Genomic DNA, 288358 nt, shown 5'->3' on the forward strand with positions numbered 1-288358 from the left:
TTAAAAAAAAATCAGTATTGTGGTTCGGGCCTTTCTTTATTAGACCGACAAATAGTTTTTCTAAGCTTTTAGGACATCTGCTGGAAAAATAGTGATCAAAACAATAGCAAGCTATATAACATCAATGGATTACATTCAAGTGCATCTGAAAACGATGTGTATATGATATGGTGCGCTGAGTGTGAAACGGGATGTTAAATAGGTGAATCCAGCCAAAAACTCAATTTATGGATGAATTTACACAGACGATCAATGGCTAAACACACAAAAAACTATATTATTATGTCGTTCTGCACTTAAGACAGAGAAATGACTCCATCTAGAATCCAAAATCCAAGGAAGAGATAAAGACATGTAAAATTAAGATGACTAACCATTTCAATACCAAAGAAAGTGGACATAGGATTCCTGTTGCATTACCAAAATTTTACATTCATTTCTAAATGGCCGTCATGACCCATACCTTGTAACAGTCCCGGTTTTCACAGGACTGTTGGACACTGCCACACTGTCTTGTTTTTTACGAGCAGTGGGGAGCACGGGTTAGTTTGGAAGACATATAAGTAATTTGTTCTCTTATGACCCAGCTGTAAACATATGATGTTTTTGGCCAATTTATCAATGTATTGGATTTATATAAACACAAATGGTAACTTGAACTTGGTCCTCTAGAGTATTTAATTTACAGTCCAATCCATAGCTATTATGTACTTTGAGTTTATCTTATCATGTTGTTTCTGTTACTTATTCTCAGCTTTGTTGTTTCCTTTTTGTGACTTTTTATAAAACTGCTACAAAATACATTATGTGAAACAAAAATATGTTTCATTATAAAAGTATTTGGTTGACGGGTCATACGTTGTACTTATGCTTACTACAGTGTATATTTATTTGTTTTACTTCCTTCACCCTGAACACTGTAGGGTTCCATGGAGAACAGCAACCATGCTGCTTTTCTGCCCCTGTCAATGAAAGCTATAATTATAATTATTATTGTAAGGCAATGCTTTTGCAATATAGAGGAGCAGTGCTAGTCTTCCCGGTGTTTGGGCCTTAACTAAATGCAGTATGTTTTATTCCTCCCTCCAGGTAAAGGCAATGCCAAACCCTCACAGGACCTGCAGAGGCGGAGGACACTTGTTGGAATATATAATGCTATCCTGGGTGGTTAAAATAAAAAAAAAAAAAGGTAGTTGATTGATAAATATAGTCCATTATATTTTTCTTCTTTCTTGTGTGTTAATATTGGCTTCTGCCTATTTGTTCTTCAGCGACTCTATATCTTAACTCGAATCTTTGTGTTTATTTTATTGGCTAGGCCCTCGCAATTTAGCCAATCAAAGCAGCATAAATATTTGGAACTGGATGTAGAACATAGAAGACCTGATCTAACCCCTGTAAAGGTTATGTGAGTAGTGCAAGAAGAAGATTGAGGAAATGCAATAACTTCCCTCTCTTTCTTCCCCTCATCTTTTCTTCTCTCTCTTCTTACCTCTCTCCCATTTAAATGGTTAGCAATCAAAAAGGAAAGGTCATTGGCATGTTGGGTTATCCAAGTTTTATCCAATCTTTTATTTCATGTATAATGAAATTGTTAAACATACCGCATATGCTTTTTCTACTTGTTCAACTATGTCAGGCGCTAACAGTAAATGCCAAAAAAGGAACGAAAAGGCAGGAATTAAATAACTAATGTACGGTAATTGGTACTTTAATCGAAAATATAAAAGGACCCAAACTTTACACGAGTTTGGTATCACATAAATTATATATGGGGACTTTGCATTTTAAGGTAGCATGGCCAATTCTATCTGCCTTTATAACAGTAGATCTTAAATGATTATGCTGTATAAACGAAATATACTGTTAAAACAGCTGTGTAGATGCATCACTTATAAAAAATGTAAAACTCCTCCAAAACTTGGGAGATGCCTTCAAAAATATCAGACTGCTGAAAATCCCCAACATGAAATACCTTTGTTCTGGGTTTTCTGTTAGAGAGGAATTATTTCTGTAACAGAAAACACGTCTTTGTCAGCCTCTCCAGTTGGGGTCATCATAGAATTTGATGTCAGATAAGAACCATTCAATCCATCTTGTCTGCTTGTTTTTCCTGCTGTATTTACTCAAACCTGAATCAGTCCTTGATCTCATCTTAAATTCTGGGTAGCCACATGTCTGTCCTATGCATATTTAAATTACTGTATCAACCTCTACTGCTTCTGCAGGGAGGTTGATCTACTTATCTACTCACCACTAGTATATGGTCGAGTTACAACCGTTTTGTGTCTGAATGCAAAAGAAACAAATCCTATGCATGTTTACTACAAGGTGGACTCAAGCTTTATCTATATATCTAAATACAGACCTTTTGCAGAAAAACGGTCAAAGTTAGGAGTATGAAAAGCTACGTATTTTCCAGAACCATGAAGCAGACAGTATTATGTCCTTTATGAACACTGTTAAACTGTTCTGTTTGTACAAGTTTATTCCAGCCAAAAACCAAAGTAATCATCGGCCTTGCTTCGGATATTTTCCACCGTGTCCCTTTTCTCAGTCTAATAGTGAAAGTCCTGTTTTCTGCACAAAGAAGTAGTCTTACAGCTCGCTAGAAAATGTAATACCTGTAAATTTCCACAAATCTTTCCATATTTTTTTTTTTTCTGTTTTACCTGGAAAACTGGTTTATTCTCAAAGTAACAAGAGCATAACAATCAGTTCATTCTTTGCTAAGTAATATATTTAAGTTCTAAGGGGGGAAAAAAGAAGAAAAAATGCATGATATACCCTGCAGTGTTGGAACAGAATCATACGCTTGAAAACTAAGCAACAATTCTCAAGCGACTTCGGGACAATTAATTTAAATTTATAATGGAATTTTTTTTTCCTGGCTTTGTGTTTGGATTTGCTATTGGCTAAAGCTCTGCTTTTTCAAAATTGACAGAGATAAATAATAATGTATTCAGGAACAGCGCATACCACAGTGCCCACCAACAGTTCCAAGTTATTTCCAATTTATATCATGTCAAGTCCGCAGCATACCATGATTTCATATGGAGACAGGCTTTGAAAATGGTTCCACGGAAACCTCATCTTTAGGTACATAGGATGTAGACATTTAACAAGAACAGAAGAAAATAAAGTATGGATTATTAACATATTTCCCCTCCAGGAGTACTTTTATTATACAGTTTTATTATCTTTTATATTTTTTTTTATTAGTATTCTTCCATAGCACTCATTAGGGTTTATGTGTTCTGGACAGATGCGTTGTGAGAGCTTTAGTTGTTGTTTGAAAATTGTATTTGTGAAGATATTGGCAGAGCACCTATCTCAACAAAGATAAAGATCAGACTGCTAGAGGCGAGTAAGCGGTTCCTGTGTGCTCGAGGGAATGCTGGAAAGCATCGGAAGCATTAATTTTACATGATTTGTTTCTTTAACAAATGTTTTCATTATAGAGGAAGACCATGTAGATGGGATAATGGTAAGGAAAGTCGGGAGCGGCTGCAAACGGGGACAGCCAATTTTAGTAAAATATTAATAATCCTTAATTACTCCATTTGGCTCAGGCTTGTGAATTTATTTCTTTAATTTTTTAAATCTCATAGGGTTTCATAATCATGTATGGAAGGCTTCCCCCTTTAGACAAATTCTGTGCCATTTTATTATTATTATCATCATTTATTTATATACCACCAACAATTTACACTCAACGGCTATGACAAAACTAGAAACGCCAGACTAAGAAAAAGGGTACATTGGGTAAAGAGAGCCCTGCTCTCAAATATACAATTTATGGCTTTTACTTTGCTAAATTGCCATATTATGCCCTCTGATCCGTATACGTGATATATATAGTGGTATATAAGAACACTGAGTATGCATTCTATATTGCTGTGTACAATGCATACTATATTGATGACCTCCCAATGTGCACAATGGTTAATTTAGGTCACAGGGGCTTTGGTAGGGTTAGCTACCCCCAGCCCACCTGGAAGTGTTGCTCTTGAAAAGGGGCGGAGCTAGTCATGCATAGGGGAGGGACTTGTTCCAGCTAAGACTTACAGACAGGGAGGGGGTAGGAAGGGTGGGTGGGGGTCAGGCAGAAACTGGGTGGGGAGTGGGTGTGACTAAATGCTGCTCCCCTGCCCCGAGATTATAGATAGTCCCAGGGAAGCAGTCCTTCAGCAAGCCCCCAGATATGATAAAGACATATGAGCTGTACTGAGCTCTCCTACTCGTGTAGAACCCTCCATAAATATGCTTATATTGTATAAGGCGCTTGAATAATCTCTATTTCTGTAGTTTTCTAGACTGCAGTTCTCTACATATCCACTTTATTTGGGAATTTGTCTATTTGTAATAGTTTCTGTATGGTCACATGGATATTATAAAATGTCACTTTTTATTCCCTAAAGCTAAAGGGGCACTTCAACCATCATATGCACTTTAAGAGATATGAAAGCTGAGGGGTCCCTTTCATTTTCAATAGAAATTTTCTGCTGAGTCGTCCATATGCTTTTGCCCCTTCTCCCATCCCCCTCAGTTATTTTCCATACTGTATTTACCACGAGTCAGCGTCAGCATTTTGTCAGTGAATGCTGCGGTCAGGGATGTATTGATACCCCGGTGTACATGTGCAGCAAGTCCCGGATTCATTTCAATGGGACCCTTTAATGCCACTAATTGGCTGCTGCTTCTTTATTTTTTAAAGAATGCAGTTTTTTTTAAAATGCATATTAAAGTACTCGTAAAATAATTTAACATGACTTCTTGTTTACTGTGGCTATCATGGCCATTAAACTGTCCCAATTTTGTGCTATAATGTACATCACCACATACTCATCACCGTGTGATATGCCTCATTGCAATTAACTTTACCTACATTAACCTATTTTGCTATAGTTTATTAAGGTGTCAGCGTTTAAGAAGTCTTCCTGTTGTAATGTTATATAATCCAGAAAGCATTAAAAAGCAAAACTGGAGAAGATGCACAATGAAGATAAATGATGCTTTGGTTTATTTATATTTATTCGCTAACACATGGAGCCAGCATACACAGCCCTGAATGTGATTCATTAACACATCTGTTGGTCGTACACATTTAACCATTGAAACTGTGCACGCGGAGGATATTCACAGTGAATAAAAAATATATCTTGGCTGCTTTCTTCAATTGTAGAACCTCCAATAATCTGATGTTAAACTACTAAACCAAAATATAACCATCAGAATATAATATAAAAGGGTAAAATTAAACAAATAGCCAACAAAGTGTATGTATGTATGTTTATTTGATGTTTTTATTTTTATTGAGGACTTTGTTGGCTATTTGTTGAATTTTACCCTTTTATATTACATGCTGGTGGTTATATTTTAGTTAACCTCAAAATAAACATCAAAATAAGTATTGAATTGATCATTTAAGGGTTTAGACGGTCAGAGGTGGTGCTACACTATATGAATATTAACTATATTAACCGTATGAATAAGTTTAGGGTCCCCACTGGCCTATGGGGGAACCAAAACAGAATATCTTTTCTGATTTGTTGATTATTCTAAGACTGAAGCATCTGGCTAACATGATCCAAGGACATCTTTGAATTTCTCATGCTGACAATACATAAAAACAAGATTACTTATAATGTATATAAAAAGATTAACCTGACCATAACTGCATCTTTACTGTATATAGTAGTTGCGCTAAAAGCAGATGTAATGATGTGAGAGCATACGGGCACAGGCTGGTAAATGCCTGTTAATATTTTCATGGAACCCAAGAATTCAAACCACTTGCATTAGGATGGGGGGTTGTTTATAATACTCTAGGAGGGCTCGCTGCTCTGGATAAGCTGAGCCGTGGCAGGTTATAATTTTATTATATACTTTGACATTGCTGAATTTCAACAATCAGGTAGAAGGAATGAAAACCATCGCAGAACCACTTCTCCTAAAATTTAGCTAATGGCCCACTGCACAGTAAATTACTTACATTTCCCTAAAATGGATATTGTTTGTAAAACATAACAATTAACCATTAGGAAAAGGAATATAACATACAAATCACTCTTTGACAGTTTTTTTTTTCTTGCAGTCAGGGGAGGTAAAGAATTTTCTTATTACACATTTCCAAAAAAGGATGTTTGAAGAATATAACTACGTGGAATGTTGCTGTTAACATTAGTTTGATATTTCATTAGACATTACTTTTTAGTAGACCAGTAAAAAGAATAGCAGAGAACATACTGAAAGCATTTGATTAGCAGAAGAAGAAAAACATGGACTATAAAAAAAACTGGTATATGTGTGCTCATATAGGAATATAAATCATATATTGTCCATACATGCATGAGTCAATTTACTTCTAAATGTGCAATTACGTATTCACATATATTATACTACCCCTATTATTTATAGCTTAGTCTATTTGTTGCCGTAAACCTAAATCATTACAAAAGAAAATATAATCAGCAAGTACATTTGACGTTTTTTTTTGAGAGCCTGAGGTTCGTGCTCTTCGTCTTCTACTACCATCCGAGTAAAAACATGGTGACTGGTGCTCCAAAACTGTGTAGGGTCACAGTGGAGCCGAGTCCTAGTCTTCGTCTTCTGGGGTTGCACTCCCCGTGGGGATTTGCACCCTCCTCCTTCCGACCCTGGCAGAAGCCTTGGGTGGTTCAGATCTTCAAGGGTCTCCCCACTGTAGTCTTCAGTCCACAACAACCAAAAGTCTTCGAGAGGAAATGTGCTTTGAACCAAATAAACTGAAAAATACTAGTGCAAATCAAGTGCCAGTGAAAATATCCACAGGCCCCAGCCAATATATTCACCCGGATCCCTTCTTGGTGCACTTTTCATACCCACCCTTAATTTGCCCCGGCCTATGGCTGGTGGTGGAGTGGGACCTTTTTAGTCTACCAGCCATAGGCCGGGGGAAATTAAGGGTGTGTATAAAACGTGCATCAAGAAGGGATCCGGGTGAATATAGTGTGCTTACCAACCCCTGCACAGTGAGAAAAAAAATGTGCCCCCACACATCTCTCAAAGTGTCGAGTGCCCCAGCAGATCCATGTCAGGGGACACTATAACAACCTCGGGCTCTCTGATGCTGTTCCCAGCCCTAAGGCCAAAGGACCAAGCTTTCCCTCTCTCACAGGTACTTACTTGATCTTAGCCAAAAGGCCGAGAAGCGATGCATTTTTTTTTACCCTTTTTTCAGAAGCGAACAATCCTTGTAAGGCAGTTTTTGCACATATATTTTCCCTAACTTATACCCTTATAAATAAGCCACATATGTGTATTATGTATTGGTTATTTAGCTATGTGTGACATAGTTAAGCTCTAAGACGCAGGCAAACTAAAAGCAAGGAATCTTCAAGGGATCGGAGGTAATTGAATGATGGTGTAAAGAGTTAATGCTAACGTTCCAACATCAGTACCTATGTTGGTTGCAAGCTGTAAATGCAAGTTAAAAGAACTGCAAATTTAACCCAAACACAATTTAAAGAATAAAAATGTAAAAAAAGAAAATGTTCAAAAATAACGATTTGAACGGAGTGGAAGAATGAAGAGTACAGTACAACCTTTTAAATAGGGAGCAGGGGTTTCCCCATTCCCAAATCCCTGGTAGGAGCTAAGGAATTATCTAGCCTAACTATACCCTTTTATTAACTAATATAATGGACATGGTACATGGGTTCCGGGGACGTGACAGTTATAGGTGGTCTCCATACCTCCCTGTAGTGATTTCAATTATATGTAATCCCCATCCTACTGGACTCTACGTCTCCCATAGCCAATTTATTAGCCCTCTCCCAATCAACCACACACAAGGTAGGGGCAGAAGGGGGTACTTGCATTTGGTTAATGCTTGGGGGACATTGCAAGCTGCTGTTGAAGCCAAGCAAGTTGTAAGTCATCTCACATGAACTTAATTACAATTCACCAATTTTATTTGCAGGTACTTGCATCCACTTTTATTTGCATACTCATGGTACACTTCTGATCATGACATTCAAAGTTGGAGAAACATCAAAATGTTAGAAACTTGTCTAATGGTGGATCTTCCATAACCTTCCGCTGGTACCCTAAGACTAGGTTCAGCTGGCCTTGCCGTTATACATCCCTGTTAATTACACCTAAACATCTATGTACAAAAAATATTCCAATAACATTTACACATCCTTTAAACCTACCACAGGCTACTGTGAGGCAAAGGACTTGCAAGATCCCATAAACCCATTTAAAAGAGTACACGTTGAGTCAAAGCCACATCTGAGAGAATACCCTTAACACTTGTAATAGATATATGGCTGCTATGCAAACACACAGTTTACTTTGTAGCACTAAACAGTGATTCATCCATACAGGGCGCATTCTTTATGTGTGAACTTTGGTCACTCTTGTCTCCCAACATTATCATCAGCAGCAGCTACCGACTCTGGGTTTTGAAAGAAACATCATGAGCAGCTACATCTTGCTGTCTGTCCTATTCGTTCCCTATGTTTAGCCTCCTAGCCCTATTTTTCACATTTTTGACACATGGGGTGTCCCTAGTCTACTAACCAATCAAAGCCGTTAGAATGATGTTGTTTAATTTAAATTGATGCATTCTTATACATTAAATATCTACCATTAATTGGGACAAAAAATGTACGTTAGGTTGCTTTGACAATTGTGATTGGTCTTTAACAAAATCAAAATATATAGTTTTGAAACGAAGATTTCATGATGGCATTCTAATTGGCCCTTCATTAGATATAAAAGATTACCACTTTGCCAATTAGCTCATATATAATGCGTCAGTAACTACTTCAAAAAAAACTCGGTGCCAAGTTAAATCACATTTTCTTCTATTTCTGGGGTTTTTGACTCAGCAACTAAATCATTTCCAAAAGGAAACAATAAATTATGACAAAAATGTTATACTCTACAATACCATCTCATAGTGTATTTATACAAAATCAGTTAAAAAAAATCTCTGACGCTTGCAGGTTTATGTCAACACTTTATCAGGGATGGATTCAAATGACCTCACTTTCGGCAGCAAATAGAGGCACTTGGTGCCCAGGACCATCTTTAATGCTGGAAACAAGTTGGAAACAAGTTCCTCTAGGCCCTGGCTTGCTTTAGGGGCCCACAGCAGCTGTGCCTTGGTCACTCTTAAAAGCCACCATAGTGAAATGATGTTCTATGCATCTTCCAGAAGAGACCTCGCTTAATGCTTTCTGCCCTCGAGTCCTGTGCACTCCCTGCCAATGGAGGGCACAGGTGAAGCTTTAGCCGAGGTGTAGCTGCATAGACCAACACTAACGCAGAATTGGGCTGGCAGAAGGAGAAACTATAAACTATATTTAAAGACATCCCTGGTATACATTGTTGGCACCCACTTTGCCAACCATGTATCCAGTACTTGGTTGAGACTGAAAGGGTTAAATTCTTATTAACCAATTGTCACAGTCATTGTTGATGGGCTATCTATCTACGTACTGAGGGGAATTCACTTGTCTAGATCTTCATTCATGATGGAGTCTCCAAATTCGTTTTGCCCATTGTCTCATTTCAGGCTTTTCCTTGACCCAATTTTTTTGAAACCAGTACAAAACATCATCTAACTTACATGCACAGACAGTTACATAACTATGTCTTAAAATAGCTGTCATCTTTACTAGTACCCCTTATCCTTCCTCAGCACTTGACAGAATTGCCCTTGTTATCTTTTACATCCGTCTCTAAACACTGGCTTCCCATTAACTTTTCACCTTCAGAGCTGCTCTCGCGCTGCTAAATGTGGCAAGACAGAATCTTACTCTTAAAAGAGATTTCATTCACCACAGATATGCGATACTTCATTCCAAATAAGATTTTCTTTACTCGATTCTGTCACTCTCTTCCCCTTCACCTCACAATCTAGTTAACACATTTGGCTTCCAGTAAAACTTGCTGACAACACCCAAGCCTTTCTGTCCTCCACTCATGTCTCTTCCTCTCATGTCCATGCATATCATTAGCTGTTTGTTGCCTTTTCCCTCATGGATGTCTCATCCCTACTCTATCCAAAAGACCACCTCCCCTCTTGGATTTGGACAAGTGGAAGGGCATTCCAAAAGGCAGGAAGCCGCTCTAGTATCTATAATACAGACACGCATTCTATCGTTGAAGCAGACACCAGAAAGCAAGTACACATAAAAGAAACCACTTAACTGTAAGGAATTATTTAATTATATGAGGTTGTATAGGGCCTAGACATCTGCCCCTTTTTCTTTGTTCTAATGAAAACCCTAGGAGACACCCAGGGGTCCACAAAAGGGGCAGCTGTAGAGGGGTCTCTGAGCATGTTTGGCCTCTGGAAATCTGCCACATCTATTCACAGCCACTCCTAAAAATTTGCTTTCCCTTTTTATTAACAAACTATATCTATATGTTCAGTGGTTGAAAGCAATATAAAAGTAAAGTTTTATCTTTACTAATAATTGTTTTTTTTCTCCAACAGGTACAATTTAAAGAATTCAGCTAAGCATAATGAATAGAAGTGTTTAAAAACATTAAATACAGTTCTGATAAATCATGTTTTTACATAGAGCCATATTTTGCTAGAGCTCTATCAGATACTAATGGAAAGTAGGATTGCATTTGGTTGTGCATTAAAAGGTTAAATCAACCCTATGACCAGGTGACTGAAATTTCTCCCCATTCGTATTACAATTGTTTGGTAGCAAATATTTAACCTATAGTATGTAACAAAGAAGAATGAACTATTTTTTTTTCTATAGACATAGATTTAAAATCTAGGTGACCCTGGGATCATAATTTTCCTTAGGAAGAAAAAACATGGCTTTGAAAGCAAGGTACGAAAGAGAGAATACGGGAGAGCTTTCAAACCACGTACATTTCTTTCCACGATGCCCCTGAAAATAGGTTAGTGCCTAGTTTTATTTTCTGGTCCTCCAATTAAAGGATGTAGTATTTTGTAGAGTCCATGCCTTTTTAAGATATGTTTTATAAACTATTTGTGAACAGTCTGGTATTTCAATAGTACAGAAGGCTAGAAACCAAACAAAAAATAAATCGTAAAAACAAAGGAAAAAAGAGAAAGGACGCTTCGTTTTTTGGCAGAACCTAATGAGGTCTGGCCGATCCATCTGTAGCCACTGTTCTGCCAATGATTGTCTGACCACCAGGCTCATTTTTGCCATTAGCCTATTTTCACTAGTGATGTATCAAACTTGGGTATATGTACCATTATCACCACATCATTATCCGGTCATCGTTACATCTTCCAATGTAGGAGAGGAAATTTATAAAAGCTATAGACAGGAGGGACTGATACAATAAAGAAATCAAGCCCCCAGGGTGGGCCCATTATAACAAAGTTTTTTAAAACTAGGTCAAAGAGATAACAGCCATAGTCCTGACCTCAGGTTTCAGTACAAAGCTGTACAATCGTTATTAATCAGCAAAATATTAATATTCATTGAATCAAATCCCGCTAGAGAGTTGTCCCGATAAAATCAAAAGTGACACCTTTACAGTGTGCAGCTTTGCGTAACCAGCAGATGGCCACACACAAGGGCAGAATATACCACATGAGTGTTAGTAAAGTTATGTGAGAGGCACCGATGGCCAGTCCAGGCCTGGGTTTTGGCAAGCCTTTTACTCACAAATAAGGGAGTAGTCATCATGATGCCACCAATGGATAACTCTTTGTAAGGTATAGCTTTAGAGACCAATTTTGATAAGCATTCTAGGCTGGAGATTCCCCCCAAGAAAAGTATAATGATATGAGGCAATCATCGGACCTTCCACACTTAACAGTTATTTCATAGCAGGGGAGACCTTGAACACTTTAGAAAGACTAATCCTAGTAACCTAGCTTGACAGCTAGTGACAGGAGCACAAAGGTTCAAGACTAAAGACAGCTGTATAAATGTGTAGCTTGCAGGTAGGGGGCGTCCATATGAAGTGGCAAATCTAAGCAGGTCAGGTAGCACACCTCTAGGCTATAATGTTTCAAAGTGAATTGTAACAGTTCAAAGCAGTTTAGGGGAGATTGAAGGAGGATGAAAAGCTGATGCCCCCTATTTGTGCATTGCAGTAAGGTCTTTTGATAAGGAAGTGGTAGGCCAGGGAGAAAGCCTCTGGATGCCACACTCCCAGCCAGAACACCAAAGGATTACCAGGACTGACCTCTGGTGACCTCTGAAATGGGTTTGCCACCTAAAGGCCTCTACAATTGAGTGCTGTGAGTTTTCCTGCAGGGAAAGTGAGAGCATATGTCCACCTCTTCTGGCAGCAGGAGGCCCCTCTCCATGCGGCCCCCTTCAAGCGCCCCAAGATGATAGTTGGGTGAGCAAGGCTACAAATTCAAAATTACTATTGCTCCATCGATCAGCAGCACCACCACACTGCATTCACTAACCAATGCTACAGAGGTAGGTCCCCAGTACCAGAGCACCAGCGTGCAGTGTTTGAACCCTTCAGCTGTTCAAAAAAACAAGTCCATATCTCTTTATGGAGAAAAAAAGAATAGAACTGTTCACTTCCTGCCATCCACAACAAATTCTAAAAAAATATGTATGCATTTCATTTTTTGCATTCATTTGTTACAATGAACAAATGGCATCAACTCTAATATTTAACTTTTGCCACATAGGCTGTAGATTCCAACTAGCTTCAAACATGCATTCAGCAGTAGTTCATCTGCTGTGATGTATTGTGTTAATATGATCCATCTGTATAATGGGAATTTAGCAATATCATGTGTTCTGCGTTAATTTACCTTAATTCATGGTTTTCGACTGCAACAGAAGCCTGTGCATGTAGCATTCAATAGGCCATAAGCTAAAAAAAGAGGGTCTTCTTCTCCCTTTGTACCAGTATTTTTTAACCTATGTTAATCTTATTGTCAGATCAATTTTACTGTTATTGTTACTTTTCACGCTATTTTTCCTTATTTACTAACCTATCTTAAAAGCCTTAAGGAATCTACTGGTGTCCTATAAATAAAGTTAGCTGTGATAATAGTTGGATGTATTCAACAACATGTAGGGAATATTTAGGGTATCAATGTAATAGACCTTAATGTAATCTGACTAAAGTAGCTTCAAAATATTCTGGCAGCATCAGTGCTGTCAGGCTATATCAACACCACATTCCAGTTGCTTGTGCTCAGTGTCATGAGGCTCAACTTCAACATTTTCAAGATAAAAACAAGTCTTCAACTTAAGTTTCGTAATTGAAATGTGGCTGCGTTCATTAACAGTTCTATCCTGAAAAATGTGATACAAAAACAAAACCTAGCACATAGCTGACACCTAGAAAAAATGTCAAAAAGCATTAAGATCAAACGCGCTCATAAAGAAATTAATTCAGTGGTGGCTTTGTTTTTTGTTTTCCTTATTTTGGGATGTTTTTGTTTTTACATCTGAAAAAAAAGCATTGATTGCAGTTTGCTATTGGACATGCCAGCTATGACAGATACCACAAATTTGGCTCATCCTGCCGACACAAACAACCTCACAAGCGTCCTTACGGGCAAGGAAATAACAGAGGAATGTTTTCCCATTTACATAGCTAGGACTTTAAGATTGACTTCTAATAGGGCCCTGAACAACCTTGGTTGGGCAGACAATACATGCTCTTGTGGTTCTTGAGCCCAGGTTGTGGACACCCTTGCTCACTATTAGACATGCAAATGAGCCAAAAATGATTTGGACCATCTTGTTCCCTGCCAATTCGGTAGAAAGTGAAAGTGGTCGGCAGAGAAGGTAGGGAAAAATTTAGAGAGTGTGAGAGAGTGAATGAGAATGTGAAAGGCCCATACATTTTGGACAAAAAATCTGAGCTTTTTGCTTAGTTTTTGTGCGCTTCATGGGAGTGTCTGGTCTTGTTTACGTGAATGCACAAGTCTACTCACTATGCCTAAAGGGATAGCAACCAGCCCTTGAAAGCACCTCTGAGGTTGTTGGATCCCAAGGAAATTTGCCTTGTATTTCAGTCCTAAATTTTCTTGGTTGGTTTGGATTAGTCTGATATGCAGATATCATGCTGATATTTTTCCTCTGTAATGGCACAAATCAGCTAAAATTTAAGATTTTCCCAAGCAGGGAATTACCGTTGGGCAAGCAGATACAATGTTTTTGGTTCTCAGCTAGGCTTGTCTCACTCGTTATTTTCTAGCCATTTCTCATTAGTGCTTAATGTTTTTGGCACTTGTTATGCTAACACAAGAGAAATGGTTTTCTAAGAGACTATTATTATTCCTTATTTATATATTCCATGTTTCTGTACAATTTAAATATGGGGTGGTTAACACATACATAACAACGCTATATTTCCACATACAGATACAACAGGGGTTGTTGACCCTGCTGGTGAGTTTCCAGTCTAGAATTCTGCCACTTTTATACAAAGATCCTGGCAAGAATGGTGGGCCCCGCTTTCATTCTAAAAGGAAGATTAGTGGAGTCGTGTAGTGGTAAGGGGTTCCTTATCATTCAACATTATCATTCGCTGATGATTGCTTACTGACTTTACGGATGTTATAATTAGTGAGTCAGGTGAGTCTCCTATGTATATCCCGGAAATGTTGTAAACAGATGGGGCAGTAGTCATAGAATGTCATTCATAGAGTCATGGGCCATCTTAGTATATTATTTCCTTTTCCTGTGAAATAAAACCAAAAAAATAGTTGAATAGTGGCAACGTGACACTTAAAATGCCCCCTTCCCCCATGAACTCCAGTCTTCATCAAATATCTCTTCATCACAGTGAAGGATAAGAGTATGTACCTCAGCACTTCCATTTCAGAAACTGTAGGGATCTATAAGAAATGAAATGCCATAATTTCTGTTATTTCGCCTCATATGACTTCTTATATGGAACTGTATGTATTTGTTACTCATACATTTTCAAAAACACACCTTATTCCTGCTGGCATAATGTGCAAGTGATTGATGCCCTTTTATGCTACACAATGCTCTTTTATACTACATATGCCAAAAATCTACTCATGGAAACGTTCTTTAAGGCACACCAAAATAGAAAAGCATGATGTTTTTTATGCGCTTCCTAAAAACATTACAATAAATGTTACTAAATTCCCAGTAGATAGACGATTTAAATCCTGAGTGTTTTAACGACTGACAGATGTATAGTGTGCACCAATGTTATGTTTTATAGGTCATTTCCTTTTTAAAAAATACTATGTATATTGGGGATTATTTTCCATACATAATAGTGATATATATTGGTCCAGTTTAACATTTTACATTTTTTAATTTGTCTGTGAAGCCAAATCATTTATTTTATAACAACATTTTCTTTCCAAGTCAAAAGCAGACCCTTTGGAATTTTGGTGAATTATATAAATGTTAATAAATGTATAGCGTTGTTTGCATGTGTTACTTCTGTGAATTAATAGTATTGAAATAAAAATATTTAAAGGGCCGGCCCAAGACAGTGTGCTGACTGGGTCCAAGGATTAAATGCTGCCCCCTCAACAACCCTTCCCACCACACCCACATCCATTATGTCATGATAAATACATTCACTCTCTCATGCTTTCACACTCTCACTCATACTCTCTCAATGTCTTTCTACCTTCTCCACCAACCGCTTTTGTGTTACTGTCTCCATTCCCAGAGCTCTACTTCTTCTCTTGCTTCTTCTTGTTCTTCTGTCTTATTTCTTTGTGCACTTGCCCCCCCCCAGTAACTGGCATACACACTGGCACATATTCTTACACACATTCTCACATTTGCACAGATTTACACACTCATGCCAACACATATGCATACACATATACTTGCTGACGCACACACTTACACCCTACGTGCTCATGTTAACACATACTTACATGTGCACATCCATACTCACACGCAAACATGCATCCATTCTCACATGCAAACAATAACACACCTATGCTCACATGCAAACACACATCCATACTCTCACACACCTACTCATACACAGCCATGCTCACACACACATGCATATATGCATGTTCCCAGTTCCTCCCTTACCCTCTCCCTCACTAACACAACTTGATCCAGCCAAGCTCCTGTCTCCCTCTTTGCACTTCCGCAAAGGGGCAGATTTTCCAGGCACACACTCTCCCCACTTTTTTTGCGGAAATGCACAAGAGGTTCAGATAGACTTGTGGAGAAGGAGAGACGCAGAAACGCTTCTCCTCCTCTAATCTTTGTCATGCAATATGATACTGCATATTTCAGTATGATTATTATAGGTCAGTTCCTGTGAATTCTGGTGCTTAGTCACATTATTCGTTTCAATAGTAAGTTAAAAATAAAAGGCATGTTTTCCTTAGTCTGTCATCTACATGCTTTCATGATAAAACGGGAAAGAATGGGTTCCGTTAAACAGGATGTTAGATGTCTCTCAGTTGGTGTGAACAGTTACACATCCTTGTTTCCTGTTAGAGATGACAGTTTATTACAGATTAAAATATTTAAGCCTTTACAGACATTCCCAGACAACCCAAATTATGGAGATAAACGTCAAGAAATAAGAACCAGAAAAGGCTCGGAACAAGAAAAATGTTGAGAATCCAGCTATATGAGAATAGCTATATTTAATATATGTATATAATATATATATTGTAATATTCAATCTACTTCAGACCATTGCATCTTGACATTGAAGGCTGGATTGAATTTATTTATCATATCAGGATGAAAGACTTCCATGCAATATGCACAAAAAAATGGCACTCGTAATGTCCTACTGATGAGTTTTAAAAATATAGAAGGTTCTTTTTTCTAATACTTAACCCCTGAGAACCATTTAAGTTATGTTTTAGGTTTCATTTGGTTGATAGAACTCTTTGTCTCTATGAATCAATGAATGTCGATCAACTATATAAGTTTATAAATGGCAATGAAAAATTTTGTTTAGGTCATTTAGTGAAAATCATACTTGGAACAGTGGTGTCTGTGGCTTGGATTTATCATTGTAGTTTTTTGACTTGTCTATTTCTTTTGAGTACAATAGTTCTCGACTTGACTGAGCCTTTAGTCTGTTTATCGAGTATGAGTTAGGTTTTGCGTGTAGTTCTTGTTTACTCCAAAATATTCCTGGTGGCCGTGGTATCCAGAGGCTCAATTTAAGGATAATGTGATATATAGGAAAAACCTTCCAGATTATCCATAGTAGCCTCTGACCAAGGTGTTTAAGCCACCCTTTTAAAAGAAAATGTCCCCTTTTTGTAAATAAAGCCTTATACATTGGTTGCCTTTCAATCCCTAGTTGTGTATTTAGGATTATAACGTTTCCTCACCCATTTTGGATCAATGGGTGGTTACTGTCCTAGAGTTTACCCAGGACAGTTCTTCCAGCTGACCCCAGACCTACCAAGCCGAAAAAGACCTCACCTCTGGTGTCAGGCAATCTGTGCAGAGCTCGGAATTAGTATACTCAATATTATAGACAGGCTACTGTAGTATAAGTGTGCCAGTTTCAAATGAGATATGCCACTGCTTATTTGACCTCACCTTGTGACAATACCATCCCCCTTGCCAACAGTGTGTGTAATTCTTTCCCCTTTTTTATACTTAGTCACTGGTGGAGCGTCCCCCTCTTATTGCTAAGTTTTTGACTTGATTGTCTTGGATTGACCTTGTAAGGGTGTGGTGAAATTAAGGAAGAGCACTTCAGAAAAGGAAATTAATTAGACTTGATCCAGGGCTACCCTCAAAAGGAAAGGGCATGATAGCTGTTGACTTTTGACACCGATCTTGGACTGCCAGACATACAACTTCAAAATAAATAAGGTCTGTAATACCTAAAAAATATACATTTATTTACAAGTGTAAAAACAACTTTGAGAACTATCAGAAACATATTTCATGAACAGTTGTTTCTAGCCACACCTTGTATAATCATTTCCTTCAGTAAGCAGATCAAACGAAAATTTGAAGTATTTCCTGAATGATTATGAAAACGTTTTGAGTTCCAGGAATGAAAACACCAAAAGGAAATGGACCCGAGACCTCGATGAAGCCATTCATGTTCAGAAGTATATCAACATGCTGTATTGGATAAAAACAATGATTATAAATGACCACATCCAGCGATCACATTTTCTTAGATCAGAATAAAAACATGGACTGAACAGAATGTGCTTACTTTTTCAAGTATAATACAAAATATTATTTTTTATAGTTATTTGCTAAACTGTGATTCCCTTTATTTTTGTTTAAAAGTAACTAGAACTGGCTTCAAGTGCTAAAATGTCTTACATATCACCCTATCTTAACTAGCATCAATGTTAAATAAGATAACTTGAATGTGACTCTTGTGATGGCACCAGTCCAACATTTACTATACATTTTGCTCCTCTTGGATCTCAATACCAGGTTTTACATCGTTCACATCCCCTTCTCCTGCACATTCTTCTCTCCCCTGGTAACATGTTGTTGTTAATATTATTGTCTCACAATTTTCATTCTCTAATTCCAACTGCACTTCCAGTTTCCTACTTTCCATTATACTATAATTCTTTTATACCAGAAATCCAACTCTCCATCTTAGTTGTTTCCTATAGGCATTGCTACAATGTATGTTTCAGACCAAACAATTGATGATTTTAGAATGTCAAAAATAAAGTAAATTTATTAATTTGAAAAACAATATATTCTAACGATATATAAAAATGATAAAAATAAGTTAAAAATGGGTTTCGCTAACAAGAACAGTATTCCAATACAAAGAAAAGTAAAATGAGAATAGGTCATGACATGGTCATGTTGGAACAGGAAATTGCCTTCCGCAAACGGGTGTCACAAAGTTGGAAACATAGAATTATCTAAAATGTCTTTGTATTCTGTAGCATTAACATTCCTTTCACTGGAACTAAAGGGCCTAGCTCTAATAATGAAAAACAGCCCAAGACCATGATCCCTCCTCCACTAAACTTTACAGCAGGCACCATGTAATCCGGTAGGTATTGTTCTCCTGGCATCCACGGAACCCAGATATTTCCATCAGACTTCCAGATCCAACACCCCACCCGACGTTTGGCATTGTCTATAGTGATCTTCGACTTGTGTGCAGCTGCTTGGCCACAGAAACCCATTTCATGAAGATCCCAACGAGTGGTGCTTGTGCTGATGTTATTTCCAAAGGCAGTTTGAAACTTTGTAGTGAGTGATGCTACAGAGGATAGGTGATTTCTACGTGCTGCACATTTCAGCATTCGACATGTGTGATCTTTGGGAAGGCTAGTATTCCACACATTCGAGATGAGCTAATTGCTGTAACTTTAGTTTTGTTCATGTGTATGTATATATTTTATTACCTTTTATTTATTAAGCACAAGCAAATAATGCAGTGCTGTACAATTTTAATTGGGTGGTTAAAGCATACATAACAAATACAAATTAACACATACAGGCACAACTAGAGTTAAGAACCCTGCCCGTGAGCTTGCCATCTAGCCTTTTGGTATTTTATACAAAGTTCCTGACAGGAATGGTGGGCTTATGAGGACCCCGCCCATGAGCTTACACTCTAACAGGAATAGTATGTGTAAGCAATCACCAAGGGGCCCATAGCTGCTGGCTCTTGTCCCCAAATATAGTGGGGAAGGCAAAGGGTACAAAGATAGAGAGAGGGGGAGGGGTACTGATTAGTGTAAAAAGCGGAACTGGGAATTCAGGGTGCTAGGAAAACCTGTAGAGGATCCACAAGAAGGCTAACCAGAACCATAATGACTATAAATATGGCCTATAAAATTGCCCAGACGTTAGAAAATATTTTTATATTGTTAGCACAAATAAAGACTCCAGATCTAGCTTTATTTTAAACCTTAGTATATAAAATGCTTTATTATCATTTTGCACCCTGATTTTAGGGAAGGTCATGAAATGGTAGTGAAGATCCCAAATCCATTGGTTCTATAACTAGGGTACAACTCAAAAAAATGGATTGCCTTTGTAGGCATTGTTATAACACGGGTGTCTGTATGTTTTACAAATGCTTGACCTTTAAGTATGTATCTCTGGAATGTTACTTGGTAAATAGTCTGTCTTTAATTGGAAACATTCTTATAGCTTTCAGATATATTTTCTTTAAGTAAAATTGCCGTAGGCTCAGTCTTACCAATGGATCATGTGGGAGACACTGTGAGCTTAGAAAACATTAGGTCATTTCGTAATGTATGATTGAGAGCTGTGACTTGGTCCCATGGATGTGCTTAATAATTTCTCTTTTCTTCTTGTCCGGCATATTTGAATGAGGTTGCACAGAATGCTAGCTCTGTGTTATATTTAGCTCAAACATTTCTCATTGCGATAGTTCCAAACACACACACAAACTAACAATGTTTCCATTTAGACCGTTTCATTTTACAGTATAAAGATATGGATGCCCAGGTAGTAATTAATCTAAAAATAACCTTATTTCGGTAATAAGTTAGTTCTGTTCTCCATGGGCAATTTAAATTAAAAAATCCAAAAATGCACTCCAAAAAAAATCAGGAAGCGCTCGCTAAACATATACTCTTTAGATGCTCTAGAACAAGGCATCATCTTGTGGACACAAAAGTCACCAAAATTCAGGCTACTCCAATGGGAAGGCTGGTTTTTAGGCGCCCTAAGCAAAAAGATTTGGAGGGGAACCCACCTAAAATACCAGTGATGAAAAGGATATTTATATGAAGCTTAGGAACATTTCCTGATAGATAAATCATACAGATATATTGTATAGCTACAGACAGTTGACTTGCGCAATAAAACAATAAAGTAATAAACTTTGACATAAATACATACATACTCAACATTGTAAGCTTGCGAGCAGGACTCTCTCCGTCTAATGTATCGGTTTGTCTTATTCTGTCAATTCTACTCATACCCCTTGAATATATGTATTGTAAGAAGCGCTTTGTAAATTGTTGGCGCTATATAAATAAAAGATAATAATAAGATGTATATTGTTATATATGTAACACTATGTAAGTCAATGTGATGTTAGGCAGAAGTGCCTGTGTAATTTTCACTATTTTTACATTTTTATCCCATTTTGGTGCATTGTGACTGTAGAACACTGTGATACACTTATACCCAACAGACATTCTGAGCTCCTGGAATAGAAGGACATCAGAGGAGAAAAAAGGGACAAAGGGATTTGAGTCCCAAAGGTGGTCTCCTAAACTGGGACATTTGGAAGGTAACACTCAACTGAGTAGCATTACAATGTCACGTGTTTGAGAGGTTGTACGGTAAAGAAAAGAACCTCTTCAACTTTGTGGCGTTGATGTAAAAAAAAAAAAAGCATTTAGCGTCAGTGCCCACAAGCCTGCACTTTATGAAAGTTTCACTGTGAGTTTTACTATTGCTCACTTCATTTGTATTTCTAGGCAATCATCTCAGCCCATGTTTTGGAAGTAAGACTGTTTTATGTTTATGGTTAAAATAGTTTTAAGCGGAAAAAATCACTCCGGGGTTTGGAAAGACTGACCTTTAGGCCAAAAATGATGCCTGCCACAGATGTGATGTATAAATATTATCCTTCCCTCTTTCTATAGAGGTCTATTATATCTTCATTACAGGGGTGCTTATTGCATAACGAACATACTGGAGCCTGTTTTAAATTGTTTCCAACAACTCTTTTTTATTTTTGTCAAACATCAGCGTTATATGAAACTTTTTTGTAATTTCTTTTTAGGCAGCTGGAGTAAAGTAAACTATTTTCAGTAAGGATACTGTTCAGCTGATTTATTAGTGCCATGAGGGTAGGGACTTTGGGCTGCTTAAGGGCCGGGAAGGGAGGGGCAAAAATATTTATTGCACCTAGCACATAACAGCTCATATGTATTCTCGTGTAGGGAAGAATGCATGTGTGTGAGAGAAGGTATGTGTATCCCGAGGCTGCTCATGGTAACAATTCGGGGGGATTTGTCCCCCTGTCGTTCTCACTTTATATACCCCCTTAGTTCAACACAATAAATGAGTTTGGGCAACCTGAAGCTCTCCTTCCACTAGGGGAGTGGCTTCGTGGTGGCTGTGGCTTACTGGCTGTGCAAGCAGGGCTAGTTTCAAACAGTATGTGAAGGGTGTGATGTCTTCTGCCCGGAGAAAGTTCCCAGATATGGGTAATTATGTTGACTATAGTGCAAAGAATATTTAAAACATATAATAATACACATTAATCCACATTCATCAATCCAGAATCAAACAGAAAAGAAAGACTTAATGTGCAGTATATAATATCCATATCCTTAAACCCTTTACTGGTCCATCATAAAGTGTAATGATGACAACAAAATGGATCTAAGAACTGTGCTTGTAGAAACCATAGCTTGTGATGGGAACAATAAAGTCGATAAGAAAAGCCACTGTTGGGAGACTTAGATATAATTAAGAATCAAATAATATTAATGAGTCATCTCTTGATTGCATTACACTGGGATAGTTAGAAAAGGTATGACAATATCTACAAACAAAGAACAAGTTTTCTTTTAGGGCCTGTGGGGTATTCAAGTAATCAAGGGCTTTTGAAATGCAAATATGGTGCTGTCCCATGGAGAGTGGTGATTTCTTGGTGAAAAAAAATAACTATTAACCCCTTAAGGACAATGAGCGCTCCCTAAACCCATTGAAAACAATGCATTTTGAGCCTGTACGTGTACGGGCCTTGTCATTAAGGGGTTAATCTGGACATTCCATAAAGTAAACAATATTTACACATACCATCCTTTTAGCTAACTGGAATTATATGTCTGCATTTGCATAGTATTTTAGTAGTTTATATTGTGGATTAGTATTTGTGTGGGGCTGGCTTTGCCCTTACCCACCTTTTATTTCGTTCTTTTGTTTGTTTCACTTCTATATTTATCCTTTTATTTTTTATTTTTCTCACTGTTGCCCTGTTGCAATTCCATAGAGGACTATGCCCCTCTGAACCCAACGGGGCCTCCCCGTTGTGGTATCTAGGCTGTCACAGGTTCTTTCCACGGCCTATTGGGCCTATTTCTCCTCAGCCCTCTTATCATCGTTAAAGTCGCGATTGCGTCTGGTCCTTGGACTGATTGTTCCCACGTTCCCCGTCACTGCCATCCGATGAGGAGCGGTTACTCGTGCTAGGCCGTGAGTTACTCCTTGCAGCCTAAGGTGCGCTCATTCCACTCGTGGTCACGTGTTTCCGTGGCAGGAACTACATTTGGGTCTCCTCTCACCATGTACACTAAGGGGACCCCCTCGCACATAAGACAGCTGCCCAGCATTTTCCTAGCTAGCCGCCTTTTTAAGTTGGTCATTTACACCTGACATGCTCGCAAGGTCCATGGAGAGTGACCCCTTCAAACCTAGGGCTCAGACACTCTAATTTGGTGTCGTTCTGGTGTGACACCCACAACAACAGGGATTGGCTTTAGCGCCTACTTTCCCTGCCTAGTGGGTGACCCCCATCTGAGCTGTTGGGTGACCCCCACTCTGCATTAACATCACTATTATTTGTGTTTTACAGGAACACACAAGTGACATGGCTTCGCTACACTCTCTACACTTCACTCAGCCTTTTACCATTCCCTACTCACCCTCCAGGAGAGCCGATTCGGAGGTAAGTGGGTATGGGCATTCACCAGACCGGGACCTGGCACCAAAGAGGTCATGGACCGACATTCCTAGCTCGTCAGGTAAGTCTCTGTACCTCTACACACCTAGGAGGAAGAAGGTCTTTCCATCTTCTAGCAATACAAGCAACACAAGAGTATTGTTGCTCTACACACCCCTCCAGCAATTTTGAGAAGTTGAAGAAAACATGACATGCAGTCTTGAGGGAGTTAAATACCACTTGAAAAACACATATTTTGAAATTTCTAACATGAGAACATCTTGTTCTGGAAAGACATCATGTAATAGCATCCTCCCTAACCACTTCTCCCTCATCTGGGTAAATGGTAATTTAAAGGGTGTAATCAAACCTAAAAGACCAGAAGACCAAATAGAGTGTCAGGCACCTGGAGTTGTATGGTGGCCGAATGCCTCTGAGGTAGGCAGCAGCACCAGGCTGTAGTATGTGCATCATCCTGCAATTATGGTCCCTCTATTGCAGATACACATGCATCACTACCAGGCCATAGTAGTGACACCTCATATAGAGGTAGCCTTAGGAGCAGTGTGCCCACATATGTAGTGTTTTAGTTGAAGATATAAAAAGTTTGGGATCAAGATGTCAATATGCATCTATAAAGGATTTAACTGTATCAATTAAAAATGATCCCTTAAATGCTCTGTGGTCTACAGGTCTAATGTAGCAAATGGGGTAACGTCATGATTTTGTAAGGCTATTGCAAACTGATTCAAAGTTTTAATAGTAGCCAGTGTTGCAGGGAAATTGTTAAAAGGAGTCTTTTTCCTCTAGGTTTCCAAAAAGAGACGAGAGAGAGAGAGAGAGACGAGAGAGAGACGAGAGAGAGACGAGAGATGAGAAAGAGACTATCTTGTCTAGAAAGGGACAATACAGTTTGTGCTATAATTGCATCTTTTTTATATAAATAGATATTGAGCAGTCAAACAATTGTCTCGGTAGCTGTACGTATATGGTACAAACAATACATTTAGGGATCATATTTGTCTTCACAGCCACAATGCGACCTAGGCATGGAATTTAAAACTGAATTACATTGTTACTCATCTTAAAGGGAAATTTCAACCATATTGTTTTTTTAGTGATCATTAAGTACGTAAGTCATGCTCTGCATGATCTTTGCTCCAGTTATGTAACCTCTGCCCTATTGTTTAGTCGTTGATTGTTATTGATGTGTTCAGACAGCCTTTGTAAGGAGATGGAGAAGTACTTCAAAAAAGCTAATTGATTAATAATAATCAATTGCTAATGCTGTCTCTGTCGCTCTGAGAAATAGATCACAGCTCCTCTTAATTTAACACTTAAATTCTCCAAAACAATTACACATGACTTAATTATTGAGTTTAGTTATTCTAAAAGCTGTGATGGTGATTTGTCGATTTAGCATTGTTGCCTAGACAAAGACTAAGCATCCAAGATGAAAACTCTGGTATCTGAAGTTTGCCATGGCGACAAAATAGTGTGCCTATAATTTTACAAGCCAAACAGCACAGGTCATGACACTAGAAAATAGAAAGGAAACATTAACTTAACAAAAAAAGTATCACCAAAACATAACATATGTAATTAGACTAAAGCTGTGTTTGCACTTTAAACACAGACATGTTTGTATAACAAATAAACTTTGTCCACAATGATTGAACTCCTCAAGATGTGTAAAATCCTGCATAGGGATAATACTCTAAATCTCCAAGAAATAATTTAAGATACAAATTTAAGTTACCTGTGTGGTTTAATGATTAAGCAATGTAAACAATGTAATTAAAAGTCAATATAAGTCAATATAAAAGTGAGGCAAAATGTGTTTCACTACAACATGTATTGAGAAAAATTAATCAGAATTGTTTTTCGTGCCCCCAACTCTTGGCTTGCAGAAGACCAGTATGCGTGCGTGGGTACTTAACTGACGTCCACATGTGGAAAAATTCACTATCTAACCTGTTAATGTACCCCCCACTCATAATTAAAAGAATTGTTTGTTGTGTGTTTAGCTTTAGAAGTTTCCACCCAACCCATATGGAGCCCATATGGAAGAGGTAGCGTAGGTTTGCTTGATGGACAGTAGATTCTGGTCAAGCCAACACTGTAGGATTGTTCTGCGTGAGGCTGCTAGTATTCTAAAAGTAATTCTTGCCTCTAAACACACAGCTGTTTTCCTGTCATCTCATGGTCTATGATCCAGCTGACTAATGGTGGTGGTATATGGTATCATGCCACCACATTCTAAATCAATAGGACTAGAGAATAGAAACTTACAGTATCACAGAACAAGGTCAGGTTAAGCAACAAGAAAAAACAAAAGCCAGTCAGCAATACAAACAAAAGCAATAAACCCGACACAAAGTAACAAAATTAACAATTACCAACAAGTTACCATGAAGTGCCAAACAAAACACTGACTGTAAGTATGACATCGTCAGCTTTTGGTTTCCTTTACTAGATATAAAAAAAGAACTGTTTTTTCTTTATAAGGAATACCCCATTGCTCTAGTTTGAAAAATGTTTGCTTATCTATTCGAGTACAATAGCTAATTTTTTTTTGTTAAATGGGGCTATTTTAATTCCAGATGTTCTGTGCTAAATTTCTATTTTAATTTGTTACATGAATAATGCCCCACATTCCACTTCTTTTACATGTGCAATATTACTTGCAGAAAATTCCCAGTGGTTTCCATGCCTAGGAAATAAGAAGATGTTCATGTTGCTATGTTTTATCTTGTTACGACTTGCTCTTGTTTCAATCATTGTTCTATCAAACTTCTAACTGATTGAAGGAATGCTGCTGGGAATCAAATGGACAATTAATTAGGGCTGCATTATCTAGGGGTTTGGCAGACTACAAGCAATTTAACTGGTTTCTGGGGCAACTGGAAACATTAACCCATCATCATCTGGTGTTAATGTAACTTTTTTTATACAGTATTAGGAGCATTATCCCATGAGATTAAGATTATGAATGGGATGCTTCTAAATAATGATATGGGTGGCCTCCCAGTGGTACAGACAACATTCTATAACAAGCTAATTGTGATATATATTGATACACAGCAGATAGACAGCCATTGGGTTAGCTGGGGTGTCAGTGCTTAGAAAGCTTTCTGATATTGCAAGGGTCATAAATGACATATCCTAGCGCACAAACAACTTAAAACCTTCATTGATCTAAACAAAGCCAAAAACTTAAATTACTTCCAAGGCTATACATTTTCTGTTGTGTAGGCTTCCCCCTTGTAAAGCCTAAATGGCATCAAATATAAATATTAGACATGTTGTCACGCACGCCGCGGTACCTACCTCTGACGCCAGGGCTGCCTCGCCTGGTCCCGACTCCTCCGGCGCTGCGGTCCCCGCTGTACGCACACGGCAGTGTCGCGGTCCCGCCTCCTCCACCTCGGCTGGGACCGCGTCTACCCGCCGTGAACGCACCGGTACGTCCCCCACGCGTATCGAGGGGGACGCGGTTATGACGCGGCGTAGGTCCGCATCGAGCGTACCGCTGCGTATACAGCGTACGCAGCGTACGCAATCTACACAACGTACGCGGCGTACGCAATGTACGCAGCGTACGCAATCTACACAGCGTACGCGGCGTACGCAATCTATGCAGCGTACGCAATCTACGCAGAATACTCAGCCTATGCAGCGTACGCAGCGTACGCGGCGTACGCAACGTACGTAGCGTACGCTGCACAGCTGTTTGCAATCACTCACCTATTTAAACGCCACTTTTCTATCCTATCTTCACCCGTTCAAAGTGTAATACTTTTTGGGTGTGCTGATTGCGTTATATTATCTTGAATTCCTTGTGTACCGACCTTTGCCTGTTTTTGACCACGATTCTCGCTACCTGCCTACGACCTCGGATCTGTTTACCCGTTTTGCTCCTATTCTGCCTGCCTCGACCTCGGACACGTTTGACCTCGCTGCCTGCCTTTGCCCTTTTGATTACGGACTGTATACTGGACTTCTCTACAGTGCTTATCTGCATAGTAGGATCCTTCCTCTCTCCCTGACCCCGTGACAGTTTTGAACGGGTCACAACATGGATCCCGCGGATATGGCGCGGTTGCAAGCCCGCCAAGACCTACAGGACCAGCGTCTGGCGGCGCAAGCCACCCAGCTACAGTCCCTGGAACAGAAGGTGGATGCCATGACGGACTTGTTGCGTTCTTTGACGTCTCTCCCAACCGTAGGAACACCCCATCACAGAGACGCTCATCACGAGGACACAGGTGCTGTTGCCAGGCTCCCTCTGCCAGACAAATATTCTGGAGATCCGAAGGAATGCCGTGGCTTCCTTAATCAATGCATGCTCCACTTCCGAAATCACCCCCAGGCGTTCCAGACATCCTCCAAGAGGGTCTCGTTCATCATTTCGCTGCTCAAGGGTGATGCCTTATTGTGGGCTTCTCCCCTCGTGGAGCAGGATTCCTATCTCCTCGAGGACTGCCCCGCTTTCATGGAAGCCGTACGGACTGTTTTCGATGCGCCAGGTCGTAAAGAAACAGCGGAGTCTTCACTGCTTGACATCCAACAAGGCCGCAAAACCTTGGCTCAGTATACGGTGGAATTCCGTACCCTGGCCCATGAAACCAACTGGGAAGAGGGCGCTCTCAAAGCAGCCTTCCGACGAGGCCTCAATGAGAAGATCAAAGACGCCCTCGTCTTCCATGATACCCCTGCGGATCTTGAGGATCTCATAGCCCTTTGTCTCAGAGTGGATAAACGTATCCAAGAAAGGGCGAACGAACACTCCCGTGGGAAAAGACCAGTACCGCTCGCCTCCGGCTACACAAGGCCTTCGGCTGCCACATCTTCCTCCTTCGCGGTCGACGAACCCATGGAAATAGGGACAGTGCGCCACCTCACTGAGGCCGAAAAGAAAAACAGACGGACACAGGGGCTCTGTCTATACTGCGGCCGAGCTGATCACCTGTTATCCTCCTGTCCCAGCAGACCAGTAAAAGACAACGCTTAGGTTGCACCGGAGAAGGCAACCTAAGCACACGTCCTTTTTCTTCTCCTCCCACTACACGCCTGACGGTGCCCGTCTCCATCCGTTGGGAGGAACACGTTGTAGTCACCCGCGCATTCATAGATTCCGGGGCTGCGGGCATATTCATGGATCACCAGTGGGCGAAGGAGCAGCACATACCGCTTCGTACCAAGACAGCTCCCTCACTGGTCGCTTCCGTTGATGGCTCACTTCTGGGATCAGGACTCGTGACACTGGAAACCGTACCTCTGACCCTACTGGTAGGGGTAACCCACCAGGAACAGCTCACGTTTGAGATAATCAAGTCTCCTCATGCCCCTCTAATCTTGGGACATCCCTGGCTGCGACAGCACAACCCACACATCGATTGGGTAAAAGGAGACATACTAGCGTGGAGCAATTACTGTCAAGAGTCCTGTGTCATGCCTTGTCGACGACTCAATCTCGTCCTCGAGATCACACCCACAGATCCCAAAACCATAGTACCTAGACACTACTGGGATTATCTGGATGTATTCTCCAAAAAAGATGCGGAGAGGCTACCACCACACCGTTCCTACGATTGTGCTATCGATCTGTTGCCTGGAACCGAACCGCCACGGGGACGTACTTATCCCCTCTCCGAACCGGAGAACAAAGCTCTGGAACGTTATATCCAAGAAAGCCTGGACAAAGGCTTCATCCGCCCATCCTCTTCTCCTGCTGGAGCTGGATTTTTCTTCGTGGCCAAGAAAGAGGGTTCCCTACGGCCATGCATCGATTATAGGGGGTTAAACCGTATCACAATAAAGAACCGGTACCCTCTTCCTCTCATCACAGAGATTTATGACCTCCTGAAAGGAGCCAAATACTTCACAAAGCTAGACCTCAGGGGTGCTTACAATCTGATCCGTATCAAGTCCGGGCATGAATGGAAAACGGCCTTCAACACCCGCTTCGGGCATTATGAATATAAAGTCATGCCCTTCGGGTTATGCAACGCCCCTGCAGTATTTCAGTCCTTCATAAATGACGTCTTCAGGGACATGCTCTTATCTCATGTCATCGTGTATTTGGACGATATTCTCGTTTATTCTCCAACACTCGAGAAACATCGACACCACCTACGAGCTGTTCTACAAAGGCTAAGGGAGAACGGGTTGTATGCCAAGGCTGAAAAATGCTTATTCGAGAAGACACATCTACCCTTCCTTGGCTATATCGTCTCCTCCGAAGGACTTCACATGGATCCTGCCAAACTCGAGGCCATCACAGCCTGGCCCCTCCCTAGAACACTCAAAGCCGTCCAAAGGTTCCTGGGCTTTGCTAATTATTACAGGCGATTCATCAGAAACTACGCTACCATAGCAGCCCCTATTACCGCCTTGACGAAAAAAGGAGCCGATCCGTCTCAGTGGTCCACACACGCCCGACAGGCGTTCGAACGGCTAAAACAAGCTTTTGTCTCAGCTCCCCTGTTACGTCGGCCGGATCCTACCAAACAGTTTCTCCTGGAAGTAGATGCATCCGAAACCGGAGCAGGGGCTGTCCTATCGCAACGCTATGATCAAACCACAAAATATCATCCATGTGCCTTCTTTTCTAAGGGTTTCTCCGTAGCCGAACGGAATTACGACGTCGGTAACCGTGAACTCCTAGCCATCAAAATGGCACTTGAGGAGTGGCGCCATCTTCTAGAGGGTACAGAACAACCCGTGATCATCCTAACAGACCACAAGAACCTGCTGTATATCGAGAACGCCAAGAGATTAAGCCCTCGACAAGCACGGTGGTCGCTATTTTTCAACCGGTTCAATTACTATATCACCTACAGACCAGGCTCTAAAAACATCAAAGCTGATGCCCTCTCTAGACAACACGATAACCACAGGGATCAGCACATCAACGAACCGATCATTCCATCCACACGTCTTGTTGCCAGTCTGTCCATACGCACGATGAGCAGGATCCGTATGTCCCAAAGGGCCATCCCGCCTTCTGAACGTCCTCCTCCGGGACGCCTCTACGTTCCTCCTGGTCTTCGTACGGATGTTCTTCACTGGGGACATAAATCCTTCCTCGCTGGTCATTCTGGGTTCCGGAAGACAGAATACCGCATCCGCAGGTCATTCTGGTGGCCATCACTCACCAGAGACGTCCGAACATATCTGGCCGCCTGTCACACCTGTGCATGCCAGAAGACCTCTCGGAGTCGACCTCAAGGTCTCCTGCATCCTCTTCCCGTTCCCACGGCTCCCTGGACACACGTGTCGATGGACTTTATCGTGGATCTCCCCAAATCACAGGGTAACACGACTGTCTTGGTGGTCGTCGACCGTTTTTCCAAGCAAGCTCATTTCGTCGCCTTACCACGCCTGCCATCCTCTTCACAACTTGCCGATGTTTTTATCAATCACATCGTCCGTCTTCACGGTCTTCCGCTCCACATGGTGTCCGATCGCGGTACACAATTCATATCCCGCTATTGGAGACACCTCTGCCAGAGACTCGGAATACAACTCCACTTATCGACTGCTTATCATCCGCAGACCAATGGACAAACCGAAAAGACTAACCAAACACTCAAACAATACTTGCGAATGTTCAGCAACGATAGCCAGGACAATTGGTCGTCTCTCCTGCCGCTCGCAGAGATGACCTATAATGGCTCTCTGCATGAGTCCATTGGATGTACCCCGTTTTTTGCTGCCCTGGGCTATCACCCTGTCATACTGCCTCCTCCGTCTTCTCGTTCCTCGTCCATGGTACCCGCGGTAGACAAGCGTGTATCTGACATGGACGCTCACTGGAAGAAACTCCGGGAGGTTCTCCTGAAAGCCCAACTTCGCTATAAACGCTTTGCTGATGCCAAGAGGACTCCACCTCCGGACTATCAAGTGGGCGACCGTGTCTGGTTATCTACGCGACACATCCGTTTGCGACAACCTTCCCGGACCCTGGGGCCTCGTTTTATTGGACCTTTCCGCGTTCGTGCCAAGCTCAACGACGTGACGGTGTCCCTTGCCTTGCCACCTACCATGCGGATTCCGCGGTCCTTCCATGTCTCCCTGCTGAAACCCTATGTATCCAATCAGTTTACCGTTCCATTCAAGCCTCCAGCCCCGCTTGCTGTCCATGGTCATGAGGAATACGTCGTCGACAGAATCCTTGATTCACGTAGGGTTCGTAACGGCCTTCAGTATCTCGTGGCTTGGAAGGGGTACGGTCCTGAGGAACGGACGTGGGTGCCTGCTCGCTTCGTTCATGCTCCCCTTCGTGTCGCTCGGTTTCACGCGCTCCACCCTCTTCGTCCGGCTCCGTCTCGCTCGGGACGCGCTCCTGGAGGGGGGGGTACTGTCACGCACGCCGCGGTACCTACCTCTGACGCCAGGGCTGCCTCGCCTGGTCCCGACTCCTCCGGCGCTGCGGTCCCCGCTGTACGCACACGGCAGTGTCGCGGTCCCGCCTCCTCCACCTCGGCTGGGACCGCGTCTACCCGCCGTGAACGCACCGGTACGTCCCCCACGCGTATCGAGGGGGACGCGGTTATGACGCGGCGTAGGTCCGCATCGAGCGTACCGCTGCGTATACAGCGTACGCAGCGTACGCAATCTACACAACGTACGCGGCGTACGCAATGTACGCAGCGTACGCAATCTACACAGCGTACGCGGCGTACGCAATCTATGCAGCGTACGCAATCTACGCAGAATACTCAGCCTATGCAGCGTACGCAGCGTACGCGGCGTACGCAACGTACGTAGCGTACGCTGCACAGCTGTTTGCAATCACTCACCTATTTAAACGCCACTTTTCTATCCTATCTTCACCCGTTCAAAGTGTAATACTTTTTGGGTGTGCTGATTGCGTTATATTATCTTGAATTCCTTGTGTACCGACCTTTGCCTGTTTTTGACCACGATTCTCGCTACCTGCCTACGACCTCGGATCTGTTTACCCGTTTTGCTCCTATTCTGCCTGCCTCGACCTCGGACACGTTTGACCTCGCTGCCTGCCTTTGCCCTTTTGATTACGGACTGTATACTGGACTTCTCTACAGTGCTTATCTGCATAGTAGGATCCTTCCTCTCTCCCTGACCCCGTGACACATGTGCACGGTGAGCGAAATTGCTTCGGATGAAAATTTCATTATTGGGCAACGAATTTTGTTTTTTCAGGTCGTACAAATAAGAGCACTTGGCCTGGGCAGGCAGACACTGGCAGATGATAGGCACGTGCAGCCCCTTGGAGCAGGACATTATATGTTATACATATTATATTGTCACCAATATTTATCAATGCAGATTAATAGACGATATGATAGAAAGATAATTAAAAAAATAACTTCTTCACAAATTACAGGTTTGGTTAGTAGCATAAATGGCCAACTGTATAAATCTTCCAACTGATGGCCAACTTCCATCAGTATGTAACTGCTGCTACTGACAAGTTCAAATGGCGTCAGCACACTTATATACCTAACGCTTGGCCGTTCTCCTTGTAAATGTTGATTGGCCAGAGTGAAAAAGTAAGGAAAAACTCTCACAAGTTGTTGGACCCATCAATCATAGACATTTCCATCAATGAGACCACCCCCCTTTTTTGTGGCTACTTCTACCCATCAGTCATTGATATATATATCCTCCCCACACACAGTCCCTCCCACTTTACCTCATCAACGAGCGCCAAAACGGCTTGTAATGATGGCGGCTACATATGGCAACAAACGGTTGAACCATAGAGAGTTTTCTGAACTTTTGCACTGCGTTTTCGTCAGTTTTGTCTGAGATCGTTTTCGTACAAATGCACAAAAAGTTAACGCAATTTTGGTTAAAAATAAAAAGTTCGTACAAAAACGTATGTACACGTCTAATAAATATGTACCAGCTAGCATAAATAAAAGAATGATTTTCTTTCTAGCAAGACAAAAATTAACTACCTAGTTTCTGCTCCTTTTCGTCCAAGACCCAGTGAAACATATGGCATCCACCATGACCCACCTTATCACAACCTATCCTCTAATCATTTTATATATATATATATATATATATATATATATATATATATATAAAATGCAGTGATTGTGAAGACAACAGCCGACAATTAATTCAATCCATATCCTCAGTGCTTGCTGACATAAAACCACTTTTCTTAACAGAAAAGTATTCCAGGAAGGATTTCAAAAGACCGGGTTTCTCATGCCAGACTTTATCAGATAATAATATTCAGTTTCGGTAATCTAACTATGAAACTGACCACTACCTTATTCAGCTGAATACCACAGATAAAACTGCTGATCAACTGATGTGATTCATTACATTTCTTCATGTGTGTGGTAGATGGTAATCTATGACTAAAATCATATTATACTAACAGTCCTACTGTATGTCTAAACCAGGTACCAAGATTTATATTATATTGTACACCAAAAAGCAAGAAAATAATCATCAACTTTTCTGATTACAAATAGTTTGGAATAAAACTTTCTAATAACATGTACATGAGCTATTAAAATATTACAGTAATTCATCATGTCTGTCCATTATTTGTAAATTACTAGTAATGTTTATTTAAACTACAGTGGATTGAGCTATTTCAGCATTCTCATAGTTATATAATATAGCATAGGTGCTATTTATGGGAATGTTAAGATACATATGTGTGCCCTTTTCTTATAAATATGTGTTGAAGGAAAAAATGGTTTTTGTAACTTTTTAAACAAAACACATTTGAAACAGTGAAAAAAATCAAAAACACAATAAATCCAGAAACATCTGTGTTAATTTGTATTTATTTGTTTTTGATGTTCCAATGTTGATTGGATTCTCAGCACACATGCAGCATTAGCACTATTCTACAAACGTATGACTCTGCAATGCCACATCACATAGAATATTACTTTTTATTTGTACATTTTTACACTTGAAAACAGCACAGTTGATCTTTCTACAGTGTTAAATTGTTACATAATCTACCTACCTTTACAGAAAGTGGCTACTACCATAAACTACTCGACAGTGCCATCTTGTGGTCAGTACAGCCAGGTCTTGATACATAGTATGTTATTCGGGCGAACATGAAAAAGAACACGAAGAGTGCGTTTTTATATTCGTCCCGAAGAAACGAAGAGGTGAAGATAGCGGCAGTAAAACGTACACAAAGACGAATAAGCACAAAAAAAAAGAATCTTCGTCTTTGTCTACTAATCTCCCTGGTCCCTTCCCCATCTAGCCTACCTTATCCATGCATCATCGCAGGGGTTGACGGAAGCGGAAATCCGTAGTTCCGCCATCAGGGGTTAAGGGGCCGTGCAAACGACTCTATTGGTCGTCTGCAGGGTCCTCCTCTGGCATCAACCAATAAAGTCGCTTGTACAGACCTTTAACTGTTGCAGCAGGGAGGCCAGTGGTCTCTGCTGGCCAAGTTGCTGGACCAGGATTTTAAAAGTCTGTACAAGCGACTATTGATCACCAGCAGGAGACTTGTCTGGCATCAACCAATTGGTTGATGCCAGAGGAGGACCCTGCAGGCGACCAAAAGGCTCACTCGCATGGCCTTTTAAACTCCTGATGGTGAACCTGTGGATTTCCACTCCCGTTAACCCCTGCGATGCTGCGTAGATAACAGGAGCAGAAATACGTAGGTTCGTCGTCAGGGGTTAACTTGGTGCAACTTGGCCGACAGAGACCACTGGTCTCCCTGCTCCAACAGTTAAAAGTCTGTACGAACGACCAATAAAGTCGCTTATACGGACCTTTAACTGTTGCAGCAGGGGGGCCAGTGGTCTCTGCTGGCCAAGTTGCTGGACCAGGATTTTAAAAATCTGTACGAGCGACTCTTTTGGTCGCCAGTAGGGGGCTCGTCTGCCATCAACCAATGAAGCACAGGTGTACTTAATTGGTTGATGGCAGAGGAGGCCCCTGCAGGCGACCAATAGAGTTGCTCGTACGGACATTTAAAATCCTGGAGCCAAAGCTGCTGCATAGTCCGTGCCACGTTATCCCGGTATTAACCCCTTCTACAAAAAAACGGAATATAAAGGTGCCTGTATCTTTTACCCCCTCAGAGGGAAATCATCCTTAGTTCCATAGTATCCTCAAGCAAAATAGAAACTACAGATTAAATTCCACAAAACAATCCCAGGGAATACAAGTGAAAGGGGGCTACATTGGTGGCCATATTCATCAGTGTCACACCAGACTGATATGCTGTCTCATTTAACCCCTTCAAGACTGAGGGGGTTTTCCTACCCTAAGGTCTGGATCTTTGTTTTGACATATTTACCATATGTTTATTAAACCACAATTCCCCTTTTCCTTGTTTGGTATACCCTTACAAATTAGAGATATAGTAAGAATGACTTGTTTTGGGTTATAATCTAAGAATCACAGTTTGGTGATCTATCAAATTGTGCAGCGTTGGAAACCATGATTTTGTTCTACTGAAAGGTGTGCTTAGAACTACAGTTGTTCCCTGCATCCTAATAGTCCATGAGACTCTGATAATCATAGCAAATGGAGGCTTGGATGTGTTTCAACTACCATATCAGTCCTTCTCTTGTATATATGGACAAGACTATGACCTCTGTGTATTTTAGGCATTTTCATAAATGCTTCCTTTTATACACTGAAGGGCCGTGTGATGAAGAGGAGCATGGAATATTGCTTTTATCAACGCTGACAACATTCCGGCATTCCTGTTTTCCTTGATTAAGGTTGAATGTATCTATAGTAGATTCATGGTCCATTCGGTGTGTGGTCCTGCTTTTGAATAGTCTGTGACATAATCAGAATGTCGTTAATCAAACAGACTCCTCTGTAAAAGAGAAACAACGGGTTTGATTGTCCTTGGAAACCAGCATTCAGCCTGATAACAGGCTGAAGGGTAAATTGAAACTTGTTTCAGCTCCATAAAAACTGGAAGAACCACTGTGGGAGAACACAAAGTAGCCGTCAAATAGGTATCATTCAAATCTATTTGTGTCATCCAATGGTTGGTAAGATGGAGATCCATGAGGCAATACATGCCTTCCATTTTGAAATCTTATAATAATCCAGGGATTAAATGTGAGAGATTTATGATTGGTTTTAGTCCAGCATATTTTTCCTTACCAAAAAGAGATTACTTAAAACCTCTAGAGACTTCTATGATGGCACCCTTGTTTGACAACTCTAGAGCTGGAAGGGCATAAAATCTATCCTGAAACACCTTTAAAGGACCCATGGATCATATGTTATCAGGGACCAGCTATGTTCCTTACGGTAAACCTGAGGCCAGGGCAGTTTTCCCTTTTGTCCTGAGCTAAAGACAATCCTGATTGAAGCTAACATTTACAATATCCCTTCGCTTCTAATATTAAAATTAGTAATACATTTCACATGTGTATGCTGAAGATAAATACAGCTCTTTATTTCACAATGCCTGAGCACCCTCTTGTGGTGTAAAAAAAAAAAAAAGACAGAAGAAAAAACATTGGGTGTTTTTTTATAAATCATTCTGCAAATTAAATAACATTTCCATAAAAATCGGCAAAACAGGCTTCACTCATTAGGAGATTTAAATTTAAGGGACTGCTTGATGTCACAGAAGCTGAGTCTGTTGTGCACACGACAAATAGGCATAATTCCCGTTTAATGAACCTTCTTGGTGTAATCGGGTCTTCACTTCATTCAATGGTCATTTAATGGGAGCACACACTGCTCCTATGTACAAAGTGTCTTGTTAGATGTTCTGCATAGCTTCCCTGTTACGCAATCGTTTAATACCAAAGGCTCTCAGACTCCCCACAGTCATAAAAATTGATGAGGAAAGGGTGGCCAGTTAAAATATATGTTTAATATAAAATATTCAAATAAATAATATCTGCTTAAATTTTAATTCACGTTTATCAGTACAAGTCCTCCATAATGGATGGTAAATCCTTGCTCCTCCCGAGATACCGCAGTGATGTAGATCTGATCCTTCTGGAGTCTCTTACTGTTGGAACGTGGTGGTGTAATGCTGTTTGGCGCGCGCATGTGCGCTATGCCTTTAGCTATTCAAAGCTTCTTTAAAGTGCTGTATTTGCACATAGCCACCTTCTCCTTTATATGGTTTTCCTAACCATGATTAGGAGTAACAACTAACAACTGGTCTGCTTCTGGCTCTAGCCTCTAAGATTTCATGCCATCGTATTCTTCAGGAACTTTCACCTTGTAACCTTTGCTGATAAATCTGCCTTCTGGAGACTCAACTGGAATATACATCCTTACAAAAGGACAATACCCTAAATAATGTTAATATCTAAAAATTTCACAAAATCATATTTTTGGTCTAGATGTCAGGAGCCTGCTAAATATAGACATGGACATATATGATGTGGAGTAAGAATGTGTTTTTTAATTTAAATAATACCTGTGTGCCATTTTGAAGCTTTGTTGACAGGATTTATTTTGTACCTCCCATACTGGAGTATTGAAGGAATATTTTTTGTGCAAGAACTCCATATGGGTTGCATGTATCAGTAACATATGGATGTAGTCAGAGGGTTTGGCTCAGTGAATTAGATTTATCTTTTGTTTCAGACTAACTCCATTTTGCTAGTAATCAGAATCCTTTTATCCAATTGCATTGCTAATTAACCCTTGTACCGATGACTACAGATCATACAGTACGATGACTTTGAGTTACAGGAAACATCTTTCGGGGGTAAACCATGGGACTCAATGACTCTCCTGCCTATGACCAATTGTCTACCTAGGGGTAGCGGATACATCTGTGCATTAGGGATGCCCTAAAATCACCTTTAGTCATTTGAGTTCTGGAGGTAAAGAGCTCCCTGTTTCTTTCCAGGGTGAAACACCTGGGAACTCTCCGGGTTTCACCCAGTGAACTATGGAAGAAGCACCGCTTCTCCAGGTCAACACCCAAATCCTCTGAGTTGTGGGAGTTGTGTCTTCATCCACGTCCATTTCCCTTTATATGGGGGTGTTTCCTGTGATGTCAACAGGAACACCTCCTGGCATCAGCGGGAATGCCTCTGACTTCAGCGGGACCTCCCACAACATCAGCAGGACCTCCCACAGACGGCGGCGGGACCATCCGCTGGTGTCAGTGGGCAGTCTTGGCTGCGTCCTGCAAGGGCAGGCTCCGGGTAGCCAGAATTCAGAAGTTCCATTGTATGTAGATGAGAGACTAAAACATAACTTTACATTGTAAAAACTAATTTGGCCAGTGTTATACGCTGAAGTTGTGAATGTCATTCTGCTCCTGAATGCATCCATCTTCTCCAGACTAAAAAAAAAAATTCTACGACAAATGACCCAGGAAAATATATTTTATTTTTTTTGGTAAATCACAGTTTTATTGATTTTGTCTATTGGAAAAAAATATTTTAACCTTTACAACTCATCAGGATGTTGTTGCAGGTTTGTATATCAATGATATTTAACCCTATTTTGAAAAACAGTGGTCTGTTCTTTTCCACTGATCTTAAAAAAAACTGCATTTGTAATTTAAGAACTGTACAAAAACAGGTGCATGTGAAAGCTCTTGGTCCAGAAGTGATCCCGTCTAAGTTGCTGGTATAAGCAGTGCTTGATACTTTAATATGTCTGAACCTGTCCATGTTTGCATGCAACAGGATAATACATAATGAGCTCTTTTCGTGCTAGCCGGCTATTAGAGGCTAAAGTGATCAGAATATAAGTGTCACATGTCCAACTCAACATGATTTAAGAAAACTGTCACCTCGCGTTAAGTACGTAATAAGCCTAGCAGAAAGCCAAGTTCCATTTTTTAAAGAATTTTAATTAGCGGTAAGAAGATGATAATCCATAAACCACTAAAAATTTACAAGTGCTACTGTTTGGGATTTCTTTTTCTAGTTAGTTCAGGCTCCCCTCCAAGCGGAGGATTAGCTCTCCACTGGCATGTTATCTACAAAACTTGCAGTCATACGAATAATCCTATCAACAAACCCCTTGGAAATATTAAGAACACATTAATACTGCAAATGGGAGTTGGTCCAAATTAAACGAATATTAAAGCATCTTACGAATTATATAAGAAGGCATTAAGACTGAAGGAACTGGCAAGGGAAATAATAAATAATATACTTTAGCAGAGTGTTTCCAGATATGGTTATTTAAATATATGTTACATGCCTGTATAGCTGAGTCAATATAACCAGAGTAAACAGGGTTACATGTAATATAATGTATCTTGTATAGGTATTCAGAGGAGTGTTGTTTTATTATTATTATTATTTATTGTTTTATATAGCGCCATCAAATTCCGTAGCGCTGTTTTAAAGCAATGGTGTTCATGTAATGGCCACGATGTCAAGGATCACCACTCCGGTCTCTTTCCCACATACAGTACAATCACGAGACTACTGGTGGATCAAACGAAATGTCAATTCTTTGTTTAATCTGGTGTGCAGTGAGAATTATTTCTTTTAATATTGTGAAATTGCTAAGTAAATTTAAGTCTACTTGGCTCTTGGCTTTGCTGCATTTCTTCGCCTTTCTTCATAATGGGAGTAAAGACCTCTCTGTGATGCACAAAATAAGGAAACAGCATAGCAATAAAGACCAGCCCCGGAGCAAGAAATTGGTGTAGGGGCACCATGACCGGGGAAGGAACGAGGAGCACCCCATGACCTAACAAGAGGTTAAAATATTGGTTAGATACATACATCCTCTGTGACTACTTGGCCCCTGTGTGAACTTTTGCCCCACACTCTGAATGTTCAGGAACAGGAAGAAGGGGAGGGCACTGGGTGTCATCAACTAAATAAATTTGGGGACCTGCTCACAGATGAGCTTGTAGGTTTTTAAGTAGGCGAAATTCCCACCCTCCTTTCCCTCTTTTTATTTTGTTATATCGTCTTGTGTGGCGGTTGGTGTTTATATTTTGGTCATTGTTAATATGTGGTTGGCTTGGCTGGTTCGGTGCTTGAGACAACTATCTAAGGTATGGTTGTACTCGTGGTGCACATGCCTCAGGGCGGAAGTGCAGAACGCTCCCTGGGCGCCTTGCTCAGGTGATACGTTGGGTGACGTGTGGTTGCTGGGCTTTGGACGCCGGCAGCCTCTACAGGTGACGTGGTTTGTTACGCCCTTACCAGCCCTATAGATGTACGGTGTTATATGGTTGGCTTGTAGCCAAAAATTTGTGGTTTATAACGTTTAAGAAATATGATAATGAGCGTCACGGTTGGGGATAATACTGGGATTTTGACCGTGGCCAAATTTATCCAAAATCGAACAATAAAGCAATTTTAATTACATGCATTGTCTATGTGTCTTATTTGGGGAATGGGGCCGAAGTTGACGATACTAAGGTCATGACTAATACACATATAACATGCCAATTTATTTTTAATATCCTAAGTTTTCTTTGAATTGACAAAGAAGCATAAAACCAACATATAGACTAAGCATAGGTCAATACACAAGCTGTGTAATGATACACTTGGTACTATTTGAATGCAGGCAGGTTACTGCGGCATTTCTACTTCTCTTGACTGTTTCTTTATGAGAAGGGCCCACCTGTCTCTATTGTTTTCAAATCCAATCTGTCATACCCACAGCTGAGCCTAGTGCCTCTGACACATGGCTGGAGACACTAGGATTCCTATAATTCACAATATATCTCTCTCTCTATATAAATTCCTATATATACACCTTTACTATTTATTCCCTGTGATCTAGTGTGGGCCTGTACCTGCTGCTTCTGCATGGACTGCATCTCTTCTTCCCTCACACCCCAATTTGATAAAGCAAGCAGCATGTAGGTCTGTGTGGACGAAGATGCTGACTTTGTTCTTCATCCACTACTGATCTGTAGGCTGGTCCGGGAAAGAGCTCAGATCTTCCCAATCGGCCATGCTGTCTGTTTAGTAGCGGCACCTGGGCCCGCGTGCCACCACCTTAGCTTTTACTATGCGAAGATCTACATAAATGTTAGGTATATAAATAATAATAATGATTTTTTTGGTATATTCACTGGTGTGCATTTTAATATTTTTAGGTAATGTATTTTTCGTTTCTGCTTTCTTTTGTTGTTTGTTTTGGTTTGATTTACTGAATAAATTATTAAGTGCCATAGAGTAGTAAGAAGGGGACAGTTATATCAGGTCCTACCTATTAAAAACATATGTTTGCATTATTGATCATACTGACCCAGGAGTTGCACATGATAATTAAGATGCATTAGGGTGATACAAGAATTTAAGTTACAACTCCACATTATCATACACTATTATTTGTTTTAAGCATGCATTTTTGAGGTCTTCTTCCTTTTTTTTGATATAGGGAAAACTGCTTTTTTAAAGGCCCATCCCAATGAGCTGCTACTGCAGGAAGAGCAAAATCAATAAGATTTCTTTAAAGTCTCCTTACACATTGAATTATGTATTATGCAGGGCAAGATCAGTACTTCTAGTTAGTGAAACCTGCCAGTGTTGGCCTTTCACATCGAACAGCTCTCTTTTAATGAATAAACCCCTTAGATGTTGGTATTTTATTTTGTTTTCCAACTGTTTAATGTTGAGACTGTACAGTTAGCAAGTATGGGTTGTTGAGTCAGAAATGATTTAATCTTGTAGAGTCTAGGTTTTTTTAGAAATATTTTGGGGTATAAACCCTCATTAATCCAGTGATTTGGAAATAAAAGTATTTCAACAAATACTTTAAGACTTAGGAAATGAATTTATTATAAATCACATTCCAGTTAAATTGTATTTTATTTTCCTTTAAAAGGGGAATTTCTTTGATGTGTTCCTAATTCAGTTTATCTTATATTGCCATCTAGTGGCCAATATTTAGACAACAACCTCTTCTTTGAGGAAGTGGCTGTTGATACACTGATTTCAGTTCTCTCTTAAACCTGTTCCTATATACAAGTATATTTATTGGGTTTTATTAATCAAATGACAGAGCTTCCAGGTAGAGAGTCTTACTAAAAAGAGCAACAATATCTAAACTTGGCAGAAGGGACCACAAGGTTATTCAGTAATTTGAATGCACTTGTGGTATCCCTGATATAAAAAAATATAAGGAGACAAGACCTTATTTGTGTACGAGCTTTATTTTTCACTTAAGCTCTTTATACCTGAAACATTCTGCCTTTTTTTTTACATTTTGTTTCTTAATTCTCAGCTGCTCCAAGAATACATTAGTACAAATCTTATGGTCCAACACATTCAAAGGAATTATATATACACTTTATGACCAGTGGTATGTGGACACCTGGCCATCACATCAACATGAGCTTGCAGGACATCCCACCCAAAAACCATGGACATTAATATGGAGTTGCCCAACCTCTTTGAAGCTTTAACAGCTTCCACTTTCTGTTGGAGTGTTTCTGCTGGAATTTGATTTGATTTTATACACCTGCTAGCAATGGGTGAGGCTGAAACGCCTAAACTAAATAATAAGTTGGGATGTTCACGTACTTTTGCTCATATAGTGTATGAAAGGTTCTAAATAAAACCAGGGGTTAAAAAGAATAACTTAATTCAGTGTTATTTTGTACATTGCATAGTAAACCCGTTTCACTGAGCATTGTTTTTTCTCTTTTCCAATGGCTAACTCTTAGGAAACCTTGGGTACACAGGTATAAAGAATAATAATAATAATAATAAATAATTGTTTCATTTGAATTTACTTTTTCATTTTTTTTTGTTTCCATTCTTAAGTAACACAGGTATAAAGAATAATATTAATAAAAGAATAAAAAGCAAAGTATTTTCATTTTATTTCATTTTCTTTTCATTTAATTTGCTTTTCATCAGTAATATTGCATATGTATTTTTCTATTTTATCTGTATTTCTCTTAGAGATGGTCTTTGTTACATAAATAAAACAGATTATCTTCTCTGTACAGAGTAAGTGTTATTTATTTATTAACACGCAGGGTGTTTTCATGAGTTCGTTGTTTCCTTGCGAGTCGCGATTTTTCTTTTTTGTACCATTTATTCATAGGTTTTTGTGCCCTATTGTTTCACTCTTTCTGCATAAAATCACTTTTCTTTCATAGACCATTCTTCTTTTGGTGATTATATCTTACATATTCTAGAGCATCCAACATATTCCACAAAGCTGAGAGATGTAGCTAATAGATGTACACTTATAAACATTCTTTTCTTTTGTCACATCCAGTATGGTCTTCTCCACCACAAATCACTTTAGTTCCCAAATGCTGCTTTAATTGCACTTATTTTCTGAGAAAAGTTGATTTTATTTATTTTTGATCCAAGATGCAGAACTGGAGGTCCCCATTGTACACAGGTGTAATGTCTCCCCACATATCATCATTAGTCAATGCATCCTATTGTTTATGAAGCTAGGGTACCACTTCAGCAGATGAGACTAAAAGTGGCACAATAATTTAAATGCCATTTTAAGTGATATACACATTCAAGAGAAGAGGCAGTGTTTGGTCAAACAAAGATGTTTAGTCACTTAAGCTTCAGGACCCCAGATAGATATTTTAGATGAACAAAGACATGTAACTGAACTATCTGGTTTCATCTTCTATATTTCCAGCTTGAAAAGAGTGACCGCCTTCCTTCACCTGACTGTAGACCATGTTTTTAGCTCTTTTTATTCTATCCACATCAAAATGATCCAGTTCCCAGTTGTCCAGATGCACTGTGCACAAAGGCTTTAGATCAGATATTGTGCAACTCAGTTTGGACACTAAGACTGAGTCTGGCGTAAAAAGTTTCTCTGTGCTGAAGTTGATTTGACTCAGAGTCTTTAGATTTGGAAACACATCAAGCAAGACAATCCAGCCTTCACTTGAAGCACAATTGTTTGACAGATCCAAGTATGAAAGGTTTTCAAATCCACACGAAAAATGCGAAGCTGTAAATATAAATACAATTTTAAACTGTTATCAGATATGTAAACATTTCCAGGGGAGGGCTGGCTCTTTTTGCCTCTTGGGCATGTACAGCAAAGTGACCCCCGTATATATGAGCTTAAACCCCTCCAATGCCTTAAAAAAATCTCTCGCGCGCACACACACACACACACACACACACACACACTGCATTAAATACATACACCTCCTGTTTAGCACCTGGCTCCCTTTGTGCTTGCACACTGCGTTACATGACACCACTGAGCTCGGCTCCCAGAGCCAATGGTCACGCTGGAGCGGCCATGTTTACAAAAATGCATTGAAAGAAAGTTAGCTGCAAGGCTTTCCTAAAAAAACCTCTTGGTTTATTCACTAAAGGTAGCATTGGAAAGAAATGTTGTTAGGAGGCATGTAGATTCAATTCCTCATGCAGAAGCTCGTTGGGATTGGACCGTCATAATGAATACAGAATTTGGGTAGAAAGTCTCCTCATGCCAGTTCTGACTTAACCTGTCTTGTGGCGTAATTGCCTTATTATGTGTAAAATGTTGCAGAAGCCTATTGAGGTTGGCCTTTCATAATGCATAGTGAATGTAGGTTGAACATTTCCTATCAGCCCCTATTATAGCAAATCAACCTATTTGTTCGTTTTGTGTAAACAGGTTGGACTTCCAGGTTGGTCTAACAGCAATCACTCCAATTTGTTTTTGAAACACACTGTGTAACAAAGGAAATTGGTTAAAATTATTTGTAAGTAAAAAAGTAAATAAAACTCTTACCTAATTTCACCATGTCCTCATCTGCCAGATTCCAACTTGTAATAGCAAGTTTTGACAATCTCGGCATCCTTTTAAGTTGATGCAGCAATGCATCTAGGCAAAGTTTAAGATCAATTCCACCAGGCAGCAAAATCTCTCTTAGTAAAGGCAGATTGTTCAATGCATTCACTGGAAGCAAACAGAAATAACTATAGCTTCTTACCAGCTGTATATTTATCTTTGGCCTAACCTGGGTAGAGCCACCAGCTGCCCACTCCGCTCCACGGTCCTGCTGAGTGCCACATCCCGGACAGGCGGAGCAGGGCATAAGGACTGTGCCAACTTGGGCCACACTCAATGTTGGACAGTTGGGGGGACCAGTGGTCTCTTTTAACCAGCCCGTTGAGCAGCGGCACTACAGGGACTGCAATTGCCCAGTAGGGTGATCGGCTCCCTGTTATGTGATAGACCTGTCGCCCTAGTGCTGGACGGCCTAGGCCACAATATGTCACTGATTTCTTCCTATATACTCTTTAGCATGAGACCAAAAGGATGTTGGTTAAGCGGAATAGACCAACAGAAGGGATAGATGCATATTCTTTAACATATGAGACATATGAGAATTCATAGGACATATTTATGTATAGCTCACACCTTTTCATACATAAATATATATAATGATTTTTCAGATTTGTCTTCTCATAATACTCAGATAAATTAAACTAACGGAAATGTTTTTTTTTTCTTTAAGCACCAACTCCTCTTATTAAATTATGAAATATGTTATGCATTTTATATGGTCAAAATGACACAATGGGCAGATTGAATGGTCAATTTATGCTTTACTAACAAATTGTATGGCTTACCTAGGTCTGCCACTGATTCACTTCCATCTTCTAATAGATAATTTTCCGATAAATCAAGTATTTCAATTTTAGGAAGTATTCTGAGATTTCTAGCTGATTAAAATGATAGCAAACAAAAAAGAAATATTGAAACAGCACATTATTGTCATACAAATCTGAAAAAGTAACATTAAACACCATTTCAACAGAATCATTAGACCACAGGTGGTAAATGGTCTGTAATATTAAACTACTTAGCATTCAATATTTTTTCCCAGTATACTGTAGAACAGATGCTGTCCTAATCAATACTGCTTAATGAACATTTTATCATTTTTCTTGTGGCGGAGTGCCTATAATACTTAAAATAATCAAGCAGATAATTATGAATGTGCAATATTTCCTTAAATTCAACTCAAAAATAGTTTAACAAGTTGAGTGCCAATGTTTATTCTAAGATACATCTGACACACAAAAGGTAAAGGGATTGACTCTCAGCTGCCCTCTAAGAAGCCTTTGGGCTATATACAAGAAGTCACAACAACCGGGACTAACCAACTCTTGTGCAAATTCACATTTTGCTCAGCTTCAGACAGTGGAGATGCATCTTAAAAACAAACAGAACAAATACATTCAAATTTTAGAAAATGCTCACTTACAAAGAACCAGCAGAGCTTTCCCAGTCAAACAACAGCCACATAACTTAAGTTCTTCAAGTTGAGGACAGTTGAATGAAATTGATTGGACAATGTCTTCCATGCCATTCTCAATGTTAAAAAGATGTGATAAATTCAGTATTTTTAATTTGGTTAATTTTTCCAATCCTTTGGCTAAAAAATATAAAAAAAAAATATGTTATTACTTTTTAAATCATTTATATGAGACCCTTAACGTACAAGAGCTTTTACGTCTGTGCCTAAAATGTGTACTCTGACATGCAGGAGGAAGTTCAAGCTACAACATTGATATGTGTATGTACATGCGCGATTTGTAGACTATGGAAATGACCTATGATCCTGTCAGTGCAGATTCTGCAGTGGGTGACTGACACCATCTGGAGGACTAAAACAGTGAGCAGGTTTTGCTTCTGTTTTTGACGTATTACGTATATGTTCTATTTTTTTTTCCTGATGCAGCTGCTAGAGTGGATCTAAAGGTCAAAACTTCCATCCAATTAGTTTTTCTCTCTCTCCTTTTCTCTTCCCACCCTCCTCTTTCCTCTCCTCTCTTCTTGCTCTCTCATTTTCCTAAATCTCCTCTTCTCTCATTGCAGATGGTACACAGAACTAAAGGTCCAGCGCAGAACTGATAACTGATCGCATTCATTTGCAAGTATAATTAACTAAACTGTCACTATATTAATAAAGTTCAGAAATAACATTTATTGTAATAATGCTACAGATCTGTGTCTTATACAGAAATAAAAACATTGAAGAGGTTGTTTACCAATATATTAAACACTTACCCAGTATTTTTGTATCCGTTGCACTCATTTTTGTATTTTGAATACATATTTTTTCTATGTTTACTAACTTACATAATCCACACAGTAAGCCATCTGGAAAAGAAAAAGACATTTAAACCAAACTGGGACAAAACAGATGAGCGTATACTTCCATATACAAAAAAAAAACAGTGGCAGAGGCCCCAAGAACTCTAGAAGAAGTAAAAAAAAAAAAAAGGGTGTTTACCCTCAAAACACAAATGCGCAAATATTATTTATATACATATGCAACCCATACCAATGGGTGTTCATCATAGTAAAAAAATAGAAAATATAATCTATTTATACATACAGCTCAATACATATACTTTTGGATTTGTGTGAGCATCTGGCATTGGTGTCCACAGCTTTATGTTTCAAACTAACTTTGTAACCGATATATATTAAGGTACATAAATAATAATTCATGTAATACAGGGGAAGCTATCATTACATCATAATTGTTATAATTAAACTTTTGTTTAAATGTATTTATTGTTATATTTACAGTAACAACGACTGTAATGAAAGCGTCATTGGAATGTTGGGTTGTATGTAAATGATGTTGCATATTCAGCGCATGCTCTTATCTCACTAAAAGTGGTGAGTATCACTGCCAGATGTTCAAATAAAGGGATGCTGAATTATATAAATTTAGTATTGAATTTAAATGTGTGATAAATAAATGCCTGTTTTTTGTTCTACTGATGAAGACTTATTTTTTTAAGCATGGCTTATGAAGGATGCACATTTTTTGTGTATTTGTACTTTTGAGCGTGAATGAACTTTCTTTATTTTTCGTATAACCTTAAACATGCTCATATAAATATAACGTTTCCTTTTTTCCTTGATGAAAATGTATGATGCTGAGAAGAATCTAGGATTATGCAGGTCGGCTGCAGGGAAAGTCACCAATGACCTTTATTGGTCCCTAAAATGTCTAGCGTGATGAAACAAAGAAAATATATGGATATATTGATATACCTGGTTGTTGTTGAAGCTGCACATTGGAAATACTTAATGCTTTCATCGCTGTCATGCCTGTAATTTGTTTCTCATCTTCACTGCAAAGAGGAGTGTGGTCAACAATTAGCTCTTGCATGTTTTTGCAGGACTCCAGAACACTTGTTAGAGCCCCAGTGATCCCTGGACTTCTTTTAATGTTGAGCCTAAGGAGCTTGGCTGAGCAGCAAATTTTACTTAAGTATTTTATGTCTTGTTTATTTAACTTGTCAAAGCCCTTGAGCGTGACTTCGAGTGTTTGAAGGGTTTGATTCCAGTCAAAAAATAGCCTTACTGCTTTATCTGGAATATAGGTGCTACCTACATTTGAAAGTGTGTTGCCTTTATTTTCACTTGAGCGGTCATTACTGGGAAAACCAAAGAGTTCTAACTTAATCAGATCCAGCACACTCAAGCAATTTGGCAAATGCTTAAAAAATTCAAAATGGTGGGAAGATATGTTATTGGTGTGAATGTAGAAATGCTTAGAAGAAAAGAATGATTCAAATTCTGGACTTAGCTCTGTTTTCGTTGAACTTTCAAAAAAAAGATTAACTCCAAACTCCACTAACTCTGTACCACAGTCTTTGACATTATTGTTGCACACTGCAACGATGTGATTTAGTACCGTTTGGGTGGCAGACTTGGATGATCCGCAGGTGTATAAAAGCAGATTACTATATGTATTGCTGATATCCCAAACAGAGTCCATTTTGTTCAAATAGTGTCGCCCTCTGATAACATCTGATGATTCTGGTGAACTCAATAGTTGAGAGAGTCTTCTTCCTGCTATGTACTCTTGGAAGGATTTGTGGAAAAATCTGTAAGTAGGTTTATGTCTCTGAGCTGTATATTTATTCAAGAGGCCTATATCTAACAGGACTTTTTCTTTGATCCCAGACAAGTGCTCCTCAAGGAAATCAAACCTATGATCGAAAAGCCCCTGTAGAGCTAGATCTCCGCAGCGCTTGATGTTCTCTTCTACAATATTTTTCTTGATTTTTCTAGTTTTGTAGTTGCCTCTTTCCACCATAAGTTCATATAAAGCACAGAACAGAGCGGTCTGAGTGTTCATCTGGAAATCCCTTTCCCCCATCCGAAGGGCACAGGCAATTACCACAAAGAGTGGGGTCTTCATGAGGTTTTTAATAAAAATGGATTCCTTTAATTGAAGTAATAACCCAGCAGCTTCATCACTCTCCAGAACACTTTCAATCAGCTGTTTAGCACTTTCTTCGGTAAAATCACTCGTTTCGACAATCAGGGAGCCATACTTCCTCACTTTTCCAATTGTTTCAGTTCTTGTACTGACAATAATTGTACTATTAAATTTGGGATTTTGTTTAATAAGTTCTTCAATTTCTTCACAGCTATCAGACTGAAATTCATCATAGCCATCCAATAAAAACAAAACCTTCTTCCCCAATTTCCATATTTCCTCCATGAACTCTTTTTTATTCCATTTGGAAGTAACAGAAAAAAGTTGATCTTGTAGGGTTTCATAAAGCCCTTCTTTTGTACCACGTAGAGTGACAAAGAAGACAAGTTTGTAATTTTCTAAAGCTTCACATTCTTGAGCCCACAAAACAGCAATCCTCTTTAGGATAGTGGTTTTTCCCTTCCCTGCTTCCCCCTCAACAATGCATGGACTTCTTAACTTGTTTAAAGCTTCAGTTAGAGTTAGATGCCCCTTCCTGCGATTCAGAGTATTTTTCTCCCATAGTAAAGGATCTGTAAATGTTGTCCTCAAATCAAATAGAATATCAATGTCCGTCTCTTCGCCAAGTGGATGGAAGTTTAGAAACAATGGGGACAAATACAGATCCTTTAGGTACTGAGCCAATTGATCCAAATCCTCTTTAGTAACTCTGTGTGTACCATCGAGTGCATCTAGAAATAAAAATCAGTCAGCCATTTTATTTTTTATCTATATATAAAAACAGTGAATCACCTACATTTCTTATAAAATCACCAAAACAGTTAAAATACTGCACTTGTAAGATTCCTCTAGGGCTCAAGGGCCAATTTTCCTTTCCCCATACGCCCCTTTAAATCCCACATCATTTCCAACCCTCAAATATGATCATATAAAACAAATAATGGTTGTAGGGATGGAAGTCTGTGTTGTTTAATGATTTTTTTTTTCTTTACCTATCAAGATATGTTTTTGTTTTTTTAAAAAAAACAAAGAATTTGTGTTCTATACACTAAATCACAAAAGCAAACACAAGGTACATGCCATGAATAATTTTACTGCTGCCAATGCTTCTGAGGTCAGTTATCAAATGTATGGATATCTCCCAATTGTTTGAAAGCAAATCATTCCTTAACTCCGTGAATCTATCTGCATTATCCTGGCCTCTTTGTGCGCTTCTGTGAAAGGGTGGAGCCACGTGGACAGCCGCTCCTCTGTTCTGCCAATTGGTGGAGAGGGTGTGCCAAGAGGCTCCGCCCTTTTGCTAAAGCTCACGGCCATGTCCATGGAGAAGCAGGCAAAGAAAGAAGCCTCAAGAAGAGGAACATTCCTAATATGTCCTTGTAAGAATTTTAGTTTAGCTCATGAACTACTTGAGTTTACAATACTAAGATCTATATAAAAGAATGCAAAATAGCAAATAATACTTACTTTGTCCCATGATATCTCTAAACAAATATCCATCTAGATTTTCAAGCAATTTTAGAAAATATCTGCAGGATTCTTCTCCTTTTTTAAAAATCATTGTAACCAATTCTCTTGCAACATCCGAATCTGTCTTTGCAGTTAGTATAAAATCCATTTCTTCCATAGAAAGGATACTCATTGCAAAAAATTTACCAACAATCTGGGTAGCGACACACCTTCCTAGTCTCTGAGTTAGCTCTAAAAACTTTGCCCGTATTAAGTCCACTAAGGAGAAAGTAAAACACATCACAGTAAAACACATACATACAAAAAAGCCTTGTTTTGTGGCACCAGCAAAGTTAGTATAATATGTTGACTACGTTGGGTAATCAACATTGTTGCTGTTACTAAAATAGATTTAAGTAAACATATATGAAGGGGGCATTTAGTTCCAGGTATACTGGTTAGTAATCATTTAACTGCTGCTATAGATTTCCTGAATGGCCAAAATGCTTTTAGAACTTCATTTACACTAAATTACCGTACATTCGGCTTTTTATATACAATAAAGGGTAACTTCAAGTGTAAACATATTTTATGTACCATAGAAAAAAAGAATACTCTTATTTTAACAAAAAAATGTAAACGTTTTAAAAAAAAAAAACTTACTTTTGAATAGGATTAAAGAAGTTCAATGTATAGAAAGGGAAGATGATTGGTTCTGCTGAAGAGAAATAGAACACAATATAATAAGAACCAGGACATTTGTAAAGGAATTATTGAAGATTGTATTTACTGGATAAAAAGGCAATCACAAGGCCTATCTCATATGTATCTTCCCAAATTGGTGCATAGCTGTGGTCCTTAAATGGTAGGAGATCTGAAAAATAATTTGTTGTTTTTTGAAATCGGAGAAATGGAACACTATTTAACAAGGCATACCATTATGTTTTCAGTTGAATTTCCTTTAAGAATATGGCCTCCCTAAAATTCTCCCTCTCTGAGCATCCTCCTGCACTCTTCCATGGAAATAACATATGTTTTAGTAATAATTGTGGATTGTCTGTCTACCTACCTTCATGGTTGGTGAAGATGTCCAGTTCTTCAACCCTTATCAACTCGGAACATAGTATATTCACAATGATTCTTTCCACTGCTTAGAATCCAGATTCATGGTCTTTCCTCCTTTTGAAGTCAAATAGTAATCTCATGGAAGCAAACAAATCATTTCATGTCAACATTGTTCTTGCCAGCTTCAGAGCTATAGTGTCACTGTCGAAACAGATTTACCTTTAATCAAGTCAAAAATTTAAAAATTTCTCCTTATGGATTAACATAGTGTATAACACCTTACAGATGTGGGTAAGACTATCATATTATTTCACATATGTACGTTATATGAAAAGTATGTGGACACCCCATAGATGTTTCAGCCACACCCGTTACTTACAGGTACATAGATACAGAATTAGCTAAAGCACAACATGTGGTGATACATAGGCTGAAAAAGTCAGGTCTTCGTGTTCGGGAAAAAATCTTTGTATTTTACTGAAAAGACCCTCAACAAGACATAGCAGGTTACTGAATTTTTGAAGGTTCGTATGGAGGTCAGCCCCCCTTCCCCCAATTTTTTCCCCTTTTCTTCTTTTTGGGGGTATATATAATACCACCAATAATCACCACTATTTTCTATTAGAACATTGTGTTTACTCGTCACATGTTCTTTAACAATTACTAAATACTGATCACGTGGTTTAGCTTTCTTTGTGATGCAACCCTACTGAAACTATAAAAGTCATTCTAATAACCGATACAAAAAATATATATATAAAAAAACAGGGATACAGGAAATGGATTCAACCAACCTGGACTATGGGAGGTTCATGTTGTGCTGTAGTCTGAATGCATTGAACTGAAATATTCAGAATACAAAGATCTGAAATTATGCTCTATTTCCTCTTCCTGAGTAGCTCATGTTACAGGAATTCTAAAAGGAAGTTAAGAACCTGTGTCTTACTAGCTGTTCAGTCTAAATTACCATAGCGGAACAGCAATGCAAAGGTTACACTTACTTAAACATAATGTTAACTATTAACACTCTGAGTGCCCGGAAACAGTGTACCTTCCATGAAGGACTTGAAGGGTTGAAACTGAAGCATAGCTGTGTATAGACACTGGCATACCTTACATGTCTTAGCTTAACCCCTTCAATCCCAGGGGTTTTTGGTACCTCAAATCCCGGAGCAATTTTGCAATTTTTGCGCTATTTCGATTGAGTGATTATTCTCTTTTCCTGTGAATAGTGTACCCTTGTAAACTATATATTGTTTTTTCAAGGAGAGATAGAGCTTTCTTTTGATACCATAGTTAGATGATTAGCTAAAAATGTAGAATGAGAAATTTCATAAAAACTAGTGAAAATTAGAAATAAAACCACCTAATTCTTTATAAATGTTCCCTCTGAATCCTCACAAAATTATGTAAAGTGATGGAAAATCCCCTTCAAATTTATCAACTTAGGTGTCCTGATTTCAGAAATACCTAATTTATATAGATTTTCCAAACTTTACCAGCACTTATAGGGAACATACTATAAGGTGTACATTATTTGTAGAATTTTTATGCTTATGGCTTAACGGGTTTGGGGGTTGTGAACGGGGACAGGAGGGTCATACTGGGTAGATGTTGTGTTAGGGCAATGGGATGTAAGGTTTTTCTTCTTTTTTTATATATTTTTTGTATATATATATATATATATACCGTATTGGCTCGAATATAGGCCGCACTTTTTTCCCCCACTTTAAGTTTTTAAAGTGGGGGTGCGGCCTATATTCGGGGTCTAGCGCCCGACGCCCGGGACATGCAGTCCCGGGCGCCGGGCAGGCAGCGGGGTTAAGATACAGATCCCCCGCAGCGGTGCAGGGGACCTGCATCCTTCTCCCCGATACGCTCAGACAGCCTCCCCTGCCAGCACTTCCCACGGGGGGGGGGGTGCCGGCACGGGAGGTTATCTAAGCGTTTTACCTCTGCCCACCCCCGACTTACCGGAGCAGACTCCCGGGTGTCTTGCGGGGCCGGCGGGAGACATCTACGCAATACGCGTATGCAACTTCCGGTACCGGAAGTTGCATACGCGTATTGCGTAGATGTCCCTCGCCGGCCCCGCAAGACACCCGGGAGTCTGCTCCGGTAAGTCGAGGAGGGGGGGCAGAGGAGGACAGCGGCAGCGTATCGCGGGGAGGGAGGACAGCGGCAGCGTATCGCGGGGAGGGAGGACAGCGGCAGCGTATCTCGGGGAGGGAGGACAGCGGCAGCGTATCGCGGGGAGGGAGGGCAGCGTATCGCAGGGAGGGAGGACAGCGGCAGCGTATCGCGGGGAGGGAGGACAGCGGCAGCGTATCTCGGGGAGGGAGGACAGAGTGGCAGCATGTTTTTTTTGGTGCTTTTTTAAAGAAAAAAACTTTTTCTTTAAAAAAGCACCAAACTTTTAGGGTGCGGCCTATATACGGGGGCGGCCTATATCCGAGCCAATACGGTATATATATATATATATATATTTTTTTTTTTTTTTGCCAGTGATGTCACAATGACATTACTTAGCTCACTTTATTGTTTTTTTTTTTAAAAAAATATAATTTATTGTATTATTATAATGATTTCTTCTTTTTAAATCACTAACCTTTTTTTCCCCCTCCGTTTCATTTTTCAGCATGGAATGGTTTCTCACTTTTCTCCCCACGATCTCCCTGCACCGATCACACTGTGATCTCTATGCAAGTCCCCACAGACTTGCTTAGAGATCACAGCGTCTGTGCCTCATCAGAGGCAGGGGTTATCCTGTCCTCCGATGACCTTCTGGCGATGCTGGCTTCTGCTGTCAGGGGGGAGTCCAGACTGTCCCTGCCGCCGCAAGAAGGGCAGGACGTACCGGTACGTCCATAGGGGACTGAAGGAGTTAGTTTAATACATTTTATAAGCAACATGTGTTCCTTACGTCACTACCAAAAACAGAAGGAAAACGTTACTAGAAAAAAAGATTTTTTATTAAAGTACCCAGACCTACTTGTTTTTCTTTACCTTTTTTTTTTTTGGCGCGCTCAGAATGCAGCAAAGATAATGCTTAGTATTAAGTTACATAACAAAATCGAGTTAATACTTTAGCGTAATTTAACCACTTGTAGAAAAAAAAATGAAAAGGCAATAAATCAAACATTCATTACATAATTCTGAATAATCAAAATAAAAAAAAACAATCACTCTGAATGAATGTTTCCACTTTAAGGTGGCAAAACCCAACAAGACAGCAGAATTCCAGGGTTAGCTTCCATTTAGAACTATAAACCAGTATTTACTTGGAGGTGATTACTTTTATATTTAATTATATTTTCATAATTTATTACAGGCTACACTTTAAGTCCTGAGCTATTATTATACAATGCGACATTTATTTTCAACCATATATTTTAAACATAACTGGAGTATAAACTCCCTACAAGAAGAGTTTTGCCTGTACTGTAGCAACTTAACTTCCTGTGTACCAATTATACCATGCCCACTACGTCACGTATGTAAATACAGTTAGTAAAAGCTGATGGTAGATTCGCGTCGGGTATTATCTGGTCTTTGGCGCACGCGCATCCACACGACAAGGGCTAATAATGGAACCTGATTGTTCAATTAAAAGAGTGCGTTTCTTTTTCACAGCCGGCCGAGGTATGGACCGTTTCCTTATCCCGGAGCTCACTCATAAAGCGGCCGCTGTAGATGTAAGTAAGGCTAATGTCATATAAAGTTATCCTTCCAAAGACGTCACGCCACAGCCGCCATGTTTACTCCTGGCAAGTTGTACCTCGTAAAGGATTGTGGGATACATCTGCCTTTGGCAAGCTATGTATGTTGATGGGTTGATGATGTAATCTATGTAACCTAATAAACCGGTACATAAAGAGTATGGATATTGATCCTAATAATAAAAACAAATTCAGAGTAAATGTCTGCATTTTGTGCTATAAACATTTGATACTCCTAAACCAAGCATTTTCAGTATTGGATGTACTTTAGAATGACCCTTTTTGGGGGACTGAGACTTAAATTTGCCCCTTAGTTATCCATGGAAAACCTTTAGGTCTAGAGATAAATTATATTTCCAGAAAAACTTTATTATTTTGGTTTAATTACTATTATTTACCATCTTTAATGTCAATAAACAAAATAGGCAATTCATCTTGTTGAGTACTGCTGTTAAACGTCATATCAGTTATATTATTGCATGAAATAAAAAAAAAAAAAATATGTTTATACCTCTGACAAAGTATGTTTCGTTACGTGTTTAGTACAGAAACATTTGTTTTTTATACAGTGGATACTTTATGTTCCTTTCCTTGTAATAAAGAAATGTTTATTTTGAAGATATGGTATTTTAAGAATTGTATTATTTATTGTTTTATAAAGCGCGATCAGATTCCACAGCGCGGTACAAAGGGTAGACAGGCCGTAACAATTAGTATATAACATCACAAGATGACATAAAGAAACAGGTGAGGCTGTAATCAATGCAGTGCTATTATTTTTATATATCATTTTTTTTTGTTCATGTTAGATCGAAGCCACACCTGGGAAAGTTTTTTTCAGCGCAGAGCCAGACATGTGCCGACTGACACAAATCAAGTCTGGAGAACGATTATTTTTGTTGCTGCATAAAGGTCCATCTTTGTCTCTTCCGAAGCATAAAGGTGAGATATACTGAATTTCCCGTATGTGTAGAGCACTGCATTGGCTACTTCCGCTTTCCATATTATAAATAACGGATTATTGTGACGGAGACCCATACACCGACTGAGTAGCTCCGCCGTAGCCATCTTTCTTGCCGCTGACAGCTCAATTGCTCAAGGTATTAACCCTTTGTGTTCACCCAAGCACTAGTCAAGACTTAGTGTAGGGTGGAAAGACAACCAGGTTTATTGGGAACAGCGCAGATGTTTATTCACGCAAACATAATTGGATCAGGAGTATATTCCCATAAAGTACCAGACAGCCCGGCACTAAACAGCATTGACCACACGACAAAGAGTCACTATTTCAAGGTAATCCCGGGGTACCGATGAGAGTTTACGGCCCAAGAATGTAATGTTCCAAAAAGCAACTTGATCCGTCATTGGGACCCTGAGCGACAGGGAATAGTCCGCACGATAGCCATGCCAGCGTTCCCGAGTTGTGGCCGGGTAAACCCTGGTTCTAAAGATAGGTAATAAAAGCAGGTTTCCCAAATGAAAACCACCTTCGATTGTGGCCCACCACAAGCACAGTATAACACCAAAAGAGCGACAGGGTGGGACAACGGATGTACGTAGCAACTCAGTTTCAAATGTCGGTGGGCATCGCCATGATTCCTAGCCACCGTACAGTTCCATGGATTTGCGGCTAGGTCCGGGTCAGGAGCCAGGCAGGGAGGCAAGTGAATCCGACCAGCACAAGGGGGACACAGGTTCCATGAGCCATTAATCCATGGGAGTCGGTGAATATACTCCTTTGGCTGAGGGGGTAAGACATAGGCATGGGGTGCAATACATGAAAACAGGAATAAGGCCAGAATAACACGTGGGACAAACAGATGGGCTGTCACAATTATGGCCTTAATTGGCCATCCATTTGCATCCTCCTTATTATGTTGTCTAAAAACTGGATATATTTTTCTGTTACATTTGTTTTCTTTTTTGGCTACTTTTTTAGGTAATGCGTTATCGGTATTAAGGCAAGTTGTGATTGGAGAAAACAGAATATGGAAGGATAGTCTGGGCATATGGCAGAATCTCCAGGAACCTTTACAACAAGAAGAACGTATGCATGGTGACCATTTCAAAGTAGCAAGGAGGAAATTGGAAAAGGAGCCAACATTGCACGGGTCAGAGTTGTGTAAGGAGGAACATGATGCTGTAGATGAAACCTCCATGTTTCACCTGAAAACACTTAACAGCTCAATACCCCAGCCAGAAGGCCAGGCTCACTCTAATGCCGGTGAAAGGAATAAAGCGCAGCCGCTTCCAGCAAAAGCATGGCGCGCTATAACTTTTCGAGTATCTTGTCGATGTTCAGGAGCAAATGCAAAACTGTTTTCATCAGAGGTATTTTTGGCTGCCTGCCAATCTCTTGTTGTTTTTGAAATAATTAATAATTTAAAAAAACGATATGGTCCAAAAATCAAAGTATCAAACAGAAAAGTCGCTGCCTTTTTTTTTATTTTATTTTTTAAATTGGTGCCTGATAATTCTTTTTTATTACAGTTTTCCATGACATGGTAAAGTTTTGCGGTCTGCTCACTAAAGAAACCTTTTTTAGGAGAGTTAGCAGGAAAGATTTAATTTCAGTTCAGTGTGAAGGGCCTTCATAACGTATTGTGATGAACAAGACTTTTAAACCACTGGTATACACAAAAGGGGAAAATATATATATATATTGGTTATTTTAATCATTAAGTACCAATTATGCGGTTTCTAAGTGTATTGGGAAATGTATGTAAGTTACAGATGCTCCAAGTATGTCTAGCTCTGTCCGTTGTAGCTATATAGATCACTAGACATATTCACGGTACACAAGTATCCTTAGAAATACTGTAACTCTGGAACATAAAGGGATAGTCATACACTGGAGATAAAAATAAAACAATCAATTTTTATGATTGGAAATATCTATCTGCTGCCAAGAATCACAGCCTAGACTCTTTTAATGAATTGTGAGAACTACGAGCAGAAAAGGAATCTTAACTGGCTTCTTATACTTTTAGGAGGTCGGACGAGCTATTGGAATATCTCTTGTAAAACTGTTAGGTTGGAAACCAGACCTGCGGAGGCCAGATTTAGAGGTAAGATATATTTTAATATATATATATATATTAATTCAAGATTTAAGTAAAGTACCACACTTCATCTCCACAATAAAATACTGTAAAAACCTTTGCGTGTGATGCTGAATCTCTAGAGTCTACTCTTCACTAACGAAAAAGGTAGACTGTTTGGCAGACAAATCCTCAATGTCACTCTCACGTAAACATTAAAAACATTAATTAAACAAAAAAATTTGCTTTTTTTAAATTCACTGTTTAATGAATGATTATGTTGCATTACATATTTAAAGGATATACATGGTCTATGCGTTTCAGATTTGTCTGTATGATTGACAGTGGTAAGTGACATAGCCATGTTTTTGGACAACTAGTATGTTTATGGGCTTACAAACTGACCTCCTTATGTTTTATCTATTAGGTGTTTGTGCATCTGAATGATCTTTATTCAGTGGTGGGATTTCCGGTTGTAAGGTAGTTATTTGTATTCAATAATATATGATAATTGGTCAAAATCTGAAGGCATCTTCTTTCTCTTTGTTTGCCCATTAAACCTCTATCTGTTGGGTCAAGGATGGACTTTTCATGTATGTTCCTACTACAGGAGCACATAGTCTACTAGACTGCAGTAAAACAGAAAGCAGTTTATTATAAGAATGCCCTGAAACCAAATTCATTCTTTCTTCTATTTTGTTGTGCTATGGAGCCAAATACTGATTAAAGATATTCTTCCACCTAAAATATTTTTATGGAGGATTTAGAAGGATACCACAGGTACAGAAACATCAAAGACAATGTATCAAACAAAATATTTCAAAATGGTGAAAGTCACCAAGTAATGAGAAAGTGTGCAACATGAAAATTAGTGCTTCCCACATATATGTGTTTTTGTATGTAATCTGTATTGTATGTATGTAATCTGTTTGTACAAAGAACTTACAGAATGTTAGCCTTGATCCGCCGGTGGTTAGATGCAGGCCCAAACCAAGTTGCGTTTGATGACTGTATCATCTTAGATTAGTTTACCTGCAGTTTCTTCTGTACAGGTATAGGTTTTATCAAGTCTATCATGTTGTGTAGATTTTTCCAAACACAAGCATTTCCAGTGATAGAGCTGTAGTTGGGTACCAGTAAGTTAATAGAAATTCATCAATGCACGTGCTATTCTTAACAAGATATTTGTTGAATTAAAAAAAAAATATTGCAATGTAATTTTACAAATCTCATGAATCAATGTGAATTGTAGCTCATTGTTGCTTACAACCTCAAGTTGTATGTCACAAGTAGCAATGTATTTCTGTAAGATGCTAATGGTTATATTTGCGTAACTGAGGTGGAAATTTCTATAACCGGGCTATTTCAGGTGTACATCATTTTATTGACTGGGCCAGTATAATTAGTGTAGCCGCAAAACCATGTAGCCATTCCAAGGGTTGTATTGTTGCATTTGCAACACATCCCTCATCCCTCATCACTCTCATTGAGTATGGAATTCAGTCTGTAGATCATCCAGACATACTATAGTCCTTCTTATTATCATTTTTTATTTATATAGTGCCAAAAATGTACACAGGGCTTAATTTATATTAGTTGAGCATAATGATGGCAAATGTGACATTTTACTTGTAGTTCCAAGAGAAACATTGGTTCTGTAGCATTATTGTATGGCCCCAAAACCAGGACATGCTTGGAGCAACACTTAAACTCAGATACATATATAGGAACCCACAGGGAAAGGGATATAGTCCCTTGGGGTTAGAAATGGGTTTTCTTTTCCTGTGGGTAACAATCAAGGATGCAATAATATCATTTTTACTTTACAAAGTGTAGATAGCTTCCTTGGGAAATTTGGCCATATTCTTTTTCCCATTTTACGGTTGTACAGTGTAACTCAAATGTCCAAAAAATATTTTCATGAGTTGAACAGCATCTGTCAGTAGGTTTCAGTTTACTTATTCTACATAATATCTGTGTTTAGCTTTGACTATGTTATTTGATTTCAGTTCTTCCTCAGTACAATTGCTAAACATACATTTTTTAATAGTGATAACAGTTTATATTCTCTTGCCTTTGCGGTAAAAATATCTATACCAATCAGTAGACCATAAAGTATTTTTATTTGTGTTTTGTCAATAAATGATAATCAGAATACATGAGTGGCTTGACATTCCGGGAAAAGGATTATAATGAATTGAATTACAAAATATCTAATTAACAAAAGATGTTCTACAGACAACCGTTGGCAAGCAGAGGCTATATTCGGAATACAGGTCTGCGTTCTACAACGGCCTGGGCCATGGCGTCACTTGCTGAAATAAACGTAAGACAAACATTCGTCTATTTTTTATCGATTGTTTGACGTGATTTATTTCAGATTTATCTGAAAAAACATATGCATGCTTGTGAAACAGAAAAAAACATCTATTAATTGAGCATAATGATACAAATGTTTTTTCAGCATTGTAAATCAGATCTCAATGCATTAAAAATGCATCAAAAATGTGTAGCTATATTTATATATATATATATATATATATATATATATATATGTGTGTTATTATGAATTATTACACCTAGATAGTGCTGTAATATGGACAAAAAAAAAATTAAGGTAGTCCACAGTCTGATCAAAAGAAATAAAACTTTTTTGTTATGTGCCAATCAATAATATAATGCTAATAATTCTAATATTAGTTGTGCTTTGTCCTGTTTTGCAGGCTGGTGCTGTTGTCCTTGATCCTATGTGCGGGGTAGGAACAATATTGTTAGAGGGTGCAAAAGAATGGCCCGTAAGTGAAAATTAATATCAAATCCTGCATGAAACCTATTTGTGTAAAATCTAATCTAGTACAATGTTACTATGTAAAGATGAGTTAGTAATTTCATATGTTTTATTCATGTTTTGTTACTCTTTAAAGGAACAGTTCAGATTTCTAGGGAGATATATCAAAGAATAACGCTTACAGAAACATATAATTTGACAGCAACAGTTTTGTCCTGATGTAAAGACTTAGACCTGAGTCAATCCTTGGTCTTCTCTCAGATTCAGAATAGCCGCATGTCTGTCCCATGCATGTTTAAATCCCTTTATTGTGTTAGCCTCTACCATTTCTGCTGAGAGGTACTGTTCTACAGAGCTACCGCCATCTCAGTAAAGTAAGAGATCTTTACATTACATTCAAGCCTCTGATCCTCAAGTATCAGGTCAGAACCTCTATGATGTGTTCTAACATTTCTCCTCCTTTGAAATAAACTTCCCTGATCGACTTTGTTAAAATGCTGTAAGTATTTAAATACTTCTGTCACGTCTCTTTCTCACCTCCTTGCCTCCAGGCCAAGTTGGTTGAATTTCCTCTGGGGCTGGCAGTTTCAACCCTTATGATTAAATGAAAATTGGTTAATCATGAATTATCCCACAACTGGTAAAAGAGAATATTAGACTTTACATCACACGTGCATGTACGGATTCTTAGCACATACCAGCATTTAGAAATAACTGAATTACTGTAACCAATTAGACATTTCTTCAAGCGATGAAATGTGACCACATACAAGGGCAGCAATACGAAAAAGGCTAATATTAATTAAATTAATAATGTTACTATAATAACATCTAACTTGTCATTATTTATTTTCACTTTTTTATAGCATGTCCAGTTCATAGGCATTGATATAAGTGACTCCCAGATAAAAAGTGCCACTGGTAACGTGAAGGCAGCAGGTGTTGCAGGGTCTATAGAGCTCGTGAAAGGATCTGTTTTAGGTAAATATGTTATTTTTAATTGTATGATGTCTAATTTATCAAGACTTGGATCAGATTTGCATTATATCTTAGAAAGGTTTCTAACAAAGTCAAAGGACGCATTGGAATAAATGGCTGAATTGTGCCAGACTGATCAGAAGTATTTTACCGTGTATTGTCTTCAATGTCAGACAGAGTCCGAGTTTGACTGCTATATTTGTATTTTTAGATCTACCGGTATTATCAGAAAGTATTGATGTTGTGATCTCTGATATTCCATTTGGGAAAAAGTTCACATCTTCTAAAAACATGAAAGACCTTCTTCCTGAGATCCTTCAAGAAATGGAGAGGTAAGTAAGTGCACCAATCCACACAAACACAAGTTGTATAGTAGACTTGTGCACATGGATCAAAAAAGATTCATTTTTTTTTTTTCGATTTTGGTCCATCTGTTTCCTTCGTTTTGTCCGGACGAAATTCCAATTTGGAAATTAACTTTGTCGTCACTCTCATTCACACTCTCTCACAATCTGTCACACTCTCTCTCAATATCTTTCTACTTTGTCTGCCAACTGCTTCCATTTTCCCGTCTCCTTTTCCACAGCTTAGCTTCTGTTTAGCCTCTTCTTGTTCTTCTGTCTTCTTTCTTGGTTTGCTTCTCTACTCTGTTAACTTGCCCACCACACACCTCTCCGCCAGTTGGAGGAATGGGGGAAACACTTTCCTCGTGACGTGTGCTGTGACTTCTCCCTTTTGCGGAAATACTCAGAGGCCAGAATAATGCAGACGGATCCGCAAATAAACTCTTGTCTTTCTCCCCGAATCTGTCTGATTCTTGCATGGTGTAGTACTTCCGCAACAGGGTGGAGCCTCTCCCCATTTCTCCAATTGGGGCAGAGGTACTGCACCAAGTACTACAAAGGGAAGCCAGCTTAACGGAGCTGATATCTGGGGAAAGAGGACCAAGAAATAAGAGAATACAGAAGAACAAGAAGAGGCAAGACTAGAAGCAGAGCTGGGGAAAAGGAGACGGGGACACAGATGTGGTTGGTGGAGATGGGTAGGGAGACCGTGAGAGAGTTAAAAATCAATGAAATGCAAATGAAAATTTGGAGCCCCCTGCTTCATTTATGTTTTTTTCGTTGGGGTACCATCTCGTTTTCATAGAAATTAACGAAATTGGCAAAGTTTCATTAAAAATTCATACGAATCCCAATACGCAAGTCTACTGTATAACAATATTAATAAAGTTTAATAAATAGATACACTACATAACTATCCCTACCAATAAAGTGTACAGAAGCTCTATTGCATTATCTCTCCCTCTTTTGTCCATACCTTATTTTTCTTTGGATTGTAAGCTTAGTGATGTAAAGGTTAGTCTTGTCAATTCTAGTTTTGTCATACTCTTAAAAGATAATAGTAAAGTAAAAATCTCTGTTAATTTGTGGTTGTATACACTGTGTATGTATTTATACAATTCTAGTGTGTTTTGCCTCTAATGAAATAGGAAAATCTTATCAGATGTTAGTAGAATAAAACGTTTCTCCATATAACAGAATATCTGCAAATACTCCATCGCCTCCTCTAGCTGGGGTGGTCTATATGTGGAACCATTGAAAGGAGTCCTATAGTCACTACAGTTTACTTGGTTGTCATCAGACACATTCAGCATTTAATTGTTTACCTACTACCAATGTCTTTGAGTGCCTTTGGACCAGTAATTTTGATGATAAGCTTCCTCAGTCGTCTCTTATGTGTTCCTACAGGGTTCTGCGTGTTGGAGGGTCGATTGTACTATTACTCAGCCAAAGCCTTCATCGCCACCTAAAAGCACTTTTTCAGTTTGAAGCAACTAGGCCCGAGAATGTTTTGCCCCCTAAAAATGAGACCGGAATTGCAGCAAGTACCGTTAACAGAACCAATTGGTCCGAGTCTTTGATTCCTATAGAGTCTCATTCTGTGAGCCTTGGGGTGACAGAAGCAGTAATATTCAAATGTAGAAAGTCATCAAAGTCCACAGCATGTTAATGCCTTCACATCACCAGGGAAGCACTTCTGAAACTCAAGTTATGTACACGCTGTTCATAAAATACGATACGTGGTGACTTATCCAATGATATTATTGAAGCAATCGCATATTTTGTCATAGACTTTCTGTCTCACACGTGTTGGATTATTTGTTGACAGCAGGACAACAGCACACATTTCTCAATTACATTATAATGAAAGTGAATTCATTATAATAATTCACATTGTCTTTAAAAACATTCGTTGTAGAATGAAACCCAAAAACTTATTTTAGCTTTTTCAGAATACGACATGAAATTCTGTATTCTAAATGTTACATTTTTTTAACTCCATGATATGAGTCATTTTAAGACTATTTATTACTTTGTTATAAATGCACTTCATTTGGTACACTTGGCACTATCTGTTGACACTGTTGGCTCAGCTAAGAGATATTCCAGGACATATAAAATAATATATTTTGTTTAGCCCATAATGACTGCTATTGTTTTTTTGTGTGGATTATGTTTCTTATGTTTTTGTTAAGACAATAAATACCAATACAACATTTCTCTGTGTCCATTAAGATTCGTCAATTCCTCTTATTTTTTTTTTTTTACATATTTGATTTTATTTTTTTATAAAATATGAAACCTGATTCTCTTGGGTAGTGATTGTTAGGTGCATATGGAATACACTATGATTATAACAGGTGTCTCATGTGCAGTAAAACAAAATTGTTGTTCGATAAAACTAATAACATTGAGTTATTGGGATTGTACATCATGTAAATTGAAGGCGTTCCAATTACGATTAAAATAAATAGATTTTTTTGGTGTTCCTTATGTAACGATTATTATTCTTTCTATCATTCAAGTGATTATTTACAAAGAAAATACTACATATATAGTTAGGATACTTCTGTTTAATTACTAGGCCATTCATATGTTAGTCCGTTTACTACTCACAGAATATTTTTCATCTGGTCCAGGCGAAGGTCAGGATTCTGACACTGAGAAAGGTGCTTTGTTTATACAGTCACCAGTTTTCCCAGCACGTTGTACGTTTATGAAGTTGTTGGGCACTGATAGAATAATGAGCATCAGACAAAAAGTAAGACTTACAGCATGATAGGTAGTCGAATAATTTAAACCAAATTAAATGAGAAATTAGTCTACGCTAATAGGTCCAGCTATAGGTAGATGCCAGATTTTACCCTTTTTTTTATTGTAAGCACATTTGAGCAGGACCCTCCTTTTTTTTTTGTTTAAGTGAAATCTGTTATGTTGTTATGTTAATGTAGTACTTGTTATGTCCTGCTTACCCATTGTGCAGCACTGCAGAATATGATGATGCAATATAAATAAAGAATAATAATGCCATGACAGACAGGAGCCATTGGGACTCCTGTCTGTCAGAATCGAACACACAAAATATAACAGCGTGTGCACTGAGCACTGTTACATTGAAATAGATTTGAATGCCCAAAGTTCTGTTCCTGCAGTGTCAATGCTAACGTTTTAATTTACAGAACCTGCTGGAGTCTTTGAGCAGCTCTTTCTTCCTGTTGATCACACGGGGAACAATGTTTCACCTCTTAAAACATGGTAATATAAAATAATGAAGATATCAATAATACAAATATTGTTCCTCTTTGTGTGAAATCCCTGGAAACAAATTAAACTGAAACCAAATTCTCAAATTGTAAAATCAAGGTGGGAGGCTTTTTTTCCCATTTAACAATTATATTGTATTGCAGACTGTTGGAGAACAAAAAAACACATCTATTTGTCTTTTGTTCTAATATGCAAATATATACACTCTAGCCTAATTCTAAAAATCATGTTCTTCTCTAATGTTTGTTTCTTTTAACTGCGGCATTATGCTAATTTACAAATGCCAGCGCTCAATATCATTTGGATGCCTGCATAAACAGTGTAGAGCTCTGTGATTCAAGTGGCATATGTGTAATTTCCTTTGTTTCTAAGTTTCCGATACATGCTATAATCTTTGTTTTCTTGGGCCCTACCATGGCATACTATTATAATTTATTCATGCTCTTTGGCTGTGTTAAAATGCTTTCCATCTGCGTCACAGGATCACTATGTGGGGCTTTTTTCAGAACAGTTGCTGATGTTATAGTTTTTAATGTCTTACTATAATATTCCTTATTTTTAGTCATATTTCTCAAGGTCAGTTACGTCAAGTCATATAAACGTTAAACATTGTACTGAAGGACCTGGAGGCACTGATCTTTCTCTTACTGATGTCAAATTATACATGGTGAATTAATGCGTGTTCTCAAAGTGTAAGGCGGGCAAACTGTTTTGTTAAATTTATATACAGACTGACACAAAATTCATTTAAACTACTTATAGTGTGTGTGTGTTTTGTGTGTTTGTCTGTTAAAGGAGAGGCTTTTTGCATTGTAAAAACCGGGGAATTTGTCAAAATTGGGCTGAACTGTAATATCAGGTTCCTATTCTGATTTAGCACAACATCTGGCAAAACTCTAATCAAGGGGAGGGCAACATTCAGCCAGAGGTGCCAGTCCAGCTAAGTTTCCCAATAATAAACTAAACCACATTTTAAAGACAATGACCATTCTTACCTGCTTTAAGATCTCAGACCTCATTTTATCCTTGATCTTAAGTTCCGCATAGACGTATACATATCCCATGGCTGCTGTGTAGTTATTTCTACTGGAAGACTCCCAAAAATGCACATAAACCAAATGAAGTAGCTGTTTTTTTAATGGTTCCTAACTGGGACTACTTGAAGCCTTCTTCATTAATTTACCTTTAATTTTAATGGCTGTCATAATTTCCGCTTAGGGAGTTTAATAGGTTTTTTTTGTCTGGTTCGGCACATATAAGTAGAACACGTACTAGTTATAGCAAATGAAACCATGAAGAGTTTCAAGAGAAACAGCTACTTGTTTAATAGCGACATTCTGTGCTTTACGGAGGAGTCAAAGTTCTGGTTTAATGATGTAGAGATAGTTAAACTGTTCTGTGCGTCACGTATCACATTTGAGTAGAATGTTGTCTCGTTCCAAAGTAACGCTGCAGTAACTTTCTCCATAATGCTTAATTAGGTAGAGAATACGATACATTTATGGAAGCGCAAAGCAGCCCCCAGGCACAGACTATACCATTAAAACATTTCTAAAGCAAAATGATGTTGTTTATTCAACCCGGTTCTTGAATAAATCATCCCTATTAAAGTCTTTATTAGGAAGCAAGCTAAAGGTTCTGATAACAAAGTGTGTTTACATCACGGAACGTAAATGCTGTTGCCTTTCCTAATCTGCAGTGCAATTTGCGTTAGCGGAAAAACATTTTATATTCTGCGCTTGTTTTTAATAACTTCATAACGGTCAGTCAGTTCCCCAGATCCATGCGCCTGAGTGGCTACATAAACAGGTTTTAGAAATTCTAATCTCATAGAATAGAAATTTAGAGCTGCTAAAGAAATAGTTTTTTCTCCTTTTTAATAGGAGGGTAGTTTCTAAAGCTTCGGTTGTTGACACGGACTTTCAGAAGGCAATGGCTGAAGCACACTGGACGGCCAAGGCATGTACCATCTACTGTGAAGCGTGGCATGCTGGAATCACGCAACACCAAGTGACAGCCAGGACTAAGTATGTCTTTAAGATCTGCATACTGGCTCACTGAGACTGTCTTTTAGTAAGACAATGAATGTCATGTACAAAATCTCATTACAAACACAGGTTTGATTTTTGCGTTGATGTTTTCAATGACAATCCTTTGATTCTTAATAGAGGAACAATTTGGTGGCTGTATCAGTTGCTTCATTCTATTTATACATGCCAACATTTTGCAAAACTCTCTCCTAAAACAGTATGCACGGTACCTACCACCCCTGTTGAAATAACTCATACCGCTTTGGTTAATTCATTTTCAAGTGCCTTTAATAGACCTGCCAATTTCGTGCTCAGGTAAGATTATTAGACAAAACCAGATTAAGGAGCTTTGTGTCCTGGAGGAATTATACAGGAAAGACCCCTCTTATTTCATGCAAACTAAAACATAATGAAGATAAAAAAAAAAACATTAGCTTATGCAATAAAAAATACCACAATACCTATAGTGCCATTGAAAAAATGTATACCTTTGTTCATTGCAAGCAATGCATTCTACCTTGCTTTTCTATTTCTCTAGTTTTAGCAAAGTCATTTTTTTCTCCTTTTTTCATCCCTCTTTTTTTACTTTTGTGTATGTTTTTTACACCTCCCTTGCTGACATCTTTTGCTCGCCTTTTTTTTTTCTTTCCCATTTTTATTTTATCTTGCTTGTCTGCTTTTTACATTATTAATTATTCTACACACACGTACACACACACATGTATATACATAACACATACAAATATATATATATATATATATGCACACAGTACTTATTGCATGCTTCACTTCCGTTCCAAAAAAAAGGAACAACTTAAAACTTTAATGGGGCTAGGTTGAGCTTCCACGTGACCTGAACGTTCCCCACCCATGGGCCCTCTGACTAAGGGTTGAAGAAGATGTCCGATGTCTCAGACAGGATCACCAAGAAAGACTTGTGTCCTGGAAATATTACGGAGAAACAAATATTTGTCCTTTCTTTTGCATGCATGTTGGCTGTTGAAAACAACCAGCAGGAGCTCATAACCAAATTAATATTTTCATTCATTTTGTAAAACTTATGAGCGTTGGTGGTCTGAATTGTCTGCCTCATTAGCGTTCTGTCCCTGTGCATCTACATTTTAAACAGAGGTCCCTGCACAAACAATGTCTTTAATCTTCTATTTAAATATTGATGTCTCCTCCACGTTCTTTTTTGTTTGTACATCTTAATTACAAGCCCTGTTCAGAACTGGGGATATTAGGTATATATTTGGTTCTTGGCAGAAACATTAACCTTCTGTTGTTTAGAAGTGGCAATTAGGCAGTATCTTTTTTCAACAGCTGTACTGCTACAGCATAATTAGATTTTTTTTTATTTCTTTTAATATTAATGTACAACATTTGGAGATTTCTTGTCTAATCGTCAGTTATTTGGCTTAATCACAAAGTTAATCTAGTCATTTTACAAACAGCTAAAATAGGTAATATTATTTTAGTACTACTTTGATAAATGGCTTAAATATATTATGTAATAGTCATGATTTTTTTTTTTTTGTACCATACAGTTACGCCTTCTAAAAAAAATACTTTATTCTATATAAAAAAGGCAGCTTTTTTTCCAAGAAAACTAGAATACTTTGATATTTTTCTTCATAATGTTTGTGGTGTAAAAACAATAAAAATAAAACCTATTATTATAAAAATAACCTATTATTCCCAACATTTCTCACATATAATAATGCAATTGATAGATTTCTTTATATTGTGTTTGTTGACTGTGATGAGCCTTTCTAGTGGCCCTACTTTGTACTGTCCTCCGTGTGCTTATTATTTCTTAGGGAAAAAAATTGAATGAGGAAAGGATATAAGAAAGAGGCAAATTACATTTTCATAGAACTCTCAAAAGCAGAATGATATCCTACTGGGTATCCATACCAATACAGACCAAGTTTTGCAACCATAAAACCTATGCACCACAAACCAATTATTATTCACTCAAGACATACTGGAAACCAGCAAAATTGCACTTTTTAAGATTCTTGGAAAAAGGAACAACCAACTGATTGCTGCTGTATAGAAGAAGACCTTGGCAAAAATGAAATATCAACTGCAACACCTTAAACACTAATGGTTGTTTATTCTACACAAGGTAAGCAATATTTAGCAACTTTGTCAAGTACCTTCACTTACCAGATATCTATATAACCAAATATTTACATCTGTGGAATCTAGTAAATTAAATTTAAAGTTTATATTATACTAACTTAACTGGCTGTTAATTATTTATATTGATACTCTGACTTTGGAATGAATCCAATGTATCCATAATTCATATTGAAATATCAAGTATTCATACTGAGCTTAAATCCTTTATGAATAATACAAAAAGTATTGGATCTTTTGCAAACGTAATAAACAGAGTACATTGAAAACAGGTCTGCCTAAGATTACAACTAAATTACTTTTTGTTGATATATACAGTCTATATAGAGAGAGAGAGATTGTCCAACTAGCTGTAGTATATAAAAAGTTCATTTTCAATGCAGATCTAAAATGAACATATAACAATAATCAAGATATATTACTGGGATAAATTGGGCCACAATTGAATAGCAGTCATGGACTGCAAAACAGAAATGTATAGGACCAGATTCATTAAGAAAGATCTTTTCCATTGCGGTGCTTTGTCATTTAGGATTGACGAGGATTGTCATTTAATTACTTGTCATGGGTTTACCTTCATCGTTGCATCCAACACATTCAGTTACTGAATGTTTCTTAATTTAAAAAAAATGGTGTCCCTATTTAGCTGCATTAGTTCACAGCATTTTATCCCAAAAAGAAATACTGATACAGTATATATTTAGTATATATTTAGCATTTGAAAAAATTCAAAATGTTTTAAAAAATGTTTTATTAGCACATCAAATCCAATGCGCAGTCATAACGGCAATAATACTTATGTAGGACCAATGGTGAAAAGCCATGTTATATCATAGTGTTATTTTGGTTTGATCAAATGTCTTGCACAGTTACATAGTAAAATAGGAAAAAAAAACAACAACATTGCTGTAAAACATCTTAAAAAGTAAACCAATAAAGTAAATACAGATTTATTTGTTGCATTGTATATTATGGCACAATGGTAATGACTTATTTAAGAAACTCACAGCAAGAAATGAGATGCAGAATGAATAATATCTTGGAACAGGGAGTTAATTTTAAAACAGACCACGTGTAAGATTGATCAAGCACGGGATTAACAGCATATGTACTCTTCTGCTGTAAAAATGACAACAAGCAAAAATAGAAAGAACCTGAAGCAGGACCAGAGATGAACAACATTCTTAAATAGGAAATTCTTTCTGTACCGGATTATCCATCAGACACACTAGGCAATGAACTCTTCAGATTCCTGGTACCCTACTAGTGAGCGCTGGGGGACCCTGATGTCATAATGTTGCCACACTCATAGTTGAAGGCAGGATACTTTACCTAGATGGTATGAATGCCTAGGGGCCCAGAGGGTCTTAATTGTTTCCTTTCTAGACTGACAATTCACTTGAAGACACACAAACATATTGCATAAAAGATGATTTCTTAAAGCACTTGATTGCACAGTATTTCCATGCTATGGAAGGTCCTGTTTGTTTTTTTCTTCATTAAGAATATTGAATTTCTTCTCTCACTTGTTATCGTTATTCATTCACTCTCCATTCATCTAGAATTCCTTCAGTTGATTTGGTGAGGAATATACAGAGACCTGGAAAACACAGGGACAGGTCCAACAGTGGTAAATGGAAGGCCGTTTGTCAATTAACAAAATCCTCTGTACATAATGGGAAAATTTGTTTCCATTCATCCACTTTGTAGGCATACAGGATTTTGTGCTTCAAACATATATTTGTAGTCTCTATGTAGATGCACTTGAAGTCAGGTTTGTAGTGCATGGGACGCTTTAGAGATGGTAGAGTCCTTTACCCTGCACCTTTCAGTCATACACAAGAGTCTCTGGCAAATTTTAAATGTAAGATCTTGGTCCTGCTGATAAATGGATATGCGGTGCACAGACACCCGGCTGCTACGATCAAGCCCAGACTGCACCAAGCACAAAACAAAGACCAGTTGTATCCATGCTCCACGTCACTTGGAAGCCCATAAATTGATTTTGGCAGGCGATTCAGATCATAAGAGACACTTGCTGCATAAGTACACAAAGATATTGTACAAAATATTCCTGAAAATGTCAGAAAGACATAATTAGTACGGGTTCATTTATAATTTATTTTTTAAGTAGAAAATTATTGCTGCGGGGTAATAGGGGGGCAAAAAGAAACAACATAGCCACAAATGGCGCTAGCCCTAATAAGAGACAACCCTCTTCCTGGCTTCTATAAGAGCTCTAGAAGGCCAACCCTGGGAGTTTCCCAGGTACGATGATTAGTCTTAAAAAGACTACTTTTACTACTACTACTTATAGTATGTGTATGAACATATTTCATATTTATTTCATATACGTATATGTGCTTTTAAATAAAATACCTGTCATGAGAAAAAGAAGTCCAGAAACATGCTGTGTCAGGCTCTCCTCCCAGAAGAAGCTTACTGCAGCCACTATGCATCCACATAGGAGGACGGCGGCTGCCATTCCCAGGAATCCTGCTGTTATTCTTCGTAAATCTGTATAAGTGGAGATAAGACAAAAAAAAGTGTCCAAAATCTCCCCAGACTAGAGATCAGAGAGTCTGGGAACTGTACATATTTATGAATACATTTTACTTCTCCACACTGATTAAACACTTTAATCCTCTTATATAGAGCTGAACTTCAAAGACATAACATTGGCTGAAGCCTTTTTGTCTTCAATGTTTGCTTCGCTTAACTAAACTTCAAAATACATGTAACCTTTTCAATGTTTTCTTTTCCTGTACATTTTGAAAGTTATCTTTCTCATTAGAAATTATCCACCTATGATTAGTTTAAATGAATCCCCTTTTTATCTACATGAAATGGCATCACTGTTCTAGAGCAGGCAAACTTAATGTATTATTGTGGAAGCAAATATGTTTTTAAGTGGTATTAAGTTAACATAAATACCGTTTGAAACACAAACAACCGTTTTGAATAATTGTGTGTTTTCATTGGGAAAGATGAATAATCCAAATACTATTCTAACTGATTTGATTGCACTATATACTTAGAGTTTAGATACAAGTTTCATTGTGATCAACATTTGTTTATTTGCTTATCTGGAAATGTATCTAGTAACTTTAACTGTAGATATTTTAACATTTATGAAGATAGGGAAGAAATGGGTTTATTCACTAAAGGGAGAGTTGACAAGGAGAGTTGTGCTGCAGCTTCTTCACTTCACTGTCCATTGAGAAGGTCTAACCCCAGTTAGTTGTTGCAGCAGGAAGAGTATGGCTGATCGTGTATAATGTATAGTAAATCAGTGTGAATTCTTCAGTATACAAGGTCATCTCTCCCCTTCTTGCTGGGGTCACCTGCCAGCAAGCCCTTGGCCCTTCATAATGAATAGTCAAGTGAAGTTGTTGAAATCACAACTTTCCTGCAAACTCTCCTGTTAACTCTTACTTAAGTGAATAAACCACAAAGATCACTAAGGTTATACAAAGCCACATTAGTCACTGTCTGTATAGCATTCTGTTTTTCCTGCCATCACATAACTAACCCTAACCTCCGCCACTTCCATTATTCCACTGTTGCAGAGTCCAGTGTCGATGTGCGCTACACCACTCTAGCCGGTGTTTTAGTATTGACTAAAGTGATCTTCGGCTTGTGTGCAGCTGCACGGCAATGGAAACTAATTTCATGAAGCTCCCGACACACTGTGCTTGGGCTGATGTTGTCTCCATAGGCAGTAATGCCCCAGAAGATAGGTGACTTTTTTCATCATTCAGCCCTGCTCTGTGAGTGTGAATGGTCTACTGCTTCATGGCTGAGCTGTTGTGACTCCTAGATGTTTCCACTTCACAATAATAGCACTTACAGTGGACCAGGGAAGACCTAGCAAGACAGAAATGTGTCTACTGGCAATGCTTGTCTGTGGAGATGGCTTTCTATGTGCTTGATTTGATACACCTTTTAGAAATGGCTGAAACAGCTAAACTCAATAATCAGGAAAGGTGTCCACATACTTTTGGTCATATAGTGTACCTCAAACCTTTAACTAAGCACTTTACCTATCACTTTTCTGCATCTTCAGGCAAAACAAAGTCATAAAAAGTTTAAAACTCAGACTACTAAATTTTTAAATCCTATGTTAATAACACAGTATGTCAAAAATGGTATATTAGAAAGTTTGGAAGGGGACTATCTGCATTAGACCTTTTAACTTATGGTCTGAACAACAACCAATATTCAATATCAGCCACATAGCGTTAGGAATAGTAAATCACCTCTCAGAAATGAGAAGAATGTATAAGCAATGCTAAAAAAACATTTCATAGTACTTTATTGATAGAGACTCTGTATCAAGACTGGTTGAAGAAACGTAATAATCTTGACACAAATCTAATTAAAAAGACATTTGATTTATTAGTTATTTTGTGTGGCTATAATGTGAGTATTGATTTCACGTCACCATGTTATGTAAAGAATTTATGTGAAATTCAGATGTATTGATGCCATAACAATTAATAGCATATTTACAACTACATATCTGTGACATGAAAAATTCTTCCTTCTAAAAGTTACTTTTTGTTCTATAATATAATTCATGTTTAAGAGGACAACAACTGATAACTGTAGAGGGAGATGCTTTATTTGATAAAGTATATTTGAAAAGATGTGAATTTATTCTGATTGGTTTGTTAATCCTCTGTTAATCCAGTGTTAAATTTTGCAATGGCTTCTTTGTTGTCAGTTAGATGTTTTGAAAATACATAAATCATTATGGAAGGAGGTTAAAATACGTTCTGCAAATAGCGTGCCCACAGCCATAATGAAAGCTAAACCAATATCAATATAATTGGTGTGGCAAGGGACACTGGTTAGAGAATGTATGTAGTTACTACCATATTTAGAATCTTCCTAGAGTCGGCTACCTGGAACATATGAGTGGAGCTAGCCCCAGATAATCTTTAGAAGGGGGGCAGTAAACGTAGACAAACATCCCTAATGTAATAACACTATCAAATCTGTTGGTTTAGAGGAAATTATGGTTAATGGGTGGACTGAGTCCATAGCATTAAAAAGCATGAATACCCATATACATAATACAGAACACTCTCAGATCTTCTGGTGCCACAATCAATGCCTGGCTCAGCATAAAGTCTTGGGTGTTAAGGTGTACAACTGCACCTTAACTCCAGTCACTACATACTGAGCCAGGCATTGATTGTCAGTGTCTAGCTCAGTAAATAGTGATGTCAGTTATGCTGTAACACTTTTAGTGTCTGGCACAATAGATAGTGATGGCAGTTATACTGTATCACTGTCAATGTCTGGCTCAGAATATAGTGATGGCAGTTATGCCGTACAGCTATCAATGTCTGGCACAGTATATAGTGATGGCAGTTATGCTCTACCACTGTAATTGTCTGGCTCAGTGTAAAGTGATGGCAGTTATGCCGTACCACCGTCACTGTCTGGCTCAGTATATAGTGGTGGCAGTTATGCTGCACCACTGTCATTGTCTGGCTCTGTGTAAAGTGATTGCAGCTATGCTGTACCCCGTCACTGTCTGGCTCAGTATATAGTGATGGCAGTTATGCTGTACCATAGTCAATGTCTGGCTCAGTATATTGTGATGGCAGTTATGTTGTACTACCGTCAATGTCTGGCACAGTATATAGTAATGGGAGATATGCTGTATCACCGTCAATGTCTGGAACAGTATATAGTGATTACAGTTATGCTGTATCACCGTCAATGTCTGGCACAGAATATAGTGATTGCAGTTATGCTGTACCACTATCAATGTCTGGCTCAGTGTAAAGTGATGGCAGTTATGCTGTACCACCGTCAATGTCTGGCACAGTATATAATGATGGCAGTTATGCTGTGCCACAGTCAATGTCTGGCTCAGTATATAATGATGGTAGTTATGCTGTGCCACCGTCAATGTCTGGCTCAGTATATATTGATGGCAGTTATGTCATAGTAAATCTTTTACTTTTATAATTTTCAGATTGATTTTCTGTATTTATATATTCATGATTAGAATTACCTGTACTTTTAAATTGCTGCTGATATTATTTAAAATATATTTAATAATAATTATATTTATGTGATGTGTGAAAACCACAAAGCAAAAGTTAGCTTTTTGAATTACTACAAAGACTGAAAACTAGCTATAAGGGGAGAGCACAAGGGAGGGGCTTAACCAATAAAAGTTGTGACCATGATAGGGTGTGGCTAAGGGAGGGGAATCACCACAGGGGGGCCAGTAATCATGCTAAGCAAATGACTTGCTAATATATTGGGATTTACACACACAAGGGGATCCTTTGTGATGGTATTTCCAAAGGGCTCCACCGGATCTTTATCCCCTATCTGCCCCATAGCATCTACATTCTAAATATGACATAAAGCTGCCTATAAACAAACTGTTAACTCAAGAATTAAATAATAGATCCTGCCATGACGCTTGTAGAAGTCCCTACTAGATAAATAATGTTAATTTATTCTATAGACATTTTGTGAAGAAGGAAAACAATATGACTTTAAATGATTCAATTGTTTGGAAAACAAAGTAACTTCCCATATGTCTTGGATACATATGTTGCAATAATCTTCCTTTACATGCAGCACTTTTGTTCAGTAGCGTACCTAGCGGGGGGCGGGGGGGGGCGGTCCGCACCGGGTGCCGCTCATCAGGGGGTGCCAACTTGCCGGCACCCGGCACCCCTCCAGAGACGGACAGCAATGTCCGCCGCTGGAGGAGCAGGCTCGCAAGAGAGCGGTATCGGAGGTCTTTAACAGACCTCCGGCTCCCTTGAGTGATTTTAAGCCGGTTCCCTTGAACCGGCTTAAAATCACTCAAGGGAGCCGGAGGTCTGTTAAAGACCTCCGATACCGCTCCCTTGCGATCCGCGCGTCAACTGCTGCTGTGCAGAGGGCACTGTGGGCGCGGCTTCAGTGCCGCCGGGATCTGACAACAAACCCCGGCGGCACTGAAGCCGCGCCCACAGTGCCCTCTGACCCGGAAGAAGACAGAAGAAGAGGAAGACTGCTGTAAAAAGAAAAGACTGCTGTAAGAAGAAAAGAGGTAGAAAAGAAGGTAGGAAATCATTCATTAAGACTGAGTGACAGTGACAGTGACAGTGGATTGGTATGTGTGGAATCTGTGGATTGGTATATGTGTGGATTGGTATGTGTGGAATCTGTGGATTGGTATATGTGTGGATTGGTATGTGTGGAATCTGTGGATTGGTATATGTGTGGATTGGTATGTGTGGAATCTGTGGATTGGTATATGTGTGGATTGGTATGTGTGGAATCTGTGGATTGGTATGTGTGGAATCTGTGGATTGGTATATGTGTGGATTGGTATGTGTGGAATCTGTGGATTGGTATGTGTGGAATCTGTGGATTGGTATATGTGTGGATTGGTATATATGTGGATTGGTATATGTGTGGATTGGTATATGTGTGGAATCTGTGGATTGGTATGTGTGGAATCTGTGGATTGGTATGTGTGGAATCTGGATTGGTATGTGTGGAATCTGTGGATTGGTATGTGTGGTATGTGTGGAATCTGTGGATTGGTATGTGTGGAATCTGTGGATTGGTAAGTGTTGATTGGTAAATGTGTGAGAGTGATGGGTGTTATGCTGTACCATTTCCAATGTCTTTTTCATTATAATTATACTCTAAAGTACATCATAACTCCCATCACTCTATACTGTTTTGTACAGTGGCAGAGCTGGGAGACAGAGGCCTTGCACCCCCACCGCAGGGTGCTGGTCAGGTTCTATGTGGGCAATGTGGACGCTGGCTTTGGGGTGTGCAATCTGTGATCTATGCCTGTAATTTAGGGTGTTTTATCTATAACTTTAATGCTGAGTTTTTTATGTGAATTCCAATTGATCAATACCTGCAAAGCTGGGTTTGTGTGTTAATGTGTTGGTCTGTATCTGCTATGCTATGTTTCTATACATTATTTATGTTTACCAGCAAATACAGGATTTGTATGTCTTATTCAGTTGATCAATACCTGGGGTGCTGTTTCCATGTGTTGTTTATTTGATCTATACCTTCAGTGCTGAGTGATTTCCAGTTGATCTATACGTGCAATGCTGGGTTTGTGTGTTCTGTTGATTTATACCTGCAATGCTATGTTTCCATACATTATTTATGTATACCTGTAAATACAGGATATTTATGTCTTATTCAGTTGCACGTGCTGTTTCCATGTGTTGTTTATTTGATCTATACCTGAACTACAGGGAGTAATTAAAAGAGAGTTGTGGTTTAGTGACGTAGGGGACAAATGGACTTTGGGGATGATTACGGGGAGAGGACCTCCCAATGTCACGGTGCAGTCAGAAGAAGGGAAGGCTGTACTGACTCTCACAGTCTTCCCCTGATCTGCAGTTGAGGGCAGTACAGCATAATCCCTATCACTATACATCGATCTAGACATTTACAATAATGCAGCATAACCCCTACCACTATATACTAAGCCAGACACTGAAGTGGTAGGCCTACACCACATCAATGGCTTTGTATATAGTGATATGGGTTATGCTGCATTATTGTAAATGTCAGGCTCAATGTATAGTGATATGGATTACGCTGCCCCACCGTCAATGTGTGCTCAGTATAAAGTGGTAGGTGTTATCCTGTATCACCGGCAATGTGGGCCTCAGTATATAATAACAGTTATGTTGTACCACCGTCAGCGCGTGCCTCAGTATATAATGGAAACAGTTATGTTGTACTACTGTCAGCGCGTGTCTCAGTATATAATGATAGCAGTTGTGCTGCACAACTGTCAATGTCTGCCTCAGTGTATAATGATAGTTATGTTGTACTACTATAAGTGTCTAGCTCAGTATATAAAGATAGCGGTTATGCTGTACCACCATCAATATCTGGCTCAGTTATAGTGATAGGTGTTATGCTGTTCCACTGTAGTATCTGGCTCAGTGTATAGTGATAGGAGTTATGCTGTTTCACTTTAATGTTTGCCTCAATATATAATGAAATTACTTAAGCTGCACCACCGTCAATGTCTGTCTCAGTATAGAGTGATAGGCATTATGCTGTACCACCGTCACTGCCTGGCTCAGTATATAGTGATAGGTGTCATGCTATACCACAGTCAGTGTCTGGTTCATATGGTGTATATATAATCATGAGTCGACATGGCAACACCACTATATATGCAAATGCTTAAATAAAAAGAGAACAATGTTATGGTGACTCCTGATTATATCAGAATTTTTTTTAGTTTATAGTGTCTTTAGCTGCTTAGCCAGTACTTAATTTGTAATGTTTGTCACTCATTTGTTAGGTCTTCTTAGAAACTTGTTGTGTTTGTTGTTTTTTGGGGGGGTTATTAAAGAAATCACTATTATATGTTCAGTAAATGTTATTTAAACATATTTATTTTACTTATAAGTTATTATTTTACTTTTTCAGATTTCTTGTTGTTTACAGTTGACATTAGACTTGGGCACCAGGGGGCTCTTCGTGTTCGTCTTCGTGCTCGTCTTCGGGGGAAAAAAAATCTTCGTATTCCGCGAATATTCGCCCGTTCCTGTCTTCTCTTCGGGCGAATATTCGCGGACATTCTTCGTGCTCGTTTAATCTTCGTTTTCCTCCTGGTTGCCTAGCAGGGGTTAATACGGGGTTAATAACACATCACAGCAGCAGCAGCTGCCGTGAAGGTACGTGTGTGCAGCTCTATTGGTCGTTTCGGCAGGGGGCTGGTCTGGCATCAACGAGTGAATTGCAGAACTGCAGAATGCACTTCATTCGTTGATGGCAGGCGAGCCCCCTGCCGAAACGACCAATAGAGTTGCACACACATACCGAGGTGTACTGTCCATAGATGTTTAATAAAAGAATAGGGAATATTTTACATTTTTAAATTGATTTTGGACCACTTTACATGCCTAACATTTGCTACCTATTTACAATGGCATACTTTGCAACAACCCAACTTACTTATTGGACAGGACTGGAAAATAGCAGGACTGTCCACCAAAATCTTGGGTGTGTTGGCAGGTATGCTGATGGAAAAATGTTGGACAAGAACTAAAAAATAGCTTAGGGTTAATGTACGGTTATGTTTAAGATTAGTAGCAGTGCACTGGTTTGGTTAAAGATGGATTATGTCTAAATAATAATAATTTAATTTTAATGTTTTTTTTTAAAAAAAAAATAGGGGTTTATTTAAATGTATTTTAAAGTTAGATTTATTATTTAGTACTTGATTATATTTATTAAATGTTTATAGTAGCGTTACCTACCAAGCTATAACTACCTATGTGTATTTGCATTTTGCATACCTAGTTTAGCTAAATTAGATGGGACAGGACTGGAAAAAAGCAGGACTGTCCCTGAAAAAGTTGGGTCTGTTGGCAGGTATGTGGATGGAAAAATGTTATAGGGTGAAGTGTGAGTTATAGTGTTAATGTAATGCTATTAGTGAGTGAAGGCCAGGGCAAATAACAAGGAAAACGTCCTTGTGTTTTGTGCATTGTAAGTGTGTGTGTATGTGTGTTATGTGTGATGTCACTGTGTGTTATATGTGTTATATGTGTTATTGTGTGTGTTATGTTTGGTTGGTTGTGTATCAGAAGGAAAATAATGAAATGGAAAAGGAAATGGGAAAGGCAAATGAGTGGGCAATTGGCGACCCGCTCACCTGTTTCACCCCAGGGCAAAGCACCCAAACACTGTCAGTCTTAGACGTTTGGCAGCAGACTTCCAGAGCTCAGACACAAGGCCCTAGCGTAAGCTGGCCACTCCGGCGGAGGTAGCAGGCGTTGCCACACCGCAAACAGAGGCAGCCAGGGGGGAGAAACTGCCCTTACCATTAGGGACATTTTGGGCATGACTCTAGCCAGGAAGCGAACTGGCAGAGAAGAGATGCTGGCACCACCACCAGCAGCAGCATTGAAAAGGCGAATGAGTGGGCAATTGGCGACCCACTCACCTGTTTCACCCCAGGGCAAAGCACCCAAACACTGTCAGTCTTAGACGTTTGGCAGCAGACTTCCAGAGCTCAGACACAAGGCCCTAGCGTAAGCTGGCCACTCCGGCGGAGGTAGCAGGCGTTGCCACACCGCAGACAGAGGCAGCCAGGGGGGAGAAACTGCCCTTACCATTAGGGACATTTGATTCATGACACTAGCCAGGAAGCGAACTGGCATCGAAGAGACACTGGCACCACCAGCAGCAGCAGCAGCAGCAGAATTGGGAAAGGCGAATGAGTGGGCAATTGGCGACCCACTCACCTGTTTCACCCCAGGGCAAAGCACCCAAACACTGTCAGTCTTAAACGTTTGGCAGCAGACTTCCAGAGCTCAGACACAAGGCCCTAGCGTAAGCTGGCCACTCCGGCGGAGGTAGCAGGCGTTGCCACACCGCAGACAGAGGCAGCCAGGGGGGAGAAACTGCCCTTACCATTAGGGACATTTGATTCATGACACTAGCCAGGAAGCGAACTGGCATCGAAGAGACACTGGCACCACCAGCAGCAGCAGCAGCAGCAGAATTGGGAAAGGCGAATGAGTGGGCAATTGGCGACCCACTCACCTGTTTCACCCCAGGGCAAAGCACCCAAACACTGTCAGTCTTAAACGTTTGGCAGCAGACTTCCAGAGCTCAGACACAAGGCCCTAGCGTAAGCTGGCCACTCCGGCGGAGGTAGCAGGCGTTGCCACACCGCAGACAGAGGCAGCCAGGGGGGAGAAACTGCCCTTACCATTAGGGACATTTGATTCATGACACTAGCCAGGAAGCGAACTGGCATCGAAGAGACACTGGCACCACCAGCAGCAGCAGCAGCAGCAGAATTGGGAAAGGCGAATGAGTGGGCAATTGGCGACCCACTCACCTGTTTCACCCCAGGGCAAAGCACCCAAACACTGTCAGTCTTAAACGTTTGGCAGCAGACTTCCAGAGCTCAGACACAAGGCCCTAGCGTAAGCTGGCCACTCCGGCGGAGGTAGCAGGCGTTGCCACACCGCAGACAGAGGCAGCCAGGGGGGAGAAACTGCCCTTACCATTAGGGACATTTGATTCATGACACTAGCCAGGAAGCGAACTGGCATCGAAGAGACACTGGCACCACCAGCAGCAGCAGCAGCAGCAGAATTGGGAAAGGCGAATGAGTGGGCAATTGGCGACCCACTCACCTGTTTCACCCCAGGGCAAAGCACCCAAACACTGTCAGTCTTAAACGTTTGGCAGCAGACTTCCAGAGCTCAGACACAAGGCCCTAGCGTAAGCTGGCCACTCCGGCGGAGGTAGCAGGCGTTGCCACACCGCAGACAGAGGCAGCCAGGGGGGAGAAACTGCCCTTACAATTAGGGACATTTTGGGCATGACTCTAGCCAGGAAGCGAACTGGCAGAGAAGAGATGCTGGCACCACCACCACCACCACCACCACCACCAGCAGCATTGAAAAATTGGAAAGGCGAATGAGTGGGCAATTGGCGACCCACTCACCTGTTTCACCCCAGGGCAAAGCACCCAAACACTGTCAGTCTTAGACGTTTGGCAGCAGACTTCCAGAGCTCAGACACTAGGCCCTAGCGTAAGCTGGCCACTCCGGCGGAGGTAGCAGGCGTTGCCACACCGCAGACAGAGGCAGCCAGGGGGGAGAAACTGCCCTTACCATTAGGGACATTTGATTCATGACACTAGCCAGGAAGCGAACTGGCATCGAAGAGACACTGGCACCACCAGCAGCAGCAGCAGAATTGGGAAAGGCGAATGAGTGGGCAATTGGCGACCCACTCACCTGTTTCACCCCAGGGCAAAGCACCCAAACACTGTCAGTCTTAGACGTTTGGCAGCAGACTTCCAGAGCTCAGACACAAGGCCCTAGCGTAAGCTGGCCACTCCGGCGGAGGTAGCAGGCGTTGCCACACCGCAAACAGACGCAGCCAGAGGGGAGAAACTGCCCTTACCACTAGGGACATTTTGGGCATGACTCTAGCCAGGAAGCGAACTGGCAGAGAAGAGATGCTGGCACCACCACCACCACCAGCAGCAGCATTGAAAAATGGGAAAGGCGAATGAGTGGGCAATTGGCGACCCACTCACCTGTTTCACCCCAGGGCAAAGCACCCAAACACTGTCAGTCTTAGACGTTTGGCAGCAGACTTCCAGAGCTCAGACACAAGGCCCTAGCGTAAGCTGGCCACTCCGGCGGAGGTAGCAGGCGTTGCCACACCGCAGACAGAGGCAGCCAGGGGGGAGAAACTGCCCTTACAATTAGGGACATTTTGGGCATGACTCTAGCCAGGAAGCGAACTGGCAGAGAAGAGATGCTGGCACCACCACCAGCAGCAGCATTGAAAAGGCGAATGAGTGGGCAATTGGCGACCCACTCACCTGTTTCACCCCAGGGCAAAGCATCCAAACACTGTCAGTCCTTGGCGTTTGGGAGCGGACTTCCAGAGCTCAGACACAAGGCCCTAGCGTAAGCTGGCTACATTGGCGGAGGTAGCAGGCGTTGCCACACCGCAGCAAGTGCAACCAGGGGGGAGAAACTGCCCTTACCATAAGGGACAATTAAGGCATGACACTAGCCAGGAAGCGAACTGGCAGAGAAGAGATGCTGGCACCACCAGCAGCAGCAGCAGCAGCAGCAGCAGCATTGGAAAAGGCAAATGAGTGGGCAATTGACGACCCGCTCACCTGTTTCACCCCAGGGCAAAGCATCCAAACACTGTCAGTCCTTGGCGTTTGGGAGCGGACTTCCAGAGCTCAGACACAAGGCCCTAGCGTAAGCTGGCTACACCGGCGGAGGTAGCAGGCGTTGCCACACCGCAGCAAGTGCAACCAGGGGGGAGAAACTGCCCTTACCATAAGGGACAATTAAGGCATGACACTAGCCAGGAAGCGAACTGGCAGAGAAGAGATGCTGGCACCACCAGCAGCAGCAGCAGCAGCAGCAGCAGCATTGGAAAAGGCAAATGAGTGGGCAATTGACGACCCGCTCACCTGTTTCACCCCAGGGCAAAGCATCCAAACACTGTCAGTCCTTGGCGTTTGGGAGCGGACTTCCAGAGCTCAGACACAAGGCCCTAGCGTAAGCTGGCTACACCGGCGGAGGTAGCAGGCGTTGCCACACCGCAGCAAGTGCAACCAGGGGGGAGAAACTACCCTCACCATCAGGGACATTCGAGGCATGACACTAGCCAGGAAGCGAACTGGCATTGAAGAGAGACACTGGCACCACCACCAGCAGCAGCAGAATTGGGAAAGGCGAATGAGTGGGCAATTGACGACCCGCTCACCTGTTTCACCCCAGGGCAAAGCATCCAAAAACTGTCAGTCCTTGGCGTTTGGGAGCGGACTTCCAGAACTCAGACACAAGGCCCTAGCGTAAGCTGGCTACACCGGCGGAGGTAGCAGGCGTTGCCACACCGCAGCAAGTGCAACCAGGGGGGAGAAACTACCCTCACCATCAGGGACATTCGAGGCATGACACTAGCCAGGAAGCGAACTGGCATTGAAGAGAGACACTGGCACCACCACCAGCAGCAGCAGAATTGGGAAAGGCGAATGAGTGGGCAATTGACGACCCGCTCACCTGTTTCACCCCAGGGCAAAGCATCCAAAAACTGTCAGTCCTTGGCGTTTGGGAGCGGACTTCCAGAACTCAGACACAAGGCCCTAGCGTAAGCTGGCTACACCGGCGGAGGTAGCAGGCGTTGCCACACCGCAGCAAGTGCAACCAGGGGGGAGAAACTACCCTTACCATCAGGGACATTCGAGGCATGACACTAGCCAGGAAGCGAACTGGCATTGAAGAGAGACACTGGCACCACCACCAGCAGCAGCAGAATTGGGAAAGGCAAATGAGTGGGCAATTGACGACCCGCTCACCTGTTTCACCCCAGGGCAAAGCATCCAAGCACTGTCAGTCCTTGGCGTTTGGGAGCAGACCTACAGAACTCAGACACAAGGCCCTAGCGTAAGCTGGCTACACCGGCGGAGGTAGCAGGCGTTGCCACACCGCAGCAAGTGCAACCAGGGGGGAGAAACTACCCTTACCATCAGGGACATTCGAGGCATGACACTAGCCAGGAAGCGAACTGGCATTGAAGAGAGACACTGGCACCACCACCAGCAGCAGCAGAATTGGGAAAGGCGAATGAGTGGGCAATTGACGACCCGCTCACCTGTTTCACCCCAGGGCAAAGCATCCAAGCACTGTCAGTCCTTGGCGTTTGGGAGCAGACCTACAGAACTCAGACACAAGGCCCTAGCATAAGCTAGCTACACCGGCGGAGGTAGCAGGCGTTGCCACACCGCAGCAAGTGCAACCAGGGGGGAGAAACTACCCTTTCCATTAGGGACATCTGAGGCATGATTTCAGCCAGGAAGCGAACTGGCAAAAGATACTGGCACCACCACCAGCAGCAGCGTTGGAAACGGAAAAAGGTGAATGAGTGGGCAATTGACGACCCACTCACCTGTTTCACCCCAGGGCAAAGCATCCAAAGACTGTCAGTCCTAGGCGTTTGGGAGCGGACTTACAGAGCTCAGACACTAGGCCCTAGCGTAAATTGGCTACACCAGCGGAGGTAGCAGGCATTGCCACACCGCAGCAAGTGCAACCAGGGGGAGAAACTACCTTAAACATTAGAGAGAAAAAATTTAACTTTCCAAGCTAAGAGCTGGGTAACCCAATTTGGGCAGATTGAATTTAAGAAAGGCAATCTGCTCCATCAGATGAGGTGCCATGCGTGAGCGCTGTGGACTCAGTATGTTTCCAGTCATAGAAAACACGCGCTCACTTTGAACAGTGGTTGGCGGACATGATAGAAGCTGCTGCGCAACCCATGAGAGTGCAGGCCACACACTCTTCTTTTCATCCCAGTAGCTAAGAGGATCAACATTAGGAGCAGAAGGAACTTCACAGAGGTAAAGTTTGACCATTTCAGCAGCACTACTCTCCTTTCTGCTGCTAGCTCTGTCAGATGGTCCAACTATACTGCCAAGTGCCTCTTCCCAAAACGCAGCTGCTCCACTCAGCTGTGTTGTGCTGCTTGTGGCACTGCTGCTGATGCTGCTGCTAGGGGTAGCAGACCACATCATCTCTTCCTCCTCCTGCACCTCACCCTCCTCGGACAGCATTCCCATTTTACGCTGCCAGTCACGCACCTTGTTGACCAATTGCTCCCGGTAGCTACTGAGAACATTGAATTTCAAAGCTAGCTTTCCCTTAATTCTTGGATCACAAAGGCACGCTAGCATCATTTCGGGACTCTCTTCCATTCGCTTGCGAAGGTGTACTTTTAGCAGATCCTTCAGCTTCCTGACTATGGCTGCTACGTCAGGATGTAGAGTGCCACCTTGAACAGCCTCACGGTTTCCAAGGAACACATCCATCTTGCTGCCTAGATGGGAGAACACTGGGATTACCTGGGCCAGACTGGCAGTGTTTGAGCTTAAATTTTCTGTGGCATCCCTGAATGGTTTAAGGACTGCCACTAGCTGGGCGATCACTGTCCAATCCTCCCTATTCAATGGAGAGGTAATCCCTATATTGTGCTCTGAGGCAAGATTATGGATTGCCCTCTGCTGCTCCAAAATCCTCTCTAGCATGTCTAACGTGGAGTTCCACCGTGTACTGACATCCTGACGTAGGCAGTGTACGGGAAGACCTGACCTCTCTTGCTCTTCCCTCAAAAGTTGGCTAGCCTTAACACTATGGTGAAAGTGCCCAGCGATCTTTCTGCAGCGGGACAGAACTACTGCTGCCACATTAGTTCCTTCTGACATTGCTGCCTTCACTACAAGATGGATGATGTGGGCTGCACAGCGCACACCAACAATATGACCATCTCGCAGCGCTTTCACCATATTGGCACCTCCGTCAGTTACCACAAAACCAACTTCAACATTGGTGCCCGCCTCTGCTCCCACCCAAAGGCTAAACATTTTCCTAATCGCATGCAGAATATTTTGGGAAGTGTGCTTTTCATCCATCACTTCTGCATGGAGAAGGAATGATCGGTAGCCTGCTGCAGCAACTTCCTTAGACACACCGGGCTGCCACCAGTGTGCTGTCAAAGAAAGAAAGGCATGCTGGGCGCTAGGTGCACTCCACAAATCTGTAGTGAAATGAACACACTGACCAGCAGCCTTGGAAAGCTCCTCTTTCACTGCTGCAACACAGGACCGATACAGCGAGGGGACAATGTTCCTGCTGAAAGTGGAACGTGACGGAACTGTGTATTGTGGAGCCACAGCCGCCATCAATTGTTTGAAAGGCTCCCCTTCAATCATGGAGAAGGATGCCCCTCCAACAGCAATGAACTGACCAATAAGTCGCGTTACTTTATTGGCCTGCTGTTTGGGCATCGTTCTCTTGGAGTGGAATGCCCCAAATTCTTCCAGGGTGGGCTGGGCATGCAGTGCTCCAACCTGCCTTGGTCTCTGGCTGCCAGCACTAGTTGCTGCTGCTGCTGCTGCTGCTGCTGCTATTGGCTCAGAAGAAGAAGCTGTTGGGGTTTTTCCACGGCCACCAGCTATGCTGCCTGCACTAAGTTTTACCTCTGCATCTTTCCCCAATAGCACAGCGTTGTGTTGAGTGCTGAGGTGATGCTTCATGCTAGCACTGGTAAAATGGCCAGACACTTTCCCTCTGCTTATTAGCTTCCCACAATGTTTGCACTTTCCATAGCGCCCTTCTTCAACATTTTCAAAGTGCTCCCAAATTGGGGCGCGCATAGCCTTGGAGTGTGCCTTGGGTGCTGCTCTTACTGCTCGGGGTGGATGAACAGAGGCAGAACTAGTGGTGGTGGGACTGGTGGTAACAGTACTGGCCATAGTGGGACTGCTAATTGCTTTAGATTTGCTAGGTTTTGCTGCTGCTGCTGGTGGTGGTGATGGTGATGATCGTAGCGGAGAAGGTGGAGGCTCAGGGGAAAATTGTGCACTAGTCATTTGGACACTGCTCCCTGAGGAATCTGATTCCTGACCACTCATCTCCTCTACTTCCTCTGGCTCATAGTCTAGCTCTTCATTAGCCAGATCGAATGGAATTCCTGCTAGGCTGGAGCTAAGACTGATATCGTCGTGAGACTCGTGACTAGTAGTAGTGCGAGCAGGAAGAATAGACTCTGCACTTGGCCTCTCAGTCTCAGGCTCCTCTGCTACCTCGCTAGGTGGAGTTCCACTATGTGTAGCCCTCTCTCTAACTGTCTTTACAAAAATTTTGTAAGGACTTGGTGGCTTGCTAGAGGTACTAGGAGGACATGGCGTGGCGGTACCAGTGGGAACAGTAGGCGCAGCACTAGTGGTGGTAGAGGCGGTAGAGGTGGGGGTGGTGGTGGTGGTTTTCCCTACAAAGGAATGAGATCGCTTTGGTTTGGGACCCCTCTGAGTCTTGCTGCTAATTTGGCTCTGCTTGGTACCTTGCATGCTGCTGGTGGATGGGGAAGATGCTGCTTGGGGCAAAAGGCACTTCTTTTTAGTCACTGGGCTGGTACTACTTGTGCTACCCTTTAACTTTGAACGTGCTTCTGGTGCTTTAGGCTTTCCGTAAAAAACCATAGAGCTTGTGGGCCTAGCCGCACTACTACTGCCTGCTTTTGGTGCCTTTCCTTTACTTGATGATCCTTCAAGCAATGCTTCCCCAAATGATAAGCGAGAGCTTGGCCTACTTGGCCGACTAGACTGACGCAAAGGCTGCATCTTAGAACTGGTGGTGGTGCTGGTGGTGGTGCTGGTGGTGGTGGTGGTGGTGGTGGTAGATGGAGCTTGTCCCTCCTTAGTCCCAAAAGGAGGATCCATTTCAAATTTTGTGTTGTGTGTGTAGTGTAGTGTAGTGTAGTGTAGTGTAGTGTAGTGTTTAAAAAACTATAAAAAAAAAATAAAAAAATAAAAATAAAAAAAAGGAAAAACGAATTAAAGACAAAAAAATTAGAGGAAGTTCTCTTCAGTGCTACTGCTTAAAAAGTAAAACTATGCACTACTGCACTGTGCTGTGTGCAATCTGCCAAAATCCTAAAGTTATTTAAATTATTAACTCAAGATTAACTATTTAATAACTAGCAGTATTTTATTTTTAATTTGAATTTACACGGGCCTAAGAGCTTAGCCTACTACTATGCTAGCCTAAAGCTATATTTCCTTACTATAAGTCTACCTCTAGGCAGACGCTCTCAAACCCACTAAGCTAAAGTGAGGTTAAATCAGATTCAGTATATGATTTATTAATTAATATTAAGTTATATAATATTAATAGATTAGAACTAATTTACTTATATATTATGTATTATAGATAGAAGAATATAGATTATGAATTAGAATTTAGAATTAGAATTACTTATATTATAGATTATGAATTAGAATATTATTATTTATAATATATTATAGATTAAGATTAAAGAAGATTAGAATTATTTTAGTACTACAGCTAGTAGCTTGAAGCTTTGCTTAGTACAGCTCGTCACAGTCAATTTTTCTTGAAAAGAATTAGAAATAAAATAAAATGTCACAGCAAAACAGTTATCTTCACTGCTTGCTGCACTCACTAGCCCAACAAGTTCACTTCACTGATGGACTGAGGTGAGCAAAACACTAAGGGTACTTTTAATAAAATTGAAATAAAATGTAAAATAAATGAGAAAATCTTTGCAAAACAGTTAACGTCACTGCTTGCTGATCAAAAAAAAACACAGCACTTATGCGGCTGCACTCACTAGCCCAACAAGTTCACTTCACTGATGGACTGAGGTGAGCAAAACAAATGAAATAAAATGAAAGATTAATTAAGAAAAATTGACTTGGTCTCTTACTGTTGCTAAAACAAAGCACAAACTATAGAGCTGCAGCACCAGTACTAATAAGATTAGCTGAACTATACGCTAGTAGTAATTAATTAATATTATTACTTTTATTTATAGCTAATTTAATTAACTATTAAGATAAGAAAGAATTAGAGAATTATTGATATTACTGATTTTAGATTAGACACTAGTAGATGTTCTGAATGTCTACAGTACACTCTACACTAGTATACTATTACTAACTATAACTGACAAATATATATATTTTATAATGAATTCAATTATTAATTATATTAATTAATATTACTGATTTTAAATTAGACACTAGTAGATGAATGTCTACAGTACACTCTACACTAGTATACTATAGTATATATATATATATGACTGACAAATATATATATATATATAATATTATAATGAACTATTAAATTATAGATTCTATTAAATTGTAATTTATAAATTCTATTTAATTTATTTAAGCAGGACAGGCAATAGGCACTAGTGCCAGCCCAGGGCAAGGGCACCCCAGTGCCACTGAGGCACTGGGTGCACTGTCAACTCAACAGCACTTACACTAAAGTTGATGACAAATTAATTTTAAAAAAATTAAATTAATCAAATTATTATTATTAAATTAATTATATTAAGTAGCACTGAAGTGAGGATGAAGTACACTGTGAGAAAGGCTTACCAGTCTCACACAGAACAGAACAATCTCTCTCTGTAACGCTCGGATGCAGCACAGCAGTGTTGCCAAAGCAGTCACAGCGAAAAATGAATGGATCTCTCAGGCAAGCTCTGGTCTTATAAAGGCGCCTTCAGAATTCAAAAAACAGCAGCACAGGCATTGGACGAGACCCTTAGCGTTACGTCACAAGAGTGAGCTGATTGGACAGACGAGGATCAGCTCACTCCTGTTTGAAATTTTGGCGGTTGCGCGGCAAAAACGAAGACGATCACGAAGAATCTTCGATTCTTCGTGATTGTGAGTCTTCGTCTTCGCCTACGGTTTGCCGGCACTGTATTCTGTTCTACGTTCCTTCGGAACGAACAAAAAAACGGCCTCTTCGTGCTCGTTTTCATGTTCGCCCGAAGACGAATGCACAAGTCTAGTTGACATACAGTTTACAAATTGGTGCAATAAATATTCTTGCCAACATAATTTTGTAGATGTCTTTACATTTGGGGGGGGGTGCCACTTACAGGATCCGCCCCGGGTGCCAAATACTCTAGGTACGCCCCTGCTTTTGTTTTAATAAATTGTATAACAGATATCTTCCACCGACATTAGGGATTGCCTGGTAATGGGTGAAAAGCAATTTCTTAAAGACAATAAGGTCTACACAAAAGAAGACATCATTAGAGTACAGGCACCATGGTGAGAGATAGCTTTTAGTAATTCCCATATTGTTCTAGGGCATCTCTGAATTAAAATGTACAGTCTCTGCGTTACAGAATTATAATAAGGAGGGAATATAGGGGACTGTATCTAAGTTTATGACATAGCGAATTTAAATAATTTAGTAATGTTGTTTACACAATTATAATCTCCTTACTTAATGGAGTATCCCACTGGACCTAAGTTTCTCCCAATATATTCTGTTTGGTTATTTAATATTATGAAATAAGTGTTCCACGTACACAAAACATTAATTGCCCCCTCTAGCATGCCAAGCTTAGCAGATCTGTCAGGCGTTGCCAGCAAAAAAAAACAAACATTTGGGAGAGGTTTGGGCCTTTAACAGTGCCAGACATTAAGATAAAGATGGTGATGATTCAATTAAACTACAGAAATTCAGTAGTTTTTCTATATTTTCTCTATTTTTTTTCTGTTTTCTATATTTGTAGTGGCTCACCTCCACCGCTGCCCTGTAATATTATTTCCTATTTATGACTTACGTAAAAGATGCCACTCATCTTGTTGAATAATCCTGGTCCAGTTAAATGGAATATTCCTCAGGCGAATGGGTTGAGAGAAGTGATACTTGATGGCTGTGCATTTCTGGGCAATTCCTTCAAAAGAAAAAAAAAACATCAATAAAACATTTCATCTAGAGAAAAGGCTTTGAAATCTTAACACTGGTTGCCACTGAGTAATTAATAAAAAGAAAGAAAGTAGATGACACTAATCATTAAAAGCAAAAATTAGTAATACACAACATATACTGGGATTCTAGCCAAAATAACACACATTTCCAATGTTTTTTAGTAACACTGATTAAATTCTTGGTTGACGTAATCTGAATAATCAGATAATATTTCAAATTGGTTATGATTGTGTAAACAATTTTCTTTGCACCATTAATACTGTACAAAAGAGGGGAATTTTGATGAATTTAGTTTTCATCGTAACTAAATGAATATACTATATCTAACTATAGTTGTTTTGGAGATATTTAGTGTAAAGGTTCATCTCAAAAACGAGGTAGACCACTCAAAAAGAAAACTCAATTAAATTAAATGAAACACAAATTAAGTACTTTTTTCAATGTACGTCCTGGTATTTCCTACATATTCATGGGGATGATCCACCTATTACACCCCCTATGGAGAGAAATCAGATGTACCCAGGAACCATAAGGACACAACTCTAATATAAGTAGAAACATAAACTCCGTCCTAGTGATGAGTAGGAATAGACAACTGATCGGAGACGGGATGTCAACAGAAAGCAGGGACGTATTGTTTGAATGCTCATAGGTAATGATGGGTTTTCATTAGTTTTTTGTTTAAAATGGTTATAAAAATTGAGCCACAACAAAGCACAATAAACTCCACAGAATATTAACCTCTTCCTCTTACTGAGAGGATAGTAGATAAGTGGAACAGCTTCCCACCAGAAGTGGTAGAGGTTAACACAGTAAGGGAAGACATGACCAATGACTAAGGTTGTCTAACTAAATTGTTGTCCCAATGTCCTTTCTCTTCTGCCACCCTTATAAAAGCTGCTTAACCCAATCAGTAACTTAACAAGATAAATAGAACAATGCTGAGGAATAGTCGTAAAGAGCCAAAGAACTGGAAGTAAAGATGATGGTCCGACTGGATACTTATTAGGTGGGGCTCAGTGCAAATCTGTTGCTCAGTTCATCTGTAAGTACCATTACAAAATAAATTACAAACAGATGTGACAAAAAGAGAGGGGCTCCTAGAAACCATATCATATATGGCTTGGCTTTTGAACAAAATCAATACTAGTGAAAAATATCCACCTTTTTCTTGTGCTTTTCAGAAAATGTGTCTGTCTATAGCCTTGTGTTCGGTATGTTTGCATGCCTATTTGTCTGTCTGCGTTTATATTTCACAACTAAAACTATTAAAATTCCTAGCATACCACTCGCATATTTCCACTTTTTATTTTCCAAATTGTTTGGATTGTTATCAAATTTGATTCCTGTGACATTCTCAGCGTCCACTAGGAGGCAGTACAGCACACTGCACGATACTTATGGACACACATACTTAAATGGATATTTCATTTCGTTTTTGGCTATTATTTGTTACAACTTTGTATCTACTATTACACGTGGCATTCATTCTTTGCTTTTTTTTCCATCTTATTACGCTACTAAATAGTATATTTTGTAAGATTAACAATGCTGTTATGCAAAAATGGACCACCTGCTAAAACACTTTAAAGTGTTTCTGGTCCTTTTCCCTCTTCAATAATTTCAGCACTTAGTATATCAAAGTATTGCTCAAACGCAGATAAATCACACCTTATGAGTACTTTCTGACTTTCCTTATCTTGTACACTGTACTCCTCTCCTATACTTGACTTTGTTATTGCAACTGCAGTATCTATATACAGTTTAAGACAATTTTATATTTAATAAACAGGTCCTGCAATCTGTTTCAATAAATTACTGCTTTCCGATATTATTTATCATCACCAAGTTCTGCTAGCCAATCATATTTGGGGCAAGCATGAAAAGAAGGAGATTGCCAACATGTCCTAAAGCATGCAACAGTTTGTTTACTTTTACTTTTTCAACTTGTCTGCACTGCTTTCTTCAGAGAGTAGAGCAATGCTACAAGAGATTTTATAGACCCCTCTTCAGTCTTGTTTTCCTGATCACAATCAGCATCAGGAGGGTCAGCAAATTACACCACAGGTAAAGAATGTCCATCAATCTGGGCATATAATCAGCATAGGTGTACGTGGCTTTACATTATATCTGCCAGCTCTGAACCCGCAATGGTGGCTTCTGCTGATACAGTGGAAACCAGACTGTCATCAACTAGCCAGGTCTCCTGTGGATCTGACACACAGTAGGAGCACTAAGTCTTATAAAGGGGACATTCTATGCCACCAAGGACCATCGCTTTGAGTAGAGCCTAGAACGTTCTCCACAATATCCATTCTCCATTAATAAAACTGTAGAGAGAGTTAGACTGTCCCCTTTAATGTCCCTTAAAACCAATGTCCCTTAAGCACTATTGAAAGAAAGTTAGGTGTGGGGGGGGGCAGGTGGCATATAATGTAACAGGCAGTTACCATTGAGGCTGTTACAATATTTTGAAGCTGTAGTACCAGATTAAGGAATGTCAAAAATAAAGTGCAGTCATGAATGCATTCAACATTTTCAGCTTTCATTGTTTTAATAGATTTGTTGGCCAAACTTAGAATAGTTTATTTTATTAACAAGTCCCTTACAAATAGCATACCCTGAATGAGGACACCAGTGTTGCACAGCATGGCAAAAGACGGGAAGGGGTATAGCCGACTCAACAAGTGGGCAGCTTGCCCTACCCTAATTGCCAACTCATGAAACAGCCAGACGCTGTAATGAAACTCTGGAGGAATGAACTCAGAATCAGCTCAATGCGGTCTCTCAGCAGATAAAGTCACCCAAAATATCACAAGACTGACAACAATGACAGCCAAAAGTCTACAAATAAGTTTGTGGCAATGCTGATGTGCTGTACACAGCTCTGTATTTTTTGCTCAAATAGCAAAATATTTACTTCTGCTTGAACAATAAGTATGCCTGTGCCAACACATGATGCCCGAGAGATTAGTTTCTGGTCGACAAAAAATAGCATTTTAGAAATGACCAATAGCTTCTTGTTAAATTAACTCTCTGCATGTATCCTTAGCAAGCACACGTATACACATGCTTGGGTGGTATAGTATTTGATATTCAAAGTACATCTTAGCGCCTTAACAAAACTCTTTGTCAGCAACAATATGAACGAGGTATAGAAAATCAGTATTTGTAATAAAACCTGGAGCGCAGAGATACTGAAATACAATTCAACACAACATACAGACAATTGGCTCCTTTTTTAAGATATTACTGAGCTCATTATTTATCCCTTTGGCTTTATAACGAGACGCTTATTCAGATATAATGGAACTCCAGTAGGCCGGAGTTGATTATTCAGCAGAATGAAAAGATTTTAATTCCTCATTTTAAAGCCCACATTAAACCTTAACTAACACAATTGAAAGGTCCATAATTATTAAGGGGGAAATGTATATCTAAAGAAGCAGTCCATGAAAAAGAATTATATTATTATTATTATTCTGTCAGTTTTGGTATATGGTATATGTTTTATGAAGTTCTGCTTGTTGGCGCTATATACCGTAACTATGAAATCATTTTTTATTTGGTCTGCATCTTTATTTTATAAAGTAAAACAATAAACTTAGTTCAAATTTACAAATTAATCGATCCAGCAATAAAATATAATATATATATATATATATATATATATATATATATGTATATTATACATATATGAATGCTATGCTGCTTAGACATATAATGAATAAGTAACACAGATGTACTTTGGGATTATAAATACCCAAAGACTGTCATGGAAACCCATTATAATAAAATTATTATGAAGAACGGAGATGTTAATTTACAGAGGGCAGTATCAAGGGAGCAGTATATGAGAGCTAACCCCAAGTCTTGCTTTTGTCAGAGCAATGAAAAGTTAATTACTTAAATTACCTTGTTTATAAGAAGTCACTGGCAGCGGTGACAAAGAACACTTATTAAAATTAAAATACAAGTTTACAATTGATAATGTCTGAACATTAGAGCAAAGTAATTAGCAAATGTTATTGTAGTATGTTCAGTTAATGATGCAATGAATAATCATTAGTCTGCGAAAATGAAGAGTTGGCCTTTGTGTTATTGACTTTTTGGGTTGGAAAGTTTGGTCCCTGGAGGATGACCGGAACAATGGCTTTCACATAACTTCCAATGTCACCTTCATCCACGATATTTGATAAATGGCACATAATGTGTTTTATACTTGACAGGCAATATGTTCCCATAAATTCTACCTATTCATCATGCACCGGGGAGATGGGAGAAAAAGAACAAGGGAAAGGATGACCCTTTGGACTTGTTGTAATAGAGAATATATAACCTCTTCACATTTAAGGTACGTTGTGCAGGGATTCCAGTGTTACTTATTCTTAATGATAATCATTACCATAGAAACATAGATTTGTGATGTCTTTTTTAACTTCAAGGGTTACAGAGGCATCATTAAACACTTATCTACATCTACCAGGTAAGCCAGAAGACCTTCTTTTGCCACAGAAATCTTGTGGTGCTACAACGAATGTAAGGGATTCTCGGTAGGTGTAAATAAGGCCTACATTGATAACCTTTTGCCTCCACATCCACTTTATACATGGACCCCTTGGAGCAAATATAGGCTGCACAGCCTTTAAACAAAGCCCAGGACAGAGGTGGAGAAGCCAAATGAAATCTTATAGACAGCTGTTTTTTCTTTAAGGGGACTCATCAGGTTTGTGTAAAGGTTGTGTAGTACAGCGTACTTTTGCTCCAAGGGTCTATGTATAAAGTGGATATAGAGGCATATGAATATGAATGAAGGGGTATTCATTATAGGTACTTAGTACTGTAGTCATTGGCCCCTAAATCATCCCTTCCCTTTTCCACTATCAACGTATAACTTAGTGTTCTATCTGCTTAACACAAAATCTCTTTTTAGATGTGTCTGTGTTGTCTGATAAGTTATATGAGTGAACAGATCCCCAGACAGGTCTTTGTGTTATCCATGAATACACAAGTATATGGCAATCATATTTCCGCATTTCTGCAATCAGGGATCTGCATTTCTAGGTAGTGGCACCAAGCATTTGGAAAGAGCTCATACACTGTGTTTTATATACTTCATTGTTAGGTCATATAGTACATAGTTCATGGCATGGTGTGACAGTATACAGTGTAATTAGGTCCAGATTTAACACTTGGCAGACTTGATAAAATTTGTGTTTTTAGGGATGCCACAAAAGGTAAATGGATGCATGTTTAATGGAAAATATCACACCGATCACTCTAAGCTCCATAGTTACCTATACCATATACAGGGTCCCAGTGGTTTATGTTCCTTGAGTCTCCTGTAATGTAAATGCAGCAAAAGACTACAGTGGCCCTTTAAAAGTCATCCTTTGAGTGGATTTCTTGGCACAATATTAACATTACTAAGACCTATTGTGTTTTCAATGAGCGCAAAGGGTATTAAAATCTCAGCCCAGTTGTTCTAGTGCTAACACAGGAAGTCAGGTCCATGCCTTTCAGCAAAGCTTGGTTATTGTTTTGTGCACTGAAATTATTTTGGCAAAATCTCAATCGCTGGGGAAAATGTCACTTATCTGGGAAGGAATTTGCTATGATAAAGAATCTGGCAGTGTTCCTTACACTCATTTCAAATCATTTAATGGCTTTCTCAAGCCAATTCAAAACATTCCCCTTAATCGAGGCATTAGAATCACAAAGTTCACCACTAAACAGTTTTGATGAATAAAACAAGGCTAGAAAGTTTGCCTTTATGCACTATGTGAAATAAGACTTATAGTTAGATAGACATGCCGTTCTACAGTGTTAGTGTTCTACAAAGTATATTTCAAAATTGAAGATATACTATACAATAGCATACTGTACCAGAATAGTGAGTTACATATACTCACCAGAAGGTAGTCAAATCCATCCCAGATTTGAGTTTTTCGCAGTATTTATATGAATCTAAATCAGGGGCGTACCTAGAGTATTTGGCACCTGGGGCGGATCCTGTATGTGGCACCCCCCCCCACAAACACTTTAAAACTGCATATCTTCTATCCTTATATACTGGTGTAGACATTGAAGTTGGTACAGCATTACTGTTATTATTATATATTGAGGCAGACATTGACGGTGGTACAGCATAACACCTACCACTATATACTGAGGCAGACATTGACAGTGGTACAGCATTACAACTATCACTATATACTGAGGCAGACATTGATGTGGTGTAGGCCTACCACTTCATTGTCTGGCTTAGGCTTAGCACCGAAACTTCTGGACTGAAATCGAAAATGCAGCATTTACCTGTCCGAAACCGAATATGACCCCCCCACCATAAAAAAAATCTCACACTTTTATTTAAAGTAACTAACACAGCAAAATAGGACAAAAAATGTATTAACAATATTAATATATATATATATATGATTGTTAACAGCAATCACACTCCTATCATGCCCAGGCATACCCAGATTCCAGCATGTACTAGCTGACTTGGCATGATAGGAGTATGATTGCTGTTAGCATCTATATACATCTATCATATACACAAACACTTTAACAGTCACTCACTAATTCACACTTTCATTCACATAATTAATTCACACAATCATTTATTCTCTCACCCATTCACACAAATTTACAAATTCATTAATGCATTCTCACAACCTCATTAATTATCTCCCTCATTCAGACAATTCATCCACACATTCACTCATTCTCACTATCTACCTTTCCCCCTTTTCTACCCCCCTCCCTTCACATTATCTTACCCCCTCCCTTCACATTATCTAACCCCCTCCCTCCCCACTATCTACCCCCCTCTCCACTATGTACCCCCCTCCCTCCCTCCCTCCCCACTATCTACCCTCTCCCCCTTTGTAGTTAAAAGTTTTGAACTTACCATTCAGAAGTCCTGCGGTGGGAGCACGACGCCCCAGTCTTCTAGCTCTGCCGCTGCTTCCTGCTCTGCCGCAGAGTTAGAAGCCTCGTGAAGGAGACTGAGGGGCGCTGAGCGGTTGCTAGGCACCCCTCTGTCTCCTCCGCGTAAAAAAAATAATAAAAAAAAATGACGACGATGCAGTCGGGGATCCGGGCAATCAGGGACATGTGGTCGCCCTAGGCCGTGGCACCCCCCTGATGAGCGCCCCACGCTAGGTACGCTACTGATCTAAATACATATATATGGTAATCAAGTCTATTCTTTCCATTAAGTTCCTGTTTAACCCATTTGCAACTGACAAAAAGCTTGTCCTACAGGACCAATGACGTACCCTGTATGTCATGGATTATAAAGGTTGCTGCAGTGACAGATTTACCTTCACCCCTCCAAAACTGCCATCTTCACAGTATTTTTAAGACACGGAGCACCAGCATATGATGTCACACCTGCTCCATGTCTTAAATGTGATGTGTGCCTTTTGACACAGTCTACAAAGGCTGTGCTTGTTGGGGAGATGTCATCTGTAGCCAGCCCATTGAGCATCAGCACACCGGGGTCCTGATCACCCAAGCAAGTCTGAGGGCTTACGTCACAAATCAATTTAATCAAATCAAAATAGTTTATAATTATCATTATTTACCATTGCATTTAGTAGCTTGCTTTTAATCACCTGCCCTTATAACAAACATAATCATGCCAATTTGAATATGCAACCCTACGTTGCATATAGTTACATTATATGCAAATATGATAGGTATTTGCACACAGGCCTAGTTAAATTAAAATGAAATGGTGAGACTGCTCATACTCCAGTTAAATGCAGTGTTACAAAAAAGCCCCACTGTCCCACGAAATGTCCCACACTTTGAGTGGTAGATAAGTCTGAACAGCCTCCAGCAGAAGTAGTAGAGGCTAATACATTGAGGGAATTGTAACATGCACAGGCATAATCAAAATCAATGATGAGACTGAGGACTGATTTAAGTCTTTACAATCAAGGATGGGCAGTGGCACCAATATTGCTCATGGTGTACATTTACTGGGTCAGTGATGGACAATTTAATAATGTTTTATAGACCTTCACAAACCTTGCCACGGACACTGGTGTCTTTGTATGGACAGTTTGCCTATCCCTGGGAACAATGGGCAGACTAGACCGGCAGAATGCTTCTTATCCACTTTCAAAGTTTCTTAAACTTAAAGACTTCAGGGTAAATTGGTTTCAACTCAAAAAAGTCAAATCTAGCATAGATTTTCTGCTTGACTTGAAATCACATTAAAACTCAATATATTCTTCCAGAAACAAAACGTTTTAAAATAAATAACTCAACCAAATAATTTGCACAAATTATAGTATTAGGTTGTTTTCCCCAAAAAACAATACTGAAATAAACACTATCAAGAGAAAAGGTATTTCCGTTAATTACGCTCTTTTTTTTAATTACAATAAATATTCACATTTTACTATCTTCAAACAATAGCTTTAAAATGCCAACAAATAACCAACAGTAAAACAAAACACTAAAATGCTACTATATAAATCAGTAACATGGAGGGGTGAGGAAGCAGAGAAAAATCTACAATTATAAAAAATATGTTTTATTCGGTGCATTATCTGTATATTATCAAAAGTCTACAAAATACCACTGCTTGATAACCCACCTGGATTCAAGAAGAATTAAAACATATTACTAATTAAAAGCACATATTTTGGTGAAGTTTACAAACTCCTTTCAGCTTACAAAGGAACCATCTGTTGTATTTTGGCAACATTAACGTTATCAGTAACTTCCTATAATTGTGATAGCTCTATGGACTCTATACATAAATGTAATGTAGTTATTTGTTTTCACACTTGCAAAGGAGCTCCTCAAATATTTTTTATTTGAGAACGTAAAATCCAAGAGCTGTTCCTGCATACATGCAAATCAAAACTAGAAATGCAAAGCCATAGATCCAACATACAGTAATGCATAATTTAGCTGACACAAAATAAGCATAAATACGTTTTCAATACCATTGTGTTTGATAGTATATTGTAGGTCCTGTTTACCATCATGTCAAAACCACGGAGAGATTTTGCTGATATAATAAAGGAAACACCTGGATTTAGGGATGTAGACAAGGATCCAGATATAGAAAAGGAATAACTATACACTTTCCATCCTGTGATAAAAACCAATTTATTTATTGGGACAACAGCACAAGCAAAACTTGTGCATTCACAACTCCCAGATGGCGGATCATCAGTTCTTTAAGTCTAACTTGACCATTTATAAACATTATCATACATTACACCGCCGTAGGGGATTTTAAGCTTGGCTTTACAGATGGTCCAATGGTTTTGATAAGTGAAGAAATATTAATGTGACAAGGAAGTAAACCATAATCATTTTTGAATTTCTAAGTGTCTGTTCACCTTAGCATCTTCTAGTGTGAGCGGATGTGTGGTTGAGGTAGAAATGTGCTCTTCCCGAATAATACAATGTTTCCACGTTATGGGAACAGTTGAAGTGTGGGAGCCTATCAGACCATGTACATAAAAATATGGGTATAGAAATAAAACTAATAGAGACGCAAAATAATCTTATTTAAATAAGTGTATAATGGTTGCTTCTCATTGTTAGTGCACCACGCTGATAATACCTTAAAATACAAGAATTTCCTCCAAAAAGGAGCACAAAAAGTTTTTTTGTGTGTAAATATATATATAAATATAAAATATATATATAGTATATATAATACACATCATGCCTTATTAAAGTGAAGGTGAACCCAGTTATAGATGAATACACATATCTCACATTTTACCATACAAAGTAAATTAAATACATTTTATATACAAATACCACATTCAATTCTATGAAAATGTAAAAGCAATCCCTTAAAAACAAGGAAAATACCTTGTTTGTTACATTAGATTTAAAGCTTAAGACCTTTTTATCATTACTATGCTATGTGCTTTTGCAGATACTTTTTAATAAATATTATATTATAATAAATATTTTCTATTTGTTGTAATGTATTATGTAATGCCTCATTCAAAAGTTCCTCTGGATATTTTTTCTCCAACAAATCCTTTTTAACTTTTTCATCTGAAGTAGGCTGCAGTTTCTAATTGCTCTGCAGAACTGGCTTTTATGTTTATTTTTAAGCTATGGTTCATAATGACGACTATCAAACAAACCATATATGACTATTAGTGTCTACTTTTTATTTTATTCTCCCTCTTCTACTTATATATACAGGTCTAGGATATTATTCTTAATGTATTCTGAAGTAATATTTATTAATATTACTATTAATTTTACTATTTTTACAAATTTTACTATTAATTTTACTATTAATAACATTAATATTTAGGTGACCCAAACAGCTGTTACTAGTCTCCTCTGAACCCTGCCATATAATGAGTATGTCATCAATGTACCTGTGATAGGCCACCAGGTTTGCCACCCAGACATGCTCTTAAAATACAAAATTGTTCTCCCAATACGCCACAATTTGGCATTACAGAGGGCAAAACTGGTGCCCATCATGGCACCATGTAGCTGCAAATAACGCTTATATTGATACCAAAAATAATAATTTTATTTAATATTCAATCAATACTTTCCAAAATAAATCCATTTTTCATGGTCAATACATGTGTACAGGCATCTGGCATCACATGTAACTAATGCATAATCCTCTCTCCACTGAAGTATTGTATCTATTAAGTAAACTCCAGAGTTTAGTACAAGAGGTTGCAACAATTTATCCACATATTCTGGCAGATTAGAAGATACTGAGTCTATTCCAGAACCTATGGGGTATATTTTTATGAAATTTAGGGAGAGAAAAGAAAATAGAAATTTTTGGAAATTACATTAATATATCCATTTTTAGTCTTCGCTAAAATCCCCTCATCTTTCGTTCTATCTAACAATTTTATCAAACTCTCTTTAAACTGCTTCTGGTATACCTGAGGTCTGTCTCATTCTGGAATATACTAATATCCAGGGCCGGCTTTTGGGGTGTGCGACCTGTGCGGCCGCACAGGGCACCACACTCCAGGGGGCGCCGCCGCGGGGTCCGCTGCTGCCAGTAGCGTACCTAGCGGGGGGGGCGGTCCGCACCGGGTGCCGCTTATCAGGGGGGCACCCGGCACCCCTCCAGAGACGGACCGTAATGTCCACCGCTGGAGGAGCAGGCTCGCAAGGGAGCGGTATCGGAGGTCTTTAATAGACCTCCGGCTCCCTTGAGTGACTTTAAGCCGATTCAAGGATCCTGATTGGTGGGTGGTATCACCTGACCGGGGCCAACCAATCAGGGAGAGGGGAACCTGTGCCGGCTGCTGATTGGTTGCTGGAGTCAGCCAATCAGGGGCTGCCCCTCAGCCCTAGCATCCTGATTGGTGCATTATGTCACAACGAGAGGTATCATATTTGATTATTATTTATTAATTGAATCATTAATAACGAGACTTTCTTTTTTTGCCGCTTGAATTTATGTGCACCAAGGTAACCGCAGCACTTTTCGCCGACATTACTGGCGCGGGAACAAGGCGGCAGCGGCCGGATTTGAACTCACGAGCAGCGGGATGGAAGGCCCACACCTTAACCACAGCTCCAAGTCAGAGATACTGGAAGCCGCCTCTCTCTGTAGCCTTTTGGTTTAGGTGTTAGTTTAGGTTTAGGTGATTCGTGAGGTTCTTGGTTCAATTCCCTAAGGCTTATTTTTGACATGGATCACCACGTAGACCAAAATTTAAGCCATCTTGTCTCGGCCCCTAAAAGCCACCATTCTTTAGTTGATTTAATGTGTTTGTTTGGAAGTCAGGCCAGCTAAAGGACTGTAAAAAACTAAAGGATTGGTTTTCTCAGCACCCCACCCATGTCCAGTCTCTGTAGCCTAATGGGTAAGGTGTTGGACTTGTTGTCTTGAGGTTCTGAGTTCGATTCCACTAGGATCTAACTGTGTCCGTTGTGTTTTTTTTTTTTGTTTTTAATGACGCACATAGACCAAAACATAAGCCATCTTGTGTTCAGTCTCTCCATGTGGCTATGTAGCGTAATGGTTAAGGAGCTATGCTAAAGTGCTTAAGGTTGTACAGAGCTTTTTATACAGAAAAAATAACTTAACCTAAAGGGTAAAAGGTCCCTCTATTCATAATGAATAATGTGTTTGTTTGGAAGTCAGGCCAGCTAAAGGACTGTAAAAAACTAAAGGATTGGTTTTCTCAGCACCCCACCCATGTCCAGTCTCTGTAACCTAATGGGTAAGGTGTTGGACTTGTTGTCTTGAGGTTCTGAGTTCGATTCCACTAGGATCTAACTGTGTTCGTTGTGTTGTTTTTAATGACGCACATAGACCAAAACATAAGCCATCTTGTGTTCAGTCTCTCCATGTGGCTATGTAGCGTAATGGTTAAGGAGCTATGCTAAAGTGCTTAAGGTTGTACAGAGCTTTTTATACAGAAAAAATAACTTAACCTAAAGGGTAAAAGGTCCCTCTATTCATAATGAATAATTGAGGCACTTGATAATTGTAAACCAAACGTACTGTATGTTGATATAAGCATATCATTTTTAGCTATTACCGTATTTGCTCGATTATAAGACGAGGTTTTTTTCAGAGCAAATGCTCTGAAAAATACCCCTCGTCTTATAATCAAGGTTGTCTTCTAATCAGACCTCAAAAAAATGTCCGCTGGGGCCAGGCTGCTTACCGGTGCTTTGGTCGCGAGCAGCGTCTCTTCTACTAGCAGCAGGAGAACAGGAAGCTAGCAGAGTGTCACATAATTCTGCCTCCCCCTCCTTCCTCTGGGGGCGGGGCCAGAGAAGTTGCTCGCACAGCCGGGCCCCTGCAGAAGTCTGCGAGTGGGAGATCTGCAGTTCAGGTAAGGGGCGTGGGGGAGGGTTTTTGAGCAAGTATGTGTGATTAATGTAATGAATGAGTATTTAAATGTTTGTGAATGAGTGTGTGTATGATAGCATGGATGTGTAAGGGGGGTGGTGGTGGTAGCATGGCATAGGGAGGCTGTACTCACACTCCTGTCATCCCCAGGTTCCGGCATGTACTGGCTGCCTTGGCTTGATAGGAGTGTGATTGCTGTTAGCAGTTATATACCTCCAGAAATGCCTTTTAAGGCATATCATGGGGCAGAGTGGCATATAGGAGGGTATAAGACATTTCTGGAGGCAGAGTGGCATATAGAGGGTTAAAAGGCACATCATGGGGCAGAGTGGCAAATAGGGGGTATAAGACATTTCTGGGGGCAGAGTGGCAACCCTAGGGGCAGATACACTAAATTAGCTGGAAGAGAAGTAAATGAATGATGTAAGAGCCTGGATTAAGAGTAATTATGTGGTATTTTTTTTTTTTTTTACAGTATATCTAGCAGTGATGAAACACAGATGTTAAGTCACTTGAAAGTCACTAAGGCATGATGTGTTTGGTACCACAGGGGTAGTTGTCCAAAGGCATATCTTTGTATTTCCTATTTACCAATGCATCCCCAGACTTGTCCCCCGTGCTCCAGACTCCTTGGTATCTAGTGGAGGCAGCCGGTGGACGTCTGCGCGATGCGCACAGACAGCCTCTGCTGCTACCCAGCACTTCCACCGGGGCTTCTATGAGGGAGCACCAGAAGCTCATGTCAAGCCGGCGCTCCGTTATAGAAGTGGCAGGCAGCAGCGGAGGTTGTCTATGCGTATCACGCAGATGTCCACCGGCTGCCAGAGAGGATGATCCAGGTCCCCTGCAGCGTTTGGGGGGATCTGGACCTTAGTCTTAAAGTCCGACCTCTAATTGAGGTCGGATTATAAAACGAAGGGTATTTTTCACAGCATTTGCTCTGGGGGGAAAAAACTAATCTTATATTCGAATAAATCAATTCAACTAATTCAATAATGAAAATCGTTGACAACAATTTTCATGATCAATCAGTATCTGTCAATTGCTATAGCCAGGGCTAATATAATGCGGTCCATTACTTTTCTTTTATTCCCATTTTTAACGTTTTATTTCTCAGTATTTAGCAGAGCTTATTATAACGGCTGTGCCGGCTGCTGATTGGTTGCTGGAGTCAGCTGACTAGGCTCAGCCAATCAGGGGCTGCCCCTCAGCCCTAGCCTCCTGATTGGTGGGTGGTGTCACCTGACCAGGGCCGACCAATCAGGGAGAGGGGAATCTGTGCCGGCTGCTGATTGGTTGCTGGAGTCAGCTGACTAGGCTCAGCCAATCAGGGGCTGCCCCTCAGCCCTAGCCTCCTGATTGGTGGGTGGTGTCACCTGACCAGGGCCGACCAATCAGGGAGAGGGGAACCTGTGCCGGCTGCTGATTGGTTGCTGGAGTCAGCTGACTAGGCTCAGCCAATCAGGGGCTGCCCCTCAGCCCTAGCCTCCTGATTGGTGGGTGGTGTCACCTGACCAGGGCCGACCAATCAGGGAGAGGGGAACCTGTGCCGGCTGCTGATTGGTTGCTGGAGTCAGCTGACTAGGCTCAGCCAATCAGGGGCTGCCCCTCAGCCCTAGCCTCCTGATTGGTGGGTGGTGTCACCTGACCAGGGCCGACCAATCAGGGAGAGGGGAACCTGTGCCGGCTGCTGATTGGTTGCTGGAGTCAGCTGACTAGGCTCAGCCAATCAGGGGCTGCCCCTCAGCCCTAGCCTCCTGATTGGTGGGTGGTGTCACCTGACCAGGGCCGACCAATCAGGGAGAGGGGAACCTGTGCCGGCTGCTGATTGGTTGCTGGAGTCAGCTGACTAGGCTCAGCCAATCAGGGGCTGCCCCTCAGCCCTAGCCTCCTGATTGGTGGGTATTGTCACCTGACCAGGGCCGACCAATCAGAGAGAGGGGAACCTGTGCCGGCTGCTGATTGGTTGCTGGAGTCAGCTGACTAGGCTCAGCCAATCAGGGGCTGCCCCTCAGCCCTAGCCTCCTGATTGGTGGGTGGTGTCACCTGACCAGGGCCAACCAATCAGGGAGAGGGGAACCTGTGCCGGCTGCTGATTGGTTGCTGGAGTCAGCTGACTAGGCTCAGCCAATCAGGGGCTGCCCCTCAGCCCTAGCCTCCTGATTGGTGGGTGGTGTCACCTGACCGGGGCCGACCAATCAGGGAGAGGGGAACCTGTGCCGGCTGCTGATTGGTTGCTGGAATCAGCTGACTAGGCTCAGCCAATCAGGGGCTGCCCCTCAGCCCTAGCCTCCTGATTGGTGGGTGGTATCACCTGACCGGGGCCAACCAATCAGGGAGAGGGGAACCTGTGCCGGCTGCTGATTGGTTGCTGGAGTCAGCCAATCAGGGGCTGCCCCTCAGCCCTAGCATCCTGATTGGTGCATTATGTCACAACGAGAGGTATCATATTTGATTATTATTTATTAATTATTATTAAAGGAATCATTAATAATGAGACTTTCTTTTTTTGCCGCTTGAATTTATGTGCACCAAGGTAACCGCAGCACTTTTCGCCGACATTACTGGCGCGGGAACAAGGCGGCAGCGGCTGGACTTGAACTCACGAGCAGCGGGATGGAAGGCCCACACCTTAACCACAGCTCCAAGTCAGAGATACTGGAAGCCGCCTCTCTCTGTAGCCTTTTGGTTTAGGTGTTAGTTTAGGTTTAGGTGATTCGTGAGGTTCTTGGTTCAATTCCCTAAGGCTTATTTTTGACATGGATCACCACGTAGACCAAAATTTAAGCCATCTTGTCTCGGCCCCTAAAAGCCACCATTCTTTAGTTGATTTAATGTGTTTGTTTGGAAGTCAGGCCAGCTAAAGGACTGTAAAAAACTAAAGGATTGGTTTTCTCAGCACCCCACCCATGTCCAGTCTCTGTAGCCTAATGGGTAAGGTGTTGCCCCTGACCAGGGCCGACCAATCAGGGAGAGGGGAACCTGTGCCGGCTGCTGATTGGTTGCTGGAGTCAGCTGACTAGGCTCAGCCAATCAGGGGCTGCCCCTCAGCCCTAGCCTCCTGATTGGTGGGTGGTGTCACCTGACCAGGGCCGACCAATCAGGGAGAGGGGAACCTGTGCCGGCTGCTGATTGGTTGCTGGAGTCAGCTGACTAGGCTCAGCCAATCAGGGGCTGCCCCTCAGCCCTAGCCTCCTGATTGGTGGGTGGTGTCACCTGACCAGGGCCGACCAATCAGGGAGAGGGGAACCTGTGCCGACTGCTGATTGGTTGCTGGAGTCAGCTGACTAGGCTCAGCCAATCAGGGGCTGCCCCTCAGCCCTAGCCTCCTGATTGGTGGGTGGTGTCACCTGACCAGGGCCGACCAATCAGGGAGAGGGGAACCTGTGCCGGCTGCTGATTGGTTGCTGGAGTCAGCTGACTAGGCTCAGCCAATCAGGGGCTGCCCCTCAGCCCTAGCCTCCTGATTGGTGGGTATTGTCACCTGACCAGGGCCGACCAATCAGGGAGAGGGGAACCTGTGCCGGCTGCTGATTGGTTGCTGGAGTCAGCTGACTAGGCTCAGCCAATCAGGGGCTGCCCCTCAGCCCTAGCCTCCTGATTGGTGGGTGGTGTCACCTGACCAGGGCCGACCAATCAGGGAGAGGGGAACCTGTGCCGGCTGCTGATTGGTTGCTGGAGTCAGCTGACTATAGGCTCAGCCAATCAGGGGCTGCCCCTCAGCCCTAGCCTCCTGATTGGTGGGTGGTGTCACCTGACCAGGGCCGACCAATCAGGGAGAGGGGAACCTGTGCCGGCTGCTGATTGGTTGCTGGAGTCAGCTGACTAGGCTCAGCCAATCAGGGGCTGCCCCTCAGCCCTAGCCTCCTGATTGGTGGGTATTGTCACCTGACCAGGGCCGACCAATCAGGGAGAGGGGAACCTGTGCCGGCTGCTGATTGGTTGCTGGAGTCAGCTGACTAGGCTCAGCCAATCAGGGGCTGCCCCTCAGCCCTAGCCTCCTGATTGGTGGGTGGTGTCACCTGACCAGGGCCGACCAATCAGGGAGAGGGGAACCTGTGCCGGCTGCTGATTGGTTGCTGGAATCAGCTGACTAGGCTCAGCCAATCAGGGGCTGCCCCTCAGCCCTAGCCTCCTGATTGGTGGGTGGTATCACCTGACCGGGGCCAACCAATCAGGGAGAGGGGAACCTGTGCCGGCTGCTGATTGGTTGCTGGAGTCAGCCAATCAGGGGCTGCCCCTCAGCCCTAGCATCCTGATTGGTGCATTATGTCACAACGAGAGGTATCATATTTGATTATTATTTATTAATTATTATTAAAGGAATCATTAATAATGAGACTTTCTTTTTTTGCCGCTTGAATTTATGTGCACCAAGGTAACCGCAGCACTTTTCGCCGACATTACTGGCGCGGGAACAAGGCGGCAGCGGCCGGACTTGAACTCACGAGCAGCGGGATGGAAGGCCCACACCTTAACCACAGCTCCAAGTCAGAGATACTGGAAGCCGCCTCTCTCTGTAGCCTTTTGGTTTAGGTGTTAGTTTAGGTTTAGGTGATTCGTGAGGTTCTTGGTTCAATTCCCTAAGGCTTATTTTTGACATGGATCACCACGTAGACCAAAATTTAAGCCATCTTGTCTCGGCCCCTAAAAGCCACCATTCTTTAGTTGATTTAATGTGTTTGTTTGGAAGTCAGGCCAGCTAAAGGACTGTAAAAAACTAAAGGATTGGTTTTCTCAGCACCCCACCCATGTCCAGTCTCTGTAGCCTAATGGGTAAGGTGTTGCCCCTGACCAGGGCCGACCAATCAGGGAGAGGGGAACCTGTGCCGGCTGCTGATTGGTTGCTGGAGTCAGCTGACTAGGCTCAGCCAATCAGGGGCTGCCCCTCAGCCCTAGCCTCCTGATTGGTGGGTGGTGTCACCTGACCAGGGCCGACCAATCAGGGAGAGGGGAACCTGTGCCGGCTGCTGATTGGTTGCTGGAGTCAGCTGACTAGGCTCAGCCAATCAGGGGCTGCCCCTCAGCCCTAGCCTCCTGATTGGTGGGTGGTGTCACCTGACCAGGGCCGACCAATCAGGGAGAGGGGAACCTGTGCCGGCTGCTGATTGGTTGCTGGAGTCAGCTGACTAGGCTCAGCCAATCAGGGGCTGCCCCTCAGCCCTAGCCTCCTGATTGGTGGGTGGTGTCACCTGACCAGGGCCGACCAATCAGGGAGAGGGGAACCTGTGCCGGCTGCTGATTGGTTGCTGGAGTCAGCTGACTAGGCTCAGCCAATCAGGGGCTGCCCCTCAGCCCTAGCCTCCTGATTGGTGGGTGGTGTCACCTGACCAGGGCCGACCAATCAGGGAGAGGGGAACCTGTGCCGGCTGCTGATTGGTTGCTGGAGTCAGCTGACTAGGCTCAGCCAATCAGGGGCTGCCCCTCAGCCCTAGCCTCCTGATTGGTGGGTGGTGTCACCTGACCAGGGCCGACCAATCAGGGAGAGGGGAACCTGTGCCGGCTGCTGATTGGTTGCTGGAGTCAGCTGACTAGGCTCAGCCAATCAGGGGCTGCCCCTCAGCCCTAGCCTCCTGATTGGTGGGTGGTGTCACCTGACCAGGGCCGACCAATCAGGGAGAGGGGAACCTGTGCCGGCTGCTGATTGGTTGCTGGAGTCAGCTGACTAGGCTCAGCCAATCAGGGGCTGCCCCTCAGCCCTAGCCTCCTGATTGGTGGGTATTGTCACCTGACCAGGGCCGACCAATCAGGGAGAGGGGAACCTGTGCCGGCTGCTGATTGGTTGCTGGAGTCAGCTGACTAGGCTCAGCCAATCAGGGGCTGCCCCTCAGCCCTAGCCTCCTGATTGGTGGGTGGTGTCACCTGACCAGGGCCAACCAATCAGGGAGAGGGGAACCTGTGCCGGCTGCTGATTGGTTGCTGGAGTCAGCTGACTAGGCTCAGCCAATCAGGGGCTGCCCCTCAGCCCTAGCCTCCTGATTGGTGGGTGGTGTCACCTGACCGGGGCCGACCAATCAGGGAGAGGGGAACCTGTGCCGGCTGCTGATTGGTTGCTGGAATCAGCTGACTAGGCTCAGCCAATCAGGGGCTGCCCCTCAGCCCTAGCCTCCTGATTGGTGGGTGGTATCACCTGACCGGGGCCAACCAATCAGGGAGAGGGGAACCTGTGCCGGCTGCTGATTGGTTGCTGGAGTCAGCCAATCAGGGGCTGCCCCTCAGCCCTAGCATCCTGATTGGTGCATTATGTCACAACGAGAGGTATCATATTTGATTATTATTTATTAATTATTATTAAAGGAATCATTAATAATGAGACTTTCTTTTTTTGCCGCTTGAATTTATGTGCACCAAGGTAACCGCAGCACTTTTCGCCGACATTACTGGCGCGGGAACAAGGCGGCAGCGGCCGGACTTGAACTCACGAGCAGCGGGATGGAAGGCCCACACCTTAACCACAGCTCCAAGTCAGAGATACTGGAAGCCGCCTCTCTCTGTAGCCTTTTGGTTTAGGTGTTAGTTTAGGTTTAGGTGATTCGTGAGGTTCTTGGTTCAATTCCCTAAGGCTTATTTTTGACATGGATCACCACGTAGACCAAAATTTAAGCCATCTTGTCTCGGCCCCTAAAAGCCACCATTCTTTAGTTGATTTAATGTGTTTGTTTGGAAGTCAGGCCAGCTAAAGGACTGTAAAAAACTAAAGGATTGGTTTTCTCAGCACCCCACCCATGTCCAGTCTCTGTAGCCTAATGGGTAAGGTGTTGCCCCTGACCAGGGCCGACCAATCAGGGAGAGGGGAACCTGTGCCGGCTGCTGATTGGTTGCTGGAGTCAGCTGACTAGGCTCAGCCAATCAGGGGCTGCCCCTCAGCCCTAGCCTCCTGATTGGTGGGTGGTGTCACCTGACCAGGGCCGACCAATCAGGGAGAGGGGAACCTGTGCCGGCTGCTGATTGGTTGCTGGAGTCAGCTGACTAGGCTCAGCCAATCAGGGGCTGCCCCTCAGCCCTAGCCTCCTGATTGGTGGGTGGTGTCACCTGACCAGGGCCGACCAATCAGGGAGAGGGGAACCTGTGCCGGCTGCTGATTGGTTGCTGGAGTCAGCTGACTAGGCTCAGCCAATCAGGGGCTGCCCCTCAGCCCTAGCCTCCTGATTGGTGGGTGGTGTCACCTGACCAGGGCCGACCAATCAGGGAGAGGGGAACCTGTGCCGGCTGCTGATTGGTTGCTGGAGTCAGCTGACTAGGCTCAGCCAATCAGGGGCTGCCCCTTAGCCCTAGCCTCCTGATTGGTGGGTATTGTCACCTGACCAGGGCCGACCAATCAGGGAGAGGGGAACCTGTGCCGGCTGCTGATTGGTTGCTGGAGTCAGCTGACTAGGCTCAGCCAATCAGGGGCTGCCCCTCAGCCCTAGCCTCCTGATTGGTGGGTGGTGTCACCTGACCAGGGCCGACCAATCAGGGAGAGGGGAACCTGTGCCGGCTGCTGATTGGTTGCTGGAGTCAGCTGACTATAGGCTCAGCCAATCAGGGGCTGCCCCTCAGCCCTAGCCTCCTGATTGGTGGGTGGTGTCACCTGACCAGGGCCGACCAATCAGGGAGAGGGGAACCTGTGCCGGCTGCTGATTGGTTGCTGGAGTCAGCTGACTAGGCTCAGCCAATCAGGGGCTGCCCCTCAGCCCTAGCCTCCTGATTGGTGGGTATTGTCACCTGACCAGGGCCGACCAATCAGGGAGAGGGGAACCTGTGCCGGCTGCTGATTGGTTGCTGGAGTCAGCTGACTAGGCTCAGCCAATCAGGGGCTGCCCCTCAGCCCTAGCCTCCTGATTGGTGGGTGGTGTCACCTGACCAGGGACGACCAATCAGGGAGAGGGGAACCTGTGCCGGCTGCTGATTGGTTGCTGGAATCAGCTGACTAGGCTCAGCCAATCAGGGGCTGCCCCTCAGCCCTAGCCTCCTGATTGGTGGGTGGTATCACCTGACCGGGGCCAACCAATCAGGGAGAGGGGAACCTGTGCCGGCTGCTGATTGGTTGCTGGAGTCAGCCAATCAGGGGCTGCCCCTCAGCCCTAGCATCCTGATTGGTGCATTATGTCACAACGAGAGGTATCATATTTGATTATTATTTATTAATTATTATTAATTATTAAAGGAATCATTAATAATGAGACTTTCTTTTTTTGCCGCTTGAATTTATGTGCACCAAGGTAACCGCAGCACTTTTCGCCGACATTACTGGCGCGGGAACAAGGGGGCAGCGGCCGGATTTGAACTCACGAGCAGCGGGATGGAAGGCCTACACCTTAACCACAGCTCCAAGTCAGAGATACTGGAAGCCGCCTCTCTCTGTAGCCTTTTGGTTTAGGTGTTAGTTTAGGTTTAGGTGATTCGTGAGGTTCTTGGTTCAATTCCCTAAGGCTTATTTTTGACATGGATCACCACGTAGACCAAAATTTAAGCCATCTTGTCTCGGCCCCTAAAAGCCACCATTCTTTAGTTGATTTAATGTGTTTGTTTGGAAGTCAGGCCAGCTAAAGGACTGTAAAAAACTAAAGGATTGGTTTTCTCAGCACCCCACCCATGTCCAGTCTCTGTAGCCTAATGGGTAAGGTGTTGGACTTGTTGTCTTGAGGTTCTGAGTTCGATTCCACTAGGATCTAACTGTGTCCGTTGTGTTTTTTTTTTTTGTTTTTAATGACGCACATAGACCAAAACATAAGCCATCTTGTGTTCAGTCTCTCCATGTGGCTATGTAGCGTAATGGTTAAGGAGCTATGCTAAAGTGCTTAAGGTTGTACAGAGCTTTTTATACAGAAAAAATAACTTAACCTAAAGGGTAAAAGGTCCCTCTATTCATAATGAATAATGTGTTTGTTTGGAAGTCAGGCCAGCTAAAGGACTGTAAAAAACTAAAGGATTGGTTTTCTCAGCACCCCACCCATGTCCAGTCTCTGTAACCTAATGGGTAAGGTGTTGGACTTGTTGTCTTGAGGTTCTGAGTTCGATTCCACTAGGATCTAACTGTGTTCGTTGTGTTGTTTTTAATGACGCACATAGACCAAAACATAAGCCATCTTGTGTTCAGTCTCTCCATGTGGCTATGTAGCGTAATGGTTAAGGAGCTATGCTAAAGTGCTTAAGGTTGTACAGAGCTTTTTATACAGAAAAAATAACTTAACCTAAAGGGTAAAAGGTCCCTCTATTCATAATGAATAATTGAGGCACTTGATAATTGTAAACCAAACGTACTGTATGTTGATATAAGCATATCATTTTTAGCTATTACCGTATTTGCTCGATTATAAGACGAGGTTTTTTTCAGAGCAAATGCTCTGAAAAATACCCCTCGTCTTATAATCAAGGTCGTCTTCTAATCAGACCTCAAAAAAATGTCCGCTGGGGCCAGGCTGCTTACCGGTGCTTTGGTCGCGAGCAGCGTCTCTTCTACTAGCAGCAGGAGAACAGGAAGCTAGCAGAGTGTCACATAATTCTGCCTCCCCCTCCTTCCTCTGGGGGCGGGGCCAGAGAAGTTGCTCGCACAGCCGGGCCCCTGCAGAAGTCTGCGAGTGGGAGATCTGCAGTTCAGGTAAGGGGCGTGGGGGAGGGTTTTTAAGCAAGTATGTGTGATTAATGTAATGAATGAGTATTTAAATGTTTGTGAATGAGTGTGTGTATGATAGCATGGATGTGTAAGGGGGGTGGTGGTGGTAGCATGGCATAGGGAGGCTGTACTCACACTCCTGTCATCCCCAGGTTCCGGCATGTACTGGCTGCCTTGGCTTGATAGGAGTGTGATTGCTGTTAGCAGTTATATACCTCCAGAAATGCCTTTTAAGGCATATCATGGGGCAGAGTGGCATATAGGAGGGTATAAGACATTTCTGGAGGCAGAGTGGCATATAGAGGGTTAAAAGGCACATCATGGGGCAGAGTGGCAAATAGGGGGTATAAGGCATTTCTGGGGGCAGAGTGGCAACCCTAGGGGCAGATACACTAAATTAGCTGGAAGAGAAGTAAATGAATGATGTAAGAGCCTGGATTAAGAGTAATTATGTGGTATTTTTTTTTTTTTTTTACAGTATATCTAGCAGTGATGAAACACAGATGTTAAGTCACTTGAAAGTCACTAAGGCATGATGTGTTTGGTATCACAGGGGTAGTTGTCCAAAGGCATATCTTTGTATTTCCTATTTACCAATGCATCCCCAGACTTGTCCCCCGTGCTCCAGACTCCTTGGTATCTAGTGGAGGCAGCCGGTGGACGTCTGCGCGATGCTCACAGACAGCCTCTGCTGCTACCCAGCACTTCCACCGGGGCTTCTATGAGGGAGCACCAGAAGCTCATGTCAAGCCGGCGCTCCGTTATAGAAGTGGCAGGCAGCAGCGGAGGTTGTCTATGCGTATCACGCAGATGTCCACCGGCTGCCAGAGAGGATGATCCAGGTCCCCTGCAGCGTTTGGGGGGATCTGGACCTTAGTCTTAAAGTCCGACCTCTAATTGAGGTCGGATTATAAAACGAAGGGTATTTTTCACAGCATTTGCTCTGGGGGGAAAAAACTAATCTTATATTCGAATAAATCAATTCAACTAATTCAATAATGAAAATCGTTGACAACAATTTTCATGATCAATCAGTATCTGTCAATTGCTATAGCCAGGGCTAATATAATGCGGTCCATTACTTTTCTTTTATTCCCATTTTTAACGTTTTATTTCTCAGTATTTAGCAGAGCTTATTATACCGGCTGTGCCGGCTGCTGATTGGTTGCTGGAGTCAGCTGACTAGGCTCAGCCAATCAGGGGCTGCCCCTCAGCCCTAGCCTCCTGATTGGTGGGTGGTGTCACCTGACCAGGGCCGACCAATCAGGGAGAGGGGAACCTGTGCCGGCTGCTGATTGGTTGCTGGAGTCAGCTGACTAGGCTCAGCCAATCAGGGGCTGCCCCTCAGCCCTAGCCTCCTGATTGGTGGGTGGTGTCACCTGACCAGGGCCGACCAATCAGGGAGAGGGGAACCTGTGCCGGCTGCTGATTGGTTGCTGGAGTCAGCTGACTAGGCTCAGCCAATCAGGGGCTGCCCCTCAGCCCTAGCCTCCTGATTGGTGGGTGGTGTCACCTGACCAGGGCCGACCAATCAGGGAGAGGGGAACCTGTGCCGGCTGCTGATTGGTTGCTGGAGTCAGCTGACTAGGCTCAGCCAATCAGGGGCTGCCCCTCAGCCCTAGCCTCCTGATTGGTGGGTGGTGTCACCTGACCAGGGCCGACCAATCAGGGAGAGGGGAACCTGTGCCGGCTGCTGATTGGTTGCTGGAGTCAGCTGACTAGGCTCAGCCAATCAGGGGCTGCCCCTCAGCCCTAGCCTCCTGATTGGTGGGTGGTGTCACCTGACCAGGGCCGACCAATCAGGGAGAGGGGAACCTGTGCTGGCTGCTGATTGGTTGCTGGAGTCAGCTGACTAGGCTCAGCCAATCAGGGGCTGCCCCTCAGCCCTAGCCTCCTGATTGGTGGGTGGTGTCACCTGACCAGGGCCGACCAATCAGGGAGAGGGGAACCTGTGCCGGCTGCTGATTGGTTGCTGGAGTCAGCTGACTAGGCTCAGCCAATCAGGGGCTGCCCCTCAGCCCTAGCCTCCTGATTGGTGGGTGGTGTCACCTGACCAGGGCCGACCAATCAGGGAGAGGGGAACCTGTGCCGGCTGCTGATTGGTTGCTGGAATCAGCTGACTAGGCTCAGCCAATCAGGGGCTGCCCCTCAGCCCTAGCCTCCTGATTGGTTGGTGGTATCACCTGACCGGGGCCAACCAATCAGGGAGAGGGGAACCTGTGCCGGCTGCTGATTGGTTGCTGGAGTCAGCTGACTAGGCTCAGCCAATCAGGGGCTGCCCCTCAGCCCTAGCCTCCTGATTGGTGGGTGGTGTCACCTGACCAGGGCCGACCAATCAGGGAGAGGGGAACCTGTGCTGGCTGCTGATTGGTTGCTGGAGTCAGCTGACTAGGCTCAGCCAATCAGGGGCTGCCCCTCAGCCCTAGCCTCCTGATTGGTGGGTGGTGTCACCTGACCAGGGCCGACCAATCAGGGAGAGGGGAACCTGTGCCGGCTGCTGATTGGTTGCTGGAGTCAGCTGACTAGGCTCAGCCAATCAGGGGCTGCCCCTCAGCCCTAGCCTCCTGATTGGTGGGTGGTGTCACCTGACCGGGGCCGACCAATCAGGGAGAGGGGAACCTGTGCCGGCTGCTGATTGGTTGCTGGAATCAGCTGACTAGGCTCAGCCAATCAGGGGCTGCCCCTCAGCCCTAGCCTCCTGATTGGTGGGTGGTGTCACCTGACCAGGGCCGACCAATCAGGGAGAGGGGAACCTGTGCCGGCTGCTGATTGGTTGCTGGAGTCAGCTGACTAGGCTCAGCCAATCAGGGTTTGCTCTGGGGGGAAAAAACTAATCTTATATTCGAATAAATCAATTCAACTAATTCAATAATGAAAATCGTTGACAACAATTTTCATGATCAATCAGTATCTGTCAATTGCTATAGCCAGGGCTAATATAATGCGGTCCATTACTTTTCTTTTATTCCCATTTTTAACGTTTTATTTCTCAGTATTTAGCAGAGCTTATTATACCGGCTGTGCCGGCTGCTGATTGGTTGCTGGAGTCAGCTGACTAGGCTCAGCCAATCAGGGGCTGCCCCTCAGCCCTAGCCTCCTGATTGGTGGGTGGTGTCACCTGACCAGGGCCGACCAATCAGGGAGAGGGGAACCTGTGCCGGCTGCTGATTGGTTGCTGGAGTCAGCTGACTAGGCTCAGCCAATCAGGGGCTGCCCCTCAGCCCTAGCCTCCTGATTGGTGGGTGGTGTCACCTGACCAGGGCCGACCAATCAGGGAGAGGGGAACCTGTGCCGGCTGCTGATTGGTTGCTGGAGTCAGCTGACTAGGCTCAGCCAATCAGGGGCTGCCCCTCAGCCCTAGCCTCCTGATTGGTGGGTGGTGTCACCTGACCAGGGCCGACCAATCAGGGAGAGGGGAACCTGTGCCGGCTGCTGATTGGTTGCTGGAGTCAGCTGACTAGGCTCAGCCAATCAGGGGCTGCCCCTCAGCCCTAGCCTCCTGATTGGTGGGTGGTGTCACCTGACCAGGGCCGACCAATCAGGGAGAGGGGAACCTGTGCCGGCTGCTGATTGGTTGCTGGAGTCAGCTGACTAGGCTCAGCCAATCAGGGGCTGCCCCTCAGCCCTAGCCTCCTGCCGGCTGCTGATTGGTTGCTGGAGTCAGCTGACTAGGCTCAGCCAATCAGGGGCTGCCCCTCAGCCCTAGCCTCCTGATTGGTGGGTGGTGTCACCTGACCAGGGCCGACCAATCAGGGAGAGGGGAACCTGTGCCGGCTGCTGATTGGTTGCTGGAATCAGCTGACTAGGCTCAGCCAATCAGGGGCTGCCCCTCAGCCCTAGCCTCCTGATTGGTTGGTGGTATCACCTGACCGGGGCCAACCAATCAGGGAGAGGGGAACCTGTGCCGGCTGCTGATTGGTTGCTGGAGTCAGCTGACTAGGCTCAGCCAATCAGGGGCTGCCCCTCAGCCCTAGCCTCCTGATTGGTGGGTGGTGTCACCTGACCAGGGCCGACCAATCAGGGAGAGGGGAACCTGTGCTGGCTGCTGATTGGTTGCTGGAGTCAGCTGACTAGGCTCAGCCAATCAGGGGCTGCCCCTCAGCCCTAGCCTCCTGATTGGTGGGTGGTGTCACCTGACCAGGGCCGACCAATCAGGGAGAGGGGAACCTGTGCCGGCTGCTGATTGGTTGCTGGAATCAGCTGACTAGGCTCAGCCAATCAGGGGCTGCCCCTCAGCCCTAGCCTCCTGATTGGTTGGTGGTATCACCTGACCGGGGCCAACCAATCAGGGAGAGGGGAACCTGTGCCGGCTGCTGATTGGTTGCTGGAGTCAGCCAATCAGGGGCTGCATCCTAGCATCCTGATTGGTGCATTATGTCACAACGAGAGGTATCATATTTGATTATTATTTATTAATTATTATTAATTATTAAAGGAATCATTAATAATGAGACTTTCTTTTTTTGCCGCTTGAATTTACGTGCACCAAGGTAACCGCAGCACTTTTCGCCGACATTACTGGCGCGGGAACAAGGGGGAAGCGGCCGGATTTGAACTCACGAGCAGCGGGATGGAAGGCCTACACCTTAACCACAGCTCCAAGTCAGAGATACTGGAAGCCGCCTCTCTCTGTAGCCTTTTGGTTTAGGTGTTAGTTTAGGTTTAGGTGATTCGTGAGGTTCTTGGTTCAATTCCCTAAGGCTTATTTTTGACATGGATCACCACGTAGACCAAAATTTAAGCCATCTTGTCTCGGCCCCTAAAAGCCACCATTCTTTAGTTGATTTAATGTGTTTGTTTGGAAGTCAGGCCAGCTAAAGGACTGTAAAAAACTAAAGGATTGGTTTTCTCAGCACCCCACCCATGTCCAGTCTCTGTAGCCTAATGGGTAAGGTGTTGGACTTGTTGTCTTGAGGTTCTGAGTTCGATTCCACTAGGATCTAACTGTGTCCGTTGTGTTTTTTTTTTTTGTTTTTAATGACGCACATAGACCAAAACATAAGCCATCTTGTGTTCAGTCTCTCCATGTGGCTATGTAGCGTAATGGTTAAGGAGCTATGCTAAAGTGCTTAAGGTTGTACAGAGCTTTTTATACAGAAAAAATAACTTAACCTAAAGGGTAAAAGGTCCCTCTATTCATAATGAATAATGTGTTTGTTTGGAAGTCAGGCCAGCTAAAGGACTGTAAAAAACTAAAGGATTGGTTTTCTCAGCACCCCACCCATGTCCAGTCTCTGTAACCTAATGGGTAAGGTGTTGGACTTGTTGTCTTGAGGTTCTGAGTTCGATTCCACTAGGATCTAACTGTGTTCGTTGTGTTGTTTTTAATGACGCACATAGACCAAAACATAAGCCATCTTGTGTTCAGTCTCTCCATGTGGCTATGTAGCGTAATGGTTAAGGAGCTATGCTAAAGTGCTTAAGGTTGTACAGAGCTTTTTATACAGAAAAAATAACTTAACCTAAAGGGTAAAAGGTCCCTCTATTCATAATGAATAATTGAGGCACTTGATAATTGTAAACCAAACGTACTGTATGTTGATATAAGCATATCATTTTTAGCTATTACCGTATTTGCTCGATTATAAGACGAGGTTTTTTTCAGAGCAAATGCTCTGAAAAATACCCCTCGTCTTATAATCAAGGTCGTCTTCTAATCAGACCTCAAAAAAATGTCCGCTGGGGCCAGGCTGCTTACCGGTGCTTTGGTCGCGAGCAGCGTCTCTTCTACTAGCAGCAGGAGAACAGGAAGCTAGCAGAGTGTCACATAATTCTGCCTCCCCCTCCTTCCTCTGGGGGCGGGGCCAGAGAAGTTGCTCGCACAGCCGGGCCCCTGCAGAAGTCTGCGAGTGGGAGATCTGCAGTTCAGGTAAGGGGCGTGGGGGAGGGTTTTTGAGCAAGTATGTGTGATTAATGTAATGAATGAGTATTTAAATGTTTGTGAATGAGTGTGTGTATGATAGCATGGATGTGTAAGGGGGGTGGTGGTGGTAGCATGGCATAGGGAGGCTGTACTCACACTCCTGTCATCCCCAGGTTCCGGCATGTACTGGCTGCCTTGGCTTGATAGGAGTGTGATTGCTGTTAGCAGTTATATACCTCCAGAAATGCCTTTTAAGGCATATCATGGGGCAGAGTGGCATATAGGAGGGTATAAGACATTTCTGGAGGCAGAGTGGCATATAGAGGGTTAAAAGGCACATCATGGGGCAGAGTGGCAAATAGGGGGTATAAGGCATTTCTGGGGGCAGAGTGGCAACCCTAGGGGCAGATACACTAAATTAGCTGGAAGAGAAGTAAATGAATGATGTAAGAGCCTGGATTAAGAGTAATTATGTGGTATTTTTTTTTTTTTTTTTACAGTATATCTAGCAGTGATGAAACACAGATGTTAAGTCACTTGAAAGTCACTAAGGCATGATGTGTTTGGTACCACAGGGGTAGTTGTCCAAAGGCATATCTTTGTATTTCCTATTTACCAATGCATCCCCAGACTTGTCCCCCGTGCTCCAGACTCCTTGGTATCTAGTGGAGGCAGCCGGTGGACGTCTGCGCGATGCGCACAGACAGCCTCTGCTGCTACCCAGCACTTCCACCGGGGCTTCTATGAGGGAGCACCAGAAGCTCATGTCAAGCCGGCGCTCCGTTATAGAAGTGGCAGGCAGCAGCGGAGGTTGTCTATGCGTATCACGCAGATGTCCACCGGCTGCCAGAGAGGATGATCCAGGTCCCCTGCAGCGTTTGGGGGGATCTGGACCTTAGTCTTAAAGTCCGACCTCTAATTGAGGTCGGATTATAAAACGAAGGGTATTTTTCACAGCATTTGCTCTGGGGGGAAAAAACTAATCTTATATTCGAATAAATCAATTCAACTAATTCAATAATGAAAATCGTTGACAACAATTTTCATGATCAATCAGTATCTGTCAATTGCTATAGCCAGGGCTAATATAATGCGGTCCATTACTTTTCTTTTATTCCCATTTTTAACGTTTTATTTCTCAGTATTTAGCAGAGCTTATTATACCGGCTGTGCCGGCTGCTGATTGGTTGCTGGAGTCAGCTGACTAGGCTCAGCCAATCAGGGGCTGCCCCTCAGCCCTAGCCTCCTGATTGGTGGGTGGTGTCACCTGACCAGGGCCGACCAATCAGGGAGAGGGGAACCTGTGCCGGCTGCTGATTGGTTGCTGGAGTCAGCTGACTAGGCTCAGCCAATCAGGGGCTGCCCCTCAGCCCTAGCCTCCTGATTGGTGGGTGGTGTCACCTGACCAGGGCCGACCAATCAGGGAGAGGGGAACCTGTGCCGGCTGCTGATTGGTTGCTGGAGTCAGCTGACTAGGCTCAGCCAATCAGGGGCTGCCCCTCAGCCCTAGCCTCCTGATTGGTGGGTGGTGTCACCTGACCGGGGCCGACCAATCAGGGAGAGGGGAACCTGTGCCGGCTGCTGATTGGTTGCTGGAGTCAGCTGACTAGGCTCAGCCAATCAGGGGCTGCCCCTCAGCCCTAGCCTCCTGATTGGTGGGTGGTGTCACCTGACCAGGGCCGACCAATCAGGGAGAGGGGAACCTGTGCCGGCTGCTGATTGGTTGCTGGAGTCAGCTGACTAGGCTCAGCCAATCAGGGGCTGCCCCTCAGCCCTAGCCTCCTGATTGGTGGGTGGTGTCACCTGACCAGGGCCGACCAATCAGGGAGAGGGGAACCTGTGCCGGCTGCTGATTGGTTGCTGGAGTCAGCTGACTAGGCTCAGCCAATCAGGGGCTGCCCCTCAGCCCTAGCCTCCTGTTTGGTGGGTGGTGTCACCTGACCAGGGCCGACCAATCAGGGAGAGGGGAACCTGTGCCGGCTGCTGATTGGTTGCTGGAATCAGCTGACTAGGCTCAGCCAATCAGGGGCTGCCCCTCAGCCCTAGCCTCCTGATTGGTTGGTGGTATCACCTGACCGGGGCCAACCAATCAGGGAGAGGGGAACCTGTGCCGGCTGCTGATTGGTTGCTGGAGTCAGCCAATCAGGGGCTGCCCCTCAGCCCTAGCATCCTGATTGGTGCATTATGTCACAACGAGAGGTATCATATTTGATTATTATTTATTAATTATTATTAATTATTAAAGGAATCATTAATAATGAGACTTTCTTTTTTTGCCGCTTGAATTTATGTGCACCAAGGTAACCGCAGCACTTTTCGCCGACATTACTGGCGCGGGAACAAGGGGGCAGCGGCCGGATTTGAACTCACGAGCAGCGGGATGGAAGGCCTACACCTTAACCACAGCTCCAAGTCAGAGATACTGGAAGCCGCCTCTCTCTGTAGCCTTTTGGTTTAGGTGTTAGTTTAGGTTTAGGTGATTCGTGAGGTTCTTGGTTCAATTCCCTAAGGCTTATTTTTGACATGGATCACCACGTAGACCAAAATTTAAGCCATCTTGTCTCGGCCCCTAAAAGCCACCATTCTTTAGTTGATTTAATGTGTTTGTTTGGAAGTCAGGCCAGCTAAAGGACTGTAAAAAACTAAAGGATTGGTTTTCTCAGCACCCCACCCATGTCCAGTCTCTGTAGCCTAATGGGTAAGGTGTTGGACTTGTTGTCTTGAGGTTCTGAGTTCGATTCCACTAGGATCTAACTGTGTCCGTTGTGTTTTTTTTTTTGTTTTTAATGACGCACATAGACCAAAACATAAGCCATCTTGTGTTCAGTCTCTCCATGTGGCTATGTAGCGTAATGGTTAAGGAGCTATGCTAAAGTGCTTAAGGTTGTACAGAGCTTTTTATACAGAAAAAATAACTTAACCTAAAGGGTAAAAGGTCCCTCTATTCATAATGAATAATGTGTTTGTTTGGAAGTCAGGCCAGCTAAAGGACTGTAAAAAACTAAAGGATTGGTTTTCTCAGCACCCCACCCATGTCCAGTCTCTGTAACCTAATGGGTAAGGTGTTGGACTTGTTGTCTTGAGGTTCTGAGTTCGATTCCACTAGGATCTAACTGTGTTCGTTGTGTTGTTTTTAATGACGCACATAGACCAAAACATAAGCCATCTTGTGTTCAGTCTCTCCATGTGGCTATGTAGCGTAATGGTTAAGGAGCTATGCTAAAGTGCTTAAGGTTGTACAGAGCTTTTTATACAGAAAAAATAACTTAACCTAAAGGGTAAAAGGTCCCTCTATTCATAATGAATAATTGAGGCACTTGATAATTGTAAACCAAACGTACTGTATGTTGATATAAGCATATCATTTTTAGCTATTACCGTATTTGCTCGATTATAAGACGAGGTTTTTTTCAGAGCAAATGCTCTGAAAAATACCCCTCGTCTTATAATCAAGGTCGTCTTCTAATCAGACCTCAAAAAAATGTCCGCTGGGGCCAGGCTGCTTACCGGTGCTTTGGTCGCGAGCAGCGTCTCTTCTACTAGCAGCAGGAGAACAGGAAGCTAGCAGAGTGTCACATAATTCTGCCTCCCCCTCCTTCCTCTGGGGGCGGGGCCAGAGAAGTTGCTCGCACAGCCGGGCCCCTGCAGAAGTCTGCGAGTGGGAGATCTGCAGTTCAGGTAAGGGGCGTGGGGGAGGGTTTTTAAGCAAGTATGTGTGATTAATGTAATGAATGAGTATTTAAATGTTTGTGAATGAGTGTGTGTATGATAGCATGGATGTGTAAGGGGGGTGGTGGTGGTAGCATGGCATAGGGAGGCTGTACTCACACTCCTGTCATCCCCAGGTTCCGGCATGTACTGGCTGCCTTGGCTTGATAGGAGTGTGATTGCTGTTAGCAGTTATATACCTCCAGAAATGCCTTTTAAGGCATATCATGGGGCAGAGTGGCATATAGGAGGGTATAAGACATTTCTGGAGGCAGAGTGGCATATAGAGGGTTAAAAGGCACATCATGGGGCAGAGTGGCAAATAGGGGGTATAAGGCATTTCTGGGGGCAGAGTGGCAACCCTAGGGGCAGATACACTAAATTAGCTGGAAGAGAAGTAAATGAATGATGTAAGAGCCTGGATTAAGAGTAATTATGTGGTATTTTTTTTTTTTTTTACAGTATATCTAGCAGTGATGAAACACAGATGTTAAGTCACTTGAAAGTCACTAAGGCATGATGTGTTTGGTATCACAGGGGTAGTTGTCCAAAGGCATATCTTTGTATTTCCTATTTACCAATGCATCCCCAGACTTGTCCCCCGTGCTCCAGACTCCTTGGTATCTAGTGGAGGCAGCCGGTGGACGTCTGCGCGATGCGCACAGACAGCCTCTGCTGCTACCCAGCACTTCCACCGGGGCTTCTATGAGGGAGCACCAGAAGCTCATGTCAAGCCGGCGCTCCGTTATAGAAGTGGCAGGCAGCAGCGGAGGTTGTCTATGCGTATCACGCAGATGTCCACCGGCTGCCAGAGAGGATGATCCAGGTCCCCTGCAGCGTTTGGGGGGATCTGGACCTTAGTCTTAAAGTCCGACCTCTAATTGAGGTCGGATTATAAAACGAAGGGTATTTTTCACAGCATTTGCTCTGGGGGGAAAAAACTAATCTTATATTCGAATAAATCAATTCAACTAATTCAATAATGAAAATCGTTGACAACAATTTTCATGATCAATCAGTATCTGTCAATTGCTATAGCCAGGGCTAATATAATGCGGTCCATTACTTTTCTTTTATTCCCATTTTTAACATTTTATTTCTCAGTATTTAGCAGAGCTTATTATACCGGCTGTGCCGGCTGCTGATTGGTTGCTGGAGTCAGCTGACTAGGCTCAGCCAATCAGGGGCTGCCCCTCAGCCCTAGCCTCCTGATTGGTGGGTGGTGTCACCTGACCAGGGCCGACCAATCAGGGAGAGGGGAACCTGTGCCGGCTGCTGATTGGTTGCTGGAGTCAGCTGACTAGGCTCAGCCAATCAGGGGCTGCCCCTCAGCCCTAGCCTCCTGATTGGTGGGTGGTGTCACCTGACCAGGGCCGACCAATCAGGGAGAGGGGAACCTGTGCCGGCTGCTGATTGGTTGCTGGAGTCAGCTGACTAGGCTCAGCCAATCAGGGGCTGCCCCTCAGCCCTAGCCTCCTGATTGGTGGGTGGTGTCACCTGACCAGGGCCGACCAATCAGGGAGAGGGGAACCTGTGCCGGCTGCTGATTGGTTGCTGGAGTCAGCTGACTAGGCTCAGCCAATCAGGGGCTGCCCCTCAGCCCTAGCCTCCTGATTGGTGGGTGGTGTCACCTGACCAGGGCCGACCAATCAGGGAGAGGGGAACCTGTGCCGGCTGCTGATTGGTTGCTGGAGTCAGCTGACTAGGCTCAGCCAATCAGGGGCTGCCCCTCAGCCCTAGCCTCCTGATTGGTGGGTGGTGTCACCTGACCAGGGCCGACCAATCAGGGAGAGGGGAACCTGTGCCGGCTGCTGATTGGTTGCTGGAGTCAGCTGACTAGGCTCAGCCAATCAGGGGCTGCCCCTCAGCCCTAGCCTCCTGATTGGTGGGTGGTGTCACCTGACCAGGGCCGACCAATCAGGGAGAGGGGAACCTGTGCCGGCTGCTGATTGGTTGCTGGAGTCAGCTGACTAGGCTCAGCCAATCAGGGGCTGCCCCTCAGCCCTAGCCTCCTGATTGGTGGGTGGTGTCACCTGACCAGGGCCGACCAATCAGGGAGAGGGGAACCTGTGCCGGCTGCTGATTGGTTGCTGGAGTCAGCTGACTAGGCTCAGCCAATCAGGGGCTGCCCCTCAGCCCTAGCCTCCTGATTGGTGGGTGGTGTCACCTGACCAGGGCCGACCAATCAGGGAGAGGGGAACCTGTGCCGGCTGCTGATTGGTTGCTGGAGTCAGCTGACTAGGCTCAGCCAATCAGGGGCTGCCCCTCAGCCCTAGCCTCCTGATTGGTGGGTGGTGTCACCTGACCAGGGCCGACCAATCAGGGAGAGGGGAACCTGTGCCGGCTGCTGATTGGTTGCTGGAGTCAGCTGACTAGGCTCAGCCAATCAGGGGCTGCCCCTCAGCCCTAGCCTCCTGATTGGTGGGTGGTGTCACCTGACCAGGGCCGACCAATCAGGGAGAGGGGAACCTGTGCCGGCTGCTGATTGGTTGCTGGAGTCAGCTGACTAGGCTCAGCCAATCAGGGGCTGCCCCTCAGCCCTAGCCTCCTGATTGGTGGGTATTGTCACCTGACCAGGGCCGACCAATCAGGGAGAGGGGAACCTGTGCCGGCTGCTGATTGGTTGCTGGAGTCAGCTGACTAGGCTCAGCCAATCAGGGGCTGCCCCTCAGCCCTAGCCTCCTGATTGGTGGGTGGTGTCACCTGACCAGGGCCGACCAATCAGGGAGAGGGGAACCTGTGCCGGCTGCTGATTGGTTGCTGGAGTCAGCTGACTAGGCTCAGCCAATCAGGGGCTGCCCCTCAGCCCTAGCCTCCTGATTGGTGGGTATTGTCACCTGACCAGGGCCGACCAATCAGGGAGAGGGGAACCTGTGCCGGCTGCTGATTGGTTGCTGGAGTCAGCTGACTAGGCTCAGCCAATCAGGGGCTGCCCCTCAGCCCTAGCCTCCTGATTGGTGGGTGGTGTCACCTGACCAGGGCCAACCAATCAGGGAGAGGGGAACCTGTGCCGGCTGCTGATTGGTTGCTGGAGTCAGCTGACTAGGCTCAGCCAATCAGGGGCTGCCCCTCAGCCCTAGCCTCCTGATTGGTGGGTGGTGTCACCTGACCGGGGCCGACCAATCAGGGAGAGGGGAACCTGTGCCGGCTGCTGATTGGTTGCTGGAATCAGCTGACTAGGCTCAGCCAATCAGGGGCTGCCCCTCAGCCCTAGCCTCCTGATTGGTGGGTGGTATCACCTGACCGGGGCCAACCAATCAGGGAGAGGGGAACCTGTGCCGGCTGCTGATTGGTTGCTGGAGTCAGCCAATCAGGGGCTGCCCCTCAGCCCTAGCATCCTGATTGGTGCATTATGTCACAACGAGAGGTATCATATTTGATTATTATTTATTAATTATTATTAAAGGAATCATTAATAATGAGACTTTCTTTTTTTGCCGCTTGAATTTATGTGCACCAAGGTAACCGCAGCACTTTTCGCCGACATTACTGGCGCGGGAACAAGGCGGCAGCGGCCGGACTTGAACTCACGAGCAGCGGGATGGAAGGCCCACACCTTAACCACAGCTCCAAGTCAGAGATACTGGAAGCCGCCTCTCTCTGTAGCCTTTTGGTTTAGGTGTTAGTTTAGGTTTAGGTGATTCGTGAGGTTCTTGGTTCAATTCCCTAAGGCTTATTTTTGACATGGATCACCACGTAGACCAAAATTTAAGCCATCTTGTCTCGGCCCCTAAAAGCCACCATTCTTTAGTTGATTTAATGTGTTTGTTTGGAAGTCAGGCCAGCTAAAGGACTGTAAAAAACTAAAGGATTGGTTTTCTCAGCACCCCACCCATGTCCAGTCTCTGTAGCCTAATGGGTAAGGTGTTGCCCCTGACCAGGGCCGACCAATCAGGGAGAGGGGAACCTGTGCCGGCTGCTGATTGGTTGCTGGAGTCAGCTGACTAGGCTCAGCCAATCAGGGGCTGCCCCTCAGCCCTAGCCTCCTGATTGGTGGGTGGTGTCACCTGACCAGGGCCGACCAATCAGGGAGAGGGGAACCTGTGCCGGCTGCTGATTGGTTGCTGGAGTCAGCTGACTAGGCTCAGCCAATCAGGGGCTGCCCCTCAGCCCTAGCCTCCTGATTGGTGGGTGGTGTCACCTGACCAGGGCCGACCAATCAGGGAGAGGGGAACCTGTGCCGGCTGCTGATTGGTTGCTGGAGTCAGCTGACTAGGCTCAGCCAATCAGGGGCTGCCCCTCAGCCCTAGCCTCCTGATTGGTGGGTGGTGTCACCTGACCAGGGCCGACCAATCAGGGAGAGGGGAACCTGTGCCGGCTGCTGATTGGTTGCTGGAGTCAGCTGACTAGGCTCAGCCAATCAGGGGCTGCCCCTCAGCCCTAGCCTCCTGATTGGTGGGTATTGTCACCTGACCAGGGCCGACCAATCAGGGAGAGGGGAACCTGTGCCGGCTGCTGATTGGTTGCTGGAGTCAGCTGACTAGGCTCAGCCAATCAGGGGCTGCCCCTCAGCCCTAGCCTCCTGATTGGTGGGTGGTGTCACCTGACCAGGGCCGACCAATCAGGGAGAGGGGAACCTGTGCCGGCTGCTGATTGGTTGCTGGAGTCAGCTGACTATAGGCTCAGCCAATCAGGGGCTGCCCCTCAGCCCTAGCCTCCTGATTGGTGGGTGGTGTCACCTGACCAGGGCCGACCAATCAGGGAGAGGGGAACCTGTGCCGGCTGCTGATTGGTTGCTGGAGTCAGCTGACTAGGCTCAGCCAATCAGGGGCTGCCCCTCAGCCCTAGCCTCCTGATTGGTGGGTGGTGTCACCTGACCAGGGCCGACCAATCAGGGAGAGGGGAACCTGTGCCGGCTGCTGATTGGTTGCTGGAATCAGCTGACTAGGCTCAGCCAATCAGGGGCTGCCCCTCAGCCCTAGCCTCCTGATTGGTGGGTGGTATCACCTGACCGGGGCCAACCAATCAGGGAGAGGGGAACCTGTGCCGGCTGCTGATTGGTTGCTGGAGTCAGCCAATCAGGGGCTGCCCCTCAGCCCTAGCATCCTGATTGGTGCATTATGTCACAACGAGAGGTATCATATTTGATTATTATTTATTAATTATTATTAATTATTAAAGGAATCATTAATAATGAGACTTTCTTTTTTTGCCGCTTGAATTTATGTGCACCAAGGTAACCGCAGCACTTTTCGCCGACATTACTGGCGCGGGAACAAGGGGGCAGCGGCCGGATTTGAACTCACGAGCAGCGGGATGGAAGGCCTACACCTTAACCACAGCTCCAAGTCAGAGATACTGGAAGCCGCCTCTCTCTGTAGCCTTTTGGTTTAGGTGTTAGTTTAGGTTTAGGTGATTCGTGAGGTTCTTGGTTCAATTCCCTAAGGCTTATTTTTGACATGGATCACCACGTAGACCAAAATTTAAGCCATCTTGTCTCGGCCCCTAAAAGCCACCATTCTTTAGTTGATTTAATGTGTTTGTTTGGAAGTCAGGCCAGCTAAAGGACTGTAAAAAACTAAAGGATTGGTTTTCTCAGCACCCCACCCATGTCCAGTCTCTGTAGCCTAATGGGTAAGGTGTTGGACTTGTTGTCTTGAGGTTCTGAGTTCGATTCCACTAGGATCTAACTGTGTCCGTTGTGTTTTTTTTTTTTGTTTTTAATGACGCACATAGACCAAAACATAAGCCATCTTGTGTTCAGTCTCTCCATGTGGCTATGTAGCGTAATGGTTAAGGAGCTATGCTAAAGTGCTTAAGGTTGTACAGAGCTTTTTATACAGAAAAAATAACTTAACCTAAAGGGTAAAAGGTCCCTCTATTCATAATGAATAATGTGTTTGTTTGGAAGTCAGGCCAGCTAAAGGACTGTAAAAAACTAAAGGATTGGTTTTCTCAGTACCCCACCCATGTCCAGTCTCTGTAACCTAATGGGTAAGGTGTTGGACTTGTTGTCTTGAGGTTCTGAGTTCGATTCCACTAGGATCTAACTGTGTTCGTTGTGTTGTTTTTAATGACGCACATAGACCAAAACATAAGCCATCTTGTGTTCAGTCTCTCCATGTGGCTATGTAGCGTAATGGTTAAGGAGCTATGCTAAAGTGCTTAAGGTTGTACAGAGCTTTTTATACAGAAAAAATAACTTAACCTAAAGGGTAAAAGGTCCCTCTATTCATAATGAATAATTGAGGCACTTGATAATTGTAAACCAAACGTACTGTATGTTGATATAAGCATATCATTTTTAGCTATTACCGTATTTGCTCGATTATAAGACGAGGTTTTTTTCAGAGCAAATGCTCTGAAAAATACCCCTCGTCTTATAATCAAGGTCGTCTTCTAATCAGACCTCAAAAAAATGTCCGCTGGGGCCAGGCTGCTTACCGGTGCTTTGGTCGCGAGCAGCGTCTCTTCTACTAGCAGCAGGAGAACAGGAAGCTAGCAGAGTGTCACATAATTCTGCCTCCCCCTCCTTCCTCTGGGGGCGGGGCCAGAGAAGTTGCTCGCACAGCCGGGCCCCTGCAGAAGTCTGCGAGTGGGAGATCTGCAGTTCAGGTAAGGGGCGTGGGGGAGGGTTTTTAAGCAAGTATGTGTGATTAATGTAATGAATGAGTATTTAAATGTTTGTGAATGAGTGTGTGTATGATAGCATGGATGTGTAAGGGGGGTGGTGGTGGTAGCATGGCATAGGGAGGCTGTACTCACACTCCTGTCATCCCCAGGTTCCGGCATGTACTGGCTGCCTTGGCTTGATAGGAGTGTGATTGCTGTTAGCAGTTATATACCTCCAGAAATGCCTTTTAAGGCATATCATGGGGCAGAGTGGCATATAGGAGGGTATAAGACATTTCTGGAGGCAGAGTGGCATATAGAGGGTTAAAAGGCACATCATGGGGCAGAGTGGCAAATAGGGGGTATAAGGCATTTCTGGGGGCAGAGTGGCAACCCTAGGGGCAGATACACTAAATTAGCTGGAAGAGAAGTAAATGAATGATGTAAGAGCCTGGATTAAGAGTAATTATGTGGTATTTTTTTTTTTTTTTACAGTATATCTAGCAGTGATGAAACACAGATGTTAAGTCACTTGAAAGTCACTAAGGCATGATGTGTTTGGTATCACAGGGGTAGTTGTCCAAAGGCATATCTTTGTATTTCCTATTTACCAATGCATCCCCAGACTTGTCCCCCGTGCTCCAGACTCCTTGGTATCTAGTGGAGGCAGCCGGTGGACGTCTGCGCGATGCGCACAGACAGCCTCTGCTGCTACCCAGCACTTCCACCGGGGCTTCTATGAGGGAGCACCAGAAGCTCATGTCAAGCCGGCGCTCCGTTATAGAAGTGGCAGGCAGCAGCGGAGGTTGTCTATGCGTATCACGCAGATGTCCACCGGCTGCCAGAGAGGATGATCCAGGTCCCCTGCAGCGTTTGGGGGGATCTGGACCTTAGTCTTAAAGTCCGACCTCTAATTGAGGTCGGATTATAAAACGAAGGGTATTTTTCACAGCATTTGCTCTGGGGGGAAAAAACTAATCTTATATTCGAATAAATCAATTCAACTAATTCAATAATGAAAATCGTTGACAACAATTTTCATGATCAATCAGTATCTGTCAATTGCTATAGCCAGGGCTAATATAATGCGGTCCATTACTTTTCTTTTATTCCCATTTTTAACGTTTTATTTCTCAGTATTTAGCAGAGCTTATTATACCGGCTGTGCCGGCTGCTGATTGGTTGCTGGAGTCAGCTGACTAGGCTCAGCCAATCAGGGGCTGCCCCTCAGCCCTAGCCTCCTGATTGGTGGGTGGTGTCACCTGACCAGGGCCGACCAATCAGGGAGAGGGGAACCTGTGCCGGCTGCTGATTGGTTGCTGGAGTCAGCTGACTAGGCTCAGCCAATCAGGGGCTGCCCCTCAGCCCTAGCCTCCTGATTGGTGGGTGGTGTCACCTGACCAGGGCCGACCAATCAGGGAGAGGGGAACCTGTGCCGGCTGCTGATTGGTTGCTGGAGTCAGCTGACTAGGCTCAGCCAATCAGGGGCTGCCCCTCAGCCCTAGCCTCCTGATTGGTGGGTGGTGTCACCTGACCAGGGCCGACCAATCAGGGAGAGGGGAACCTGTGCCGGCTGCTGATTGGTTGCTGGAGTCAGCTGACTAGGCTCAGCCAATCAGGGGCTGCCCCTCAGCCCTAGCCTCCTGATTGGTGGGTGGTGTCACCTGACCAGGGCCGACCAATCAGGGAGAGGGGAACCTGTGCCGGCTGCTGATTGGTTGCTGGAGTCAGCTGACTAGGCTCAGCCAATCAGGGGCTGCCCCTCAGCCCTAGCCTCCTGATTGGTGGGTGGTGTCACCTGACCAGGGCCGACCAATCAGGGAGAGGGGAACCTGTGCCGGCTGCTGATTGGTTGCTGGAGTCAGCTGACTAGGCTCAGCCAATCAGGGGCTGCCCCTCAGCCCTAGCCTCCTGATTGGTGGGTGGTGTCACCTGACCAGGGCCGACCAATCAGGGAGAGGGGAACCTGTGCCGGCTGCTGATTGGTTGCTGGAGTCAGCTGACTAGGCTCAGCCAATCAGGGGCTGCCCCTCAGCCCTAGCCTCCTGATTGGTGGGTGGTGTCACCTGACCAGGGCCGACCAATCAGGGAGAGGGGAACCTGAGCCGGCTGCTGATTGGTTGCTGGAATCAGCTGACTAGGCTCAGCCAATCAGGGGCTGCCCCTCAGCCCTAGCCTCCTGATTGGTGGGTGGTATCACCTGACCGGGGCCAACCAATCAGGGAGAGGGGAACCTGTGCCGGCTGCTGATTGGTTGCTGGAGTCAGCCAATCAGGGGCTGCCCCTCAGCCCTAGCATCCTGATTGGTGCATTATGTCACAACGAGAGGTATCATATTTGATTATTATTTATTAATTATTATTAATTATTAAAGGAATCATTAATAATGAGACTTTCTTTTTTTGCCGCTTGAATTTATGTGCACCAAGGTAACCGCAGCACTTTTCGCCGACATTACTGGCGCGGGAACAAGGGGGCAGCGGCCGGATTTGAACTCACGAGCAGCGGGATGGAAGGCCTACACCTTAACCACAGCTCCAAGTCAGAGATACTGGAAGCCGCCTCTCTCTGTAGCCTTTTGGTTTAGGTGTTAGTTTAGGTTTAGGTGATTCGTGAGGTTCTTGGTTCAATTCCCTAAGGCTTATTTTTGACATGGATCACCACGTAGACCAAAATTTAAGCCATCTTGTCTCGGCCCCTAAAAGCCACCATTCTTTAGTTGATTTAATGTGTTTGTTTGGAAGTCAGGCCAGCTAAAGGACTGTAAAAAACTAAAGGATTGGTTTTCTCAGCACCCCACCCATGTCCAGTCTCTGTAGCCTAATGGGTAAGGTGTTGGACTTGTTGTCTTGAGGTTCTGAGTTCGATTCCACTAGGATCTAACTGTGTCCGTTGTGTTTTTTTTTTTTGTTTTTAATGACGCACATAGACCAAAACATAAGCCATCTTGTGTTCAGTCTCTCCATGTGGCTATGTAGCGTAATGGTTAAGGAGCTATGCTAAAGTGCTTAAGGTTGTACAGAGCTTTTTATACAGAAAAAATAACTTAACCTAAAGGGTAAAAGGTCCCTCTATTCATAATGAATAATGTGTTTGTTTGGAAGTCAGGCCAGCTAAAGGACTGTAAAAAACTAAAGGATTGGTTTTCTCAGCACCCCACCCATGTCCAGTCTCTGTAACCTAATGGGTAAGGTGTTGGACTTGTTGTCTTGAGGTTCTGAGTTCGATTCCACTAGGATCTAACTGTGTTCGTTGTGTTGTTTTTAGGTTCCGGCATGTACTGGCTGCCTTGGCTTGATAGGAGTGTGATTGCTGTTAGCAGTTATATACCTCCAGAAATGCCTTTTAAGGCATATCATGGGGCAGAGTGGCATATAGGAGGGTATAAGACATTTCTGGAGGCAGAGTGGCATATAGAGGGTTAAAAGGCACATCATGGGGCAGAGTGGCAAATAGGGGGTATAAGGCATTTCTGGGGGCAGAGTGGCAACCCTAGGGGCAGATACACTAAATTAGCTGGAAGAGAAGTAAATGAATGATGTAAGAGCCTGGATTAAGAGTAATTATGTGGTATTTTTTTTTTTTTTTACAGTATATCTAGCAGTGATGAAACACAGATGTTAAGTCACTTGAAAGTCACTAAGGCATGATGTGTTTGGTATCACAGGGGTAGTTGTCCAAAGGCATATCTTTGTATTTCCTATTTACCAATGCATCCCCAGACTTGTCCCCCGTGCTCCAGACTCCTTGGTATCTAGTGGAGGCAGCCGGTGGACGTCTGCGCGATGCGCACAGACAGCCTCTGCTGCTACCCAGCACTTCCACCGGGGCTTCTATGAGGGAGCACCAGAAGCTCATGTCAAGCCGGCGCTCCGTTATAGAAGTGGCAGGCAGCAGCGGAGGTTGTCTATGCGTATCACGCAGATGTCCACCGGCTGCCAGAGAGGATGATCCAGGTCCCCTGCAGCGTTTGGGGGGATCTGGACCTTAGTCTTAAAGTCCGACCTCTAATTGAGGTCGGATTATAAAACGAAGGGTATTTTTCACAGCATTTGCTCTGGGGGGAAAAAACTAATCTTATATTCGAATAAATCAATTCAACTAATTCAATAATGAAAATCGTTGACAACAATTTTCATGATCAATCAGTATCTGTCAATTGCTATAGCCAGGGCTAATATAATGCGGTCCATTACTTTTCTTTTATTCCCATTTTTAACGTTTTATTTCTCAGTATTTAGCAGAGCTTATTATACCGGCTGTGCCGGCTGCTGATTGGTTGCTGGAGTCAGCTGACTAGGCTCAGCCAATCAGGGGCTGCCCCTCAGCCCTAGCCTCCTGATTGGTGGGTGGTGTCACCTGACCAGGGCCGACCAATCAGGGAGAGGGGAACCTGTGCCGGCTGCTGATTGGTTGCTGGAGTCAGCTGACTAGGCTCAGCCAATCAGGGGCTGCCCCTCAGCCCTAGCCTCCTGATTGGTGGGTGGTGTCACCTGACCAGGGCCGACCAATCAGGGAGAGGGGAACCTGTGCCGGCTGCTGATTGGTTGCTGGAGTCAGCTGACTAGGCTCAGCCAATCAGGGGCTGCCCCTCAGCCCTAGCCTCCTGATTGGTGGGTGGTGTCACCTGACCAGGGCCGACCAATCAGGGAGAGGGGAACCTGTGCCGGCTGCTGATTGGTTGCTGGAGTCAGCTGACTAGGCTCAGCCAATCAGGGGCTGCCCCTCAGCCCTAGCCTCCTGATTGGTGGGTGGTGTCACCTGACCAGGGCCGACCAATCAGGGAGAGGGGAACCTGTGCCGGCTGCTGATTGGTTGCTGGAGTCAGCTGACTAGGCTCAGCCAATCAGGGGCTGCCCCTCAGCCCTAGCCTCCTGATTGGTGGGTGGTGTCACCTGACCAGGGCCGACCAATCAGGGAGAGGGGAACCTGTGCCGGCTGCTGATTGGTTGCTGGAGTCAGCTGACTAGGCTCAGCCAATCAGGGGCTGCCCCTCAGCCCTAGCCTCCTGATTGGTGGGTGGTGTCACCTGACCAGGGCCGACCAATCAGGGAGAGGGGAACCTGTGCCGGCTGCTGATTGGTTGCTGGAGTCAGCTGACTAGGCTCAGCCAATCAGGGGCTGCCCCTCAGCCCTAGCCTCCTGATTGGTGGGTGGTGTCACCTGACCAGGGCCGACCAATCAGGGAGAGGGGAACCTGTGCCGGCTGCTGATTGGTTGCTGGAGTCAGCTGACTAGGCTCAGCCAATCAGGGGCTGCCCCTCAGCCCTAGCCTCCTGATTGGTGGGTGGTGTCACCTGACCAGGGCCGACCAATCAGGGAGAGGGGAACCTGTGCCGGCTGCTGATTGGTTGCTGGAGTCAGCTGACTAGGCTCAGCCAATCAGGGGCTGCCCCTCAGCCCTAGCCTCCTGATTGGTGGGTGGTGTCACCTGACCGGGGCCGACCAATCAGGGAGAGGGGAACCTGTGCCGGCTGCTGATTGGTTGCTGGAATCAGCTGACTAGGCTCAGCCAATCAGGGGCTGCCCCTCAGCCCTAGCCTCCTGATTGGTTGGTGGTATCACCTGACCGGGGCCAACCAATCAGGGAGAGGGGAACCTGTGCCGGCTGCTGATTGGTTGCTGGAGTCAGCCAATCAGGGGCTGCCCCTCAGCCCTAGCATCCTGATTGGTGCATTATGTCACAACGAGAGGTATCATATTTGATTATTATTTATTAATTATTATTAATTATTAAAGGAATCATTAATAATGAGACTTTCTTTTTTTGCCGCTTGAATTTACGTGCACCAAGGTAACCGCAGCACTTTTCGCCGACATTACTGGCGCGGGAACAAGGGGGCAGCGGCCGGATTTGAACTCACGAGCAGCGGGATGGAAGGCCTACACCTTAACCACAGCTCCAAGTCAGAGATACTGGAAGCCGCCTCTCTCTGTAGCCTTTTGGTTTAGGTGTTAGTTTAGGTTTAGGTGATTCGTGAGGTTCTTGGTTCAATTCCCTAAGGCTTATTTTTGACATGGATCACCACGTAGACCAAAATTTAAGCCATCTTGTCTCGGCCCCTAAAAGCCACCATTCTTTAGTTGATTTAATGTGTTTGTTTGGAAGTCAGGCCAGCTAAAGGACTGTAAAAAACTAAAGGATTGGTTTTCTCAGCACCCCACCCATGTCCAGTCTCTGTAGCCTAATGGGTAAGGTGTTGGACTTGTTGTCTTGAGGTTCTGAGTTCGATTCCACTAGGATCTAACTGTGTCCGTTGTGTTTTTTTTTTTTGTTTTTAATGACGCACATAGACCAAAACATAAGCCATCTTGTGTTCAGTCTCTCCATGTGGCTATGTAGCGTAATGGTTAAGGAGCTATGCTAAAGTGCTTAAGGTTGTACAGAGCTTTTTATACAGAAAAAATAACTTAACCTAAAGGGTAAAAGGTCCCTCTATTCATAATGAATAATGTGTTTGTTTGGAAGTCAGGCCAGCTAAAGGACTGTAAAAAACTAAAGGATTGGTTTTCTCAGCACCCCACCCATGTCCAGTCTCTGTAACCTAATGGGTAAGGTGTTGGACTTGTTGTCTTGAGGTTCTGAGTTTGATTCCACTAGGATCTAACTGTGTTCGTTGTGTTGTTTTTAATGACGCACATAGACCAAAACATAAGCCATCTTGTGTTCAGTCTCTCCATGTGGCTATGTAGCGTAATGGTTAAGGAGCTATGCTAAAGTGCTTAAGGTTGTACAGAGCTTTTTATACAGAAAAAATAACTTAACCTAAAGGGTAAAAGGTCCCTCTATTCATAATGAATAATTGAGGCACTTGATAATTGTAAACCAAACGTACTGTATGTTGATATAAGCATATCATTTTTAGCTATTACCGTATTTGCTCGATTATAAGACGAGGTTTTTTTCAGAGCAAATGCTCTGAAAAATACCCCTCGTCTTATAATCAAGGTCGTCTTCTAATCAGACCTCAAAAAAATGTCCGCTGGGGCCAGGCTGCTTACCGGTGCTTTGGTCGCGAGCAGCGTCTCTTCTACTAGCAGCAGGAGAACAGGAAGCTAGCAGAGTGTCACATAATTCTGCCTCCCCCTCCTTCCTCTGGGGGCGGGGCCAGAGAAGTTGCTCGCACAGCCGGGCCCCTGCAGAAGTCTGCGAGTGGGAGATCTGCAGTTCAGGTAAGGGGCGTGGGGGAGGGTTTTTGAGCAAGTATGTGTGATTAATGTAATGAATGAGTATTTAAATGTTTGTGAATGAGTGTGTGTATGATAGCATGGATGTGTAAGGGGGGTGGTGGTGGTAGCATGGCATAGGGAGGCTGTACTCACACTCCTGTCATCCCCAGGTTCCGGCATGTACTGGCTGCCTTGGCTTGATAGGAGTGTGATTGCTGTTAGCAGTTATATACCTCCAGAAATGCCTTTTAAGGCATATCATGGGGCAGAGTGGCATATAGGAGGGTATAAGACATTTCTGGAGGCAGAGTGGCATATAGAGGGTTAAAAGGCACATCATGGGGCAGAGTGGCAAATAGGGGGTATAAGGCATTTCTGGGGGCAGAGTGGCAACCCTAGGGGCAGATACACTAAATTAGCTGGAAGAGAAGTAAATGAATGATGTAAGAGCCTGGATTAAGAGTAATTATGTGGTATTTTTTTTTTTTTTTTACAGTATATCTAGCAGTGATGAAACACAGATGTTAAGTCACTTGAAAGTCACTAAGGCATGATGTGTTTGGTACCACAGGGGTAGTTGTCCAAAGGCATATCTTTGTATTTCCTATTTACCAATGCATCCCCAGACTTGTCCCCCGTGCTCCAGACTCCTTGGTATCTAGTGGAGGCAGCCGGTGGACGTCTGCGCGATGCGCACAGACAGCCTCTGCTGCTACCCAGCACTTCCACCGGGGCTTCTATGAGGGAGCACCAGAAGCTCATGTCAAGCCGGCGCTCCGTTATAGAAGTGGCAGGCAGCAGCGGAGGTTGTCTATGCGTATCACGCAGATGTCCACCGGCTGCCAGAGAGGATGATCCAGGTCCCCTGCAGCGTTTGGGGGGATCTGGACCTTAGTCTTAAAGTCCGACCTCTAATTGAGGTCGGATTATAAAACGAAGGGTATTTTTCACAGCATTTGCTCTGGGGGGAAAAAACTAATCTTATATTCGAATAAATCAATTCAACTAATTCAATAATGAAAATCGTTGACAACAATTTTCATGATCAATCAGTATCTGTCAATTGCTATAGCCAGGGCTAATATAATGCGGTCCATTACTTTTCTTTTATTCCCATTTTTAACGTTTTATTTCTCAGTATTTAGCAGAGCTTATTATACCGGCTGTGCCGGCTGCTGATTGGTTGCTGGAGTCAGCTGACTAGGCTCAGCCAATCAGGGGCTGCCCCTCAGCCCTAGCCTCCTGATTGGTGGGTGGTGTCACCTGACCAGGGCCGACCAATCAGGGAGAGGGGAACCTGTGCCGGCTGCTGATTGGTTGCTGGAGTCAGCTGACTAGGCTCAGCCAATCAGGGGCTGCCCCTCAGCCCTAGCCTCCTGATTGGTGGGTGGTGTCACCTGACCAGGGCCGACCAATCAGGGAGAGGGGAACCTGTGCCGGCTGCTGATTGGTTGCTGGAGTCAGCTGACTAGGCTCAGCCAATCAGGGGCTGCCCCTCAGCCCTAGCCTCCTGATTGGTGGGTGGTGTCACCTGACCAGGGCCGACCAATCAGGGAGAGGGGAACCTGTGCCGGCTGCTGATTGGTTGCTGGAGTCAGCTGACTAGGCTCAGCCAATCAGGGGCTGCCCCTCAGCCCTAGCCTCCTGATTGGTGGGTGGTGTCACCTGACCAGGGCCGACCAATCAGGGAGAGGGGAACCTGTGCCGGCTGCTGATTGGTTGCTGGAGTCAGCTGACTAGGCTCAGCCAATCAGGGGCTGCCCCTCAGCCCTAGCCTCCTGATTGGTGGGTGGTGTCACCTGACCGGGGCCGACCAATCAGGGAGAGGGGAACCTGTGCCGGCTGCTGATTGGTTGCTGGAGTCAGCTGACTAGGCTCAGCCAATCAGGGGCTGCCCCTCAGCCCTAGCCTCCTGATTGGTGGGTGGTGTCACCTGACCGGGGCCGACCAATCAGGGAGAGGGGAACCTGTGCCGGCTGCTGGAATCAGCTGACTAGGCTCAGCCAATCAGGGGCTGCCCCTCAGCCCTAGCCTCCTGATTGGTTGGTGGTATCACCTGACCGGGGCCAACCAATCAGGGAGAGGGGAACCTGTGCCGGCTGCTGATTGGTTGCTGGAGTCAGCCAATCAGGGGCTGCCCCTCAGCCCTAGCATCCTGATTGGTGCATTATGTCACAACGAGAGGTATCATATTTGATTATTATTTATTAATTATTAAAGGAATCATTAATAATGAGACTTTCTTTTTTTGCCGCTTGAATTTACGTGCAGCAAGGTAACCGCAGCACTTTTCGCCGACATTACTGGCGCGGGAACAAGGGGGCAGCGGCCGGATTTGAACTCACGAGCAGCGGGATGGAAGGCCTACACCTTAACCAAAGCTCCAAGTCAGAGATACTGGAAGCCGCCTCTCTCTGTAGCCTTTTGGTTTAGGTGTTAGTTTAGGTTTAGGTGATTCGTGAGGTTCTTGGTTCAATTCCCTAAGGCTTATTTTTGACATGGATCACCACGTAGACCAAAATTTAAGCCATCTTGTCTCGGCCCCTAAAAGCCACCATTCTTTAGTTGATTTAATGTGTTTGTTTGGAAGTCAGGCCAGCTAAAGGACTGTAAAAAACTAAAGGATTGGTTTTCTCAGCACCCCACCCATGTCCAGTCTCTGTAGCCTAATGGGTAAGGTGTTGGACTTGTTGTCTTGAGGTTCTGAGTTCGATTCCACTAGGATCTAACTGTGTCCGTTGTGTTTTTTTTTTTTGTTTTTAATGACGCACATAGACCAAAACATAAGCCATCTTGTGTTCAGTCTCTCCATGTGGCTATGTAGCGTAATGGTTAAGGAGCTATGCTAAAGTGCTTAAGGTTGTACAGAGCTTTTTATACAGAAAAAATAACTTAACCTAAAGGGTAAAAGGTCCCTCTATTCATAATGAATAATGTGTTTGTTTGGAAGTCAGGCCAGCTAAAGGACTGTAAAAAACTAAAGGATTGGTTTTCTCAGCACCCCACCCATGTCCAGTCTCTGTAACCTAATGGGTAAGGTGTTGGACTTGTTGTCTTGAGGTTCTGAGTTCGATTCCACTAGGATCTAACTGTGTTCGTTGTGTTGTTTTTAATGACGCACATAGACCAAAACATAAGCCATCTTGTGTTCAGTCTCTCCATGTGGCTATGTAGCGTAATGGTTAAGGAGCTATGCTAAAGTGCTTAAGGTTGTACAGAGCTTTTTATACAGAAAAAATAACTTAACCTAAAGGGTAAAAGGTCCCTCTATTCATAATGAATAATTGAGGCACTTGATAATTGTAAACCAAACGTACTGTATGTTGATATAAGCATATCATTTTTAGCTATTACCGTATTTGCTCGATTATAAGACGAGGTTTTTTTCAGAGCAAATGCTCTGAAAAATACCCCTCGTCTTATAATCAAGGTCGTCTTCTAATCAGACCTCAAAAAAATGTCCGCTGGGGCCAGGCTGCTTACCGGTGCTTTGGTCGCGAGCAGCGTCTCTTCTACTAGCAGCAGGAGAACAGGAAGCTAGCAGAGTGTCACATAATTCTGCCTCCCCCTCCTTCCTCTGGGGGCGGGGCCAGAGAAGTTGCTCGCACAGCCGGGCCCCTGCAGAAGTCTGCGAGTGGGAGATCTGCAGTTCAGGTAAGGGGCGTGGGGGAGGGTTTTTGAGCAAGTATGTGTGATTAATGTAATGAATGAGTATTTAAATGTTTGTGAATGAGTGTGTGTATGATAGCATGGATGTGTAAGGGGGGTGGTGGTGGTAGCATGGCATAGGGAGGCTGTACTCACACTCCTGTCATCCCCAGGTTCCGGCATGTACTGGCTGCCTTGGCTTGATAGGAGTGTGATTGCTGTTAGCAGTTATATACCTCCAGAAATGCCTTTTAAGGCATATCATGGGGCAGAGTGGCATATAGGAGGGTATAAGACATTTCTGGAGGCAGAGTGGCATATAGAGGGTTAAAAGGCACATCATGGGGCAGAGTGGCAAATAGGGGGTATAAGGCATTTCTGGGGGCAGAGTGGCAACCCTAGGGGCAGATACACTAAATTAGCTGGAAGAGAAGTAAATGAATGATGTAAGAGCCTGGATTAAGAGTAATTATGTGGTATTTTTTTTTTTTTTTTTACAGTATATCTAGCAGTGATGAAACACAGATGTTAAGTCACTTGAAAGTCACTAAGGCATGATGTGTTTGGTACCACAGGGGTAGTTGTCCAAAGGCATATCTTTGTATTTCCTATTTACCAATGCATCCCCAGACTTGTCCCCCGTGCTCCAGACTCCTTGGTATCTAGTGGAGGCAGCCGGTGGACGTCTGCGCGATGCGCACAGACAGCCTCTGCTGCTACCCAGCACTTCCACCGGGGCTTCTATGAGGGAGCACCAGAAGCTCATGTCAAGCCGGCGCTCCGTTATAGAAGTGGCAGGCAGCAGCGGAGGTTGTCTATGCGTATCACGCAGATGTCCACCGGCTGCCAGAGAGGATGATCCAGGTCCCCTGCAGCGTTTGGGGGGATCTGGACCTTAGTCTTAAAGTCCGACCTCTAATTGAGGTCGGATTATAAAACGAAGGGTATTTTTCACAGCATTTGCTCTGGGGGGAAAAAACTAATCTTATATTCGAATAAATCAATTCAACTAATTCAATAATGAAAATCGTTGACAACAATTTTCATGATCAATCAGTATCTGTCAATTGCTATAGCCAGGGCTAATATAATGCGGTCCATTACTTTTCTTTTATTCCCATTTTTAACGTTTTATTTCTCAGTATTTAGCAGAGCTTATTATACCGGCTGTGCCGGCTGCTGATTGGTTGCTGGAGTCAGCTGACTAGGCTCAGCCAATCAGGGGCTGCCCCTCAGCCCTAGCCTCCTGATTGGTGGGTGGTGTCACCTGACCAGGGCCGACCAATCAGGGAGAGGGGAACCTGTGCCGGCTGCTGATTGGTTGCTGGAGTCAGCTGACTAGGCTCAGCCAATCAGGGGCTGCCCCTCAGCCCTAGCCTCCTGATTGGTGGGTGGTGTCACCTGACCAGGGCCGACCAATCAGGGAGAGGGGAACCTGTGCCGGCTGCTGATTGGTTGCTGGAGTCAGCTGACTAGGCTCAGCCAATCAGGGGCTGCCCCTCAGCCCTAGCCTCCTGATTGGTGGGTGGTGTCACCTGACCGGGGCCGACCAATCAGGGAGAGGGGAACCTGTGCCGGCTGCTGATTGGTTGCTGGAGTCAGCTGACTAGGCTCAGCCAATCAGGGGCTGCCCCTCAGCCCTAGCCTCCTGATTGGTGGGTGGTGTCACCTGACCGGGGCCGACCAATCAGGGAGAGGGGAACCTGTGCCGGCTGCTGATTGGTTGCTGGAGTCAGCTGACTAGGCTCAGCCAATCAGGGGCTGCCCCTCAGCCCTAGCCTCCTGATTGGTGGGTGGTGTCACCTGACCAGGGCCGACCAATCAGGGAGAGGGGAACCTGTGCCGGCTGCTGATTGGTTGCTGGAGTCAGCTGACTAGGCTCAGCCAATCAGGGGCTGCCCCTCAGCCCTAGCCTCCTGATTGGTGGGTGGTGTCACCTGACCAGGGCCGACCAATCAGGGAGAGGGGAACCTGTGCCGGCTGCTGATTGGTTGCTGGAGTCAGCTGACTAGGCTCAGCCAATCAGGGGCTGCCCCTCAGCCCTAGCCTCCTGATTGGTGGGTGGTGTCACCTGACCAGGGCCGACCAATCAGGGAGAGGGGAACCTGTGCCGGCTGCTGATTGGTTGCTGGAATCAGCTGACTAGGCTCAGCCAATCAGGGGCTGCCCCTCAGCCCTAGCCTCCTGATTGGTGGGTGGTATCACCTGACCGGGGCCAACCAATCAGGGAGAGGGGAACCTGTGCCGGCTGCTGATTGGTTGCTGGAGTCAGCCAATCAGGGGCTGCCCCTCAGCCCTAGCATCCTGATTGGTGCATTATGTCACAACGAGAGGTATCATATTTGATTATTATTTATTAATTATTATTAATTATTAAAGGAATCATTAATAATGAGACTTTCTTTTTTTGCCGCTTGAATTTATGTGCACCAAGGTAACCGCAGCACTTTTCGCCGACATTACTGGCGCGGGAACAAGGGGGCAGCGGCCGGATTTGAACTCACGAGCAGCGGGATGGAAGGCCTACACCTTAACCACAGCTCCAAGTCAGAGATACTGGAAGCTGCCTCTCTCTGTAGCCTTTTGGTTTAGGTGTTAGTTTAGGTTTAGGTGATTCGTGAGGTTCTTGGTTCAATTCCCTAAGGCTTATTTTTGACATGGATCACCACGTAGACCAAAATTTAAGCCATCTTGTCTCGGCCCCTAAAAGCCACCATTCTTTAGTTGATTTAATGTGTTTGTTTGGAAGTCAGGCCAGCTAAAGGACTGTAAAAAACTAAAGGATTGGTTTTCTCAGCACCCCACCCATGTCCAGTCTCTGTAGCCTAATGGGTAAGGTGTTGGACTTGTTGTCTTGAGGTTCTGAGTTCGATTCCACTAGGATCTAACTGTGTCCGTTGTGTTTTTTTTTTTGTTTTTAATGACGCACATAGACCAAAACATAAGCCATCTTGTGTTCAGTCTCTCCATGTGGCTATGTAGCGTAATGGTTAAGGAGCTATGCTAAAGTGCTTAAGGTTGTACAGAGCTTTTTATACAGAAAAAATAACTTAACCTAAAGGGTAAAAGGTCCCTCTATTCATAATGAATAATGTGTTTGTTTGGAAGTCAGGCCAGCTAAAGGACTGTAAAAAACTAAAGGATTGGTTTTCTCAGCACCCCACCCATGTCCAGTCTCTGTAACCTAATGGGTAAGGTGTTGGACTTGTTGTCTTGAGGTTCTGAGTTCGATTCCACTAGGATCTAACTGTGTTCGTTGTGTTGTTTTTAATGACGCACATAGACCAAAACATAAGCCATCTTGTGTTCAGTCTCTCCATGTGGCTATGTAGCGTAATGGTTAAGGAGCTATGCTAAAGTGCTTAAGGTTGTACAGAGCTTTTTATACAGAAAAAATAACTTAACCTAAAGGGTAAAAGGTCCCTCTATTCATAATGAATAATTGAGGCACTTGATAATTGTAAACCAAACGTACTGTATGTTGATATAAGCATATCATTTTTAGCTATTACCGTATTTGCTCGATTATAAGACGAGGTTTTTTTCAGAGCAAATGCTCTGAAAAATACCCCTCGTCTTATAATCAAGGTCGTCTTCTAATCAGACCTCAAAAAAATGTCCGCTGGGGCCAGGCTGCTTACCGGTGCTTTGGTCGCGAGCAGCGTCTCTTCTACTAGCAGCAGGAGAACAGGAAGCTAGCAGAGTGTCACATAATTCTGCCTCCCCCTCCTTCCTCTGGGGGCGGGGCCAGAGAAGTTGCTCGCACAGCCGGGCCCCTGCAGAAGTCTGCGAGTGGGAGATCTGCAGTTCAGGTAAGGGGCGTGGGGGAGGGTTTTTAAGCAAGTATGTGTGATTAATGTAATGAATGAGTATTTAAATGTTTGTGAATGAGTGTGTGTATGATAGCATGGATGTGTAAGGGGGGTGGTGGTGGTAGCATGGCATAGGGAGGCTGTACTCACACTCCTGTCATCCCCAGGTTCCGGCATGTACTGGCTGCCTTGGCTTGATAGGAGTGTGATTGCTGTTAGCAGTTATATACCTCCAGAAATGCCTTTTAAGGCATATCATGGGGCAGAGTGGCATATAGGAGGGTATAAGACATTTCTGGAGGCAGAGTGGCATATAGAGGGTTAAAAGGCACATCATGGGGCAGAGTGGCAAATAGGGGGTATAAGGCATTTCTGGGGGCAGAGTGGCAACCCTAGGGGCAGATACACTAAATTAGCTGGAAGAGAAGTAAATGAATGATGTAAGAGCCTGGATTAAGAGTAATTATGTGGTATTTTTTTTTTTTTTTACAGTATATCTAGCAGTGATGAAACACAGATGTTAAGTCACTTGAAAGTCACTAAGGCATGATGTGTTTGGTATCACAGGGGTAGTTGTCCAAAGGCATATCTTTGTATTTCCTATTTACCAATGCATCCCCAGACTTGTCCCCCGTGCTCCAGACTCCTTGGTATCTAGTGGAGGCAGCCGGTGGACGTCTGCGCGATGCGCACAGACAGCCTCTGCTGCTACCCAGCACTTCCACCGGGGCTTCTATGAGGGAGCACCAGAAGCTCATGTCAAGCCGGCGCTCCGTTATAGAAGTGGCAGGCAGCAGCGGAGGTTGTCTATGCGTATCACGCAGATGTCCACCGGCTGCCAGAGAGGATGATCCAGGTCCCCTGCAGCGTTTGGGGGGATCTGGACCTTAGTCTTAAAGTCCGACCTCTAATTGAGGTCGGATTATAAAACGAAGGGTATTTTTCACAGCATTTGCTCTGGGGGGAAAAAACTAATCTTATATTCGAATAAATCAATTCAACTAATTCAATAATGAAAATCGTTGACAACAATTTTCATGATCAATCAGTATCTGTCAATTGCTATAGCCAGGGCTAATATAATGCGGTCCATTACTTTTCTTTTATTCCCATTTTTAACGTTTTATTTCTCAGTATTTAGCAGAGCTTATTATACCGGCTGTGCCGGCTGCTGATTGGTTGCTGGAGTCAGCTGACTAGGCTCAGCCAATCAGGGGCTGCCCCTCAGCCCTAGCCTCCTGATTGGTGGGTGGTGTCACCTGACCAGGGCCGACCAATCAGGGAGAGGGGAACCTGTGCCGGCTGCTGATTGGTTGCTGGAGTCAGCTGACTAGGCTCAGCCAATCAGGGGCTGCCCCTCAGCCCTAGCCTCCTGATTGGTGGGTGGTGTCACCTGACCAGGGCCGACCAATCAGGGAGAGGGGAACCTGTGCCGGCTGCTGATTGGTTGCTGGAGTCAGCTGACTAGGCTCAGCCAATCAGGGGCTGCCCCTCAGCCCTAGCCTCCTGATTGGTGGGTGGTGTCACCTGACCAGGGCCGACCAATCAGGGAGAGGGGAACCTGTGCCGGCTGCTGATTGGTTGCTGGAGTCAGCTGACTAGGCTCAGCCAATCAGGGGCTGCCCCTCAGCCCTAGCCTCCTGATTGGTGGGTGGTGTCACCTGACCAGGGCCGACCAATCAGGGAGAGGGGAACCTGTGCCGGCTGCTGATTGGTTGCTGGAGTCAGCTGACTAGGCTCAGCCAATCAGGGGCTGCCCCTCAGCCCTAGCCTCCTGATTGGTGGGTGGTGTCACCTGACCAGGGCCGACCAATCAGGGAGAGGGGAACCTGTGCCGGCTGCTGATTGGTTGCTGGAGTCAGCTGACTAGGCTCAGCCAATCAGGGGCTGCCCCTCAGCCCTAGCCTCCTGATTGGTGGGTGGTGTCACCTGACCAGGGCCGACCAATCAGGGAGAGGGGAACCTGTGCCGGCTGCTGATTGGTTGCTGGAGTCAGCTGACTAGGCTCAGCCAATCAGGGGCTGCCCCTCAGCCCTAGCCTCCTGATTGGTGGGTGGTGTCACCTGACCAGGGCCGACCAATCAGGGAGAGGGGAACCTGTGCCGGCTGCTGATTGGTTGCTGGAGTCAGCTGACTAGGCTCAGCCAATCAGGGGCTGCCCCTCAGCCCTAGCCTCCTGATTGGTGGGTGGTGTCACCTGACCAGGGCCGACCAATCAGGGAGAGGGGAACCTGTGCCGGCTGCTGATTGGTTGCTGGAGTCAGCTGACTAGGCTCAGCCAATCAGGGGCTGCCCCTCAGCCCTAGCCTCCTGATTGGTGGGTGGTGTCACCTGACCGGGGCCGACCAATCAGGGAGAGGGGAACCTGTGCCGGCTGCTGATTGGTTGCTGGAATCAGCTGACTAGGCTCAGCCAATCAGGGGCTGCCCCTCAGCCCTAGCCTCCTGATTGGTTGGTGGTATCACCTGACCGGGGCCAACCAATCAGGGAGAGGGGAACCTGTGCCGGCTGCTGATTGGTTGCTGGAGTCAGCCAATCAGGGGCTGCCCCTCAGCCCTAGCATCCTGATTGGTGCATTATGTCACAACGAGAGGTATCATATTTGATTATTATTTATTAATTATTATTAATTATTAAAGGAATCATTAATAATGAGACTTTCTTTTTTTGCCGCTTGAATTTACGTGCACCAAGGTAACCGCAGCACTTTTCGCCGACATTACTGGCGCGGGAACAAGGGGGCAGCGGCCGGATTTGAACTCACGAGCAGCGGGATGGAAGGCCTACACCTTAACCACAGCTCCAAGTCAGAGATACTGGAAGCCGCCTCTCTCTGTAGCCTTTTGGTTTAGGTGTTAGTTTAGGTTTAGGTGATTCGTGAGGTTCTTGGTTCAATTCCCTAAGGCTTATTTTTGACATGGATCACCACGTAGACCAAAATTTAAGCCATCTTGTCTCGGCCCCTAAAAGCCACCATTCTTTAGTTGATTTAATGTGTTTGTTTGGAAGTCAGGCCAGCTAAAGGACTGTAAAAAACTAAAGGATTGGTTTTCTCAGCACCCCACCCATGTCCAGTCTCTGTAGCCTAATGGGTAAGGTGTTGGACTTGTTGTCTTGAGGTTCTGAGTTCGATTCCACTAGGATCTAACTGTGTCTGTTGTGTTTTTTTTTTTTGTTTTTAATGACGCACATAGACCAAAACATAAGCCATCTTGTGTTCAGTCTCTCCATGTGGCTATGTAGCGTAATGGTTAAGAACCTTAAGCAGGTTGTACAGAGCTTTTTATACAGAAAAAATAACTTAACCTAAAGGGTAAAAGGTCCCTCTATTCATAATGAATAATGTGTTTGTTTGGAAGTCAGGCCAGCTAAAGGACTGTAAAAAACTAAAGGATTGGTTTTCTCAGCACCCCACCCATGTCCAGTCTCTGTAACCTAATGGGTAAGGTGTTGGACTTGTTGTCTTGAGGTTCTGAGTTCGATTCCACTAGGATCTAACTGTGTTCGTTGTGTTGTTTTTAATGACGCACATAGACCAAAACATAAGCCATCTTGTGTTCAGTCTCTCCATGTGGCTATGTAGCGTAATGGTTAAGGAGCTATGCTAAAGTGCTTAAGGTTGTACAGAGCTTTTTATACAGAAAAAATAACTTAACCTAAAGGGTAAAAGGTCCCTCTATTCATAATGAATAATTGAGGCACTTGATAATTGTAAACCAAACGTACTGTATGTTGATATAAGCATATCATTTTTAGCTATTACCGTATTTGCTCGATTATAAGACGAGGTTTTTTTCAGAGCAAATGCTCTGAAAAATACCCCTCGTCTTATAATCAAGGTCGTCTTCTAATCAGACCTCAAAAAAATGTCCGCTGGGGCCAGGCTGCTTACCGGTGCTTTGGTCGCGAGCAGCGTCTCTTCTACTAGCAGCAGGAGAACAGGAAGCTAGCAGAGTGTCACATAATTCTGCCTCCCCCTCCTTCCTCTGGGGGCGGGGCCAGAGAAGTTGCTCGCACAGCCGGGCCCCTGCAGAAGTCTGCGAGTGGGAGATCTGCAGTTCAGGTAAGGGGCGTGGGGGAGGGTTTTTGAGCAAGTATGTGTGATTAATGTAATGAATGAGTATTTAAATGTTTGTGAATGAGTGTGTGTATGATAGCATGGATGTGTAAGGGGGGTGGTGGTGGTAGCATGGCATAGGGAGGCTGTACTCACACTCCTGTCATCCCCAGGTTCCGGCATGTACTGGCTGCCTTGGCTTGATAGGAGTGTGATTGCTGTTAGCAGTTATATACCTCCAGAAATGCCTTTTAAGGCATATCATGGGGCAGAGTGGCATATAGGAGGGTATAAGACATTTCTGGAGGCAGAGTGGCATATAGAGGGTTAAAAGGCACATCATGGGGCAGAGTGGCAAATAGGGGGTATAAGGCATTTCTGGGGGCAGAGTGGCAACCCTAGGGGCAGATACACTAAATTAGCTGGAAGAGAAGTAAATGAATGATGTAAGAGCCTGGATTAAGAGTAATTATGTGGTATTTTTTTTTTTTTTTTACAGTATATCTAGCAGTGATGAAACACAGATGTTAAGTCACTTGAAAGTCACTAAGGCATGATGTGTTTGGTACCACAGGGGTAGTTGTCCAAAGGCATATCTTTGTATTTCCTATTTACCAATGCATCCCCAGACTTGTCCCCCGTGCTCCAGACTCCTTGGTATCTAGTGGAGGCAGCCGGTGGACGTCTGCGCGATGCGCACAGACAGCCTCTGCTGCTACCCAGCACTTCCACCGGGGCTTCTATGAGGGAGCACCAGAAGCTCATGTCAAGCCGGCGCTCCGTTATAGAAGTGGCAGGCAGCAGCGGAGGTTGTCTATGCGTATCACGCAGATGTCCACCGGCTGCCAGAGAGGATGATCCAGGTCCCCTGCAGCGTTTGGGGGGATCTGGACCTTAGTCTTAAAGTCCGACCTCTAATTGAGGTCGGATTATAAAACGAAGGGTATTTTTCACAGCATTTGCTCTGGGGGGAAAAAACTAATCTTATATTCGAATAAATCAATTCAACTAATTCAATAATGAAAATCGTTGACAACAATTTTCATGATCAATCAGTATCTGTCAATTGCTATAGCCAGGGCTAATATAATGCGGTCCATTACTTTTCTTTTATTCCCATTTTTAACGTTTTATTTCTCAGTATTTAGCAGAGCTTATTATACCGGCTGTGCCGGCTGCTGATTGGTTGCTGGAGTCAGCTGACTAGGCTCAGCCAATCAGGGGCTGCCCCTCAGCCCTAGCCTCCTGATTGGTGGGTGGTGTCACCTGACCAGGGCCGACCAATCAGGGAGAGGGGAACCTGTGCCGGCTGCTGATTGGTTGCTGGAGTCAGCTGACTAGGCTCAGCCAATCAGGGGCTGCCCCTCAGCCCTAGCCTCCTGATTGGTGGGTGGTGTCACCTGACCAGGGCCGACCAATCAGGGAGAGGGGAACCTGTGCCGGCTGCTGATTGGTTGCTGGAGTCAGCTGACTAGGCTCAGCCAATCAGGGGCTGCCCCTCAGCCCTAGCCTCCTGATTGGTGGGTGGTGTCACCTGACCAGGGCCGACCAATCAGGGAGAGGGGAACCTGTGCCGGCTGCTGATTGGTTGCTGGAGTCAGCTGACTAGGCTCAGCCAATCAGGGGCTGCCCCTCAGCCCTAGCCTCCTGATTGGTGGGTGGTGTCACCTGACCAGGGCCGACCAATCAGGGAGAGGGGAACCTGTGCCGGCTGCTGATTGGTTGCTGGAGTCAGCTGACTAGGCTCAGCCAATCAGGGGCTGCCCCTCAGCCCTAGCCTCCTGATTGGTGGGTGGTGTCACCTGACCGGGGCCGACCAATCAGGGAGAGGGGAACCTGTGCCGGCTGCTGATTGGTTGCTGGAGTCAGCTGACTAGGCTCAGCCAATCAGGGGCTGCCCCTCAGCCCTAGCCTCCTGATTGGTTGGTGGTATCACCTGACCGGGGCCAACCAATCAGGGAGAGGGGAACCTGTGCCGGCTGCTGATTGGTTGCTGGAGTCAGCCAATCAGGGGCTGCCCCTCAGCCCTAGCATCCTGATTGGTGCATTATGTCACAACGAGAGGTATCATATTTGATTATTATTTATTAATTATTATTAATTATTAAAGGAATCATTAATAATGAGACTTTCTTTTTTTGCCGCTTGAATTTACGTGCACCAAGGTAACCGCAGCACTTTTCGCCGACATTACTGGCGCGGGAACAAGGGGGCAGCGGCCGGACTTGAACTCACGAGCAGCGGGATGGAAGGCCTACACCTTAACCACAGCTCCAAGTCAGAGATACTGGAAGCCGCCTCTCTCTGTAGCCTTTTGGTTTAGGTGTTAGTTTAGGTTTAGGTGATTCGTGAGGTTCTTGGTTCAATTCCCTAAGGCTTATTTTTGACATGGATCACCACGTAGACCAAAATTTAAGCCATCTTGTCTCGGCCCCTAAAAGCCACCATTCTTTAGTTGATTTAATGTGTTTGTTTGGAAGTCAGGCCAGCTAAAGGACTGTAAAAAACTAAAGGATTGGTTTTCTCAGCACCCCACCCATGTCCAGTCTCTGTAGCCTAATGGGTAAGGTGTTGGACTTGTTGTCTTGAGGTTCTGAGTTCGATTCCACTAGGATCTAACTGTGTCCGTTGTGTTTTTTTTTTTTGTTTTTAATGACGCACATAGACCAAAACATAAGCCATCTTGTGTTCAGTCTCTCCATGTGGCTATGTAGCGTAATGGTTAAGGAGCTATGCTAAAGTGCTTAAGGTTGTACAGAGCTTTTTATACAGAAAAAATAACTTAACCTAAAGGGTAAAAGGTCCCTCTATTCATAATGAATAATGTGTTTGTTTGGAAGTCAGGCCAGCTAAAGGACTGTAAAAAACTAAAGGATTGGTTTTCTCAGCACCCCACCCATGTCCAGTCTCTGTAACCTAATGGGTAAGGTGTTGGACTTGTTGTCTTGAGGTTCTGAGTTCGATTCCACTAGGATCTAACTGTGTTCGTTGTGTTGTTTTTAATGACGCACATAGACCAAAACATAAGCCATCTTGTGTTCAGTCTCTCCATGTGGCTATGTAGCGTAATGGTTAAGGAGCTATGCTAAAGTGCTTAAGGTTGTACAGAGCTTTTTATACAGAAAAAATAACTTAACCTAAAGGGTAAAAGGTCCCTCTATTCATAATGAATAATTGAGGCACTTGATAATTGTAAACCAAACGTACTGTATGTTGATATAAGCATATCATTTTTAGCTATTACCGTATTTGCTCGATTATAAGACGAGGTTTTTTTCAGAGCAAATGCTCTGAAAAATACCCCTCGTCTTATAATCAAGGTCGTCTTCTAATCAGACCTCAAAAAAATGTCCGCTGGGGCCAGGCTGCTTACCGGTGCTTTGGTCGCGAGCAGCGTCTCTTCTACTAGCAGCAGGAGAACAGGAAGCTAGCAGAGTGTCACATAATTCTGCCTCCCCCTCCTTCCTCTGGGGGCGGGGCCAGAGAAGTTGCTCGCACAGCCGGGCCCCTGCAGAAGTCTGCGAGTGGGAGATCTGCAGTTCAGGTAAGGGGCGTGGGGGAGGGTTTTTGAGCAAGTATGTGTGATTAATGTAATGAATGAGTATTTAAATGTTTGTGAATGAGTGTGTGTATGATAGCATGGATGTGTAAGGGGGGTGGTGGTGGTAGCATGGCATAGGGAGGCTGTACTCACACTCCTGTCAGGGCCGAAAAATCAGGGAGAGGGGAACCTGTGCCGGCTGCTGATTGGTTGCTGGAGTCAGCTGACTAGACTCAGCCAATCAGGGGCTGCCCCTCAGCCCTAGCCTCCTGATTGGTGGGTGGTGTCACCTGACCAGGGCCGACCAATCAGGGAGAGGGGAACCTGTGCCGGCTGCTGATTGGTTGCTGGAATCAGCTGACTAGGCTCAGCCAATCAGGGGCTGCCCCTCAGCCCTAGCATCCTGATTGGTGCATTATGTCACAACGAGAGGTATCATATTTGATTATTATTTATTAATTATTATAGGAATCATTAATAATGAGACTTTCTTTTTTTGCCGCTTGAATTTATGTGCACCAAGGTAACCGCAGCACTTTTCGCCGACATTACTGGCGCGGGAACAAGGGGGCAGCGGCCGGATTTGAACTCACGAGCAGCGGGATGGAAGGCCTACACCTTAACCACAGCTCCAAGTCAGAGATACTGGAAGCCGCCTCTCTCTGTAGCCTTTTGGTTTAGGTGTTAGTTTAGGTTTAGGTGATTCGTGAGGTTCTTGGTTCAATTCCCTAAGGCTTATTTTTGACATGGATCACCACGTAGACCAAAATTTAAGCCATCTTGTCTCGGCCCCTAAAAGCCACCATTCTTTAGTTGATTTAATGTGTTTGTTTGGAAGTCAGGCCAGCTAAAGGACTGTAAAAAACTAAAGGATTGGTTTTCTCAGCACCCCACCCATGTCCAGTCTCTGTAGCCTAATGGGTAAGGTGTTGGACTTGTTGTCTTGAGGTTCTGAGTTCGATTCCACTAGGATCTAACTGTGTCCGTTGTGTTTTTTTTTTTGTTTTTAATGACGCACATAGACCAAAACATAAGCCATCTTGTGTTCAGTCTCTCCATGTGGCTATGTAGCGTAATGGTTAAGGAGCTATGCTAAAGTGCTTAAGGTTGTACAGAGCTTTTTATACAGAAAAAATAACTTAACCTAAAGGGTAAAAGGTCCCTCTATTCATAATGAATAATGTGTTTGTTTGGAAGTCAGGCCAGCTAAAGGACTGTAAAAAACTAAAGGATTGGTTTTCTCAGCACCCCACCCATGTCCAGTCTCTGTAACCTAATGGGTAAGGTGTTGGACTTGTTGTCTTGAGGTTCTGAGTTCGATTCCACTAGGATCTAACTGTGTTCGTTGTGTTGTTTTTAATGACGCACATAGACCAAAACATAAGCCATCTTGTGTTCAGTCTCTCCATGTGGCTATGTAGCGTAATGGTTAAGGAGCTATGCTAAAGTGCTTAAGGTTGTACAGAGCTTTTTATACAGAAAAAATAACTTAACCTAAAGGGTAAAAGGTCCCTCTATTCATAATGAATAATTGAGGCACTTGATAATTGTAAACCAAACGTACTGTATGTTGATATAAGCATATCATTTTTAGCTATTACCGTATTTGCTCGATTATAAGACGAGGTTTTTTTCAGAGCAAATGCTCTGAAAAATACCCCTCGTCTTATAATCAAGGTCGTCTTCTAATCAGACCTCAAAAAAATGTCCGCTGGGGCCAGGCTGCTTACCGGTGCTTTGGTCGCGAGCAGCGTCTCTTCTACTAGCAGCAGGAGAACAGGAAGCTAGCAGAGTGTCACATAATTCTGCCTCCCCCTCCTTCCTCTGGGGGCGGGGCCAGAGAAGTTGCTCGCACAGCCGGGCCCCTGCAGAAGTCTGCGAGTGGGAGATCTGCAGTTCAGGTAAGGGGCGTGGGGGAGGGTTTTTAAGCAAGTATGTGTGATTAATGTAATGAATGAGTATTTAAATGTTTGTGAATGAGTGTGTGTATGATAGCATGGATGTGTAAGGGGGGTGGTGGTGGTAGCATGGCATAGGGAGGCTGTACTCACACTCCTGTCATCCCCAGGTTCCGGCATGTACTGGCTGCCTTGGCTTGATAGGAGTGTGATTGCTGTTAGCAGTTATATACCTCCAGAAATGCCTTTTAAGGCATATCATGGGGCAGAGTGGCATATAGGAGGGTATAAGACATTTCTGGAGGCAGAGTGGCATATAGAGGGTTAAAAGGCACATCATGGGGCAGAGTGGCAAATAGGGGGTATAAGGCATTTCTGGGGGCAGAGTGGCAACCCTAGGGGCAGATACACTAAATTAGCTGGAAGAGAAGTAAATGAATGATGTAAGAGCCTGGATTAAGAGTAATTATGTGGTATTTTTTTTTTTTTTTTTACAGTATATCTAGCAGTGATGAAACACAGATGTTAAGTCACTTGAAAGTCACTAAGGCATGATGTGTTTGGTATCACAGGGGTAGTTGTCCAAAGGCATATCTTTGTATTTCCTATTTACCAATGCATCCCCAGACTTGTCCCCCGTGCTCCAGACTCCTTGGTATCTAGTGGAGGCAGCCGGTGGACGTCTGCGCGATGCGCACAGACAGCCTCTGCTGCTACCCAGCACTTCCACCGGGGCTTCTATGAGGGAGCACCAGAAGCTCATGTCAAGCCGGCGCTCCGTTATAGAAGTGGCAGGCAGCAGCGGAGGTTGTCTATGCGTATCACGCAGATGTCCACCGGCTGCCAGAGAGGATGATCCAGGTCCCCTGCAGCGTTTGGGGGGATCTGGACCTTAGTCTTAAAGTCCGACCTCTAATTGAGGTCGGATTATAAAACGAAGGGTATTTTTCACAGCATTTGCTCTGGGGGGAAAAAACTAATCTTATATTCGAATAAATCAATTCAACTAATTCAATAATGAAAATCGTTGACAACAATTTTCATGATCAATCAGTATCTGTCAATTGCTATAGCCAGGGCTAATATAATGCGGTCCATTACTTTTCTTTTATTCCCATTTTTAACGTTTTATTTCTCAGTATTTAGCAGAGCTTATTATACCGGCTGTGCCGGCTGCTGATTGGTTGCTGGAGTCAGCTGACTAGGCTCAGCCAATCAGGGGCTGCCCCTCAGCCCTAGCCTCCTGATTGGTGGGTGGTGTCACCTGACCAGGGCCGACCAATCAGGGAGAGGGGAACCTGTGCCGGCTGCTGATTGGTTGCTGGAGTCAGCTGACTAGGCTCAGCCAATCAGGGGCTGCCCCTCAGCCCTAGCCTCCTGATTGGTGGGTGGTGTCACCTGACCAGGGCCGACCAATCAGGGAGAGGGGAACCTGTGCCGGCTGCTGATTGGTTGCTGGAGTCAGCTGACTAGGCTCAGCCAATCAGGGGCTGCCCCTCAGCCCTAGCCTCCTGATTGGTGGGTGGTGTCACCTGACCAGGGCCGACCAATCAGGGAGAGGGGAACCTGTGCCGGCTGCTGATTGGTTGCTGGAGTCAGCTGACTAGGCTCAGCCAATCAGGGGCTGCCCCTCAGCCCTAGCCTCCTGATTGGTGGGTGGTGTCACCTGACCAGGGCCGACCAATCAGGGAGAGGGGAACCTGTGCCGGCTGCTGATTGGTTGCTGGAATCAGCTGACTAGGCTCAGCCAATCAGGGGCTGCCCCTCAGCCCTAGCCTCCTGATTGGTGGGTGGTGTCACCTGACCAGGGCCGACCAATCAGGGAGAGGGGAACCTGTGCCGGCTGCTGATTGGTTGCTGGAGTCAGCTGACTAGGCTCAGCCAATCAGGGGCTGCCCCTCAGCCCTAGCCTCCTGATTGGTGGGTGGTGTCACCTGACCGGGGCCGACCAATCAGGGAGAGGGGAACCTGTGCCGGCTGCTGATTGGTTGCTGGAATCAGCTGACTAGGCTCAGCCAATCAGGGGCTGCCCCTCAGCCCTAGCCTCCTGATTGGTGGGTGGTATCACCTGACCGGGGCCAACCAATCAGGGAGAGGGGAACCTGTGCCGGCTGCTGATTGGTTGCTGGAGTCAGCCAATCAGGGGCTGCCCCTCAGCCCTAGCATCCTGATTGGTGCATTATGTCACAACGAGAGGTATCATATTTGATTATTATTTATTAATTATTATTAATTATTAAAGGAATCATTAATAATGAGACTTTCTTTTTTTGCCGCTTGAATTTACGTGCACCAAGGTAACCGCAGCACTTTTCGCCGACATTACTGGCGCGGGAACAAGGGGGCAGCGGCCGGATTTGAACTCACGAGCAGCGGGATGGAAGGCCTACACCTTAACCACAGCTCCAAGTCAGAGATACTGGAAGCCGCCTCTCTCTGTAGCCTTTTGGTTTAGGTGTTAGTTTAGGTTTAGGTGATTCGTGAGGTTCTTGGTTCAATTCCCTAAGGCTTATTTTTGACATGGATCACCACGTAGACCAAAATTTAAGCCATCTTGTCTCGGCCCCTAAAAGCCACCATTCTTTAGTTGATTTAATGTGTTTGTTTGGAAGTCAGGCCAGCTAAAGGACTGTAAAAAACTAAAGGATTGGTTTTCTCAGCACCCCACCCATGTCCAGTCTCTGTAGCCTAATGGGTAAGGTGTTGGGCTTGTTGTCTTGAGGTTCTGAGTTCGATTCCACTAGGATCTAACTGTGTCCGTTGTGTTTTTTTTTTTTGTTTTTAATGACGCACATAGACCAAAACATAAGCCATCTTGTGTTCAGTCTCTCCATGTGGCTATGTAGCGTAATGGTTAAGGAGCTATGCTAAAGTGCTTAAGGTTGTACAGAGCTTTTTATACAGAAAAAATAACTTAACCTAAAGGGTAAAAGGTCCCTCTATTCATAATGAATAATGTGTTTGTTTGGAAGTCAGGCCAGCTAAAGGACTGTAAAAAACTAAAGGATTGGTTTTCTCAGCACCCACCCATGTCCAGTCTCTGTAACCTAATGGGTAAGGTGTTGGACTTGTTGTCTTGAGGTTCTGAGTTCGATTCCACTAGGATCTAACTGTGTTCGTTGTGTTGTTTTTAATGACGCACATAGACCAAAACATAAGCCATCTTGTGTTCAGTCTCTCCATGTGGCTATGTAGCGTAATGGTTAAGGAGCTATGCTAAAGTGCTTAAGGTTGTACAGAGCTTTTTATACAGAAAAAATAACTTAACCTAAAGGGTAAAAGGTCCCTCTATTCATAATGAATAATTGAGGCACTTGATAATTGTAAACCAAACGTACTGTATGTTGATATAAGCATATCATTTTTAGCTATTACCGTATTTGCTCGATTATAAGACGAGGTTTTTTTCAGAGCAAATGCTCTAAAAAATACCCCTCGTCTTATAATCAAGGTCGTCTTCTAATCAGACCTCAAAAAAATGTCCGCTGGGGCCAGGCTGCTTACCGGTGCTTTGGTCGCGAGCAGCGTCTCTTCTACTAGCAGCAGGAGAACAGGAAGCTAGCAGAGTGTCACATAATTCTGCCTCCCCCTCCTTCCTCTGGGGGCGGGGCCAGAGAAGTTGCTCGCACAGCCGGGCCCCTGCAGAAGTCTGCGAGTGGGAGATCTGCAGTTCAGGTAAGGGGCGTGGGGGAGGGTTTTTGAGCAAGTATGTGTGATTAATGTAATGAATGAGTATTTAAATGTTTGTGAATGAGTGTGTGTATGATAGCATGGATGTGTAAGGGGGGTGGTGGTGGTAGCATGGCATAGGGAGGCTGTACTCACACTCCTGTCATCCCCAGGTTCCGGCATGTACTGGCTGCCTTGGCTTGATAGGAGTGTGATTGCTGTTAGCAGTTATATACCTCCAGAAATGCCTTTTAAGGCATATCATGGGGCAGAGTGGCATATAGGAGGGTATAAGACATTTCTGGAGGCAGAGTGGCATATAGAGGGTTAAAAGGCACATCATGGGGCAGAGTGGCAAATAGGGGGTATAAGGCATTTCTGGGGGCAGAGTGGCAACCCTAGGGGCAGATACACTAAATTAGCTGGAAGAGAAGTAAATGAATGATGTAAGAGCCTGGATTAAGAGTAATTATGTGGTATTTTTTTTTTTTTTTTTACAGTATATCTAGCAGTGATGAAACACAGATGTTAAGTCACTTGAAAGTCACTAAGGCATGATGTGTTTGGTACCACAGGGGTAGTTGTCCAAAGGCATATCTTTGTATTTCCTATTTACCAATGCATCCCCAGACTTGTCCCCCGTGCTCCAGACTCCTTGGTATCTAGTGGAGGCAGCCGGTGGACGTCTGCGCGATGCGCACAGACAGCCTCTGCTGCTACCCAGCACTTCCACCGGGGCTTCTATGAGGGAGCACCAGAAGCTCATGTCAAGCCGGCGCTCCGTTATAGAAGTGGCAGGCAGCAGCGGAGGTTGTCTATGCGTATCACGCAGATGTCCACCGGCTGCCAGAGAGGATGATCCAGGTCCCCTGCAGCGTTTGGGGGGATCTGGACCTTAGTCTTAAAGTCCGACCTCTAATTGAGGTCGGATTATAAAACGAAGGGTATTTTTCACAGCATTTGCTCTGGGGGGAAAAAACTAATCTTATATTCGAATAAATCAATTCAACTAATTCAATAATGAAAATCGTTGACAACAATTTTCATGATCAATCAGTATCTGCCAATTGCTATAGCCAGGGCTAATATAATGCGGTCCATTACTTTTCTTTTATTCCCATTTTTAACGTTTTATTTCTCAGTATTTAGCAGAGCTTATTATAACGGCTGTGCCGGCTGCTGATTGGTTGCTGGAGTCAGCTGACTAGGCTCAGCCAATCAGGGGCTGCCCCTCAGCCCTAGCCTCCTGATTGGTGGGTGGTGTCACCTGACCAGGGCCGACCAATCAGGGAGAGGGGAACCTGTGCCGGCTGCTGATTGGTTGCTGGAGTCAGCTGACTAGGCTCAGCCAATCAGGGGCTGCCCCTCAGCCCTAGCCTCCTGATTGGTGGGTGGTGTCACCTGACCAGGGCCGACCAATCAGGGAGAGGGGAACCTGTGCCGGCTGCTGATTGGTTGCTGGAGTCAGCTAACTAGGCTCAGCCAATCAGGGGCTGCCCCTCAGCCCTAGCCTCCTGATTGGTGGGTGGTGTCACCTGACCAGGGCCGACCAATCAGGGAGAGGGGAACCTGTGCCGGCTGCTGATTGGTTGCTGGAGTCAGCTGACTAGGCTCAGCCAATCAGGGGCTGCCCCTCAGCCCTAGCCTCCTGATTGGTGGGTGGTGTCACCTGACCAGGGCCGACCAATCAGGGAGAGGGGAACCTGTGCCGGCTGCTGATTGGTTGCTGGAGTCAGCTGACTAGGCTCAGCCAATCAGGGGCTGCCCCTCAGCCCTAGCCTCCTGATTGGTGGGTGGTGTCACCTGACCAGGGCCGACCAATCAGGGAGAGGGGAACCTGTGCCGGCTGCTGATTGGTTGCTGGAGTCAGCTGACTAGGCTCAGCCAATCAGGGGCTGCCCCTCAGCCCTAGCCTCCTGATTGGTGGGTATTGTCACCTGACCAGGGCCGACCAATCAGGGAGAGGGGAACCTGTGCCGGCTGCTGATTGGTTGCTGGAGTCAGCTGACTAGGCTCAGCCAATCAGGGGCTGCCCCTCAGCCCTAGCCTCCTGATTGGTGGGTGGTGTCACCTGACCAGGGCCGACCAATCAGGGAGAGGGGAACCTGTGCCGGCTGCTGATTGGTTGCTGGAGTCAGCTGACTAGGCTCAGCCAATCAGGGGCTGCCCCTCAGCCCTAGCCTCCTGATTGGTGGGTATTGTCACCTGACCAGGGCCGACCAATCAGGGAGAGGGGAACCTGTGCCGGCTGCTGATTGGTTGCTGGAGTCAGCTGACTAGGCTCAGCCAATCAGGGGCTGCCCCTCAGCCCTAGCCTCCTGATTGGTGGGTGGTGTCACCTGACCAGGACCGACCAATCAGGGAGAGGGGAACCTGTGCCGGCTGCTGATTGGTTGCTGGAGTCAGCTGACTAGGCTCAGCCAATCAGGGGCTGCCCCTCAGCCCTAGCCTCCTGATTGGTGGGTGGTGTCACCTGACCGGGGCCGACCAATCAGGGAGAGGGGAACCTGTGCCGGCTGCTGATTGGTTGCTGGAATCAGCTGACTAGGCTCAGCCAATCAGGGGCTGCCCCTCAGCCCTAGCCTCCTGATTGGTGGGTGGTGTCACCTGACCAGGGCCGACCAATCAGGCCACCCCTTTGTCTGCTGCTTTTAGGTAGACTTGAGGAAGTTGTCTATGGCGAAACGCGTCTAGCTGTCACATAGTGGGAGTGGATTGGAGACATCAGGTCCCAGGTAGCAGCTTGGAGTACCGCTGTGCAAGTATAGCAACTGTATGAGGATTGCCTGAAGGAATTTCTCTTCCTCGTGGTGGAGCCGATAACTAGAAAGTTCTATTTTATGAGAAGCACATTATTATGTTTTCAAGGTGATTGACATGTATTGGGGCTAAATAAAGTGTTTGCTTTCTTTATATTAGTGTTTCTGCACTACAATGGGTAATGTTATTCTATGGGGAAGAATCCTCATACAGTTGGGGAATCAGTTTTTACAAAGCACATACAGCATAAACTACAAGACCCCTGTTTTTAAGGCTCTGGAGAATGTGAGTGCAAATCTGATGAGAATATAGGGGAATATATATATATATGTTCTTATTTTCTTTCATAAAGTGGGGGTGCGGCCTATAATCAGGGTTTAGCGCAGGGATGCACAATTTGTATCGCCTGACGCCCAGGACATGCAGTTCTGGGCCCCGGGCAGGTGTATTCTTCTTTTTCATGTAGCCCTGCTGCGGAAGTACCGCCCAGCAGCAGCGGATGTTGTCTGAGTGCACCGCGCAGGCATTCACCAGCTGCCAGAGATGAGGATCCCCCACAGTGCTGCAAGGGACCTCCTCTGTGGCAGCTGGGGAACCTCTGCGTGATTGGCACTTTGGCCGGGGCTTCTATGACGGAGCACCCGCTAGACACCAGGGAGTCTGGGGATGAATTGGTAAGTCGAGGGGGGGGGTAGAGCAGAGTGGCATATCTGGGGGGCAAAGGGGCATATCTGGGGGGCAGAGGGGCATATCTATAAGTAAGGTGATTTATGAATTAAGGGGGGGACCTTAAAATGGCTATTGGTTTTCCAGATTTCTGTTGGTATATAACCCTGACTAACTGCATAATAGATACCAAAATATGTTAAAATACATGTATTACTGTTCTTTAACCCCTTCGTGACAAAGGCTGATTTTACTTTTTGTACCCTTCGTGACAATGGCCGTTTTAACATTTCTGCGCTGCTCGTGTTTAGCTGTAATTTTCTTCTTTCCCGTTTACTGAACCCACACACATTAGATATTGTTTTTTTCAGGACAAGAAGGGCTTTCTTTAGATGACATTGTTTTGATTGTATCATATTATTTACTATTAAAAAAGTATAAAATATGGTGAAAAATTTAGAAAAAAATGACTGTTTCTAACTTTTAGTTGAAAAATCTTTTACTCATCTATAAAAGGTAATGAAAAAACCTGCTAAATAGATTCTACTATTTGTCCTGAGTTTGGAAATACCCAATGTTTTTATGTTTTTTTGCTTTTTTCTACCCATTATGGGGCAATAAGTACAGGTAGCGTTTTGCTATTTCAAAGCCATTTTTTCCAAATCTGGTAATTCTTCCCCCCATGTGCCATTTCGGGTATCTTTGAACCCGGCCAATGCAATTTACCCCATCAAGTCATATATTTTTGAAAACTAGACAGCCCAGGGTATTTCAAATGCTGGTATTTTAACTCTTTCCATGCACTTATTCTACCAGCAGCCTATGTCAAACTTTATGGTAGTCATTTTTTTGCATTTGTTTTGCCACACACATTTTACTTCAGGTATGAATTCAGCAACATCTCCTGAGCGCAGTGATACCCCACATGAATGATTTTGCCTGGCTGTTTGGGGGCAAAAGGGCCACATTTGGGGCATGCACATTTTTCAATGTTGAACTTTGGCATTTGGGGATCCACTGCCCATGCCCTATTTGGTACATCTTTGAGCCGGGCCATTTCAGTGTGCCCAACAAAACCATATATTTTTGAAAACTAGACACCCCAGGGTATTTTAAATGCTGGTATTTTAACTCTTTGCATGCACACATTTTACCACCAGCATTTTTTCAAAGTTTGCAGTAGTATTTTTGTGTGTGTATTTTTCCCACACACACCTACTTTATGCATGAATTTACAGCTCCTGGTATATGCCGCTGTCACACGACACCCCATAATGTGTTCAGCAACATCTCCTGAATGCAGTGATACTAAAAGGCCACATTTGGTACCTGTGCATTTTTCTAATTGGAAATTAGATGTGTGGCCATCCTTCCCCCGGTGTTAATTGGGACATTGTTGAACCCGGCCAATTCAATTTACCCCATCAAATCATACATTTTTTAAAAGTAGACACCCCACGGGCATTTAATATGCCAGTATTTTAACTCTTTCCATGCGAGAATTGTTTTAAGCTAATATGCTAATTTTAGGACTTGCTCACAAAATATATTTTTTATATATATATTTTATTTTTTTTTGCCTTTTTTTAAAAAAAAAAATGTAACATTTTTTTCAACTTGGAGGTTCCCCTGATAGTGACATCAGTGGGAAATGATTTTTACATTTTACTGTTTTTTTACTATTTTTTTCTAATTATTATTAATTTTATTTTATTTTTTAATTTATTTTTACTAATCACACTGTGATTAGAAAGCTGGGCTCCATTGACTTGCATGGTGAATGCAGTACCTGTATTCAACCTGCAAGTGGAGCCAGAGTTCTCTAGATGGTCTGGACCATCTAGCGAACTTTAAAACTTGTTTGTATCTCTTGCAGGGCGGCGGCCATCTTGCTTGATGGCGAAGATCACGGGCAGCTGCCCGGAGCGGTCACAGCCCATCGAAAGGTAAGTGTTTGGTGTCGCTGGATGCCTCCTGATCGAGGCATTCCAGCGACACCATTTAAGTTTAGGAGGCGATCGTTGATCGCCTCCTAAACGCTTTTAAAACGGGCGTCCGCCGGCCATACAAAGTATGGCGGATGTTGACGCCCCGTGGAGGGGCCAGAGATGGCCCCTTCGTGCCGATCGCGGCGTTGCTGAATGCCTCGAGGTCGAGGCATTCAGCAACGCTTTTTGGGTGCAGAAAGCGAAAGTAGATCGCTTTCTGCACCCGTTTAAAGACGTGCCGGTCCTGGCACGTCAATTGTCGTAAAGCACATGCTTTTCCGTGTCGTGCCAGGACCGGCAATTGTCGTTAAGGGGTTAAATAAATACTGTTTTACCATTCCACTTTTTTTTCTCTAAAAATACATTTTTCTTTAAAATAGCACCAAACTTTAAGGGTGCGGCCTATAATCGAGCCAATACGGTAAGTGCCTAGTTTTCTATTTAATGAAATATAAGCTGAACCGGATGGTAAGAATGATGAAGAAAGAAGCTGCCACCAGAAGAAAGTTAAGAAAAAGAGATGAGTGCCCACAGTGAAAACCTGTAAGAATACAAGCCTCCTGGGCACAGCATGGAAAGAGTTATTTTTTTTTACATAGTTATAATATATAGTTTAATCTTTCTAATGAATTAAAAAATAGCTAATTATTTAATACATAGAATGCCTACATTTCTATTGTTGATTTTTCAATGCTGTATACTGTATAGCTAAATAATGTGCCCTTCCAAGTTCTAAGGAAAGAAAATGCACGTTCTACTCAGTAATATTGAAACCAAAAAAATGACAAAGCCAATCTTCAGACGCATTTGATTTTTAACTTGTTACGAAGTGACTTTTTGAAGTCTTAATATCTTTTATGTTCTTCATGTTTCATTATTAGCAGTCAATAACATAAGTCATTGCTTCTAAATTGAGACTTTGATAGGACGTAAACTTACAGAGAGATATTTTAGAGCGCATGGATTAAGTAAGCATTGCTTTCAAACCCTGTATAGCAGGATCCCAGAGGTGTTGTTAGACTATGAGCAAAATCCCTTTACTCACCACTTTTCATATTGATTGCCCTACAATCCAAACTCACTTGGCGTTGGTTGCAATGTTTGAAAGCCCTAGGCTACGTTTAGTAAGCTGCATGCTGGACCGTGGCAATCACTGGAGAGTAAAAGTGGTTCAGAAATTGCATGAATACATGTAGAAGTCGAAGCATCGATCCACTCTTTGGTGCGCAATGAAGGACAAATTACTTGAGCGATATTTTTCTGTATACTGCAATGCAAAATAGTTGGGTTGCTTCCAAGACTTGGATTAACTGAACACACCCCATGGCCACGTAGCTTTATTTTAAGATTTCTTCTTGTTACATTCATTAATTTCAAGTCAACTATGCACAAGTTAACACATTTTAAAATGCCAAACCAAGACAGATGGCTCCATGATATAGTATTTATTAGTCTAGTAATAGTGGCTTCATGGTATTATTCTATGATAAGTTTCTTTCTACCACCCTGAGAGCTGTCCTACAGCTTAATCCCTTATCGTGTACGACTGTTCTTTGATCAGGTTTATCATAAAATTTTGGGTGTAATATGCATCTTTGCACAAAACATTGGGGTACTTTTACGCCCAATTTTGTAGAGAGATGTAAAGTACCTATGTATAATATGGACCTCTAATACCATGTCCCCAGTATTAAAAATTAAAAACAAAATTGAAACAAGCCTAATGTAGGTAGTTTATGAATTAGAATAAGATTACAAAAACCATTCTAATATTCCATTTGTGTAGGAATGCATGGAAATTGTGGCGTATGCTGGATCACACACCTATTTTTGGCCTCAGAATGCCCCATGGCATCATTTGTTTTGCATCATGTCTCATGGATTGAGTCTTCGGGACTTATTCACTAAACATTCACTTGTGGGTGATAAGAGGTTAAAAAGTCTTCTTTGTTTTAGCTCATAGCATCTGAAGTAAGTATTTATATAAATAAAGCCGGACTGAGTTTAAATGCTATTCCATGTGTCATTATTTGTTGTGTGCCGTTTCATGTCGATTGCTTACTTTGGATATTCTACTAAGACAAACATGTTTTCTTCCACGGCACATGGACTTCTCCCTCTGTACATGTAAACTGAGAGCTGCTGATGCTTAAGTCAATCAATCGTAACACGTTAAGACCCCTTACAAGGTTTCTAAGTGCTTCCTTTACAGTGTATTACTCACAAGTGACCTGTATATCTGCCTGGACTTTGACTACATGTATTATTGTTTCCAGAGCAGCTGACACGACAAGATTCTGCATGTAATTGCTCTTTCTCTTGGGGGCAATAGTAATATTAAAGCTTTTTGACACCAGAAACGGAGTGATAAATTGCATCCAGTTGAACGATTTCATATACACAGTTGATTTCAAAATATAATGTAATTGATAGTGTTTATCAATAAATGTTCACTATTCTGTTTTATCTCTGATTGTGACTGCTAAGAGTTTGTATTTACAATAAATAGAATTGTGCACTGGACTCAGGAGCAGTGTAAATGTAAGCGATCATGCTTCATTACTTGGAGGTCTGATGGATGAATCTGGGTTTGGCGGATGCCAATAGAACACTACCTACCAGAATGCACAGTGCCTAATGGAAAGGTGGGTGATGGAGGGATATTGGTCTGGGGCTGTATTTCAGGGTTTGGGCCCTCAGTTCCAGTGAAGGGTAATGTTACAAAGCAATTGTTTGCTTGCAACTTTGTGGCACCAGCTTGGGGAAGATTCTGTTCCTGTTCTAGCACAACAGGACTAGAGGGGGGCGGGGCGGCATTTCAAACTTCGCCGACGCCATAATCTACGATCCCCCCCCGGTACTTACCTTTAAACAGTCCTGCGGCGAGTCTCCCTGCTCTGCCACGGTGCCGGCTTGTAATGCTGAGCGCCGGAAATTGACGTCACTTCCGGCGCTCTGCATTACAAGCCGGCACCGGGACCGAACAGGGAGACTCGCCGCAGAGGAGAGAGAGAGAGGGGCGCCGAGCGGGTAAGCAAAAACCACTTGGTGCCTCTCTCTCTTCTCCGCTTCAAAAAAAAAAAAAAAAAAAAAAAGCGCTTGCGGCGGCAAAGTGCCGCCCCTTCTAAAGTGCCGCCTGGGGCAATTGCCCCAGTCTGCCCCACTATAGGGCCGGCCCTGAAAACAAGGTCCATAAAGACATGGTTTGACAAATCTGGCGTGGAGGAACTTGAGTTGCCTGCACACAGCCACGACCTTAACCCCACTGAACACATTTCGGACGAATTGGAAAGCTGTGCACCAGACCTTCTCGTCCAACGTTAGTGTTTGACCTCACAATGCTCTTTTGTCTGAATGGGCATAAATTCCCAGAGACAGTCCCAGAAAAGTGGAGGCTGTTATAGCCGCAAAGGTGTGATGGTCAGGTGTCCGCATACTTTTGGTGCTAGAGTATGTATAAATATATATCAGAGTATCTCCCTTCCCCACGAACATATGCCCTAAGGTGTCTGCAACTTAACCTAACTTGGTTGTGCCTGTTGTCATTAAGAAATTGAGGATGTAAAGGAGTCTATAGTAAGATGATGTAAGTCTGGTGTAGGGGATGTAGTAAAGGGATGATTATTCTTAGGTAGCTATAAATGATTTCATGGAAATGGAAATATGGAAATGGAAAGTGTCTTCCATACGTACATTTTTTAAATATTCATTGTAGATGCAGAGGGTAAACTTGTAGGAGCAGTTCAAAACCATTTATGTCCATCTGACTGAGTCTATCTATCTATTGATCCATCCATCTATCTAAATTGGAACACAGGACTGATGGTTGCTGATACACTTATCAAATAAAAATCAGCCATTTCCAGCTACAATACTGATTTAAAACATTTACAATATATATATATATATATATATATATATATATATATATATATATATATATATATATTTATACACAGTATATATATGGTTGGTGGGACCTAGGTAACAATAAGGCTAGTTGGGGGCATAGTGGGCTGCTGTGCTTTAAAGGCCTTAGCCTATTGAAAGTCCCACTCCAGCCCTGCTGTAGAACAATGTGATAAACTCATACCCAGTAAATATTCTGAGCTACTAGAAGAAAGGGACAGCAGGAGAAGAAAGAGAGCCAGGGTAATTTGGGCTACAAAGAGGTACCGTCTCTCCCAAAGAAGATATGTTCACTGCTGCACACGCATAAAAAATATGAAGTAAAATAATGGTGATTATTATTCATTTATACAGCGCCATCATGGTCTTTAGCGCTGTACAATGAGATTATGAGATGTTTCCACCAGACTCAAATCCTGCACGTATTTAGAATTACAAGAAAAAGGAGCATTATATATAATTTTCTTCCTTTTAAACAGTATAGACGAGTAACTGCTCTGAGACTCAGGCCAGACACAAACACCAAAGGCATCCTTTGTGCTAAGCCTGCCATTAACAATACCTAACCGCTATAATAGCTCATGGCCAAGGGAGAAGAAGAAAGCAAGACATCATTAAATGCCTACTTTTTTTGTGACGTTTTTTTCAGTAATGTCTCTCAGTTGTTAAATTTTGCTCCATCATAGCCAGAGGTGAAAATCTAACAATTGTCAAAGATTTTCAGTGAGTTTCTTTCTAAAACCAAGACAATTGCTTCGGAAAATGACACTTCTTGGTTCACAGTCTCCCGTATTACTGAAAAGGTTAACTGTTTCAGTGCTGTGACATAATCGATGCCTGCGGTAATAAATGGGCTATTTGTTATGGTAATCACCTTTCCCTTTAAGTGGGGTCCCAACACATTTTTCTCCTGTGATCACATGATATTATGGTAAAAATTTACAAAAAAATTTTGTTTGGGGTAGCCGTATTAGTCCAGTGTATACGAATGCAAAAAACAGAAAGTTGCAGAATCTTGTAATACCTTTTTTATTGGACTAACAGTATTAAAATAATACATATTATTTTAATACTGTTAGTCCAATAAAAAAGGTATTACAAGATTCTGCAACTTTCTGTTTTTTGCATTCAAAAAAATGTTGATACAATATTTTTTGTCATTATTCCCCAGTATAATGTATCCAAATGTATCCAGTATATGTAATACACACACACACACACACACACACACACACACACACACACACACACACACACACACACACACACACGGATATTAACCCACTGTATGCCATAATAATAGTAAGAGCTCAAAATTTAGGGAGAAAATACATGTTTCCACAGTCTGACACCCTGTAAATTTCAGGTCCGATTACCCCATAATGATTCTGGCTGAGGGTTATGGGAGCTGTAGCTTACAGGAGCTCGTCTGCCTGCACTTTGTCTCGGTACTCCGAATTGGTATATCGCTCTGCTTCCTCTTCTACTCCAACTGCTGAACATCTCGCTTATTCATCATCCCCTCAAGAAACATCAGCTGAGACTAGCTGTTTGAGGGTAAAATCAGGAACTCAGTTTAATGAGAAACACATCAGTATTTAAACAGTACGAGCACTCAGACCACCTCAGTTCAGTAGGGGGTCGCTCTTGTAGTCTGTGGGGAGGATGGAAACACGAGCGGTTCCCTGACTTTTGGCCAAAACAGGCACAATATCAGAACTTGGTGCAACTACAGGCCATGGAGGTCTCTGTCCTGTAAGTCCTGAGCTGATTGAGTCTTTAGAGTCTCTGGTAATTGGGGAAATGTGGCACTCTATACCAGGGCGAAGAAGTAACCCCTTGTACCCACCTCCCCAAAAACAGAAACCTTCCAAGACCAGGGCCCAGGGCACAGAGGCTTCCGTAACATTATATAAGGTAATTGTATATTTGCCTAGGCTTTTTATTTTAGTTATTTTTTAATTTATGGAAAAAAGGAAGGCTGTGACAGGTGTGTTGGGGAAGACCTGTCTTGTCACCATGTTCAATGCCTGCATGTAAGCAGAGGACAAGCAATCTTGCCTGAACGCTGGCAAGTGGATCTAGCTCCAGAACAGCCAAATTTGTAAACCTACAAAGGCCTAAAGGGTGGATTTAGTCATGCTGCAAAAAGCTGAAAAAGAGAAAACAAAAATAGTCTAAATAAAAATAGTCTAAATTCAGAATTTGTTAGCAGTACTACACTATTACTAACTATAATTGTATATATATATATATATATATATATATATATATATATATATATATACAGGGGCGTAACTAGAAGCCTCAGGGCCCGGGTGCGAGAATCTGTTATGGGCCCCCCCCACCCCCCAAAAAACATGATTTTTACACAACAATTTTTTTTCCAACAAATTACATATTGAATCATATTTGTCAAATTTTTCAACTTTTTACAATAACAGAATACCACATTACAATCCCAGGAACCAAAAGTGTTAAAAGGCCAAAATAAGTAGCAGGGAATGGACAGAATATTAACTCCTCACCATCCATGTATGCTAGATAAAGATTACATCAGAGCTCGGCAGATGTATGAGATAGAATCTTTTGTGATGGGATTGGAAGTACATCGATACACTAAAAAAGTAATGTCACATCTGAAGCCACAATTTAGTGCCACTAATCATTTTTAATAAAATATGCAGATTGAATATTTTGTCCACTGAAGTGACTACAAATTCAGAAAGGGCGTTTTATCTCTGGGTAAAAAAAATTGCCTAACATTAGGGTGCAGTCTTTCCTCCTTCTGACCCTGACCATGGTACTCTCCCCCTTAATCATCCCCAGAGTCCCCTTGTCCCTCATTCACTAAACCATACCTCTTACTCCCTGTAGTTCGTGTATAGATCAAATAAACAACACATGTAAACAGTACGTTCATGTATAGATCAACTGAATAAGACATAAAAACCCTGTATTTACAGGTATACATAAATAAGGCTTAAAAACAAATATAGATCACCCTATCACGTGATATGTGTTCAAATTAAAAAGTGAAAATTAAAAATAATAAACAAGACTCCCCTAGCAATGCACTGCAGCAACCCGACAAAACACTCCTCAGGATGTTCAAGACCAGACGTAATCAAAGAAAAAGGGACGCATATACATAGGGCATAATCAAAGAAAAAGGAGCGCATGTACATAGGGCATAATCAAAGAAAAAGGGGCGCATGTACATAGGGCGTAATCAAAGAAAAAGGGACGCATATACATAGGGCATAATCAAAGAAAAAGGGGCGCATGTACATAGGGTGTAATCAAAGAAAAAGGGGCGCATGTACATAGGGCCCCTTTTGTACATGCGCCTCTTTTTCTTTGAATACATAAATAATGTATGGAAGCATAGCATAGCGGATATAGATCAACAGAATAACACACAAACCCAGCATTGCAGGTATAGATTAATTAGAATTCACATAAAAACACGGCATTAAAAGGTATAGATAAAACCCACTAAATTACAGGCATAGATCACAGGTTGCACACCCCAAAACCAGCCCTGGCCTCCACACTGTCCACATAGAACCTGGCCAGCACCCAGATAACACACGTAGGGTTTGCCATCTTTGTCCCCAAACAGCCCATCCTGTGCCTGGCTGGATGGGGACAAAGGTGACACTGGGGAGCTGAACTCGTGTGTCTATATATAAGTGTTTATATATGTGTCTAGACAAATATATCTATATAAAAAGAAGTCTAGTAATCTCCATTTTTTAAAATAATTAAAAAAAAACTTTATGCAGTTTGTCCCCCTCCACAGACACACAGATAGATTTCTTTTTATATTTATAATTTAATTAATAATTGAATAATAATTTAATGACATATACACACATACAATTTTTTATTTTTTTTAAATACATTATTTTACTGACCTACCTACTTCTACTTTGGGGCCCTGATAGATGCAGACCGCTGTATTATTTTTAAACAGAATGACAACATCTGGTGCTCCAGCTCCAGCAGTCTGTGTGAGGGGGCGGAGCTTTCACCCCTCATGCTGCTCTCATTACGGTGCTCCTGCAGTCTGAGCATGAGGGGGCGGAGCTTTCACCCCTCACACTGCTCTAATCACTAGGTGGCCGTTGCCAGCTCCGTGGCACGGCTTGCCTTATTAAAAAAAAAAAACAAAAAAAACGTAAAAAGGTTTCGGGCGGCCCCTTGGCTTGGGCCCCTCTTCCACCGGGTCCCGATTTCGGGCGGCCCCTTGGCTTGGGCCCCCCTGCCGCTGGGGCCCGATTTCGTGCGGCCCCTTGGCTTGGGCCCCCCTGCCGCCGGGGCCCGGTCGCAGTCGCGACCCCTGCGACCCCGGTAGGTACGCCACTGTATATATATATATATATATATATGGTATTTTTGCACAAATTCTGTGTACTATTTAGATAAATATGGCACATTTTGTAGGATGGAAAGGTACTGCAGGTATACAAGATTATATAATGTATACAGATTCTAATGGTTTTGTTTAATTTCTCTGGTTTCCTGTACCTTCCAGTGTCTGATTCTGTAAATACTGTAAACTTTTTTTTTACACAACATCAAGCAGTAAGATACACAAGAAAGGGACACAATGGGTTTGATTCAATGCCAAAGATAAATCTGTGATTGAATAGTAATTACTACCTATGTTACAGCAGAAAAAAATTGACATAATTACCCAGATTCCATAACTAATACAACTACCACTGTTTTTTCCCCACTGAAATCTATGGGAGGTTGCTATTCAATTGCTTGTGATCGATTTATCTCTGGGACTGAATTCAGCCCATTAATAATTTCTTCCTGGCTCCTTAAACAGGAACAAGGAAATGTATTAAGAATACAACTTAACTCTTTTGGCCTTTGATGATGTACGATACCTTGAAGAAAACAGCGGGCTTTAAACGCTTTATGATGACATGGAATGTCATGAGAAAAAAAGGGTACGAACAGAATGCCTTTGTAAAAGGCAATGGTTTAGCTGATTGTGTTGGAAGTCTCTGTTCCAATCATGAGGCAGGGGATGCTGTTGATTGGTCAATGACAAGTGAGCAACTTCTTATAGGATCTAAAAATAGTGGGGAAATATCAGATTGCTGCCTAAAGGCTGTGATTGGTCCTTGTAGCAGGCAACATTATATGGCTACTTGCTACCATACCATCAAGTGTGTAAAAAAGAAATGTGCCTGCATGTTGGCCAACTTAGACCAGTTGGGTGGTATGCAGAAACAAATGTCCGATCCCTACAGGTATTGTGCCATAACTAATAATTTAACAAAATTGGGCAAAAGGTTTTTCTGAACTACACCTACGATCACCTGCAGTCAGACTTATGCATGTGGGATCTGTAGCCCAGAAAAGCAGATGCACCAGAGACGCATGAATTGTAAGCAGAAAAAAGTAAGAGATGAAACATTGGTTTCAAGGTATATAACCAACTGTGCTAAGACATACTACAGATTAATAGATATGAAAAAAGAAGAGTTACAATTTAATAATTTGAGATTGCTTACAACCTTAGTTATAAAACCTACTATTAAAAATAGGCAGGGCCGGCCCTACAATGGAGCCGAGTGGGGCAATTGCCCCAGGCGGCACTTTAGAAGGGGCGGCACTTTGCCGCCCCAAGCGTTTTTTTTTTGTTGTTTTTGAAGCGGAGGAGAGAGAGAGAGGGGCGCCGATTGGTTTTCGCTTACCCGCTCAGCGCCCCTCTCTCTCTCTCCTCTGCGGCGAGTCTCCCTGTTCGGTCTCAGTGCCGGCTTGTAATGCAGAGCACCGGAAGTGACGTGAATTTCCGGCGCTCAGCATTACAAGCCGGCACCGTGGCAGAGCAGGGAGACTCACCGCAGGACGGTTTAAAGGTATGTACCGGGGGGGGGGGGCTGCGGGTATAGATAATGGCGTCGCCGAAGTTTAAAATGCCGCCGCCGGCGGGGGGGGGCGGCATTTTAAACTTCGCCCCAGGCGGCGTTAAGTCTTCGGCCGACCCTGAAAATAGGATTATGGGAATGGAGTGACATAATTTTTTTGACTGATGGATAATGGTGCTGAGAATAATTCAGATTGTTTATCGCTAACTGAACATGATGTGATTTTGTGGCGTGCCTCCCAGAAAAGGCAGGTACCACTAGTCATGCAAATCAATAATGCTGGTGGAATCAATTTCCCTTTTTTTTGGGGGGGGGGATTTAACCTTTTTTGTAATTATGTCAATTGCATCAAGTACAGTTTAAAACTGGCAGCCTTACCTATGTATGCCCATTCGCTATGTTCCTTGGATCTTCAGATGTTCAGATGTGTATTTTGAAAGCATACCAGATGAATGTTTTCTCTAACAGCTTTCTCTAACAGAATACTGTCACCTACCAACTTCAAAACACATCCCTTTGTTTCAATACACCGAATAAACATTTATGATGTTATATGTAAATAGAAACATAGTAAGTGAAGTGACGGCAGATAAGAACCACTCGGCCCAACCTCTGAATACTTTCCTTAGTCCCTGGCCTTATCTTATATCTAGCTTAGCATTATGCCTATTCCATGCTTGTATTAATATCTACCACTTCTGTTGGAAGGCTATTCCAAGCATCCACTACCCTTTCAGTAACTTAACATTTCCTGATGTTACTTTTAAACTTCTGCCCTTCTAGCTTATGACTATGTCCTCTTGTGGTAGTATTTCTTCTTTGAAATAAACTTTCTTCCTTTATCACGTTGACTCCCTTTAAGTATTTAAATGTTTCTATCATATCCCCCCTGTCACGTCTTTCTTCCAGGCTATATGTGTTAAGATCCTTTAAGCTTTCCAGGTAATGTTTATCCTTTAAAATGTTCAACTGGAAAACTTTTTGTAGATTTTCCTAATCAAGTATGATCAGTAAACCAGATTATCCTAGACACGTCCTACAGTGAATAAGATCTGTCTTATTAGTGCAAAACCAAAGATAAAAAGAAAGTCATTATGTATCTAACTGTTGTTAATCAATAATCAGAGACAGAATTCAATCTTTCTCAATATCAGTCCTCATCCACCGTCCTCCCTGCTGAACACCAAGATATGACTTCATGTCCCAGCACTCTGCCTTAGATGGATATGCATGGCCGGGTACAAGGTACCTATCTATGTGTAAATGGGCTAGTTACAAGGGAGGTGTCCCTATTTTGCTCATTGAACATCAACACACTGGGGCTGCCCACTCCCAGAGCTTCTACTGCCTTCCTAGCCTGCAACCCTAGACTTAGTCAACCTTGGCCAGTTGCCATTGTCTTTAGGGTTAACTTAGCCTGGAGCTAAACACCTAGAATTTTATTCAATTTGGGGCTGTTTTTTGATGTTACTATTAAAATTGATTTGATCTTTTATTTGTATATATTTTTATAGTTTTATTTCAACTGTGTGTCCATCTTGGGGCATAATATTATACTTAATGTAAAATATATATATATATTAAATCAAATCACTGTTACCCATTACAGGGCTGATAGACTTGAATTTAAATAGATGAAATACCAGTGTATCTATCTCTGTCTAAACATAATTCCATAATAGTAACAGCTCTAAATCCTCTGCGTACACTAACGTCAAATGGAATTAACACAAATACATCTCTAATATGAAGGATGTATTCTTATAGCTCTCTTATAATGAGCATTATGTAGCTTACAAGGTCAAATCACTAGCAGAATTACAATAACAATATGAGAACATTAATTATATGAAAACATAAATCATATGAAAACATAAATCTCTTTTCAGGAATGAAACAATTAGTGTGGTTTCCTTTGAAAGACTACCAAGCAACATATTCTCTATTTTCTCAAAGACTAATGTTGGATAGCTGTATGATTATTATTATTGTGTGTTAGTATCTATATACCGGTATATATAAAGATGGTAACGAATAGTGTATTCATTCCTTACATTTCTTTCTGTAGGTCATGGTGACCCTATGCGGTAGCATTATACATAATTATTGCACAATTTAAATGTGTCTTCCTTTACTTGATATTGTAATAGACATATTCAAAATGTATTCAGTGCCGATGTTATTTTCTTTGTGCTAATCCTGTTTTGGTTAAATGATTAAAACAATGTATTTTCAAGTTTAGGTTGCTCCTTGGAGTATATCCAGTGGTATCTTATAGTCTGGCTACGGACGATGCCTCCAAACTGGATCTTTGGAGCTGCATGTGACTGCAGGTTTTCTGTGTGCTTGATATTTGTCTGTTTCCCTCTTTAATATAGTAGTAAGCGTTCATAATTCAAACTGCCTGTCCTTTATCTTCTGGTGATTTTATGACTTGTGTCCAGATCCTTTATTAAAATGTATATAATAGCCAGCACTAAGAAACCAAGCATATAAGCCAACACGTATAAGGGTCCAAGTAATCACAGGGCTTCGTCCCAATATATTATTGAAGGAAAAGGACAACGCACACTTCTTCAATGGAAATGGTCATTTATTACAGAATAAAGCCGCTTTGGTCTTCATAGACGTAGACTTAGCTGTCCATTTAGGTGATATGTCCTGATTTTGGAATGATTTTGGAATGAAATATGTGTTCTCTTCTTTGTTGTACATTCCAGGGTGTGTATTCATAGTTGAAACTATAGTTGCTTTCTCCAGAATATTTTTTGCAAATCATAATAAAATTGTATGATTCAGTCCAGTGCTGTTGCGTAACTCTATTCTAGAAGCACTCTCCAGGTCGCAAAAAAAAACAAAACATCCAAAAACATACTTTGAGAATTTGTCCTCTCTTGTCAGTTTCATTTTGCATTTTGTCATCTTTCTCTCTCTCTCTCTCTCTCTCTCACTCTCTCTCTCTAAGACATATATATATAATATAGTCGTGTAAAAAAGAAAGTACGCCCTCTTTGAATTTTATGGTTTTACATATCAGGACACAATAAGAATCGTATGTCAATGAAAACTGGGTAAGTACAACCACAGATGAAAAACAACACGTGACATATTATTTTTTATTATTTTGTATAGCCCCATCAAATTCCATAGCGATGTACAATGGGTAGACAGGACATAACAAGTAGTATGTAACATAACAAATTGACTAACAGAGACAACAGGTGAGGAGGGCCCTGCTCAAACGAGCTTACAATTACATTGTGTCATGGTTTATTCAATAATAATAAAATCCAAATGGAGAAGCAATGTGTGAAAACTAAGTACACCCTTCCATAGGAATTAAGATGCTAAGTATCAGACAGGTGCTGCTAATCAAATGCCTTTGATTAATTGATCATCATCAAGTGTGACCTCCTCTCTTAAAGCTGACGTTTTAGCGGTTTGCTGGTCTAGAGCATTCAGGTGTGTCTTAACACAATGCCAAGGAACCAATTCATCGTTCATCGTTCTTCAGTGAGAAATATTAGTCAAAAGTGGAATACATTCAAGACAGTTACAAATCTTCACAGGAGTGAACATTCTAGCAAATTCACCCCAAGATCAGGCCGTGCAATGCTCAAATTGTAAAAAAAAAACAAGTTACATCTCAGACTCTACAGGCCTCAGTTAGCATGTTTAATGTTAAACTTTATGACAGTACAATTAGAAAAAGACTGAACAAGTATGGTTTGTTTGCAAGGGTTGCCAAAAAGAACATGGCAGCACAGCTTAGGTTTGCAAATGTCTTGTGGTTTGTATCTGAACAAACCCCAAGGCTTCTGGAACAATGTCCTTTGGACAGACAAGACCGAAGTTGAGATGTTTGGCCATAATTAAAAACCAAACCGATTACATTCACACAAACACTTCATACCAACTGTCAAGCACATTGGTGGAGGGGTGATGATTGGGCTTGTGTTGCAGCCACATGACTGGGGAACCTTTCAGTTATTGAGGCAACCATGAACTCCTCTGTACAGCAAAGTATTCTAGAAGCAAATGTGAGGCCATCTGTCCGACAGCTAAAGCTTAGCCAAAATTGGGTCATGCAACAGGACAATGATTCCAACCACACCAGCAAATCTACAACACAATGGCTGAAAAAGAAAAGACTCAAGGTGTTGTAATGGCCCAGTCAACGTCCAGACCTCAACCAGATTGAAATGCTGTGACCGGACCAAGAGAGCGGTGCATTAACAAATGCCTGCAAACCTCAATGAACTGAAACAACGTTGTAAAGAAGAGCAGGCTAAAATTCACATCGATGTGAGATACTGATAAAGTCATACAGAAAATGAATACTTCACGTTATTGCTGCTAAAGGTGGTTCTACGGGCTATTGAATCATAAGGTGTACTTAGTTTTTCAGACATGGCTTCTCCAGTTTGGCTTTATTTTTGTTGAATAAATCATGACATGTTTAATATGCCATGTGTTGTTGTTCATCTGAGGCTGTATTTACCTAATGTTTAGACCTGCTAAGAAACAGATGGTGTATTTTCTTTTTCATATAAATATATATATATATACAGTTTATATGTAAAGTCTTCCCATATGCACTGGTGAAGGCCTATGTGATGACATTATTAAATAATAATCAAATAACTGAATGAAACTGTATATTAATATTAATAACACATTATTAATGCAAAATGGCATACAGTTCAATTATTTACAAACTCAGATTGAATTTAAGGATAATTATATTTCTGTTTCTTTATAAAACAGGATTGTATTAACAAATATTATTTGCAATAGTTTTATTTGCTGGAACCCACTGGCGTGGTTCCTATTTTTCAACAGATGTGAGTGGTATAATCACAGCAGCAATTAGCATAAACATGTTTGTATGCAAAAAAATGTATTGTGTGGCAATCCTGCTCAAAATGCTGAGGATTGTCATGGGAATGCATGTGCAAGAATGTAAAATCAAGTTAGCTGTGCGTCACGGGGTCTCTTGGGTTAATGCCTTATAAATGATAAGTGAATCATATTTCTATTTTTTATACTAATCACATGACTTCTGACCTTTGACATTTGTCAGAGATCACTATTAACAGCTAGTTTCAGCATATCAGCATTTGGCAACATAAGTATCCGGTTTCATGGAAATATGATGTTCCTGGAGCGTAGGGTTTTTTGAGTGTGGGATAGACAATTTTTACATTTATGTAGTTTAGACTATTTCAGTTCTTTTTTTGTAATGAAATTGTGCTTTCTTAAGCATTTTACATTTTAGAAACATTAGAGAATTTATCAAATATATTTTTAACAGATAACTTAAATATGTTAGTGCCAAAGGGGCCTTTAATTAAAGTTACCGTTTAATGTTCCAGTCAGCATCACCAAAGGAAAATGCATATGAAAGTACTTTGTACTTTGTGCATTCTCTAAAATGATAAAAAGAAAAGTCTCAGCAGAATGCCTCATCCATGGTCCGATTATTTATGCCACTGATTGGGTGTTTAAATCAGTGGCAGGAAAGCTCTTCACTTGATGCAGTTTGCATGCATGTGCATGGGGGCTCTCACCAGACCCCCAGAAGGCTTGCCAAGCCACTGCTGTATCTGACTAGCAGTAAGTATACCATGTTGTCAGCAGATGTGTGATGCATATGGGTGGATTCTGCAAAATGCCCTCATAAAGGCACCTCTCATCTTTCACAGTGCTGTCATAGGATTTCTGGGCAGTTGCCCAGGGGCCCGTGTCCTAGAACTGTAACGTATCTATGGGGAGGCAAGCGGTGATGCCGCCTACCCTGGGCAGGTCTTCAGGGCCACGGCAAGCCAGGTGCGAGATGACACATGTATCCCGTCGCTCTGCATCGACTGCCAGCTCAAAGTGATAAGGCAGCACGGAAGCCGAGGTCTGAAGTGACAGAACTTGCGCTCCTACGACAGGATGGAAGACAGATGATGGAAGAGGAGAAAGGGAGGTAGAAAATGGGGAGAAAGGGGTGCTGTAAGGGCAGGTGTGACCCAGTATATTTGTGTGTACGGGCAAATGTGTGTATGGACAGTGTATTTGTGTACATATGGGTAGTGCATACCTGTGTTTGTAAGCAAGCATGTTTATTTTAGTATGCATCCTGCTTTAGAAGGGTGCCACCGACAGACTGTCCCTTTAAATAAACTCTTAATTGACCTCTTTCCCAAAGAAAAAAAAAAATATTTGCAGATTCTAAGCTGGTGTAAATATATTTGTCAGTATGACTAACTAAACTATGGATCACTACATTGCCAAATTGCAAGGTAGTTGTGTTTGTTTGGTGTGACATGAGTATTACATTTGTTACTATATCTTTCAGCGGATATTCTTTACCACATCTTAGATATTTTCACAATCCTCACACCCGTTTCTTTGATTTAACAGCTGCTGGGATGATCATAACAAGCTTCACAGCAAAACTGTGCACTTTCATTAAGTTCATAGTAGAGACGGTGTTACAAAAGCGGTTTCTGAAAACAGGAGAAAAGGCAAGAAAATTTACATCTTGTTTATCCTCCTTCCTACGCACATACCTTCTGCTTTTCCCTCTCCCTCACTATTACCGTAATTATGTACACACTTGATGCTTGTGCTTAGGAGAAATAATAAACATAATAAATAAAAATAACATGAACATTTAAAATGTGGGCTAAATTTCTAATCTCTTCCTGTTGACCCTGAGGTAGGAGTGAATAAATAAGTTGCTTGTGGGTTAAGGTTACCAAGGTTTCTGGAGATCTTTAGGTGGCGATATTGCAAGGATGAATAGAATGGGAGGTTCCAACGTTGCAGAGAGTGGAATGTTGGAAAATTGGGAGACGTAATACAGATGAGGGAAGACTATCACAATATGTGGGGGAGGTCGTCCACCATCAGAGACCAAATGAGGAGGTGAGAGACAACATTTTCGAGGCAGCATAATGGTGAAGGAAGGACAATGAAAGAGCCATGCAGCAAAGTGGCCAAGGGGCCAGTAAATCATTGCCACTTCTACGACTAGCAGAGAGAAAACACAGGGTGAATTTTAAAGGAAAATAATGAAAGCAAGAGAAGGAAATTGGTGGTATGCATGGAAAGGTGCTATGGGAAGAGAAACTAATTACAACAACGACTTCTCACCTGTCCCCAGGTATAGGAGTGTTGCTAAAATGTAACAGAAGACATTTAGGCTGTTAGAAATGAAGAGATCACAAGTAGGTATGAGTTTGTTCCAGAGAAACCAACAAGAGCAAAGCTTGGGAAGGCTTAACTCATGTGTGCTCTGTGCTGCTTCTTTGTCCAACATTCCAAAAATGTTTACGTCCATCATTTCCAAATGTTTTGCTAAGGTTTTCGGACAATGTTTACTTCCCATGAAAACATCAAGCCAAAAATCACATGCTGTACCGGAAATGTTGCCAAAATATTGTTCTTTTACAACTATTCAGTGGCGTTAGTACAGAAATTGTTGGGGGGCGGGCAGCTATCACCAAGATCACCAATGGCCAGAAACTCTGTATTCCAGAGCTTCATGTTCCTTGGCTGTTGCTATAGGAGCAAGGAGCATTGCGTTATATATTTCTACCAGCATAGATCTCTTTCCTGCTTCCTACACTGGGAACTCAGTGACGATGCTGACATGATACCATTACAACCTGCGTGTTTGTATTAACTTGGTGACCAGAAGAAACAGATTTCTGCCCTCACTATGCCACTAGAGCACAGGAAGAAATCAGTCCCTGTTGCCCCACTTTCTGATAATTGCGGGGGGGGAGGGGGGGTTAGAATCCACAGTGGTCCCAAAATAATTTTTAAGTCACGGAGCCTGTCGCATAATTACATCAGTGCAGGAATTCCCAAGTGTATCTGCCTTTGCCAGTGACATGGTAAGGATCTTTACTGATGTATCACAGTACACACCAACTCTTTCTTGCCAAGTGTTATTAAATCATTTTGTGCCATTTGTCCCGAACATTTTTCCTATGCAGCTAAATGTAAACTGGAAAAAAGAATAACTGATTTGCTCTTTGCTAATACTAAAAAACAACTTTCAAAACAACATGTTTAAAATTTGAGTTTGGCAAAGTGTTTTCAAAATTCTGTTGCAATAATGACACCGAATTACCCACCCATCCATCTCATAATAAAATGTTTGTCTTCTGCTTGCTTTTCTCAAGGGTTTTATGTTAGATTAATATCACATTGACCAAAAATGGCCATGGCAGTACATTGTTCTAAAATGATTATGATTAATAGACATAAGGGTACCAAAACATGTAGGACCAGGAGGGTCACAGAGAACACAGCCAGGGTAAGGTGATGGTTACTAGGTAAGACTACTGATCTTATAGCAGGAGCTTTGGTGCTAATAAATACTAGCTCATGGTACGTGCTGACCCGGGTTTCACTCGGGAGATTAGAGTAAGTTCAAAGGTAGAAGATTTTGAAGATAGGCCACAAGGTCTCATAGAGGTGAAGGTGCAAGGTGTGTCCATACATCAGTCCACCAAAATAGTTTCAAGTATGGTAACAAAGGAAGCATTTAAAATGAGACAATACTGCAACTACAAAAGTGTCTATCAATCTGATAGGTGTCTGATTACCTGACATGACTCTCGGCAGTCAGTCGTATCTCCTGAATACATTTTTTTAATCATCTGGAAGGATTTCCAGTCTCATTTATTGGGACTAATGTGTTTCATTCAAATTAAATCGAGTTTCCATATATATTTTCGTTGGCACTTTCCCCAGTATCTAATTAAAATGAAATGAAATGTTTGTTTCAACTAGCATCTATTTAAATTTGTAGTATTGGCCATTCGATTCAGACCAATTTTTATAGCGATCCCTAATCATAAATCCCTGATCCACATGCTTTTTTCAGTGTTTCGTAGTGATCAATTCAATATTTTCCATCTTAGTTCTGAGTAGGGGATCTTGCAACACTGAGCCCAGAGGGGGGGGGCAACAATCAGCCCAGAGGGGCAAACCTGCCAAGTGACACAGTAATAAATCAACCAAAAGCATATTTAAAAGCAACGTGCCCAATGTTTACTACCCAGTTTTAAAAAAAAGTATGCAGGGCACAATCAATGAGTAAATTCTTCCTAGAGTCCTTTTTATGCGGAACCACCCTGGTGGTTATATATGGAATTGCAAGTTAAACAGTAAAGCTTCAGGCAGTATTCCAGATTTATTAAATCGGAGCAGCCCAAGGAGCAGTTGCCCCCTTGCCAGCCCTCCCCTGCTTAGTTCCCTCCAAAGCTCTGATTTAATACATTGTCTATAATGCAACGATATTGGTTGGGCTTCTGACATTAGGTTGATACAGAGATAGATGGGTTAAATATTTTATGGAAACTCATATGTAATCCTCAGATGGTTTTATTGCCGTAATAATGCTGATATTGTAAGATGTAATGGATCTGTTCAGCACTACGGTGTTTTCTGATGACTAGGTCATTGGTATCCAAATCATGTACACGTCCCCTTGTTAGTTTAAAACGTCTAAATACGGATTATGCTCCGCTTTATGTACACTGTGAGGATCATTCTTATTACTTTTTTTATATGCACATAATCAGTGTGATACTGCTGGTTGTTGCCTGTATTTAACCAGTATGTGCTATTTGTAGTATGTTTACCGGCTTAGGTTTAAAGATCATTAAGACGAACACTTCCGTAGATTGGTACATTGGTACATACATTGCTGATTTGGGTATTTGTCATACACGGAGGGTTATATGTTGATCCCTCTGGGGGTCATAGTTATGGAAAGTGAGGCAGCTCATCATTTTTTACTGGTATTTACACAGATATTAACTATACCTGTTCATGATGGTTGGGTGAACCAATTGGTAAGCCACTAATGAATTTGATGATTATATTTGAGTGAGTTTGAGGTGCTCCTCTATAGTAAATATTCATTATGTCTGTACTACACAGATGACATTGACAATATGTCATTTCTGACACCAAGACTTGTTAGGCATAGCCCCCAGCAAAACACATCTTGGGTGATACCATTGCTGTATGAAAACCTGAATGCTAGTCCAATTCCGACGTTAGACTGAGCATTATAGAAGGAGCAAGAAATGAGGGGAACATACTATCTCATTTCTGGGAACAAGTAACGGTCAGTTGACGCAAAAGCAGGCTGACAGATTGGTTTTACATTATTAAACCTTCAGAGGAATAAATAAAATGATAAATATGATAAGGTTTATCTTCTACAAACAAGAGAGTGTGATGTTTTGTCTAAATGGAACATCACCATTAAAAGCAGTGGTAACATGATCACAAGTAATCCAACTGACAGATAAATGATCTCATAATTAATAATAGAGGTCAACTTGAGAGTGTGTGTGTGTGTGTGAGAGAGAGAGAGAATGAGAGAAAGATATAGAGTAAGAGGAGCTATAACACTACAGTAACTACAAGTCAGAAGCTGCCATATGCATTGCTTTGAGTTACCCAAGACAATAGCACCCAATGAAGTCACATTCATGTGTACAAATCTAGATTAAAAGGGAAAAGGTAGCAAAATGTCATCAACAATCAACATTTGAAGGTCTATCATGCCACCCTTTATTCTGTGACTAATGAAGACAATTGTATATTTATTTCGCTGCCTTCAATGTGTTACCATGAGTGAGAAGTCTTATTATATTCAGGTGCCTATGACTAATGTTCAGCTCCTCCAAAGCAAACTACAAAAACGAAAATATTTACCTAATATCAAATACGAGACAGTGTGTATGCTATGAAAGATCAATAAGTATCAATGTATACCTTAAACTTGCTAATAACAAAGCAGATTATTATGTAAATTGGGTGGTATATATTTATGTATTTATTTTTGTAAAAAAAAAAAAAGTGACAATTTTTACATTCTTGACAAATCTGGCAGTTTTTGAAAGGCAGAATACATTTCGTAGGCAGCATATTGTAATGTAGGGGTATTAAAAAACGTGTCTAATAATGATGCAAACGGTGGGTCAGTGAACATTCAGAATGTGATGGAATGTGGATTCTGGGTCGTACTTCTCCTTATACAATAAGATATTCCAATACATTTGTGTGCACTGATATTATACAGAACAGAAGTGAGCTGGGACACTGACAGCTCTTGTATTGATGATTCCACCATAAACAAATAGAACAACTGCCAAGAAATTTCAGCCACCTACCAGATTTCAACACCAATACTACTAAAAGGCACTATAAACCTACTTTTATATTCATCGGATCTGTATATGCTAAATAAGCTTGCTATATATATAGCAAACATATTGGCATCAAATACCACAATAGCTTAATGGCAGACAGACCAAGTGGTTTTAAAAAAAACATCATCTGTATTTATTTGTACAGCACTGTAGATTATGATAGTGCTATATTTAACAATAAATAATAATAATGATATTTTACAATACAAAGAAATAGCACTGGACTCAGCAGTAATTTCAAAGTGCCAGCATCATGAGTTGGGTAAAATGAAGCACTTTATATTTGGGTTAGTTTACTTTGTATGCATAGTTTTCTATCTAGCCCCTAAAATTAAAATGAAGCGTAGATGACCACTAATTTAAAAAAAATTCTAAATATATATATAATTAAATCTAAGAACATTTTCTTCTAATATCCATTCTATTTATTTATATTCTATGCAAAGTCGGCCTTTACATGGGACCCAGGCGGTACTTTGACAGGGACATTTTGCCAGTCCAAGATATGTTCTTTCCAGACTCGTGGAGAAAGAGAAGCGTTTTTGCACTTTTTTTCTACACAATCTGTCTGAATTATTGTGGCCTCTTGCGCAATTCCACAAAAAGGGGAGCCATGGGGACAACCTCTTCCCCGTTCCTTCAGTCAGGGAAGGAAGGTTATGCCCAGACCTGAGCCAGAGGCCACTTGGAGCAGAGGCGTACTGCAAGGGAGCCAGGGAGGCAGGAACGTACTGGGGTCATGTAACGCGAGGTTACATGACCCTGTAGTTAAATGCAAGGTTGCTTACAGCCGAAGGGAAATCTGCAGTTGAGGTAAGGTGGTAAGTGAGGGAGTATTCTTGCATGCATGCATGCATGTGGACATTCATGTGTATGTGTGTAAGCATGGGTATGAATGTGTGGGCATGAATGTTTAAGCATGTGAGCATGAATCTGCTTGGGTAAATGTGTCAGCACGGATTTGTATTTGTAAGTGTGTATAAGCATGCATGTGTAATTGGTGAGTGAGCATGGATGTGTGTGTATGAACATATATGTCTATGAGCATAAATGTGTATGCGTGGCATGGATGTGTGTATATAAGTGTGTGAAGTGTGGTTTGTGCAAATATGAGAGTTTGTGTAAAAATGTCTGCCAGTGAGTTACCAGGGTTTGTGTGTGTATGCATGGATGTGTATGTGTGAGCATGGATGTGTATGTCTGAGTTTGGGCATGGGTGTGTCTGTGAGCATGGATCTTTAAGTGTTTGTGAACATTGATATGCACATGAGAGGGTGTATGTGTCTTGGCCTGAGTGAGTGTGTGAAAAAATGTGTGCCAGGGTGTATGTGAGTTACCGGAGGGGACAAAGGGCCGATATAGGATCTGATATAGGGTCTGAGAGGCCAGGTTCACAGAAAAGGGGATGAAGAAAGAATGCACTGGGACAAACAGACGCAGAAAGAAGACAAGAACAAAAAGAGGCAAGAGAAGAAGCAGAGTTGCAGGAAAGGAGACAGGGACACGGAAGCAGTCGGAGGAAAAGGTAAGATAACATAATGTGGGCGTGGTTTGGGGGGGACAACACAACGTCTTGGCATGATTTTATCCAGTTATGTTTTGCTAATGTTTGGAGAACATTAAATGGTTCAGCTGATGGGTCCTTCAAGCATTATAAACCCCAATGTGAAAAACAAACTGCCTACAATCTGTCTAAAGGGATTGATCTACAAACGTAATTTGAATAAATACAAATTTGGTAGTTTGTAAATTCCTCTTGGCCATTTTTTGCCCTTTTCTCTGCATTTGCCAGCATCCATCCTAACAGACTTAAGATCATTAAATAATAATTATCAATTATATATATAAATATATATACATTGCTATTCAAAGGTTTGGGGTCACTTCGCTGTTTTCATGGGAAACTAAACATTTCTAGCTGTAACATAATTGGAAAAAGTTTTCTAATGATTAATCATCCTTTTAAACTTGGATTAGTGAACACAAGGTGCCATTGGAACACAGGAGTGATGGGAGTGATAAATGGCCTCTATACACCTATGAAGCTATTCCATAAAAAATCAGCCGTTTCCCGCTATGATTTACAGCATTAATAACATCTACACTGTATTTCTGATCCATTTTATGTTATTTGAATGGCCAGAATTTATTTTTCTATCAAAAGCAAGGGCATTTTTATGTGTATGTGTGGGCATTCAATTCATTGCTTTTGTGTCTGTCTACTATACAATATCACAGTATATGTTTGCATGTTAAGGATAAATCATTAATAATAAAATAAGATGGCTGTATACATGCATATATATATTATACTGTATATATCTATACAGTAGCTATATATATATATATATATATATGTGTGTGTGTGTATGTGTGCGCGTGTGTGTGTGTGTGTGTGTGTTAAACACTGAAGGACCATGCTGAAAAACTTCTTTACTTCTTTTTTTTTTTTACTTTAGTGTAACTGATTGGGATTGAGTGCTGGAATACTGCCAAGTCCACAAAGGGTTAAACCACATCCTGATTGCCTAGTTGACATTGTAACAACCTCTAGAACTGCTGAATATGTCAATACACAATCTCCCTACTCTTCAATGTGTTTCTATGTGTGTGAGATGGCAGGGCAGCCATAAGATCTGAGATCCTATTATACTTGTTTAAAAACCTTTTTTCTTTCTTCAAAGCCTGGCGCAGAAAAGGTTAAACAGCAATTCGTATAACTAATGAGAAACAATCTATTTATTCAATGCATGAATAATTATTGCTGGACCACGGTTTTTATTTATTTTTAGAAAAAAGCTTTTAGGCCAATTATTATTTTTAAACTATACATAAACTGATCAACATATATATATTTTTTTTTTGTGCCATTATGCAAAGAAGTGATATCTTTTTAATGAATTCATAAAAATAAGGAGGGGTTTGCATTCTCTCTTTTTTTCAGAAGAATTCAGAGCTTTTGATTTATTCCCCGCCAATTTATTCAGTTCTCATTCTGCTACGCTCCATTTCCAATGGGTGCCAGCTGCAGATTTGCCTATGCTGTACATACCGCACAAAATACTTCATTAGCTTGGGTTGTGGAGTGTTACAGATACATTTGTCAAAACACAAATACATAATACACTGTATAAGTTGCTAGCATATATATAAATATACAAAATGTACAATATGTACACGTTTGATGGAATGTAAGGAAGTTTTATTTTACTGAGAGGGTGGTAGATAAAGGAAACAGCCTTCCATCAGAAGAGGTCTCGGCGAAGACAAGACCATCTGGAAAAATGGGCAAACTAGACGGGTCAAATCCCACTTATCTGCCATCAAATTCGATGTTTCTATACATTTGGTTATTTAAGTGTTGTTTAGGTTGATCAATTTCCCATGGCAACACAAAATGTCCTTTTAATAAAGAAAAATCTTTAATGTTAAGTCTAGAATTTGTTTCCAACCCATCCTAATAATGTTTGAATATTTCCAACATAATGTCAGTTCTCTCGCCATTTAGTTGAGCTAACAGCCCATGTCAGGTGCGCACAGAGATTACAGGGAGGTAGACGACAACAGGTTTTGTATCTAAGTAGGTTCCTCTAATCAGAACAAGTTACATCAGCTCCCTGGTGCGTTTGTACGAGAACACTGAGCAAGAATAAATACACAAGCGGCTGGGACCGCAAATACTAATTTATATATATATATAGATATATATATATATATATATATATATATATACTGTATTTATATATACTATATAAAACAACAAATAACAATAATAATAATAGAGAGAGAGAGAGAGAGAGAGAGAGAGAGAGAGAGAGAAATAAATATATAGAGAGATGCATTGATTTATACATATCTCACAACTAGAGAGAGAATATTATAGAGTAAAGAGGATTGGCGGTAAGGTTATTTTGGTTTAATGTTTTACAATGGCTATTTTATGGAGATCATCACATTATTGTTCTAAATTAAAATGCTGCCTATTGCACAAGAGGAAATTCTACCTAATCTTACATCAGGCGTTTTTATTGACCTCATAACCAACCTTGGCAGTCTGTTAGATCCGTGAATAGTTGAAACCCCAATCAACATGTCCCATTCTGCTCATCCTGTTTGGTGTGATTTATTAAAGGTGGACTAAGCAAGGTGTAGTTACAATCACCAGAACACATGCGAGAAATGATTTATATCATTACTGTCTGATGCAATATTCTATTTGGTCCAACCCAGTCCCACATTTGTTCTTTTAAACTTTTACAGCATATTGACAGTACAATATATTTACACATGACATTGCTAACTTGTAACACAAGTGTTTGTATATATACATATATATATATATATATATATATATATATACACACATGCACACACACACACATATATATATATATATATATATATATGTAAACACTTATCATTAGTCATGTTACAAGTTAGCGATGTCATGCGTGGTATAAACACATATGTATATTATTCATTATTCTGTCACCATTCTAGATTGTATTAGTGGATGTAACACAGATACATGTCACTTTATTACACCCTAGGGGTTCTTATTAACTGCTATCCACTGCTACAATGTTAAAAGCCCCATAATCTCTGGTGTGTCCTATTGGCTGAAACGTGCCAATATCAATTCATTCTTGCACCATGTATATATGTACTGGGGTTTGTGCTTTAGGTTAATACACTTACATATCAGCATTAATCTTTTAAAATCTTTCATGACTAGGCTGGGACACCATATGGACTGTCTCCTCTGCTGGTTTTAATGCATTTCCTACACAGTTTATTGTACTGTAACTCATATGATATAATGAAATGGTGCAAAATCTGATTTAATGGGCATCAAAGGGGCCATGGCGCAAAATAATATATAATAATATAAAAGAATGAGCCCAGTGTATCAAACACACTTTTGAGCATGTATATATATATATATATATATTATAAGATACATATGCATATTCTTTTATAGAATATATATTATTTATACAGGATATATATATATATGTATATACATATGATTTATATAAAATATATTATTTAAATAAGATATATGCATATTGTTTTACGGAATACAGGTATTATTTTTATAAAATATATATATGCATATTAGTTTTATAGAATATATATATTATTTATATAGAATATATCTATAATATATATGCATTTTATTTTCTAGAATAGAGATAGTTATATAGAATATATATATATATATTTATATAAGCATTTTATTTTTAAAGGATATATATATATATATATATATATATATATACATAATATTTATGTAGGATATATATGTTTATATATGCATATTATTTTTATAGGATATATATATATATATTATTTATATAAGATATATATGCATAATATTTTATAGGGTATATATATATATATATATTATTTATGCAATGTATGCATATTATTTATATAGGGTATATTTAATATTTATATAAGATATATCGGCATATGCATATTATTTATATAGGATATATATATATGTATATATATATATATATATATATATATATATAAATAAAATTTATAGAAGCTATATACGCATATTATTTATATAGGATAGAAATATTTCGTTATGTGTAATGAAGGACACAGTGAGAGAATCGTGGTACCCCAGTGGATACAGATGCTGTGGCCCACGTGGCCCCCGAACCCACCTTTCTGGATGAGGTTGTCTATGTCCTTGTCGATGCCCATAATGTAGCACTTCCTCCACAGTCCCGAGTAGGTGGAGAAGAGGGGGCGCCCGCAGTCTGACTCCAGCACCCCCAGTCCCAACAAATACCTCCAGTTTTCCAGCAGATCCTCCGGTTCTCGGACCCCGCCAGCCGGTGCTGGTGACAAGAGACCCATCCTTCGGGATTTGGACGCGTCCCCCCGGAAGGGCAGCTGGTACAGGGGCATGAGTCTGTTCTTCTGGTCTGTAGGGTCTAAGTTACCCTGACTCTCGCAGATCTCCTTGTGCCGGCGGGTGTCCGTCTCATACCAGTGATCGGTGAAGATGGCTGTGACCAGCAGGACCAGAGAGCAGAGGCTCAGAGCCAGGCTGACAGCGGTGACCAAGCCCCGTGTCTCCATGGCTCTGTGCAGCATCACACCGAGGAGACAGCGGCTGGCACGGTGCTGCTTTCATTCAGGCGGAGAAGCACTCCCCTCCTCTCACTCCAGCCACTAAGCCACCCCTTCCGTGATCTGCAACCTCCGCAAGCCACTAGCGGCTTCCTTCCCATAATGTCATCGCTCCAACCAGGAGGCCAAATGCGGACAGCAGCCCTGCTATTGTGTGCCTGGCAACAGAGAGCTTCCTCAGCCCTTCTCTCCCGCTCCCCTCACCTTCCTTTATATAATCTTCCCACTCCTCCCTGCCCCACCTTCCGATCTGTCTCTCCTTCCCTCCCCTCTCTTTAATACAGCTAGAGATCTATATATCTATACATAACTATATATATATATATATATATATATATATATATATGTCTATCTAGATATCCATCTTTATATATCTATCTATACATAACTATGTATCTATCTATCTATATATATATATATATATATATATATATATATATATATATATTTATAACTATATCTATCTATACATAACTATATATATATAGATATAAACATCTATCTATCTATCTATCTATCTATTTATACATAACTATATATATCTGTCTGTCTAGATATATCTATATATAACTATCTATATCTATCTATATATACATTTCTATATCTGTCTATACATAACTATATATCTGTCCATCTAGATATATCCATATCTAACTCTCTCTCTCTCTCTCTCTCTCTCTCTCTCTCTCTCTATTTATACCGTATTGGCTCGGATATAGGCCGCCCCCGTATATAGGCCGCACCCTAAAAGTTTGGTGCTTTTTTAAAGAAAAAGTTTTTTTCTTTAAAAAAGCACCAAAAAAAACATGCTGCCACTGTCCTCCCTCCCCGAGATATGCTACCACTGTCCTCCCCCCCGAGATATGCTGCCACTGTCCTCCCTCCCCGAGATATGCTGCCACTGTCCTCCCTCCCCGAGATACGCTGCCACTGTCCTCCCTCCCCGCGATACGCTGCCGCTGTCCTCCCTCCCCGCGATCCGCTGCGCTCCCTCCCCGAGATCCGCTGCCCTCCCTCCCCGAGATCCGCTGCCCTCCCTCCCCGCGATACGCTGCCGCTGTCCTCCCTCCCCGCGATACGCTGCCGCTGTCCTCCTCTGCCCCCCCTCCGCGACTTACCGGAGCAGACTCCCGGGTGTCTTCAGGGCCGGCGAGGGACATCTACGCAATACGCGTATGCAACTTCCGGTACCGTTACCGGAAGTTGCATTTGCGTATTGCGTAAATGTCTCCCGCCGGCCCCGCAAGACACCCGGGAGTCTGCTCCGGTAAGTCGGGGGTGGGCAGAGGTAAAACGCTTAGATAACCTCCCGTGCCGGCACCCCCCCCCCCCCGTGGGAAGTGCTGGCAGGGGAGGCTGTCTGAGCGTATCGGGGAGAAGGATGCAGGTCCCCTGCACCGCTGCGGGGGATCTGTATCTTAACCCCGCTGCCTGCCCGGCGCCCGGGACTGCATGTCCCGGGCGTCGGGCGCTAGACCCCGAATATAGGCCGCACCCCCACTTTAAAAACTTAAAGTGGGGGAAAAAAGTGCGGCCTATATTCGAGCCAATACGGTATATATAATTATATCTATCTATGCATAACTATATATATGTTTATCTAGATATATCTATATATATATATATCGATATATAACTATGTATATCTATATATAACTATCTCTATCTCTATATGTGTATATTATATACTGTATATATTAACTCTTTAGTTGCTTAGCTCCTGTGCTCCGCAGTCAATGCCGGATGTCTGCAGAGCTAATAGAATGAAGGCATGCAATGATATTCATACCTGCTAATTGAATGAATGAATAATGGCTGTCTAATCAATCACAATAATGATGTAGTCCAGCAGTGCGCCCTTCTCAGACCCTGAGCTGTGTATTACAAGGTCATTAAGAGACACACCATGCAATGCGAGAGCTTATTACACATAGACCTGGGTCACTTTTGTAGTAATGTAATATAAAGTGGATCACTAGGGTCTTGCACCATCTAATTTATTCTAATATATTATTTAATGACATTTTCTTGCATATTTCAAGTTCAAACAAACCGTACCGTATTACTATGGATACCAGTGATTTTCGGTGTCTCAGATCCGCTCTGTGTGACAGTTTAAAATAATGTGATCTTCCGCTATGACACTTAACGGTGTCACATAGTGTTAGTATTAGTATGAATATTAATTTAAATGCCCCCAACAGTACTTAAAATGCTTGAATAACCTGTTAAATGCTACCTTTCAGAAGAAACAACTTTTTCAGAACCATCTTTTCATTTTGGATTTTGTTTTTATAATTATTATTTGTTTTTAGTTTACTGAGAGGGTGGTAAATAAGTGGAAGAGACTGCCAGCAGAAGTGGTGGGGGCTAACACAGTCAGTGACTCGTGCATAAGTAGGTATAAGGCTATCCTGAATGGAGGACGAGTCCATGGCCAGAATATGGTCTAGTGTTTAAAGTAGGAAAAATGGGCACACTAGATGGTATTTGAGTCAAATTCTATGTTCCGGTGTTTGTTACCCAGTAAAATCCTGAGCTACTGAGTGAGCGGAAACCCTGCTTACAAGGTAAGTCCCTGAAGAGTGCACTTGCTCAAATGGCGACATACCATTCACTTATAAAGCATCATTAAACATTAAAGCATCATTACACTGTGGCTACACCGTAGCTTGGAGTATTTCTCTATGCTTTCTGGTTTCAGAGCCACAAGATTTAAACGACTCATCGTAAATTAACGCATCATTTCTCTTAATAATGATTACGAGGGTCATAACTGCATGACTCTTCTTTTATGTCATCTAGAACAATAGTTATAATACAAAGTGGTTCTTATACACTAGACTGCAAAACTTTCCTTTAACCATTTTCTTTTAACACCTACCCTAAAGGGAATTTGTCACCTTAGCACCTTATATTAGGGATATATATTCACACACATATATATATACATTATATATATAATGTTTATATATATATACACTCACTTTTCACTTTATTAGGTAGACCTGTTCAATTGCTTGTTAACACAAATAGCTAATCAGCTAATCACATGGCAGCAACTCAATGAATTTCGGCATGTAGACTTGGTCAAAACAAGTTCAAACCGAGCATCAGAATGGGGAAGAAAGGGGATTTAAGAGACTTTGAACGAGGCATGGTTGCTGGCGCCAGACGGGCTGGTCTGAGTATTTCAGAAACTGCTGATCTACAGCCATCTCTAGGGTTTACAGAGAATGGTCAGAAAAAGAGAAAATATCCAATGTGCGGCAGTTGCGTGGACGAAAAAGCCTTGTTGATGTCAGAGGAGAATGGCCAGGCTGGTGCGAGATGACAGAAAGGCAACAGTAACCCAAATAACCACTCCTTACACCCACAGTATGCAGAATACCATCTCTGAATGCACAACACGTCAGACCTTGAAGCAGATGGGCTACAGCAGCAGAAGACCACACACGGTGCCAATTGTGTCAACTAAGAACAGGAAACCGAGGCTATAATTCGCACAGCCTCATCAAAATTGGACAACGGAAGACTGGAAGAATGTTGCCTGGTCTGATTAATCTCGATTCCAGCTGCGAAATTCCGTTGGCAGGGTCAGACCTTGGTGTAAACAACATGACAGCATGGATCCATCTTGCCTTGTATCAACTGTTCAGGATGCTGGTGGTTTAGCGGTATAGGGGACATTTTCTTGGCACACTTTGGGCCCCTTAGTATCAATTATCGTTTAAATGTGACAGCCTACCTGAGTATTGTTGCTGACCATGTCCATCCCTTTATGACCACAGTGTACCCATCTTCTAATGGCTACTTCCAGCAGGATAATGCACCATGACACAAAGCTCACATCATCTCAAACTGGTTTCTTGAACATGCCAATTAGTTGACTGTACTCCAATAACCTTCACAGTCCCCAGATCTCAATCCAATAGAGCACCTTTGGGATGTGGTGGAACGAGAGATTGGCATCATGGATGTGCAGCCAACAAATCTGCAGCAACTGCATGATCCCATCATGTCCTCAATCTCTGAGGAATGTTTCCAGCACCTTGTAGAAAGTATGCGACGAAGAATGAAGGCAGTTCTCAAGGTAAAAGGGGGTCCAACCCAGTACTAGCAAGATGTACGCAATACAGTGAGTGTATGATAATAACATCCTTCCAGCTTTCTTATCATCCATATTGGTGTCATAAAATATCCTGATCTGGGGTTCTTTCATAAAACTGTATTATTAGTTGCTAATCAGTGAGAAGTATATACAATAGCTAAATTAAGGGGATATATGTGGGTTTGTGCTTCTTAACAAATATTATTTCCAAATTTAAAATTTTTGGAGCATGTATTGTTTTGCTCTTGGCATTGGAAAATAAGAATTTGGTATCATTTAAATAATGGTCTCACTTGGCAGAACATGGTTTTGGAGATAGGAGGTAAAGCAATACTTTTCTGAGCGGCAGTCCTCACACTTACGTCTAGTTAGGTTACAGAAAAATGAGATGAAAGCCTAAATGCAGTTGAGTCTCCATTTTTCTATAGAAATGCATTATATAAATGTTTCTGACCTGGGATCTGGTACAAAAACACAGTGGGTTGTGTTTATACCAATTTCTTTTTTCATTTTCTGCTCTTAAAAAAATATGACTAGTAAGAAGAAAAAGAACTGTTTTTACAGTACCAGTTTATTTTTCTCCTAGCGACCTAGTCTGAAGCCATCTGTCTCTAACATGCTGAAATTATCTATATTTGCAGAATTAAACCAGAAGACCTTTTTATGATATTCCGTGTATCACAAGCATGGACAAAGCTGCAGGTGCTTTTTTGTTTCTAGGCTACCTGCAGTACTCTGCACAGATATAATAATGCAGTTATGGCTGTCACAGAATCTTCTTTAAAACCTATGGACCTATTTCTTGGATCTTGCTTTGTGTACTGCATAGTTTCTTAATTATGGTCCAAGATGTATGCACTGTATAAATGTTGCTGAATTCAGATACTGTTGTTAAAAATTGATTCTGTCTCTACTACATTTTGTGCTTTCTTATTGAAGGCGAAGCTGAATGGAGTTGGCAGTCGAATAAACTAACTATTCCGCCAGGTTTCAAGTTGACTTCCAACATGCATTGGAAAGAAATGGAAAACCTAGCAACTACTGTAATCAATTAAGAAAACAAGTTGAGCTGATCTGACAGGCTAGGTAAGGGTGCGTGGTTAGGTGTTTTGTGTGGTGTGTGTTGATGTGTGTTGTGAATAAAAACAGAACTAGTGACCAAGTGACCAAGAGCAGGGTTGGCACCTTCTGGCCTGGGGGGGGCAGGTACAGATGAGTACCCCCTGGCTGCTTATCACCCCCAGTAACTTACACTTTAACACACTATAACACATACAGACATGCTCACTTACTATAAAACACATGTACACTAAAACATACTCCATCACACCCCTCTCTTTGAATCACACCCATCAACACACACACCACACGTAACACCTCACCACACACGCTTACCCAACCTGTCAATTCAACTCAAATTGATTATAGTAGTTGCTGTGTTTTCCATTCCTTTCCAATGGAAGTTGGGAGTCAACTTAAAATCTGGCGGAATTGTTAGTTAATCGACAAAAAAAGAATCCCCAATGAATCCCAAAGGGAAACACCACATAAAATGGTAGGGACCACACTGATTTTGATACACGTGAATCCAAGCTCTTGTGACTGCAGGCTGCTGGCTTGGAAATCCTGACACGGTAACTCTGAGCCTCGCCGCTATAAGCCGGGAGTCATACAGCTTCCACTCTTAATGACTGCAACATGTGACCACAAAAGGCATTTTTCACTTGACAATCCTGTCACATGACACGAAGTGAGCCACTCCCTCCACCTGAGCCTCTTCAAATATGCCTTTTGAAAGAAAAGGACCCCATGTACCAAGTGGGCCCTCACATCACCCAGTACAACAGGCACTATATTCCTATTGCATAGTGCAGGCAAATATAAACATGACACAACAGTACTTTGCCTGTAATAATATGGGAACGACAGCAGAAGTTAATATGAGCTCTTGAGTTTCTTCCATTCTGTTACAGCTCTCAAATTCCATCTCAGGATGAGACATGGTGAAGTAAGAGTATCCATCCATTTAACATCAAATAAATAAGCTTGTATATTAGTACCTATATAAGCTGCTATGAAAATATGAGCATATGGAGGCACGCAGCACAAGTTGAGTCTGATCATTTAACTCTTCACTCGGCTGAAGTTTTATTGGTGCATAAAGTAGAAGGCATATGAAAATGTGCTTGATAATGTAACAGAAGGGTTTCATGGACAGGGCAAACGTTGCTGTCAAAAAGTGTCACCAAACCATGTTACATATTGCATGAGTACGTAGTATCAAGGAAGAGAAGAAAAAAAAACAAGACCGATCAGCTCAGCATATCTATATAACATCTTGCTCTGCACATAGGTGACAATAACAGACACAGGAACAGACAGCAGAAACGTTTTCAATAATGCCCACTCCCATGCTCTACAGGTCGGCTAACTTGACATAGTGTGTTACTTACTATACTCCGCCCACCCCCCCTCCCCAATATATCTCCCATCCCCAACTTTTTAAGGACTACACCCCATTGAGACTGACAAACTTGATTGTTAAGTTGACTGCAAACTCAACAGCCAACTTGACTCCCAACTCTGCTGAGCACTTTATGGAAGACTTCAAATTTCATACTGGACAGCATTCTATTCAACAGTGTTTCTATGTTCAGTGAATACAGATCATGTTTGGATTCAGATTTATGACTCAAACACCAACCTAGTGTAGAATCCAGTGTGTAAACCTGCCTAACTTCTATATGATAGTTCAAGGGTTGGGTAATGAAATGCGTTGACGTGTTCTTTTAATTCTTTAACGTTTTCAACTAAAAAAAAACAAATTGCCTAAAACACATGAAGGAAAACAACACTTAAGTCCCAGATGCCTGCTGTCTTGCATAATGTAGGATTCCCTATCATCATGCATCTGAGAAAGCAGTGAAACTGGGTGACTTAACTTGGTACCTAAATCCAGTGCCATTTACCGGGGTATCTTGCCTCCACGTCATTTCTCATCACCACTTCTAGTGGCCGCTATGACGTCTTCTTGTTGCATTCCCTGTTTTTACGTCCTTGCGTATTTGTTTTTCAGTACAGGAGCCCTTGTGATTTCAGCAATAGCATGCGTTTCTTACAAACTTTGTTTTCTTACAAAGCCAGCACCGAAGAATTTCTGCATGTTTCCTTGTTGCCAGTACAGCAGATGTGAGGTCTTCCTCCCTACTGAACGGCAGTACCACGCTGACAGTGAAAATTGGATGTCGGTTCGCCATGTGCCTTAATTGCTTGATATCACAGCGTGGACGTGTAGGAAAGGTGTGATTAACAAATCAGTTGTCTGTTTTGCTTTGACATTCTCAGCAGAAAGATATAATTTGTTTAATATTAGTGTCATTTCCTATTTCCGTCCGTTTCCTAAAAAAAATCAGTGAAACATAAAATAATAAAGTCTTAGCATACCAGTAATAATGTATTTGTCTATTTACTGTGTAGGTGTAAAATGCTGTAACACTCTTAAACCGAGTTACAGAGACAGCATAGCAAAGACATTTGATATGGTGGCTTTTGCACACAGATCAGTCTAATGTCCCTCACAGTCTATAAGGACCCCATTAAGGGCTATGGAAAGACTTTAGACATTCACACTGGGGTCCAAACAGACCCCTGTACACAGCATTAAGCAAAGCCAGTTCTGGATCAGGCTGGCGCTGAGTACAGTATGCTTGCCAAGCCAATGCTGGAAGTCATTGGCAGTAACTATAACATGTTGTCAGGAGATGTGTTCTGTGCATATTCTGTAGAATGCCACTATGTACTTGCAAAACGAACCACATAAAAATGTAAAGGGACCAAACAGCTATCCTCTAGAATCCTCTAGAATATAAGCTTGCGAGCAGAGTCCTCTTTACCTAATGCATCAGTTTGTCTTAGTCTGACAATTAAAGTTTTGTCATACCCTTTAAATATATGTGTTGTAAGAAGCACTATATAGACAAATGATAATAATAATATAACGGCTGGAGTGCCCTTTTAACAACAGCTGGGAGAATCGGCGTAGTCATGCAGATGCTGATAAGAGTAAACCAATCCGTGCAATGAATAAATCACAAAAAAAGTGATATATAAGAAAATGGAAAGGACGAGCTAAAAAGCCATGCACAAACTTTAGTTAAGATGCCTTTTCCAATCTTTTATGCCTTGTATATAGTTTATTCTTCTATTAGTTCCATCAGTGCATTGTTTGCTGATGACATAGCGGTAGTTTATCTAGGATGGGTTTTGTGTTAGGTCTGAACTAGACCTCCTTTGACTTACCTCATGAGGTTGCGTTCCTGCTTTAAGCCTCAATGACCACATGCTAATAACCAGAAGAAGATCTATCTTTTGCAAATATACCTGGTAATTTTAAAATACATAAGGTAGTGTGATTGGGTTGGTTCTCTGCATTTGGCATCTTTACTGGTGACGCGGACCTCCAAACCATTTGCCTTTGATTTTTGCTGGGCCTTCTCTCCAGTCAATCACCTGCTTATAGAATCATCGCAAGAGTTTCAAAGCCTGCGTCCTTTCTCTTATGCAGGGTCCTTACCATCTCTCTGAGATCCCTAGACCTAATCTTTTTCATGAACACAATATATTCTGTATATTATGCAGCAAGCTTCTTAAAACACCTCAACACAGAAAATGCCAGTGCTGGCCCCATAGCAACCCCTGTATTTCATTTTTAAGTGAAAAGAAACATTTTTTCAGTGTAATTTTTTTACAATGCATGGGAGATCGGGCTGTCAAATAAAAAAGGGAGATGGAAAGAAACAGAAGAAACAAACAGATAGGGGGAGTGAAAGAGACAGAGAGAAAGAAGGAAAAAACTTGGGAGAGAGGAAAGAAGAAAGGAACAAGGAAACCTTTGAGAGAGGAGAACGAGAAAAGCAAAAGAAGAAAGGGAGGACGTAAGAACAAAGATGTAATGGGAATAAATTGAAAGGAGCAGAGGAAGGGAGGAAAAATTAAGAAATATGGAGAGAGAAGAAAATAGCAATAGAGAGAAAGAAAGAGTTAAGAAAAGACAGAGGAAGAAAGAAAAAAGGGAAAGAGACAGAGAAGGGAGAGAGAAAAAAGGAGGGACATAAGGAGGAAGACAATGAGGAAAGAGGACAGAGAGGAAAATATATATATATATATATATATATATATATAACAATATGTTCAGTTTTTCCATTTGCTATTCAGCTGCTAAGCACAGTTGACCTTGATTTAATTTGTTTTGGTGATATTTCCTTGATTAACTCTGTCACATCATTTAAACCACTTGGGTCACTTGATAAGTATCCTTGCTGATTACAGTGATCATCCGGAGGACTCAATCTTACTTCTCAAGGTATAGAATCAATAGCATTCCTTCAGCATAGGTGAATAAACAATCTCACGTACAGTAACACTCAACAAAATTGAAAACACTTTAAATGTACCCTTGGGGAACATTGCAATATTTACAGTAAATCTGAGTGTATAGGTACTGACAGCATCTATAGTGCTAAAGAATTTTATGTTATATAGACCAATATCTCAAATATTTCTGCAAAAAATAACCAGGGAAGATGTCTTTTTTAAGCTTGAATTATCTTTAAGAAGTTTCATAAGGCAGGCTCCTAGTTAAAGGGTTCTCCTTGTCTCAGAGGCGTCTTACAATGGTGTAAATGTATCCTAAAAACAGAATGCCTACATCTTTCACGTATTATATAAAATGTTAATTTGCCGACACCTCAGACTTACTAAAATTTCATAGGACGTTTGGAGAGGAATGGATCTTACACAACTAACCATTCATTCATCTTGTTCCTACCAAACCAAGTTGGTAAAGCTGTACGGTTGGGCATCAGTACTGAAATCCCTTATTCTTTAATACAAGTGCACAAGGGTAAAAAGATTGGCACATGTATTGTCAGAGCCGTCCCTGCTGGATTTTGGTCCCATCCATCCCAACATACATGCAATACAGTGTTAACTTTCATTAGCCAGTTACTCTCCAAATGAAGAATGCAGGGTCTCCGCTTTGGAGACTCCTACATTCTTTTTAAATTATTTATAATATTTCCTTAGTTAATACTTTTTTTTTTTTTAATCATGAAATGTTGTTTCCATCCTTCCAGGGGCATGATAGAGCCAAATATAAGAAGCTCTTTCATGTTTGGCTATAATAGGAATTATTTGAGAAGAATACATCAGTCCTCACTAAGGTTCCGTATATTGCCGTTCAGATTCTGATTAGCAGTTCATGTGTCCCTGATTTTTATATTGGACCACAGTCCTGATTATAGATCTCTCGAACCCCAATATTCTGCGATTATTTTAACAGTTTTTTATAGACTTTCCATATGGTGAGTAGGAGTAATATCCACATTTCTTGATAATTTCTTAATAACATGTTTCCATGACTACAGGCTTCTGGCTTTATAATAGTCTCTGACCATTAGGACAGGTGGGCTTGTCTTTCTAAGTTTTTATTTTTAGCTGGCTCTATGCCATCACAGAACTGTCTGTCTTTTCACTGATGAAAATCATGAAGCTGTAATGTTTGTTCTATATTAAATTATTTTTGTAATTGATTACTTTAAAATCCTGTTCCTGTACGCTGAGCATTGGGTTTCAGAGCTCACATCGTTATAATTTCCCTGCAGGTGCTATCTCCTAATAATCTCAATGGACACACTTCTTTCTCATCTCCAACAAAATCAAGAAAAAAATGTTTAGGTCGGCTAAAGTGGTGTCTTTAACAAAGTTAAAGCCCAGACCAGCCACCCACAGGTCCTACCTAAAGCAGCTTCTCCTCTGTTCTGAGTTCCCTGACATGATGTCATAACCTGGTACTCCATGTCTTAAGGACATGTTGCCCAGGGGAAGATGGCTACAGGGGCTTTGACAGCCAATCACTGATTTTCACAAGTCTTTCGTGTCCCAAACCGGTCAAATGCAGTGCAGGGAATCCTAATTGCCCACTATGAAGATCTGCCTCCAATAATCTGGAGACTGGCTGCTACATCCCAGACCTGCTGTCCTAAGCCCACAAAGTATTTGGCCAGATTCTAGATCTACATAGATTTGTCCAACCGTGATTCTGAAAAATAAAAGCAACATGGCTACAAAGATGCGCCCATGCAGAATAACGATAGCATTAGGTGGGCTATTTGGCATGGAAAGAGCCACAAACTTTTAAAAACTTTCAATAACTATAGTGGGACACCTATTGTATAAAATTTAGTTGTCGAGAGAAAAAAGAATCATTTTGAGGCATTTTTTTAAATCTGACTTTGACACAAAAGCTTACCTACCATACCAAATCACCATATATGAATGAAAAAAAACAGCAGCATTTGTGGCTAGTTTAATATAGCTGGGTATCCAGTTCATTGAAATAATGAGGTTTGTAGCACTAGACAGGTAAACAAATGTCCGATGTCACCTTCCAACCACCAGCTCCTTCCGGTATATTTAGGGGCAGAAATGGGAGAGGCAGGCTGTTTAGAGGGGGAGAGGTGGCACAGGCAGGTTTCTTCAGGGGCAAAGGTTGCACAGACAGGTTGCTTCAGGGGAGACAGAAATGGGACAGGCAGGCTGTTTAGGGGGGCAGAGGTGGCACAGGCAGGCTTCTTAAGGGGCAGAGTTGGCACTGGCAGGCTGCTTCAGGGGCAGAGGTGGCAGAACCAGGCTGTTTAGGGGCAGATGGGGGCACAACCAAGCAGTTTTAGGGGCAGAGGTGCAACAGGCAGGCAGCTGCGGCATGGGGAGGCAGTTTTAGGGGCAGCGGCGGCACAGGCAGGTTGTTTTAGGGACAGTGGCGGCACAGGCAGGCTGTGTTAGGGGCAGCAGTGGCACAGACAGGTTGTTTTAGGGGCAGAGGTGGCACAGACAGGTTGTTTTAGGGGCAGCGGCAGCACTGGCAGGTTGTTTTAGGGGCAGTGGTGGCACAGGCAGGAGGTGTTAGGGGCAGAGGTGGCACAGACAGGTTGTTTTAGGGGCAGCGGCGGCACTGGCAGGTTGTTTTAGGGGCAGTGGTGGCACAGGCAGGAGGTGTTAGGGGTAGCGGTGGCACAGACAGGTTGTTTTAGGGGCAGACGTGGCACAGACAGGTTGTTTTAGGTGCAGTGGTGGCACAGACAGGTTTTCTTAGGTGCAGTGGTGCCATGGGGAGGCTGTTTTCAGATTTCTCGTTTTTTTTCCAGTTGACATACAGTTTACATTTTGTGAAATAAATATTCTTGCCAACATTCATTTTTTTGTGTGTGTGGGGGTGCCACATACTGGATCCACCCCGGGTGCCAAATACTCTAGGTAGTCCACTGGGAATTTCCAATTTGTCCCTCGTCTTTATTGCTGACAAAATAGGGCCAGGAGTAAATTGCATGTTTTCTTTTTTTTTTATAAAGCAGTCAGTGCCCAAAACTTTAAATAAAAAATGTCCAGCAGGTTAGTGGGGTACCAAGTCTGGTGCCTACCATGGAATGAAGTCAGATACTCTGCCAGACATTGATTGGCATCTGAATTTGTTTGTTGAGCTATATGCTCAAGCAGACTGCCTGTCAAGGACAACTTGATATAATTCAGCAGTTCACAAACACCAACGCAGCTCGACATGCCAAGAGTTGCTGCAAAAAAAGGGCGCAGCTGGCACCAACATGAACACGTTTCAACCTCCTGAAGTGCCCTGTTGAGTGATTTATATAACTGTGCCATATTTTGAAGGGGCAATTTTTATAAAAAGACGGTCTCCCTACCTACTACTAAAATATGCCACCCGAATCCCCCCAACATAGGTCCCTTAAGCCCCTGCGGGCACTAGACTGATTTATGCTGATAATTAATCTTTATATTTATTACCAGTCATGTCCAAGGTGCTTGTTATTACATCACTGGCTTATTTATGTGCACATAGTTTTTGTGAGTTCCATGATACATACATAGAAAATGGTAGATATGGTCAGCCTTCTTGCATTATAACTTAAGTAGCTGGAAGAGGGTATTAGCCCTCAGTGGCTTGTCCAGGGAAGCTCTTTATATTATTTTATGTAGTTGACTTTGCTGAATTGACTTTGGAGTTAGATGTTTTTACTTAATTCCATCAACATCATATGGAAAGTTAATTTCAATAAAATTATACTATAGCTTTTTCATGTATTTAATAGCTTGTGTTATTTATGTTTATTCATATGTGATCTGTGGTTTCAGACGTTTCCTTATTTCCGTCCCACCGTTCCTTTTTTGGATTTAGACAAAAAGCAAGATTTCTCTATACAGGCAATGCATATTCTGCAATTTTTAACCCTATGCATATCACAACTGCATGAACATAAAGCCACAAATACATGTGACTGTTAATCAAAAATCTACCTAGAGTCTTCAGTAATGCCATGTGCCCTTAAAATGTATGCACCTGGAGCTACAGTAAGAAGGTAAGCCTAGCCTTTTACGTGCCAGCACAATATTTGTAATTCTGTGCTATTCAGGATTCATACAAGCATCAGTTCCTTAGTCCTGTATAGTGCATATGAATAAATAAATACAAATGAGTCCCAGCTTAAATTATGATTAAGCAAAACATAATAGAGATAAACAGAATAGATACATTCACAGTGAAGTTTACCATTATGAAGAAAACAGCCAGCAGAGTAAAAATTTCCAATAATATGTTTATTCACATGATATAGATTTAGAGGCAAAAAATATTCCACGGGTTTGAAAAAATAAGTTTACTAGAGTTTACTTTGCTTTACACAGAAATTATTTTTAACGTGGCAATAATAACATTTCAGGGTACAGGGTTGGGATCTGCATACTTGCCAAATTACTCAATTTAGTTAGGACAGTGCCGACAGCATGACATTCTACCTTTCTGGCGTTTCAAAAAGATCAGAATCCACAAAGCCCTTAGACAGTGTCAAAATCTAATAAGCATGGGTCGGCCTCTCAAAACACCCTTAAAAAAATGTAATTTTATCTCAGACAGGAGGCTCCTATTATGCTTTATACTTTCTTTACTACGCACAGCAGCAAAAGGGTTAACAAACAGGTTTGGTAGAGAAAAAGAAAAGTGACAACCAAACGTGATAGGTACAATAACTGTCAACCAATAACAAGACAGGTGCAATCAGTTAGTCCCGCCTCTTTCTTTGCTGCTCCTTCGGACAGTTAAGTACTTTGTCACTATGCTCCTCATACCAGTGATATTTTGTTACTAATTGACTTATATATTTAATTTATCATTTATTGTGGGTATTACACATTCACCACTTGCCTTCTGGCATACATTTGTTTTCTCTCATCAATAACATTTTTATTTATTTCTCTCATCAATAAAATGTTTATTTATTTCACTATTGTTTGCATTACATTCCCTACTCTCCTTAGTTTATACTCCCAGGCTCGTTCGCCCTCCTGGCGACTTGCCTGAATCCTGTTACCTTTAGGTTTCCCCTCATAAACGCTTTTCATCTCCTTTCCAGGCTCCTTAGCGTCAGTTGGTTGATTTTGTCAGTTGGTGCCCACACTGTTGCTTTCTTGCAGTTATATGTAACAGTTTCATATTCTGTTAAATATTAAAGATTATCTTTTCACTTATTGGGAACGCTCAATGACAAATGTGAGTGAACAATGCATGTGGTTACAGAAATAAGAAATGTTTATGAATAATCCCGAATAAGTCAGTTGAAATGTTTTGTAATTCTGGATGATAGCCTAATTCAGGGCTCGACAAATCCTAGGCGCCAGGTCGCCATGGCTACTGAGACATGGCACCTAGGTCAGGGATGTCCAACGTGCGGCCCGCGTGAGCAACCACACCTTCATGAAAAATAACACACCAAAATTGGGCCAAAAAGATTTAAATAATTTTGTATATATATATATATATATATATATATATATATATACCGTATTGGCTCGGATATAGGCCGCCCCCGTATATAGGCCGCACCCTAAAAGTTTGGTGCTTTTTTAAAGAAAAAGTTTTTTTCTTTTAAAAAGCCCCAAAAAAACATGCTGCCACTCTGTCCCCCCCCCGAGATATGCTACCACTGTCCTCCCTCCCCGAGATATGCTACCACTGTCCTCCCTCCCCGAGATATGCTGCCACTGTCCTCCCTCCCCAAGATATGCTACCACTGTCCTCCCTCCCCGAGATATGCTACCACTGTCCTCCCTCCCCGAGATACGGCGGGGGACATCTACGCAATACAACTCCCCCCGCAAGACACCCGGGAGTCTGCTCCGGTAAGTCCGGGGGGGGCAGAGGTAAAACGCATCGTGCTGAGGTCTGCACGATGCGCTTAGACAACCTCCCGTGCCGGCACCAACCCCCCCCCCGTGGGAAGTGCTGGCAGGGGAGGCTGTCTGAGCGGATCGGGGAGTAGGATGCAGGTCCCCTGCACCGCTGCGGGGGATCTGTATCCTAACCCCGCTGCCTGCCCGGCGCCCGGGACTGCATGTCCCGGGCGTCGGACGCTAGACCCCGAATATAGGCCGCACCCCCACTTTAAAGACTTAAAGTGGGGGAAAAAAGTGCGGCCTATATTCGAGCCAATACGGTATATTGTTATTGAAGATATATATTGTTATTGCATTTTAATAACAATATATATATATTCAATAACAATATATATATATTGTTATTGAATATAGATATATATTCAGTAACAATATATATATTGTTATTGAATATATATATATTGTTATTAAAATTCAATAACAATACATATATATTCAATAACAATATATATATATATTGTTATTGAATTTTATTTTTTCTGTCTTTCTGTCCAATTTTGGTGTGTTACTTACTTTAACCCCTTAACGACAATCCACGTACATGTACGGGGTTGCCGTGCAACGGGTTAACGACAATGCCCGTACATGTACGGGCTGCCGTTAAATAGCTGCATCGCCGCGATCGCGGCGTTTTCGCCGCGATCGACGGCTTTTCAGCATCCACGGAAGCCTCCCAAGTGAGGCTGACCGTGGATCCGGGGAGGGCAGCCCTTGGCAGCCCTCCCCGGAAGAAAAATGGCCGCCGCCGCACCGATCATGAAAGATCGCGGCGGCGCCCGGCTAAAACAGCTTAGGAAGCGTTCTGAATCGCTTCCTAAGCATAAATGGTGTTACTGACATGCCTCGATATCGAGGCATGTCAGCAACACTACCCCCCTACCCCGATCACCTTGTGATTGCTCCGAAGAGCAACCACAAGTGCCATCCTGTAAATGACGTTGCCGTCATTCACAGGATGGCATCAACAATAGAAATGAGTTCATAGAGGGTCTATCCAGACCCTCTTGTGAACTCTCGAGCTCCTCCTGCAGGTTGAATGCAGGTACTGCATCCAACCTTGCAAGGTCAATGGAGCCCAGCTCACTAATGAGTGATTAGTAAAAAAAATTAAAAAAAAATTTAAAAAATTTTTTTTTAAAAATGTTTAAAAAAAATAAAAATAATATGGTAACATATAAAAATCCCCACTGTCACCAAAAAAAAAAAAAAATTAATAAGCAAGTCCTAAAATTCTTTATCTTTACAAAAATTCCAGCATGGAAAGAGTTAAAATATTGGCATTACAAATGCCCATAGGGTGTCTCGTATTAAAAAATGCATGAGTGGATGGGATAAATTGAATTGGCCGGGTTCAAAGGTGTCCCAAATATGGGACATGGGGGCAGTAGGATCAGATGTCTAAATGGCCAAAAAATACACACCTCACAAAGGCGGCCTTTTACCTCCCAAATAACCCAACAAACCCATGCATGTGGGGTATCACTGCGCTCAGGAGATGTTACTGAACACATATTGGGGGGGTGTTTGACAGGGACATATACCAGGAGCGATAAATTTATACCTGAAGTACAACGTGTGTGAAAAAAATACAAAAAAATTTACTACCATAAAGTTTCACAAAGGCTGGTGGTAAAATTAGTGCATGGAAAGGGTTAAATTACCAGCATGTGAAATACCTTGGGGTGTCTAGTTTTTAAAAATATATGACTTGATGGGGTAAATTGCATTGGCCGGCTTCAAAGATACCCGAAATGGCACATGGGGGGAAGAATTACCAGATTTGGAAAAAAAGGTTTTGAAATAGCAAAACGCTACCTGTACTTATTGCCCCATAACGTGCAGAAAAAAGCAAAAAAACATAAAAACATTGGGTATTTCTAAACTCAGGACAAATAGTAGAATCTATTTAGCAGGTTTTTTCATTCGTTTTTGCAGATGAGTAAAAGTTTTTTGTTTAAAAAGTGAGAAAAAGTAATTTTTTAACAAAAAATCCCCATATTTTATCATTTTTTTATAGTAAATTAGATGATATGATAAAATTAATGGTACCTAAAGAAAGCCCTGTTTGTCCTGAAAAAACAATATATAATATGTGTGGGAGCACGAAATGAGAAAGAAGAAAATCACAGCTAAACAGGAACACCGAAAAATGTTAAAATAGCCATTGTCCCACAATATACTACGAGTAATAACCCCTATTGTCCTTAAGGGGTTAATAAAATTGTGGTTAACACAAAAGTGTAGCACATCCATGTTATCACACACACACACTCATTCACAAACATTCATTCACTCATGTTTGCTGATACACCCTCCCCCACCCCGTTACTGCAGATCTCTCACTCACAGACTTCTGCAGCGGCCCGGCTTCTTCCCGTCTGTGACTGCAACTTTTCTTGCGCCACCCATTCCATTCACATGACTCTGCTGGGTTCCTGTTCTCCTGGCCGGTGCAAGAGACGCTGCTCTCACACTGTGCGACCAACGCGCAGGTAAGCAGCTTGGCCCCTGCGGACGATTATTTTTGGCCGTTTTTTTTTTATTTTGGCATTTTGACGATAATGCCCTTTTCGGCCGATATATTTCGGCCACCGATATACATCGGTGCATCCCTAGTTACCACCCTTGGTCTGTCCAATGGACTCTGTCATTGCTAATTTTATTAAGACTGTTTGGGCTTCTGTCTCCATTATATGTTACCCAAACAGCTTAGTTGTATATAAAAGGATGATCACATGCAACATAACTGCCCTTGTTTTATGCTTCCTCCTCTGTAAGCGTGTAGGTCTTTTCATATATTGGAATCCACCGAGAAAGGATGAGCCTGTAACATGCTTGAAATGCCTGTGACGTGGGTCTCCGACCTTCATATTTTAATTGTGACCTTGATCGATTTAGCCAACAGACGTTATTAATTAGCAGTTTTTGTGTATTAAAAAGCAATATTTCCGTTAAAAAAATAGACTTTGGTATAATGTTATATAAATTGTAATTTTCCCTGTGAGTTTGTTTTGCATCATTTGTTAATTGTGCATGCCTGATGTCCTCTGCACCACACTCCTCCTCACCTTTATAATGAGTTTCACAGCTCACATTGGGTTGTAGCTGTAAACAAGAAATTTGTTTGAGGCTTTTCCCAGAGTGCCTGTTTTCATTTTAACAAGCAGATATTTGAAACACAGCCCAGTTCTGTCAAAATGAGTAAAGAAAAACAGCAGTTAAATGTACTTTTTTCAAATTTTCTTCTAGATTTCATTCAAAATACAGCAACATTTTTTTTTTTTTTGCAATGAAGCTACGGTCATCTTGTTGCCCCCCACATTTCCTTGGCTAATAACCCCTAAGATGACAGACAAGCTGTTGCTCTTAAATTGTTGCTATATCTGTGAACTGCTGTTTATTTAATAAACTGCTTGGAAATAGCATAAAATGTGCATTTGCAGCAGTAAACTTACACAGAGTTGTGCAGAAGTTCACCTGCTAAAGTCACTAAAGCCAACTCACATTAGCACCCAAAAAAAAAAAAAAAAACCTTTATATAGTATCAAGCAGAAGAGTCACATGCGTGTGAGTTTAAAAAAGCAGGCAACACGCAAATTCACTAACATGCATGTTTGTTGTAACTTTAAGTGCAAGTTGGAAATTTTGTTTTAACTCACAAATTTCAAATAGCAAGCCCAGAGGGTGGGGTGGAGACAGTAGAGTACCTAAAATGGGGGGGGGGGTGTCTGCCCGGGGGGCCACTCATGAGCAATCGTGGACTGGAGTTTACCCGACTTACCAAGGGGTTGTGGCGTTGAGGCCTTTGGTCCGAGATCTTCTGCCTGGGAGGAGCGTGGGTCCAGTCATGAAAATCGTCGTGGGAGGACGACCCCGGCGATTCCTGAGGCCACGGCTGCTGAGGAGTGATCTTTTGTCCAGGATCTGGTGGGGCTGCTTGAATGGAGCAGCGCACGGCTAGCTTCTGCACTTCGCTGTCCTGGACTTCGGTCGCTGGTGCATCTGGTTGCCTCCGGACCTACTTTCTCGCTCCCTGTTTGCAGGGTTGGGTCCCTGTCTTCTCCTTTTTCCCCCTGACACCGTGATCAGTAGAGCCCAGTGGAGTCGTCGGTGCTGTACATGCAAACTCATTGGACTCTAATGGGTGTTGTGTTGTGTGTTTTAGAGGGGGGGGGGTTATTTTATTTATTTTGAATTTTTGTTTATTTATTTTTATATTATTTTATTTTCCTATTGCCTTATCTTATATATGCTATACACGAAGAGCTCATTTCAGTTTTTTACGTAATTGTTACCGTGTGTTATGCTTCATTTTTCACAGTATTGGGAGCAGTGAATGGTTTGGGGCTAAATGTGAATCTTTTCCTTGTCCACATTTATTCTGTTCGCTCTAGATGTACATTTTTTGCACAGACTGCTATGAGACATCCTACTATAATAGCTTGGTTTATCAATACTGTAAGCAGTGTGTCTTGATACTACCTATGTATAGCCACAGCGGTTACACTGTGGTGCTTGTGTATTTCCACCACGACTCCCATCACACCAACCAGATTGTGTTTTCTTTGAGGGGAGTGTGGGAAGGTGGCTGTTTTTTGACATTCGTGGGGTGGGGGGCTTACTTTGCTTTCCGGCCTTTATTTAGTTTTCTCGCGTTTTTAGCCGCTTTCGCTTGTCTATGTGCCACTGTACTGCACTGTGCCTCCTCTGACCTATGTCATACGTACTATTAGGTGGGGGTGGAACGCTCAGTACGTTGGGACACGCCTGGCTGTGTTCTTCTTGTCTCCTGTGGAGCTCAGGGGTTCGTTCTCGCTGTACTCGGTTTGGGGATCTATCGCTTTCACGGGTCCCTTGGCCTTCCTCTATACGCCGGAGGGGATGCATTTTTGCAGCTAATGGTGGGAGTGCTTCAGTGGTGCTACTCATAGGTTTGTGGGAATGGGGCGCTTTGAGTGTTGCTATTTGTCCTCGTGCTCTGGGTGACGTCGCGTATTTTGAAGTTTATCGTACACCGTACCGGATTCCTTTCTGGCTGATGCTTCGCCTCCTACCGTAGGCGTTGTAGTTACGTTGGTGGAACACTGTGGGACCTATTATTCTTAGTCCTGCGGTTTGCCCTTTGCCAGCGGACGCCACTGGTGTTTTCCTTTTCTGTTGGGGTTTCTCTACCCCTTCTCTACCTTTGTTTGTAGTCTGTTTCCTTTCCTAGTTTTGTTCTGCTTCCCTGGTTTTGTCTTTTCCTTCCCCCCTTAGGGACCTTTTTAGGTCTCAGAGGGCCGTTTGACGTCTAGTGATATTTGCTGATTTTGGAGTTATGGCTTTTAGACCTGCGAAGTTTACCGTATTGTCACTCGATGTTAAAGGTCTTAATGTCCCAGAGAAATGTTCTGCCCTTGTCCGAGACCTGAAGCGCCAACGAATCTCTGTGGCGTTTATATACGAAACTCATTTTCGGGGCTCATCCCATCCTGGCCTGAGGTCCCGGGACTACCCTGTTGCTTTCTATAGCAACAACTCGCAAGCTAAATCAAAGGGTGTAGCAATACTGTTATCCAAACATTTTCCGCTCACTGAGGTGGCTCATTTAACCGACCTGAGGGTAGATTTCTGTTCGTAAAGGGGAAAATAGCTGGGGATACTTACACATTTGCTAATGTTTACGTCCCCAATACTGGGCAGCATAAGTAGCTTTCTAAGACGTTGACCACCCTGAGGGGATTTCAGGATGGCTTGTTGGTCTTTGGTGGAGACCTTAATATTGCTTTGCACCCGAGGCTTGACTCTTCCTCGGGTGTATCCCACACCCCTTCCAGGGTTTTCAGGAGAATTCACTCCTTGTTGAGGGCTGACCACTTGGTGGATTGTTGGAGGGCCCTCCACCCATCAGACAGGGATCTTAGCTTCTACTCCGTCCCGCACAAGCCGTACTCCCGTATAGATTACCTATTTGTCAGGCACTATCATTTACCGCTCATGGAGGAGGCCAGATATGGCTCCATAACGTGGTCTGACCATGCCCCTGTGACTCTGGTGCTTAAAAAGTAATGAGGGAGAAGTTATAGACGGGGATCAGGAAAAAGCTAATCTATTAAATATATTCTTCTCTGCTGTATTCACAGAGGAAAATGAAATGCCAGGTAATATACAGCAGGATAAGATAAATGCCTCAGACATGGAAAAGGAGTTTTTTTTTTTTTTAGGAGTTTTAGTTAACAGTAAATTTACCTGTAGCGACCAGTGTCAGGCAGCTGCTGCTAAGGCAAATAAAATCATGGGGTGCATCAAAAGGGGCATAGATGCCCACGACAAGGAAATAATTCTACCACTGTACAAGTCACTAGTCAGACCACACATGGAATACTGTGTACAGTACTGGGCACCAGTGTACAAGAAAGATATAGTGGAGCTGGAGAGGGTTCAAAGACGGGCAACCAGAGTAATAAGGGGAATGGGAGGACTACAGTACCCAGAAAGATTATCAGAATTAGGGTTATTTAGTTTGGAAAAAAGACGGCTTAGGGGGGACTTAATAACTATGTATAAATATATATAAGGGGGCAGTACAGAGATCACTCCCAGGACCTATTTATACCCAGGACTGTATCTGTAACAAGGGGACATCCTCTACGGCTGGAGGAAAGAAGGTTTCTACACCAGCACAGACGGGGGTTCTTTACAGTAAGAGCGGTGAGATTATGGAACTCTCTGCCAGAGGAAGTGGTATGTCACGAACTGAGGACACAGGTTGATAAGGAGCCCAGGTGCAGGGGATACAACAGACACGAACAAGACAGGACACACTATACAGAAACTAGCCTAGGACTATTAGATAACTATTGGAGATTCCGTCACATCTTATGGCCATAGTATGCTTAGCCCACCACTACGCCAAAGTACTCCAATGACGGTGGGTCCTAACGCTAATCCCTGCAAGACAAAGATACGGAACAAACAGACATGTAATCAAAACACATAACACAGAGACATACCTTTGGACTACAGACTAAGACAAACGGAACACACGGATGGGGCAAACCTCATAAGGGAAGCAGAACTTAAGAAAGGAATGTCTCTTGGCTGGAAGCCCAATTGCAGGGCACACGGCAGGAAGCCCAATTGCAGGGCACACGGCAGGAAGCCCTCTTGCGGGGCACACGGCAGATAAGCCCTCTTGCGGGGCACACGGCAGATAAGCCCTCTTGCGGGGCACACGGCAGATAAGCCCTCTTGCGGGGCACACGGCAGATAAGCCCTCTTGCGGGGCACACGGCAGATAAGCCCTCTTGCGGGGCACACGGCAGATAAGCCCTCTTGCGGGGCACACGGCAGATAAGCCCTCTTGCAGGGCACACGGCAGATAAGCCCTCTTGCAGGGCACACGGCAGATAAGCCCTCTTGCGGGGCACATGGCACGGCTAGAAGCCCTCTTGCGGGGCACACGACTAGAAGCCCTCTTCCAGGGCACACGGCAGGTTGCCCACTTGCAGGGCACACGGCAGGTTGCCCACTTACAGGGTACTCGACTTTGGAGTCCACTTACTGGGGCGCTGGCCGCAACTCAGGAACATGGCAGGTTGCCCACTTGCAGGGCACACGGCAGGTTGCCCACTTACAGGGTACTCGACTTTGGAGTCCACTTACTGGGGCGCTGGCCGCAACTCAGGAACATGGCAGGTTGCCCACTTGCAGGGCACACGGCAGGTTGCCCACTTGCAGGGTACTCTACTTGGGAGTCCACTTAGTGGGGCGCAGGCCGCAACTCAGGAACACGGCAGGTTGCCCACTTGCAGGGCACACGGCAGGTTGCCCACTTGCAGGGCACTCAACCAGGGTAGTCCGCTAGTTGGCAGTCATCCTGGGAGTCGCGATGCAGGGCACTCCTCTTGGGAGTCCACTTAGTGGGGCGCAGGCCGCAACTCAGGAACACGGCAGGTTGCCCACTTGCAGGGCACACGGCAGGTTGCCCACTTGCAGGGCACTCAACCAGGGTAGTCCGCTAGTTGGCAGTCATCCTGGGAGTCGCGATGCAGGGCACTCCTCTTGGGAGTCCACTTAGTGGGGCGCAGGCCGCAACTCAGGAACACGGCAGGTACTGGAACAAGGCAGGTACTGGAACAAGGCAGGTACTGGAACAAGGCAGGTACTGGAACAAGGCAGGTACTGGAACAAGGCAGGTACTGGAACAAGGCAAGGTACTGGAACAAGGCAAGGTACTGGAGCAAGGCAAGGTACTGGAGCAAGGCAAGGTACTGGAGCAAGGCAAGGTACTGGAGCAAGGCAAGGTACTGGAGCAAGGCAAGGTACTGGAGCAAGGCAAGGTACTGGAGCAAGGCAAGGTACTGGAGCAAGGCAAGGTACTGGAGCAAGGCAAGGTACTGGAGCAAGGCAAGGTACTGGAGCAAGGCAAGGTACTGGAGCAAGGCAAGGTACTGGAGCACGGCAAGGTACTGGAGCACGGCAAGGTACTGGAACACGGCAAGGTACTGGAACAAATCAGGAACCAAACAGGTAGTCCTCAAACAATACAGTCAAGGCCCAGACTGCAGGGCTGGGCAGGTTTATAAAGGCTGATTTGATCATGAGATCAACTGCAGCTGGACCTGATAATTAGTCTGAGAGGCTCTGAATAGCAAGGGCGGCCACTAGTGGCTGGAAACAGGAAATAAAGAAGGCAAAGTATAAACAAGTCCAGCCAGCGCATGGGGAAGCGTTACATACCCCCACCGCAAGGAGCAGCCCCCGGATGCTTACAGACCTGTGGTCTCTTTGTGTCTGGGTCTTCGTGTTCACCACTAATTCCAGTACTGCAGGCATCCCCGCGGACTCCTCGTATTGGCCTTGACATTCTGTCACGAACTGAGGACACAGGTTGATAAGGAGCCCAGGTGCAGGGGATACAACAGACACGAACAAGACAGGACACACTATACAGAAACTAGCCTAGGACTATTAGATAACTATTGGAGATTCCGTCACATCTTATGGCCATAGTATGCTTAGCCCACCACTACGCCAAAGTACTCCAATGACGGTGGGTCCTAACGCTAATCCCTGCAAGACAAAGATACGGAACAAACAGACATGTAATCAAAACACATAACACAGAGACATACCTTTGGACTACAGACTAAGACAAACGGAACACACGGATGGGGCAAACCTCATAAGGGAAGCAGAACTTAAGAAAGGAATGTCTCTTGGCTGGAAGCCCAATTGCAGGGCACACGGCAGGAAGCCCAATTGCAGGGCACACGGCAGGAAGCCCTCTTGCGGGGCACACGGCAGATAAGCCCTCTTGCGGGGCACACGGCAGATAAGCCCTCTTGCGGGGCACACGGCAGATAAGCCCTCTTGCGGGGCACACGGCAGATAAGCCCTCTTGCGGGGCACACGGCAGATAAGCCCTCTTGCGGGGCACACGGCAGATAAGCCCTCTTGCGGGGCACACGGCAGATAAGCCCTCTTGCGGGGCACACGGCAGATAAGCCCTCTTGCAGGGCACACGGCAGATAAGCCCTCTTGCAGGGCACACGGCAGATAAGCCCTCTTGCGGGGCACATGGCACGGCTAGAAGCCCTCTTGCGGGGCACACGACTAGAAGCCCTCTTCCAGGGCACACGGCAGGTTGCCCACTTGCAGGGCACACGGCAGGTTGCCCACTTACAGGGTACTCGACTTTGGAGTCCACTTACTGGGGCGCTGGCCGCAACTCAGGAACATGGCAGGTTGCCCACTTGCAGGGCACACGGCAGGTTGCCCACTTACAGGGTACTCGACTTTGGAGTCCACTTACTGGGGCGCTGGCCGCAACTCAGGAACATGGCAGGTTGCCCACTTGCAGGGCACACGGCAGGTTGCCCACTTGCAGGGTACTCTACTTGGGAGTCCACTTAGTGGGGCGCAGGCCGCAACTCAGGAACACGGCAGGTTGCCCACTTGCAGGGCACACGGCAGGTTGCCCACTTGCAGGGCACTCAACCAGGGTAGTCCGCTAGTTGGCAGTCATCCTGGGAGTCGCGATGCAGGGCACTCCTCTTGGGAGTCCACTTAGTGGGGCGCAGGCCGCAACTCAGGAACACGGCAGGTTGCCCACTTGCAGGGCACACGGCAGGTTGCCCACTTGCAGGGCACTCAACCAGGGTAGTCCGCTAGTTGGCAGTCATCCTGGGAGTCGCGATGCAGGGCACTCCTCTTGGGAGTCCACTTAGTGGGGCGCAGGCCGCAACTCAGGAACACGGCAGGTACTGGAACAAGGCAGGTACTGGAACAAGGCAGGTACTGGAACAAGGCAGGTACTGGAACAAGGCAGGTACTGGAACAAGGCAGGTACTGGAACAAGGCAAGGTACTGGAACAAGGCAAGGTACTGGAGCAAGGCAAGGTACTGGAGCAAGGCAAGGTACTGGAGCAAGGCAAGGTACTGGAGCAAGGCAAGGTACTGGAGCAAGGCAAGGTACTGGAGCAAGGCAAGGTACTGGAGCAAGGCAAGGTACTGGAGCAAGGCAAGGTACTGGAGCAAGGCAAGGTACTGGAGCAAGGCAAGGTACTGGAGCAAGGCAAGGTACTGGAGCAAGGCAAGGTACTGGAGCAAGGCAAGGTACTGGAGCACGGCAAGGTACTGGAGCACGGCAAGGTACTGGAACACGGCAAGGTACTGGAACAAATCAGGAACCAAACAGGTAGTCCTCAAACAATACAGTCAAGGCCCAGACTGCAGGGCTGGGCAGGTTTATAAAGGCTGATTTGATCATGAGATCAACTGCAGCTGGACCTGATAATTAGTCTGAGAGGCTCTGAATAGCAAGGGCGGCCACTAGTGGCTGGAAACAGGAAATAAAGAAGGCAAAGTATAAACAAGTCCAGCCAGCGCATGGGGAAGCGTTACATGGTAATGGTAAACTCAATAAAAGAGTTCAAAAGGAGCCTGGGCGTGTTTCTTGAAAGCAATAATATTACAAGTTATGGATATTAGATTAATAGGGACAGAACGTTGATCCAGGGATTTATTCTGATTGCCATATTTGGAGTCGGGAAGGAATTTTCCCCCTGGTATGGGGCAATTGGCATCTGCTTCATAAGGGTTTTTTGCCTTCCTCTGGATTAACACAGTAGGGACACAATATGTATATAGGTTGAACTTGATGGACTTTGGTCTTTTTTTTAACCTTATGAACTATGTTACTATGTTACTATGTCCCCCCTGACCTGACCTACTCACAGCTCGTGGAAGTTGAACGAGTCTTTATTATCTGAAGCTGAGGCGCTGCAGTCGACTGCAGATACGCTTCGTAACTATTTTCTGGAGAACGTGTCACCCGATCTGCCCCTTCCTACGATCTGGGAGGCTAATAAAAGTGTGGTCCGTGGTTGGTTTATTCAACTGGGGGCGGAGCGGAAGAAGGTCTATGCTCTGAGGCTCAATGCTCTGCATATGCAGATAGAGGAACTAGAGAGGGTTCATAAAGATACTTTGCAGGATGATGATTTTGCTCTCTTACTTGAGCTCCGTGCGGAACTGGCTGTCATCCTTAATGGTCAGGCTTAGAGACATTACGCTAGACTCAAAGCCCTTTTTTACAAACACGGTAACAAACCGGGGAAGTACCTGGCCCGTGCGCTTCGTAAGAAGCGTCAACTCTCCTATATACCTAGGATACGCTCTTCGAGGGGCACCTTGCAATACCTCCCGTCAGCTATTGCTAAGGAATTTGTAGATTTTTATTCCGCCCTTTACAACCATTCCTCATCCCATGACTCCCCTGGTTGTGTGGAGTATCGCCTACTGACCACCAGTATCTGTCTCAATACCTGTGCTGTCCTCTGGCGATTCTGAGCAACTGGAGGCCCCCATTTCTTTGGAGGAATTGGTCACTGCTTTTAAACTTTCTAAACCCGGGAAATGTCCTGGCCCGGACGGTCCCTCTCTGCGATACTACAAGACGTTTATTGTAGGGCTGAAACAACTAATCGATAAAATCGATCGTTGTCAACGATTTTCAGTATCGATTAATCGGATCGATTTTTATCGATTATAAAAAGAGGTTTTTTTCAGAGCAAATTCTCTGAAAAACTCCTCTCCTTATATAATCCGACCTCAAACAGAGATCGGATTATAACACCGGAATCCAGATCCCCTGCGACGCTGCAGGAGACCTGGATTCCCCTCACTGTCGGCCGGTCTCTCACTTCCGTCTCTCTCCCCCTCCCATCTGCCTCCTCCTCCTCCCATTCACCGCTCTGCCTCTCTACCCGGCACCGTTACTGAAGGTACTTTCCCTGCAGCTTCATAGAAGCCTCAGTGTAAGTGAAGGTGAGTGACGGAGTCTGTCTGTGCGATGCAGACACTCACAGGCTGACAGAGAATCATCCTCTCTGTCATCCGGTGAGGGTCTGCATCGCACAGACAGACTCCATTACTGCACTTCACTTACACTGTGGCTTCTATGAAGCTGCAATGAAAGTGCCTTCAGTAACGGAGCCGGGTAGAGAGGCAGAGCGGTGTATGGGAGGGGGAGGAGTCAGAGGGGTGTATGGGAGCCACCCTCCAATACACCACTCTGGCTCTTCCCCCTCTCATACGCCACTCTGCCTCTCTACCCGGCTCCCTGGTGTCTTGTCAGAAACGGAGGTTCACAGGAGGCAGAGTGGAGTATGGGAGGGGGGAGGAGGCAGAGTGGAGTATGGGAGGGGGAGGAGGCAAAGTGATGTATGGGAGGGGGAGGAGCCAACGTGATGTATGGGGGGAGGAGCCAGAGTGGTGTATGGGAGGGGGAGGAGCCAGAGTTGTGTATGGGAGGAGGCAGAGTGGAGTATGGGAGGGGGAGGAGCCAAAGTGATGTATGGGAGGGGAGGAGGCAGAGTGGTATATGGGAGGGGGAGGAGGCAAAGTGATGTATGGGAGGGGAGGAGCCAAAGTGATGTATGGGCGGGGGAGGAGGCAGAGTGGTGTATGGGAGGGGGGAGGAGGCAGAGTGGAGTATGAGAGGGGGAGGAGCCAGAGTGGTGTATGGGAGGGGGAGGAGTCAGAGTGGTGTATGGGTGAGTTATAGTGGGGGGTATTATGAATTTTTAGGACATATAGGGGGTATAAGGCATATGGATATTAGGCATATCAGGGGGGCATAAACATATCTGGGGGTAAAAGGTATATCAGGGGGCTCAGTGGCATATAGGGGGTATAAGACATATCGATATTAGGCAAATCAGGGGGGCATAAAACAAATCTGGGGTAAAAGGTATATCGGGGCTCAGTTGCATATCACTGGCATATAAGGAGTATAAGGCATATCAGGGGGCACAGTGGCATATAAGGGGGCACAGTGGAATCTGGCAAATAAGAGGTATAAGGCATATATGGGGGCAGAGTGGCAAGCTGGGGGTCAGATGTGCATAACTGGGGGCAGTTTGGTAAATAAAAAAAATTTAAACAAGGCTTTTTTCTCAGTTTTTATTAAATATGAAAAATAGTTAACATATGAATTAATATTTACTAATAACTTTGTATTAAAACCTAGTTTGAGAAACACCGTGTTTGGGTTCTTGTAGTTTTTATTATTATGTCAGTAAAATAAGAAGGTGAATAGAGAGAGGCCATTGCAATAAAGAGATGAAAGTGTAAATTGTACATTTTTTATATTACAATTTTTCTTCAATTTAAAATAATGTACCGTATTTTTCGCTCCATAAGACGCAGTTTTTTTCCTCCCAAAGTAGGATGAAAAATCAGCCGCGTCTTATGGAGCGAAGATGCAGGCAGGGGGGGGGGGGCAACGATATACCGTATTTATCGGCGTATAACACGCACTTTTTTAACTAAAATCCGGAGCTTAAACCCTACCTGCGTGTTATACGCCGATAAATCCGGGGTCGCAACTGAGGCAGGCGGCGGCGGCGGCGGCCGCCAGCAGAGGAGTCCTGGATTTCTGCCAGTCAGGGGGGCCCAAGGGGTGCCGAGCGGTTGCTGAAGACAACCGCTCGGCAACTCTCGGGCCCCCCTGCCTGACAGATATACAGGAATCCTTTGCTGGCGGCGGCCGCCGCCGCCGCCTGCCTCAGCGCTTCAACTCCTGTGTTGGAAGCGTTTGTCTCGGGTGCCGGCGCTCAGCAGTGAAGCGCCGGCACCCGAGACAAACGCCTCACGCTTCCAACACAGGAGTTTAAGGTAAGTGACCGGGGCGGGGGGGGGAGATCCTGAGAAGGGGGGGTTAGGGAGTTAGAGGGGAGATCCTGAGAAGGGTCGGTTAGGGAGTTAGAGGGGAGATCCTGAGAAGGGGGGGTTAGGGAGTTAGAGGGGAGATACTGAGAAGGGGGGTTAGGGAGGGAGGTCTTACTGTGTGTGTGTGTCTTACTGTGTTTGTGTGTGTGTGTCTTACTGTGTGTGTGTCTTACTGTGTGTGTGTGTCTTACTGTGTGTGTGTGTGTGTCTTACTGTGTCTGTGTGTGTCTCACTGTGTCTGTGTGTGTCTTACTGTGTCTGTGTGTGTCTTACTGTGTCTGTGTGTGTCTTACTGTGTCTGTGTGTATCTTACTGTGTCTGTGTGTGTCTCACTGTGTCTGTGTGTGTCTCACTGTGTCTGTGTGTGTCTTACTGTGTCTGTGTGTGTCTTACTGTGTGTGTCTTACTGTGTTCATAGCTTATTCAGTTATTGTAATAAATATTTTAGCCCATTTTTTAGCTCAAAATATTTTTTCCTTTTTTTTCTCCTCTAAAATCTAGGTGCGTCTTATCAGCAGGTGCGTCTTATAGAGCGAAAAATACGGTATTTTTTTATCCGATTAATCGATTAATCGACAAAATAATCGGCCAACTAATCGATTATTAAAATAATCGTTAGTTGCAGCCCTAGTTTATTGACATCCTTGGCCCACGGTTGATAGATGTGTATAACTCTATATTGCAAGGGGAGTCTTTTCACCCTCACACTCTGGCAGCTACGATCTCTGTGATTCCAAAGGACGGGAGGGACGAGGATCTCTGTGGTAATTATAGACCCATCTCTCTTTTAAACGTGGATCTCAAGCTGTTCTCTAAGATCCTTGCTATGCGTCTGGGGCGATTCCTCCCGGACTTGATCCATCCGGATCAATCGGGGTTTGTGCCTGGTAGGGAATGTAGGGATGGGACTCTACGTGCTGTGAATCTTATACATTTGATTAAGTGTACGGGTTCTAAAGCTCTTTTGCTATCGTCTGACGCTGAAAAGGCGTTCGCCCGGTTTGACTGGTCGTTCATGCTTGAGGTCCTTAGGGGGTGGGTCTTGGCCCTCATATGGTGAGGTGGGTGTCCGCCTTATATTCTCGGCCCTCAGCTAGGATTCGTATTATTGGTGCGCTTTCTGACTTGTTCCCTATCACTATTGGCGCTAGGCAGGGGTGCCCGCTGTCCCCCATGCTCTTCGTCCTTTCTTTGGAGCCCTTTTTGGAGACCATCCGGGTTAACCCAGATGTCTCGGGGGTGGTATGTAGAGGTTTACATCATAAGACGGTGGCTTTCGCATATGATATGTTGTTTGCGCTTACAAAGCATTGCGTGTCACTACCTGTGCTGCTCAGCGAGTTTAAGAGATATGGTGATCTTTCTAATTTGAAAATTAATTTGACAAAGTCTGAAATTTTTAACATTTCCCTTCCTATGATTGACGTGGAGGTGCGCAGAGCCGGCCTTAGGTGTTCTGGCGCCCTGTGCGGACTACTCGTCTGGCGCCCCCCCATCCCAAAAAAAGAAAGGAATCAAAACTTGTAACAAAACCCCAATCACTATATACTACGCCAAACATTGATGTGGTGTAGGCCTACCACTTCATTGTCTGGCTTAGTAGTAGGGATGCACCGAAACGAATTCTGGACTGAAACCAAAAGTGCAGCATTTACCTGGCCAAAACCGAATATGACCCCCCCCACACACACCATAACACATAACAAAACAATTAAATAACAAAATTTATATATATATAAATATATATATATATATATATATATATATATATATATATATATAATTAACAGCAATCACATTCTTATCATGCCCGCAGATTCCAGGATGTACTCGTAGACTACTTGGCATGATAGGAGTATGATTGCCCTATGTACCCCGTCTCACTCCATTCTCCCTATCTACCCCCTCCTAACTATCTACCCTCTCCCTCTTTGAAGTTCACTTACCTTTCAGAAGTCCTGCGGTGAGGGTGCAAGGCCTCTGCCTCCCAGCTCTGCCACTGTATGGAACAGTATAGAGTGATGGGAGTTATGATGTACTTTAGAGCATAATTATATAATGAAAAATACATTGGAAATGGTACAGCATAACACCCATCACTCTCACACCCTTACCAATCCACACACATACACCAATCCACACATATATACCAATCCACACATATATACCAATCCACACACATACACCAATCCACTCCACACATATACACCAATCCACACACATACACCAATCCACACATATACACCAATCCACACATATATACCAATCCACACATATATACCAATCCACACACATACACCAATCCACACACATACACCAATCCACACATATACACCAATCCACACATATATACCAATCCACACATATATACCAATCCACACACATACACCAATCCACACACATACACCAATCCACTCCACACATATACACCAATCCACACATATACACCAATCCACACATATACACCAATCCACACATACACCAATCCACACACATATACACCAATCCACACATATACACCAATCCACTCCACACATATACACCAATCCACATATATACACCAATCCACATATATACACCAATCCACACATATACCAATCCACACATATACACCAATCCACACGCATACCAATCCACACACGTATACACCAATCCACACATATATACCAATCCACACATATACACCAATCCACACATATATACCAATCCACACATATACACCAATCCACACATATATACCAATCCACACATATACACCAATCCACACATATATACCAATCCACACATATACACCAATCCACACATATATACCAATCCACACATATATACTAATCCACACATATACACCAAACCACACATATACACCAAACCACACATATACACCAAACCACACATATACACCAATCCACACATATACACCAATCCACACATATATACCAATCCACACATATATACTAATCCACACATATACACCAAACCACACATATACACCAAACCACACATATACACCAAACCACACATATACACCAATCCACACATATACACCAAACCACACATATATACTAATCCACACATATATACCAAACCACACATATATACTAATCCACTCTCACTGTCACTCTATGCTTTCCTACCTTTCCTCTTTCAGTTTCTTTGCCTCCTCTTCGCTCTTCTTCTTAGTTCTTCTGTCTTCTCTTCTTCCGGGTCAGAGGGCACGGAGACCGGTGGGCGCGGCTTCAGTGCTGTGCGCCGGGATCTGACAGCAAACCCCGGCGCACAGCAGCTGTTGCCGCGGGGATCACAAGGGAGCGGTATCGGAGGTCTGTTAAAGACCTCCGATACTGCTCCCTTGCGAGCCTGCTCCTCCAGCGGCGGACATTACTGTCCGTCTCTGGAGGGGTGCCGGGTGCCCCCATACTGGCGGCAGCAGACCCCGCGGCGGCAGGGGCGTCGGACCGCGCTGCGGCGGACCCCGCGGCGGCAGGGGCGTCGGACCGCGCTGCGGCGGCGGCGGCCCCCGCGGCGGCGCCCCCTGGAGTGTGGCGCCCTGTGCGGTCGCACAGGTCGCACACCCCAAAGGCCGGCCCTGGAGGTGCGGGTAGAAGTTGAGGCATCTGGGCATCTGGTTGACGGCGGATGTGTCTCTTTTGTACAAGTTTAATGTCCTTCCTCTCCTAGATGCAATTCGGAGGGCTCTTCGGGCGTGGAACTCCCTCTTTGTCTCGTGGATTGGCAGGGTGAATGCGCTTAAAATAAATGTTCTCCCCCTGGGTGCTCTATTTGCTTCAAGCGTTGACGATTATCTTGCCAAAGGCATTTTTCTCCCCGTTGAGGGCACTGTTCCTTTCCTTTGTTTGGGCAGGGAAACCTCCACGTTTGGCGTTGGCTTTATTGCAGAGGCCCAAAGTGGCAGGCGGACTGGGGCTGCCTTGCGTGGGCACTTACTATTTTGCGTGTCACATATTGAGGACATTGGAGTGGAATTACCGCCCGACCCATAAGTTCTCGGTGCGCCTGGAGGCGGATGCAGCGTCGGTGCCACTACAAGTGCTCGTATGGCTCGAACCGTGGATGGCTCGAAGGCAGGCGGGAGGGAATAATTTTGTTTTGGCCACTTTAGCGGTTCTGCATACTGTTTATCGCAAATACTGGGTTTTGACTTACCCTTCACCTCAGACTCCCCTCCGCCATAATCCTGCTTTCCCTCCTGGCATGTCCAGGGGACCTTTCTTGCTCTCGGCTCCAGATGAGTCTCCCACGTTGAGTTCGTACATGCAGGGTCCTCGTATTCTGCCCTTGTCTGCCCTGTTTTGTGCCATTGCTCTGACTGTGCTTCAGGCGCTTCAATACTTACAGCTCAGAGACTATATTGCTTCCATTCCGCAAAAACATAATCTTACCCGGAACCCGACCCCTTTTGAGGCTCTGTATTTGCGTGATGTTTTACCGCCCCACAGGATTTCCCTGTTGTACAAATTGCTTCGGGGAGTGGGGGATAATTCTTTACCAGCATATGTGAGCAGGTGTGAGTCAGCGCTTGACGTGTCGTTCACTGACACTTAATGGGAAAAAAAATTGTTTTAACACACGGTTGTTCCCTCAGTACTAAATCGTAGGAGTTATCTTACAAATTCCTCTCGCGTTGGTACCGCACGCCCGCTAAGCTCCATGCAATGTTTCCGGGCCTTTCGGATTTGTGTTGGAGGTGTGGGCAGTCAGTGGGGATGACACTTCATATCTGGTGGGAATGTCCTCTTATTGTCCTGTTTTGGAGGGCTGTCCATGACACCCTTAGGAATTTCACGGTTTCCCCGCCACCTTTCTAGCCCGCCAGTTGTTTGTTACATCACACTTCCCTGCCAATCTCTGCCTATAAAAAAATCGGTGGTGAGACACCTCTTGAATGAGGCAAAAGCTAACACAAAAAGACTTCAATGTTTTGTAATCACAACGTTTAGGACCCCACTGAGAGTCATCTGAAGACCGGATATTTATGGCACCCAACATTATTCTATTTTTTAATTAATTCGCTATAATACCGTATTTGCTCGATTATAAGATGACCCTGATTATAAGACGACACCCCAAAATCTGAATATTAATTTAGGAAAAAAACAAAAAGCCTGATTATGAGATGACCCTATAGGAAAAAAGTTTTACCAGTAAATGTTAATTCACGTAAACTATGTAAACTATTTTTTTTTAATAAAAGCTATGATTGAGAAAAAATATGTTGTTTTTATTTTCCAACCTACCCCCCCAGTTATACACATCTGCCCCCAGGCTTGCTACTCTGCCCCAGAAATGCCTTATACCCCCTATATGCCACTGTGCCCCATGATATGCCTTTTAACCCTCTAAATATCACTGTGCCCCATGATATGCCTTTTAACCCTCTAAATATCACTGTGCCCCATGATATGCCCTTTAACCCTCTATATGCCACTGTGCCCCATGATATGCCTTTTGACCCCCTATGTGCCACTCTGCCTCCAGAAATGCCTTATACCCGTATATGCCACTCTGGCATTTAGGGGGTTAAAACGCATATTATGGGGCAGAGTGGCATTTAGGGAGGTATAGGGCATTTCAGGAGGCAGAGTGGCGTATTGAGAGTTAAAAGGCATTTCTGGAGGCAGAGTGGCATTAAGGGGGTTAAAAGGCATTCGCGTAGACAACTTCCGCTGCAGCCGGAAGGAGGTGCGGTTAGCAGCGGAGGTTTTCTGCATCCATCGCGCAGACCTTCCCGGACCGTCATAAAGAATTCCCCTCACGGGTGCGGGGAACTCTGATCTCTGACACCGGTGCGCGGAACTCTCCTCACTGACAGCCGGGGAAGGTCTGTGCGATGGACGCAGACAACCCCCGCTGCTAGCCACACCTCCTTCCAGCTGCAGCGGAAGTTGTCTATGCGAATCGCGTAGACATAAACTCTGCCACGAATACACAACGGGGAATCAGAAGCACCGGTAAATTTGGAGAGGGGGCATAACACAGGAGGATCCGGGTCCCCTGCAGCTCTGCGGGTGGTCTGGATCTTAGTCTCATAGTCAGACCTATTTGAGGTCTGATTATGAGACGACCATAATTATAAGACGAAGGGTCTTTTTCAGGGCATTTGCTCTGAAGAAAACAGTGTCTTATAATCGAGCAAATACGGTATTTAATATACTGTATTGGCCCGACTACAGGCCCGCAAGTTTCAGGCGCTGGGCAGGTGCAGGCTGCAGGGGAACTGGATCCCTCTCTCTGGCAGCCAGTGTTATAACCTTCCGGTGCTCCACCATAGAAGACCCGGCGGAAGTGCCGGCCAGCAGTAGCGGAGGTTGTCTGAACGCATGGAGCAGACGTCCCCCAGCTGCCTCCAGTAGACACCAGGGAGTACGGAGGAAAGCCTGGAGATGCACTGGTAAGTCTGGGGGGGGCAGAGTGGCTTATCTAGGGGGGCTAAATATATAAGTAAGATGCACTATGATTAAAAGGGGGACCTTAAAATGGGTATTGGTTTTCCACGTTTCTGTTTGTATATAACATATGCTGCCTAACTGCATAATAGATACCAAAATGTGTTAAAATACATGTGTTCCTTATAATAATAGTTGGTTAGATAAAATACTGTTCTACTATTCCACCAATGTGTATTTTTTCTTTAAAAATATTTTTTTCTTTAAAATCCCACCAAACTTTAAGGGTGCAGCCTATAATCGGGTGTGGCCCATAATCGGGCCAATGCGGTGTATGTGTGTGTATATATATATATATATATATATATATATATATATATATATATATATATATATACCGCATTTGCTCAATTATAAGACAATCCCCAAAATTTGAATATTAATTTAGGAAAAAAATTAAAAGCCTGAATAAAAGACTACCATACAGGGAAAAAAACTTTTACTAGTAAATATTAATTCACATGTAAACTATTTTTTCCTATTTAATAAAAACTATGATTGAGAAAAATGCATTTTTGTTTTTATTTCCTTCTATTTGCCAACCTGCCCCCCCAGATATGCCTTATACCCCATTATATGCCACTCTACCCCCAGATATGCCCTATACACCCCTATATGCCACTCAGCCTCCCTGATATGCCTCTTGACCCCCTATTTGCCACTTTGCTGCCAGATATGCCTTATACCCCCTATATGCCACTCTACCCCCAGATATGCCTCTTGACCCCCTATGTGCCACTCTGCCCCCCAGATATGCCTTATATCCCTATGTGCCGCTCTGCCCACAGATATGCCTTATACACGCCTACATACCACTCTGACTCCCTGGTTTTTCTTTTAACCCCCTATATGCCACTCTGCCTCCCTGAGCAATGGGCTCCTCTGGCATCAACCAATAAAGCCAAGTCATTAATTGCTGTACTACAAAAAATAATTTCTAATATCCTTATACATTCCAACAGCATGGGATACCTCCAGAAGGTAGCAGGATGTCGAAGGGTTGCTGTGGAGCTGGGATCCAGATACACCGTGAAATTATTTTATTAGAAGATACAGAAGTAACCGGGTATGTGATTTGCCCAAAATATTAGCCCTCTTTTTCAGTGTTGAATAAACCTTTCTTAGGTTAAGAATAAAGACATTTAATTGTTTTCGTAATTCAAATTTCAGTTTAAATTGTGTTTAAAAGGAAAATATACCCCTTAGCCAATAATATAATTGTGAACATGATCAAACACTTTAGGGATGGACATTCCCAGTGTTTTCCATGTAATTGCCCTTTTTTTTTTAACGTAAATTTTTATTCAGATTTTTTGTTTTTTTGCGAGAAAAGATAAACAAAATTGTATTAATGTACAGAGATAACACGAGTACAGTGTACAAGTCATACAGATGACATAAGTAAGATCGTTGAAATCATTTGAAAATGACAAAGAGCATTAAAAAGAAAACAGAAAACAACATAAAAGAAAAAACAGAGTGCACTTACGAAAGTTGCATACATGTAAAGTCAACATTTCTTGATGTACTACAGGAGTCAAAAGAGCTGAACCGTATTGTGTGTGCTATGTAACCATATGTCCCATTTAGCGTAAAAGGTAGGAATTCTATTTTGGGCAGTGGAAATCTTGAATTCGTGCCAGCAATTGGAGTTTATACCTTGAATAACTGCTTTAAGAGAAGGTATCAGATTAGAATTCCAACATTTAGTGATGTTATATCTCGCTGAAATCAGCGCGTGCAGAATAACGGACTTATGAAAATGGGAATATTGGTCTATATTAATGTTGAGTAGCGCTAGAGGGGCATCCAGAATAACAGGAAACCTACAAAGGGTTGACAAGAATTTGCCAATCTTCCTCCAAAATGCAAGTATTTTGGGGCATTGCCACCATATGTGAAGAAATGAACCTACATCCGAGCACCTCCAGCAGGTGTTAGAAGTTTGATTAAATAATGCCAGTCGGGACGGCGTAAGGTACCAACGATATAACAGTTTTTTGGAAGTTTCTAGGTGACTAATACATTTAGACACAGAGGTTATAACCGTATGTGCCAACTGCCACTGATCTGCAGTGAAGGAAGTATGAAATTCAGATTCCCATTTAAGTTTGTAGGAGTCAGGGAGGTCTAAGTAAGTTTTAAGTAATAGTGAGTAGCACCGTGAGATGCCTTTATGGTGTTTATTATGTTGCGTCAGCCATTGAAGCAGATCAGAGTCATTTTGATTGGGAGGCAATGTGATGGACTGGCAGGCGTGGCGTAATTGTAGGTATTTATAAAAGTCTTTGTTGCTAATGTGAAATTTAGTATGAAGGATGTCAAATGGAATCATAGTTACACCGTCCCAGATGTCTGACATACGCTGTACTCCCTTGTCAATCCAGACCTCTAAATTTAGGTCGGGTATCGCTGCCTCAAATATTTTAATAGACAGAGATAACGGATTAGTTTGAAATAGATTGGTAGGAATAACAAACCGATGCCATAATTGCGAGATTGCTTCTAAAGTAGGATGAGAGTATGACAAAATGGACCGGAACAAAAATGCCGCAATAAGAATATCATGAATACCACAGGGGCCAAGCTCTCTCATCTCCATCTCCACCCACAATTTAGAGACGTCCCTATTCCATAAATATTTAAGTTGATCTAACAGGGTGGCCCTGTAGTACTGGAGAATAGAAGGGCAACCAATGCCCCCGTTTCTCAAAGGTAAGTAAAGAGTTTCTGCCCTAACCCTTGGTTTCTGTTTGTTCCATATATATTGCATTATGATGCTTTGTAGCTTCTGAATGTAAGCTAACGGGAGAAAGATTGGGACAGTACGGAACATATATAGTATTTTGGGAAGGATCATCATTTTAATGGCCGCTACTCTGCCTAACCAGGAAACGCCCAAGGAAGGCAAGTGCGAGATCGTGTGTTTCATGTTCTTCAATAACACAGCATAGTTTTCTTCAAAAAGACGCTTGCTAGGGAACGTCAATTTTATCCCCAAATAAGTGAGTGAGGTGGTTGTCCAGGAAAATGGAAATCTAGATTTAAGGACATTAACTATTTTAGGGGAAAGGCCCATATTAAGAATTTGAGATTTAGTTTCATTGATTTTGTAATATGAGATGGCTCCAAATTTCCTTAAAATATCAAGTATGGATGGAAGGGATGACAAAGGGTCCCTGCAAGCTATGATTATATCATCAGCGAATAAACCGATGCGATGGTCCTTCTCACCTATCGGCAAGCCCGATATCAAAGGATCAGTTCGGATTGATTCGGCCAGGGGTTCCATCACAAGAGCAAAAATGAGGGGCGACAAGGGACAGCCCTGACGTGTGCCATTCGATATATTAAATCTAGGAGATAAGAATCCTGAGGAATAAACCACAGCAGAGGGGTGAGAATACAGGGCCTTAATAGCCGAGAGTATCTTGCCTGCGAAGCCAAATTTTGCTAGAACCGATGACAAAAAACCCCAATGTACCCTGTCGAACGCCTTCTCCGCATCCAAGGAAAGTAGCAGAGAAGGCATCCGACGAGTCTCCGCAAAGTAAGTCAAGTCGATAAATCGTCTAGTTCCATCTACCGTTTGTCGGTCCTTAACAAAGCCAACTTGGTCGTTGTTAATTAAATATGGAAGGATGTCGTTAATCCTATTAGCCAGAATTTTAGTATATAGTTTTAGATCAATGTTTAGCAAAGAGATCGGTCGAAAATTTTCGGGCCTACTGGGAGCTTTACCTGGTTTAGGGAGTGTGATGATAATTGCATGTAGCATTTCAGGAGGAATGGTACCTGTATTAAGAATTTCGTTAAAGACTAGATGAAGTTGAGGAGATAAAATATGGGAATATTTTTTATAATATTCCCCAGTAAGTCCGTCTGGGCCTGGAGATTTATTTGGTTTCAAAGAGGAGATCGCCGATAGTATCTCCTCTGTTGAAATGGGTTTATTTAAAAGAAGTAAAGTGGCATCGTTAAGAGAGGGGAGGTTAATAGCTTCCAAAAAGGAAGAAATGGAGGGCGGCGTTGGCTGAGGAGTATTCGGATCCAAATGTAGGTTATATAAATCCTTATAGTAATCTGCTAATGTGTTTGTGATCAACTGTGGGTTCAGGACCCTTCGACCCCTTTTGTCATAGAGAAATGGAATTTTAGATTTTGCTATTTTCGTTTTGAAACGATTCGCTAAAAGTTTGCCAGCCCTGTTACCCTGCCAGTAGAAATGGGTTTTTGTCCTTTGAAGAAGATAGTCGAATTTGAAGTTTAAAAGTTGATAGAGTTGGAAACGTAATGATTTGAGTTCTTTAAGCAAAGTAGGATCTCTGGATACTTTGTGTGTGTCCTCAATGAGTTTAATCTTGTGCATAATGTCTTGTGTCTTAGCTAATCTGTTTCTTTTTTGGGCAGAGGCCAGTTTAATAAAGGTACCACGCAAGACAGCTTTGTGAGCACACCAATTCGTAAGAACGTTGGTATCTGAAGGGGAGTTAAAATAAAAGAATTCATTCAGGTCCCTTTCAATTGTAGTAGTAGCGTTTGGGTCGCCCAAAATAGAGTGATTGAGTCTCCAGGGGGTAGTAGGTGGGGTGTTAAATTGCTCCTTAATGGATATTGATACAGGGGCGTGGTCTGACCATGATATAATACCAATTGTGGAGGAGATAATTTTCTGGAGAAGCCATTTGTCCACCATAATGAGATCAATACGCGAGTATGTGTGGTGTGGGTTAGAGAAGAACGTATAGTCTCTCTCATCAGCGTGAAGGGTTCTCCATGTGTCATATAGGTCTTCTTTAAAGAGTAAGTTATAAATATCTGTATTTTTGTCCGATATGTCGTGAGGGTTCTTATCCATACGGGGGGAAAGGACCTTATTAAAATCCCCAGCCAATATAATCGCCCCATACCTATGTTTGTCGAGAGCCTTGAGTAGGTGAGAAAGAAATCTCCCCTGTCGCTTATTGGGAGCATAGAGTGAAACAATAGAAAACTTCACGTTATTAATGTCACAATTTAAAATAATATATCGACCATTAGCATCACACGTAACATCAATCAAGCGGAACGCCACCGAGTTCTTAATAGCTATAAGTACGCCTCTTTTTTTTTTTGTATTCGGCGTAAAAAAGATATTAGGAAAGTTTTTGTGTTTAACCCTAAATGTGTCAGAGTCAAGCAGGTGAGTCTCTTGTGCGCAGATTATGTCACATTGCAAGTTGCGACATTCTTTCCAAAATAAATTTCGTTTAAAGGGGCTATTCAAGCCTTTCACATTTAGGGTAGATATTTTAACTACCATTGTGATAAATTAAGTGGATTGGATGAGATAACGCACCTGCCCAACTCCAACAATGAAGTGGTGTACCATCGAGAGCAACATGCACATAAAAAAAAAAAAAAAAAAATTTGAACGAGTTAAGTGCAACAAAAACAGGAAACGTGCAACTCTAGATAACAACAATAGTGTTCTGTGAGAACAAGCCGAAACCATTAGGTTTACAGTGGCAAAGGAGGGCGTGGAGATACACAAATTTTGTAAAGACATTAAGGCAGAGAGTGTAACTGACTGCCCAACCCTGAATGAAGATGAAGAGATGTCACTAACCATACACGGCTAAAGAATGTCCATTCAGGAAGGAACTGGAGCATCAAGCAAGGGAGGTTGACGGGGGGACCAGGTGTGTTGGACGGGAAGGACAAAGGATCTGTGATTCCGGAAAGGTGGATAGCACATAGCCATGTACATCTTGAGGAGTCCTGGTTTTCAAGTAGGAGATCGGGATCTTGAATGGGAGCGTCTGTGTCCCCGCGGTGGATCCACTGAGGAAGACTTTCTGACAGTGGTCCATTCTTGGTGGAGAGGGGGAGGTCTCTTCTTATGCGGCGATGTATAAGTCTCTTGTACAGAGTCAGGAAACCATTTGTTAATTAGGTGAAGTGCTGCATTGGGGTGATGAAGTGCATGAGTGGCTCCATTCCTGGTGATAAGAAGTTTCACAGGAAATCCCCAACGATAAGGGATTCCCTTTTCTCGAAGAATTGCGGTGGAAGTAGAGAACGCTCTTCGTCTTTTTAAAGTAGCGGCTGATAAGTCAGCAAATAACGCTATTTTAGAGAAGCGTTCAGGCAGTGTATGAGTATTCTTGGCTGCTTTAAGAACTTCCTCTTTATATTGGAAGAAATGGATCCTAGCCAGGACATCTCTGGGTACGTCCTTGGAGAGATGAGAAGGTTTCGGAATCCTGTGGACCCTATCAATAGCCATATCTCGTTGATCCGCTTGAGGTGTAAGAGTTGTAAAATAATCAATGAGAAAGTCTCTGAGATCCGCAGCTTGTACTGATTCAGGGATTCCACGGAATCTAATATTGTTTCGTCTAGACCTGTCCTCTAGATCTGCCAATTTCAGTTTGAGTTCGAATAAATCGTCAGTCGTTTCATTTTGAGTGTCTACTAGAGCGTTGTGGGCCTCAGTAAATTCCCCCATTTTTTCCTCAAGGTGTGCAGTCCTTTCCCCTATACTGGCAACTTCCTTGGATAAGGTACTTAGGGAGGACATAAAGTCTTGCTGTAGAGACTCCCTGAATTCTTGAAATAGAGATCTAATAGTGGTTTCTATAGTAGGTGAAAGGGTAGCGTCTCCCATTAAGGCTGTGGAAGCAGCTTCTTCCGAAAGTGTATCAGACGTTGTCGGGGTGGGTTTGGGAGGCATGGTTGAACACATAGAAGTATGGATAGGTGATAGTGAACTATAGTCACTTTGTGTATTTTCCGTTGAAGAAAGTAAATTAGATAACGACTGGTTATTATCTTTTGGAGAGTAAAATGTGGTAAGTTTGAGCGGGGTTTGTTTTTTAGATCGCCGGCTGGGCATAATGTGAGTTGATGCAAAATTGGAGAGAGCGTAGTAATCTGTATCAGGATACTTTCACATGCCCTTCGGGTGTCAAAGATATGAACACAATAACATAAAGGCCGTTCTTGTATACTACTGCTCTCCTGTGATATTGAGTAATTACGAATTTTTTTTTTTATTTTTTTTTTTTAATTTTATTATTATTATTATTATTATTATTATTTTTTTTTTTTTTTTTTTTTGTTAATGAGTTTTCTGGAATGCCCTATTAGTCCATATATCTGCCGAAAATCGGACAATAATGTGAAAGATTGCTCTTGTGCCAGAAAGCTGCAAATACCAGTCTGGTTTTATAGCAGGGATTAGAAGGTGCCCCGGCTGGGAGATGTCTCAGCGTGCGCACGTGTAGAATGGCGGAGAGCCGTTGGAAAGGCGTCTCTTACCCCGTGTGTTCCCGGCTTAAAGCTGCGTGGAAGTGCCGTTTCCGCGACCGGAGCGGCAGAGATGGTGCAGCCGCTCCCAGGAGTCAGCAGAACTTCGTCCGTGCAAAGCAACGGATGGTGGCCGTGAAGCATCAAGGATGGGAGGTAAGATGGCGCTCGTTTCGCGCCGTTTTGCGTCGGGACCGCCGTCTTCTCCGTCCTTCACACCCGTCTTGGTGTGAGGTGTGGCCAGTGAGTGCTCCGGTGCTAACAGCGTTCCGGGACTCAGTGTGCCGGTATTTTAGCCGGTTGGTGAGCTGAGTTGTGCCGGTTTTGTCAGGGTTGTGAGGAGAGGAGCTCAGCCGTGCATCCTCTCACTTCAGCTGCAGGCCACGCCCCCCGTAATTGCCCTTTAATGCATTTGATAGAATTTTAGGATTCATTTAAACTTATGCACAAAGTAACACAATCAAGCTGGTGTAACTGACTATTGTAGCTGGAAATGGCTGATTGTTAGAATGGAATATCTTTATAGGCATACAGAGGCCCTTTATCACTCCCATCACTACTGTGTTCCAATGGCACGTTGTGTTTGCTGATCTAAGTTTCCGTTTTCAATCTAATTGATCATTAGAAACCCTTTTGCAATTATGTTACAGCCAGAAATGTCCTTGCTTTCCATGAAGCGGCCCCAAACTTTTGAATGGTAGTAAAGGTTCAGTCCCTCTTTCAAATCCAATTACAATTAAATGTAAATTAAAAGTATAATCTTTCTTTGAAATTTTCCCCCATGTACATAGATCACTATCAATAGGCCACTGAATCAAAACTCTCGCTAAAGCCCTGCCCCTTAATATGCCTGTTTTATACACTACATATGGGTAGAGATTAAGGATAGCTGCTAATGACGAGCCATGTTAATTCGGCTTGGCGATTGCGACTTATTGGTTTAATGTGCAAAGGCAAGAGGTTATGATGTGATGGTGTTAAAAGTGCATTGTTACAGGCTGGCACATCTGTGAGGGTAATAGCATTAACAACATCCATAGTCAAATGGATGGATACATAGAGGTCCAAAACATTGACAACAATACTTGTTATGTCACCACAGATAGCACATGAATTAAGTTACATTGGGGCCATATAAAGTGGGTTGCTTAAAATTCTGTTTTATTTCGGACAGTCCTGTCTCCATAAATTACAATACACAAACTCTGTATGATGTCTTAAACGCAGAAGCTCTATTGTGAGGTCATAGCTATGTAAACAATGGCACCTGTAGTTATAGAACACGAAGGAAGCAATAAGAAAAATGTAGGTGTTTCTCAAATTTATTACGATTTTATGATGTTACTTGGAAACAACCGATCTTAGTACACTTGGCCAGGGCTCCATCCATCCTTCAGGCCATCCAGTCTGGAGTGACAAAGGAAAAGCCAGAAAGACTCTGGCTGCCTGATGAAGAGGACGTGCAAGATGCAGAGGACATGTCACATGAAGAGGACATGTAAGATGAAGAGTCCTCTGTGGAGTCCAAATCGAATGGAATCTCCTGGAGTGCCTGCAAGCGGAGATTTGGTGTTGATGGCTGGTACGGGGGAATTGAACGGCGGCTCTCTATATCCTCCCACTCAATGTTCTGGAAGAATGGATGCCGCCTAATACATCCTGCGATCCTGAGGCGATCCTGAGGATCTTTCCTCAAAAGATGCTTCAAGATGTCGCCAGCTTCTTCAGAGAGCCGTTCGATATACCGGGGTCTTTCATGTAGAATGGAATAGATTATATGGAATGGTAAAGCCCCGTTAAGCATCTGGAATAGCATCACCCCAAACGACCACCAGTCCACAGCAACACCGTATGCTTGGTTGTTATGTATTTCCGGGGCCATGTACAGGAATGTTCCACATTCTCCGTCTGCTTCTGCTGTTCCAAAAATACCTTCTGCAACAAGACCGAAATCGCAGATCTTCGCATGGCCCCCTCCGTCAAGCAAGATGTTTTCCGGCTTCAGGTCTCGATGTATAACGCCCCGAGCGTGGAGGAACTGGATGCCGCAGATGATTTCAGCTGAATAAAATGCAGCTGTGGTCTCGGTGAGGCAGCCCACCCTATTCATATATGACTGGAGGCTTCCACCAGACATATATTCCATTACAAATAATCCGCAGGTCTCAGTTTGGAAGGCTGCATATCCGTGACACAGGAACGGGCTGTCTCGAGCCATCTCCAGCATCCTCCTCTCTTTAAGTAAGTCTTGGGGGTTTATGGCTTTCTTGCCGACGGCTTTGACCGCTACCATGGAATTTCTTCTAGGTACAGAAGCCAACATGACCTTTCCAAACGATCCTTCTCCCAGCACTGAATGGAAGGTGAAGCCGGAGAGCGTCATGGGGAGAAGGCTCCGAAATCTTTTCGCAGCAAGACTGCTTTCCTCCATACGCCTGCGTCTTTTCATGGGAACCTTTCCCCTTCTGCGCTCCTCCAGATGTTCCTCTGCTCTTTCTTTCTCCTGCTGCCTCAGAATCTGTCTGCTTTTCTCGCTGTATCTACACCGCTTTTTCTCATGTTCGGAGCTGCCTGTGCTGGTTCTTGGGCGTTTTGTTGTCTTATTTGCCCTGAGACACAGGCTGCTCTCCTCTCTCTCATTCCGAGTACGATTGGTCCTCTTCCTCTCTCTCCCTCTTTCTTCCTGAGTATTGCTACTCTCTTTCTTCTCTTTGAGGACAGGGACTCTACTGGCCAAGTGCTCCTCGTTCTGATCCTTACTCCTTTTTGCGGTGTTAGTGGAAGATGTTTTCACTCGTTTGAAAAGCTTCCGCAGTTTTCTGGGGCAGCATCTCTTTCCAATCCACCTTAGTCCAAGGAGGAGACAACACTCCCCCATAGCTTTCCTTTTAAAAGGTTCCCCTTTTAAATCTCAAGAATCTCTGATGTTGTTGGTAACAACACTTCAAGTCTGCTATGAATAGCTGCTTACAAGTGCCGGGCGCCCAACTACACTGAGTAAACAGGTGAACGTTCTCCTGCTTCACAGTGGCAGTGATGTCACTATTCACTGTGAGGTCACAATGAGGACTCTTCTGCTTAACTGCTTTATGGATGTAAATACTCTAGTGGATTTCTTTAAAAAAAAAAATAATCTTTTAAAAATCCATATAAAATGACCAGGGTGTTAATGTTTGTTGAATTTACATTAGGTTTACGCGTTACTTTAAATCCTTGAAACTCTAATAACATCCGAGCTGCTGTAAAACTCATCCGCTCAGCTATTCACATGTAACAAAGTAACTGAACACATCACCGTAATGCAGCAGCAGCAGCAGCAGCAGCCGCAGCCGTGGAATATGTATGTTTGTGTAATGTGTTTAACAGAGAAATATTCCTGCACATATTTATAATATTACATTACTGAAACAAGTCCTTTAGGCACAACATGGGTGCAGGTGCAATTCATGGAGGTGCAGAGTGGGTGCAATTTGGCGCTATATAAATAAAAGATCATCATAATAAGTATTTTTTTTTTCTTTATTATGGGTGCAGTGGAAATGTATGTGGGTCCACAAAACCCTGGTGGGTTTTGCCCTGGCTGCACTTTAGCTTGTTTTTTTCAAAATGTGCGTAATAGGAGGTTAAAGTCTAACACAACAAGACTTCAATGTTTTGTAATCACACCCTTTAGAACCCCACTGAGAGTCATCTGAAGACCGGATATTTATGGCACCCAACATTTTTCTATTTTTTAGTTAATTCACTATAATATTTAATATACTGTATTGGCCCGACTACAGGCCCGCAAGTTTTTCCTATAATCAGGGTTTAGCGCAGGGATTCACAATTCCTATCTCCCAAAGCCCAGGACATGCAGTTCCAGGCGCAGGGCAGGTGCAGGCTGCAGGGGAACTGGATCCCTCTATCTGGCAGCCAGTGTTATAACCTTCCGGTGCTCCACCATAGAAGACACGGCGGAAGTGCCGGCCAGCAGTAGCGGAGGTTGTCTGCACGCATGGAGCAGACGTCCCCCAGCTGCCTCCAGTAGACACCAGGGAGTACGGAGGAAAGCCTGGAGATGCACTGGTAAGTCTGGGGGGGGGCAGAGTGGCTTATCTAGGGGGACTAAATATATAAGTAAGATGCACTATGATTAAAAGGGGGACCTTAAAATGGGTATTGGTTTTCCACGTTTCTGTTTGTATATAACATATGCTGCCTAACTGCATAATAGATACCAAAATGTGTTAAAATACATGTGTTCCTTATAATAATAGTTGGTTAGATAAAATACTGTTCTACTATTCCACCAATGTGTATTTTTTCTTTAAAAATATTTTTTTCTTTAAAATCCCACCAAACTTTAAGGGTGCAGCCTATAATCGGGTGCGGCCCATAATCGGGCCAATGCGGTGTATGTGTGTGTATATATATATATATATATATATATATATATACCGCATTTGCTCAATTATAAGACGATCCCCAAAATTTGAATATTAATTTAGGAAAAAAAGAAAAAGCCTGAATATAAGACTACCATATAGGGAAAAAAGTTTTACTAGTAAATATTAATTCACATGTAAACTATTTTTTCCTATTTAATAAAAACTATGATTGAGAAAAATGCATTTTTGTTTTTATTTCCTTCTATTTGCCAACCTGCCCCCCCAGATATGCCTTATACCCCATTATATGCCACTCTACCCCCAGATATGCCCTATACACCCCTATTTGCCACTCAGCCTCCCTGCCACCCTGATATGCCTCTTGACCCCCTATTTTCCACTTTGCTGCCAGATATGCCTTATACCCCCAATATGCCACTCTACCCCCAGATATGCATCTTGACCCCCTATGTGCCACTCTGCCCCCCAGATATGCCTTATATCCCTATGTGCCGCTCTGCCCACAGATATGCCTTATACACGCCTACATACCACTCTGACTCCCTGGTTTTTCTTTTAACCCCCTATATGCCACTCTGCCTCCCTGAGCAATGGGCTCCTCTGGCATCAACCAATAAAGCCAAGTCATTAATTGCTGTACTACAAAAAATAATTTCTAATATCCTTATACATTCCAACAGCATGGGATACCTCCAGAAGGTAGCAGGATGTCGAAGGGTTGCTGTGGAGCTGGGATCCAGATACACCGTGAAATTATTTTATTAGAAGATACAGAAGTAACCGGGTATGTGATTTGCCCAAAATATTAGCCCTCTTTTTCAGTGTTGAATAAACCTTTCTTAGGTTAAGAATAAAGACATTTAATTGTTTTCGTAATTCAAATTTCAGTTTAAATTGTGTTTAAAAGGAAAATATACCCCTTAGCCAATAATATAATTGTGAACATGATCAAACACTTTAGGGATGGACATTCCCAGTGTTTTCCATGTAATTGCCCTTTAATGCATTTGATAGAATTTTAGGATTCATTTAAACTTATGCACAAAGTAACACAATCAAGCTGGTGTAACTGACTATTGTAGCTGGAAACGGCTGATTGTTAGAATGGAATATCTTTATAGGCATACAGAGGCCCTTTATCACTCCCATCACTACTGTGTTCCAATGGCACGTTGTGTTTGCTGATCTAAGTTTCCGTTTTCAATCTAATTGATCATTAGAAACCCTTTTGCAATTATGTTACAGCCAGAAATGTCCTTGCTTTCCATGAAGCGGCCCCAAACTTTTGAATGGTAGTAAAGGTTCAGTCCCTCTTTCAAATCCAATTACAATTAAATGTAAATTAAAAGTATAATCTTTCTTTGAAATTTTCCCCCATGTACATAGATCACTATCAATAGGCCACTGAATCAAAACTCTCGCTAAAGCCCTGCCCCTTAATATGCCTGTTTTATACACTACATATGGGTAGAGATTAAGGATAGCTGCTAATGATGAGCCATGTTAATTCGGCTTGGCGATTGCGACTTATTGGTTTAATGTGCAAAGGCAAGAGGTTATGATGTGATGGTGTTAAAAGTGCATTGTTACAGGCTGGCACATCTGTGAGGGTAATAGCATTAACAACATCCATAGTCAAATGGATGGATACATAGAGGTCCAAAACATTGACAACAATACTTGTTATGTCACCACAGATAGCACATGAATTAAGTTACATTGGGGCCATATAAAGTGGGTTGCTTAAAATTCTGTTTTATTTGGGACAGTCCTGTCTCCATAAATTACAATACACAAACTCTGTATGATGTCTTAAACGCAGAAGCTCTATTGTGAGGTCATAGCTATGTAAACAATGGCACCTGTAGTTATAGAACACGAAGGAAGCAATAAGAAAAATGTAGGTGTTTCTCAAATTTATTACGATTTTATGATGTTACTTGGAAACAACCGATCTTAGTACACTTGGCCAGGGCTCCATCCATCCTTCAGGCCATCCAGTCTGGAGTGACAAAGGAAAAGCCAGAAAGACTCTGGCTGCCTGATGAAGAGGACGTGCAAGATGCAGAGGACATGTCACATGAAGAGGACATGTAAGATGAAGAGTCCTCTGTGGAGTCCAAATCGAATGGAATCTCCTGGAGTGCCTGCAAGCGGAGATTTGGTGTTGATGGCTGGTACGGGGGAATTGAACGGCGGCTCTCTATATCCTCCCACTCAATGTTCTGGAAGAATGGATGCCGCCTAATACATCCTGCGATCCTGAGGCGATCCTGAGGATCTTTCCTCAAAAGATGCTTCAAGATGTCGCCAGCTTCATCAGAGAGCCGTTCGATATACCGGGGTCTTTCATGTAGAATGGAATAGATTATATGGAATGGTAAAGCCCCGTTAAGCATCTGGAATAGCATCACCCCAAACGACCACCAGTCCACAGCAACACCGTATGCTTGGTTGTTATGTATTTCCGGGGCCATGTACAGGAATGTTCCACATTCTCCGTCTGCTTCTGCTGTTCCAAAAATACCTTCTGCAACAAGACCGAAATCGCAGATCTTCGCATGGCCCCCTCCGTCAAGCAAGATGTTTTCCGGCTTCAGGTCTCGATGTATAACGCCCCGAGCGTGGAGGAACTGGATGCCGCAGATGATTTCAGCTGAATAAAATGCAGCTGTGGTCTCGGTGAGGCAGCCCACCCTATTCATATATGACTGGAGGCTTCCACCAGACATATATTCCATTACAAATAATCCGCAGGTCTCAGTTTGGAAGGCTGCATATCCGTGACACAGGAACGGGCTGTCTCGAGCCATCTCCAGCATCCTCCTCTCTTTAAGTAAGTCTTGGGGGTTTATGGCTTTCTTGCCGACGGCTTTGACCGCTACCATGGAATTTCTTCTAGGTACAGAAGCCAACATGACCTTTCCAAACGATCCTTCTCCCAGCACTGAATGGAAGGTGAAGCCGGAGAGCGTCATGGGGAGAAGGCTCCGAAATCTTTTCGCAGCAAGACTGCTTTCCTCCATACTCCTGCGTCTTTTCATGGGAACCTTTCCCCTTCTGCGCTCCTCCAGATGTTCCTCTGCTCTTTCTTTCTCCTGCTGCCTCAGAATCTGTCTGCTTTTCTCGCTGTATCTACACCGCTTTTTCTCATGTTCGGAGCTGCCTGTGCTGGTTCTTGGGCGTTTTGTTGTCTTATTTGCCCTGAGACACAGGCTGCTCTCCTCTCTCTCATTCCGAGTACGATTGGTCCTCTTCCTCTCTCTCCCTCTTTCTTCCTGAGTATTGCTACTCTCTTTCTTCTCTTTGAGGACAGGGACTCTACTGGCCAAGTGCTCCTCGTTCTGATCCTTACTCCTTTTTGTGGTGTTAGTGGAAGATGTTTTCACTCGTTTGAAAAGCTTCCGCAGTTTTCTGGGGCAGCATCTCTTTCCAATCCACCTTAGTCCAAGGAGGAGACAACACTCCCCCATAGCTTTCCTTTTAAAAGGTTCCCCTTTTAAATCTCAAGAATCTCTGATGTTGTTGGTAACAACACTTCAAGTCTGCTATGAATAGCTGCTTACAAGTGCCGGGCGCCCAACTACACTGAGTAAACAGGTGAACGTTCTCCTGCTTCACAGTGGCAGTGATGTCACTATTCACTGTGAGGTCACAATGAGGACTCTTCTGCTTAACTGCTTTATGGATGTAAATACTCTAGTGGATTTCTTTAAAAAAAAAAATAATCTTTTAAAAATCCATATAAAATGACCAGGGTGTTAATGTTTGTTGAATTTACATTAGGTTTACGCGTTACTTTAAATCCTTGAAACTCTAATAACATCCGAGCTGCTGTAAAACTCATCCGCTCAGCTATTCACATGTAACAAAGTAACTGAACACATCACCGTAATGCAGCAGCAGCAGCAGCAGCAGCCGCAGCCGTGGAATATGTATGTTTGTGTAATGTGTTTAACAGAGAAATATTCCTGCACATATTTATAATATTACATTACTGAAACAAGTCCTTTAGGCACAACATGGGTGCAGGTGCAATTCATGGAGGTGCAGAGTGGGTGCAATTTGGCGCTATATAAATAAAAGATCATCATAATAAGTATTTTTTTTTTCTTTATTATGGGTGCAGTGGAAATGTATGTGGGTCCACAAAACCCTGGTGGGTTTTGCCCTGGCTGCACTTTAGCTTGTTTTTTTCAAAATGTGCGTAATAGGAGGTTAAAGTCTAACACAACAAGACTTCAATGTTTTGTAATCACACCCTTTAGAACCCCACTGAGAGTCATCTGAAGACCGGATATTTATGGCACCCAACATTTTTCTATTTTTTAGTTAATTCACTATAATATTTAATATACTGTATTGGCCCGACTACAGGCCCGCAAGTTTTTCCTATAATCAGGGTTTAGCGCAGGGATTCACAATTCCTATCTCCCAAAGCCCAGGACATGCAGTTCCAGGCGCAGGGCAGGTGCAGGCTGCAGGGGAACTGGATCCCTCTATCTGGCAGCCAGTGTTATAACCTTCCGGTGCTCCACCATAGAAGACACGGCGGAAGTGCCGGCCAGCAGTAGCGGAGGTTGTCTGCACGCATGGAGCAGACGTCCCCCAGCTGCCTCCAGTAGACACCAGGGAGTACGGAGGAAAGCCTGGAGATGCACTGGTAAGTCTGGGGGGGGGGCAGAGTGGCTTATCTAGGGGGACTAAATATATAAGTAAGATGCACTATGATTAAAAGGGGGACCTTAAAATGGGTATTGGTTTTCCACGTTTCTGTTTGTATATAACATATGCTGCCTAACTGCATAATAGATACCAAAATGTGTTAAAATACATGTGTTCCTTATAATAATAGTTGGTTAGATAAAATACTGTTCTACTATTCCACCAATGTGTATTTTTTCTTTAAAAATATTTTTTTCTTTAAAATCCCACCAAACTTTAAGGGTGCAGCCTATAATCGGGTGCGGCCCATAATCGGGCCAATGCGGTGTATGTGTGTGTATATATATATATATATATATATATATATATATATACCGCATTTGCTCAATTATAAGACGATCCCCAAAATTTGAATATTAATTTAGGAAAAAAAGAAAAAGCCTGAATATAAGACTACCATATAGGGAAAAAAGTTTTACTAGTAAATATTAATTCACATGTAAACTATTTTTTCCTATTTAATAAAAACTATGATTGAGAAAAATGCATTTTTGTTTTTATTTCCTTCTATTTGCCAACCTGCCCCCCCAGATATGCCTTATACCCCATTATATGCCACTCTACCCCCAGATATGCCCTATACACCCCTATTTGCCACTCAGCCTCCCTGCCACCCTGATATGCCTCTTGACCCCCTATTTTCCACTTTGCTGCCAGATATGCCTTATACCCCCAATATGCCACTCTACCCCCAGATATGCATCTTGACCCCCTATGTGCCACTCTGCCCCCCAGATATGCCTTATATCCCTATGTGCCGCTCTGCCCACAGATATGCCTTATACACGCCTACATACCACTCTGACTCCCTGGTTTTTCTTTTAACCCCCTATATGCCACTCTGCCTCCCTGAGCAATGGGCTCCTCTGGCATCAACCAATAAAGCCAAGTCATTAATTGCTGTACTACAAAAAATAATTTCTAATATCCTTATACATTCCAACAGCATGGGATACCTCCAGAAGGTAGCAGGATGTCGAAGGGTTGCTGTGGAGCTGGGATCCAGATACACCGTGAAATTATTTTATTAGAAGATACAGAAGTAACCGGGTATGTGATTTGCCCAAAATATTAGCCCTCTTTTTCAGTGTTGAATAAACCTTTCTTAGGTTAAGAATAAAGACATTTAATTGTTTTCGTAATTCAAATTTCAGTTTAAATTGTGTTTAAAAGGAAAATATACCCCTTAGCCAATAATATAATTGTGAACATGATCAAACACTTTAGGGATGGACATTCCCAGTGTTTTCCATGTAATTGCCCTTTAATGCATTTGATAGAATTTTAGGATTCATTTAAACTTATGCACAAAGTAACACAATCAAGCTGGTGTAACTGACTATTGTAGCTGGAAACGGCTGATTGTTAGAATGGAATATCTTTATAGGCATACAGAGGCCCTTTATCACTCCCATCACTACTGTGTTCCAATGGCACGTTGTGTTTGCTGATCTAAGTTTCCGTTTTCAATCTAATTGATCATTAGAAACCCTTTTGCAATTATGTTACAGCCAGAAATGTCCTTGCTTTCCATGAAGCGGCCCCAAACTTTTGAATGGTAGTAAAGGTTCAGTCCCTCTTTCAAATCCAATTACAATTAAATGTAAATTAAAAGTATAATCTTTCTTTGAAATTTTCCCCCATGTACATAGATCACTATCAATAGGCCACTGAATCAAAACTCTCGCTAAAGCCCTGCCCCTTAATATGCCTGTTTTATACACTACATATGGGTAGAGATTAAGGATAGCTGCTAATGATGAGCCATGTTAATTCGGCTTGGCGATTGCGACTTATTGGTTTAATGTGCAAAGGCAAGAGGTTATGATGTGATGGTGTTAAAAGTGCATTGTTACAGGCTGGCACATCTGTGAGGGTAATAGCATTAACAACATCCATAGTCAAATGGATGGATACATAGAGGTCCAAAACATTGACAACAATACTTGTTATGTCACCACAGATAGCACATGAATTAAGTTACATTGGGGCCATATAAAGTGGGTTGCTTAAAATTCTGTTTTATTTGGGACAGTCCTGTCTCCATAAATTACAATACACAAACTCTGTATGATGTCTTAAACGCAGAAGCTCTATTGTGAGGTCATAGCTATGTAAACAATGGCACCTGTAGTTATAGAACACGAAGGAAGCAATAAGAAAAATGTAGGTGTTTCTCAAATTTATTACGATTTTATGATGTTACTTGGAAACAACCGATCTTAGTACACTTGGCCAGGGCTCCATCCATCCTTCAGGCCATCCAGTCTGGAGTGACAAAGGAAAAGCCAGAAAGACTCTGGCTGCCTGATGAAGAGGACGTGCAAGATGCAGAGGACATGTCACATGAAGAGGACATGTAAGATGAAGAGTCCTCTGTGGAGTCCAAATCGAATGGAATCTCCTGGAGTGCCTGCAAGCGGAGATTTGGTGTTGATGGCTGGTACGGGGGAATTGAACGGCGGCTCTCTATATCCTCCCACTCAATGTTCTGGAAGAATGGATGCCGCCTAATACATCCTGCGATCCTGAGGCGATCCTGAGGATCTTTCCTCAAAAGATGCTTCAAGATGTCGCCAGCTTCATCAGAGAGCCGTTCGATATACCGGGGTCTTTCATGTAGAATGGAATAGATTATATGGAATGGTAAAGCCCCGTTAAGCATCTGGAATAGCATCACCCCAAACGACCACCAGTCCACAGCAACACCGTATGCTTGGTTGTTATGTATTTCCGGGGCCATGTACAGGAATGTTCCACATTCTCCGTCTGCTTCTGCTGTTCCAAAAATACCTTCTGCAACAAGACCGAAATCGCAGATCTTCGCATGGCCCCCTCCGTCAAGCAAGATGTTTTCCGGCTTCAGGTCTCGATGTATAACGCCCCGAGCGTGGAGGAACTGGATGCCGCAGATGATTTCAGCTGAATAAAATGCAGCTGTGGTCTCGGTGAGGCAGCCCACCCTATTCATATATGACTGGAGGCTTCCACCAGACATATATTCCATTACAAATAATCCGCAGGTCTCAGTTTGGAAGGCTGCATATCCGTGACACAGGAACGGGCTGTCTCGAGCCATCTCCAGCATCCTCCTCTCTTTAAGTAAGTCTTGGGGGTTTATGGCTTTCTTGCCGACGGCTTTGACCGCTACCATGGAATTTCTTCTAGGTACAGAAGCCAACATGACCTTTCCAAACGATCCTTCTCCCAGCACTGAATGGAAGGTGAAGCCGGAGAGCGTCATGGGGAGAAGGCTCCGAAATCTTTTCGCAGCAAGACTGCTTTCCTCCATACTCCTGCGTCTTTTCATGGGAACCTTTCCCCTTCTGCGCTCCTCCAGATGTTCCTCTGCTCTTTCTTTCTCCTGCTGCCTCAGAATCTGTCTGCTTTTCTCGCTGTATCTACACCGCTTTTTCTCATGTTCGGAGCTGCCTGTGCTGGTTCTTGGGCGTTTTGTTGTCTTATTTGCCCTGAGACACAGGCTGCTCTCCTCTCTCTCATTCGGAGTACGTTTGGTCCTCTTCCTCTCTCTCCCTCTTTCTTCCTGAGTATTGCTACTCTCTTTCTTCTCTTTGAGGACAGGGACTCTACTGGCCAAGTGCTCCTCGTTCTGATCCTTACTCCTTTTTGTGGTGTTAGTGGAAGATGTTTTCACTCGTTTGAAAAGCTTCCGCAATTTTCTGGGGCAGCATCTCTTTCCAATCCACCTTAGTCCAAGGAGGAGACAACACTCCCCCATAGCTTTCCTTTTAAAAGGTTCCCCTTTTAAATCTCAAGAATCTCTGATGTTGTTGGTAACAACACTTCAAGTCTGCTATGAATAGCTGCTTACAAGTGCCGGGCGCCCAACTACACTGAGTAAACAGGTGAACGTTCTCCTGCTTCACAGTGGCAGTGATGTCACTATTCACTGTGAGGTCACAATGAGGACTCTTCTGCTTAACTGCTTTATGGATGTAAATACTCTAGTGGATTTCTTTAAAAAAAAAAAAAAATCTTTTAAAAATCCATATAAAATGACCAGGGTGTTAATGTTTGTTGAATTTACATTAGGTTTACGCGTTACTTTAAATCCTTGAAACTCTAATAACATCCGAGCTGCTGTAAAACTCATCCGCTCAGCTATTCACATGTAACAAAGTAACTGAACACATCACCGTAATGCAGCAGCAGCAGCAGCCGCAGCCGTGGAATATGTATGTTTGTGTAATGTGTTTAACAGAGAAATATTCCTGCACATATTTATAATATTACATTACTGAAACAAGTCCTTTAGGCACAACATGGGTGCAGGTGCAATTCATGGAGGTGCAGAGTGGGTGCAATTTGGCGCTATATAAATAAAAGATCATCATAATAAGTATTTTTTTTTTCTTTATTATGGGTGCAGTGGAAATGTATGTGGGTCCACAAAACCCTGGTGGGTTTTGCCCTGGCTGCACTTTAGCTTGTTTTTTTCAAAATGTGCGTAATAGGAGGTTAAAGTCTAACACAACAAGACTTCAATGTTTTGTAATCACACCCTTTAGAACCCCACTGAGAGTCATCTGAAGACCGGATATTTATGGCACCCAACATTTTTCTATTTTTTAGTTAATTCACTATAATATTTAATATACTGTATTGGCCCGACTACAGGCCCGCAAGTTTTTCCTATAATCAGGGTTTAGCGCAGGGATTCACAATTCCTATCTCCCAAAGCCCAGGACATGCAGTTCCAGGCGCTGGGCAGGTGCAGGCTGCAGGGGAACTGGATCCCTCTCTCTGGCAGCCAGTGTTATAACCTTCCGGTGCTCCACCATAGAAGACCGGGCGGAAGTGCCGACCAGCAGTAGTGGAGGTTGTCTGCACGCATGGAGCAGACGTCCCCCAGCTGCCTCCAGTAGACACCAGGGAGTACGGAGGAAAGCCTGGAGATGCACTGGTAAGTCTGGGGGGGCAGAGTGGCTTATCTAGGGGGGCTAAATATATAAGTAAGATGCACTATGATTAAAAGGGGGACCTTAAAATGGGTATTGGTTTTCCACGTTTCTGTTTGTATATAACATATGCTGCCTAACTGCATAATAGATACCAAAATGTGTTAAAATACATGTGTTCCTTATAATAATAGTTGGTTAGATAAAATACTGTTCTACTATTCCACCAATGTGTATTTTTTCTTTAAAAATATTTTTTTCTTTAAAATCCCACCAAACTTTAAGGGTGCAGCCTATAATCGGGTGCGGCCCATAATCGGGCCAATGCGGTGTATGTGTGTGTATATATATATATATATATATATATATATATATATATATACCGCATTTGCTCAATTATAAGACGATCCCCAAAATTTGAATATTAATTTAGGAAAAAAAGAAAAAGCCTGAATATAAGACTACCATATAGGGAAAAAAAGTTTTACTAGTAAATATTAATTCACATGTAAACTATTTTTTCCTATTTAATAAAAACTATGATTGAGAAAAATGCATTTTTGTTTTTATTTCCTTCTATTTGCCAACCTGCCCCCCCAGATATGCCTTATACCCCATTATATGCCACTCTACCCCCAGATATGCCCTATACACCCCTATTTGCCACTCAGCCTCCCTGCCACCCTGATATGCCTCTTGACCCCCTATTTTCTACTTTGCTGCCAGATATGCCTTATACCCCCAATATGCCACTCTACCCCCAGATATGCATCTTGACCCCCTATGTGCCACTCTGCCCCCCAGATATGCCTTATATCCCTATGTGCCGCTCTGCCCACAGATATGCCTTATACACGCCTACATACCACTCTGACTCCCTGGTTTTTCTTTTAACCCCCTATATGCCACTCTGCCTCCCTGAGCAATGGGCTCCTCTGGCATCAACCAATAAAGCCAAGTCATTAATTGCTGTACTACAAAAAATAATTTCTAATATCCTTATACATTCCAACAGCATGGGATACCTCCAGAAGGTAGCAGGATGTCGAAGGGTTGCTGTGGAGCTGGGATCCAGATACACCGTGAAATTATTTTATTAGAAGATACAGAAGTAACCGGGTATGTGATTTGCCCAAAATATTAGCCCTCTTTTTCAGTGTTGAATAAACCTTTCTTAGGTTAAGAATAAAGACATTTAATTGTTTTCGTAATTCAAATTTCAGTTTAAATTGTGTTTAAAAGGAAAATATACCCCTTAGCCAATAATATAATTGTGAACATGATCAAACACTTTAGGGATGGACATTCCCAGTGTTTTCCATGTAATTGCCCTTTAATGCATTTGATAGAATTTTAGGATTCATTTAAACTTATGCACAAAGTAACACAATCAAGCTGGTGTAACTGACTATTGTAGCTGGAAATGGCTGATTGTTAGAATGGAATATCTTTATAGGCATACAGAGGCCCTTTATCACTCCCATCACTACTGTGTTCCAATGGCACGTTGTGTTTGCTGATCTAAGTTTCCGTTTTCAATCTAATTGATCATTAGAAACCCTTTTGCAATTATGTTACAGCCAGAAATGACCTTGCTTTCCATGAAGCGGCCCCAAACTTTTGAATGGTAGTAAAGGTTCAGTCCCTCTTTCAAATCCAATTACAATTAAATGTAAATTAAAAGTATAATCTTTCTTTGAAATTTTCCCCCATGTACATAGATCACTATCAATAGGCCACTGAATCAAAACTCTCGCTAAAGCCCTGCCCCTTAATATGCCTGTTTTATACACTACATATGGGTAGAGATTAAGGATAGCTGCTAATGACGAGCCATGTTAATTCGGCTTGGCGATTGCGACTTATTGGTTTAATGTGCAAAGGCAAGAGGTTATGATGTGATGGTGTTAAAAGTGCATTGTTACAGGCTGGCACATCTGTGAGGGTAATAGCATTAACAACATCCATAGTCAAATGGATGGATACATAGAGGTCCAAAACATTGACAACAATACTTGTTATGTCACCACAGATAGCACATGAATTAAGTTACATTGGGGCCATATAAAGTGGGTTGCTTAAAATTCTGTTTTATTTGGGACAGTCCTGTCTCCATAAATTACAATACACAAACTCTGTATGATGTCTTAAACGCAGAAGCTCTATTGTGAGGTCATAGCTATGTAAACAATGGCACCTGTAGTTATAGAACACGAAGGAAGCAATAAGAAAAATGTAGGTGTTTCTCAAATTTATTACGATTTTATGATGTTACTTGGAAACAACCGATCTTAGTACACTTGGCCAGGGCTCCATCCATCCTTCAGGCCATCCAGTCTGGAGTGACAAAGGAAAAGCCAGAAAGACTCTGGCTGCCTGATGAAGAGGACGTGCAAGATGCAGAGGACATGTCACATGAAGAGGACATGTAAGATGAAGAGTCCTCTGTGGAGTCCAAATCGAATGGAATCTCCTGGAGTGCCTGCAAGCGGAGATTTGGTGTTGATGGCTGGTACGGGGGAATTGAACGGCGGCTCTCTATATCCTCCCACTCAATGTTCTGGAAGAATGGATGCCGCCTAATACATCCTGCGATCCTGAGGCGATCCTGAGGATCTTTCCTCAAAAGATGCTTCAAGATGTCGCCAGCTTCATCAGAGAGCCGTTCGATATACCGGGGTCTTTCATGTAGAATGGAATAGATTATATGGAATGGTAAAGCCCCGTTAAGCATCTGGAATAGCATCACCCCAAACGACCACCAGTCCACAGCAACACCGTATGCTTGGTTGTTATGTATTTCCGGGGCCATGTACAGGAATGTTCCACATTCTCCGTCTGCTTCTGCTGTTCCAAAAATACCTTCTGCAACAAGACCGAAATCGCAGATCTTCGCATGGCCCCCTCCGTCAAGCAAGATGTTTTCCGGCTTCAGGTCTCGATGTATAACGCCCCGAGCGTGGAGGAACTGGATGCCGCAGATGATTTCAGCTGAATAAAATGCAGCTGTGGTCTCGGTGAGGCAGCCCACCCTATTCATATATGACTGGAGGCTTCCACCAGACATATATTCCATTACAAATAATCCGCAGGTCTCAGTTTGGAAGGCTGCATATCCGTGACACAGGAACGGGCTGTCTCGAGCCATCTCCAGCATCCTCCTCTCTTTAAGTAAGTCTTGGGGGTTTATGGCTTTCTTGCCGACGGCTTTGACCGCTACCATGGAATTTCTTCTAGGTACAGAAGCCAACATGACCTTTCCAAACGATCCTTCTCCCAGCACTGAATGGAAGGTGAAGCCGGAGAGCGTCATGGGGAGAAGGCTCCGAAATCTTTTCGCAGCAAGACTGCTTTCCTCCATACTCCTGCGTCTTTTCATGGGAACCTTTCCCCTTCTGCGCTCCTCCAGATGTTCCTCTGCTCTTTCTTTCTCCTGCTGCCTCAGAATCTGTCTGCTTTTCTCGCTGTATCTACACCGCTTTTTCTCATGTTCGGAGCTGCCTGTGCTGGTTCTTGGGCGTTTTGTTGTCTTATTTGCCCTGAGACACAGGCTGCTCTCCTCTCTCTCATTCCGAGTATGATTGGTCCTCTTCCTCTCTCTCCCTCTTTCTTCCTGAGTATTGCTACTCTCTTTCTTCTCTTTGAGGACAGGGACTCTACTGGCCAAGTGCTCCTCGTTCTGATCCTTACTCCTTTTTGCGGTGTTAGTGGAAGATGTTTTCACTCGTTTGAAAAGCTTCCGCAGTTTTCTGGGGCAGCATCTCTTTCCAATCCACCTTAGTCCAAGGAGGAGACAACACTCCCCCATAGCTTTCCTTTTAAAAGGTTCCCCTTTTAAATCTCAAGAATCTCTGATGTTGTTGGTAACAACACTTCAAGTCTGCTATGAATAGCTGCTTACAAGTGCCGGGCGCCCAACTACACTGAGTAAACAGGTGAACGTTCTCCTGCTTCACAGTGGCAGTGATGTCACTATTCACTGTGAGGTCACAATGAGGACTCTTCTGCTTAACTGCTTTATGGATGTAAATACTCTAGTGGATTTCTTTAAAAAAAAAAAAATAATCTTTTAAAAATCCATATAAAATGACCAGGGTGTTAATGTTTGTTGAATTTACATTAGGTTTACGCGTTACTTTAAATCCTTGAAACTCTAATAACATCCGAGCTGCTGTAAAACTCATCCGCTCAGCTATTCACATGTAACAAAGTAACTGAACACATCACCGTAATGCAGCAGCAGCAGCAGCCGCAGCCGTGGAATATGTATGTTTGTGTAATGTGTTTAACAGAGAAATATTCCTGCACATATTTATAATATTACATTAATGAAACAAGTCCTTTAGGCACAACATGGGTGCAGGTGCAATTCATGGAGGTGCAGAGTGGGTGCAATTTGGCGCTATATAAATAAAAGATCATCATAATAAGTATTTTTTTTTTCTTTATTATGGGTGCAGTGGAAATGTATGTGGGTCCACAAAACCCTGGTGGGTTTTGCCCTGGCTGCACTTTAGCTTGTTTTTTTCAAAATGTGCGTAATAGGAGGTTAAAGTCTAACACAACAAGACTTCAATGTTTTGTAATCACACCCTTTAGAACCCCACTGAGAGTCATCTGAAGACCGGATATTTATGGCACCCAACATTTTTCTATTTTTTAGTTAATTCACTATAATATTTAATATACTGTATTGGCCCGACTACAGGCCCGCAAGTTTTTCCTATAATCAGGGTTTAGCGCAGGGATTCACAATTCCTATCTCCCAAAGCCCAGGACATGCAGTTCCAGGCGCTGGGCAGGTGCAGGCTGCAGGGGAACTGGATCCCTCTCTCTGGCAGCCAGTGTTATAACCTTCCGGTGCTCCACCATAGAAGACCCGGCGGAAGTGCCGGCCAGCAGTAGCGGAGGTTGTCTGCACGCATGGAGCAGACGTCCCCCAGCTGCCTCCAGTAGACACCAGGGAGTACGGAGGAAAGCCTGGAGATGCACTGGTAAGTCTGGGGGGGGCAGAGTGGCTTATCTAGGGGGGCTAAATATATAAGTAAGATGCACTATGATTAAAAGGGGGACCTTAAAATGGGTATTGGTTTTCCACGTTTCTGTTTGTATATAACATATGCTGCCTAACTGCATAATAGATACCAAAATGTGTTAAAATACATGTGTTCCTTATAATAATAGTTGGTTAGATAAAATACTGTTCTACTATTCCACCAATGTGTATTTTTTCTTTAAAAATATTTTTTTCTTTAAAATCCCACCAAACTTTAAGGGTGCAGCCTATAATCGGGTGCGGCCCATAATCGGGCCAATGCGGTGTATGTGTGTATATATATATATATATATATATATATATATATATATATATACCGCATTTGCTCAATTATAAGACGATCCCCAAAATTTGAATATTAATTTAGGAAAAAAAGAAAAAGCCTGAATATAAGACTACCATATAGGGAAAAAAAGTTTTACTAGTAAATATTAATTCACATGTAAACTATTTTTTCCTATTTAATAAAAACTATGATTGAGAAAAATGCATTTTTGTTTTTATTTCCTTCTATTTGCCAACCTGCCCCCCCCAGATATGCCTTATACCCCATTATATGCCACTCTACCCCCAGATATGCCCTATACACCCCTATTTGCCACTCAGCCTCCCTGCCACCCTGATATGCCTCTTGACCCCCTATTTTCCACTTTGCTGCCAGATATGCCTTATACCCCCAATATGCCACTCTACCCCCAGATATGCATCTTGACCCCCTATGTGCCACTCTGCCCCCCAGATATGCCTTATATCCCTATGTGCCGCTCTGCCCACAGATATGCCTTATACACGCCTACATACCACTCTGACTCCCTGGTTTTTCTTTTAACCCCCTATATGCCACTCTGCCTCCCTGAGCAATGGGCTCCTCTGGCATCAACCAATAAAGCCAAGTCATTAATTGCTGTACTACAAAAAATAATTTCTAATATCCTTATACATTCCAACAGCATGGGATACCTCCAGAAGGTAGCAGGATGTCGAAGGGTTGCTGTGGAGCTGGGATCCAGATACACCGTGAAATTATTTTATTAGAAGATACAGAAGTAACTGGGTATGTGATTTGCCCAAAATATTAGCCCTCTTTTTCAGTGTTGAATAAACCTTTCTTAGGTTAAGAATAAAGACATTTAATTGTTTTCGTAATTCAAATTTCAGTTTAAATTGTGTTTAAAAGGAAAATATACCCCTTAGCCAATAATATAATTGTGAACATGATCAAACACTTTAGGGATGGACATTCCCAGTGTTTTCCATGTAATTGCCCTTTAATGCATTTGATAGAATTTTAGGATTCATTTAAACTTATGCACAAAGTAACACAATCAAGCTGGTGTAACTGACTATTGTAGCTGGAAACGGCTGATTGTTAGAATGGAATATCTTTATAGGCATACAGAGGCCCTTTATCACTCCCATCACTACTGTGTTCCAATGGCACGTTGTGTTTGCTGATCTAAGTTTCCGTTTTCAATCTAATTGATCATTAGAAACCCTTTTGCAATTATGTTACAGCCAGAAATGTCCTTGCTTTCCATGAAGCGGCCCCAAACTTTTGAATGGTAGTAAAGGTTCAGTCCCTCTTTCAAATCCAATTACAATTAAATGTAAATTAAAAGTATAATCTTTCTTTGAAATTTTCCCCCATGTACATAGATCACTATCAATAGGCCACTGAATCAAAACTCTCGCTAAAGCCCTGCCCCTTAATATGCCTGTTTTATACACTACATATGGGTAGAGATTAAGGATAGCTGCTAATGACGAGCCATGTTAATTCGGCTTGGCGATTGCGACTTATTGGTTTAATGTGCAAAGGCAAGAGGTTATGATGTGATGGTGTTAAAAGTGCATTGTTACAGGCTGGCACATCTGTGAGGGTAATAGCATTAACAACATCCATAGTCAAATGGATGGATACATAGAGGTCCAAAACATTGACAACAATACTTGTTATGTCACCACAGATAGCACATGAATTAAGTTACATTGGGGCCATATAAAGTGGGTTGCTTAAAATTCTGTTTTATTTGGGACAGTCCTGTCTCCATAAATTACAATACACAAACTCTGTATGATGTCTTAAACGCAGAAGCTCTATTGTGAGGTCATAGCTATGTAAACAATGGCACCTGTAGTTATAGAACACGAAGGAAGCAATAAGAAAAATGTAGGTGTTTCTCAAATTTATTACGATTTTATGATGTTACTTGGAAACAACCGATCTTAATACACTTGGCCAGGGCTCCATCCATCCTTCAGGCCATCCAGTCTGGAGTGACAAAGGAAAAGCCAGAAAGACTCTGGCTGCCTGATGAAGAGGACGTGCAAGATGCAGAGGACATGTCACATGAAGAGGACATGTAAGATGAAGAGTCCTCTGTGGAGTCCAAATCGAATGGAATCTCCTGGAGTGCCTGCAAGCGGAGATTTGGTGTTGATGGCTGGTACGGGGGAATTGAACGGCGGCTCTCTATATCCTCCCACTCAATGTTCTGGAAGAATGGATGCCGCCTAATACATCCTGCGATCCTGAGGCGATCCTGAGGATCTTTCCTCAAAAGATGCTTCAAGATGTCGCCAGCTTCTTCAGAGAGCCGTTCGATATACCGGGGTCTTTCATGTAGAATGGAATAGATTATATGGAATGGTAAAGCCCCGTTAAGCATCTGGAATAGCATCACCCCAAACGACCACCAGTCCACAGCAACACCGTATGCTTGGTTGTTATGTATTTCCGGGGCCATGTACAGGAATGTTCCACATTCTCCGTCTGCTTCTGCTGTTCCAAAAATACCTTCTGCAACAAGACCGAAATCGCAGATCTTCGCATGGCCCCCTCCGTCAAGCAAGATGTTTTCCGGCTTCAGGTCTCGATGTATAACGCCCCGAGCGTGGAGGAACTGGATGCCGCAGATGATTTCAGCTGAATAAAATGCAGCTGTGGTCTCGGTGAGGCAGCCCACCCTATTCATATATGACTGGAGGCTTCCACCAGACATATATTCCATTACAAATAATCCGCAGGTCTCAGTTTGGAAGGCTGCATATCCGTGACACAGGAACGGGCTGTCTCGAGCCATCTCCAGCATCCTCCTCTCTTTAAGTAAGTCTTGGGGGTTTATGGCTTTCTTGCCGACGGCTTTGACCGCTACCATGGAATTTCTTCTAGGTACAGAAGCCAACATGACCTTTCCAAACGATCCTTCTCCCAGCACTGAATGGAAGGTGAAGCCGGAGAGCGTCATGGGGAGAAGGCTCCGAAATCTTTTCGCAGCAAGACTGCTTTCCTCCATACTCCTGCGTCTTTTCATGGGAACCTTTCCCCTTCTGCGCTCCTCCAGATGTTCCTCTGCTCTTTCTTTCTCCTGCTGCCTCAGAATCTGTCTGCTTTTCTCGCTGTATCTACACCGCTTTTTCTCATGTTCGGAGCTGCCTGTGCTGGTTCTTGGGCGTTTTGTTGTCTTATTTGCCCTGAGACACAGGCTGCTCTCCTCTCTCTCATTCCGAGTACGATTGGTCCTCTTCCTCTCTCTCCCTCTTTCTTCCTGAGTATTGCTACTCTCTTTCTTCTCTTTGAGGACAGGGACTCTACTGGCCAAGTGCTCCTCGTTCTGATCCTTACTCCTTTTTGCGGTGTTAGTGGAAGATGTTTTCACTCGTTTGAAAAGCTTCCGCAGTTTTCTGGGGCAGCATCTCTTTCCAATCCACCTTAGTCCAAGGAGGAGACAACACTCCCCCATAGCTTTCCTTTTAAAAGGTTCCCCTTTTAAATCTCAAGAATCTCTGATGTTGTTGGTAACAACACTTCAAGTCTGCTATGAATAGCTGCTTACAAGTGCCGGGCGCCCAACTACACTGAGTAAACAGGTGAACGTTCTCCTGCTTCACAGTGGCAGTGATGTCACTATTCACTGTGAGGTCACAATGAGGACTCTTCTGCTTAACTGCTTTATGGATGTAAATACTCTAGTGGATTTCTTTAAAAAAAAAAATAATCTTTTAAAAATCCATATAAAATGACCAGGGTGTTAATGTTTGTTGAATTTACATTAGGTTTACGCGTTACTTTAAATCCTTGAAACTCTAATAACATCCGAGCTGCTGTAAAACTCATCCGCTCAGCTATTCACATGTAACAAAGTAACTGAACACATCACCGTAATGCAGCAGCAGCCGCAGCCGTGGAATATGTATGTTTGTGTAATGTGTTTAACAGAGAAATATTCCTGCACATATTTATAATATTACATTAATGAAACAAGTCCTTTAGGCACAACATGGGTGCAGGTGCAATTCATGGAGGTGCAGAGTGGGTGCAATTTGGCGCTATATAAATAAAAGATCATCATAATAAGTATTTTTTTTTTTCTTTATTATGGGTGCAGTGGAAATGTATGTGGGTCCACACAGAGCCGGCCTTAGGTGTTCTGGCGCCCTGTGCGGACTACTCGTCTGGCGCCCCCCCATCCCAAAAAAAGAAAGGAATCAAAACTTGTAACAAAACCCCAATCACTATATACTACGCCAAACATTGATGTGGTGTAGGCCTACCACTTCATTGTCTGGCTTAGTAGTAGGGATGCACCGAAACGAATTCTGGACTGAAACCAAAAGTGCAGCATTTACCTGGCCGAAACCGAATATGACCCCCCCCCACACCATAACACATAACAAAACAATTAAATAACAATATTTATATATATATATATATATATGATTAACAGCAATCACATTCTTATCATGCCCGCAGATTCCAGGATGTACTAGTAGACTACTTGGCATGATAGGAGTATGATTGCCCTATGTACCCCGTCTCACTCCATTCTCCCTATCTACCCCCTCCTAACTATCTACCCTCTCCCTCTTTGAAGTTCACTTACCTTTCAGAAGTCCTGCGGTGAGGGTGCAAGGCCTCTGCCTCCCAGCTCTGCCACTGTATGGAACAGTATAGAGTGATGGGAGTTATGATGTACTTTAGAGCATAATTATATAATGAAAAATACATTGGAAATGGTACAGCATAACACCCATCACTCTCACACACTTACCAATCCACACACATACACCAATCCACACACATATACCAATCCACACACATATACCAATCCACACATATATACCAATCCACACATATACACCAATCCACACATATACACCAATCCACTCCACACATATACACCAATCCACATATATACACCAATCCACACATATACACCAATCCACTCCACACATATACACCAATCCACATATATACACCAATCCACACACACATACCAATCCACACATATACACCAATCCACACATATACACCAATCCACACGCATACCAATCCACACCTATACACCAATCCACACATATACACCAATCCACACATATACACCAATCCACACATATATACCAATCCACACGCATACCAATCCACACGCATACCAATCCACACGCATACACCAATCCACACATATATACCAATCCACACGCATACCAATCCACACGCATACCAATCCACACGCATACACCAATCCACACATATACACCAATCCACACATATATACCAATCCACACATATACACCAATCCACACATATACACCAATCCACACATATACACCAATCCACACATATACACCAATCCACTCCACACATATACACCAATCCACATATATACACCAATCCACACATACATACCAATCCACACATATACACCAATCCACACATATACACCAATCCACTCCACACATATACACCAATCCACATATATACACCAATCCACATATATACACCAATCCACATATATACACCAATCCACACACACATACCAATCCACACATATACACCAATCCACACATACATACCAATCCACACGCATACCAATCCACACGCATACCAATCCACACACGTATACACCAATCCACACATATACACCAATCCACACATATATACCAATCCACACGCATACCAATCCACACACATACCAATCCACACATATATACCAATCCACACATATACACCAATCCACACATATATACCAATCCACACATATACACCAATCCACACACATATACCAATCCACACGCATACCAATCCACACATATACACCAATCCACACATATATACCAATCCACATATATACCAATCCACACATACACCAATCCACACACATACACCAATCCACACACATACACCAATCCACACATATACACCAATCCACTCCACACATACCAATCCACACACATACCAATCCACACACACATACCAATCCACACATATAAACCAATCCACACATATATACCAATCCACACATATATACCAATCCACACATATATACCAATCCACACATATATACCAATCCACACATATACACCAATCCACACATATACACCAAACCACACATATACACCAATCCACACATACACCAATCCACACATATACACCAAACCACACATATATACTAATCCACACATATACCAAACCACACATATATACCAAACCACACATATATACCAAACCACACATATACACCAATCCACTCTCACTGTCACTCTATGCTTTCCTACCTTTCCTCTTTCAGTTTCTTTGCCTCCTCTTCGCTCTTCTTCTTAGTTCTTCTGTCTTCTCTTCTTCCGGGTCAGAGGGCACGGAGACCGGTGGGCGCGGCTTCAGTGCTGTGCGCCGGGATCTGACAGCAAACCCCGGCGCACAGCAGCTGTTGCCGCGGGGATCACAAGGGAGCGGTATCGGAGGTCTGTTAAAGACCTCCGATACCGCTCCCTTGCGAGCCTGCTTCTCCAGCGGCGGACATTACTGTCCGTCTCTGGAGGGGGGCCGGGTGCCCCCATACTGGCGGCAGCGGACCCCGCGGCGGCAGTGGCGTCGGACCGCGCTGCGGCGGCGGCGGCGGACCCCGCGGCGGCGCCCCCTGGAGTGTGGCGCCCTGTGCGGTCGCACAGGTCGCACACCCCAAAGGCTGGCCCTGGGTCCACAAAACCCTGGTGGGTTTTGTCCTGGCTGCACTTTAGCTTGTTTTTTTCAAAATGTGCGTAATAGGAGGTTAAAGTCTAACACAACAAGACTTCAATGTTTTGTAATCACACCCTTTAGAACCCCACTGAGAGTCATCTGAAGACCGGATATTTATGGCACCCAACATTTTTCTATTTTTTCGTTAATTCACTATAATATTTAATATACTGTATTGGCCCGACTACAGGCCCGCAAGTTTTTCCTATAATCAGGGTTTAGCGCAGGGATTCACAATTCCTATCTCCCAAAGCCCAGGACATGCAGTTCCAGGCGCTGGGCAGGTGCAGGCTGCAGGGGAACTGGATCCCTCTCTCTGGCAGCCAGTGTTATAACCTTCCGGTGCTCCACCATAGAAGACCCGGCGGAAGTGCCGGCCAGCAGTAGCGGAGGTTGTCTGCACGCATGGAGCAGACGTCCCCCAGCTGCCTCCAGTAGACACCAGGGAGTACGGAGGAAAGCCTGGAGATGCACTGGTAAGTCTGGGTGGGCAGAGTGGCTTATCTAGGGGGGCTAAATATATAAGTAAGATGCACTATGATTAAAAGGGGGACCTTAAAATGGGTATTGGTTTTCCACGTTTCTGTTTGTATATAACATATGCTGCCTAACTGCATAATAGATACCAAAATGTGTTAAAATACATGTGTTCCTTATAATAATAGTTGGTTAGATAAAATACTGTTCTACTATTCCACCAATGTGTATTTTTTCTTTAAAAATATTTTTTTCTTTAAAATCCCACCAAACTTTAAGGGTGCAGCCTATAATCGGGTGCGGCCCATAATCGGGCCAATGCGGTGTATGTGTGTGTATATATATATATATATATATATATATATATATATATATATATATATACCGCATTTGCTCAATTATAAGACGATCCCCAAAATTTGAATATTAATTTAGGAAAAAAAGAAAAAGCCTGAATATAAGACTACCATATAGGGAAAAAAAGTTTTACTAGTAAATATTAATTCACATGTAAACTATTTTTTCCTATTTAATAAAAACTATGATTGAGAAAAATGCATTTTTGTTTTTATTTCCTTCTATTTGCCAACCTGCCCCCCCAGATATGCCTTATACCCCATTATATGCCACTCCACCCCCAGATATGCCCTATACACCCCTATTTGCCACTCAGCCTCCCTGCCACCCTGATATGCCTCTTGACCCCCTATTTTCCACTTTGCTGCCAGATATGCCTTATACCCCCAATATGCCACTCTACCCCCAGATATGCATCTTGACCCCCTATGTGCCACTCTGCCCCCCAGATATGCCTTATATCCCTATGTGCCGCTCTGCCCACAGATATGCCTTATACACGCCTACATACCACTCTGACTCCCTGGTTTTTCTTTTAACCCCCTATATGCCACTCTGCCTCCCTGAGCAATGGGCTCCTCTGGCATCAACCAATAAAGCCAAGTCATTAATTGCTGTACTACAAAAAATAATTTCTAATATCCTTATACATTCCAACAGCATGGGATACCTCCAGAAGGTAGCAGGATGTCGAAGGGTTGCTGTGGAGCTGGGATCCAGATACACGGTGAAATTATTTTATTAGAAGATACAGAAGTAACCGGGTATGTGATTTGCCCAAAATATTAGCCCTCTTTTTCAGTGTTGAATAAACCTTTCTTAGGTTAAGAATAAAGACATTTAATTGTTTTCGTAATTCAAATTTCAGTTTAAATTGTGTTTAAAAGGAAAATATACCCCTTAGCCAATAATATAATTGTGAACATGATCAAACACTTTAGGGATGGACATTCCCAGTGTTTTCCATGTAATTGCCCTTTAATGCATTTGATAGAATTTTAGGATTCATTTAAACTTATGCACAAAGTAACACAATCAAGCTGGTGTAACTGACTATTGTAGCTGGAAACGGCTGATTGTTAGAATGGAATATCTTTATAGGCATACAGAGGCCCTTTATCACTCCCATCACTACTGTGTTCCAATGGCACGTTGTGTTTGCTGATCTAAGTTTCCGTTTTCAATCTAATTGATCATTAGAAACCCTTTTGCAATTATGTTACAGCCAGAAATGTCCTTGCTTTCCATGAAGCGGCCCCAAACTTTTGAATGGTAGTAAAGGTTCAGTCCCTCTTTCAAATCCAATTACAATTAAATGTAAATTAAAAGTATAATCTTTCTTTGAAATTTTCCCCCATGTACATAGATCACTATCAATAGGCCACTGAATCAAAACTCTCGCTAAAGCCCTGCCCCTTAATATGCCTGTTTTATACACTACATATGGGTAGAGATTAAGGATAGCTGCTAATGACGAGCCATGTTAATTCGGCTTGGCGATTGCGACTTATTGGTTTAATGTGCAAAGGCAAGAGGTTATGATGTGATGGTGTTAAAAGTGCATTGTTACAGGCTGGCACATCTGTGAGGGTAATAGCATTAACAACATCCATAGTCAAATGGATGGATACATAGAGGTCCAAAACATTGACAACAATACTTGTTATGTCACCACAGATAGCACATGAATTAAGTTACATTGGGGCCATATAAAGTGGGTTGCTTAAAATTCTGTTTTATTTGGGACAGTCCTGTCTCCATAAATTACAATACACAAACTCTGTATGATGTCTTAAACGCAGAAGCTCTATTGTGAGGTCATAGCTATGTAAACAATGGCACCTGTAGTTATAGAACACGAAGGAAGCAATAAGAAAAATGTAGGTGTTTCTCAAATTTATTACGATTTTATGATGTTACTTGGAAACAACCGATCTTAGTACACTTGGCCAGGGCTCCATCCATCCTTCAGGCCATCCAGTCTGGAGTGACAAAGGAAAAGCCAGAAAGACTCTGGCTGCCTGATGAAGAGGACGTGCAAGATGCAGAGGACATGTCACATGAAGAGGACATGTAAGATGAAGAGTCCTCTGTGGAGTCCAAATCGAATGGAATCTCCTGGAGTGCCTGCAAGCGGAGATTTGGTGTTGATGGCTGGTACGGGGGAATTGAACGGCGGCTCTCTATATCCTCCCACTCAATGTTCTGGAAGAATGGATGCCGCCTAATACATCCTGCGATCCTGAGGCGATCCTGAGGATCTTTCCTCAAAAGATGCTTCAAGATGTCGCCAGCTTCTTCAGAGAGCCGTTCGATATACCGGGGTCTTTCATGTAGAATGGAATAGATTATATGGAATGGTAAAGCCCCGTTAAGCATCTGGAATAGCATCACCCCAAACGACCACCAGTCCACAGCAACACCGTATGCTTGGTTGTTATGTATTTCCGGGGCCATGTACAGGAATGTTCCACATTCTCCGTCTGCTTCTGCTGTTCCAAAAATACCTTCTGCAACAAGACCGAAATCGCAGATCTTCGCATGGCCCCCTCCGTCAAGCAAGATGTTTTCCGGCTTCAGGTCTCGATGTATAACGCCCCGAGCGTGGAGGAACTGGATGCCGCAGATGATTTCAGCTGAATAAAATGCAGCTGTGGTCTCGGTGAGGCAGCCCACCCTATTCATATATGACTGGAGGCTTCCACCAGACATATATTCCATTACAAATAATCCGCAGGTCTCAGTTTGGAAGGCTGCATATCCGTGACACAGGAACGGGCTGTCTCGAGCCATCTCCAGCATCCTCCTCTCTTTAAGTAAGTCTTGGGGGTTTATGGCTTTCTTGCCGACGGCTTTGACCGCTACCATGGAATTTCTTCTAGGTACAGAAGCCAACATGACCTTTCCAAACGATCCTTCTCCCAGCACTGAATGGAAGGTGAAGCCGGAGAGCGTCATGGGGAGAAGGCTCCGAAATCTTTTCGCAGCAAGACTGCTTTCCTCCATACTCCTGCGTCTTTTCATGGGAACCTTTCCCCTTCTGCGCTCCTCCAGATGTTCCTCTGCTCTTTCTTTCTCCTGCTGCCTCAGACTCTGTCTGCTTTTCTCGCTGTATCTACACCGCTTTTTCTCATGTTCGGAGCTGCCTGTGCTGGTTCTTGGGCGTTTTGTTGTCTTATTTGCCCTGAGACACAGGCTGCTCTCCTCTCTCTCATTCCGAGTACGATTGGTCCTCTTCCTCTCTCTCCCTCTTTCTTCCTGAGTATTGCTACTCTCTTTCTTCTCTTTGAGGACAGGGACTCTACTGGCCAAGTGCTCCTCGTTCTGATCCTTACTCCTTTTTGCGGTGTTAGTGGAAGATGTTTTCACTCGTTTGAAAAGCTTCCGCAGTTTTCTGGGGCAGCATCTCTTTCCAATCCACCTTAGTCCAAGGAGGAGACAACACTCCCCCATAGCTTTCCTTTTAAAAGGTTCCCCTTTTAAATCTCAAGAATCTCTGATGTTGTTGGTAACAACACTTCAAGTCTGCTATGAATAGCTGCTTACAAGTGCCGGGCGCCCAACTACACTGAGTAAACAGGTGAACGTTCTCCTGCTTCACAGTGGCAGTGATGTCACTATTCACTGTGAGGTCACAATGAGGACTCTTCTGCTTAACTGCTTTATGGATGTAAATACTCTAGTGGATTTCTTTAAAAAAAAAAAATAATCTTTTAAAAATCCATATAAAATGACCAGGGTGTTAATGTTTGTTGAATTTACATTAGGTTTACGCGTTACTTTAAATCCTTGAAACTCTAATAACATCCGAGCTGCTGTAAAACTCATCCGCTCAGCTATTCACATGTAACAAAGTAACTGAACACATCACCGTAATGCAGCAGCAGCAGCAGCCGCAGCCGTGGAATATGTATGTTTGTGTAGTGTGTTTAACAGAGAAATATTCCTGCACATATTTATAATATTACATTAATGAAACAAGTCCTTTAGGCACAACATGGGTGCAGGTGCAATTCATGGAGGTGCAGAGTGGGTGCAATTTGGCGCTATATAAATAAAAGATCATCATAATAAGTATTTTATTTTTTCTTTATTATGGGTGCAGTGGAAATGTATGTGGGTCCACAAAACCCTGGTGGGTTTTGCCCTGGCTGCACTTTAGCTTGTTTTTTTCAAAATGTGCGTAATAGGAGGTTAAAGTCTAACACAACAAGACTTCAATGTTTTGTTATCACACCCTTTAGAACCCCACTGAGAGTCATCTGAAGACCGGATATTTATGGCACCCAACATTTTTCTATTTTTTAGTTAATTCACTATAATATTTAATATACTGTATTGGCCCGACTACAGGCCCGCAAGTTTTTCCTATAATCAGGGTTTAGCGCAGGGATTCACAATTCCTATCTCCCAAAGCCCAGGACATGCAGTTCCAGGCGCTGGGCAGGTGCAGGCTGCAGGGGAACTGGATCCCTCTCTCTGGCAGCCAGTGTTATAACCTTCCGGTGCTCCACCATAGACGACCCGGCGGAAGTGCCGGCCAGCAGTAGCGGAGGTTGTCTGCACGCATGGAGCAGACGTCCCCCAGCTGCCTCCAGTAGACACCAGGGAGTACGGAGGAAAGCCTGGAGATGCACTGGTAAGTCTGGGTGGGCAGAGTGGCTTATCTAGGGGGGCTAAATATATAAGTAAGATGCACTATGATTAAAAGGGGGACCTTAAAATGGGTATTGGTTTTCCACGTTTCTGTTTGTATATAACATATGCTGCCTAACTGCATAATAGATCCCAAAATGTGTTAAAATACATGTGTTCCTTATAATAATAGTTGGTTAGATAAAATACTGTTCTACTATTCCACCAATGTGTATTTTTTCTTTAAAAATATTTTTTTCTTTAAAATCCCACCAAACTTTAAGGGTGCAGCCTATAATCGGGTGCGGCCCATAATCGGGCCAATGCGGTGTATGTGTGTGTATATATATATATATATATATATATATATATATATATATATATATATATATATATACCGCATTTGCTCAATTATAAGACGATCCCCAAAATTTGAATATTAATTTAGGAAAAAAAGAAAAAGCCTGAATATAAGACTACCATATAGGGAAAAAAAGTTTTACTAGTAAATATTAATTCACATGTAAACTATTTTTTCCTATTTAATAAAAACTATGATTGAGAAAAATGCATTTTTGTTTTTATTTCCTTCTATTTGCCAACCTGCCCCCCCAGATATGCCTTATACCCCATTATATGCCACTCTACCCCCAGATATGCCCTATACACCCCTATTTGCCACTCAGCCTCCCTGCCACCCTGATATGCCTCTTGACCCCCTATTTTCCACTTTGCTGCCAGATATGCCTTATACCCCCAATATGCCACTCTACCCCCAGATATGCCTCTTGACCCCCTATGTGCCACTCTGCCCCCCAGATATGCCTTATATCCCTATGTGCCGCTCTGCCCACAGATATGCCTTATACACGCCTACATACCACTCTGACTCCCTGGTTTTTCTTTTAACCCCCTATATGCCACTCTGCCTCCCTGAGCAATGGGCTCCTCTGGCATCAACCAATAAAGCCAAGTCATTAATTGCTGTACTACAAAAAATAATTTCTAATATCCTTATACATTCCAACAGCATGGGATACCTCCAGAAGGTAGCAGGATGTCGAAGGGTTGCTGTGGAGCTGGGATCCAGATACACCGTGAAATTATTTTATTAGAAGATACAGAAGTAACTGGGTATGTGATTTGCCCAAAATATTAGCCCTCTTTTTCAGTGTTGAATAAACCTTTCTTAGGTTAAGAATAAAGACATTTAATTGTTTTCGTAATTCAAATTTCAGTTTAAATTGTGTTTAAAAGGAAAATATACCCCTTAGCCAATAATATAATTGTGAACATGATCAAACACTTTAGGGATGGACATTCCCAGTGTTTTCCATGTAATTGCCCTTTAATGCATTTGATAGAATTTTAGGATTCATTTAAACTTATGCACAAAGTAACACAATCAAGCTGGTGTAACTGACTATTGTAGCTGGAAACGGCTGATTGTTAGAATGGAATATCTTTATAGGCATACAGAGGCCCTTTATCACTCCCATCACTACTGTGTTCCAATGGCACGTTGTGTTTGCTGATCTAAGTTTCCGTTTTCAATCTAATTGATCATTAGAAACCCTTTTGCAATTATGTTACAGCCAGAAATGTCCTTGCTTTCCATGAAGCGGCCCCAAACTTTTGAATGGTAGTAAAGGTTCAGTCCCTCTTTCAAATCCAATTACAATTAAATGTAAATTAAAAGTATAATCTTTCTTTGAAATTTTCCCCCATGTACATAGATCACTATCAATAGGCCACTGAATCAAAACTCTCGCTAAAGCCCTGCCCCTTAATATGCCTGTTTTATACACTACATATGGGTAGAGATTAAGGATAGCTGCTAATGACGAGCCATGTTAATTCGGCTTGGCGATTGCGACTTATTGGTTTAATGTGCAAAGGCAAGAGGTTATGATGTGATGGTGTTAAAAGTGCATTGTTACAGGCTGGCACATCTGTGAGGGTAATAGCATTAACAACATCCATAGTCAAATGGATGGATACATAGAGGTCCAAAACATTGACAACAATACTTGTTATGTCACCACAGATAGCACATGAATTAAGTTACATTGGGGCCATATAAAGTGGGTTGCTTAAAATTCTGTTTTATTTCGGACAGTCCTGTCTCCATAAATTACAATACACAAACTCTGTATGATGTCTTAAACGCAGAAGCTCTATTGTGAGGTCATAGCTATGTAAACAATGGCACCTGTAGTTATAGAACACGAAGGAAGCAATAAGAAAAATGTAGGTGTTTCTCAAATTTATTACGATTTTATGATGTTACTTGGAAACAACCGATCTTAGTACACTTGGCCAGGGCTCCATCCATCCTTCAGGCCATCCAGTCTGGAGTGACAAAGGAAAAGCCAGAAAGACTCTGGCTGCCTGATGAAGAGGACGTGCAAGATGCAGAGGACATGTCACATGAAGAGGACATGTAAGATGAAGAGTCCTCTGTGGAGTCCAAATCGAATGGAATCTCCTGGAGTGCCTGCAAGCGGAGATTTGGTGTTGATGGCTGGTACGGGGGAATTGAACGGCGGCTCTCTATATCCTCCCACTCAATGTTCTGGAAGAATGGATGCCGCCTAATACATCCTGCGATCCTGAGGCGATCCTGAGGATCTTTCCTCAAAAGATGCTTCAAGATGTCGCCAGCTTCTTCAGAGAGCCGTTCGATATACCGGGGTCTTTCATGTAGAATGGAATAGATTATATGGAATGGTAAAGCCCCGTTAAGCATCTGGAATAGCATCACCCCAAACGACCACCAGTCCACAGCAACACCGTATGCTTGGTTGTTATGTATTTCCGGGGCCATGTACAGGAATGTTCCACATTCTCCGCCTGCTTCTGCTGTTCCAAAAATACCTTCTGCAACAAGACCGAAATCGCAGATCTTCGCATGGCCCCCTCCGTCAAGCAAGATGTTTTCCGGCTTCAGGTCTCGATGTATAACGCCCCGAGCGTGGAGGAACTGGATGCCGCAGATGATTTCAGCTGAATAAAATGCAGCTGTGGTCTCGGTGAGGCAGCCCACCCTATTCATATATGACTGGAGGCTTCCACCAGACATATATTCCATTACAAATAATCCGCAGGTCTCAGTTTGGAAGGCTGCATATCCGTGACACAGGAACGGGCTGTCTCGAGCCATCTCCAGCATCCTCCTCTCTTTAAGTAAGTCTTGGGGGTTTATGGCTTTCTTGCCGACGGCTTTGACCGCTACCATGGAATTTCTTCTAGGTACAGAAGCCAACATGACCTTTCCAAACGATCCTTCTCCCAGCACTGAATGGAAGGTGAAGCCGGAGAGCGTCATGGGGAGAAGGCTCCGAAATCTTTTCGCAGCAAGACTGCTTTCCTCCATACTCCTGCGTCTTTTCATGGGAACCTTTCCCCTTCTGCGCTCCTCCAGATGTTCCTCTGCTCTTTCTTTCTCCTGCTGCCTCAGAATCTGTCTGCTTTTCTCGCTGTATCTACACCGCTTTTTCTCATGTTCGGAGCTGCCTGTGCTGGTTCTTGGGCGTTTTGTTGTCTTATTTGCCCTGAGACACAGGCTGCTCTCCTCTCTCTCATTCCGAGTACGATTGGTCCTCTTCCTCTCTCTCCCTCTTTCTTCCTGAGTATTGCTACTCTCTTTCTTCTCTTTGAGGACAGGGACTCTACTGGCCAAGTGCTCCTCGTTCTGATCCTTACTCCTTTTTGCGGTGTTAGTGGAAGATGTTTTCACTCGTTTGAAAAGCTTCCGCAGTTTTCTGGGGCAGCATCTCTTTCCAATCCACCTTAGTCCAAGGAGGAGACAACACTCCCCCATAGCTTTCCTTTTAAAAGGTTCCCCTTTTAAATCTCAAGAATCTCTGATGTTGTTGGTAACAACACTTCAAGTCTGCTATGAATAGCTGCTTACAAGTGCCGGGCGCCCAACTACACTGAGTAAACAGGTGAACGTTCTCCTGCTTCACAGTGGCAGTGATGTCACTATTCACTGTGAGGTCACAATGAGGACTCTTCTGCTTAACTGCTTTATGGATGTAAATACTCTAGTGGATTTCTTTAAAAAAAAAAATAATCTTTTAAAAATCCATATAAAATGACCAGGGTGTTAATGTTTGTTGAATTTACATTAGGTTTACGCGTTACTTTAAATCCTTGAAACTCTAATAACATCCGAGCTGCTGTAAAACTCATCCGCTCAGCTATTCACATGTAACAAAGTAACTGAACACATCACCGTAATGCAGCAGCAGCAGCAGCAGCAGCCGCAGCCGTGGAATATGTATGTTTGTGTAATGTGTTTAACAGAGAAATATTCCTGCACATATTTATAATATTACATTACTGAAACAAGTCCTTTAGGCACAACATGGGTGCAGGTGCAATTCATGGAGGTGCAGAGTGGGTGCAATTTGGCGCTATATAAATAAAAGATCATCATAATAAGTATTTTTTTTTTCTTTATTATGGGTGCAGTGGAAATGTATGTGGGTCCACAAAACCCTGGTGGGTTTTGCCCTGGCTGCACTTTAGCTTGTTTTTTTCAAAATGTGCGTAATAGGAGGTTAAAGTCTAACACAACAAGACTTCAATGTTTTGTAATCACACCCTTTAGAACCCCACTGAGAGTCATCTGAAGACCGGATATTTATGGCACCCAACATTTTTCTATTTTTTAGTTAATTCACTATAATATTTAATATACTGTATTGGCCCGACTACAGGCCCGCAAGTTTTTCCTATAATCAGGGTTTAGCGCAGGGATTCACAATTCCTATCTCCCAAAGCCCAGGACATGCAGTTCCAGGCGCAGGGCAGGTGCAGGCTGCAGGGGAACTGGATCCCTCTATCTGGCAGCCAGTGTTATAACCTTCCGGTGCTCCACCATAGAAGACACGGCGGAAGTGCCGGCCAGCAGTAGCGGAGGTTGTCTGCACGCATGGAGCAGACGTCCCCCAGCTGCCTCCAGTAGACACCAGGGAGTACGGAGGAAAGCCTGGAGATGCACTGGTAAGTCTGGGGGGGGGCAGAGTGGCTTATCTAGGGGGACTAAATATATAAGTAAGATGCACTATGATTAAAAGGGGGACCTTAAAATGGGTATTGGTTTTCCACGTTTCTGTTTGTATATAACATATGCTGCCTAACTGCATAATAGATACCAAAATGTGTTAAAATACATGTGTTCCTTATAATAATAGTTGGTTAGATAAAATACTGTTCTACTATTCCACCAATGTGTATTTTTTCTTTAAAAATATTTTTTTCTTTAAAATCCCACCAAACTTTAAGGGTGCAGCCTATAATCGGGTGCGGCCCATAATCGGGCCAATGCGGTGTATGTGTGTGTATATATATATATATATATATATATATATATATATACCGCATTTGCTCAATTATAAGACGATCCCCAAAATTTGAATATTAATTTAGGAAAAAAAGAAAAAGCCTGAATATAAGACTACCATATAGGGAAAAAAGTTTTACTAGTAAATATTAATTCACATGTAAACTATTTTTTCCTATTTAATAAAAACTATGATTGAGAAAAATGCATTTTTGTTTTTATTTCCTTCTATTTGCCAACCTGCCCCCCCAGATATGCCTTATACCCCATTATATGCCACTCTACCCCCAGATATGCCCTATACACCCCTATTTGCCACTCAGCCTCCCTGCCACCCTGATATGCCTCTTGACCCCCTATTTTCCACTTTGCTGCCAGATATGCCTTATACCCCCAATATGCCACTCTACCCCCAGATATGCCTCTTGACCCCCTATGTGCCACTCTGCCCCCCAGATATGCCTTATATCCCTATGTGCCGCTCTGCCCACAGATATGCCTTATACACGCCTACATACCACTCTGACTCCCTGGTTTTTCTTTTAACCCCCTATATGCCACTCTGCCTCCCTGAGCAATGGGCTCCTCTGGCATCAACCAATAAAGCCAAGTCATTAATTGCTGTACTACAAAAAATAATTTCTAATATCCTTATACATTCCAACAGCATGGGATACCTCCAGAAGGTAGCAGGATGTCGAAGGGTTGCTGTGGAGCTGGGATCCAGATACACCGTGAAATTATTTTATTAGAAGATACAGAAGTAACCGGGTATGTGATTTGCCCAAAATATTAGCCCTCTTTTTCAGTGTTGAATAAACCTTTCTTAGGTTAAGAATAAAGACATTTAATTGTTTTCGTAATTCAAATTTCAGTTTAAATTGTGTTTAAAAGGAAAATATACCCCTTAGCCAATAATATAATTGTGAACATGATCAAACACTTTAGGGATGGACATTCCCAGTGTTTTCCATGTAATTGCCCTTTAATGCATTTGATAGAATTTTAGGATTCATTTAAACTTATGCACAAAGTAACACAATCAAGCTGGTGTAACTGACTATTGTAGCTGGAAACGGCTGATTGTTAGAATGGAATATCTTTATAGGCATACAGAGGCCCTTTATCACTCCCATCACTACTGTGTTCCAATGGCACGTTGTGTTTGCTGATCTAAGTTTCCGTTTTCAATCTAATTGATCATTAGAAACCCTTTTGCAATTATGTTACAGCCAGAAATGTCCTTGCTTTCCATGAAGCGGCCCCAAACTTTTGAATGGTAGTAAAGGTTCAGTCCCTCTTTCAAATCCAATTACAATTAAATGTAAATTAAAAGTATAATCTTTCTTTGAAATTTTCCCCCATGTACATAGATCACTATCAATAGGCCACTGAATCAAAACTCTCGCTAAAGCCCTGCCCCTTAATATGCCTGTTTTATACACTACATATGGGTAGAGATTAAGGATAGCTGCTAATGACGAGCCATGTTAATTCGGCTTGGCGATTGCGACTTATTGGTTTAATGTGCAAAGGCAAGAGGTTATGATGTGATGGTGTTAAAAGTGCATTGTTACAGGCTGGCACATCTGTGAGGGTAATAGCATTAACAACATCCATAGTCAAATGGATGGATACATAGAGGTCCAAAACATTGACAACAATACTTGTTATGTCACCACAGATAGCACATGAATTAAGTTACATTGGGGCCATATAAAGTGGGTTGCTTAAAATTCTGTTTTATTTGGGACAGTCCTGTCTCCATAAATTACAATACACAAACTCTGTATGATGTCTTAAACGCAGAAGCTCTATTGTGAGGTCATAGCTATGTAAACAATGGCACCTGTAGTTATAGAACACGAAGGAAGCAATAAGAAAAATGTAGGTGTTTCTCAAATTTATTACGATTTTATGATGTTACTTGGAAACAACCGATCTTAGTACACTTGGCCAGGGCTCCATCCATCCTTCAGGCCATCCAGTCTGGAGTGACAAAGGAAAAGCCAGAAAGACTCTGGCTGCCTGATGAAGAGGACGTGCAAGATGCAGAGGACATGTCACATGAAGAGGACATGTAAGATGAAGAGTCCTCTGTGGAGTCCAAATCGAATGGAATCTCCTGGAGTGCCTGCAAGCGGAGATTTGGTGTTGATGGCTGGTACGGGGGAATTGAACGGCGGCTCTCTATATCCTCCCACTCAATGTTCTGGAAGAATGGATGCCGCCTAATACATCCTGCGATCCTGAGGCGATCCTGAGGATCTTTCCTCAAAAGATGCTTCAAGATGTCGCCAGCTTCATCAGAGAGCCGTTCGATATACCGGGGTCTTTCATGTAGAATGGAATAGATTATATGGAATGGTAAAGCCCCGTTAAGCATCTGGAATAGCATCACCCCAAACGACCACCAGTCCACAGCAACACCGTATGCTTGGTTGTTATGTATTTCCGGGGCCATGTACAGGAATGTTCCACATTCTCCGTCTGCTTCTGCTGTTCCAAAAATACCTTCTGCAACAAGACCGAAATCGCAGATCTTCGCATGGCCCCCTCCGTCAAGCAAGATGTTTTCCGGCTTCAGGTCTCGATGTATAACGCCCCGAGCGTGGAGGAACTGGATGCCGCAGATGATTTCAGCTGAATAAAATGCAGCTGTGGTCTCGGTGAGGCAGCCCACCCTATTCATATATGACTGGAGGCTTCCACCAGACATATATTCCATTACAAATAATCCGCAGGTCTCAGTTTGGAAGGCTGCATATCCGTGACACAGGAACGGGCTGTCTCGAGCCATCTCCAGCATCCTCCTCTCTTTAAGTAAGTCTTGGGGGTTTATGGCTTTCTTGCCGACGGCTTTGACCGCTACCATGGAATTTCTTCTAGGTACAGAAGCCAACATGACCTTTCCAAACGATCCTTCTCCCAGCACTGAATGGAAGGTGAAGCCGGAGAGCGTCATGGGGAGAAGGCTCCGAAATCTTTTCGCAGCAAGACTGCTTTCCTCCATACTCCTGCGTCTTTTCATGGGAACCTTTCCCCTTCTGCGCTCCTCCAGATGTTCCTCTGCTCTTTCTTTCTCCTGCTGCCTCAGAATCTGTCTGCTTTTCTCGCTGTATCTACACCGCTTTTTCTCATGTTCGGAGCTGCCTGTGCTGGTTCTTGGGCGTTTTGTTGTCTTATTTGCCCTGAGACACAGGCTGCTCTCCTCTCTCTCATTCCGAGTACGATTGGTCCTCTTCCTCTCTCTCCCTCTTTCTTCCTGAGTATTGCTACTCTCTTTCTTCTCTTTGAGGACAGGGACTCTACTGGCCAAGTGCTCCTCGTTCTGATCCTTACTCCTTTTTGTGGTGTTAGTGGAAGATGTTTTCACTCGTTTGAAAAGCTTCCGCAATTTTCTGGGGCAGCATCTCTTTCCAATCCACCTTAGTCCAAGGAGGAGACAACACTCCCCCATAGCTTTCCTTTTAAAAGGTTCCCCTTTTAAATCTCAAGAATCTCTGATGTTGTTGGTAACAACACTTCAAGTCTGCTATGAATAGCTGCTTACAAGTGCCGGGCGCCCAACTACACTGAGTAAACAGGTGAACGTTCTCCTGCTTCACAGTGGCAGTGATGTCACTATTCACTGTGAGGTCACAATGAGGACTCTTCTGCTTAACTGCTTTATGGATGTAAATACTCTAGTGGATTTCTTTAAAAAAAAAAAAAAATCTTTTAAAAATCCATATAAAATGACCAGGGTGTTAATGTTTGTTGAATTTACATTAGGTTTACGCGTTACTTTAAATCCTTGAAACTCTAATAACATCCGAGCTGCTGTAAAACTCATCCGCTCAGCTATTCACATGTAACAAAGTAACTGAACACATCACCGTAATGCAGCAGCAGCAGCAGCCGCAGCCGTGGAATATGTATGTTTGTGTAATGTGTTTAACAGAGAAATATTCCTGCACATATTTATAATATTACATTACTGAAACAAGTCCTTTAGGCACAACATGGGTGCAGGTGCAATTCATGGAGGTGCAGAGTGGGTGCAATTTGGCGCTATATAAATAAAAGATCATCATAATAAGTATTTTTTTTTTCTTTATTATGGGTGCAGTGGAAATGTATGTGGGTCCACAAAACCCTGGTGGGTTTTGCCCTGGCTGCAGTTTAGCTTGTTTTTTTCAAAATGTGCGTAATAGGAGGTTAAAGTCTAACACAACAAGACTTCAATGTTTTGTAATCACACCCTTTAGAACCCCACTGAGAGTCATCTGAAGACCGGATATTTATGGCACCCAACATTTTTCTATTTTTTAGTTAATTCACTATAATATTTAATATACTGTATTGGCCCGACTACAGGCCCGCAAGTTTTTCCTATAATCAGGGTTTAGCGCAGGGATTCACAATTCCTATCTCCCAAAGCCCAGGACATGCAGTTCCAGGCGCTGGGCAGGTGCAGGCTGCAGGGGAACTGGATCCCTCTCTCTGGCAGCCAGTGTTATAACCTTCCGGTGCTCCACCATAGAAGACCGGGCGGAAGTGCCGACCAGCAGTAGTGGAGGTTGTCTGCACGCATGGAGCAGACGTCCCCCAGCTGCCTCCAGTAGACACCAGGGAGTACGGAGGAAAGCCTGGAGATGCACTGGTAAGTCTGGGGGGGCAGAGTGGCTTATCTAGGGGGGCTAAATATATAAGTAAGATGCACTATGATTAAAAGGGGGACCTTAAAATGGGTATTGGTTTTCCACGTTTCTGTTTGTATATAACATATGCTGCCTAACTGCATAATAGATACCAAAATGTGTTAAAATACATGTGTTCCTTATAATAATAGTTGGATAGATAAAATACTGTTCTACTATTCCACCAATGTGTATTTTTTCTTTAAAAATATTTTTTTCTTTAAAATCCCACCAAACTTTAAGGGTGCAGCCTATAATCGGGTGCGGCCCATAATCGGGCCAATGCGGTGTATGTGTGTGTATATATATATATATATATATATATATATATATATATATATACCGCATTTGCTCAATTATAAGACGATCCCCAAAATTTGAATATTAATTTAGGAAAAAAAGAAAAAGCCTGAATATAAGACTACCATATAGGGAAAAAAAGTTTTACTAGTAAATATTAATTCACATGTAAACTATTTTTTCCTATTTAATAAAAACTATGATTGAGAAAAATGCATTTTTGTTTTTATTTCCTTCTATTTGCCAACCTGCCCCCCCAGATATGCCTTATACCCCATTATATGCCACTCTACCCCCAGATATGCCCTATACACCCCTATTTGCCACTCAGCCTCCCTGCCACCCTGATATGCCTCTTGACCCCCTATTTTCCACTTTGCTGCCAGATATGCCTTATACCCCCAATATGCCACTCTACCCCCAGATATGCATCTTGACCCCCTATGTGCCACTCTGCCCCCCAGATATGCCTTATATCCCTATGTGCCGCTCTGCCCACAGATATGCCTTATACACGCCTACATACCACTCTGACTCCCTGGTTTTTCTTTTAACCCCCTATATGCCACTCTGCCTCCCTGAGCAATGGGCTCCTCTGGCATCAACCAATAAAGCCAAGTCATTAATTGCTGTACTACAAAAAATAATTTCTAATATCCTTATACATTCCAACAGCATGGGATACCTCCAGAAGGTAGCAGGATGTCGAAGGGTTGCTGTGGAGCTGGGATCCAGATACACCGTGAAATTATTTTATTAGAAGATACAGAAGTAACTGGGTATGTGATTTGCCCAAAATATTAGCCCTCTTTTTCAGTGTTGAATAAACCTTTCTTAGGTTAAGAATAAAGACATTTAATTGTTTTCGTAATTCAAATTTCAGTTTAAATTGTGTTTAAAAGGAAAATATACCCCTTAGCCAATAATATAATTGTGAACATGATCAAACACTTTAGGGATGGACATTCCCAGTGTTTTCCATGTAATTGCCCTTTAATGCATTTGATAGAATTTTAGGATTCATTTAAACTTATGCACAAAGTAACACAATCAAGCTGGTGTAACTGACTATTGTAGCTGGAAACGGCTGATTGTTAGAATGGAATATCTTTATAGGCATACAGAGGCCCTTTATCACTCCCATCACTACTGTGTTCCAATGGCACGTTGTGTTTGCTGATCTAAGTTTCCGTTTTCAATCTAATTGATCATTAGAAACCCTTTTGCAATTATGTTACAGCCAGAAATGTCCTTGCTTTCCATGAAGCGGCCCCAAACTTTTGAATGGTAGTAAAGGTTCAGTCCCTCTTTCAAATCCAATTACAATTAAATGTAAATTAAAAGTATAATCTTTCTTTGAAATTTTCCCCCATGTACATAGATCACTATCAATAGGCCACTGAATCAAAACTCTCGCTAAAGCCCTGCCCCTTAATATGCCTGTTTTATACACTACATATGGGTAGAGATTAAGGATAGCTGCTAATGACGAGCCATGTTAATTCGGCTTGGCGATTGCGACTTATTGGTTTAATGTGCAAAGGCAAGAGGTTATGATGTGATGGTGTTAAAAGTGCATTGTTACAGGCTGGCACATCTGTGAGGGTAATAGCATTAACAACATCCATAGTCAAATGGATGGATACATAGAGGTCCAAAACATTGACAACAATACTTGTTATGTCACCACAGATAGCACATGAATTAAGTTACATTGGGGCCATATAAAGTGGGTTGCTTAAAATTCTGTTTTATTTGGGACAGTCCTGTCTCCATAAATTACAATACACAAACTCTGTATGATGTCTTAAACGCAGAAGCTCTATTGTGAGGTCATAGCTATGTAAACAATGGCACCTGTAGTTATAGAACACGAAGGAAGCAATAAGAAAAATGTAGGTGTTTCTCAAATTTATTACGATTTTATGATGTTACTTGGAAACAACCGATCTTAGTACACTTGGCCAGGGCTCCATCCATCCTTCAGGCCATCCAGTCTGGAGTGACAAAGGAAAAGCCAGAAAGACTCTGGCTGCCTGATGAAGAGGACGTGCAAGATGCAGAGGACATGTCACATGAAGAGGACATGTAAGATGAAGAGTCCTCTGTGGAGTCCAAATCGAATGGAATCTCCTGGAGTGCCTGCAAGCGGAGATTTGGTGTTGATGGCTGGTACGGGGGAATTGAACGGCGGCTCTCTATATCCTCCCACTCAATGTTCTGGAAGAATGGATGCCGCCTAATACATCCTGCGATCCTGAGGCGATCCTGAGGATCTTTCCTCAAAAGATGCTTCAAGATGTCGCCAGCTTCATCAGAGAGCCGTTCGATATACCGGGGTCTTTCATGTAGAATGGAATAGATTATATGGAATGGTAAAGCCCCGTTAAGCATCTGGAATAGCATCACCCCAAACGACCACCAGTCCACAGCAACACCGTATGCTTGGTTGTTATGTATTTCCGGGGCCATGTACAGGAATGTTCCACATTCTCCGTCTGCTTCTGCTGTTCCAAAAATACCTTCTGCAACAAGACCGAAATCGCAGATCTTCGCATGGCCCCCTCCGTCAAGCAAGATGTTTTCCGGCTTCAGGTCTCGATGTATAACGCCCCGAGCGTGGAGGAACTGGATGCCGCAGATGATTTCAGCTGAATAAAATGCAGCTGTGGTCTCGGTGAGGCAGCCCACCCTATTCATATATGACTGGAGGCTTCCACCAGACATATATTCCATTACAAATAATCCGCAGGTCTCAGTTTGGAAGGCTGCATATCCGTGACACAGGAACGGGCTGTCTCGAGCCATCTCCAGCATCCTCCTCTCTTTAAGTAAGTCTTGGGGGTTTATGGCTTTCTTGCCGACGGCTTTGACCGCTACCATGGAATTTCTTCTAGGTACAGAAGCCAACATGACCTTTCCAAACGATCCTTCTCCCAGCACTGAATGGAAGGTGAAGCCGGAGAGCGTCATGGGGAGAAGGCTCCGAAATCTTTTCGCAGCAAGACTGCTTTCCTCCATACTCCTGCGTCTTTTCATGGGAACCTTTCCCCTTCTGCGCTCCTCCAGATGTTCCTCTGCTCTTTCTTTCTCCTGCTGCCTCAGAATCTGTCTGCTTTTCTCGCTGTATCTACACCGCTTTTTCTCATGTTCGGAGCTGCCTGTGCTGGTTCTTGGGCGTTTTGTTGTCTTATTTGCCCTGAGACACAGGCTGCTCTCCTCTCTCTCATTCCGAGTACGATTGGTCCTCTTCCTCTCTCTCCCTCTTTCTTCCTGAGTATTGCTACTCTCTTTCTTCTCTTTGAGGACAGGGACTCTACTGGCCAAGTGCTCCTCGTTCTGATCCTTACTCCTTTTTGCGGTGTTAGTGGAAGATGTTTTCACTCGTTTGAAAAGCTTCCGCAGTTTTCTGGGGCAGCATCTCTTTCCAATCCACCTTAGTCCAAGGAGGAGACAACACTCCCCCATAGCTTTCCTTTTAAAAGGTTCCCCTTTTAAATCTCAAGAATCTCTGATGTTGTTGGTAACAACACTTCAAGTCTGCTATGAATAGCTGCTTACAAGTGCCGGGCGCCCAACTACACTGAGTAAACAGGTGAACGTTCTCCTGCTTCACAGTGGCAGTGATGTCACTATTCACTGTGAGGTCACAATGAGGACTCTTCTGCTTAACTGCTTTATGGATGTAAATACTCTAGTGGATTTCTTTAAAAAAAAAAATAATCTTTTAAAAATCCATATAAAATGACCAGGGTGTTAATGTTTGTTGAATTTACATTAGGTTTACGCGTTACTTTAAATCCTTGAAACTCTAATAACATCCGAGCTGCTGTAAAACTCATCCGCTCAGCTATTCACATGTAACAAAGTAACTGAACACATCACCGTAATGCAGCAGCAGCCGCAGCCGTGGAATATGTATGTTTGTGTAATGTGTTTAACAGAGAAATATTCCTGCACATATTTATAATATTACATTAATGAAACAAGTCCTTTAGGCACAACATGGGTGCAGGTGCAATTCATGGAGGTGCAGAGTGGGTGCAATTTGGCGCTATATAAATAAAAGATCATCATAATAAGTATTTTATTTTTTCTTTATTATGGGTGCAGTGGAAATGTATGTGGGTCCACAAAACCCTGGTGGGTTTTGCCCTGGCTGCACTTTAGCTTGTTTTTTTCAAAATGTGCGTAATAGGAGGTTAAAGTCTAACACAACAAGACTTCAATGTTTTGTTATCACACCCTTTAGAACCCCACTGAGAGTCATCTGAAGACCGGATATTTATGGCACCCAACATTTTTCTATTTTTTAGTTAATTCACTATAATATTTAATATACTGTATTGGCCCGACTACAGGCCCGCAAGTTTTTCCTATAATCAGGGTTTAGCGCAGGGATTCACAATTCCTATCTCCCAAAGCCCAGGACATGCAGTTCCAGGCGCTGGGCAGGTGCAGGCTGCAGGGGAACTGGATCCCTCTCTCTGGCAGCCAGTGTTATAACCTTCCGGTGCTCCACCATAGACGACCCGGCGGAAGTGCCGGCCAGCAGTAGCGGAGGTTGTCTGCACGCATGGAGCAGACGTCCCCCAGCTGCCTCCAGTAGACACCAGGGAGTACGGAGGAAAGCCTGGAGATGCACTGGTAAGTCTGGGTGGGCAGAGTGGCTTATCTAGGGGGGCTAAATATATAAGTAAGATGCACTATGATTAAAAGGGGGACCTTAAAATGGGTATTGGTTTTCCACGTTTCTGTTTGTATATAACATATGCTGCCTAACTGCATAATAGATCCCAAAATGTGTTAAAATACATGTGTTCCTTATAATAATAGTTGGTTAGATAAAATACTGTTCTACTATTCCACCAATGTGTATTTTTTCTTTAAAAATATTTTTTTCTTTAAAATCCCACCAAACTTTAAGGGTGCAGCCTATAATCGGGTGCGGCCCATAATCGGGCCAATGCGGTGTATGTGTGTGTATATATATATATATATATATATATATATATATATATATATATATATACCGCATTTGCTCAATTATAAGACGATCCCCAAAATTTGAATATTAATTTAGGAAAAAAAGAAAAAGCCTGAATATAAGACTACCATATAGGGAAAAAAAGTTTTACTAGTAAATATTAATTCACATGTAAACTATTTTTTCCTATTTAATAAAAACTATGATTGAGAAAAATGCATTTTTGTTTTTATTTCCTTCTATTTGCCAACCTGCCCCCCCAGATATGCCTTATACCCCATTATATGCCACTCTACCCCCAGATATGCCCTATACACCCCTATTTGCCACTCAGCCTCCCTGCCACCCTGATATGCCTCTTGACCCCCTATTTTCCACTTTGCTGCCAGATATGCCTTATACCCCCAATATGCCACTCTACCCCCAGATATGCCTCTTGACCCCCTATGTGCCACTCTGCCCCCCAGATATGCCTTATATCCCTATGTGCCGCTCTGCCCACAGATATGCCTTATACACGCCTACATACCACTCTGACTCCCTGGTTTTTCTTTTAACCCCCTATATGCCACTCTGCCTCCCTGAGCAATGGGCTCCTCTGGCATCAACCAATAAAGCCAAGTCATTAATTGCTGTACTACAAAAAATAATTTCTAATATCCTTATACATTCCAACAGCATGGGATACCTCCAGAAGGTAGCAGGATGTCGAAGGGTTGCTGTGGAGCTGGGATCCAGATACACCGTGAAATTATTTTATTAGAAGATACAGAAGTAACTGGGTATGTGATTTGCCCAAAATATTAGCCCTCTTTTTCAGTGTTGAATAAACCTTTCTTAGGTTAAGAATAAAGACATTTAATTGTTTTCGTAATTCAAATTTCAGTTTAAATTGTGTTTAAAAGGAAAATATACCCCTTAGCCAATAATATAATTGTGAACATGATCAAACACTTTAGGGATGGACATTCCCAGTGTTTTCCATGTAATTGCCCTTTAATGCATTTGATAGAATTTTAGGATTCATTTAAACTTATGCACAAAGTAACACAATCAAGCTGGTGTAACTGACTATTGTAGCTGGAAACGGCTGATTGTTAGAATGGAATATCTTTATAGGCATACAGAGGCCCTTTATCACTCCCATCACTACTGTGTTCCAATGGCACGTTGTGTTTGCTGATCTAAGTTTCCGTTTTCAATCTAATTGATCATTAGAAACCCTTTTGCAATTATGTTACAGCCAGAAATGTCCTTGCTTTCCATGAAGCGGCCCCAAACTTTTGAATGGTAGTAAAGGTTCAGTCCCTCTTTCAAATCCAATTACAATTAAATGTAAATTAAAAGTATAATCTTTCTTTGAAATTTTCCCCCATGTACATAGATCACTATCAATAGGCCACTGAATCAAAACTCTCGCTAAAGCCCTGCCCCTTAATATGCCTGTTTTATACACTACATATGGGTAGAGATTAAGGATAGCTGCTAATGACGAGCCATGTTAATTCGGCTTGGCGATTGCGACTTATTGGTTTAATGTGCAAAGGCAAGAGGTTATGATGTGATGGTGTTAAAAGTGCATTGTTACAGGCTGGCACATCTGTGAGGGTAATAGCATTAACAACATCCATAGTCAAATGGATGGATACATAGAGGTCCAAAACATTGACAACAATACTTGTTATGTCACCACAGATAGCACATGAATTAAGTTACATTGGGGCCATATAAAGTGGGTTGCTTAAAATTCTGTTTTATTTGGGACAGTCCTGTCTCCATAAATTACAATACACAAACTCTGTATGATGTCTTAAACGCAGAAGCTCTATTGTGAGGTCATAGCTATGTAAACAATGGCACCTGTAGTTATAGAACACGAAGGAAGCAATAAGAAAAATGTAGGTGTTTCTCAAATTTATTACGATTTTATGATGTTACTTGGAAACAACCGATCTTAGTACACTTGGCCAGGGCTCCATCCATCCTTCAGGCCATCCAGTCTGGAGTGACAAAGGAAAAGCCAGAAAGACTCTGGCTGCCTGATGAAGAGGACGTGCAAGATGCAGAGGACATGTCACATGAAGAGGACATGTAAGATGAAGAGTCCTCTGTGGAGTCCAAATCGAATGGAATCTCCTGGAGTGCCTGCAAGCGGAGATTTGGTGTTGATGGCTGGTACGGGGGAATTGAACGGCGGCTCTCTATATCCTCCCACTCAATGTTCTGGAAGAATGGATGCCGCCTAATACATCCTGCGATCCTGAGGCGATCCTGAGGATCTTTCCTCAAAAGATGCTTCAAGATGTCGCCAGCTTCTTCAGAGAGCCGTTCGATATACCGGGGTCTTTCATGTAGAATGGAATAGATTATATGGAATGGTAAAGCCCCGTTAAGCATCTGGAATAGCATCACCCCAAACGACCACCAGTCCACAGCAACACCGTATGCTTGGTTGTTATGTATTTCCGGGGCCATGTACAGGAATGTTCCACATTCTCCGCCTGCTTCTGCTGTTCCAAAAATACCTTCTGCAACAAGACCGAAATCGCAGATCTTCGCATGGCCCCCTCCGTCAAGCAAGATGTTTTCCGGCTTCAGGTCTCGATGTATAACGCCCCGAGCGTGGAGGAACTGGATGCCGCAGATGATTTCAGCTGAATAAAATGCAGCTGTGGTCTCGGTGAGGCAGCCCACCCTATTCATATATGACTGGAGGCTTCCACCAGACATATATTCCATTACAAATAATCCGCAGGTCTCAGTTTGGAAGGCTGCATATCCGTGACACAGGAACGGGCTGTCTCGAGCCATCTCCAGCATCCTCCTCTCTTTAAGTAAGTCTTGGGGGTTTATGGCTTTCTTGCCGACGGCTTTGACCGCTACCATGGAATTTCTTCTAGGTACAGAAGCCAACATGACCTTTCCAAACGATCCTTCTCCCAGCACTGAATGGAAGGTGAAGCCGGAGAGCGTCATGGGGAGAAGGCTCCGAAATCTTTTCGCAGCAAGACTGCTTTCCTCCATACTCCTGCGTCTTTTCATGGGAACCTTTCCCCTTCTGCGCTCCTCCAGATGTTCCTCTGCTCTTTCTTTCTCCTGCTGCCTCAGAATCTGTCTGCTTTTCTCGCTGTATCTACACCGCTTTTTCTCATGTTCGGAGCTGCCTGTGCTGGTTCTTGGGCGTTTTGTTGTCTTATTTGCCCTGAGACACAGGCTGCTCTCCTCTCTCTCATTCCGAGTACGATTGGTCCTCTTCCTCTCTCTCCCTCTTTCTTCCTGAGTATTGCTACTCTCTTTCTTCTCTTTGAGGACAGAGACTCTACTGGCTAAGTGCTCCTCGTTCTGATCCTTACTCCTTTTTGCGGTGTTAGTGGAAGATGTTTTCACTCGTTTGAAAAGCTTCCGCAGTTTTCTGGGGCAGCATCTCTTTCCAATCCACCTTAGTCCAAGGAGGAGACAACACTCCCCCATAGCTTTCCTTTTAAAAGGTTCCCCTTTTAAATCTCAAGAATCTCTGATGTTGTTGGTAACAACACTTCAAGTCTGCTATGAATAGCTGCTTACAAGTGCCGGGCGCCCAACTACACTGAGTAAACAGGTGAACGTTCTCCTGCTTCACAGTGGCAGTGATGTCACTATTCACTGTGAGGTCACAATGAGGACTCTTCTGCTTAACTGCTTTATGGATGTAAATACTCTAGTGGATTTCTTTAAAAAAAAAATAATAATCTTTTAAAAATCCATATAAAATGACCAGGGTGTTAATGTTTGTTGAATTTACATTAGGTTTACGCGTTACTTTAAATCCTTGAAACTCTAATAACATCCGAGCTGCTGTAAAACTCATCCGCTCAGCTATTCACATGTAACAAAGTAACTGAACACATCACCGTAATGCAGCAGCAGCAGCAGCAGCCGCAGCCGTGGAATATGTATGTTTGTGTAATGTGTTTAACAGAGAAATATTCCTGCACATATTTATAATATTACATTAATGAAACAAGTCCTTTAGGCACAACATGGGTGCAGGTGCAATTCATGGAGGTGCAGAGTGGGTGCAATTTGGCGCTATATAAATAAAAGATCATCATAATAAGTATTTTTTTTTTCTTTATTATGGGTGCAGTGGAAATGTATGTGGGTCCACAAAACCCTGGTGGGTTTTGCCCTGGCTGCACTTTAGCTTGTTTTTTTCAAAATGTGCGTAATAGGAGGTTAAAGTCTAACACAACAAGACTTCAATGTTTTGTAATCACACCCTTTAGAACCCCACTGAGAGTCATCTGAAGACCGGATATTTATGGCACCCAACATTTTTCTATTTTTTAGTTAATTCACTATAATATTTAATATACTGTATTGGCCCGACTACAGGCCCGCAAGTTTTTCCTATAATCAGGGTTTAGCGCAGGGATTCACAATTCCTATCTCCCAAAGCCCAGGACATGCAGTTCCAGGCGCTGGGCAGGTGCAGGCTGCAGGGGAACTGGATCCCTCTCTCTGGCAGCCAGTGTTATAACCTTCCGGTGCTCCACCATAGACGACCCGGCGGAAGTGCCGGCCAGCAGTAGCGGAGGTTGTCTGCACGCATGGAGCAGACGTCCCCCAGCTGCCTCCAGTAGACACCAGGGAGTACGGAGGAAAGCCTGGAGATGCACTGGTAAGTCTGGGTGGGCAGAGTGGCTTATCTAGGGGGGCTAAATATATAAGTAAGATGCACTATGATTAAAAGGGGGACCTTAAAATGGGTATTGGTTTTCCACGTTTCTGTTTGTATATAACATATGCTGCCTAACTGCATAATAGATACCAAAATGTGTTAAAATACATGTGTTCCTTATAATAATAGTTGGTTAGATAAAATACTGTTCTACTATTCCACCAATGTGTATTTTTTCTTTAAAAATATTTTTTTCTTTAAAATCCCACCAAACTTTAAGGGTGCAGCCTATAATCGGGTGCGGCCCATAATCGGGCCAATGCGGTGTATGTGTGTGTGTGTATATATATATATATATATATATATATATATATATATATATATATATACCGCATTTGCTCAATTATAAGACGATCCCCAAAATTTGAATATTAATTTAGGAAAAAAAGAAAAAGCCTGAATATAAGACTACCATATAGGGAAAAAAAGTTTTACTAGTAAATATTAATTCACATGTAAACTATTTTTTCCTATTTAATAAAAACTATGATTGAGAAAAATGCATTTTTGTTTTTATTTCCTTCTATTTGCCAACCTGCCCCCCCAGATATGCCTTATACCCCATTATATGCCACTCTACCCCCAGATATGCCCTATACACCCCTATTTGCCACTCAGCCTCCCTGCCACCCTGATATGCCTCTTGACCCCCTATTTTCCACTTTGCTGCCAGATATGCCTTATACCCCCAATATGCCACTCTACCCCCAGATATGCCTCTTGACCCCCTATGTGCCACTCTGCCCCCAGATATGCCTTATATCCCTATGTGCCGCTCTGCCCACAGATATGCCTTATACACGCCTACATACCACTCTGACTCCCTGGTTTTTCTTTTAACCCCCTATATGCCACTCTGCCTCCCTGAGCAATGGGCTCCTCTGGCATCAACCAATAAAGCCAAGTCATTAATTGCTGTACTACAAAAAATAATTTCTAATATCCTTATACATTCCAACAGCATGGGATACCTCCAGAAGGTAGCAGGATGTCGAAGGCTTGCTGTGGAGCTGGGATCCAGATACACCGTGAAATTATTTTATTAGAAGATACAGAAGTAACCGGGTATGTGATTTGCCCAAAATATTAGCCCTCTTTTTCAGTGTTGAATAAACCTTTCTTAGGTTAAGAATAAAGACATTTAATTGTTTTCGTAATTCAAATTTCAGTTTAAATTGTGTTTAAAAGGAAAATATACCCCTTAGCCAATAATATAATTGTGAACATGATCAAACACTTTAGGGATGGACATTCCCAGTGTTTTCCATGTAATTGCCCTTTAATGCATTTGATAGAATTTTAGGATTCATTTAAACTTATGCACAAAGTAACACAATCAAGCTGGTGTAACTGACTATTGTAGCTGGAAACGGCTGATTGTTAGAATGGAATATCTTTATAGGCATACAGAGGCCCTTTATCACTCCCATCACTACTGTGTTCCAATGGCACGTTGTGTTTGCTGATCTAAGTTTCCGTTTTCAATCTAATTGATCATTAGAAACCCTTTTGCAATTATGTTACAGCCAGAAATGTCCTTGCTTTCCATGAAGCGGCCCCAAACTTTTGAATGGTAGTAAAGGTTCAGTCCCTCTTTCAAATCCAATTACAATTAAATGTAAATTAAAAGTATAATCTTTCTTTGAAATTTTCCCCCATGTACATAGATCACTATCAATAGGCCACTGAATCAAAACTCTCGCTAAAGCCCTGCCCCTTAATATGCCTGTTTTATACACTACATATGGGTAGAGATTAAGGATAGCTGCTAATGACGAGCCATGTTAATTCGGCTTGGCGATTGCGACTTATTGGTTTAATGTGCAAAGGCAAGAGGTTATGATGTGATGGTGTTAAAAGTGCATTGTTACAGGCTGGCACATCTGTGAGGGTAATAGCATTAACAACATCCATAGTCAAATGGATGGATACATAGAGGTCCAAAACATTGACAACAATACTTGTTATGTCACCACAGATAGCACATGAATTAAGTTACATTGGGGCCATATAAAGTGGGTTGCTTAAAATTC

At 42.9% G+C, this 288358-nt stretch overlaps 3 protein-coding genes across 3 annotated transcripts; 1 reads left to right on the plus strand and 2 right to left on the minus strand.

Annotated features, from left to right (window-relative positions):
* Nucleotides 1-43451: 43451 nt before the first annotated feature.
* On the minus strand, nt 43452-52348 carry NLRC4 (NLR family CARD domain containing 4). Its single transcript, XM_053461331.1, has 9 exons — nt 52203-52348; nt 51797-51851; nt 51152-51412; nt 48508-50415; nt 47506-47598; nt 46700-46870; nt 46062-46154; nt 45217-45384; nt 43452-44439 (listed from the first exon to the last, which is right to left on the minus strand). Coding segments are annotated over exons 2-9 (3045 nt in total). The 5' UTR covers nt 51798-51851; nt 52203-52348; the 3' UTR covers nt 43452-44089.
* A 3197-nt stretch (nt 52349-55545) lies between these two features.
* On the plus strand, nt 55546-65298 carry THUMPD2 (THUMP domain containing 2). The gene is made up of 10 exons (XM_053461332.1): nt 55546-55893; nt 56727-56859; nt 57857-58248; nt 58908-58985; nt 59386-59438; nt 61197-61284; nt 61682-61753; nt 62613-62727; nt 62936-63056; nt 64476-65298. Exons 1-10 carry the CDS (start codon nt 55786-55788, stop codon nt 64735-64737), a joined length of 1422 nt encoding a protein of 473 aa, XP_053317307.1. The 5' UTR covers nt 55546-55785; the 3' UTR covers nt 64738-65298.
* Nucleotides 65299-71206: 5908 nt separating this feature from the next.
* On the minus strand, nt 71207-191493 carry TMEM178A (transmembrane protein 178A). The gene is made up of 4 exons (XM_053461333.1): nt 190851-191493; nt 92207-92320; nt 72887-73024; nt 71207-72581 (listed from the first exon to the last, which is right to left on the minus strand). Exons 1-4 carry the CDS (start codon nt 191284-191286, stop codon nt 72340-72342), a joined length of 930 nt encoding a protein of 309 aa, XP_053317308.1. The 5' UTR covers nt 191287-191493; the 3' UTR covers nt 71207-72339.
* Nucleotides 191494-288358: the final 96865 nt, after the last annotated feature.

This window comes from Spea bombifrons, chromosome 3 (assembly GCF_027358695.1).
Source record: "Spea bombifrons isolate aSpeBom1 chromosome 3, aSpeBom1.2.pri, whole genome shotgun sequence".
Classification (NCBI taxonomy): Eukaryota; Metazoa; Chordata; class Amphibia; order Anura; family Pelobatidae; genus Spea; species Spea bombifrons.

Bases quoted from the DNA above. Each gene is read 5' to 3' on its own strand.
- NLRC4 (XM_053461331.1), bottom strand. The intron at 50,416-51,151 runs GTAAGTATTATT...TTTTATTTCTAG, and splicing joins TAGAGATATCATGGGACAAA to ATGCACTCGATGGTACACAC. The intron at 45,385-46,061 runs GTAAGCCATACA...GTTTGCTTCCAG, and splicing joins TGAATCAGTGGCAGACCTAG to TGAATGCATTGAACAATCTG.
- THUMPD2 (XM_053461332.1), top strand. From the start codon at position 55,786: ATGGAACCTGATTGTTCAATTAAAAGAGTGCGTTTCTTTTTCACAGCC. The intron at 61,754-62,612 runs GTAAGTGAAAAT...ACTTTTTTATAG, and splicing joins AGGGTGCAAAAGAATGGCCC to CATGTCCAGTTCATAGGCAT. The intron at 63,057-64,475 runs GTAAGTAAGTGC...GTGTTCCTACAG, and splicing joins ATCCTTCAAGAAATGGAGAG to GGTTCTGCGTGTTGGAGGGT.
- TMEM178A (XM_053461333.1), bottom strand. From the start codon at position 191,286: ATGCTGCACAGAGCCATGGAGACACGGGGCTTGGTCACCGCTGTCAGC. The intron at 92,321-190,850 runs GTGGGTTCGGGG...TTTCTTTTGAAG, and splicing joins AGACAACCTCATCCAGAAAG to GAATTGCCCAGAAATGCACA. The intron at 73,025-92,206 runs GTAAGTCATAAA...CCACTTATACAG, and splicing joins AGATGAGTGGCATCTTTTAC to ATTTACGAAGAATAACAGCA.